General features: G+C 40.8%; 4 protein-coding genes across 7 annotated transcripts; 1 reads left to right on the top strand and 3 right to left on the bottom strand.

Moving 5' to 3' along the window:
• Positions 1-1445: 1445 nt before the first annotated feature.
• On the top strand, positions 1446-45252 carry rasef (RAS and EF-hand domain containing; the record flags this gene model as incomplete). Its single annotated transcript, XM_079827703.1, has 17 exons — positions 1446-1768; positions 3802-3948; positions 5843-5933; positions 9991-10086; positions 10351-10428; positions 19405-19520; positions 20305-20373; positions 24505-24586; positions 24810-24880; positions 25099-25375; positions 26760-26894; positions 27030-27177; positions 27258-27339; positions 29497-29611; positions 36202-36321; positions 37371-37447; positions 45153-45252. 17 exons carry the CDS (start codon positions 1446-1448, stop codon positions 45250-45252), a joined length of 2127 nt encoding a protein of 708 aa, XP_079683829.1.
• Positions 45253-53384: 8132 nt separating this feature from the next.
• frmd3 (FERM domain containing 3) lies at positions 53385-155830 on the bottom strand (the record flags this gene model as incomplete). Of its 2 annotated transcripts, XR_013817351.1 has the most annotated exons (15): positions 53385-53680; positions 58967-59678; positions 83215-83339; positions 84891-84959; positions 85108-85182; positions 88425-88513; positions 98657-98720; positions 101417-101505; positions 101797-101884; positions 104673-104796; positions 105117-105214; positions 114751-114829; positions 119148-119190; positions 134640-134744; positions 155639-155830. XR_013817351.1 is itself a non-coding variant. In XM_079827689.1 (14 exons), the coding sequence occupies 14 exons, from the start codon at positions 155741-155743 to the stop codon at positions 59026-59028; spliced, it is 1806 nt and encodes a 601-aa protein (XP_079683815.1). In that variant the 3' UTR covers positions 56660-59025. The 2 variants fall into 2 exon arrangements, 1 of the variants encoding a protein (XP_079683815.1); XM_079827689.1 differs by lacking the exon at positions 53385-53680 and having other exon boundaries at positions 56660-59678; positions 155639-155743.
• Positions 155831-161245: 5415 nt separating this feature from the next.
• On the bottom strand, positions 161246-185354 carry gkap1 (G kinase anchoring protein 1). The gene is made up of 12 exons (XM_079827690.1): positions 185206-185354; positions 183604-183838; positions 181134-181295; positions 180957-181034; positions 176545-176668; positions 176410-176438; positions 175185-175328; positions 174932-175018; positions 172543-172606; positions 172377-172447; positions 172194-172271; positions 161246-161583 (listed from the first exon to the last, which is right to left on the bottom strand). Exons 2-12 carry the CDS (start codon positions 183829-183831, stop codon positions 161542-161544), a joined length of 1107 nt encoding a protein of 368 aa, XP_079683816.1. The 5' UTR covers positions 183832-183838; positions 185206-185354; the 3' UTR covers positions 161246-161541.
• A 6942-nt stretch (positions 185355-192296) lies between these two features.
• qng1 (Q-nucleotide N-glycosylase 1) lies at positions 192297-206442 on the bottom strand. 3 transcript variants are annotated; one of them, XM_079827706.1, is made up of 7 exons: positions 206392-206442; positions 206164-206242; positions 205612-205648; positions 200751-201093; positions 200401-200657; positions 193899-194094; positions 193406-193706 (listed from the first exon to the last, which is right to left on the bottom strand). In XM_079827706.1, the coding sequence occupies exons 4-7, from the start codon at positions 201085-201087 to the stop codon at positions 193477-193479; spliced, it is 1020 nt and encodes a 339-aa protein (XP_079683832.1). In that variant the 5' UTR covers positions 201088-201093; positions 205612-205648; positions 206164-206242; positions 206392-206442; the 3' UTR covers positions 193406-193476. The 3 variants fall into 3 exon arrangements, with proteins under 3 accessions (XP_079683831.1, XP_079683832.1, XP_079683830.1); XM_079827705.1 differs by lacking the exon at positions 205612-205648 and having other exon boundaries at positions 192297-193706; XM_079827704.1 differs by lacking the exon at positions 205612-205648 and having other exon boundaries at positions 206164-206437.
• Positions 206443-208300: the final 1858 nt, after the last annotated feature.

The raw sequence follows: 208300 nt of genomic DNA on the forward strand, positions 1-208300 counted from the left end.
GGGAGGCTTTGTTTGCGCTGTGTGAACATGATGGTTATTGTAGTTCTAGACTAAACGTAAGCATGCATTTCCTCATCTCACTTGCACAAAAACACATGAAGTATTCCTCAAAATGATTAAAAACCATGAAATGTAAACTCTGAATATTATGCAAGCCTACAATAGCCTAATTAAATATGTTAAATTACACAAATACACGTTATTTAATCTCACTTTATTAACTAATGTATTTGCTTTTGACCTTAAAGCATAATAATAAGCAAAAATAAATAAATAAAAATTGTTTTTATTGCTAAAATAATATTGTGGAACGTTTTTCTCTTGTGTCTTATTCTTCTGTAATCCAACAGAAGGCTTATTTATTTCACTTTTGGTGTGATAGGGCCTTTTACATATGCCAAAAATGTAACTTTTGTTAATTTGTTATTAAAAATCAAACAAGCAACCCAGGTGAATAAAGTAACGCAAAAGTTAAAAGGATAGTTCACCCAAAAATGACCCCATGATTTACTTACCCTCAAGCCATCCCTGGTGTATATGACACCTTATTTTCTTACACAAACCCATCGCTTCGCTTCAGGAGGCCTTTATTAACCCCCCGGAGCCGTGTGGTTTACTTCTATAATAGATGGATGCACTGTTTTGAGCTTCAAATTTTGGGCTGCCATTCACTACCATTATAAAGCTTGGATTAGCCAGGAAATTTTTAATATACCTCAGATTGTATTTGTTTGAAAGAAGAATGTCATATACACCTGGCTCGAGGGTGAGTAAATCATGGGGTAATTTAAATTTTTGGGTGAACTATCCCAACTTTTTTCTTTAAAGGTAAATAAGTAAATGCATTTAGTTACTTTTTTTTAGGGAGTAACACAATATTGTAATCTAATGTAATATTGTAATTTTAACACTGGACAAAAGCATAAATAGGCTATATAATAATTATTATTTGTTTATTGCCATAACATATTAAATCGACTTTTAAAACTGTATTTCTACATGTCGAAAATATTGGTAACATGTTTGCATATAGGCCAAACGTTTATATAAAGTTCACTGTTGATGTTAACCTCATTTTACTGATACTTTACTTTAGAAAAAAAAAGATAGTTTTTCAGGTAGGTCTACTGTAACATCCGGGCAATTATTACTGTGGCGTCCAGGAGTAAAATGCTAAACGTGAGTTGCTTGTACTGTAAACAATATTTAATTATCTGGAATTTGTTAAGTAGGCCTATTTTGTAAATACCTCGTGACGCGCGCGGCAAACTAAACGCCTCAAAGTTGCGCGAGCTTGTTTACTCAGCGCAGTTTGTGTAAGGGGCGTTTACTCCACTCACTGAACTCATGAAGTTGTCAATGTACAAGCACGATAGCACAAGATCTACTCACTTTAAAAAGTCACTCTCATAATGTTTGCTAAATAACATCTCTCTAGAGCAGCCATGGGGTCTGACGCGCAAAAGGAGAGACTCCTCGAGCTCTTCCACGCCTGTGATGTGGATCATTCCGGACGCATTGAGAAATGGGAGTTTGTGAAAATATGTTCCGATCTGAAGGTCCGGTCCTCTGAGATGGATGCGATTTTCTCCAGACTTGACACCGACAAAGACGGCACGATCAATCTGGAGGAATTTATGGACGGGTTTCAAGAGTCACACTTCTTGAAAGACGAGGAGATGAGCAGCGAAAACGCCGGGGAAAGTTTCTCTGCCGCCCTGGAAGATTTTAAATCCCGTCTGGGGGAGCAGCTCAAATTCATCCCCAGGTAAAACACCTGGCTGGCTGTGCCCTGAAAAACCGTTAAGAATATTCTACAGTGTTCCTATAAGGAATTCTATTATTTAAATGTTTCCTTAAAGTTCCTAATGGGAATTATTTAATACGATTACAACATAACACAAAACTAAGTTAACAAAACAAAAAGGTTTTCTTATGATTATGTGACTTTTCATAGTATTCCTCCTGATTATTATCCCATTAGGACATAGGAATTTAACAAAAGAAGTTTAAAGAACATATGGGTTTTAAAACCCATTTATATCCCTCTATGATTGCAGCAGCAGTTCTTATTAATGACGTTTATAAATGAATGAATAAGAAAATTACTACTGGATTTTGTAATTGGAGTCAACCTTAAAATATCACAATGGAAATCTCTCAATGGAAAGTTCTTACGATTTTTTTCTAACACACAAAAACTCAAAAACCCCACAAAACATATTTTAGCACACAAGGCAAGGCAAATTTATGTATATAGTATATTTCATACACAGTGGTAATTCAATGTGCTTTACAGAAGAAGAAAAAAATAGCAATCATAAAACGTTTCATAAGAAATATAAAAATATACAATAAAAGTTAGTTAAAAAAAACCAATAAATTATTTAAAATGAAATAAGATTCTAAATTAAAATGAATATGAATATGGACACACAAGGGGGAAAAAGGGTTTAAAAATAAAATAAGTGTTTTAACAGATGTGTTTTAATCTGCACTTAAATTAAGCTACCGATGGGACACATCTGACATCCTCTGGCATAATAGCTAAACGCCATCTCAACATGTTTTAAAATTACCCTAGGTGTTATTATCTGGCTTGATCCTTCCAATCTGAAAGCTCTATTTGGTTTGTATACCAACATAAAGATTCCAAAAGGGGTTTTTCGCAGTGATGACATAACCTTTCAGCGAACAGTTCCTATAAGAACTTAAGTGTAATGAACATTATCCAAAGAACATTTGTCCACTATAAAGAACTTTTTGTGGAATGGAAGTCTTCATGTAATCATTAATGCCAATACAGAACCTTAAGAGTTTGGATGTTAAAGGTTCATCATGAAACCATATATGTCAATATTTTTTAAAAGTGTGTGATCAGCAATGCAGCTGTTTTTTTTTTCTAAGTTTGGTGGACTGCAACTAAAAAAATTGAACATATCTTTATTGTAGGCTTGAAATGTTAACATAAAGAAAAGTATCACATATCAAATTGAAAGGGACAACTACACTAACTATATATATCTGACCTAGTTTTGGTTATCAGCCAGTGCAAATATCCAAACAGGTACACTGCCACCTATTTACCACAACAGGTATCCATATACTGTATATGTAGAAATATATGAAATTATTCCCCTAAATGCGACTGATAAAATTTTGAAAACCAACTTTTTGGGGGAGATTTTATTTGTTTCATATTTGTGGTGAAAGCTGATGTTCTAAATCATGAAATCTTCCCAAGTCTAGCAATTGTACAACTTAAATTGTTCAAGTCATGAGACTTTAGCTTTTGTTTGGTTGATGTCCTCATTAAAATGGAGTTTGATGTTTCTCATAACAGGACGGTGGAGTTGATTCTAGCCCGAGGCTTGACATGAGACACATCACCGTCATGCCACGCTAACATCGACAGAACATTGATTAGTGTTGGACTATCAATACCTCGCTTATTTCACTCATCAGCCATAGCATCTGACCCCACAAGTGTTACTTTATAAAAGAGAACAGCAAAGTCATGAGGCTCAAAAACATGCCGTTATTAACAACCTGGCACCAATTTATTAGACGCCACTGGATTGAATATTGTCTGAAAAACACATCCTTAAGTTGAACCCTGTTTAGCCTCAACAACCCTACTAGATGCATAGACGTTTTCCATAAATGTGTGTGCAGAGATCTTTCATTATGTCACTGTGACATATATCATTGTCACAATAGTTTTAATGCTTGAGTTTTAAATAAATTCTCCAGATTAATCTCTTTAGTTTTAATGGCTTGGTTTTGTTTTTATGTGTGTAGGATTGACCAGGTATCAACTCTGTACCAGAACATCAGTTTGACGGAGGCCAGAATGGTCCCTCAGTATGAAAGAGTTCTCCTCAGTTTTATCAAAGAGATCCGAATACTGAACACTGAAATGGAACATCTGGCACTTGCTGTAAAGAGGTACACACACACTCATGCACATATAGGCTACATACTCTTGTGGCCAGTTTCCTACAGCACATTTTACATAGAAACTGGGCGCAGTTGAAATTTTCAGAGTTCTTCAGAAATTGTCAAGAACCATTTTTGTCTGTTTAGGGTTCTTGAGTTTCTAAATGGTTCTGTGCCGATCAAATGATGCTACTTTCTAGGATGTGTTCACACTTGTTATTCTGTTCTCTAGGTTCTTTTGGTCCGGACCAAAAAAGAAAATGATACATTAAGGCCACATCCACACGAAGCTAGAGCTTTCCCTATCCAATCTTTTTTTCAAGAAATATCCGCGCACACACAAAACCACTGAAACCGACTCAAAACGATGTAGTATACATGCCAGACCAGTCCAGTGTCTGGCGCTGTAATTCTGCCACAGAAATACACTAAAAACGGAGAAGAAGAGTTGTAGCTAGAAGGGGTACAGCAACGGTCGGAAGCGAGGCAAAATCTCACGATAAAATAACAATAAATAAATTTGCTACAATATAAGATTGTGTTTTATTAACGCCTACACCTACCCTTACAATAATGCAAATACAGTAATTAAATGACGCAATATTGATGTGCGCATGCCCAGTGCCCGTAGTTGTATCCCTTCTAGTCTTTACCATGGAGGACGTGGTGTGATGATATCACAGTTTCACAAAATATATACGGATTGGATGTACACACGAAAACGGGTGTCGGTTTCAGATTTATCCACTCTGGGTTTCAAAAAATATCGGTTTCAGGCTCCCAAAACGCCGGATCTGTGTGGACGAAACGCTGATACGCTACAACATTTTGACATATACAGCTAAATGTATCTCAGTGTGGACGGGGCCTTAGTCTTGGTTCGCTTAGCGTTCACAGTGTCATTTTTATGACCAACCCTAAAGACACACACACACAAAGGCTTTTATGGCATATATTTTGCGATGGAACTTAGCAAACATCCAAAACACAACTCACAAAAAGCGTAGAAAATGTGTAAAGGGGTCTAAACAGTCACACACAAATGAAGATCTGCTGCAAGAAGATGCCGTTTCCAACACCTGTACCGAACTGTAACGGGCAATGACGAGGAAAAACAGGAATGCTTGAGCATTCTGTCATTTTTAGGCTCACATCTACAGACATCTTTGGTCCGCGTTGCATTTATTTCAGTCCGCACCCGAGTTAGCTTGGAAGTTAACTGAGACCTATCTTTTCAGTGGTCTCGGCCCACTTGTTTGATGCACACCAGGGTTCAGATGGCCTTCACTTTTATACAAATGAACCGCACTAACAGAGCAATTCATTTTAGAGTTCATTTTAAGCAAACCAAACCTGCTAAGTGTGAACACACCCTTATTCTTAAGATCGGTATGTTGTTTTCTGGGTTCTTTAGGAACAGTACATAGATGTTTTGAAAGAACTAGAGAATGTAATATTCTTTTATAATTGTTCTCCACTGAGTTGAGCAGGCAGGTAGTATTACATACAGACCTTGTACACAGTGCAGAGTTTTGGGAGTAACCTTCATGTGTAAATGCAGGAGGTGCACCCGGAAATTGTTGAAAATGTTTTTTAAGAACTCTAAAAAAACACTTTATTTTAAAATGTCCTTGTTGCATGTTACATGTAGTTACAATTCTGTCATAATTTGCTCACCCTGATGTCATTCCAAAAGTGTGTAACTGTCTTTCTTCCCTGGAACAATTTTTGTCGTCCATACTATGGAGATCAGTAGCCAAACCTTTTTGGTTGCCAACATTCTTCAAAAAGTTATTTTCTTTGTGTTCCACTGAAGAAAAGGTTTGGGTGAACTATTTCATTTAGATTATTGCATATTATTGCATATGTGATGGCTAATGTGTGTTATGGGATGTTTGCTCAGAGCTCAGGATCAGTTGGCTATACAGTTGAGTGAGATGGAAGAAGACATGGATCACCGCATCCACACTGCAGAAAGAAACACACGTCTACAGGTGAGGAGACTTGGCTGATCTAACCTCAGGAATAATATATATATATTCTTAAAGGAAAAGGTTCTATATAGAATTGTTTTATTAATTTGATTTAATCAGTAAAAAAGACACTGCTTTTTCTCTTTTTACATTTTAAATTCCACCCCAACAAACTTATGATATTTAATGATAATAAAATAAATAAATGAGAATTACCTTTAATAAGAATGAAAGTGTCACAGGTGTGTGCAGGCAGAGACAAATGGAGGAATCAGAAGATCCAAAAATCAAACAAACTTTAATCTTCACTTCACAGGAACATGTAGACAGGCAACAGAAACACATACATAGCGTAACAGTAACCAGACAAAGACTGAAGGCGTTTCTCAATGTCAAGGAAGGATCCTCGGAAGCCAGAATTCCGAGGATGCTACGTCATCGAAGGACTGTTCCTGAGTCCTTCGTTCGAAAAATATGCCATATACAGGAAAGGATGCTTACGAGTAGACTTCGCGCTCTTAGCGTTCCCAAATCACCCACAATCCTATGCACGCAGCTTTGCTATCTTGTTCAAAAAATACAAAATATCGGACGTTGGCGGAGTCGGAGCGTTAACGGGGCAATATGCTTTCAAGTGTAAGTATTTACGTTACCAAACATTTGTTATAACCGTAGTAAATATAAGTAAAGTTTAACTTTTAAATACCAGTACAAATTACAACCGTATTGATATTATACAAATGACGTTATTGATGGCTAACGGACCTTTTCACTGACGTAATGAGGCTGACGCGCACTTGCTAGCCTGTTCCATTTATGTGTTCTCCGAATGCTAAAGAGGAGCCTCGCCTAGCCTCTGAAGGAAGTGACTTGGAAGGACCAATCCTGCAGAGGAAGGATTCTTGACATTGAGAAACACCTTGAGTGAACAAGAGGAACTTAAATAGCAGACAGAAATTAGATATTTAACTAAACATAACTTAACTAACGAGGGTAACCAAGGAAACAGACAAGTGGCGGGAAACTTAGACAAAGGAACATGTGACAGAATCAAAACACAACAGAAAGACCAAACAGACATGTGACAGAGAGGTAGTGTAGGCAATCTTTGGAGAGGCTAGCAATAGCGAGCTAGCTTTGAAAGCATAAGATCCCATCCTTCCTTCAGAGCGTCTCCAAAGCCACGCCTCCTTCAAAACACAGAAACTTGTACAGCAGGGAGCAAACAAATGTGTCACGAGAGATGGCGTTAAACCACTTCATGTCTCGAAGCACATAACATTAAAATCATAATGAATGTAAACAACTTAAAGAGCTCTGACCTGTACCACCTGACTCCTGCAGATTCATTACGCCGTTGATAGTGTTACCATTGAAACGCATAAATTTGAGTCACAAACTGCTCAGAGTATAACGTCACAGGTTTCCATCACTTACAAATGACAGTAGTTATGGTGTTAACTAAGCTGATTGTTGTGATTCAGAAGGAACTGTAAAGGCGCCTGCTGTTTGTTTGTGGCGCTTGGTGACTGACTTCTGTCTAACTCTGCATACATAGTATAAAATGCGCTGATGATGTATGGAAATACATACGCTGACAGACAGGTAGGACATTTAGGCTAAAGGGAAAGTTGTTTTACGCTACGAAGCCATTTGAAGCTCTGCCTTTCAAGCGCCACAGACCGAATTAAAACATTTTACAGGAAGCACAAATCTGATCTGTTATCCAGATACAGAGGCCGCTTAATGTGAAAAAATGTAAACACGCCGTCTCCTGATTGGATAATGATCAGTTTGGGAACCACTGCCCTAACCGGAAGTCCTAATCAATTGAATTTTACTTTAATAAATATTTTACTGGAAATACATATATTTCTTAATCAGCATTTTTGTTTTGTTGTCCAGTAAAAATATTTAATTTTCTGAAAACAATTTTATACAACTTTGCTTTTCAAGTAAATGTATCTTGTTTTAATATAATTTTTTCTTACTTAACAGAATTTATTTATACATTTATATATTTATACAAATTTTTCAGCAAATTTGTAGATAAGCTACAGAACAACCTTATTTCAAGATATGATCTCTCAAAACAAATCACATTATCGTACAGTCTTGCTTTTCAAGTAATTCTTTCTTGTTGTAAGGACGCTAAGTATTTTTTTTAAAACTTGAAATCTCATTTCACTTTCAGTTAGGGCAGAAAAGCACCCAAATTACCCACACATCATTAAGGACAGGATTTTTTTTGTGATCAAACACACAACAAAATAAGTTAACCTGGTAACTGTCATCCCCCTTTGTGAGCATAGATCTGAAATTAAATGCTTATAACTTATGAATGCTTTGAAATGCAGACCTAAGTTTTTAAAGACGACACTTAAAAGTGAAATTAAAGTTAATTTATGATTATTATGCCAAGTGTCCCACTACTGGGACACTGACAGTTAACAGGCTATGAACTGACATTTAGAACAGAATTACTCAATATTCTTTAAACAATAAATTGAGTAATCCAGTTAGATTCAATATGCAGAACCTTTAATATATAATATAACATAATACTTCATAAAATTATCAAAATAACGGTACCTTTTCATTTGTAAATGTGCACATTTGTATGATAAACTCTCAGAAAAAAAGGTACAGTGGAGGTACCATTTTGTTCCTTGGGGATCAAAACGTATAACTGTACCTTTAAAGGTACACAATTGGTCCTTTATTACAATTATACCATTGTTTTCCTCTACTTAAAGCAGGGGTAGGAAAGTTCGGTCCTAGTGAGTCGCTGTCCTGCAGAGTTTGCCTCCAACCCTGAAAGATGTCTAAAGAAGCTCTTATTGAGAATTAACAGAGGTTTAGATGCTGATGTTTTATTGAATAAAGGAAACATTGATCACCACTATGGTGATCAGTGTTTCCTTTAGTTGGGCAGTTTGACTCTTGGATTTTTATGTGAGTTTGTGGTTTTTGTTACAGTGTTAACAAAACATATAATCTGTTCAAATCAAAAGATCCATTAACAAAAATTGTAATGACGAAAAATTTTTGACTAAACTCATCACTGACAATGAAAATGTTAATAAATAAAATTCACCAACAATACTTTCTCGCCACAGATCAGACATTCTGAATTTTGATTTTTAAATACATTCTATGGGGGAAAAGGTTTAGACACACACATATATCAAGAAATCAGCACATGAATCTCAACAACGGTGACATACTTAATGCTGCAATGCATGCTGGGAGCCATGAGTTTTATACTGTGGTGGCTAAACTCTGCAGGACATCAGCTCTCTAGGACCGAACTTGCCTACCCATGACCAGAGGTACAAAAATGTACCCTTTAGGTTACCACCCCAGTGACGGCCCCTTGTACCTTAAAAGGTACAATTTTGTCTCTTTTTTTTGAGAGAGAGAGTGTGAAGTATGATTTGTAATGATCGCTCATCTCAAAGGAACTGATTGTGCTGATGTTACCAAACATTTTAATGTTTTTTTGCAGGCAACCCTTATCTATAGTCTAGCATGACAATTGTAATTGATTATATATTACTTCAGTGTTCATATTTTTATTGTTTCTATGGATACAGCGCTTTGTTTATTGTGAGTTAGGAGTTGACAAGCACAACTCTAAATGAATTGGCACAGGTGTTTGGTGTGATCTGGGATCCAGCTAAATCATGTGAGTGTCTTGGATCACATTCAAGGCTTAATTTATCCATGACGTCGCGTTTTAGTGCAGACAATCTTCGACAGTCCTGTGTTTGTTCTTGTTCCTTATCTGAGACCTGTGTTCCACGACTTCTCACGTTATGTAATGTAAAATGAACCGACTGTTTGTTTAACTGCACCTGTTCAAGTTCCTGTAAAAAGTGACAAGCATTTGTACCTATGAATGCATTCTGCAGCCTTTTGTTCCCTTAATTGTCTTGATCAAAAAAATGTAGGTCTTTAGTTTTTTTTTTTCAATCCAACACATTTATACTCAGTGTTTATATTTTTTTGTCCTTATAATGTTATAACATTTTATTACTTTTAACCCCAGCATATGGTTTCTGTCATTTTTCCCCAGGAGTCTAAAAAAGCAGAGGCGACTCTGAGCAGCATGAAACACCAGTACGAGTCTCAGATATGTGAACTTCAGCAGAAGATACAGACTCTGCAGATGGTGACTGACTCCTAATAACTTATGCTAACAATGGGCTTAAATAGTTTTATCTGTATAAAAGTTGGTTTAAAAAATGTAGGGTTTAATAGAGAATTAATATTGAGTTATATTATCGATTTGACTGCAGTGCACTGACACTATCTGTAGAGCTGCTTATAGATGAAATTGAGTTTTGCAGCATTAACACTGTTATTTTCCTGTTAATTACTGTGAAGCTGCTTTGAAACAATCTGTAGATACGTTTTTTTGTTTGTTTCTTTTTAGATTGAAAACCAGAACAAGAGTACCAGCCTCAAAGAGGAAACTTCAGCACTGAAACGACAGAACAATGAGCTAATGCTGGTATAACTCCTATTCAAATCCTAAAAGACCACAAAATGTATTTATACACTATACATTATACACTGCCGGCCAAAAAAAAGTTGCTGTTTTGATTTGAATAGACAAGAGTCAATGATTGGATTATAATTGCAGTGATGTTTCTTCTAGCATGTTATATGTTTGGCAACAGTTCTTCTAACCCTAACTGATGGAGTGTTTAGCTTTTCATTTCTTAAACAGCCATGTAGGAAGACACATCATGGCCATATTCCAGGATGGCATTGTCAAGATTCCTCAGGCTCAAACTGTGAAAGAATGGTTGGGAGGGAGCATGAACAATAATTTTTTTACCTCTGAGTCCAGACCTTAAATTCATTGAAAGTCTTTGGGATGTGCTGGAGGACACTTTACAGAGTGCTGGACTCTTGCATTGTCAATACAAGATATTGTATATAGGTAAAAGTATGCCATAAAGAATCGCTTACACAAGGTAAGATTTGTGGATGTGTACATAAGATTGTAAGGGTAAATTAAAGGCACAATATGTCGATTTGCGCCTATTCAAAACAAAGGCGTAGCTTGAGGATGCTGAGATTGAGCGCGGATTCATGGGAGATGTAGCCTTCACCTGACAGCCAGTGGAAAAGAATCTGGATGGGACTCGGGCAGAAATCATGTTCGTGGATGAGATTATTAAAGTTACTGTAGTATGAAGCAGAGCAGGGCCGAGTGTTGTGAGAGTGCAACAAGGCCGCTGGAGCGTTTGCTAATAAGACAAGCGCGACACATGGCTCGAGACCAACGGAACATTTATTATGCCACAGTCGCCGCTTCCGATTCTTCCGCTTATGCGTATGTGGGGTAACGCAGCGCTGTTTTCATATTATCATATTAGATACATTTGATTTTTTTAGGCATAGGCGAACGTCTCGGTTACGTATGGTAACCCTCGTTCCCTGAAGGAGGGAACGGAGACGTACGTCGGACGTACCAACGAATTGGGATCACTTCTGGGAGCCCCTATCAGCTTCGAGCTATCTATCTAGAACTATCTAGGCCAATGAACAATTGGCGTGCGAGATTTGCATCTCGCGCTCCGCCCCGCGCCGCGGGTATAAACAGGAAGCGAGAGCGAATGCACGCTGTTTTTCACTGAGGAGCCACACGTAGTGGCTCGACCTGCAGTGATGGTACAGCAACTGTGGCGACGGGACGTACGTCTCCGTTCCCTCCTTCAGGGAACGAGGGTTACCATACGTAACCGAGACGTTCCCATTCAGTCGGTCACGTTCGACGTACGTCGGACGTACCGACGAATTGGGATCCCCTATGGAAAATTTTTCAGAATAAGCGCACGCATCCGTACCATAGGGGAGGGAATGGCGCAGCAAGCCGACACTAGAACGGGTACTTCGGTGTTACTGACTATGGGAAGTGAGCACACAGGAAGACACCGGCTCTACACGGAGGTTATAGAATCTAGCGAACGTGTTAGGTGTCGCCCAGCCCGCAGCTCTACAAATATCTGTCAGCGAGGCGCCACGAGCCAGCGCCCAGGAAGAGGCAACACCCCTAGTGGAGTGGGCTCTTAACCCGAGCGGGCAGGGCACGTCTTGGGACTGATAAGCCAAGACGATGGCATCCACTATCCAGTGGGCCATCCTCTGCTTGGAGACAGCCTTTCTCCAACGAAGAGCTGCTCTGAGGTCCTGAAGCTTTGCGTTCTATCCACGTAAGTCCGGAGAGCACGGACGGGACAGAGAAAAGCTAGGGCTGGGTCTGCCTCCTCCGAAGGCAGCGCTTGCAGGCTCACCACTTGGTCCCGGAAGGGAGTAGTGGGAACCTTGGGCACATATCCAGGCCGGGGTCTCATGATCACATGAGAGTTACCGGGCCCGAATTCCAGGCACGATTCGTCGACCGAAAATGCCTGCAGGTCCCCTACCCTCTTGATGGAGGCCAACGCAGTCAGGAGTATTGTCTTTAACGACAGAACTTTCAACTCAGCTGACTGCAGAGGCTCAAAAGGTTCTCTCTGTAGCGCAGTTAGCACCAGAGTTAAGTCCCAAGAGGGTATGGAGGGAGGACGAGGTGGATTTAATCTCCTCGCTCCCCTAAGGAACCTGACGATCAGATCGTGCTTACCTAGAGATTTTGCATCTACGAGCTCATGATTAGCGGCGATAGCGGCGACATAGACTTTGAGGGTGGAGGGAGACAGCCTTCGCTCCAACCCATCCTGTAGAAAGGTAAGCACAGATGCGACCGAACATCTTCGGGGGTCTTCTCGGCGAGAAGAGCACCAGTCGGCGAACAGGTTCCACTTCAACGCATAGAGGCGCCTCGTAGAGGGGGCTCTAGTGGAAGTAATGGTGTCAACTACCGCTTGCGGTAGGTCACCTAGAACCTCCGCGTCCCGTCCAGGGACCAAACATGGAGTTTCCAGAGGTCCGGACGCGGGTGCCATAGGGTGCCCCGTCTCTGAGTCAGGAGGTCCTGTCTCAGAGGAATGGGCCAGGGAGGTGCTGTCGCAAGGAGCACTAGTTCCAGGAACCAAGTCCGGTTGGGCCAATACGGAGCGACCAACAGGACCTGCTCCTCGTCCTCCCTGACTTTGCACAGAGTCTGCGCAAGAAGGCTCACTGGGGGAAACGCATACTTGCGTTCTTCCCGGGGCCAGCTGTGGGCCAGGGCATCCGACCCGAGGGTCCCCTCGGTCAAGGAATAAAACCGCTGACAGTGGGTCGTCTCTGGGGAGGCAAACAGGTCTACCTGTGCGGCCCCGAAACGACTCCAGATTAGCTGGACCGCCTGGGGATGGAGTCGCCATTCTCCCGGAAGTACCTGCTGACGTGACAGCTCGTCGGCCGCACGATTGAGCAGGCCCGGAATGTGAACGGCACGAAGCGACCTCAGATGCTTCTGACTCCATAAGAGGAGATGGCGGGCGAGTTGCGACATGCGACGGGGGCGTAGACCACCCTGTTTGTTGATGTACGCTACGGCCGCAGTGTTGTCCGTCCGGACCAGAACGTGCTTGCCTCTGAGCGGCACTTTGAAGCGGCTGAGTGCAAGACGAACTGCTAACAACTCGAGGCAATTGATATGCCATTGCAGTTGAGGCCCCGTCCACAGACCCGAAACTGCAAGCCCGTTGTACGTGGCACCCCAACCCGTGGATGAGGCATCCGTGGAGACAACGGAGTGCCTGGACACTTGTTCTAGGGGAACTCCCGCCCGGAGAAACAGAGGGTCCGACCACGGGCCGAAGGTTTGGCGGCACCTCGGAGTCACTTGGACGCGGAGGGAACCGCTGTGCCACGCCCATCTCGGGACTCGATCGTGTAGCCAGCGTTGAAGCGGTCTCATATGAAGCAACCCGAGCGGCGTTACTGCGGCTGCGGATGCCATATGCCCCAGGAGCCTCTGAAAATGTTTCAGTGGAACGGCTGTCCTGCCTCTGAACGAATTCAGGCAGTTCAACACCGACTGGACGCGCTTCTCGGTGAGGCGCGCAGTCATGGCGACCGAGTCTATCTCCATACCGAGAAAAGAGATCCTCTGCGTGGGGCAGAGTTTGCTCTTCTCCCAGTTGACCCAAAGTCCCAACTGGCTGAGGTGACTGAGCACCTTGTCCCTGTGTTCGCACAACTGCTCTCGCGACTGGGCAAGAATCAGCCAGTCGAGGTAGTTGAGGATGCGAACGCCATGCTCTCTCATGGGAGCAATGGCCGCCTCCGCAACCTTCGTAAAGACGCGGGGCGACAGCGACAGGCCGAAGGGTAAGACGCGGTACTGATATGCCCGTCCCTCGAACGCGAAGCGCAGAAAGGGCCGGTGTCGAGGGAGAATCGAGACATGAAAGTATGCGTCCTTCAGGTCGATCGCTGCAAACCAATCTCGGGGACGGATGCACCTGAAGATGCGCTTCTGCGTTAACATCGTGAACGGCAGCCTGTGAAGGGACCGGTTCAGGAATCGCAGGTCCAAGATCGGTCGTAACCCGCCGCCTTTCTTGGGTACAATGAAGTACGGGCTGTAGAACCCGGACCTCATATCGGCTTGAGGGACCGGCTCTATCGCGTCCTTCGCCAGTAGGACAGCGATCTCCGCCCTGAGCACGGGGGCGTTCGCCTCCACTACAGTCGTGAAGTGAACGCCCCTGAACTTGGGGGGACGCCGGGCGAACTGAATCGCATAGCCGAGTCTGATGGTACGGATGAGCCACCGAGACGGGCTGGGAAGCGCTAGCCAGGCTCCCAGACTCCGAGCAAGGGGGACCATCGGCACCACAGACGTACCCGCAGCGGGGCAGCGAGGCGGAACGCAGGGATCCGGCTCGGACGGCATGGGAGCGGCCCGCAGCGGGATCTGAGTGTGCTGTGCAACACTTACCTGCATCCGCAGAGGGGACGTGCGAGTGTGGGGAGGCCGCTTGTGTGCGTCCCGACAGCCGGCGTCCCCTGCTGGCGAAGGGAGAGGTACTTGAGGGTGGCGAGGCATGGGAGCGTCGACCACCGCCAAGCGCGCTCTCTTGGCACCCAGAGATATTGGAAACTGCTCTTTTATTGATGTTTTGGGTGCCGCTGACACTGGGGCCAGCGGCGGAACAGAAAAACAAAAGATTTTCCCCCGGCCCTCCTCCGGGGGAAGGAGTGGTGCTGCAGCCATCTCCCTCAGAGCAGTTTCCTCCATCTCTGGGCGGCCCGTCTCAGGGTCGCTTGCGACGACGCTTGCCACCTGGCTTGGCAGCGGCCTGAGCGGGCTGGACATCCTTCCCACGGCCGGCCCCACGCCGTCGGCTGGTGGAAGGCTGCTGCGGTGCCTTGGCGGGGGCGGAGGCGGAGGCGGCGGCGGGTGGACGTCCTCGGCGACGAGTAGTCGGAGGCGCTGCCGCCGGCGGCGGGGTGGAGGCAGCAGCGGGCCGCCGGGGCAGGATGTGCTTGATCGCCTCCGTCTGCTTCTGGGCGGCCGAGAACTGTTGGGCGAAGCTCTCGACCGCGTCGCCGAATAACCCAGCTGACGAGATGGGGGAGTCCAGGAACCGATATTTATCGGTCTCCCTCATGTCAGCCAGGTTAAGCCAGAGATGACGCTCCTGGACCACAAGCGTGGACATCGCCTGACCGATGGAACGGGCGGTGACTTTCGTCGCCCGGAGGGCGAGGTCCGTCGCCGTCCGGAGCTCCCGGAGGAGCTCTGGGTCAGGCCTACCCTCGTGCATGTCAAGGAGCGCTTGGGCCTGGTGGACCTGAAGCAGCGCCATGCCATGCAAGGCGGACGCAGCCTGCCCGCAGGCCTTGTAAGCCTTCCCAGTCAGACTGGAAGAGAACTTACAGGCCCGGGACGGGAGACTTGGGTCACCGCGCCAGTTAGAGGCGGTCGCCGGACACAGTTGCATCGCGACGGCGCGCTCCACTGGCGGGATCCCCACGTAACCCTTGGCTGGCCCGCCGTCGAGAGTAGTGAGGGGGGAGGAGTCACTCGGCCGGTTTCTGGCAGAAAAAGGTGCCGTCCACGACCTCGTGAGCTCCTCATGCACCTCCGGGAAGAAAGGTGTCGGGGCGGGACGCTGAGAACCAGCGCGACCCACCGCGAGGAACCAATCGTCCAACCTAGAGGGTTCGGGACACGGTGGAGGGTTCCACTCGAGCCCAACCCTTTCGGCGGCCCGGGCAAGCATAGCAGCCATCTCAGGGTCCGGGGCAGCCGTTGCCACTCTCCCAGAGGGAGGCAGTACAGCTGACCCTTCATCCTCCGAGGACTGAAACTCCCCCTCCGATGCAGCGATCGACATCTGCTCGTCTGCTGGAGCTCCAAAAGTCACCACTGGTCTCCCGTGGGAGGGTCCAGCGGGTTCTCTCGGAGGCTCTACCGGCTGCGGAGCTGAGGGATTAGGGGCCTGCGGAGGGTCGCTCGGCGGGTTTGCCCTAAACGTAATCCTCAGATCACCCTGGCCATCCAAAGAAGCAGGTCCGCCCGGGTTAGGGGCAGCCCTGGTTCGTGGGATGGGTAAGGGGACTCGCCCAGCCCGGAGGTAGGAGAGTCTCGATCTTAGCTCCGAGATAGTCATGTTCCCGCAGTGGGAACATGAACCATCCACAAACGCCGCCTCAGCGTGCTGTGTGCCCAAACACGTGAGACAGCGGTTGTGACCGTCAGCAGGGGACAGGGAACGACCGCATCCAGAAACGCACGGGTGGTAAGACATCCTGAAAAGGACGGCACGTCACCCGTGAACTCTTTTTGTGAGGAAACGCTCTTGTGCTGAAGCACTCAGGGGGAAACGCGACAGCGCACGGGATTGTTGTGCAGCCCGTGCCTGTACTCAGCAGGAAAACGCCCAACCAGACCAACAGATTTTGCTGTTGCTGTTAAAACAGCAGTTTTTCTCTGCTTGCAGAGGCAGCCGATGAGTCAGCGCGGATCCCACTGAAATGTGCCGTCTCTCCAACACGCGTTTCCTGGATTCTCCGGTTCTTTCGTCTCTCTTGCTTGATAGCAGCGAAAATACTCGACTGTGAAGAAGAGTGAGTCCTTCATATGCCTGTGTGGCTCCGAAGTGAATGACAGCGTGCATTCGCTCTCGCTTCCTGTTTATACCCGCGGCGCGGGGCGGAGCGCGAGATGCAAATCTGATAGGGGCTCCCAGAAGTGATCCCAATTCGTCGGTACGTCCGACGTACGTCGAACGTGACCGACTGAATGGGAACTAGGCGGTACAATAAAAAGTGCACAAATCTGTTTTTTGTTAGGGCCGTATTTGTGGCAGTCGAGAAATCACGCTGTGAAATGGGCAGATAGTGTGATATTGCTCGGTGTGTATTATAGAAGCAAGATATAGGCTAGCCAGACTCACTTTAGCATTTCATAATATCATTATATTTAGACTCTATTAAGCTTTCTTCTCTTACTTGCACCTCCAAAAGCTTCAGTTAGCTGCGCTAATACATTGTTAAAGGATCAGTGTGTAATTGTCCCATATAAAACTTCAACGGCCAATTTAAAAATAGTATAATAAAATGTGCTAATTCACAATATTTATTATCCTTTATTAAACCGCTTAATCGAATTTAATGCATCTTTACGGGTGGTGTTGAAAGCTGAATCGATTCATTCAGTTCTAATAGTGTCGTACAGGGCATAGCGTTGCGTTATTTAAAGGGGAAGTTCAAGCGTCAATGAGAAACAAGGACTGCACTGAATCAATATTTATTCTTGTTACTTTCATGTGACTGGAACAGCTTTTATCAAAGTTTCCAAATTGTATTTGTATACATTTGTTAATAAGGATTACAGTTCCAAAATGGTGTGTATGTATGTATTTGTTAATAAGGATTAAAATTAATACCAGTAATACCATGTTGCTTTTTAAGATTTGGTTGGGGGGTGCCAATAAGGATTTCGCCTAGGGCCTCAAAATGGCTAGAAACGGCCCTGTTTGAGTGTGTTGAAAGTTATGTTATAATGCTACTCTGTGCGTTCGCTCGGTGGCTACTATGAGGTCTAACTTGTTGCACACTGCAGTAGTTAGATCGATATTAGGCATGGTAAAACATGGTACTCGCGGTAAATCAAGAAAACCAGATTTAAACAATAAGACTAACAGTGTTGAGCTATGTAACAATGAATAATTTTTTGTCTATAAATGTATCCAAACAGTTGTTCCCTTGTCTAATAAAATATATATTATAGTATATATTAAAGCATCTTTGGTGTTTCCATGGTTTCTACTAAATGAAACTGGACATCGATAGGCGACGCACAGAAATGGTCAGTGTCCTGGTTAAAATCGCTTATTTCTCTGGATTTTAACTTTCTTGGAAACATCTGGGATACTGTAAGTACACAAGGCAACAAAATATAAAACATTGTTCATTTTTGGATAGGCCTATTTTATTATTTTCAAAAGTAAGAAAAAATTATTTGCTGCATTTTACTGTTATTCGTAAGTGCTAACACAAAAATAAGTATGATCTGTATTCTTCTGACTTCAATTTTTCCAGCGCTTACACTTTTGGCACGTGTTTTTTTTTGCCGAAATACACCCAAAAGCCTATGAACAGTGATTTGCAAACGAAAACAACTGTTTAAAGAACTGCTAAACAGATTGACTACGTAGAACCAATTTGTGTATGTAAAAACCAAACTGTTGCAAATATCTAAATGACTTGTGTACGTAGGGCAAAAAGTTCCTAAAATAGCTGTATGTACTGTTCCGTCTGTTCCGATTCTCTCACTCATTGACTTTTGCATGCATGAGAGGAAAGGTGGGTCCTTCTACTTGTAGCCAATCAAATGCGGTTCTCACTGACTCTCGATTTACTCTTTATCTGATTGTTTCAATAAACACGCCAGACGCCATGACATTTATCTTCATTTAGTTCAGCATAGTTTTCACTGCCGGAATGGTACTTTTAACACACAAATAGATTACAAAAACCTTCATTAAAACATGATCCTTTATAAGCTGTGTACTAGACTTGACTCCCATGTGTTCATACTTAATTTCGAGCTGGTGTTAACGTTATTGGATTTGTGGCATTACATTGAAATTCCGTATATCATAAAATCTGTTTACACCAACTTTATAATTAAAGTGTTAACTTTATAATCAAGTTGGTTAATCTGACCAAATATGTATCCACCTCTTGATGTAAATAAATGTTGTGATGTTATTTCCATCAAGAGGGATGGAACTGGATGTAGAGGTGCCAATTCATGTGTGAAAATGTTTCTTCATGCTCCCTCCCAACCATTCCTTTACAGTTTGAGCCTGATGAATCTTGACATTGCCATCCTGGAATATGGCCATGATGTGTCTTCCTACATGGTTGTCTAAGAAATGAAAAGCTAAACACTCCATCAATAAGGGTTAAATAACTGTTACCAAATATATAACATGCTAGAAACATAATAATCACTGCAATTGTTGACTTGATTTAAGCATTTTGCTGGGTGTGTATAATATTTTTTTGTCTTGTTTCTCTTTTTCAGCAAAACCAGAAGTTGAAACAGGAGCTTTTGGAGTCCCACACTAATGTTGCGTTCCTGCAGAGTGAGCTGGACTCTCTGAAGAGTGATCTCACAGACCAAAGCATCAACTTTGAACGGTACTGAACATCTGTGTGTGTGTGTGTGTGTGTGTGTGTGTGTGTGTGTGTGTGTGTGTGTGTGTGTGTGTGTGTGTGTGTGTGTGTGTGTGTGTGTGTGTGTGTGTGTGTGTGTGTGTGTGTGTGTGTGTGTGTGTGTGTGTGTGTGTGTGTGTGTGTTGCATCTCAGCATTCCCAGTTGACTTAGTTATTGATGAATATGTAATAAACCCTTTGAATTCAGATCCTCAGACCAGGAATTTTTAAGAACCCTATCAAATGTGTATTCTGAAGTATCTATCTCTTCTGATTCTAACACTCCCTATTGGATACGTCAATGTCAATAATGAAAGAACATAATCAGCATGAGCAGCTGTAAACAGGTTTTGTGACTGTTTGCTGTGCTGAAATCGTCAGAGCAGGATATCCTGGTGTCACACAATTACACTGCACAGGAATGCCTGAACCTTGTCACCTAGTAACGACAAAACAGAGCGCAGTTTACTTGTGTGTGAGTGTCCCAGCATTAGTATAATGAGTTTTACTGTGTAAAAAAACGTCAGGGAACCCAAATATTTAATGACTGAATCCACCTGACTGCATTAGGTTAAACCAACGCAAGTCATTTCAACAGCCAGATCGGAATGGTAGAAATAGCACCTTAAGATAACAATTGCAATTGTCACAGTGTAAAATTAAGAAGCTGTGTTTGCTAAGGCAGCCATTACCATGTCTTATGCTTGTGCTTACTGTGTATGAATTTGAACAATAAGTATTAAACTTTGTTGATTTGATTTGTTTGCAGAGATGAGGCTCTTATGAAGTGCTTTTCTGAGGAGAGACATAACCTGGAGAGACAGATCGAGGTGCTTCAGTGAGTTGAACACACACAGCACTACATAAAAACTGCTGTAAATGACAAACCAGCACAACAGCAGATATGGACTTTAAGGGATCCCAGTTTTGGGATTTACTTGCAGGTTCTGGTAACACTTTATAATAAGTATACAGTAATAAAGTAAAATCATTAACAAACTTTTAGTTTATGGTTAATTCATAGTTAATAGTTCATTCAAAGGGATAGTTCACCCAAAAATTATATATGCACTTTTATGGACTTCAAAACAAAAACAGCCATTCACTGCCATTATAAAGCATGGAAGAGCCAGGACATTTTTTAATATAACTCCGACTGTATTCGTCTGAAAGAAGAATGTCATATACACCCAGGATGACTTTAGTGGGTTAGTAAATCAATGGCTAATTTTCATTTTTGGGTGAACTATCCCTTTAATATACGGTCGTCTCTACATTGTTAATATATTAATAGGCTATGTACAACTATGTACAGTTCTTCATTGATTGTCACTGTAATTAACACAATTATTATTGTTTCATTAGCTTGTAGTAAGGGATTTGTTAACTGGTTATTAGGAGTAAATATTTGTCAATTGAGAAATTAGTTTAGGTCATGGAAAACACCGTTAATTAAGTGCTAACATTAATAACCAACCATTATTAGACATTAACTGCATTCATATTCAGTGTTGCTTAAAATGTTTAAAAATACATTAAGCATGTCTGCACACACACATTTTTAAGGAACACTTAATACTAGTGCAATTAATGTCTAACAAAGGTTGGCATAAAAAGCATAAAGCATTATCTAACTCTTTACATATGAGCTAATTGAACAATAATAATTTGGTTAATTATAGTGACAATGAATGAAGAACTCACTATTTGCATATCATATTACCCTAGTGAAAAGTAAATATACCAAAATGTTTTTGAAATGCATTTGTTTTATGCTAAGTATATTACAAATACATTTACATATATATATGTACTTAATATAAATACCCTGCAATTGTACTTTTATTATACTTAACTGGTATACTTAAAGTCTACTAAATTGGAACAACTAATTTTGTAATTAAAGGGTTAGTTCACCCAAAAATGAAAATGATGTCATTAATTACTTACCCTCATGTCGTTCGACACCCGTAGGACCTCCGTTCATCTTCGGAACACAAATGAAGATATTTTAGTTGAAATCCGATCGCTCAGAAAGGCCTCCATTGGCACAATGCACGTTACACTCTCAAGACCCATAAAAGGTACTAAAGACGTCGTTACAAAGTCCATCTCATTACAGTGGTTCTACAATAACTTTATAAAGTGACGAGAATAGTTTTTGTGCGCAAAAAAACCCTAAATAACAACTTATATCATGATTTCAAAACAAGGCATCATGAAGCTTCGAAGCGTTATGAATCAGTGAGTCGATTCAGCAGTATGAATCGCCAAAGTCACGTAATTTCAGCAGTTTGGCGGTTTGACACGCGATCCGAATCATGATTCGACTCACTGCGTCATAACGCTTTGAAGCTTCATGATGCATTATTTTGAAATCGGTCATCACTATATAAGTCGTTATTTAGGGGTTTTTGCGCACAAAAACTATTCTCGTCGCTTTATAAAGTTATTGTAGAACCACTGTAGTGAGATGGACTTTGTAACAACGTCTTTAGTACCTTTTATGGGTCTTGAGAGTGTACCGTGCATTGTGCCAATGGAGGCCTTTCTGAGCGATCGGATTTCAACTAAAATATCTTCATTTCTGTTCCGAAGATGAACGGAGGTCTTACGGGTGTCGAACGACATGAGGGTAAGTAATTAATGACAGAATTTTCATTTTTGGGTGAACTAACCCTTTAATACACTTTAGTTATCTGGAAATCGTGCTGAGGTCCAACTAAAGATATAGCCTACTTAAGTATATTTCACAGTGCTAAAATAGCAAGAATACTTAAGGTACACTTTAAATACCTTGCATTTAAAGACTGATATTATACAATGATCAGACTATCCTGACTAATGTGATATTAAAACAGTTTAGGCTTAATATTAAGAAATGTGCATTGTGCAATAAAGTACTCCAAATAATGTTGAATTATCACTAAGTCTCAAACGATATGTCAGTAAATATGTTAATGCATTTGTATTATACTTAGTATGAAATAATTTTATTTTAAATACATTTTGGTGTAGGTTTTTGTTACTAGGGTAATATATTAACAATGTAGAGACATTTGTAGGCAAATTATTTGTAAGTTCTTTGTTACTGTATACCAAGTCCGTAAAAACGTTTCTTGTCTCTTCGCACTCAGTTAGGAATTCTATGAATCACGTAAATGCATAATTTTTATTCAAAACGTCCGTATTTCAGGGAAAAAGTAGAGAAGTTTGCATCACTGGATGTTACTGTTGATCGTTTGACATTTCTGTTTCAAAACAGTTGACATGTATTAAATGTTTCATGCTCTTTCAACCCCGTCTAATATGATTTGATTGGCCATCTCAATCATTTTGACATTGACGAACGCTGTTAGACTGCTAAGATAGACCAGACTTAAACTTTTAAACCTTTTTGTTGTCCTAACAACATACAGAGCGCTGCATAATTTTAAATATTGGGGGGGACAATTTGGCCATTTCTAATTATTGGAGGGGACTCGTCCCCCTCAATGTCTATGGTGGTTACGGCCCTGCTGTATACTTATTGTAAAGTGTTACCCAAGTTCCTTGTGAAAATAGAAAACATGCCCAAACACTTTACATTCAAAGTGGAGATGGAATCCAGCTAGTAAAAACTTTAGAATCAGAATGAATCAGAATAAGAATCAGAATGAGCTTTATTCTGCAATTTATTTTTATTTTTATTTTTATAAAGCATAAAGAAACAGAACAGTGAGCGAAAATCTAGGTCTAATTCTTGTTGGGAAATAATCATTTTGGGACTATTTGCAAATAATATTTGTATTAATTTGCGTCAAATATATTGGTAGCCCCGAAATCCTTTAAGTTAGTGGTCTGGTGGTAGAATTTTTGCAAACCGTGTCAAAGGTTCTGGGTTCTAATCCGCCTTCCTATAATTGTCAAATCAAAGATGTTCATCAATGATTGTATATTAAGAAAATGGACACTTTTGTGTGCATTTCGTTTTTGCTTTTTGATTTCACTGGAAAGAATAGAGTCCCCGTAATGGCATTAAGCGATAGATTAATGCGCTTGTCTGTGTGAAGACTGTGCACAAGCCAAAAGAGAACATAAACCCAGCCTACTTTAATTTGATTGGCCATCTCAATAATTTTGACATTGATGAGCGCTGTTAGACCGCTGAGGCCGACCAGACTAAAACTATAACTTTTAAATACATAGTCACCCTAACATTAGGGTTTTTGTCACCCTAACATTCAGAGTGCTGCGTAGAATTTTAAATATTGGGAGGGACAATTTGGCCATTTCTAATTATTGATGGGCCCTGTTCACCAAGTGTGCACAAACACACAAGGAATTTGTTGTGGTTTTCAGGAGCTATGGGTACATACATACATACATACATACATACATACATACATACATACATACATACATAACAGAAGAGGATATAAAGAACATTTAAAAAAGTAAGATTAAGAAAAATAAGAATAAAAAAATTATAAATAAAAAAACGGTAAAATAATATATATATATATATATATATATATATATATATATATATATATATATATATATATATATATATATATATATATATATATATATATATATATATACAGTAGGTCAGAACACTTGTGTACAGATGTGTGCATTATGTACTGTATATAAAACTATAAAAGATATATGTATTTTCATATAAGTATGTATTTATTGCCTAACTCTCAGGTGGCAAATTTAAGTTAAAAATGTAGTTAAGTTCAGTTAAGTTAGCCTATTAGCCTGCTCCATCTAGAGTTTAATGACAGAACTTTGTATTTGCGATATTCTTTTCTTCTCTATTGTGGTGTATATTAGAGTGAAGCGGCTTTTCGAACAAGAAATAAATGTAGGGCGGGACTTGATTTTAGAAGAAGTTGGTTCTTGGTAGAAGTCCCGTATATTTTGTTTAGTTTTGGTTTGTTGCTTTATTGTTTTTGTTGTTATTGTTTTCCATGTCCAGGGCAGCCAACAGAAAGCTCCATGACAGTAATGACAGTCTGCGTGCAGCCTGGGAGAACAGTCAGAGCAAGAATAAGACTCAAGTAAGAACCTCTCCTGAACCCTTTGTGTCCAAAGCCTTTCTTTAATGTAAATGTTGTTAAATGGATTAAGCTACTTGAGAGCAATGCTTGCTGATCAGGGTAATGCTTTGATGGCTGTGTGTGTTTTTTAAGAGGCATTAGGGTTCAACTTAACTGTATTTACATTTCTGCTTTTACATCTAGGACAGACCGATTTTCTAGACATATTTTTTTTCTCTTACAGCGTGTTAGTGGACTCTCACCTGGAGTTTACATGAGTACGAGAAAGAATATCTGTTCCTCCAATTTTGATCGGTAAGACATTTGCATAGGTATTTGCAGTTAACTTTAGTGTTGAGGTCTTTGCTACATGCTGTAAAATGTAGAACCCTATTGCAATGCATTGATATTAATCACACATTCTAAACTCTAAACCTTAGTATTAAACCACTGCATTAATGCAAATATAACCACTGGAAATGCAAATATTGATTATAGTAACTGTGATTATGTCACAATGAATACTTCCTTAGGTGCTTTAACACATCTGCGGACGAGGACTATGATCATCATTTTCGGCTGATGGAGGGTCGCAGACTGAGCTGTGAATCTCTGGCCCTGGCCCTGTGCGACCCCATGCGCAGACGTAGCTGTGAGGAAGACAGCCTCCCCGACAGCTGTGTGGACAGCGGCATGTCTACCCTGCGCTCAAATAACGGTTACGAGTATGAGCATGTGAGATCTTCCTTCCTGAACTTCCAAGCAGAGGACAATACCACCACTGTGTCTGCAGACACATCAGATACAGAGGTATGATGTCAGTAAATGTGCCCGATATACACTATATTGCCAAAAGTATTGGGACACCCCTCCAAATCAGTGAATTCAGGTGTTCCAATCACTTCCATGGCCACAGGTGTATACAATCAAGCACTAGACATGAAGAATGTTTGTACAAACACTTGTGAAAGAATGGGTCACTCTCAGGAGCTCAGTGAATTCAAGCGTGGTACCTTGATAGGTTGCCACCTGCGCAATAAGTCTATTCGTGAAATTTCCTCTCTACTAAATATTCCACGGTCAACTGTTAGTGGTATTGTAACAAAGTGGAAGCAATTGAGAACAACAGAAACTCAGCCACGAAGTGGTAGGCCATGTAAAATCACAGAGCGGGGTCAGTGCATGCTGAGGAGCACAGTGCGCAGAAGTCGACAACTTTCGGTAGAGTCAATAGCTACAGACCTCCAAACTTTGTGTGGCCTTCAGATTAGCTCAAGAACAGTGCAGTCTGTAAAGAGCTTCATGGAATGGGTTTCCATGGCCAAACAGCTGCATCCAAGTGCAATGCAAAGTGTTGGATGCAGTGGTGTAAAGCATGCCGCCACTGGACTCTAGAGCAGTGGAGATGTGTTCTCTGGAGTGACGAATCACGCTTTTCTGTCTGGCAATCCGATAGATGAGTCTGGGTTTGGCGGTTGCCAGGAGAACGGTACTTGCCTGACTGCATTGTGCCAAGTGTAAAGTTTGATGGAGGGTGGATTATGGTGTGGGGTTGTTTTTCAGGGGTTGGGCTTGGCCCCCTAGTTCCAGTGAAAGGAACTCTTAATGCTTCAGCATAGCAAGAGATTTTGGACAATTTCATGCTCCCAACTTTGTGGGAACAGTTTGAGGATGGCCTCTTCCTGTTTTGGGTGAACTATCCCTTTAAGACCCCTTACAAAGCTAGAGACTTCGACACGTTCCTTAACTTATTGTGAATGTTTTGTTGGAAATTGTCAAGCAATATTTGCTTGTTTATTTGCAAAGTTTGCTCAGGCAGCTGTTGTTAAATACAATGATGTTCTTAAACTGATTAAATAAATAGAGACATTCCCACACGTTGTTGTGGCTATAAATCTTCATCAGCAACAGTCAGATACTTTCTTCAGGTAATTGTTCTGTATGATTGTGATTATACAATCTATAAAAAAGATAATAAAATCTTTTTGAGAATAAGAAAAGCAACCAAGTAAACAAAGTATGAACAGATAATGTTCACAAATAATATTTGAATATTAAAAAAAATAATATTCCTAAAGGCATTCAAAGGAAAGGCTAAGGCATCTCAAAGGCATCTCCCTGTGTGTTCTTCACTTTGCTGTCATTTCTGGATCAGTCAGAGTCCTATTTTAAAATAAGCTGTGTCTGCTCACAGGTTCTGGAAGTGCAAGAAGAGGGCACGCTTGGGTCGGACAGCGAATCCGTTCTGAGCTGGACTCTGTCAAAGCCTGCTCAGAAAGACGACGTTAATGCTTCAGGGAAGAAATGTCTCTCTGCCATCTTCACCGAGGTACTGGATTCACCTGCCAGAAGTATCATAAAGGCTTAAATTTGACCCATGGCATTCTAAATCCTGAACTCACTCTAACAAATCCCAGTCCTGAAACTCAAAGTCTAAATCCCAAATGTGTATGCATCTGTGCAGAAAGAGCAGGATGATTTGGCAGTGACTCAGCCTCCATCTGAGAAGGCTTACAGGATTGTGCTGGCAGGAGATGCCGCTGTGGGAAAGTCTAGTTTCCTCCTTCGCCTCTGTAAGAACGAGTTCAAAGGCAACACTAGTGCCACACTGGGTAAGACTTTCTAACATTTAGTCGCCTTAATCTTTAACTGTCACAAATATTGTGTCATAATTTGTGTCTTTTTCCTGCAGGGGTGGATTTCCAGATGAAAACTTTGGTGGTGGATGGTGTTCCAACAGTGTTGCAGTTATGGGACACAGCTGGACAGGAAAGGTAAGATCCCAGTGCCCAAAATCAAGTTGAAACCCAAAACCAAACATATTTATACCCCATGGTATAAATTCTAAAGGGCGTGACACACCAAACCGACATCATAGAACTAGCAGTGATAAAAGCAGACTGTGTTGTCATTTTGAGTATGTTTCGTCATGTAAAATATATGCACTTTTCAAATGTAGTCTTTTTAAAAGTTTTCCGCAGATACACATTTACAGCTGCGCTTTCTCTCTCTCTCATATCTCCAACAAGTTGAACCCTTCTCCCCTCACTCACTCGTTTTATTTGCTCCGGCTGATTATTGTTGGTGTTACAGGGCTTAGCAAGGGATTTCAGCATGGGATTGCGCGGATTGTGCATAATTTAACTCTTTTCCGCAGATTTTGTGCTCACACCAAAAGTGCATGCACATAAAGTCGCCTCTCAGTACTAAATTTAGTTCTTTTTCGCTGCTTATTGCACTTAAACAGTCAAATACACACAAAATAATGTAAAAATGCTGGTCTTGGCGAGTTATCACAAACACAGTCAGTTCTGTTTTAAGTGTTAACTGTTTTAATGTAAACAGTTGAGAAAGAAAACGCATGTGTAACAGTATAATGGATCCACGCGTCAGGTCTTAAAGTGACAGCAAATTATGAGATATTATTAAAAATATCTGTATAGCCCTATTCGGATGGTAATTGTTTCTCGTGGGGTCATAAGGTATTTTCATCATTTACAGGGGCTAGTCTGTGATTTTTTTTTTTTTATTGCCGTCTGAATCCAGAATGTCTGTGTTTTCTCCCTACACCTGCGTAAAAATCCCCAGCTTAATTACCTACTGTTTTTAGACAAACACCTATTGCCGTCCCAATCCACATCTTTGTATTTTCAAAAAGAGATTGGTTCAAAATTCAAAGTTTATATTAGTGGTGTAAGAAAATATCGATACATGTGAATATCGCGATATTATTTTTGGCGATACTGTATCGATTCTCAAAAACACTGTATCGATATTTATATATTTATTTATTCACATCCAAGATTCGTGGCTTTGTGTTAAAGCACAGACTGTATGAAACCCAACCGCTAGATGGCAGTGTTATTGCAGAACGTAACTGACGCGGAGTCAGAGAAGCGCGAGATGAAGGTGCGTGCATCGCTAGTGTTTGTATTAGCAAACCCAGCTCACAAGACGATAGAATTATTCCGCTCCTGCAGTATACAGAGCTGAAGCTATAAAGAAGCCAGTAAGGAAATCGACAAGAGTCATTTTGTTTGCAAAATAGGCCAAGTTAAAATCCAATACTCGGGAAACGCATTGAATCTGAGAGCTTGCTTAACATCCCGACGTCATCCGCGCTGCTGAGAAGCGTTTTGATAAAATATGTACTGCTCGTTTTCCTTTTAGTAACAAAATAAACTCACAACAAAATTGTGACAGCAGAAAGAAAGCATCTGATCATAGCGATGTGGATATGGATGCACTAGCTCTGCAGTTCAGTACTTTAAATAGCACTTTATACAATAGACTGCTTTAAAGCAAACAGCTTTACAGTATTAAATATAAACAAACAGTCATTCAGTCATGGAATGGACTATGCACTTTCTGTTGTTAAATAGTTTAGAAATTAAAAACTGCTATACTGTGAACCTTTAAAACATATACACATAAAGAATCCTGCAGTCACTTTACTATTTCCCTTTACTTAGATTGCACAAAATAGTGATTAGTGATATAAATGATACTGTATTAATTAAATAAAATAGTTACTTGCCAGGTTTTATGCATATGGTTGTGTTCTTTATTCTTTTAAATTAGATCCTATTTTTTTCTAAATTAGAAAAAAAAAGAAATATCGCAATATATTGCCTTTCTTACAATATCGCAATATATAACAATATATCGTACCGTAACCCTTGTATCGTGATACGTATTGGATCGCCAGATTCTTGGCAATACACGGCCCTACTAATTAAACACACCTGAATCAACTCATCAGCTCATTAGTAGAGATTCCAAGACCAGAAATATATGGGTCAAAAAAAGGAGACATCCAAAATGTGCACTGTTGTTGTTCCTCTAGGAACATGGTTGAGAAACAGCCCTCTGTAAAATAAAAAGTATACTTTGGGCTAAAGGTTGATTACTCTGGTGTTTTCCTTTTACAGATTTCGGAGCATTGCTAAGTCTTACTTCAGGAGAGCCGATGGGGTCCTCCTACTGTATGACGTCACTTGTGAGAAGAGCTTTCTGAATGTACGCGAATGGGTTGACATCGTTGAGGTATTTCTTCAACATGGTCTCATTTAGCATATTTGCTACTGCAGTAATTGTAAACTTATAATGTTAGTTAAGGTTTCATACAAAACAGTCATAATTTAGTTGTCTTGGCCATTTACCAAACCTCTCACCATTAGGCCACAACTGACCCTAAAACATTTGTAAAGAGATCATAAAATAAGTCCTTATGAATCAAGCAGTTTAATCCAAGTCTTCTGAAGAGACTCAATCACTTTATATGATGAACAGATTTAATTTAGGATTTTATTCACATATAAACATTGATTGGTGAACATAATCAGAATAGAATCTCAGCCGTACTTGCTGTCACAGTAGAGAAAAGACCCAAAAGCGAACGCTGGTTATAGAAGTTTATTGAACAGCAGAAAAAGGATAAAAGGTCACCTACCGTCTAGGCGGACACAGAACAGGAGAAGGAAACTTAAAGGAACCAGACTGCAACCAGGCGGGGGGGTTGGTGCAGGGAGCTGCTGTCAGAGAGTGCACACTGGAAACACTGAGCACTCACATCACTTGGCAGACACGACAGCGCAGAATAGCAGGCTTGTAGGCTGATGATAACAGGATGAAATACCTGTCTGGAAGAGAACTAGACGAGCAGAGGTAAATAACAACAACAAGATGTAAGTAGCAGGCATGAATGATCAAACAATAACCCGACAAAGAGGAGGGTGATTGAGATAGCGGACAGCTGTGCGAGAGTGCACACGTGCAGTGAAAAGAGAAGGGAAACAAGCTGAGGAATCAAACTTGACTCCTGACAGTACCCCCTCCCCGACGGGAGCAGTATCAAAATACTGATGGCCCGACCCCGGGGTTGGACATTATATCAGCCTCTTAACCCTAAAGACAGGGGAGTTAGCGACAAGAGCATGAGGGAGAGCAGGAGAGAACAGCAGGATTAATGCACGAGACATGGAAAACGGGGTGGAGGCGCTTGAGGGAATGTGGCAACCTGAGCCGTACTACCACCGGACTGATAACCTTAGTGATGGCATAGGGCCCAATAAATCGGGGAGGCAATTTCTTAGCGGCTGCCTGAAGGGGTAAATTGCGTGTGGAGAGCCAAACTCTCTGTCCACACACTTACCTGAGTGCATTAGGCTGACGACGGTTAGCAGCACGACAGGTGCATTCCCTTGTCCGGCAAAGAGCTGATCTCACCCTCCTCCAAGTGTGACGACAGCGCTGCATAAAAGCCTGGACCGAGGGGACGGCGGCCTTGGGTTCCACCTTGTCAATTGCTTGCACCAGGAGGAGGGGTTCTGAGCTGCCAAGCAGCGGAGCATCCAACTAAGGTCCTGATTAGTGCGCTCATCTTGGCCATTAATCTGTGGGTGAAACCCCGACGACAGACTGGCAATGGCCCCAATCTGTCGGCAGAACTCCCTCCAAAAGTTAGAGACAAACTGGGGTCCCCTGTCCGAAACCACATCAGAAGGAAGCACGTGAATCCTAAAAATGTGGTCCACGACTGCCAGCACAGTGTCCTTAGCCGACGGAAGCTCGGGGAGAGGGATGAAATGAACCCCCTTTGAAAAACGGTCAACGACAGTAAGAATCACCATATTGCCACCGGAGGGGAGAAGCCCCGTGATGAAGTCCAGGGCAATATGGGACCAAGGGCAGGCAAAAAGAGAGGGGATGAAGCAGACCCTCGGGAGGTGAATTACCGGATTTCTGCTGAGGACAGAAAGAACACAACTCAACAAATCAACTTATCTCACGTTCCATGGCAGGCCACCAGAATGATGGTGGACGGCTGCCAGCATTCGCCCCACCCAGGATGTGCCTCAAATTTAGAGGAGTGACTCCAAGGAAGAACAGTCGGATGAGCAGACTTGGCTACAAACAGCTTACCCTCAGGACACCCCCAGGGGACGACGGTGTGAGCTAGCGCTTTTCTCCCCAGCTGTTCCACACCCCACGTGACAGACCCAACCATGCATCCCTCCGGTAGGATGGTCTCTGTGGTGGGGCCCCCTCGGAGGAAGAGAACTGGTGAGAAAGAGCGTTCTGGTTTTTGGACCCGTGTCTATAAGAGATCGTGAAATCGAAACCAACGTCAGATGCGTCCACCTCAACGATAAATTGACTCTCCGGATCAGGCGAAATCAGAATGGGAGCGGATGTGAACAATGTCTTAAGATGCTTAAAAGCGCGTTGAGCAGCCTCAAGGACTTAGCGGATGTAAGAGCAATCAGAGGAGCGGCAAACTTATTGAAATTACAAATAAAACGGCGATAAAAGTTTGCAAACCCAAAAAAATGCTGAATCGCCGACTCAGGAACGGGCCAGTCAGAGACTGCCTGAACCTTGGAGGGGTCCATGCTTATGCCCTCCGCAGACACAACCGAACCAAGGAAGGTAAACGACCGGACATGGAACACGCATTTCTCGGCTTTGACATAGAGATGATTCTCTAATAACTACTATATTTTAAATTATCAAAATATTTGACATTACTATTTTTAGTCTCATGCTAAAAAAACTGTAATATTGTGACATTGAATTCAGTATTCAGTAAATACAAAAAACTGAATAATTGGTAATGATGAATGTTATAAGTAAAATATTTAGGATTTAAAACAACATTATGCAATGCAATTATGATTTCAAAGAGTATAGGGTGAATTCAGGTTGATTGGGAAATTTTTTTTCCAGTCATTTCAATGGCAAAAATCATTTCTGAATCATTTGATTTTGTAAACTATCCAATACACATAATACTCAAATTATATTTCGAGTTTCGGTTCATTTATGAGACTGGCTAATGAAATATTGATTAAAATTAAGATACAATTTATACAAAACGAAATTAACTTTAAAGAAAGGCTTTCTACAAAATAAAACCTAATGAAGTGGTCAAAAATCATGTCTGACCCACTCCATGTCTCCCGACATAATGCGCATCTTATGATGTGTCCTTTCTTACTCATGCTGTGCACTTTTCATAATCAACATTGATGAAATTAAAAAATAACATTAGGCTATAATATTTAAACATCAACATGAAACAAAATACGTTTTTAATGGCTACAAGACGTATTGTACACAAAACGTTTGACTGGCTACTGTAGCCTATTTATTGCAATAGAAATTTGCACACGAAAGCTTTATTGATGTGACACTAGGCTATTTTACAGTAAACACTTCATAATCTGTCCAAAACAGGCAAACGAAATCTTGTATAAAGAGTCTTACGTCTATGACATTTTATGTAGCTTATTTGTTATATTATATTTATAGCCTATAAATGTTAATCTGCAGTTTAATACGTCACACAGACACATGCAGGATTCATATTTAAATGGTCTTTTGCGGTTTAATATTCCCAGACACTAACAGAATTAATTTACCTCACAATCATCGGCTGGATCCGTTGCTCTTAGAAATAAACAGCTTTTCTTATGAGTTAAATTATTCCAGGATTATTCCTCACCGCGTCTCAAAACGATGCAAAGTACATGCACTAAACTTGATGTGTTTATTCGAGTGATGTGGGCGTTGACTCTGTTCGCATGGATCACATCAGTATTTGACTTTCAAAAGAATGTGCACTCCATAGGTGTGGCCGCATTAACACTTAATGAAGAGGCTAGCGAACAACTGACATCTTTCTCTTTTCAAACAGATTACATAAACAGAGAATATTTGTTTTCTATTTGATTTACATTATTTAAAACCTAAAATTCATTTAAACACATATACCTCATGTTTGTGTGACAAAATTTTAATTTTCTGACAAGTATCAGATTGATCTTCATTGACAGAGAGGCTGCAGATTGCGTGTCAGATTATACAGATCATGTTTGTTTTCTTTATTTTGCAAAAATATATATATATATTTTGAGTATACACAAATAAAAGTAGATACTTAACAGATTAGTTAAGATGAGACTCTTCGGCACTGATAAGAAAAAAATCGAGGCAGTGGCGCCGGCATGATCTTCGACCTCTAGGGGTTAATGGTGATGTCATTCAGCCCACGATAATCGATGTAGGGGTGCAAGGAGCCATCCTTCGTTTTCACAAAGAAAAAACCCACACTGGCGGGTGAGGAGGAAGAAACGATGGTACCATCCATGAGCGACTCATCAAGATATTTCTTGAGCGCCTCGCGTATGAGAGCGGACAAGGAATGCAATCGCCCACAGAGAGGAGAGGTGCCAGGAAGAAGATTAATACAATCATACGGGCAATGGGGAGGAAGAGATGTGGCCCGTGAATGACTGAACTCCGCTAGCAGATCATGGTACTCCTCCAGAACGCCAGATAAATCAATGGATTCCTCGTGAAAAATAAACACAGAGGAAACAGAGAGAACAGCAGAGACAAGGCAATTGGTATGACAAGACAAGCTCCATGACACAATAGAACTATCAGACCAGTTGATCTGGGGATTGTGCTGTGTTAACCACGGGTGCCTTAGGACAATGGGGGCCATAGGTGACTGAAACACAAGAAAATAAATTGTCTCTTGGTGGTTGCCAGACGTGGTGAGACTGGAGATGGATGTTAGAAAGTGCATGGCCATCCAGGGCAAAAGTCATGGGAGTCTTTCCTAACTCAGGTCTTGTTCAACAGCCCACGTCTCATCGAAAAAATGTCCCTCCACCCCTGAATCAATTAGAGCTGAGCAGGCGACAGAAGCAAGACTTGGGGATGGGGATAAAGGAATAGCGATCGCCAATTCCCCCCGATCTACTGGTGAGTTCTCTTTTACTGAACATGTGGCAGTAAAATGTCTAGTACCACCACAAAAAAGGCACAACCTCTCCCGGATGTGGCGTTGGCGTTCAGCAGAGGAAAGATGTCTTCTACCCTGCTCTATGGGCTCAGGTTCTGGGCGTGGTTCAGAGCACGCTGGAGGAGAGAGTGGGGATCCCCAGAATCCTGTGACGTCAGCACAAACTCGTCGGTGCAGATTCCATCAACTCATCCATCAACTGGTCCAGGTGCGAGGGAAACTCACATGCAAAAATCTCATCCTTCAGCTCCTCATTCAAGCCCTCCAAAAAGTGTGCCATGAGTGCTACCTCATTCTATTCGCAGGTGGCAGATATTGTCTTAAAGTCGATCGCATAATCGGCCATGGAGCACCTTCCTTGATTAAGAGGCGCCAGCTGGCGAGAAGCCTCGCAACCGAAGACAGAACGGTCAAACACCAACAACATCTCTTCCTTAAATAAAGCGTACTGTACACAGTAATCAGAAAGCGACTCTTGAGTTAAACTGCCCAAAGTTCTTCAGAAAAATCCTCCAGGTCCAACAATTCTGCAGTTCCCTTTCAGTCAGTTAAGTTTGGCGTTACGTTGACATCACCGAAGTATTGGGATCACTTCAGGGAGCCCCTATCATCTTCGAGTTTATACAGAACGAGCCAATGCACATTGGTGTGCAAGATTTGCATCTCGCACTTCACCCCGCTGCGTGGGTTTAAATACGGAAACGGATGCAGCGCACTTTGTCTTTCACTTCGGAGCCAAGCAGCTGTTTATTGCTGGTGTGAAACTGGGTCTTTTTCAAGATGTCATTCCACCTGTGCGTTTCTGGGTGCTGCCGAAAAGGTCGGGCTCGCGTGGATCCCTCCACCGTACTGAACCTTCTAGCGCCCCGCCCTGGTGCCATTCTTACCGGAGATACATGAAGAGATTACCAGACCAGCGGAAGCAGGTAAGTGTTGCACCGCACACTCAGACCCTCCCTCGCTCTGTGTGACAATCACACAGACTTGTCGCCAAACCTTCATTTCTACAGGCCAAAGTTCCCCTAGAACAAGTGTCCAGGCATGCTGTGGTTTTCACGGATGCCTCTGCCACCAGCTGGGGGGCCACGGACAACAGGTATGCAGTCTCGGGTCTGTGGACGGGGCCCCTACTGCATTGGCACATCAACTGCCTTGTTAGCAGTATGTCTTGCACTGGGCCACCTCAAGTTGACGCAACGAGGCAAGCACGTACTGGTCCGTACGGACAGCACTGTGGCCACCGCCTATTCGTTGATTAGTGTTCTTCTCATAATGCAGAATGTGACCGACTGAAAGGGAACGTCTTGGTTACGCTTGGTAACCCTTGTTCCCTGAAGGAGGGAATGGAGACATTACATCCTGTCACCACGGTTGATGTACCACCGCTGGCTCCTCTTGCTCGGAGCGCAAGATGCAAATCTCGCATGCATTGGCAAATGTGCATTGGCTCGTTCTGTATATACTCGAAGCTGATAGGGGCTCCCTGAAGTGGTCCCAATACATCTGTGACCTTCAGGGAATGAGGGTTAAATACCCCATAAACTTTTGGATGGGGTCATAATTATAAATTCAGCTATTTTTTTGTCTTGTGGACTATATGTAAACATATTTTATGTAAAATGTCATATTCAAGACTGTACTAAATAAAAAAAATCATCCATTTTATATGATCTCTCTTATTTTGTTAAAATCATTCACATTTTCACAGGTTCACATTCGTTTCCTTGCAACTGTATACACCTACAGTTAAAAGATACTGATATGTGGGATGTCGCTGGGTTAGTTTGAAAAAGATACTAATTGAGATTCTTTTCTGTTGCAGGATGTGTCCCAGGATGACATTCCCATCATGCTTGTGGGGAATAAGACAGACCTGAGGAAGGAAGCTCTTCTGGATGGAGTCACCTGTATTCCAACTAGCTACGGAGAGAAACTGGCCATGGTTCGTGCCCGGCCATTATTCACTATGATTTACCATTGCTTTCTGTTTTTTACAGGGATTAATGACCCAAAAATGAAAATTATCATTATTTACTCACCCTCATACAAACCGTTTGACTTTGATTCTCCTCTGAAAAAACAAAAGGAGAAAAACACACTGCTGGCTTCCCTTTCCATGCGGTTTACCATGAACGGAGACTGAAACTTTCAAGCTTCAAAACGGGCACAAACACCATGAACGCGCCATAACAAGAGTCTATCATAGGCAATAAACTATTATAGGCTTCAGAAGACTTGACTTTTTGAACTTAAAGGGATAGTTCACCCTAAACTTAATATTAAGTCATCATTTACTCACCCTGGTGTTGTTCTAATTTAGTATACCCTTCTTTCTTTTTCGGACCACAAAAGGAGAATTTAAAAAAAATGTACCACTCGAGCTTGTCCATGTAATGGCAGTGAATGGCGACCAGCATCAAAAAGACACAAAAGTATCATAGAATAGTCGAAAAAAAACGAACTGAAATTTGATGTATTATTTAACAAAAATCCTGACCATGGTCGTCTGTGCACGGCTGTGCGATGTACTCGTTCGTGAGACTCTACTAGTGGCGCAATTCACTCCGACTTGCCCAGAAGAAGCAAACAAGTTGTGAGAAATCAAGATTAACAAAAAATCTACATGAAATTCAATCCATGTACCTTATTCTATCTGTTGTGTTTGTCGTAACAAGAAGTTATCGCGTTCACATCTGTCAACTGTCATTCTGACTGTCATCAGACAAATGGACTTCCAGCCTGGAGATATTTAACTCAGTGAAGAAAGTACACGGATGCTTTTTTGGGATTTCTAGGCGTTGTATTTCATGTTGTGTATATACAGTGCATCCGGAAAGTATTTACAGCACTTTAGTTTTTCCATATTTTTTTATGTTACAGCCTTATTCGAAAATGGATTGAATTCATAATTTTTTATAATAATAACCCACAGTGTTGGTTAGTGAGTTTTTAATTACTGTTAGTATAACTGTGGCTGCTCTCTGTGTTCAGACATACAGTGCCTTATTCTGCGAGACGAGTGCAAAAGATGGATCCAACATCATTGAGGCTGTTCTTCATTTAGCCCGGTAAGCCCTGTCCCCGATTCAAAATGAAATCCCATTCTGTAAATATATATATATATACACTCACCTAAAGGATTATTAGGAACACCTGTTCAATTTCTCATTAATGCAATTATCTAATCAACCAATCACATGGCAGTTGCTTCAATGCATTTAGGGGTGTGGTCCTGGTCAAGACAATCTCCTGGACTCCAAACTGAATGTCAGTATGGGAAAGAAAGGTGATTTAAACAACTTTGAGCGGGGCATGGTTGTTGGTGTCAGACGGGGCGGTCTGAGTATTTCACAATCTGCTCAGTTACTGGGATTTTTACGCACAACCATTTCTAGGGTTTACAAAGAATGGTGTGAAAAGGGAAAAACATCCAGTATGCGGCAGTCCTGTGGGCGAAAATGCCTTGTTGATGCTAGAGGTCAGAGGAGAATGGGCCGACTGATTCAAGCTGATAGAAGAGCAACTTTGACTGAAATAACCACTCGTTACAACTGAGGTATGCAGCAAAGCATTTGTGAAGCCACAACACGCACAACCTTGAGGCGGATGGGCTACAACAGCAGAAGGCCCCACCGGGTACCACTCATCTCCACTACAAATAGGAAAAAGAGGCTACAATTTACATGAGCTCACCAAAATTGAGCAGTTAAAGACTGGAAAAATCTTGCCTGGTCTGATGAGTCTCGATTTCTGTTGAGACATTCAGATGGTAGAGTCAGAATTTGGCGTTAACAGAATGAGAACATGGATCCATCATGCCTTGTTACCACTGTGCAGGCTGGTGGTGGTGAGTTCACTGTACTAAAATGGCCCCGACAGTCACCAGATCTCAACCCAATAGAGCATCTTTGGGATGTGGTGGAACGGGAGCTTTGTGCCCTGGATGTGCATCCCACAAATCTCCATCAACTGCAAGATGCTATCCTATCAATATGGGCCAACATTTCTAAAGAATGCTTTCAGCACCTTGTTGAATCAATGCCACGTAGAATTAAGGCAGTTCTAAATGCGAAAGGGGGTCAAACACAGTGTTAGTATGGTGTTCCTAATAATCCTTTAGGTGAGTGTATGTATTTCAGAAATATTTGCATGCATATACTGTATATATATTTATACCATTAATATTATATAATATAAATATTTTATATATAAATATTTTTTTTTTAAATATATACATGCATGTGTGTGTATTTACAGTATAAATACATAATAATTATATACAGTACAAACAGATATATTATGTAAACACAAACTTAATTATTTGACAACACTAATATATATATATTAATATATATATATTATAAGTATTATCAGTATTGAGATCATGATTATTTGGCAAGCAAGCATCAAGCAAGCAAGCATTAATTAAAAAGCATCATGCATTTACTAAACAGTGGATTTCCTTGAAATTTAAATATAATTAACCTGAAAACAAATTAAAAAAATGCTATAATCAGTGTTGGGGGTAACACATTACAAGTAACTTGAGTTCCCATTCAGTCGGTCACTCTCGACGCCATGTCAGAGTACCGACGAATAAGAATCTCGCTCGCGAGAGCCAATCTACTTTGAGTGTAAACGAGCCAATGCACATTGGCATGCCATGATTGCACCAGGTGCTCATGCCACACAGCGCGGGTATAAATGAGACACAGGTGATTGCATCAAATCTGCATTTTGCTTCGGAGCCGAATGGTAGATGGTTCTTCCAAATATCACTCTCTTCTACACACTGGAACGGACTGAAGCCTGCCTTTTAGGAGCGATCTCTTCAGTCGGTGTTGGTGTGACGGCACAGCAGCGGGTCGTGTGGTCTTCTGATCATCTTTCTTTTTTGTTCGAGAGACCAAACACAAAGGCTGTTCTCACAGCTGGTTCGGTGCGCTAGGTGGAGAGCACTGAAAAGCCGTTCTTACGGCTGGTAAGAGAGCACCTTCTTGAGAGAGAGCATGCATGTCAGGCTACACTATTCCCTGACTGTGTCTCCGTGACTCTTCCCCCTGTGTGCTTCAGCACCAAGGAGAGCATCCTTCTAAAAGAGCTTACACAGATAGAGCTTTTTTTTCAAGATGACATTCTATCTGTGTGTTTCTGGATGCGGTGGTAACCTGTCACCAAGGGATGGTCACCAGCACTGTATCTCGTGTTTGGGCGTTCAGCACGCTGAGGCAGCGCTGGTGGATGACTCATGTTCTCACTGCGGGAACATGACCATCTCGGAGTTGCGGTCGAGACTACATCTCGCAAGGGGTGGAGTCCCCGTGCCTCTGCCTCGATCTAACCCTACACAAAGGGTTACTTCAGGCAGTAGCCCGGGTGATTTGAGGGTTTCGGTGAGCGCGCTTCCCCCAGGGAACCCTCATCCCTTTCGCACTCCGCAGCCAGTAGAGCTGCCGTTGGAACGAGCACCATGCGGATCCTTCAGGGCTCCTCTCAATGATCAGATGTCCATCGCTGCATCGGAGGGAGGGTCAGAACCTTCTGGAGATGACGTGTCGACGCGCAGGGGGCTCCTTCGGGAAGATCTGCTGTGCCCGATACCAATCCAGAAATGATGGCCATGCTTTGGGTCCGTGGCAGGCTGGACCCATATTTTCAATAAAAGAGCAGTTTCCTCCATCTCCGGGTCCTCAGGGGGCTCGGAGAGCTGTGGCCAGTCAAACGCCGGACCACACTCATCCTCCCCCTTCACCAGCAGGCAGCAGTGGACAGCTCGAGGACGTAACCAAGCCTCCTCATGTACCCTCTGCCCTCTCGTGGAATCATGTAAAGGCCAATTTATACTTCTGCGTCGAGTGCACGCAGAGGGTACGGCGTACCCTACGCATAGACGCGTTGGATACGCCGTAGCCTGACGCGCACCTCTCCAAAAATGTAACAACGCGTCAATTCTACGCGGACCGCAAGCGCTGTGATTGGTCTGCCAGAACCCTTCCCTCAGGTCAATAAATAAATAAAAAATCTGCGATAGGAGTGTGAGTGTGTGTCCAGAAATTGGATGATAGTTCCTTACGTCTGCTATAACACAATATTTTGCAGTCCAGCGATTCTTTATGGTAGTAAATAAATACATAGATCCGCTGAGTATAGTTTATTTATTTTCTCATTAAAACCAAAGATGTAAATCAGTAATTGTATATCAAGAACAGGGACACATTAGGGTATATTTCGTGAATGAAGTCTCCGCAACAGCAATCGATTGCTCGAGCCACCGCTGCTGAAAACAGCGGCCACGAGCTCCGCATGATTTCACAAACACATTCCAGCGCCAGATCGCCTTATTTAACTTTACTAATCAACTAGAGATGCTTAATTTGTAGTAGATACAACAACTCAAGCTGCAAGAAAAGCCGCTCTCTCACTGCTGCTGATACTCCGACATGAATGTACAGATTCTACACAAGCTGCTTCTTCTTCGGCTGTTCTCTTGATTACACCAACATGCCCGAGGACACTGCCTCCTAGCGTCTGCATGTGTAATTGCACATTGACGCAGACAACAGCGCAGAAGTATAAATGCTCACGGCGCGTAGCCGACGGCATACACTACGGCGTACACTCGGCGCAGAAGTATAAATTGGCCTTAAGTGTTGCACAGCACACTCATGCCTCGCTGCGGGCCACCTCCACGAGATAGCCGCCCCAGCCCGGCACCTGTATTCCACCTCGCTGCCCCACAGTGGGTATGCCGGTGGTCCCTTTGGACCCACTTGCACGGTCTCTGCGAGCCTGGATAGTGCTCCCCAGTCTGTCTCGCTGGCTCATTCGGAACATCAGGCTCGGCTATGCGATTCAGTTCGCCCAGGGCCTCCTGGCGAAGGACACGATAGAGCCGGTCCCTCCAGCCAATATGAAGACTGGCTTCTACAGCCCGTACTTCATTGTACCCAAGAAAACCGGTTGGTTACGGCCAATCTTGGACCTGCGAGTTCTGAATCGGAGCCTTCACAAGCTACCGTTCAAGATGCTCACGCAGAAACACATTTTCGAATGCATCCGTCCCCAAGATTGGTTTGCAGCGATCGACCTTAAGGACGCGTACTTTCATGTCTCGATTCTTCCTCGACAGAGACCGTTTCTGCGTTTGAGTGTCGAGCATATCAGTACAAAGTTCTACCCTTCGGGCTGTCCCTGTCCCCCCGTGTCTTCACGAAAGTCATGGATTGACAACTGATCCCTGGACTGTGCTAGAATGAGCCAGTCATCGAGATAGTTGAGAATGCGAACGCCCTGTTCTCTCATGGGCACAAGGGCCCCCTTGTGCCCATGAGAGAACAGGGCGTTCGCATTCTCGATGACTGGCTCATTCTAGCACAGTCCAGGGATCAGTTGTGCAAACACAGGGACCTGGTGCTCAGACACCTCAGCCAGTTGGGTCTTCGGGTGAACTGGGTAAAGAGCAAACTCGCCCCCGTGCAGAGGATCTCTTTTCTCGGTATGGAGTAGGATTCGGTTGAACAGACGGCGCGCCTCACAGAGGAGCGGGTCCAGTTGATGCTGAACTGCCTGAACATGTTTCAAGGCAGGGTGGCGGTCCCACTGAAACTATTTCAGAGGCTCCTGGGGCATATGGCGGCCGTGGCGGCAGTAACACCGCTCGGTCTGCTTCATATGAGACCACTTCAGCATTGGCTTCACGGCCAGGTCCCGAAATGGGCGTGGCAATGCGGCACTCACCGGGTGAGTATCACACCGGCCCGTGGTCAGACCCCTTGTTCCTTCGGGCCGGAGTGCCTTTGGAACAGGTGTCCAGGCATGCTGTGGTTTTCACGGATGTCTCTGCCATGGGCTGGGGGGCCACGTACAATGGGCATGCAGTGTCAGGGGTTTGGATGGGCCCGCACCTGCATTGGCACATCAACTGCCTCGAGTTGCTAGCAGTACATCTTGCACCGAGCCACCTCAAAGGCTGTTACGGGCAAAGATGTATTGGTCCGCACAGAACACACTGCGACCGTAGTGTACATCAACCGACAAGGTGGTCTACGCTCCCGTCGCATGTCGCAACTCGCCTGCCATCTCCTCCTCTGGAGTCAGAAGTGTCTGAGGTCCCTTTGGGCCATTCATGTCCCTGGTGTGCGCAACCATGTGGCCAACGAGCTGTCATGAGCTGCGCTCCCGGGAGAGTGGTGACTCCACCCCCAGGTGGCCCAGCTGATCTGGAGACAGTTCAGGGTGGCACAGGTCAACCTGTTTGCTTCCCCAGAAATGTCCCACTGCCAGTAGTTTTATTCGCTGACCGAGAACACACTCGGCATGGATGCACTCGCGCACAGCTGGCCCCAGGGCCTGCGCAAATATGCGTTCCCCCAGTGAGCCTACTTGCACAGACACTGTGCAAGGTCAGGGAGGACGAGGAGCATGTCCTGTTGGTGGCGCCGTACTGGCCCAGCCGGACCTGGTTACCAGAGCTTATGCTCCTCACGACAGCCCCTCCTTGGCCGATTCCTCTGAGGAAGGACCTTCTGACTCAGAGATGGGACACCCTGTGACACTCGCGTCCAAACCTGTGGAAGCTTCATGTCTGGCCCCTGGACGGGACGTGGAGGTTCTAGGTGACTTACCCCAAGAGGTAGTTAACACCATCACTTCGACACTAGCACCGTCTACGAGAAGTGGAACCTCTGGATAGTGGATGCCATCACCTTGGCTTACCAAGCACAAGGTGTGCGTACTCTATTAGAAGATGGTGGGTTAAACCATGGAACTGATATGCAGAAGGTTGCTGGTTCGATCCCAGTGGTCACCACCAGTGTGTCCTTGAGCAAGGCACTTTGTTCCATGTTGCTCCAGAGGGATTGTCCCTTTAATAAGGGCACTGCAAGTCACTTTGGATAAAAAGCGTCTGCCAAATGCATAAATGTAAATGTAAATTAGAAATGTTGCATCCTCCTGGGCGCTGGTACGTGGCGCCTCGCTGTCAGACATCTGTAGAGCTGTGGGCTGGGCAACACCCAACACGTTCACTAGATTCTATAGCATACGTGTAGAGCTGATTTCCTCCTGTGTTCTAACCTCAAACGGGTAGAAGCACTGAGAGGCCGTGGCTCTTGTCGGCTTGCTGCGCTACGGCGATTACATTCTCCAGAAGCAAACTCTGTGAGTCCTCCATCACCCTCGGTGCGGACGTGGCGGAGCATCTGACATCAAGCCCCTTGCTGCTGAATCCCTGAGAACTGGTATTGGGCTGGGGTTATATGAGTGACCCTGCGGGGATCCCATATATTTTTCCACGGTCGCTCCTACGGGAAGCCTGTGTCTTTCCCTTGGGAGAGCCTTCCCGTCAGTGGGACTAAGCCCCCTCTCTCCGTTGCGGGCTACGGCTCAGCATTGTACTCCACATAACTCCGGGGTACGATGTGGGCTCTGCAGCATTCCCTTTCACTAGGGCATGCTTTCCCAGTGTTATCCAATAAGTCACTGGGACAGTGGGACTAAGTCACAGCGGGTCATGTGGAACAGCAGTGATGGACTTCCCGGTGCGAGCCCCGTCTCATGAGGTAAGAGAGCTCAGGTGGCTCACATTGGGTACTGGAAGGGGGCAGAGGTCATGGACCTTTGGTAGGGATTTGGTACCTATTTGTCGGTACTCTGAAGTGGCATCGAGAGTGACCGACTGAATGGAAACGTCTCGGTTCCGTATGTAACCCTCGTTCCCTGAAGGAGGGAACAGAGACGCCACGTCCCGTCGCCATTTCCTCTGTACCCTGCTGGGGTGCCAGTGTACCTACTCAGCTCCTCAGCAAAAGGCTGATTTGATGCAATCACCTGTGTCTCATTTATACCCGCGCTGTGTGGCATGAGCACCTGGTGCAATCATTGCATGCCAATGTGCATTAGCTCGTTTAGTTACACTCGAAGTAGATTGTCTCTCGCAAGCGAGATTCCTATTCGTCGGTACTCCGACGTGGCGTCTCCGTTCCCTCCTTCTGGGAACGAGGGTTACATACGTAACCGAGTCATTATGCAATCAGATTACTTTTTTCAAGTAACTAGTAAATAACGCATTACTTTTAAAATTTATAACAAAATATCTGAGTTACTTTTTCAAATAAGTAATGCAAGTTACTTTGTTTTCCCATGTATTGACTGACAGCTCTCTTGTCCTCATGTTGAGTGAATCGTCGAGGCGTTGTGTGCGCTGTGTGAACATGATGGTTATTGTAGTTTTAGAATAAATGTGAGCATCGACTCATCTCACTTGCTAAAAAACACATTCAGTATTACTCAAAATGAATAAAAGAATAAATGTGAGCATCGACTCATCTCACTTGCTAAAAAACACATTCAGTATTACTCAAAATGAATAAAAACAGTAAAATGCAATCTTAGAATATTACACAAACCTACAATAATTAACAAATACACAATACACAAATATACTTTATGGATTTAATCTCACTTTACTGACCAATGTTTTTTGGTGCTGACTTTCGATGGTTTGAACTTTCTTATCCTGCATTCTATTCTTCTTCAATCCAGAATGGCAGCACAGCTGAAAGTTTTTTTTTTTTTTTACTGCCCTCTACTGTACAGGCGTGAATTTGCATTTCTTCCTCATTTCACTTTTGGTGTGAAAGGGCCTTTACATTTGCCAAAAATTATTTCATGTCTTTTTAAAAAAACAAACAAGGAAACCCAGCCCAGGTGAGGAAAAGTAATGCAAAAGTAATGTAGTCACATGTTAAATGTTTTCTCTTTCCTGTACTTTAGAGAGGTGACCAAGCATGCTGGTGAGTACAAGGAGCCCGTGTCAGTGGCTAAACTGACTGGAAATCATAACAAAAAGATGCCCAACCCTAACTGCTGCTGATGCATGTGTCCGTCACATGACCCAGCGACAGCCTGTGTGCAGGTACGACGCAAGGCTTCTACATAGAGCTAATCAAATATTTAACCATTCAACTATTTATTCAAGTCACATTAGATGGGAGATGCCGGTTTGCAATTTTCCGTGTTGTTTAAGAATTTTATTGTGCTAAATGTGTTCAAGTATTGTCCTCAGGATTGTCTCATAAATGTGTGTCATGGGTTGCCTTTAACAGCCCTGAATTTTACAGCTTTTATATTACAGCCGATTATTAGGAGCTTATGGAGTGAACATACACTCATTCAAAAGTTTAGTATGCTGCACCTTGCCTTTATTTATTTCATAAAAACTTAATTTAGCTAAAAGAAATATATCTCATAATAGTTCTGTAAGTGTGTGTGTGTGTGTGTGTGTGTGTGTGTGTGTGTGTGTGTGTGTGTGTGTGTGTGTGTGTGTGTGCGTGCGTGCGTGCGTGCGTGTGTGTGTGTGTGTGTGTGTGTGTGTGTGTGTGTGTGTGTGTGTGTGTGTACATGTTTTTCTAGCCTGGTGGGGACTTCAACCTGACTGTAGACAGACTCATGGGGACTCGTGTCACCGTGGGGACCTAAATTGAGGTTCCCACGGGCACAAAAGCTTATAAATCATTCAGAATGAGTTTTTATGAAAATGTAAAAATGCAGAATGTCTCCTGTGAGGGTTAGGTTTAGGGGCAGGGGCAGTGTAAGGGGATAGAAAATACGGTTTGTACGGTATAAAAACCATTACGCCTATGGTGAGTCCCCAGAAGGATAGCGCACCAGACATGTGTGTGTGTGTGTGTGTGTGTGTGTGTGTGTGTGTGTGTGTGTGTGTGTGTGTGTGTGTGTGTGTGTGTGTGTGTGTGTGTGTGTGTGTGTGTGTGTGTGTGTGTGTGTGTGTGTGTGTGTGTGTGTGTGTGTGTGTGTGTGTGTGTGTGTGTGTGTGTGTGTGTGTGTGTGTGTGTGTGTGTGTGTGAAAGTTGAAATAATGTGAAAAGTTCTGTTTGTCAAGTAGAATGACTGGAGAACTGGAAGTTGTGCATTCATTTTTGGCTTGTAGCTTTAAATGATTGTAGCATTTGAAAGTGTGTTTTTTTCTTCCTTTATCTGCTCAGTGCTGAAAAAAGCCTCTGAAACCATTTTAAAACAGATTGACAAGCTTTTGTGAATGTTTTTATCTTTATACTACCATTGCTTTATGAATTTCTAAGAGCACAGCTGGTTTTTAATGTTAACAACATATATGCAAAATTATATTCTGTAATAAACAGTGCACACTTAAAAAAAAATATGACATGCATAAAACACGCATAAATGACATAAATGACACGCATAAAACATTTATTACATGTTAAATCTATTCACAATTATATGAATGACAATGTGCGGCAACACTTTATTTTACAGTGTCCTTGTTACATATGTTAACATGTACTTAACATAGTAATAACAGTAAATTATGCATAATTACATGCAACTAACCCTCACCCAAACCCTAATCCTATCTTATCCCTATAGTAAGTACATGTTGTTAATTAATATTATTCAGTACTTAAATATATAATTATACTGTAACAATGACTCCTTAAAATAAGGTGTAACCCAATGTGCTAATGTCTAATCTGTAATTCGTATTTCATGCTTATTTTTCTGTATTGAGTGAATGTTGGTTTAAATTTGAAATCTTAATAAAAAATAAAGACTGCAATGTTTTCACTCCAGTTTTATTGTGGCAGTACTAACATATAAAACAATTCAATTTTTTTAACATATAAACAATCAAAAATCACTTTACAAATTTAATAAGGCGATTCCCAGTGAATCTGGGAACTGATTTTTTTTTTTTTTGATACTCCCAGAGTTGTATTTTGGAATTAAGTGACAGACTGTTTTAAACTGAAACATTTATAATAATGCTGCTAAACATGCAAACAAAACACATTTCACATACTCTGAAATCAACACTCGAAAAGATTTTAAACCTCTAAAGAAAAAGAAAAATTGTACACGCATTTTCCAGATGTTCAGTTAATTTGCATATGTTCTTGTTTTACTGTATAATTATCAGGGGGGGTTTTAAAGGGCAATTAGTTGTTTTTATGTTTAGCCATGTTATGTAAGAATCATCTGGGGTTTTTTTGTAGTTTTTTTGCCGCAAAGCGCTGATCAAGATCTAGATCTTGAACATAAATTGGTGAATGTTTTCTTTCTCAATCAGTGTATAGAATTAACCAGGCCAGTTAACTCTATACAGGGTGTTCACCAAAGAGGTGAATTTCACTTTTCCAGGTCCTAATTCATCCTGAAAACATGAAACAGAATATATTTTACATAGTCTATTTATAGGACCATTACGATTTTTTGCATTGTGACATTCTGCTCATGATAATTAAGGACATTTCCCTGCCAAATCCTCATTACGGTAATGCATCCGGATGATTCTCATTAATGATGATTCTCATTACTGTAATGAGATCAATGAAAGACAATATTTTTGTTGTTTAATCACAAACACTGCCATGATGTAGAAATACTATACAATTAAATTGTTCTTTTCACAATGTTTAATACGTGTAATGTTCTTAATACTTTAATATTAATATTTTGCTAAATATTTGCGGTTTTTGTTCAATCTTTTTGGGGTAAATAATGACCCTGATATGTTTTTGACAGGCTTTGCAAAAATAATGCAAAAATTAATTCATAAAGAATATTTGAAAACATGGAAATTGTGTTGGTTCCGTCAACATTTGCTGGCATAAAAAACCTTTTGAGTTTCCATTTCTATCAATGTTGTGGCAAATAAAATCACTTCCATCAAACATACGAGACAAAACGAAGGGTTCCGTTGAGATCTTGGTGTCCCATCATGCAACAGAATAGCAAGGCTACAAAAACAATAAACAGCAAATTCCAGTGCATGACATTTCTGAAAGCTGTATGAAGTAGGTAGTAGGTTTACCCCCTGGCCAATTCAAATGAGTTTGGACATTTATATTTTGCCACACTACAATATACGATAGGATATGTTCAGGATAATGGGCAAATTCAGTCAACCTGCTATATCCTGCCATAAAACTAATGAAGTTGGGGATCACTGGCTTTATCTAGCAGTTTGACTGAATGTGACCACTGGTTCTCTGGTTTCATTGGTCATGATAACACACATTAAAGCACAAAGCATGACTATCTATTATCTACATTTTCCACATACTGTATGTGATGTTTTTTTTATTACAATGAGAACTACAACTTTCACAGCAGCATCAGATCAAAGCATTAATGTCATATTTATATTATTGTCTATTTCATGAACCCATCAATTGATATGACTCAACCCTGAGCTGAAAGTCCAGAGAAACCTGAACACAGGTAGAAAAAAAGCCTTTATGTTCTTTTCATAGTCCTATGATCATATACAAATAAGACTTAGATGAGCTAGTTGAATACACAAGGTCAGACACTTGAAATGAGAATGACATTTTCTTTTCACAGTATTTACAGACGTATGCATGCAGAAGGACAACTAGTCAGTGTTTTAATATTCAGTGTATGTGGACGTACACACTACCGGTGAAAAGTTTGGACACACTTTTTCTAGTCAATTATTCTAAAATATGAATAATAATAATAACCATTACCACTATGATATAACGCAAATTGAATTATGTACTGACCAAATAACATTGCAAATCCAATTTAAATAGATTCTGGTTTTCCTTTACTATCCGCTCCAACTCAAACTTACACAAATGTTTTTAATGAACATTTTACAGAACATTTATCCATAAGCCATTAGACAAAAATGTAAATGTTTAACGGGGCTATTTGTAATAATTTTCATGTATTAATCGTGGTGCTGTGAAATCGATTAATCACATTCAAAATAAAAGTTTGTGTTTACATAATATATATATATATATATATATATATATATATATATATATATATATATATATATATATATATATATATATATATATATATATATATATATATGTGTGTGTATAATTATTATGTACATTTGAATACACATTCATACATGAATATATTTATGAAATATTTGCATGTATACATATATATATAAAAAATATATACATGCATGTGTGTGTATTTATATATACATAATAATTATACACAGTACACACATATATATTATGTAAACACAAACTTTTATTTTGAATGTGATTAATCGATTTCACAGCACTAATTAATTGCTTTTTTATTTCCAATGTTAATAAAATAAAAAAACGAGACCTTCCCCGAATTCCTAGGATGTCTATGAAAGTCTGTACACTGTAACAAAAAAAAAGGTTGCTGCCTTCAATTTTTAAGTGCAATCAACTTAGCTGTAAGTTATTTAAACTCAAATTACATTAAATTGAGTTAAAAAAAATTGAATCTAAGTTAAAAAAAGTACTTGAAAAAGTAAATAAATGCTTAACTTATTGTGATGAGTTAAAGTAATGTAAAAAACATATGTTGTCATAACTTATTGATCATATAATTTTTTACACTGTAGACTGATTTTTATGTGAAGGAAGATGTTTTGCCGGGAAAATCAAAAGAATGTGACGTTTACACGCTTTCCAGAGAGCCTTTCTTCCGTTCTATGACACATGAAACTAATGCTTATACAATGTTCAGGATAATGCCGAAAGAGCCATTCCATACTGTAATGTTTAATCCGTCTCTTTTGTCCACTTTCAACCACTTCTGTTCTGATTTCTTCAAGGGGAGGGTCTATGGGCGGGTAAATGAATGTGTTTTTTCAGATCTTTCGATCTAATGGACAAGCTAAAGTCCAAATTATACTTCTGCGTCAAGTGTATAGCGTAGCTTCGCTGTAGGCGGTGTGTAGCAGGTGTAGCCTATGGTGTAGCCTGACGTGCACCTCTCCAAAAATGTAACAACGCGTCAATTTAAACTGCAAGCACTGTGATTGGTCGGCCAGAACCCCTCCCTCAGGGGTTATCATGTACAGGGAGCGTGCAGGGGACTATTTTAAGGTGCTGCGTAATATCATTGCACCCATGGTACGGCAGCAAAGTTCCTTGATTATTACGCAGGAATGAGAATATAGTTCCTAGCCATATCGGCCTAGAAAATCACAACTTTTCATTTTCCGTCAGTCTTAGTACACAATGTAACTACTGAAGAGTCAAGTTTTAAATAGGAAAAATATCGACACTTTGGTCATTTTTTGAGCAAGATGCTAACGGTCTAATCAGATTCAATGATCTATGCTAAGCTATGCTAAAAGTGCTACCGCCAGACCCGGAGATCGGCTGGATTCAATGAATGGATTCAAAAACGGTAAAAAGTGGAGTTTGCACTATTTACATATGAACATATGGAGAGCATCGGCTTTCATTTCTGCTCTGACAGCCGCAAAGACCAGCCAAATGATGAGTGTGTGTTAGAAATCAGGATTGGTGAGAGAACATTCTGCTTGGTACGTTTTTCCTCTCCAAACCAAACTTGACAAAGTTTAGATTCTCTCTGGCTAGAGCGCTTCCCATAATGTTTACGCATTAGGTCAGTAGTCGAAGAGTAGACGGTCTTTTGTGTCTGTTTGAACACATTTGACCACATGAGCGTCTACACTATGAAAGCAATCCGGTCGAATGTGTTTTCTACCTCTGGAAGTGGATGAAAGTGGACAAGCTCAAAGCGCCAACCAAAACGCATCTTAATACCAGGTGTAAACAGTGCCTAGACATCTTTCATTGCAGCACGGACAGCGTCTGGATGTTCACTAACAGTATATCATTGCAAAGCTATATCCAACTTTTTTTTACTTCTAAGCAAAGAGTGTGAAAAATCTATATATCAGGGCCTTGAATCACGTTCAGTCTATGGTAAATTGCGTGTGCACGAGTGCGAGCACGAGCAATAAGTTGCTGGCTGCAGTTCACTGAACGGCCACTGGTGTCGCTAATAAAAAAGGTTTCTAAATTTTACATATAGCCCCTTTAAAATTAATAAAATACTAGGTCCTACTTTATATTAGGTGTCTTTAACTACAGTTTAATTACATAAAAATAATTGTACTTTGTATAATTGTATTCATGTTTTGCAAAACGTTTTTGCTTCTTGGGGTGGGAAATGGGGTAAGGAAAAGATGTAATTACAGAAATGAATTACAGAAGTAATCAAAGAAATTACACAAAGTGCATTGTATCAAAAGTTTAGTTTGTGTATAGTAGTCAAAGACACATAGGGCACTATCATGCTATCACATCATGTGGCGCCAGACGTGACGCAAGTGTTTTTTGCCTGACTCAGTTATCATTTTCAAGTCCAGCGCCACGTTGTTTAAGTAACAAATGCACTCGTGCCCATCTGTTCACCCATGGGCTTGCTGGTCTGAAAACCAGGTGTGTTCAGGCCAAGCCTGCAGCACTCCTGTTAGAAACTGAAGCCTCAATCGCCCCCAGGTGTCTGGTCCCAGTATAGGAGACAAACTAAACAATCAAATTACACTTCATATAATTTTTTCCCAAAGATGGTTTCTGTCATTTTAGGCAGTTTTTATCATGCTGATTTCATTTCAAGTGTTCGTTCTTTAAATAAGTTTAGTTTTAGTTAGTTATTTGATGCTATAAAAACGTCATGATTGACAGCTGAGATTGACGGCTTCTCTGAGTGAAGTTGTCACTGAGACTTTTTTTGGGAGGAGATTGGAGCTTTAGCAGTCATTTCTACATTTCCATAACTGTTTATTTCACACCAACATAATGAATTGTTCTGCATCTGTGAGAGTGTGGGCGGGCTTTTGATATCGAGGCTCTACTTCCTGCTCTCTACCGAGCAGGCTCCAGTCCCGAGATCGCTACTGCGCAGACTCGGTCCCAAAACTGCGCAAGATGTCAAACGCCATATTCTGAGCTCTTTGAGAAGCGTTCAGTTTTTCCACTCGCAAATTCCGCCATGTAAATAGCGAATTTAAAGGGAATGGGAGATGAGACTCTGATTGTTTTATTGCACGTTACGCCCAAAACACACACATTACTCATTAAGAGACTAAGTACAACTCTTTTAGACCATGCGCCTGGTGTGCCCTTTTCCCATTGTTAAACTAGCAAAAGTGGATTCGGACACGTCGCAAGTGCACCTGTGCCGTGCGCTTCAGACCATGCGTTTAGATCATAGAGCGTAAAAAAATATGGAAGACATGTCTTCACTAACTTCCACTAAAGAAAAGTGAAGCCGCCAACGTCCGAATATTGCTCTGACATCTTGCGCCGTTTTGGGACAGAGTCTGCGCAGTAGTGACCTCAGGACCGGAGTCTGCGCAGTAGAGAGCAGGAAGTAGAGCCACAATTTCAAAAGCCCGCCCACACTCTCGCAGATGCAGAACAATTCATTATGTCGGTGTGAAATAAACAGTTATGGAAATGTAGAAATTAAAGCTAAAGCTCTAATCTCCTCCCGGAAAAAGTCTGTTAGTGCCTCAGTGACAACTTCACTCACAGAAGCCGTCAATCTCAGCTGTCAATCATGACGTCACATCCCCCGTTTTTATAGCATCAAATAACTAACTAAAACTAAACTTATTTAAAAAACGAACACTGGAAATGAAATCAGCGTGATAAAATCTGCCTAAAATGACAGAAACCATCTTTGGGAAAAACATTTTTTATGTGTAATGTGATTGTTTAGTTTGTCTCGCGTCCATTAGAATACATGGAGGGACAGGGGTTATGAGCTATACTGGGACCAACCACCTGGGGGCGATCGAGACGTGTCAAAATTAATATTAACTATTGATATTAATATCATGAAAAAGTGCGTGTCCAAGATTTGACTGGTAGTGTATATACAATATGTAATTTAAAAAAAGTATTCATAAGAAATATGAATTTACATGAATGAATAATGACTAAATCACAACCTTATGCAGTATGTGTTGTGTTATTCTGATTTTGATTTGATGATGCACATATTGTAATGGTAATATAATGATTAAATATGAGCCTGTAGGAATATCAACCACACAATGAGCCACAAATAACATACAATAGCAATCACATATTTTCTCTGCGATAACGTATCCATATAAATGCCTGTCTGCTAATATGCATATTTGTTTTATTTACTTTTCTTTTCTTTTTTATCAGAAAATAAACAGCTTTTTAAAGATCCTTCAGTATTTGACATACGTTCCTGAGAGAGCCACCTGCTATTAGACAGTAAATATCAGCGATCAGGGTTTTTTATATAGAACTCAATACAGTTGAGCGTGATGCATTGACAGAAATGTGTCATTAGCCCTTTTGCTATCACCTCAGCAACAGATGTGACATCACATCAGATTTGCATCACAAGTAGCCGTGTTAATTTGATTAGTTGATGTGGATGTGGTCAAAGCCCTGTGTCAGGAAGATCAACGTCAGTCTGATCCCGGACCGCTGAAGGAAACACAAATGTAATCATGCCATGTATTATCATCATCTTAAAGGGATAGTTCACCCAAAAAATTTAATTCTCCCATCATTTACTCACCATCATGCCATCCCCAATGTATTTGACTTACTTTCTTCAGATAAACACACATGATTTTATTTTAGGAAAATATTCCATCTCTACGAGTCCATATAATACAAGTGAATGGGTGCCTCTTGTTTGAAAAACCACATACGACCCCAGTGGATGGATCAATGTCTTCTGAAGCCAAAAGATAGCTGTAAGAAAAACACTAATATTTTAAACTCTTTTAAGGATCAATCATTACTTCTGGTCTACTTGTATGACAAGTGACCATAGACTGTAAAAAAATATGGACGTAGTGTCTGTGACGTCACCCATAGGATTCTGAAGAGCAGTTTTGAAGCGTAAAGTAGGGTCGAGCTGGCCGTTGCCATCTTGGCAGCGTGTCACCGCGCGTCACTCCCGGATAACAGAAAATGGGCAAAGAGGCGGGACGTGGGTGGAGCTGAGGTGACGCGATGACTAACAGACAGCAGATAAATGGTCACTCAAAGTGGCCACGCCCTTAATTATGCAGAACTTTAAGGCTTTATATAATGTACACAAATGAGTTATTAAAAAAAAAATCACCCCCTCACAGTTGTCATGAAGGGCAAAATTAACCGTATCGACCAAAACCACAATTTGTACCAGGCTGTAAACATGTTTTTTTTCTGCTGTAAAGTAGGGCATTTTAACATGGGGCTCAATGAGATTCGGCTCCCTTTTGGAGCCTGTGTGGCCCTAGTGGCCAGTCGATGAATTGCAGTTTAAGTCACTTCCGTATTGGCTCCAAGAGAAACTGCGGGAGGTTGCCTCTTGGTTGTAACAAGTGCGTTTCATTGAAGCATTTCATTGAAGTAAAAGAATTGAAGGGGGGAGGGATCTTCAATACACGTTGGCCACAATTAATGGCACCCTTTTATTCAATACTTTTTGCAACCTCCTTTTGCTATGAGTTTGGAGAACCCCTGACAAGAGATCAGAGACCATTCCTCCATACAGAATCTCTCCAGATTCTACAGATTCCCAGCTCTTCTCTTCAGTTCACCCCACTCATTTTCTATAGGGTTCAGGTCAGGGGACTGGGACGGCCATGGCAGAAGCTTCATATTGTGCTCAGTAACACATTTTTGTGTTGATTTTGATGTTTGTTTTGGATCATTGTCCTGATGAAAGATCCAACCACGGCCCATTATAAGATTTCTAGCAGAGGCCGTCAGGTTTAGATTTTTTATCTGTTGGTATTTACTAGAATCCATGATACCATGAATCTGAGCAAGATGTCCAAGACCTCCAGCAAAAAAATAGGCCCACAACATTAAAGATCCAGCGGTATATTTAACCGTTGGCATGGGGTACTTTTTATCCATGTTTGCATCAAACCCATTTGACCACAGAACCAGGTCCCGTCTGAAGTTCCAGTCGTGTCTGACAACTGAATATGCTGGAGTTTGTTTCTGGATGAGCAAGAAGGATTTTTTTTAAACCTTCCCAGACAAAATGTGTTCATGTAGGGGCTGTTTGATTTTTTTTTTTAGTCTTTCTGACCCCAAAACTCAACTAATCTCTGCAATTCTCCATCTGTGATCCTTGGAGAGTCTTTGTCCACTCAAACTCTCCTGCATTAGGATGATATAGACACACGTCCTCTTCCAGGCAGATTCCTAACATTTTTAGTTGACTGGAATTTCTTAATTATTCCCCTGATGGTGGAAATGGGAATTTTCGATGCTTTAGCTATTTTCTTACAGCCAATTTCTATTTTGTGAAGCTCACAACGTCCCTCATATGAACGTTTGTATGCCAATAGACTGGAAGCAATCATTTATATTTTAAAAGTTAAAGCATAAAACATACTAGTATTTGTCTTACACCTATCGTTTCTCTTCAGAATACATTGATTCGTCAGTAACACTGATGGTCCACTTTAGACATTCTACTAACTATAGCCCCATTTACACTGCAAGGTTCAAGTGACCCAATTCCGACTGTTCCCTCTCATGTGGCACAGATCCGTTATGACATGAATGTGTAAGCAGGGAAAAAACGCATGAATTCCGATATCCTCAGATCGGATTCAGGCCTCACTCATATGTGGTAATAAATCCGAAATGATTCGGATACGTGCATTTACGTCTGCCATGTAAGCGGTCAATTCGGATATTCCCCGGTAAATGCGAGTCGTACGTAACTGAAAAAAAGACGGAGGCGAATGACGTCAACTCAGGTGGACACAAGATGCGATCACATGACACTAATGGCGCGACAAGGGCTCTCCTCTTTTTTCTCTGCCTTACGAGAGCAATATTTTGCTGACCTTTAAAGAGAGTGCGGAAAGCAAAACATTGAATAATCATTCCGTCTGCATCCATTGCGTCCATTACATATCGCGCCATTTTACTTCCTTTTCCGGGTCAGAACATCTTGGGCTGTTTTGCCAGTGTATAGTGTAAATGCAAATATCGGATACGGGTCGCTTTTAAAAGATGATGTAAGCGGGTCGTCAAAAAATCGGATATAGTTACCAAATCGGAATTGTGCATCAAGACCTGCAGTGTAAATGCGGCCTTAAAGTACTACATGCCACCCTAACCTAACAGTGTACTCTAATGACAGTTAGTTGCAAAGTTACTTAGTAGAATGTCTTAAGTGGACCATCGCTAAGATGCAACCGATTCATATGGATTATCGCCACTATCACTGTGTGTGGTTTTTCAAGAGTCAAATTTCCCAAAAATCTTCATTTAAGTTTATCTGAAGAAAGGAAGTCGTATACATTGGGGATGGCATGAGGATAAGCAATTGATACATTGAAAAAAGTGTCAATGGAACAAGCCATCACAGTTTTTTCTGGTTTAGCATGCATGGGGATATAAAAATGAATATATAGAAAAACAAACCACATTTTTTTTTTTTTTATCAAACATCCAAAGCGAAATTAATCATGGACAAAAACATTTCATGATTCGATCAATTCCCCTTGAATAAAATCAAGTTGTGTGACTGTAACCCTTCACTGATACAATTTACACCATCAAAATGAAAGATAACTATAAAGAAGAGCCAGCTGGGCAAATAAAATATAGATTTCACAATGTTTCTGGGCCAAATGGACAGTTTGTAAAGTAAATTTTATTAGCTGCACTTTCATTGTTTCAATACGTTCAATCTTTTGAGTTCCCCAAAATTATATTGACACAACACTTATGTTCTTTAATTATGCTTGATATGTGAATTTGTGGCATTTCACGCATTTTGGTTATGTATTTTGTGTTTATGTATGTTGTGTGATTACAGTGATCCGTTTCATAAGAGCCTCTCTCTTCTGCTCATGACATCTGAAAATCTGAAAAAACAAAATCAAAATCTGTTCTATATTTTGTGCTATTCTATATAAAAAACACGGCACAGCATTTTATGGTAAACTATTGGCGATAATAAAAATATTTCACTTCTACACCACCTTTTAGTGTAAATCAGTTTAAATAAGTTAACTTAGGTTTTTTTGCTGAAAAATATAAGTAACTGTAAGCGTCACATAAAAATGTATAAAAATTTAAAAACAGATATTAAGTTTTAGCATGTATAGCTTGCCCTCGCTCTCATATCTCTCTGTGTGTGTGTCTGTGTGTGTGTGTGTGTTGCTCTGCGAGAGGCTGAGAACGTTTATTCCAATACAGTGTTATGAGGTCAAAATACGCTTGTCTTAATGGCTGATTAGATTTTAAGGAATACGTCGATTTAGGGAAGCGGGTCCGAGCTCATTACCTGCCTGTGCCTCTTCTACATTTTGCCGTGGTTTATTTGTGTTGTTGATTGAGTCAAAGACATCAAATCATTTGAAATGGACTCTTTATACAGGATTTCACACTGAAGCTGGTATAAGGATCCAAAATTAACTTTGGTAAGCATCAAATGCGAATGGAAAAATTGGCTTTGGTGAAGAAGTGAGTGTTTTGCTGGCCAGTTTGGCTAGTTACGTAACCTAATGCACCGTTTAAACAGTGACCTTCTTATGAAAGCTTGTTTCCGCCACAGAATAAAAAAATGAAAAGGAAATTGCGACTTTTTATCTCACAATTCTGACTTTTTTTCTCATAGTTGCGAGTTTAGATCTCACAATTTGAACTTTATAACTTCAGAATTGCGAGTTTATATCTTGCAAATCAGACTTTTTTATTCCCAAAATAGTGAGGTATAAACTCAGAATTGCAAGAAAAAAAGTGTGAGATAAAAAGTCGCAATTACCTTTTTTGTATATTTTATTGTGTGGCTAAAACAAGTTTCCATAACCTCTGACCCTCACTGGAATAAGTGAATCAGTTGCAAAAAAAGAAAACATGTTGCCTCTTCTAACAAATCTACCATCGGAAATTAAGTTAGGAGGCCAACAAAACAAAGTCATAATGGGTCTTTGGGGTAAATAGAATTTTGGTGTTTTACAAAGAGATTCACTAGTATGTGCTGCTTGAGCTGATGGGGAGTCAACCCAAAAGAATCAACTCAAAAGAGTCAAGTATAAGAATTGATTATTTTTGAAAAAAATGTGATTCCGTTGGCAAGTCAGAGCTGACTTTGTTTTTTGCAAATATATAAATATACACTACTGTTCAAAAGTTTGGTATGGACAGACTTTCTAAAAGGTCTCTTATGCTCACCTAGCCTGTATTTATTTGATCAAAATGCAGTAAAACAGTATTACTGTTGAATATTACAAATTAAAATGTTCTATATTCATTTTTTTTAATATGTAAATTACTCCATTACTCCAGGTTTCAGTGTCAAGAAACATTTCTTAATATTATCAATGTTGAAAACAGTTGTGCTGCTTAATCTTTTTTTCCCCCAGAATTCTTTTCCATTGAAGATTTCAGAATCCCACCACTGACAGGCAAGGCAAAAAGTTAATTTTGGACCCTGGCCGATACCTTTTTTAATGACAACAGGCATGTGAAATGAATGAAAAATATTGAAAAGGCGTACATATCCACTGTCAATGTTGAAATGTAAGATGCACTTCTATCAGAGCTGTGCTTTTCATATATCCTTTATGAAGTTGAGTGAACCGTCTGAGACTTTCAACAGGCACATGCTGCTGTCTAATGCTACTTATAAAACACTAGAAAACTACAGCCGGGACACTGCCTCAGGTTACTGCTATGAACGTACTGGCGGGATTTGCAAAAGATGTGAATGGATAAATCATGTAATGTAGGAGAGCAAACCTGCCCATTCCATTTCATTCCCGCCCCCGTTCCCTGTAGTTCCTGTAGGACGTTGAGCCTCAGTCGCCCCATAGCTGCTCCGTTATGAGTTCGAGTTTGCAGAGGAACCAGCGTCGCAGGGGGCAGTAGTACTCGTAGTGGAACTGCTCAAACTCGGGCGTCTGGCGGATATCATGCAAGAACGAGATGTCCAGGTCCGACTCCAGCAGGACGAGGAGGAGGGGAAGTAGAATCATGAGGAGGCCGGTGGCCATCACCACCAGACGGGCGGCACTGCGCAGGCAGGCCTGCATCTGCTGCCGCCCGTTCGACGGGTTACACAGCGACTGACGATACGCCTCTCTGGCGAGTTCCCTCTCCCTCTCCGCCTGAAGCTCCACCTGCATTTCTGGATCGGCGTGCAGCTCCTTCAGCAAGCGCGCGGGGCTCTGGAACAGCAGGTCTAGGCCACCCTGACCATCCTCCACTGGTGTCGGCACCATGCTGGCGCACGGGCTGTACGCAGTGTCAGATATGGTGAGAGTGCTGCACCCGTCGTCTTCATTGTCTACATGTATCTCTCTCCTTTCCTCATCTGCTCTCGTCCTATTGGCTGCCTCGTCTTCTCGTCTCTCCTGACTGTGGTTTTCCCTCTCCTCCATCTCGGCTTCCTCAGGAGTGACCGATGGTTTCAGTGGGGACAGACGAACCGATTCTTTCAAAGCCGAGAGTCCTGCGGAGTAAACAATTGGTTGCGTTAATCACTGAAAATTCACAGTATTTATTTGACGCTGTTATTTCAGCATTTCCTGAAGGACATACAGGTCATTATCTAAAATCGTGAGGATCACTTGTATCATCAATTTATATTGTCATATCACCCAGCCACTGATATAACAGTACGACTTTCTGTAAAGCTGCGTTGAAATGATGCATATTGTAAAAAAGAAAAAAAGAAACAGTATTGACTTGAACGCACATTATTTGATAGATTTGCGAATGTGGAAGGCAAAACAACTTTTAAAATAAAACATTTTATTCCTCATTTAATTCATCGTCTCCATTCATCATCATTAAAATGAATTTCAAAAATTGTACCTATAATTAGTTTCTATTTAGATTAATTAATTTCTATTTTCTAAAATGTTTTATTCATTTTCTGACGTTTGTCAGAAAATGAAAAAATAGCGCTTCAACCCGTGCACGTGCTCATGAAGCTTAAGGAGTTAACCTTAGGATGATGTGACATTTCCCCCTTCTCTCATCTTTCTTATTATTATTATCAAGTAAGTTTATAAGAAAGTAATATTCATTATGTGTCTATTCTATTATAGGGCAAACATAATACAAAAAATATTGTACTTGGCAAAAAGCAGAAGAATATCACTGTGGTGTAATGTGATGATATATGAAAAGTTAATTAACTACCAGACCTTTTTGGATTAGAATCCCATTAACATTCAACACCAAGACATTTGACACAAAACATGTTTTCAAAGACAAATGTTGTAGGTTATTATTAGTTTTTCCCAAATTTTTATCTGTGATTAATTACAATGCAAAATGAAACGAGTGATACTAGAATTCTACACCGATAAGGCATGACATTATGACCACCTTCCTAATATTGTGTTGGTCCCCCCTTTTCTGCCGAACCAGCCCTGACCCGTTGAGGCATGGACTCCACTAGACCTCTGTAGGTGTGTTGTGGTTTCTGGCACCAAGATGTTAGCAGCAGATTCTTTAAGTCCTGTAATTTGCGTGGTGGGGCCTCCATGGATTGGACTTGTTTGTTCAGCACATCCCACAGATGCTCGATTGGACTGAAATCTGGGGAATTTGGAGGCCAAGTCAACACCTCAAACTCGTTGTTGAGCCATTTTTGCTTTGTGGCAGGCGCATTATCCTGCTGAAAGAGGACACAGCCACCAGGAAATACTGTTTCCATGAAAGGGTGTACATGGTCTGCAACAATGCTTAGGTAGGTGGTATGTGTCAAAGTAACATCCACATGGATGGCAGGACCCAAGGTTTCCCAGCAGAACATTGCCCAAAGCATCACACTGCCTCTGCCGGCTTGCCTTCTTCCCATAGTGCATCCTGGTGCCATGTGTTCCCCAGGTAAGTGACGCACATGCACCCGTCCATCCACGTGATGTAAGAGAAAACGTGATTCATCAGACCAGGCCACCTTCTTCCATTGCTCCGTGGTCCAGTTCTGATGCTCACTGTTGGCACTTTCTGCAGTGGACAGGGGTCAGCAGGGGCACCCTGATTGGTCTGTGGCTATGCAGCCCCATACACAACAAACTGTGATGCACTGTGTATTCTGACAACTTTCTATCAGAACCAGCATTAACTTATTGAGCAATTTGAGTTACAGTAGCTCGTCTGTTTGATCGGACCACACGTGCCAGCCTTCGCTCCCCACGTGCATCAATGAGCCTTGGCCACCCATGACCCTGTCACCGGTTCACCACTGTTCCTTCCTTGGACCACTTTTGATAGATACTGACCACTGCAGACCGGAAACAAGAGCTGCAGTTTTGGAGATGCTCTGACCCAGTCGTCTAGCCATCACAATTTGGCCCTTGTCAAACTTGCACAAATCCTTACGCTTGCCCCCTTTTCCTGCTTCTAACACATGGACTATGAGGACACAATGTTCACTTGCTGCCTAATATATCCCACCCACTAACAGGTGCCGTGATGAAGAGATAATCAGTGTTCACTTCACCTGTCATAATGTTATGCCTGATCGGTGTATATATATATATATTTGAGGGCTGCACTGTAATCCTTAAATAGAGTCTTTTAATATGTCATCAAATGACTCCTGTTTCAAATATGCCTAATAAGATTTTCTAATACATAAATATGTATGTATATAATAAACAGAAATGACCCAAGAATGACCCACAATTATAACAGTCAAATCCTTTGAACTAACTAAAATATTGTCATTGTGGCGTGCAAACAATTGCAGTTAAAAGCTTTTGCTCTTGTAGTGTGCATGTTGCATGTGTTTACACAGCAGTTGAGAGGCACGGCTGCAGCCTGTGTTCTTTAGACAAGTCCCGTCTAAATATAGACCCAGCTGCCTGGGTAGTGTGGATTAAGACGAGTCTCCCGGCTAAGTTGTCACTGACGTCGATGCTTCTCCATGCAACTATTCTCTAACACACACAGACCTCTGTAATGCCATCTAACATAACCATCCTCTCATTTCCCAATGATATTTTAAAAGCTGATATTGAAAAATAATTCACATTTCTTCACATAAAAACTGGATTGTTGGATTGAAAGCAATAATTCCACACTGTGTAATTAAATGATCCGTAATTGACAGGGCGTACTAGATTTCAGGGCATCAGCATTGACAGCCACTTAACAGTGCCTGAAATGTAATATTTGTCAAACTAATTGGATAATCATGAGTTATCTATTGAACACCTTATACAGAAACACACTTAAGCAAGTAGATGCAGGCATGGGCAAAAAAAGATGTCACCATAGCGACATAAAGAGCCATTTAACCCAGGAGGATGTAACAGTCATTATAGCAACAGACCATCACGGACGCCATGGTAACCGTTAGATGCAACAATAATGTAATATGAGGGTGATTTTCCTAAAGAATGTGAAAGATGTTAAAGAAAGAAAAGAAAAGTACGTCATTTGACATAAAATTAGACATCCACTGCCCTCCCCTGCATGGTTTGTAGTCATAGCAATGTACAAAGTCATCTTCAATTTTTTGATGAAAATGGTTTATTGGAAAGCTTATGAACTCAAAATTCATCCTGTGAAAACCGTTTTGAAATTGGACGTTGTGTTACGATGGAAACTTTGTCATCAAAACCTTTTCTAAACTCTAAAAAATGCAGGGTTAAAAACAACCCAAGTTGGGTTGAAAATGGACTAAATCAGCAATTGGGTTGTTTTAACCCAGCGATTGGGTTGTTTTAAGCAAACATTTAACCCAACCACTGGGTTAAAACAACCCAATTGCTTTTTTTGAGCATTTTTTAGAGTGTTGGAAAGGTCTCAAGATTCCATATTTTGTGATATTTTGTTGCAGGAGAATACATAATATATATATATATATTTTTGGAATAGCGCCTAAACAAAATCTCATAGGAACTGCAATTTTTGTGATATCAACTTCGAATTTGGAACTTATCTTGGTTAGACATATGGCTTTGAAAAATATATATTGTATATAAAATAAAAAATATGTAGTACAGTAGATTAGATTCACAGTCAATTCAAACTTCCATAACTTTTTCATACTTTCATTTTTTTAAGTGCTATCACTTCAGCAATAATTAGTCTTTAAAACAAGACCAAACTAGGTCTATATTCCAAAGCATTCTTTAATTATATAATAATAATATAATAAAAAATAATAATTAATAACAACCAGTGTTGGGTAAGTTACTCTTAAAAATAAATTAATTACTACTAATTACATCTTCAATAGTGTAATTAGATTACTGTACAAATTACTCTCTCCAAAAAGTATTTAATGACTTATTACTAATTACTATCTAAATTCTATATCAACCTGGACTAGTTAAGTGATTAAATGATAGACATGAAACGTCTCGGTTACGGATGTAACCCTCGTTCCCTGAGGAGGGAACGGAGACGTAACGTTAGTGACTAACGAATGGGGGTTTCGCTTAGAAGCCTATCAACTTCGAGTTTAGAGAAAACGCCCAATGGCGTGCCAATGCCATGGGGCATGCGGAATTTGCATACGTAACTCCGCCTCACTGCATGAGTATATAAGGAAGTACGAGGCAATATCGCATTATGTTACCTGCTTGAGGAGCCAAGACTGAACTCCTGCGTTCCAGGTAGCACAGCTGATGTGGCAAGGGGACGTTACGTCTCCGTTCCCTCCTCAGGGAACGAGGGTTACATCCGTAACCGAGACGTTCCCTTTCGTTCAGTCACTACGACGTAACGTTAGTGACTAACGAATGGGGGTCCCAATATAATCCCGCCACTCAGCTGTCTTCCAGTGCCCTGCGTAAGTGTGAGTACCCTGTCGTAAGACTAATACGGACGAAGGACTCCCACTTAACACAGGAATACCAAGGTACACTGGGAAGCATATCCCAGTGAGGGAATGCCAAAAAGCCTACCCGTGGGGAGGACTTAAGAGACACATTTGACCCACTAAGGGCTGCATATGGAAGATCTCTAGGTACCAGCCGAAGGTGGATTTTTAACCCTAGGGGTGGCGGGGACACGCCAAGGGAAGAAACCCGCTCACTGCGGAGACTTACGGTGAAATACACATGTGGGGGTCGCCGGAGGGAACCATGCACATGGGGCACCTGGCCGGACATGAGGGTCTGGGCTCAAAGGGCAGACAGAACTGATGTCGGCGTTGACAGTGCTGGAGGAGCTCAGGGCTCTCGGGAAGCTCACCTGAGGAAATATCGCACGTATCCAGTCCGTGGAGTGGAGTGGCGAGCAAGCGAAGACACCTGAGCCTGGCCCATCACCGGCCCCTCGGGGGGCGAGTACATAGTCGGACACTGGCTCCACTCGGAGATTGTAGAATCTGGCGAATGTGTTGGGTGTCGCCCAGCCTGCAGCTCTGCAGATGTCTGCTAGCGAGGCGCCATGCGCTAGAGCCCAAGAGGAGGCCACACTCCGGGTGGAGTGTGCCTTCACACCAAGGGGACATGGTCGACCTCGCTGCTGGTAAGCCAAAGCAATGATGTCCACTATCCAGTGAGACAGCCTTTGCTTTGAGAGAGCACTTCCCTTCCGCTCTCCACCATAACAGACAAAGAGCTGGTCTGAGGTCCTGAAACACTGCGTCATGTCTACGTAGGCGCAGAGGGCGCGTACTGGACAGAGCAATGCCAAGGCTGGGTCTGCCTCCTCCAAAGGCAGCGCTTGCAGGTTCACCACCTGGTCCTTAAACGGAGTGGTAGGAACCTTGGGCACATATCCAGGCCGGGGTCTCAGGATCACGTGAGAGTTAGCCGGCCCGAATTCCAGGCACGCTTTGTCAACCGAAAATGCCTGCAGGTCCCCGACCCTCTTAACTGAGGCCAATGCGGTCAGCAGAGCCGTCTTCATAGACAGGAACTTAATATCAACCGACGGCAAAGGCTCAAAGGGAGGTCTCTGCAGAGCAGTTAACACTACTGCGAGGTCCCAAGAGGGTACGAGAGGAGAGCGAGGAGGATTCAGTCTCCTGGCTCCCCTCAGGAACCTGATGACCAGGTCGTGCTGACTTACCTTTTTGCTCTCCAAGAGATCGTGGTGGGCAGATATTGCGGCCACATATACTTTGAGGGTGGAGGGAGACAGCCTTCGCTCCAGCCCCTCTTGGAGAAACTCAAGCACGGACCCGATCGGGCATTTCCAGGGGTCTTCTTGGCGGGAAGAGCACCAGGTGACGAAGAGGTTCCACTTCAACGCATAGGCATGCCGAGTGGACTCTGCCCTAGCGGAAGTGATGGTGGCGACCACCGTAGGTGGTAGGCCACTCAAACCTGCCGCGTCCCGTCTAGGAGCCACACGTGGAGGTTCCAGAGGTCGGGACGCGGGTGCTATAGGGTGCCCCGTCTCTGAGTAAGGAGGTCCGGTCTCAGAGGAATAGGCCAGGGAGGGGCTGTCGCAAGGAGTACGAGTTCGGGGAACCAGGTCCGGCCGTGCCAGTACGGGGCGACCAAGAGGACCTGCTCCTTGTCCTACCTGATCTTGCACAGGAGCTGTGCGAGTAGGCTCACTGGGGGGAACGCATATTTGCGTAGGCCCCGCGGTCAGCTGTGCGCCAGTGCATCCGTGCCGAGCGTGCCCTCGGTCAGGGAATAGTACAGGCTGCAGTGGGAAGAGTCGTGGGAGGCAAACAGATCTACCTGTGCGTCGCCGAACTGTTCCCAAATCAGCTGAACCATCTGGGGATGGAGTCTCCATTCTCTCGGGAGAGGCTAAAACCGCGAGAGCTCGTCGGCTGCGTGGTTCAGGACTCCCGGAATATGGACAGCACGAAGGGACCTCAGGCGCTTCTGACTCCATAGAATGAGATGGCGGGCGAGTTGAGACATACGGCGGGAGCGTAGACCGCCCTGGTGGTTGATGTACGCTACTACGGCCGTGTTGTCTGTCTGGACAAGCACATGTTGGTCCCTCAGCAGCGCTCGGAAGCGGTGCAGGGCAAACCGTACTGCCAGCAACTCGAGGCAATTGACATGCAGGAGGCGCTGGGGTCCTGTCCAGGAGCCCGCGGCTGCTTGTCCATTGCACATGGCACCCCAGCCCGTGGCAGAGGCATCCGTCGATACGACAACATGCCTGGAAACTCGTTCTAAGGGCACACCGGCCCGAAGAAAACCACGGGGTGAGCGTCTGTAAGCAGGCCCGAGTCACTTGGATCCGGAGCGTGCCAGACTGCCATGCCCATCTCGGGACTCGATCGCGAAGCCAGTGCTGAAGCGGTCTCATATGAAGCAATACGAGCGGCGTTACCGCGGCTGCAGATGCCATATGCCACAGGAGCCTCTGAAATAGTTTCAGTGGAACCGCACTCTTGCTCTCGATTTGACGGAGGCAAGTCAGCAGAGACTGCGCGCGCGCGCTCGAAAGCTGCGCGTACATGGCGACCGAGTCGATCTCCATACCGAGAAAAGAGATCCTCTGCACGGGGAAAAGTTTGCTCTTTTCCCAGTTGACCCGAAGGCCCAGACGGGCTAAGTGGTGGAGAACCAGATCTCTGTGTCCGCAAACCTGCTCTCGAGAGTGGCCCAGTATGAGCCAGTCGTCGAGGTAGTTCAGGATGCAAACCCCGTGCTGCCGAAGGGGCGCAAGGGCTGCCTCGGCGATCTTCGTGAAGACGCGAGGGGACAGAGATAGCCCGAATGGGAGAACCGCGTACTGATATGCCCGCCCCCTCTAAAGCAAACCGTAGGAACGGTCTGTGTCGAGGAAGGATGGAGACATGGAAGTAGGCGTCCTTCAGGTCGATCGCTGCAAACCAATCGAGAGGACGAGCGCATTGGAAAAGGCGTTTCGCAGTCAACATCTTGAACGGAAGCCGGTGAAGGGATCGGTTCAAGATGCGAAGGTCCAGGATTGGTCGTAACCCACCGGTTTTCTTGGGTACAATGAAGTAGGGGCTGTAGAACCCCGACCTCATTTCGGCTGGAGGGACAGGCTCGATCGCACCCTTCGCCAGTAGAGTGGCAATCTCCGCACGCATGATGGGGGCATGGGCCCCGGTCACGGTATAGCGGACTCCCCTGTAACGGGGAGGAGCCTGCGCGAACTGAATCGCGTAGCCGAGCCTGACGGTCCGGGCAACCCAGCGGGACAGCCCCGGAAGCTGAAGCCAAGCTTCCAGAGACTGCACCAACGGGGTCATACGGACGGCAGACGTACCCTGGGTGGGGCAGCGAGGCAGCGTTTCCGGCCCGGACAGGGGAGGCTGTTGGGCGTCCCGGGGTCGGGGCACGGTTAACGGCTGCGCCCTGACAGAGGAGACCAGGGAAGGACTTGCGTTCCGCTGGGGTCTGCTCTGCCAGGGGGCTGGCGACAGAGAGGGACGAGAGTGGCGAGACCCGAGGGTGGCGCACACTGCCGTCACCGATCTCTGGGGGCTCAGGGATGGGATTGTTAGTTCTTTCTTTAACCACATTAGGGTGCTGCTGGCCCCCTGAACAAAAGATTCTCCCCCGGCCCTCCACCGGGGGAAGGAGCGGCCCTGCCGCCGTCTCCTGGAAAGAACTGCCCATCCCTGAGCCGTCCACATCAGGAGCGCCGCTTAGCCTGGCGTTTCTTCGCGGGCTGCGGGGCTGGAGCGGACGGGGACGCCTTCCTGCGGCTGCCTCTGCGCCACCCAAGCAGCAGCCTTCACCCGGGCCGCGCAGAGGCAGAGGGAGCCGCAGGAGGGCGTCCTCGGCGGCGAGCAGGCTGAGGCACCTGCGCGGGCGGTTGGGTGGAGGCAGCAGCTGACCGCCGGGGCAGGAGATGTTTTATAGCCTCAGTCTGCTCCTGAGCGGCCGAGAACTGTTGGGCGAAGCTCTCGACCGCTCCGCCGAATAGCCCATCCTGGGATATGGGGGCGTTGAGAAAACGGGTTCGCTCAGCGTTGTGCATATCGGCCAGGGTGAGCCATAGGTGTCCCTCCTGGACCACATTTGTGGACATCACCTGACCCAGGGAGCGTGCGGTCACCTTCGTCGCCCGGAGAGCGAGGTCGGTGGCGGCACGCAACTCATTGCTGAGTCCTGGATCAGCCCCCCCCTCGTGCATATCACACAGCAACTTGGCTTGGTAAGCCTGAAGAGTTGCCATGGTATGCAAAGAAGCGGCGGCCTGCCCCGCAGCTCTATAGGACTTCGCCACCAGGGATGACGAAAACCTACAGGCTTTGGAGGGGTGCTTTGGGTCACCACGCCAGGACGAAGCGCTCTGTGGACACAGTTGCATCGCAACAGAACGTTCGACTGGGGGGACCCCAGTGTACCCATGAGCCGCGGCTCCATCGAGGGAGGTGAAGGCGGAAGAGTTCACCAAACGTTCACAGGAAGACAACGGGGACTTCCAGGAACGCGCGACCTCTTCATGCACCTCGGGGAAGAAAGGTATTGGAGGAGCGGCCGGACGGGTGTCCGGGCGCGCCGCCCCCAAAAACCAATCATCCAACCGCGAACGCTTGGGCTGAGGTGGAGGGTTCCACTCCAGTCCAAGCGCTGCAGCGGCCCGAGACAGCATGGCTGTCAATTCTGGGTCCGACTCGGGCAATGCTGGCGCACCCGAAGGTGGCAGCACAGCCGAATCATCATCCTCAGATGACTCCAGCCCACCTTGTGATGCGGCGATAGACATCACTTCCTCTTCCGCCGTGCCAAGCGCCACAGTCGGGACAGCAGGAGCCGGCCCCGATGTAGACGCCTGAGCACGGGCCGGGTCAGGTGCTTGAGAGGGGGGTGTGGGCCGAGGAACTAGCGTCGGAGCTTTGTTCCACACCGTCACCCTCAGATCACCCTGGCCACCAGCCAAAGTGCCGCCTCCGGGGGAGACCGCAGATTGGGGGGTGGCAGAGGGGACTCTCGTTCCGGCATCAGCACGAAACTCACGGAGTCTTGATCGAAGCATCGAGATGGCCAGGTTCCCGCAGAGGGAACATGAGTCATCCACAAGCGCTGCCTGAGCGTGCTGAAAGCCCAAACACGTCACGCAGCGCTCATGCCCGTCAAAAGAAAAAAGGGATCTACCGCACCCAGAAGTGCACGGACGAAACATCCTGAAAAGGACGTGTCACGTGCAAGCTCTTTTTGTGAGAGGAAACTTTTGCAGTCGATGCCGAAGCGCCCAGGGAAACACACACCAGCTGTCAGGCGGACCACTGCACAGATCAGCAGGCTGGAAGTATGCGATCACTGGAACGCGCCGTCACACCAACACCGACTGGAAAGCTGCTCGTCTCGAAGAAGCTGACAGAGTCTCAGAAGGCTGTAGGAGTGAAGAGGTAGGTACTCTTGGCTCCGAAAGCAGAAACATAATGCGATATTGCCTCGTACTTCCTTATATACTCACGCAGTGAGGCGGAGTTACGTATGCAAATTCCGCATGCCCCATGGCATTGGCACGCCATTGGGCGTTTTCTCTAAACTCGAAGTTGATAGGCTTCTAAGCGAAACCCCCATTCGTTAGTCACTAACGTTACGTCGTAGTGACTGAACGAAAGGAAACGGCTCTTTTAATTCATTCAAATACATAAAAATAACTACATCAATTATTCATATTAACTGACCAAAGTATTACAAATATGAGAAGGATGCATTTAACATGCATTTTAAAGTTAGATTTGATGTTAATTCCACTATTGTATTATATATAATTGTTCTAGTCTTTACACAGTATTTTGTTCAAAAAGTAATTAAATTACAGTAACTAGTTACTTAGTAACTAGTTACAACCAACACTGATTACAACCTATAAATTAAGTCAATATTTAATGTTATATTTTGGTCAGTTATACCAAATCTAAAATAATAGATGAAAACATTTAAGTCCTGACATTTAACAAAAGCTCCTGAAATAACATTATAATGACTACACTATTGTACTACAATGTTGTGAATTAATTTGGTTTAATTATTCATTTTCTGGTTTTAGTGTAGGCTTAATCATCATTATTATGTAAATGTTTTATTAGTTATACTATTGACAAGCGGAATGGGTTCTAGCCTGGTTTCTCCCAAGTTTTTTTCTCCATTCTGTCACCTGATGGAGTTTGGGTTTGGGTTTCTTGCCACTGTCACCTTTTGCTGGCTTAGTTGGGGTTACTTAATATTCAACAATGTTATTGATCTGACTGTACTGATGTGGTTGTATGAGAACTGAACTGAGCTGGAAGATGACATACATTTTTTTGCTGAACTGCTTTAGAGATGAAATGATGATCTTTACAACGAACAGAATCAACACTAAACTGACTTCAGCTGAACAATAGCCTAAATGCATAATTTTACTGTTATCACTGTAAAGCTGCTGTGAAACAATCTGTATTGTATAAAGTGCTATATAAATAAAGGTGACTTGACTTGACTTGAATTGGCAAGCTAGAATAGTTCATCCAGGAAAGTATTTACTCATCCTGATGTTGTTCCAAACCTGTATACATTTCTTTCTTCTGCAGGTGTTGGTAAGAATGTTGGTAACCAAAGAGTTTTGGTGGCCATTGATTTCCATTGAATGGAGAAAAAAAATACACTGAGAAATTTCTTAAAATATTTTCTGTTATGACATAAGGGTGAGTAAAGGATGATAAAATGTTATTTCTGGGTGACCGATCCCTTTAATTTGTTCAGAATGATGCAAGGTTTCTAGTCAATGAAGAAATCAAGTAGGAATCAGTATTTTGGAAGCTTCCGTACCGGTTCCTGAGATGCGGTCTCCATGGCCAAGCAAGCGCACATATACGTCTCGTGCCGTGTAGTTGGCCATGCGGAGCTGCAGATTGTGACGTGTTGTGATCTTCACCTGACAGCGAATGGCTTCCGCCCGCTCTTCCAAACTTTCACCCAAAACCGCGTTCAGAACCTCGTCTGCATCCTCTTGTAGACATTCCTCAGTAACGTTTTCACAACCCACCGCACTATGCACGCCGTTTCCACGCTCCCCCTGCTCTCCGAGAACCTCCATATCTGACCCCCTCTACACCTCCCTCTCAATCCCACCTTACTGCAGTGACCTTCTCACAGCTTCTGCTCGGTTGAATGATGTCAAACACTCTCCCTGAGTCTTCCGACTGGGTTAATGCTGTAATAAATCGCACACACCCATAGGATGGGGTCCTGCCGGCCCCTTTCCTTCACCGGATAGCGGGCATGTTGACAGTGTTAACAAAGTCGAGGCATTAGGGGCCGGATCAGCCCAAATGCAGGATGAGCTATTTATACAGCATCAGTCATGGCACAAGGCTTTGCTAATCACAGGGGCTGATTACGGTGAAAAGATCCACTCCGGAGTACAGTACAGCTAGCAGACATCACACTCATCCCGGTCTGAGGTGTCACGCTGTAGTCCCTGAACAATCTCTTTTCATTACTTTATTTAAGGGTCATGAAACCCCCTGTTTCAGCAGTTAGTTCTCACCACAGTTTTGATAAAAATGCTTCAAAAGTGAGTGTGGTAAGCAGCGGAGTGGAGGGGGAAAGAGGGGAGACTGACATCACAACAATAACTTCTGATATTATCACAATATTTTGTTAATATCATACGATATCGATATTTATTATGATATTCATTTACCATTAATGTGAATGGAAATTCCACGTTTGTTAGTGCTTGAGAATGAATGTAGACATGTAAACTTTTTTGTTCATGATTAAACTCTGCAGAGTAGCTACCTTTTAATTTAGGAGCCCATGAAATCCATAATATTTTCCCCTGAATTCTGTGTTTTCCTTTTTGGGTGGGGGGGGGGGGGGGTTGTTTCTATGTTTTATGATTTAGGGAGAGAGGAGTAGAAGAAACTGGGTAAGTTTTAACGTTGTCACTCATGCTTTCACTGCAGTTATATGCCCCTAAAATTCAATATACACTGGCATTTTTGTCCCAATTAATTTTTGTCTTATTTTGTATATGATGGATATATATTACAATATCACACGAGCAAGAGTGCCATTTTTTACAAATATCAGCACGATTGCAAATGTATATATATATATATATATATATATATATATATATATATATATATATATATATATATATATATATATATATATATATATATATATATATATATATATATATATATATATATATATATATATATATATATATATATATATATATATATATATACATACAGGTGCTGGTCATATAATTAGAATATCATCAAAAAGTTGACTTATTTAACTAATTCCATTCAAAAAGTGAAACTTGTATATTATATTCATTCATTACACACAGACTAATATATTTCCAATGTTTATTTCTTTTAATTTTGATGATTATAACTGACAACTAAGGAAAATCTCAAATTCAGTATCTCAGAAAATTTGAATATTGTGAAAAGGTTCAATATTGAAGACACCTGGTGCCACACTCTAATCAGCTAATTAACTCAAAACACCTGCAAAGGCCTTTAAATGGTCTCTCAGTCTAGTTCTGTAGGCTACACAATCATGGGGAAGACTGCTGACTTGACAGTTGTCCAAAAGACGACCATTGACACCTTGCACAAGGAGGGCAAGACACAAAAGGTCATTGCAAAAGAGGCTGGCTGTTCACTGGCTGGCTGGCTGTGTGGTAGAAAAAAGTGTACAAGCAATAGGGATAACCGCACCCTGGAGAGGATTGTGAAACAAAACCCATTCAAAAATGTGGGGGAGATTCACAAAGAGTGGACTGCAGCTGGAGTCAGTTCTTCAAGAACCACTACGCACAGACGTATGCAAAACATGGTTTCAGCTGTCGCATTCCTTGTGTCAAGCCACTCTTGAACAACAGACAGCGTCAGAAGCGTCTCGCCTGGGCTAAAGACAAAAAGGACTGGACTGCTGCTGAGTGGTCCAAGTTATGTTCTCTGATGAAATAAAATTAGCATTTCCTTTGGAAATCAGGGTCCCAGAGTCTGGAGGAAGAGAGGAGAGGCACACAATCCACGTTGCTTGCGGTCCAGTGTAAAGTTTCCACAGTCAGTGATGGTTTGGGGTGCCATGTCATCTGCTGGTGTTGGTCCACTGTATTTTCTGAGGTCCAAGGTCAACGCAGCCGTATACCAGGTAGTTTTAGAGCACTTCATGCTTCCTGCTGCTGACCAACTTTATGGAGATGCAGATTTCATTTTCCAACAGGACTTGGCACCTGCACACAGTGCCTAAGCAACCAGTAACTGGTTTAAGGACATGGTATCTCTGTTCTTAATTGGCCAGCAAACTCGCCTGACCTTAACCCCATAGAAAATATATGAGGTATTGTGAAGAGGAAGATGCGATATGCCAGACCCAACAATGCAGAAGAGCTGAAGGCCACTATCAGAGCAACCTGGACTCTAATAACACCTGAGCAGTGCCACAGACTGATCGACTCCATGCCACGCCGCATTGCTGCAGTAATTCAGGCAAAAGGAGCCCCAACTAAGTATTGAGGGCTGTACATGCTCATTCTTTTCATTTTCAAACTTTTCAGTTGGCCAAGATTTCTAAAAATCCTTTCTTTGTAATGGTCTTAAGTAATATTCTAACTTTCTGAGATACTGAATTTAGTTTTTTCCTTATTTGTCAGTTATAATCATCAAAATTAAAAGAAATAAACATTTGAAATATATCAGTCTGTGTGTAATGAATGAATATAATATACAAGTTTCACTTTTTGAATGGAATAAGTGAAATAAATCAACTTTTTGATGATATTCTAATTATATGACCAGCACCTGTATATATATAAACGTTAACAATTTAAATCAAGCTTTTAAAATGTAATCAAATGAAACTATATAGCAATAATTTACAACCAAACGTATTTGTATTTATTTTTTCAAATAAGCTGCACAACGGCACTGTATAAATTTAACATAAAATATCTTGTTTTTATGATATTCCTTAGAAATAATATTATTATTATTACTTTAAAAAGTACATTTTAGTATACAGTACAGTAGTGATATATTTCTGTCATCATTTCTTGAAGTTAAACCAAACCTTTATTTTGACAGTTTGCGCCAATCATTCACACACGCAGAAATCACTTATTAGTGACATGCACTGACTGGCTGTTGTCGCATTTATTTCTGCCGTGTGATTGGCTGTTAGATTAATCCATATCGAGTAAAAATGTCTAGAGCTTATCATTACTATCCATGTACATTTTATCATGATTTTGATATGATATTGTTAATCGCCCAGCCCTATTCAGTTTTATTTCACTCTCAAAATCATCAAAGCTTTCCTTAAATTCACGCTACAGTACACACAACAAAACTAACATATATTATAATTGGTTTTGTAAGCTCACCATAAATTACACAAGTACTCTAGCCTACATGGCAGCTATAATTTAATGCATGAATAAATGCACAGCTGTTCGCATTTGTACTCTGCTTCGAAAACATATATGAACGTGCTGTTGCAGTTTTAATAACTTTTGAGGCTTATTTTGCAGAGTTTTTATAAGCTGTTTGATCAGAAATAGGGCCGTGAAGACCGGTAACTCACAATGTTGATGAATCTCTTTTGTGTCTAAGCTTCTCCTTTTGTGTTTCTCAGAAGAAAGAAAATAATTGGAATGACTAACGAATTGAGCGTCAGCGTCAGTTCTGGCAGGCCAGGTAGTCAAGACGCTGCTATGTTATTTGTAACAACACTGTCCCGTCAGCTGATCTGCTCCAGCTGATCTGCTTCAGCTGAGCTGCATTAGCTGGTTAACTCCCCTCGCTGCTCAATGGCCAAAGCTCAAACAAGGCGCCCTATTTAAAGCACATTCGGTTTGCTCATACATGCTTGCTGCTCGCTACTGCTGCCCGCCACCTCCCCAGCTCCTCCTTATGCATAACGTGGCATTTTGCTTTTGTCATGTTGCCTGCTCTGTTCACAGGGGGATATTTTAGCTCTCAGTCCTAAACTGTGAGCGTTCCCTAATGCTGCTGCTGCTGGTCCTCTGACTCTCTGCTATTTCATGGTGCTCATGAAAGGTCAGAGGACTCCCTGAACAGAGCCATACCGCCAAATTTCAATTCAGGAACATCAACTTGTTTGCAATCTATTCAATAAAAAATTCTTAATTATTATTATTGTTTGTGTGTTCTTGACTTAATGGACCTGACAGAAATGAAGTAAATGACAAAATGCTAATTTTTGGGTCAAATATCCTTTAAGGCTTCTAGCAGTACTATTGTGGTGCAAAGCAAGAAAAAAACAAAAGTGTTTGACAATTTAAAATAAATCAAAGGCAATTTAAATATTTCTCACCCAAAGCAGATAACACTGTCTAATCTAACAAATCAATTCCTTGCAGCAATCAAGGCTTGTCTGGGAAGACTTGAAAGCCTTTAAACCTGCAGTATCTAATAGACAGTGTAATTTGGAAAGCCGCTGTAATATCTAAGAGCTGAGCCTATGAGGTCTATTTTAATCAAGCTATGTTGTTGTCACTTGCTTGAGTTGTAAATTTCCCCCTTAAAAAGCTACAAGCTACTTTAGCATTATGCTGACAGATTGATTGTACCAAAGAGAAGGTATACTTTCAAGTATTAGTCACTGTTCTCCAAGTTGGAAAACCGAAACACAGTTTGACCCTAGAACACAATCCCCAATGATTTGGTACTGCACAAAAACACCAAATACTGTACAAAAAAAATTTAATGTTTGAGCATGAACAAGGTGTGCAAAGTTACAACGCACAAAATCACTTCAATAGGAGTTATTCTCTATATCAGTGCGCACTGTTTCTGAACACCCTGAAATGCCTCGATTGTAGTCTTGAGCTTTCTTTCAGGAACAAACACTTTACAATATTCCTCATTTAAATAATTCCCACCCAAGATATACGCAAAATAAAGGTTGTGAGGCCTGGTTAAGTTGAGTAAGTAGTGTGTTGAAACTCACGGTTATGGTGGACGTGACATTTCCCAAACGTGCTCAAAGTGGTTGACCAATCACAACACACTGGTCCAGCCGACCAATCAGAGAACAGTGTGCTTTTCGGAAGGAGGGGCTTCATAAAGACAGGAACTAAACAGAGCGTTACTGACAGACTGGGAAGAGAAGTACTGCAAAAATGTCAAATATGTGCAAAATGATGTTTTTTGAACATTCAAGCATGAAAACATCTGGGTTAGGTATGTAACTCGTTCTCTGAAGGAGGGAACGAGACGTTACGTCGACATCACTGACGTATTTGAATCACTTCAGGGAGCCCCTATCAGCTTTGAGTGCATACAGAACGAGCCAATGCACATTGGCGTGCAAGATTTGTTGCATGATTTCTGCCCCGCAACACGGGTATAAATACGGAAGCTGATGCAGCGCACTTTGTCTTACACTGAAGAGCAGAGCCAGTGACTCAGCCATGGTGGAAAAGCAACTGTGGCGACGGGACGCAGCGCCTCCGTTCCCTCTTTCAGGTAACAAGGTTTACATACGTAACCAAGATGTTCCCTTTTAGTCGGTCATGTTCGGCATTATGACATTACGAGTCACAACATATGGGACCCAGCCTAGCACAGGTTCCACCAATGCATACGATTGTTAGGCCTGGCGTCAGATGCTCTGCAATGTCTGACTGCCAAGGGTGACGGAGGAGCTCAACAGGGTTCGCCAAGCGGGAGCTTACTGGAGAATTAAGTGCATGTATCCGGTCCATGGGGAGGGGAATGACACAGCAAGCCGGGTACTTTGGTGTTACTGGCTATTTGAAGCGAGCACATGGGACGAGACCAGCTACACAGAGGCTATAGAATCTAGTAAACATGTTGGGTGTCGCCCAGCCCCCAGCTCCACAAATATCTGTCAGCAAAGCGCCAGCACCCAGGAAGAGGCAACACTCCAAGTGGGCCAATCTCTGCTTGTTAGAGACTCTTGTCAGAGTTTCTCTTCTGCTGGCCTCTGATGAAGAGCTGTTCTGAGGTCCTGAAGCTTTGCAATCTGTCCATGTATAGCCGCAGAGTGTGGACGGGACAGAGAAAAGCCAGGACTGGGTCTGCCTGCCTCTGCTTGCAGTTTCACCACCTTGTTCCTGAAGAGAGTGGTGGGAACCATGGGCACATATTAGGGTGGACCGAATTCTAGGCATGATTCATTGACCGAAAATGTATGCAGGTCCCCTACCCTCTTGATGGAGGCCAATGCATTCAGGAGTTTTTTTTAACTCTGCTGACTGCAAAGGCTCAAAGGGTGCTCTCTGCAGTGCCATAAGCACCAGAGATAAGTCCAGAGAGGGTACTTCCCCAAGGACTTACCATCAACTGCATCGTGATGTGTGGCGATAGCGGCTAAATACACTTTGAGGGTGGAGGGACACAGCCTTCGCTCCCACCCATCTTGTAGAAAGGAGAGCACAGAACTGATCTAACATTGCCAGAGGTCTTCCCGATGGGAAGAGCACCACTCAACAAACAGGTTCCACTTGAAAGCATAGAGGCGCCTCATAGAGAGCTGTCGCAAGGAGGGCTGTTGCAAGGAGAACTAGTTCTGGGAACCAGGTCTGGTTGGGCCAATATGGTGCAACTAACAAGACCTGCTCCTTGTCCTCCCTGACTTTGCACTTTGGGGCCCTGTCCACAGACCCATCCGGTTGAAGAGGCATCCGTGAAGACCACAGCATGTCTGGACACTTTTTCTAGGGGAACTCCTGCCAGTAGAAATGAAGGGTCCGACCATGGGCTGAAAGTTTGGGTTCTGATAGTACAGATGAGCCAGTGAAACGGGCTGGGAAGCACTAGCCAGGCTCCCAGACATCCAGCAAGCGGGACTGTAACGGTCCCCGTTTAAACGTCTAGGATAAAAGGGACACGTAACATAAAGGATGGACAACGGCAGGAGTGCTTTGTAAAAGTAATTTATTTAACAGAATTTACTCACAAAATAAAGAAAGAGATGGGGAGCGCAGTAACTGTAAGGAAACTAATCAAACTAAAGAAAGGAGTCTCCCCACTTTAAAACAAAAGTATAACTAAATAATAAAAGACAAAGTGGCGTGAATAGCTTGTGGCGTCAGCTGCTGGCAGAGAGAGACCGTGTGTGATCCGCCTTTCCAGCTTTATGTCCCAGCCTCCCCGGCTTAACCAATCCAGAGCTGGGGAAAAAGGAAATCATTAAATACAAATAATGCACTCGGGCTGCAGACGTACCTGCAGTGGGGCAGCGAGGCGGAATGCAGAGACCCGACTCGGATGGCATAGCGGTCCGGGGTCTGAGTGCGGAGTGCAACACTTACCTGCTTCCGCTGGGGGCAACAAGGGTGTGTGGAGACCTCTTGAGTGTGTCCTGAACACAGCCAGCACCCCCCCGCTGGCGGGTATATTGGAAATATAGCTCTTTTGTTTAAGTTTGGCGGAACACAAATCAAACAAGAACAAAGGATTCAGCCCTGGCCCTCTTCCGGGGGAAGGAGTGGTGCTGCAGGAGAGGAGAGGACTGTTGGGCAAAGCTCTTGACTGCATCACCGAATAGCCCAGCCTGGGAAATGGGGGATTCCAGGAACCAATATTTATTGGCCTCCCTCATATCTTCCAAGTTGAGCCAGAGATGGACCTGGACCACCATGGTGGACATCGCCCAACCAACAGAACGTGCATTTACTTTCATCGCCCAGAGGGCGAAGTCCGTCGCCACATGCAGCTCTCTCAAGAGCTCTGGGTCAGGCCTACCCTTGTGCATGTCAATGAGCGCCTGGGCCTGATGCACCTGTTAAGATACCCATGGCATGCGGGGCTGAAGCAGCCGGGGCGGGATGCTGAGAAGCAGGGCAGCCCACCCAGAGAAACCAATCATCCAACCTAGAAGGTTCGGGACATGGTGGAGGATTCCACAACATAGCCGTCATTTCTGGGTCAGGCTCGGGCAGAGCTATCTGCCCAGAAGGCGACAACGCAGCTGAGTCTTCATCCCCTGATGACTGAAGCTCTCCTTCCGATGCAGCGATCGAAATCTGCTCATCAGCTGGAGTTCTGAAAGAAAAGGTTGGACGTCCACTTTGAGGAGGACCAGGACAGTCTCCGAAGCTCCACCAGTTGCAGCGTTACAGGTCAGGGGCCCACGGAGATGCACTCGGCGGGGAAGCCCTGACCATAATCCTCCGGTCAACCTGGCTATTTGCCGAAGTAGCTCTTTTCTGCTGGGCAGAAAAGGGACTAGATCGGAGTATAGGTATTGGGACTCCACCTTCTCTGAGGTATGAAAGTCTCGACCTTAAGGCAGAGTTAGTCATGTTCCCACAGTGAGAACAAGAACTATCCACAAAAGCTGCTTCCACAGTATTTGAGAAGTCATCTAGTGACAGGGAACGATTGCATGCAGAAACGCGTCACACTTTTTGGGAAATAAGCTCTCTCAACTTGCAGCGGCACATATACAGGTGCACACTCCAAAAGGAACGCCCTCACTGAACCTCACAGCTGTACTGTACAAAAGTCTCTTTGAAGATGCCCTCTGCCCTCAATTGCTGTGATAACAGCAGTTGTTTGAGCTCGCGACCACCGCTGAAAGAGACTTTTACTCTGTACACTCTTCAGAGACAGGAACAAACACATCTGCTCGGCTCCGAAGTGAAGAACAAAGTGCGCTGCATCCGCTTCCGTATTTATCCCCGCTCTGCAGGGTGGAGCGCAAGATGCAAACCTCACAAGCCACAGTGCATTGGCTCATTCTGTATACACTCAAAGCTAAAAGGGGCTCCCAGATTTGATCCCAATACATTGATGTAATGTCAAACGTGACCAACTGAAAGGGAATCTATTTTAGTAGACTCCAAAATCAAAATCAAGGACATGAAAAAGGACATAATGGTTCCCCTCTTAAATAAGAAAAGTAGATAAATAGGTTTATATTGCATTAATGCATTTCGTTTTAGCAGACTTTTTTTAACGTTTAGTAAAATATACTAGTTTATTCCAATCTCTATATCTGTCTTAGCAAGCACATTGTTTTCATACAGGATGTACAGGGAACCTCTGAGAAGGGCCAGTGTGACATTCAGTTGTTAAAACCCTGTCCTCTCCTCTGGTAACTTTATCTTTAAGGGGCTTAATTTTGATGAACCAGCTTCAGGACTCCTCGCATAGAATCCACGGCTTTATCTCCCCCGACTCACGTGACTAAACCTTACATGAAACACTCTAATCATGCTCCTCCTTAACTCTGTTCCAAACTATCTGAATTCAAACAGCTAAGTGATTCAATTCAAGGACTTCATTAAACCAGAAGCTTCTAACTCTGTTAGCATGTGTCCTTGTGTGTCATTGCTTCAATGCACACCTCTAACAGCACAAGCCCGAGCAGGCTCTTATTAATCACTGCTAACATGCTGTCTGCTGGGATATTCACAAATATTTTTAATGCCCTGATTGGAGTCTCCACAGATACCAGCACCTCATCGGCTCACTTTGAACAGATCCCCTGAGAATGGTGGGCATTGTACCTGGCAACACCGTCTGTTTTAAAGGGGCTCTAGGTCAGTTTTTTATGCAAAATATACAATGAGCAGGGCTGGACTGGTAATCGGGCATACCGGGCATTTTCCCGGTGGGCCAACGCACTTTGGGGCTGATACATTGGTTTGTCTTCTGAATTGCCAAAGCGAGAGAGACCTCCCCTCCTCCATATTAGGCGCTTTTTTAACTGCAAAAAGCGAATATCCACACAGTGCTGCCGCTGACAAACGTGTGCTGCGTTTCTGCTGCTCTATGAAGTGATGAACGACACTTTGACGTTGTTTGATACAGTCGTGTGATATGGGAACATTACAGGTTCTGTGGTGAATCAAGCTGAAAACAGCCACGACCATGTAAATACATGATGAGGTAAATTGGAAAACGCCAATACACATAACTACAAACTTGTCAATCTAGCACCACCACACCTTTATAATAATTTACCTTGCAGCTACGTACAGTGAAGAAATGGGGTGTTTTTTGTTAGAAATTTATAAAAAATATTGCTATTATTACTTACATTAAATATTGCAGAATATAAATCACTTTTATAGATGCTTTTTTTGTATTTTCTACGTGTTTACAATATTTTTTATTATAAATGTAATAGTTTATTATTTATTTATTTATTTATTTTAAAACCATGTAATGAGGAGCATGGTTTTACCTGTGATGATCTTACAGTTTAACTATAAATAACATTTCATTTGGGTTAAAGGATAATTCAACAAAACAGCCTGGATCCCATGAATTAAGGACAAGGTTTTTTTTCTCTTTAAATGTTTTATGAACTTTTTAATTGTTCAAATGTAATTTAATTAAATGTTATTTCAATGAGAGCCTCATGAAAGATATATATCAGTGTCTTACATTAATTAGGTGTTAACTCTAAAATATATATATATTTTTAAATGGGTAGTCAACCCTAATGTAATTCCAAAACTGAATGAATTTCTTTCTGTGTAACATAAAAGAAAATTATTTGAGTCTTTTTTTTTTTTTTTTTTTTTTCATACAATATTCAATGGTAGCCAAACCAAAATGGTTTGGTTGCCAACATTCTTTAAAATATCTTCTTTTGTGTTTCACAGAAGAGAGTAAGTCAAACAGGTTTGGAACAACTTGAGGGTGAGCAAATGATGACAGCATTTAATAGCAGTACATTTACTTTAATGCATCCTAGCTCAAAATCAGTTCTTTACTGTCAAGTGCGTTTCTGTGTGACAAAAGTGCAATATTAAATATGTTAACTGCATTTGCAGTAAATTCAATAATATCCATTATTATTTGTCCCTGTCCTAGTTTTATTTATTTACTCGAATTTAAGGCCCTTACTCAAGCAAAAACATTCACGGGTGAACTCATGGGCCTGATGGGCTGGGTTTGTCCAGGGCCGAATTTTAGCCCCAGTCCAGTCCTGGCAATGAGTGATAGACTTTATAATGATACGTAATGTAGTTCCAATTGTAGGTTCGGGAGCCTAAACACTGTCAATCATCATTACGAGCGTATATAAGCAGCAGTCACTACGTCATCCCAGTGACAATTCTTCCAGCATCCCTCCTCCCCATGTCCTCCTCTGTTTCTCTTATTCTCCTGCTGCGCAGTCACAGTGGTACATGTGAGGGACAAATACAACACCGACCAAACATCACATACTGCTTGTACAACAACAGATGACAACAAGCACTGCAACAAAACAAAATCAACAGAGACCAGAGCAAGAACTTTACATTGTGTCAACATTAATTATATTAAAAAACAAACTATCTAAGAAATCAGATACTACAAACACCACGGATATTCCATATCATAGCAACCCAAGCGTCTCAACTGAAAAAAATACGCTTAGCTGGCTGGCATTTCCAGCTGGAAAAAATGCTTTGGTCGACACATGTCTTTACTAAGATAAGACTAAATTAAGTCATTTTTTTCAAAGGTCAGTGAAAAGCAGTGCTTAAACCTTCAGACGTTGTTTATCCACACCTGATTTAGCTATTTTCTAGCAAAAGTGATGATCTATCCATTTAGTCGTATCTGACCCTTAGTGACCTTATGAATAAGCATTATACATGCTGCCCTGTCGAGCACTGCTCCTTTCAAATGTTTTTTGTTCATATCAGTGTTTGAGTTGAATGTGTCAAGCCAGTGTGCTCGTTGCCATCTCCTTATGTGGCCATAGTCAGTCAATTGCAGTCTAGTGACGTCAGTTTCTAGTGACGTTCCTGGTTTTATTTGATCCAATACTTCTATATTTGTTTTCATGTTTATCCATGGTATTCGTAACAATTTCCACCAGCTCTGAAATGCACCGATTTTTCTTCTATCGTCCTTTCTCGCCAACTATCTCACCCAAAGATGATGGTTCTGACTAATCTCCTTTTGGTAAGTAGAGTGATTTTTTTTTTCTTTGCTCTTCGCTCTTCCATATCAATCAATCACACTCTTGTATAATAAAAACAGCTCTTCTAGTATATTAATATGACCTCATGCGTCTCATGTGAATGAACAACATTTTAATTATATTTGTTCATTTTTTGTTTGTTTGTTTTTCTTTAAGGGATAAAGATTTTCACAGTTGAAAAAGGTTCACCTTTAGGGTGTGTATGCATGCAGGTGTGTTTGTGAGTGTTACCAATGTCTGCTGAGGAGTCTCTGTTTTCCCTGCTGGAGCTCAGTGCTGGTAGGAGGGGCTCCATGTTCATTATGAGATGTTTATGACTGAGTGAAGTAAAGCTTCTGCTTTGGCCAAACTGAGACCTGAAACACACACAAAAGCAGACACAGAAAGACAAACAATGGTAAAACATAATTTGATAAAGATATGATTTTTTTTAAATAAAAGAGTTTGATACTATATACACTAAATTGCCATACTATATTGTTATCTGGAGTGACGAATCACGCTTCTCTGTCTGGCAATCCAATGGACGAGTCTGGGTTTGGTGGTTGCCAAGAGAACGGTACTTGCCTGACTGCATTGTGCCAAATGTAAAATTTGGTGGAGGGGGGATTATGGTGTGGGGTTGTTTTTCAGGGGTTGGGCTTGGCCCCTTAGTTCCACTGAAATGAACTCTTAATGCTTCAGCATACCAAGACATTTTGGACAATTTCAGGCTCCCAACTTTATGGGAACAGTTTGGGGATGGCCAAAAATTCCCATAAACACACTCCTAAACCTTGTGGAAAGCCTTTCCAGAAGAGTTGAAAGTGTTATAGCTACAAAGGGTGGGCCAACTCCATATTAAACCCTTCGGATTAAGAGTGGGATGTCATTCAAGTTCATGTGCATGTAAAGGCATACGCCCCAAAACTTCTGCCAATATAGTGTATGTCACAATACAAGACATCATCAACAGACCTGTTATTTGTACCTCGCTTAATACATCTGATGATTTAACAGATCACAGATCTTCTAATCTTGATTACTGATATCTGGCTAATTTGGTTCTTCAAACGTATTTGCGGATCTGATTAAAATATCTGGATTATTTTGTCTGAGATTACTGCACATTCTCGTGTTCATTGGAAAGGGCAGACATATCGATACTCAAAAACATGATCAGCAATGCAGTGATTGGCTGGTGGCAAGACAGCAACGTAGTGACATCATTTTTAAAAAAAGAACATCACACACCTGATTAAAAAAAACTTGCTGAATTTCTGGACCTTTATAAGGAAACAGCCAAGTGACCAAAACGTCAAAAAAGTTATAATAGATATTTTGTTATTATACAAGCTACTTATATGTCCTAATTGAACTAAGTCATAATCCTGGTTTAATCTAAGCCCTGTCTGTAAAACCAGGCCTAAATATACTAAACTGATGAAAAGTTCATTACAAATGTATACTTACACATTTATTTAAATAAATGTTTATACATTTTAATTGAATTGCAAATTACATGCAATCAAATGTCCAAATGTTTTTTATTATTATTTCCATATTAAGTATGCAAGTGTAATTTTAAAATGTAAAATGTAAAAAAAAACATTACAAGGGTAATGAGGTCATTTCATACATAAGTCTCAAAAGCACAGTGTCAAAAATAGAATTTGTTTAATTGTGAGGGTCAGCGTGAGGATGGAAAATTTTCACGCTAAACTAAATTATAGCTGTTTGGTCAAAGAAAGCTTAACTAGATTACACAGTAAATGGATTTTATAAAAAAAAAAATGCTAAGTGGATATTATGGCCCTTTTAAACTCGATCCCCACAACCTTCTAACCCATAATCAGTCTGGCTGAGTGAAGCGTCTTCTAGATACAGTAAGAAAAGTGCTGGTAATATATATTGAAAATGATGCTGACCTGTGTACAACAGGAGGTTCTCTCTGAATCTTTGAACTGGCTTCAATCACTTCTTTAGCCACCCGACCACTGGAATTAAACCAGAAACAATCATTTGATCCACTTAAATAATGTGAAATAAAATGAAACATAAATAATAGGAAAATAGTCATATTTGCATGTCTGACATATGATTTACTCCAATCAGAGAAGAGTGCATGCAACCAAATCATCTCACCTGTAGCGAAATCGGCTTCCCTTGAAAAATATACTGCTGCTGGACACCGTCTTTATCTGACTTGACTTTGCACATCTAAATCACATAAATCGGAGAAATGCAATAACATTTAGTTATGACTGAAATCGTGTTGCTTATGTAATTGCCTTACACAATAAACTCGCAATTCTGACTTTATTTCTCGCAATTGTGAGTTTAAAACTCGCAATTCTGAGAGAAAAAAAATTCTAATTGTGAGACATAAACTCGCAATTGCAAGAAAAAAAGTCAGAATTGTGAGATAAAAAGTCGCAATTACCTTTTTGTTTTTCATTCTGTGGGGGAAAATATGATCTGTCCTGTGACACAATTGTGCATTAGCTATTTGCTCAAATGAAGTATGAAAACTTCTGTGTTGGAATGTTCCAATGTTTTTTATCTGTGTATGGCAATGATTTGAATGTAAGCATGTGTGTTTACCATCTTCCACTTCATTTTAAACTGTCTTAAAACCTAATTATGTAGCTTTTGCATTGGTGTTAATGCGTCTTACTGAAAGTATGTATGCTGTGTGAAAGTATGTATTACACTGTAAAAAATCCAACTCACAAAAATTTTGACAAATGATTATGTTTTAGTTAACTGGACAATTAAATGTAAAAAAAAAAGTTGGCTTAACCAATGAAAATAAGTTGGTTCAACAATCGTTGGACCAACCTAGTATTAATTGTAAATTCCATTTGTAAATGCAAGTTAACACGCATACAAGTTGCAAAAAGATAACAATGCATTCTGGGTGCATCATGCAAAACTCATCCATGGCTCCCAGAATGCATTGCGGCATGAAGCATGTCACCATTGTTGAGATTCATAGGCCGAGTAAGTCTCACAGGAGGTCAAAGTGCCTAGTGTGCAATCGGTTTTAAACCTTTTCTGATTAAAATCGTGCTGGCTCTTTTCTAAAATCACAATTAAACAAAGTTAATAGTATATTGCTCATATTAAACTATTAAATCAGTGAATTAAGCCACTACACAATGATTATATTCTTATCATCAAGCAGCCAACAGCATCTGCTTGTGTTTTCTCTTGCTTTTCTTGCCATAGCAAACTCAGTTACAGTGGCCAGAGAAACACTAACATTAAGAAGTCGTCAAACTGTCAAACTAAAGAAAACACTGATCACCATGACGGTGACATAACAAAATAAACATGTTCAACACAAAATCAAAAAACTTTGAAAACTCAATCAGCTGAACAAAAGATCTTAAATTGGGAGACATGTGACCTTACTCAGTTAATTGAGTTAAGTGAACTACTTTGTTTAAAAGTTGAGTAAACTCAAAAAAGCTATGCAGCAAGTTGCAAATTTTAGGTTGTCAACTTTTCTTTTTTTTACAGTGGTAACACTTTATTTCGATAGTCAACTTATAGTCCGCTTTTCGATAGACATTCTACTAATCATAAGTAACTTTGAAACTACATGTCAAATATCCGTCATTAGAGTATTAGTAGACTGTCTGCTTGATATCTGCAGACACTTTCTTTTAATGCTCCCCAACAAATATTCTACTGACTATAAGTAATTTTGCAACTACATTTCAAAGTATTCTAATAAACCAAACCTAACAGTCTGCTAATACTCTAAAGAAAGTAGTTGCAAATTAATGAGAGTTTAGCTGACAACTTATAGTTAGCAGAATGTCTAAAGTGGACAATCAAAATAAAGTGTAACCTTAAGTTTGAATTGTAAAGAGCTTTGGACTTTCTGTTTTAAAATGTGCTTTAGAAATAAACGTGTTTTGCATTGTGTGTGTATCTTTATTACCAGCATATCTTACATTGTATGTCCTGTAAGCGGGACCTTATGGAGTCTGTGCCTGCTGTTTTTTCTAGCTTACAGACAGCAGTATTCTCATTTCCATTTAACACTTTTTGCTATATATAAATCCATTCAGCATACTTCAGCAGATTTTCACTCATAATCACTGTGTGGCATGCTCATGAGAGCAGTTTGTCGTTGATTGACTGATGGGTGTGTTGTTAATATGAAGACAGGGATAACTGCCAGTGTCCTTGTTTGATGTGTGCAGGCCTGCTGTCATTAAATCTCTTAATTAAAGGGCTTTCAACAGTAATGTGATACCACTCACACATAGTAACTAGAGATAGAGAAAGAGACATAAGGCACTTATATCAGGGTCATTCTCAGGAAGCGGTGCCATTCATGTATCGTGTTTGTCCCCATGACCTTATACTGATAGAATTACCAGGATCCAGAACTTAGTCACATTATTATATAAATGTAAGTTTGCCATTTTTAAAAATGTATATTTATAGGTTTCATTGAAAAAGGGATGCAGTGGTGTAAAGCACGCCGCTGGACTCTAGAGCAGTGGAGACGTGTTCTCTCATGCTTTCACAATGTATTTTTTATTCTAAAATGCTTTATGCACTTCCTGTTCAACTCTGTTATGTTGTGACATCTCTTTTAAAATAATGATTTGAGGAGTGAAATCATAAAAAACAAAGGTAGGTTTCCATATTTCATTAAGTAACTTGCATTGTTGCAGTAGTCTATCAAAGTGAAACATTCCTAAGAATATGACTAAAATAATAACTGTAAATTAAGTGGTGTAATATATTATCAGACTTTTTTCACTGATCTTCAACTCCAAAAGATTTTGTATTTTACAGGGTTGAAACAAAAAACAGAAAAATCATGGGTTATAAATATAAACATACAGTACATACATACTTTAAATTTAGTTTAGCATAGCATTAGTACTGTTTTCTGAGAATGACCCATACAAAGTTTGCAAGATTTTTAAATGCGTTTTAAAAGTCTCTTATGCTACAGTAAAAAAATAAATAAAAAGTAATATTGTAAAAAAAGAATATATTTCAAATAAAAATTAAAAATTTAGTTTTTTTAAATGTAATTTATTCCTGTTTCAAAACTGAAATTTTCAGCATCATTACTCCAGTCGTTAGTGTCACGTGATCCTTCAGATATCATTCTAGTATGATGATTTGCTGCTCAAGAGACATTTATTAATATTATCAATGCTGAAGCTATTCTGCTTAATATTTTTTGTGAAAACCATTGTGTTTTTTCAGGATTATTTGATAAACAGAAAGTAAAAAAAACTTTGAATGTAACTGTATAAAAACACCAAACCACAAGCAAATTCTAGAGAGAGAGAGAGAGAGAGAGAGAGAGAGAGAGAGAGAGAGAGAGAGAGAGAGAGAGAGAGAGAGAGAGAGAGAGAGAGAGAGAGAGAGAGAGAGAGAGAGAGAGAGAGAGAGAGAGAGAGAGAGAAAAGGACGGCTCTCACTTGTAAAATGCCTGATTTTCCACAGCACATTTCCACAGGTGTTTACAGGCTGCTGGTGTGGAGGTGTGGAATGTCAGAACCAGTTTCTTCTGCAGAGAGATGAAAAGGCAGAATGAATAACTAAGTGTGGAATCTAAGCAAAGGTAACAACAATCAACTTAAGTGAACGGGGAGGTAAAAGGACATAAAAAGATCTATAAATTACACTGAGATGGAATCTGAGCACAATGTCATAAATAATGAGAGCTGAACAAAATGCTGACCCAAATCTGTGTGCATGTTAGTGAGAGTGATGGCCTCTGAGTGTATTTGCGGACAGCAGGACGGCTTTACCGGAAAGAGTGCAGGGAACATGAGAGTGCGGATCAATATTCATAACGGCCCAGACGGTCAACCAGTTAAGCGACACTTGGACTGGAACGAACACAATGTACACTACACTTATTAACCTTCATTTACACTACAGATACTGCAATAGGTTTTTCAAGGACATATATTAGTGTAATAAAGGAGTAAATCACAAGGAGCTGTGCATCACCATGATTTTACAAAGATTGTGGTTAGTCACAACGAATAATGAAAGTCTCAAATGAAATGACCAATAAATAATTACATTTATTATGATTAATAATCACAATTAACAATTCTCATAAGTAATATTGTTCATTTGCCTGTTAATTGTATGTTTACAAGAGTTTAATGGTTTGCAAAAACTCAAATCTGTCTCAAATCGCGCTTGCATCGTGCTTGCATCGCACTTGCATCACGCTTGCATCGCTTTTTCTCTTCGAGCTGAGATGTCACAGCAACCCAGTGCGTCATTCAGTACTCTAGATGCGCAATGCTGCAGTCGAGACTCGAGACCTCAAATAAGGTAGAGTCTCCTCTGCTATGCCCTGATCTAGTTCCTCCGAAAAGCCAGGGTGACAGTGAGTACTTCATTGTACACAAGAAAGGTGGTGGGTTGTGACCAATCTTGGACCTGCAAGTTTTGCAACAGGGCCCTTCACAACCTCCCGATCAAAATGCTAACACAGAGATGCATTTTAGAATGCATCGGTCCCCAAGACTGGTTTGCAGTGATCGACCTAAAGGACGTGTACTTTCATGTCTCAATTCTCCCTCGGCACAGACCGTTTCTGCATTTTGCGTTCGAGGTACCCAAATTCTCAGTAAAAGAGGGCAGTGTGTGATGCTATGCCTTGCCACTCTCATCCCCCTCTCCTATCGCCAGCAGGCAGCAGCATGCGGTTCGAGGATGCTATGCCTTCTCATGCACCCCCTGCCCAACCGTGGAGCCAGGTAAGTGTTGCATTGCACACTCAGACCCCACTCCGGGACACTGTGCCTTCCGGGTCGGATACCTGTCCTCCACGTCGCTGCTCCACGTCTGTGGTCCCTTTGACCTCACTTGTATGGTCCCTGGGAGCCTGGCTAGAGATTCCCAGCCCATCTCACTGGCTCATTTGGACCATCAGATTCGGCTATGTGATTCAGTTTGCCCGCCATCCTCCCAAGTTCAGGGGCATTCAGTTCACCTCCGTGTTGACCAAGGATGCTCCTGTCTTACGGGCAGAAATCACAGCCCTACTGACGAAGGACGATAGAGCAGGTCCCTCCAGCCGACATGAAGTCAGGGTTCTACAGCCCGTACTTCATTGTACCCAATAAAGGCGGTGAGTTACGACCAATCTTGGACTTGTGAGTTTTGAACTGAGCCCTTCTCAATTCTCCCTCGGCACAGACCGTTCCTGCGCTTTACGTTAGAGGGCCGGGCATATCAGTACAAAGTCTTCCCCTTCGGACTGTCCCTGTTGCCTCGCGTCTTTACGAAGGTCGTGGAGGCAGCCCTCGTTCCCATGAGAGAACATGACGTTCACATTCTCAACTACCTCAATGGCTGGTTCATTCTGGCACAATCGTGAGAGTAGTTGTGCTCAGACGGACATGGTGCTCAGACACCTCAGCCAGCTGAGGCTTCGGGTTAGCTGGGAAAAGAGCAAACACTTTTTTCTCGGTATGGAGTTAGACTCGGTCAGCCTATCAGCACGTCTCACAGAAGAACGTGTTCGCACGGTGTTCAATCACTTGAATTGACTCAAGAGCAGGACAGCGGCCCCACTGAAACTATTTCAGAGGCTCCTGGGGCATATGGCATCTGCAGCCGCAGTAATGCTGCTCGGATTGCTTCATTATGAGGCAAATGTCGCAACTCCCCTGGGATGTGAAGCAGTCGCTTCGTACCATTCACATCCTGGGCCTGCTCATTCGTGCAACTGATGAGCTCTCACAACCGCCTGCGTTTCAGGGAGAGTGGAGACTTCATCCCCAGGCAGTCCAGCTGATTTGGAGGCACTTCAGGGCCACACAGGTAGACTTGTTTGCTGTACGCTAGTACGTGGAACAAACGCAGAGCTTTAGGACCTGAGACCAGCTCTTTATCTGTTATGGTGGCCAGCAGAAGGGAAAGGCTGTCTCTTAGCAGAGGATGGCCCACTAGATTGTGGATCCATCGTCTAGGTGTACCAAACCCAAGGCATGCCGTGCCCCCTCTGGTTGAGAGCTCACTCTACCAGAAGTGCTCCTTCCGCAAGGTGCCTCGCTGACAGATATAGATATATGTGAGCTGCAGGCTGAGTGACACCCAACACATTTGCTAGAATTTATAGCTTTTGTGTAGAGCCAGTATCCTCCCATGTGCTCGCTTAAACAAGCCATTAAAGAGCCACTATTATGCTATTTTAAAGTTTCCTAATTTAGTTTTGGAGGTCTCCACCAACAGGTTTACATGCATCAAAGGTCAAAAAACAGTTTAATTTTCTTATAATATACATTGCACATCACCACAATGTTCAATGATTCTCAAACGACTCGATGGATGAATCAGTCTCTCTAAATCCCTCCTTTCCATGAGCCTACTCTGCTCTTATAGTCCGTAGTCCGCTCTGTCGTCCCAGCCGGTGGTGACTTCCCCCTAAAAGGCCGAAGCCACCTCAGAGACCTTCCGTATATAGCACTGCCCTAATGGCCATTCCATATGTGTAACTTCCACATGACACCTCCCTACGGGTAGGATGTGGCCTTTCCCAGTGTTATCCAATAGTCTTAAGCTTGGTACATACTCCGCAAGAACAAAAAAATGTGTTTGTTTTCTCGAGGCGGCAAGAGCAAGAACAAAGTTCCTTCTGGCCAGGACATTCCATACTTCACGAGAAAAGCAGGTGCCGAACAGGTGCCGGACATCTGGGGAGTCCTCAGAGGCCTTGCCCACTTTAAATTTCTGGCCAATCACACAATAGTTCTCGGACACCCACAAGAAAAAAATTCTGCTCAGATGATGTGTCGAGAACAAGCTGCGAGAACTCCCAAACCAGGGCTGTGAGAACAAAATGACGTAATTTTGTCCTCGCAGCCCTGGGAGCGAGAACTTTTTTCTCTGTTCTTGCGGAGTATGTAATGGCCTTTACTGTATGGGTCAAGCTGAACAGGGATCCCCAATTCGTTGGTATGTTCCGGCGTGACATTGAACGTGACCGACTGAAAGGGAACGTCTCGGTTACATATGTAACCCTCGTTCTACGTCACGCCGGACCGTACCAATGAATTGGGGATCCCTAACAAAGCGCCACTTTTGCTGCCCCTTCCAGCGCCCAGCGTAAGCCTCCAAATCCACCTACTGGGGTGGAAGATAGGCCAGGGATTATGCAGAGAAGGCCAATTACTGCTTATTTTTGCACCGGAACTATGTTTTATAATTCAGCATTAAGGAATGGAATATGTCTCGGATTGTCTTTTTTCAATCTTAAAATCCATCATATGTGAATTATTATATGCTAACAATTTTCATAATCTAAGTATTTCATAAACAGCATTTATTTGAAAGAGAATAGAATGTAAAAGTCTTTACTGTGACTTTTGATTAATTTAATGCATCCTTGTGGAATAAAAGCATTGTTTTCTTTCAAAAGAAAATCTTACTGACCTCAAACATTTGTACGGTAGTTAACACAATAGCTAATGAAATTGTATTTCACATCATAAATGTTTCTATATTGTGTTTTATCACCACTAAAACGCTATATTAACGGTTCAGAAGGACATGATAATTATATGTTAGTTTAATCATCATGCATGAGAGGACGAAAGCTACATCAGTGCTGTAATGAAAATGCATAGCGGTATTGGTTTTCTACTGGATCGATAGGCATCAGATTACCGGTTATCTCGTTAACATGCTTGAGATTACAGTGGAGTGAATGTGCTAAACTGGCAACCAAACTCTGAGACAACCTGAGCCCATCAAATATATGTGCTGGATTATACGTCCAGGTCTGAAGCGGAGGTGAATATGTATGTGTTAGATCAATGTGACCGAGATATATATGAGGTCTGATAAAGTGCTGTAAAAAACAGAACTGTCAGGAGAATATGTTCCATTAACCCTATGCATGTGTAATCTGACCCGGGGATCAATAGATGGAGTACTAAGCAGAACAGTGAATCCAGGCAGAAATCAATACAAACCACTTCCAGCCCGTTTAGCATCAAACTGCCGCCCCCTGCAATTCACTGCTGTATGTTCAGACTGAGCTTAGAGTCATATCATTAAAATAAAGCAAAATGTCAGAGTGCTCCCCCATGCTATGCTCAGAGAGATCTGAATTTGACAGTCAACTACTCATTTGGACTTAGAGCGGACATCCTGCAGTAAACTAACTGTGCTTACAAATGGTGTTCTCAAACTGTGGTTCACAGAGAACCCTCAGGTGCTACGAAGCACAAACCTAAAACTAACACTATTGAAAAATTATAAAATACAAAAACATTTTATTTAAAGGCGTGGATTTTTGTATTATTTTATAATGTTTCCTGAGGTGTGCTTATATTGTTAGTATGATTTTTACATCACAAAATGTCATAATTTAGAAATAAAAGGCATTTTTTCTTTCTTGATATTAGCCCTCTGGTCTGAATGCTCTGTTTCAAGGGGCGTGTCTGCTGTGAGACTTCAGTGAAAACGCCCACTGTTGTGATTAGCTGACATCTTTGCATTTGAAATGAGTATTAGATTATGTGGCGGAGGGGGCGTGGTTTAGCAAGGTCGGCAAGCGCTTCCACTGGAGAAAGATAGCTGAGAAAGTTATATTGTACTGAGTTGTTAAGAGCGCTGTGAGTTTATTTTGTTTGTATCTGAGAGTTCTGAATCAACACTAGTCCCAGCCACGCCGACCCTGTCTTCTTCCTCCTTATTCTACGAACTTTGTAACATGTGGAACCCCTCTCGAATACTTTTACTAAGTTTTTTTTTAACCATTACAGCTGTCGAGATGAACGAATCGTGAAAGTATTGATTATAGCATTCTTTTTAGATCTTTTCCCATCTCATGAAAGGCTACAATGACGCGCATTGAGTGTACAGACAGTCTGTTGATCATGTGAATGCAGTGATCTCATCATTGCAACGCTTTTTCTCTCACAAAATGCTTTCACCACAACTAAACAGCAAACACGACACTGATATGAATACAGTAAGAGCTTTGTCGTGCTGTCAAATCCATATGGTAAAAGTCTGTTTGTAAAGCTGTGCTGACATTACGAAACGGAATCCATTTTCTCCAAATTCTCTGGGTCGGGCAAAGCAGAGGAAGGGGAGGTAACCTTTCCCCGTATGACGACATACAGGGAAGATTCCAGATCGCTCGTCTGAGCTCTCATTTTCTCAAAGGCAGAGCAGGACACCCAGAACTCGGTTTACATCTATCTAAATTTCTAGCCACTTGGGGACCATATACAGGCTAGGGGAAATCATATTAATGTTAAAAAAACGTATAAAATGAAAATGTCATGCCATGGGACCTTTAAATTGTTTATTTTCCATGTTTTATTTCTAATCTCTGGTTAATTTGAATAAATCTTTATAAGTGTTAGGGTTATGTTAGTTTGCCATGGACTCTTAGTTTGCTTTTCCTTGTTTCCTGCATTTTTGTTCCAGTTTCCTTTGTTCCATAAGTTTCCCGCCACTCATTTATTACCATGGTTCTGATTATATTCACCTACCCCTCCTTGTTATCTCTTTTTTTATTCAAGCCATAAATTTGGTTCTAGTTTCACCCTGTAACACTTTATTTTGATCGCTTCCACGCCAGACATTCTACTAACTATAAATAACTTTGCAACTACAGTAGAAGGTTGGAAAAACACGGGTTACGGGTTGCCTGGAACGCGGCATAACATTGCAACTACTTGTCAACTTATTCTACTAATCCAGACCCTAGCATCTAACCCTGACCTAAGAGTCTACTAATACTCTAATGAGAGTTAGTTGACATGTTGCAAAGTTACTTAGTAGAATGTCTAAAGTGGGCCATTGAAATAAAGTGTAACTAAAGTGTAACCCTAGTTTTTGTCCAGTATTGTCTTTACCACTGTTTGTAAAGCTGTTGTGTTTGTTGTGTTTTTGATTAATAAAGTTAATACGGCTGTGATTATATTCACCTCGCCTGCTTCTCCTCTGCCTTCACTTCACCTGCACGTAACAATAAGATTGCGATTGTAACATTGCAATGCAAAAACTGTGTGAATACATTGTAAAAATTGTCTATTCATTACAGGAAAGCACTGTCAAAAATCTGGTAACACTTTACTTGAAGGGGTGTGCATAAGACTGACATGACATCTTCATAATCATGACATGACACATGTCATGAATATGAAGGAGTTTTTATGCATGTTTATGACAGCCAAAATTAAACAGTAAAAAACGGTTAATTTATTAATTGTAAGTTACTGTAAGGGTTATGTTAAATTGTATTGTGTTTTCATTCATGTGCCTATGTTTCCTTGCAGTTTAGTCTTAGTTTCCTTGGTTTCTAAATAATTACACCTGTCTCATTTAGTCCCCTTGTTCACTTCTGTGTATATAAAGGGGTGAGTGGGGCAACACCTAATGCAGGGTTAGTTGAAACACACATGGTTTAAAACTTTCCACACATGCCAGCATGAAGAAACAGTGTATTTACTTGTTGCCATATCAACACTATATAGAGGAAAAATCTTTGGAAGATATCACTGAACATTTATTTAACTTTAGCAAAAGTAAATTTCCTACTTTAGTAAATTTTTCATCTCTGTATTTTGTGTTTATTTAAAATAAGACAAATCTGATGATATTTTAATCTTGTATCTGTTATTTAACAGTTGATATAGTTATTTAAGTTATTTTTAGTTCCAGTTGCGCAGGTGGGTCATGTTGTAACACTGCGTTACAATGAGCCCCATTTAGAACTATGCTATTATATTCTATACTTTTATGAATTCTATTGAGAAACTACAAGAAAAATGTGAATAATGACTGAGAGTCAATGTTCAGAAGTTATTAATTATTATTATGTTTTTAACTATGCTGTATACAGTAGCTGTGTTTTGTGTCAAACTAAAAAAAAAATAGTTTATTTTAAATTATTAAACAATGCCATTATTGTATCTGAAAAAGTTAATAATTGTATTTTTTTGACAAAATATTTTAGTTTGTCTTGTTTTTTTTTGTTTTTTTTTTTCAGATAACATTTTAAGCTGCTATTTGGTCATGTTACAATGTGCCCCTCACATGTTACAATGTACCCCACCTATGGGGCATGTCTCATTTCACTTCCATTCTTTCGGGTTAAATCAAGAAAAAAGTATACAATGCATTAATGAAACAAAACCACATAATTGTACTAGACGTGTGCAATTAATGTGGGGAAAAATACATACTCTGAACCACAAGTGGATTTACACAAACTAAGAAAGTCAAAAAGCGTTAGGTTGTGCCCCGCTCTCCCCTACTTCCTGCTTTGTTCAGTTAACTATCAATCTCCTGTGATCTCCTGCATACTGGATTGATTATTAAAGACTTTGGGATTAGTACTTATTCATGTGTGTTGACTAGAAGACATGAAAACATAACAGTTACCTTACGATGTTCAATAAAAAACTGTAATTACTTAGTTATTAATAGTACTCAGTACTTAAATGTATAATGAGTGTAACAAAGACACCTTCAAATAAATTTTGTAATTATAAATGTTAAACACAATGCTGGAATGCCAGATGGTTGCTTAATAACGTTCACACTTAGTCTTTGTAATATTCTTGTTTTCAAAGTCTATGTGATAATTTGCTAACTTGTCCATGAGCAAAAAATACTAAAAAGAAAACACTGAAAAAAGTAATCGCACACATCTCCTCGATAAGTCACACAATTTGAGGTATTATTCATGTCAGTGCTGGACGAGGTCTTTAAGGTCTGGTTAAAGGCCTGACTCAATAATAAGCATTAGCAATAATACAGAAATAATTCTGTGAGATTTGAATAGCAGAACAGGTCAGCCATTGCTCAACCTCATATAGTAAACAGTCTGCACTCCAACGCTTCTGAGTGGAACAGTGTGTATCACAGACAGATGTGTGCTTGTGTGAAACACAGTCACATGTCCAGTATAAGTAAACACACACACACACACACATCTGTTCAAGTGTGTGTGAACATGCAGATGCAGACGCTGTGAGAACAGGTTCTTACCGTTCACACAAACTATCATAGTATCAACTCAGAAACTTTCAGACTTGCATGGGTGGTGAACCAGACAGACGATGACATGATGTACAGAATTAACCAATTACACACACAGGTTTAGACATCGAACTACACTTTAGTTTCATACCCATCATATAATATGCATAACTTCAGAAGCAACCTAACAAATATGTAATATTTTAAACAAATGGTTTTCAATCTTTTTGACTCAAAGGCCTAATAACTTTTCCAGTTTGCAATTTACAGAATAAGGATTCAATTGAAGGATTTTTAAAAACATTTCACTCACAATTTCTAACCAATAAAAGTAATCGTACATGAGCCCTTCTGGTTGAGAACCACTGTAATAATTAAATCAGGTTATAATATCTATAGAAATATGGCTGCACAATTATATATACAGTATATTTCGATGTTACGATTATAATTGTGTCAGTGCAGCAATGTTTTTAGATTAAACCATTTTCCACATATTTTATTAAAAATATTTATATAATATCTACTAAACATATTTGAGAATATAGTGATAAAGAGTAAGTGTAATAAATACATCTCGGAAATCAGCATAATATGATGTATATGAATATGAATATGATATAATATGATGTGCTGTCTCATAAAATTATTTGTTGTATCAATGTAAATTCAAATAAAAAAAATTCATTTCTATTAGAAAATCCAGTGAAATACTTGATAATTAGGATGTTTATCATAATTTTGCAGTAATGATAGACAGTGTTGCTCATGAAATTCTTATGAATACTCTATGTTGGGCACTACAACTAAAGTCTGATTAAAATCAGGACAGATATGTGGGTGAGGAACTGCAAGGCTGTATAATAATAATAATGAATAAGTTAACCAATGGCCATGATGTATATGTTTACTCACCAGCAATGGAAAAGTGCACACAGAGAAAAGAAGACAAAGGCACATGTAAAACTAGATTTCAAGCGTGATACACAAACAGAATGACAGGAACAGGAAGCTGAATAAAGGCCCGTTCACACCAAGGGCGATAATAATAACTATATTAGCGGCTGCTAATATTCTGTTTATTATCAGTGCGAGCTGCAGTTACGTTGTCAGCCGCTTTAAATGCTCGATCTGATTGGTTGTCGCTCTGAAAGTGATTCTAAACGATATTGTTCCTTTGTGTCATTATCGGTATAGATGTGGTGTGGACTTTTTTATCCTATAATTAGAATGTATTTCAAATTTTACATATAGTTATCATTATTTATAATTATTGTCCTTGTTGTTAATGGGCCTTAAATCTGTTCTAATCGATATCTGTGTGAAAATGTTGAGGTGAAAGAGCCGTTTAATAAGTTTTATTTAAAATGTATAAATCATTAAATAGCTGAAAAGATTTTTTTACTGTAGTATAATGAAGAATAGGGACATGGGAATGTTAATAAATATATAAAAGACAATGCAAGCGAGTTTACCAAAGGTCATAAATGAATGTAAGATAACATAAGATTGTGTTTATAACATCCTCATGATGTAATGTACAGCATAATGAAAGTTAGAATGGTTTTAAGTCAAAGTAAATTGCTGTTGCATGGTGGATAAATGCATTATGAACCATATGACTACAATGAACGAGAGCTTTAAAAAGAAAAACAGCTTACAAGATAATATATCATACCTCTCTTTGCACGCCAATCACATAGAATGTTTTCCCTTCAAACTTAAATTTGCTGACATCTGCCCTGCAAGAGTGAGACATTACAAAAGAAATGTTACAAGTGAGACGTTCAAAGCAAAAACTTCATGTCTACAGCCAGACATTAAAGAGAGACATAAATAAAAGAGAGAGAAAACTCTTCAAACGTCTAGCCTTGAGTGCATTCATCTGCTTGTTGACTGTGGGCTGGTGTTAACAACTCAACAAAACCTCATGTCATAGATCATGAGCACTCACAGACCACTCATTGATCAGCTGATGTATACTCCATCTAATCGACTGGCCTTACGTAATGTCTGTGATTCAGAGCGCACAGGCTTTAAACTGTCTGTCGGGATACAGTTTTGTTTACAAGCTCAAAGGATGAATTTGAGAAAGAACAGCCCCTAGTCACAGCTCAATTTGCAAGGTTCATGGGACCAAATCTTTCAAAGATATTCAAGAGTTTTGTGTGAGATACTTAGTACATAGGTATCCTTGAGCACTATATACATTCCGCTTTATTCTTAGAATTATGTCTGATTTTAGATTTAAGGCCTGTTAAAACTAAGTATAGTTTTAATAATTGGTAGCATTTAAAGTGGTAGAAATAAAACTGCAGTGCATCCTTATAATAAACAGACCATTATCAAGAACATTGGTGTGGATGCTATTATTGTTACAGGCCTTCTCCTAAAACTGAAATCTAAACTAAAGACAATTAACAATTAAACTAAAGACAAGATTGTCTTTACTCTTGTCTCCCAACAGTCCAACAGAGGAAGGAGGGAGGGGGTTCTGAAGTTAGACGAGGAGCTGAAGGACGAGACCTTGGATGGGCTGGAAGAAGGGAACACCAAGGTGGAGACGATAGAGGAAAGGGGCAGGGTGGAGATGGGAGGAGCCAGAGGATGACCCAGAGTAGAGCCAGGACAAAGGTCCAAGGCAAATCTGATGGAGGGTGGAGCCAAGATGGAGCCAGGAGCCTGACCGACTGAGGTGAAGTTGTGATAAAAGACCCAGGAGTAACCGAGGAGATGCAGACCCAAGGCGACACTGAAACCAGCGTGACAAAAGACCAAGGAGGAGCCAGAGGGGCGATGGAGCCCGGTAGAGCCTGAGGGACGACAGATCATGGTGGAGCCGAGGGAGTATTTAGCCAAGCTGAAGCCGATGTGTCAGAGAGCCAAGGTGAAGTCCAGGGCTCAGAAGCTTGAGGTGGAGCTGAGGGATCAACGGACCAATGTGGCGCTGATGACTGGGAAGCCCAAGATGGATCCGAGCAGCTGGGCAGAACCACAGAAAGAAGAGCCAAAGGGCTGAAAGGAGACAGTGGAGGCAAGGCCTAGGAATTGGATGGTTTAGGCAGGGGAGGAAGAAGAAGGAGGCTGGGCAGAGCAAATGGTGAAAAAGGCAACTTGGAGCTGGGCAGAGCCAATGGTGATGAAGCAGACTTGGTGCTGATCTGATTTAATGACAATGAAGACGACTTGGGAATGGGCTGAACTATAAGAGACGAAGATAACTTGGAAATGGGCTAAACCAGCAGAGACGAAGATGACTTTGAACTGGGCTGAACCCGCAGAGACGAAGATTTGGGACTAGACGGGGCCAGCGGAGGCTGGAAACCTTGAAATCTTTCATCATCCAGCTCATCAAATAATAATTCCTTAGGGACCAACCTCATTGAATGCCTCTCAGCGATGGAAGTGCGAGTCTCAAACTCCATTAAAATTTCCTCAATGATGGATGTAGCACCTGTTCAGACTCTGCAATGGGCTTGGGCTCCAGGATGAACATGGCCTCTGGCAAACGGTCTGGCTCAATCTTTGTAGTTGGATCAGGCATGGCTGAAGGCTGACTGGGCTCTGGGTCCGGAGTGGGGCTGGCGATGTCTTCATCAGCGAGGTAGACAGTGAATAGCGAATTAGTTGCATCTGACCAGCACCCAATCCACATATTCTGCAAAACTCCCTTGGTCCGGATAGTGAGTCAGGCAGGTCATATCTAAGAAATCCCTTGTGTGGTCCACGAGGGAACCGAGGAGAAGCAGGCATACTGCAGGAATATCCATTTCTTTTTTTCCATTTAAATCCTTTAGGAGGTTCGGAATTCTGTCATGGTTACGTGCAGTGAGTCGTATAAAGATGGAGATGGAGAATGCACAAATAAAGACACTTTTAATAAACACCAGGAGAACGAGAAACACACTACACTTAAACATTGACGTTATTTAAATTTGGGTGGATTCTGATTGGCTATCGATGTTTTTATCATTCATCAGCTGGAAAAAAATAGTTTTGAAAGTGATTCCAACGATATTGTTCCTCCGTTTTGTTAGTGTTAACAGGACACCTCGAAGAATTAGAACGATTACTAAAACTTTACAGTGGTAGTAATCATCCTTGGTGTGAATGGGCCATAAGTGGGTGTTTCTTTCCAGAAAAATCGAAGAAGGGGACACTACATTTTTGCAGAGTTTTTGCAAGTGAAATCCAGTCAATTCAATAGGAGTCCACATGATTGGAAACAGGTGGATTCGCCATGTTTACCAACATAAAAGCTTCTTGGTTTGAAAGTGGCTTCTGTGTGAGCTGTACTTAATACATTACTACACTACTGACAATAGACAATGGACCTTTTTGTGACCGCATCTTACACTAAACTACACTGAGTAGGGTGAGGTGGAGATGGAGAGTGAATCAAAGAGTGAAGCTAATGATAAGATGGTTTTAAAGTTACCATTTTAAAAGATGTATCCGCTTATTTCCCTGGAAAACTACAAACCCTCTTGCAGTGAATCCCAGGAAAGCTGTGGATCCTGTGAAATCCTGAAACGAATTAAATCAAAGATCAGTTTTATCTACAGCCAAAAGTAGTTTTGCGTTTCACTGAACTGCTTTAAAAAAAAAAAATGTAAACGTGCTAAATGGACGTCTTTGACCATTGCGCCGCATCTTGCTATGTATTTATGTATGTGCCATATATTTTAGATGTGTCTAGATAAAAGAAGTTCAACTACTATATGTATATTGTATTTTATATGTACTAGATATGTACTAGATATATACTAGATATGGTTTATAGCAGATACTTTGTAAGTTTCTGAGGCGAGTCAGTACCTTGCAGGGGTGTGGGTCCACTCCATATGTGTCCAGTGTGTAGGCCCTCTGAAGAAGGTTTAACTCGCCTAGTGCAGAACATTGTCCCCTATAGAAACAGTGTAATTTCACAATTTAAGATCTCCAACTACATATACCCCCAGTTTCACAGACAAGGCTTCAGCTAGTCCCAGACTAAAATGCATGTTTGAGCTGTTTTAACTGAAAACAACTTGCACTGTATCTTAAAGGGGTCATGAATTGAGAAATCTACTTTCCCTTGAGCTTTTGATATATAAAAGGTAATCTTAATATAAAAATATCCTGTCAATTTCAGAGCTGAAAACTTCCTTGTTAGTCAAAGAAAAGCTTTTATTGACAGCTGGCTCAGCAAATGATCAATCTGTGAATGTGCTTCCCTGTGACGTCAGAGTGCAGTGAAACGTCGCCTCAAAACGAACAACTGACTCGTGCCTGACATATTAGATAAATAACATAGGCCTACGTGGAGCTAAACAGGATTGGATTTCTAAGCAATAAAGCTTACATGCCATAAGCTTCCTTCGGATTCCAATATTAGCAATGCATGGTTGAACTTTATTTTTAATGAAGATCCAGCTCACGTGGGTAAGACATTGTGCGCTTGTTCGCTTAATTTCACCGCGTATTCTTTTGTAAACAAGAGACTGGATATGCAGACAGGATAATATAAAAAACGATGCTGTGGCTTCTAGATCTGATAGGAATGATGCAACACAATTATGTGAGTACAATTCTTTTTTTATATGTGATAGTATTGCATTGTATTGCATTGTGACGGAACGGCTGCCTCTCCCTTGTTATCAGTGCCACCCTGTTCCTGAAATTGTCAGCCTTCGCCTGGTTCCCGACTGGAGTGGGTGTGAGAGAGATACCGAAATACCGGCGTCGAACTGGCGTCGAGTGATGAGGCACACCTGAAGATAATGAAACCTCATCACCGGCGCTGTTAACTGTCGAGCACGCCTCTCTTCAGGAGATCAATCTCTCTCTCTCCCTGTGCATGCACGCTGGTGTCCTCGTGGGTCCAGGAAGGGAGCACGGAGGGACTCCCGCGGCGCCTTAGATGTGAGTCGCTGGACCCGCAATCCGGAATGGAGAAGCATGCATAACGCAGCTGACAGGCTAGCATGCCGGGCCACTATTCCCCTCAGTTATAGTGGCCTAAAAAGGACGAGCCGCCCCGTCGAAGCACCCGCCCCTCGTGCCTCAGACCGAAGAGAGAAGCGTGTACGGCCATTGGACCCCGCCCCTTACCTAGACCCATCCTATCTGATCACTACCCTTCTTTCATGATTCCTTGGCACACAGAGGACACCAGATCCCGTTTATTTGACACTTTATTTCCCTTTTTGAAAATGTTTATGTTTATTTATGTTAATAAACGCCTCCTCGAGGCCTGACGCCACACCCACTGTGTCTGTCGTTTGCTCCTCCCGCCATAATATCTACTGATTATGTACGTGTCTAGCTAAACATAACTTCCACACTGTCACAGGCTGAAGTATCCTTTGTATTTGAGGTGCTGTTGGTTCATTGTGCTGCGATTCGTGATCAGACTCAGATATGTTTGGGCCAGGGCTCGTAAAGCCGACATCCCTGGGCTAATGACGGGCTATCTTAAATAGTGAAATAACATTCCTTTTTTGATGTTCGTTGTTCCCTCTCTTGACTGGTAATTTGAAGGAAAAATACAATCATGGAAGTTTTCAAAATGCTGATTTGTCTGAGGTGAAGTTTTGCTGATGCACGTACTTGGCTTGTATGTGTGAGTGTGCATGTGTGTGTGATAGTTATGCATGGTTCGCAGTTATTTCCACTGATCGGGCCGGCCAAGTAATAAAAAATTACATTCCAATTAATTGCGGGTCGATGAGAGATAAATCATTGTGTTTGTTTGATAAAGACATTTAGCGAGCCCTGTGGGTGACTCCGGTGAATCGGTTGCCGGTTCTTCACATTATACGTTTTCAAAACAATTCCTCACGTGTAACGACGGGAGAGCCGAAGCTCATTATAAACTGTTATCCAATCATAGCAGTGGGCGTTTACTTCCAAGTCTTCAATGCGGCACGCCCATAAAAAGCGTTTCAAGAGCTATAGACTCAAAATCAGGGTAGAAAATAGCTTATACATTATGATGATTTTGAATGTAAAAACCACGTGAACGTCATAAGTTGACCTCAGACAACAGTTTACTTTTTTTTTTTAAAGTCAGTTCATGACCCCTTTAAAATATGTCAGTGCCATTGTTTTGTCTCAAGATGCACATCAGTAATGTTTTTATCTAAAGCACATTTATAAAACTTACTTAGGGCCTAATCCTGGCTTAATCTAAGCCCTGTCCAAAATTATATGATATATGCATTAATGTTACACATACACTACAGTTCAAATACAAAAAATACATTAAACATGCATTCATTTGACCAAAAGTGACAGTAAAGACTTTCACATTGTAAAAAATAATAATCAAATAAATAAAATGGTTTTCACAAAAGTATTAAGCAGCACAAATTCTTTCAACATTGATAATATTTAGAAATGTTTCTTGAGCGGCAAATCCTCATATTAGAATGATTTCTGAAGGATCATGTGAAACTGGAGACTGGAGTAATGATGCTGAAAATTCAGCTTTGCTATCACAGGAATAAATTACATTTTAAAATGCAATAATATTTCACAATATGACTGTTTTTACTTTATTTTTGATCAAATAAATGCAGCCTTGGTGAGCACATTCTTTCAAAGAATAAAAAAATCGTACTGACCTTAAACTTTTGAACAGTAGGCTAACGGACAAATAAATGTAGTACTCCAGTGGACAGGTAGCTTAAATGTGTTTTTTTTTCTCTCACCTCAGTTCATTCTGGTGGATGTCCATGATCTTGCGTTCTAGCTTGAGGGACTGTTTGGGGAAGAGCCTAAAGTCACTGATGTAGTCAGCAGGATGTTCCTCAGGATCATAGTCCCCAAGTTCAGCTAGAACGAGACAAACAGCCTTAAAACTCATCAAATGACTACATGAAAAAGCTAACGAGCCCTGTGTATATACCTGTGTATCTAGAACAAGAGACTCTCATCTGACCCTAAATGAGGTTCATATCCATTAGAAACTTTTGTTCACTTTGAGCAAAGAATTATGGAAAGAGGTTTAAAATATTAAGTTAAAAAGTTAAAACAAATTTCTCAGTAACACCATGCTACTGGTACTGATACTCAAGCTTTGGTTAGATTACAAAATTTTATGAAATGTGTAATTGGTTGTAAAAAGTTGTATGAAGAAGAGGTTGTATTCTTACCCTGCACTATACAGGCTCCAAGATACGCAGCATCAAGGAACGGGCATAAAAGCCTACCGTGGTACACGTCTCTCTTCAACTGTAAGTACAGAAGGTACCTTGATACAGAGAAAAAACAAGAGAGAATATATTTCTAAATAGTGTTAGTGTTATTTCAACATGAAATATTCACAATGGATTCTATCTCTTTAGCTGCATTCACACTAAAACCCTTGTGAAGTAACCCTTGTTACTTCACTTTAGCATACCTTCAAAAAGAGCACTTATTACATAAACAATAAAGTTTAAAAGAATATAATTGGGCACTTTTGGATACTGTTAGAGCAGAATTTGTCCACAGCATTCAGTCTCAGGAGATGAAACAAAGACTGCTCTTTTTCCTCTTCGCAGCACTTGCTGTAAGAGTTATGTTCAGTTCAGTTTAGTTTAGTTGTCATTTTGTACTTGTACTTCTGTTACTTGAATTCCCTTTCAGTTTAGCCCCTTATTACTCTTTAGTTAGTTGCTATAGAGGGTATGCATGTGACGTCACCGTAGGCCAGAGTGACTGTGTTTACGGCCACTGAGTGGCAAAAAGACTGAGAGGCAGCATTGGTTTTCAGTGTGTATTCTGCTATTTATTGCTTTTAGAGGGAAAAGCTGCCCATAACTGCTGGTCTAGGATCTGTTTTCTTCGTAATAATAGCATATTATCAGTGAAAAAGAGTTGGCAAAAGATCCAGTGCTTGTGATTCCATTTCCAACATGTGTTTGCTTCGGTGAGTAATGTAGCCAATCACAGACATGTTTGTTGATTTCTTGAACGCAATGGCCAATCACAGGTGTTGAAGTTAGAATCCACTTTCTGTTTAAGTTTTTGTCCAGTGCTGAGTTCTGCACGTGCGCTAATCCTCTCTAACAAAGTGTATACATTATGTAAATAAGAGATTTATTGTTTCGTCAGCGTCACTGATTAATATAACGTAACTTTGTGAAATTGCGTTCATTGAATGATCACTCATTCAATGAACGCAATCTCACAAAGTAATGTTATATTAATCAGTGAAGCTGACGACACAAATCTCTTATTTATTGTGTCTTTATTGTGTCAGCTTTTAGTGATTATAAAAGGAGCCCTCTTTGCGCACTAGGCTATATAAAAATATATATATATAATTAATAGGCCTGTAATATATTCAGAATTTGAATAAAACTATTGTTTTCCATTCTTGACAAGCGGCCACATACACACTTCAATACATAGGCCCAAATCTATGAATAAATGTGGGATTCACTCTTGAAATTGTGATGACTGATGGTGATAAATATTTATGTATCAAAATAAGGCTCATATAAATGTCAGGATAACACGATTCCTGGCTGCATGTCAATATCCATGGATCACTGGATCTTTGGTAAGTTGTAAGGAACAATATATCGAGTCCAACCTTTAGTTTAAACTGTTAACCTTTTGTTTTACTCACGTTTTCCCCTATTAACTCCAGTCATGCAGCAACTCTTCTGCCACTCAGTTTATTTAAATAAATAATGTTTTTACAAGCACAGTTTTAATAAAATATACTTTTGAAGATTTTAAGTACATTCGAGTGCACATTCAGTACAATTAAGCACACTTTTTTTTTGACAATATACCAAATTCCTGCATCGGAGACTGCTCTAAATAACTAATTAAATGTATGCATAGGAAACACTATCACAACATGTTCATTATAATATTATTAGCACATTTCTTATTACCTGATAATATGATATCAAATTTTGTTATTATATTTAAAAAACTTCAATCTATGAATTATTATTTTAACTTTTAAAGTTACTTTTCATTGTTACTGTTCAAAACAGGTGTCACAACATTTGAGATCTAATGTACATTAATATATATTTGAAATAAATATATTTCTGCAACATCATATAGTGCAATTCATAAATTATTTTATGATTAAGCGCAAATCATGCACACAATAATGATTGTCAAGTTAGACTGACATAAAAAATCACTTGAATTCTAATCTGGCTGTTCACACTGAATTTACAATAGGAAATTAGATATAAATCTGATTTAGAATTGAACGTAGTTGAAAATTAGTTTAGTGTGGTTTTTGCTGTTCACGCTTGGATCTAAAAAACTATCCATGTGAGGGACATAGAGGCTAGAGATCTGTTCTATAGACCAATAAGCACAAACACAACAATAACAGCACCCCAAAATCTTACTGAAATGTGTAAAACAGCAGTTTACTGAACAGGAGGCTATGTCTCAAAGTGTGACGGCTGTATCGAATGACCTTCTAGTATAACAATTGGCTGCTATTTAATAAAAAGAAAAATGTGATACCCTTCAGTTCTGGCATCATCTCCTGATTTTCAGAGCAGAAATGTCTACCAGATGGTCTGTGCTCACTGGCAAACTAGCCCTGCTTTAGCACCCTAGGAACTGAGCACCCAACACTACTGTTTCCTTTAAGAAATGTTACTTTTGGAAGGCCTAAAAAGAGTGTAGACACATGATACACTTCACAGATGTAAGTCTGAACTGACAATGACATTTAAGATGGAATACTGACATGTACTTATAAGTTATAAAATAACATAAATATAACATGATCCCTATGAGAATCTCTACTTAATTTTTATTAAAGTACCAAAAAAGTGCATTCCGTTGTGTTCTAGGTATGTACAATAGAAGCTCAATATTATTATTATTTTTTTAATGGCTCTACATTATTTATATTTTTCTTCCAAGTTGATGCATAAAGAGAGGACAAGTGTAAACGGAATTTACAACCTATTTCACTTTCCTTTGGAAAAAGAAGTGCACTTTAGCATACTTTAAAAAAAAGAGTACTTGTTATGGAAATAATACACATTAAAATAATTTACAGTGCTTACAAAGCTTTTGGATACTTAATTACATGTTAATTGCAATTAAATTTAATTGTATTTTAATTTAGCTTTTTATTAAATGCAATTAGTAGTGCTTTTTGACCCACTTAAAAGGACTTCAAGGGGTCATGAACTGCCTTTTTAAAAAAATTTATACTGTTGTCTGAGGTCAACTTATTACGTTTGCACATTTTTTACATTCAAAAACATCATAATGAATAAGTAATAGGCTATTTTCTAACCTGTTTTTGAGCCTCTCTCCTGGAATGCTCGGTTTTTATGGGCGTGCCGCACTGAACACTTGAAAGTAAACGGCCACTGCTATGATTGGATAACAGTTTTGCATAATAATGAGTTTCGGCTCCCCCGCCAGTACATGAGGGGATTTGTTTTGAAAACTTCCAATGTGGAGAAACGGCAACCGGAATCCGCCCACAGGGCTCGCAAAATGTCTTTATCAAACAAACACAACGATTTATCTCTCATCCACCCGCAATTAATGTTATTTTTTATTACTTGGCCCGCCCGGTCGGTGGATATATCCGCGAACCGCACATCACTAACACACACACAAGCCAAGCACGTGCATCAGCAAAACTTCACTGCAGACAAATCAGCATGTTCAAAACTTCCGCAATATAATCAGTATATATCAAACGATCTGTAACAATGCAATACTATCACATCTAAAAAACATGTTTTACTTTCATAAGTGTTGCACCATTCCTGTCGGATCCAATGTAGAAGGCACAGCATTGTGTTTTAATCTCAATATGTCTGCAAATCCAGTCTCGACCTGTATCTTATTTACAAATGATTCCGCGGTGAAATGAAGCGAACAAACATGCAATGTCTTACGCACGTGAGCTGGAACTTCATAAAAAATAAAGTTCAACCACACATTTCTAATATTTGAATCCAAGGAAGCTTATGCAGTGACTGTTTTCTTCCACAACCAGGCACAGCGCAATATCTTGCTATCTTTGGCGTGTTTATTGTTCGGTAGCGCGATCAGTTATGTTTATCGTGATTTTTTATCACGATTAACTTTTATATATCAAAGGCTGAATGAAAAGTTGATTTCTCAATTCATGACCCCTTTAAGTACATCTTCATATGTGATTCTATAATAACTTCTATTGTTTTTAAAATATGGTTAAAGTGTGAATGTACTGACAAGCATTCATGGCAAACTATACAATATTGCAATTTAGTACATTTAAAATTTGTTAACTTTAAATGTAATATTGAATAACAATCTAAAGTTAAAATTATAATCAAGTACTTTACATGTAGTATGTTGGTCAACACATCCAAATAAGTGTACTTCTTTAAAGCATGAAGAAAGATTAATAAAACATACAAAAACTTTTAATTTGACATTATTACAAAGTGCACTTTTTTTTCATAGTTTTTTTTTTCATTACATTAAAACATACTTTTAAGGACATTTGAAATACAAGTGTACATTGAATACAATTAAGTGCACTTCTTCACAAGGGTAATGTGACAAATTTCCAAGTGAAACATGATATTCAAGGAAATGATTAGGTCGATGGAGAGACTTGATATTATCAGTGAAGTAATTTCAGAGGTGGAGCAAGTTCTTTCACATTTGATGTGAAAGATTATAAAAACTTTTTTTTACTGGAATAACGTGCACTGATCATATAATAATCATTCACACTAGAATAACAGAGTCCATTTTGATTGAATGGTGATTTCTTAAGTTTGTAAGACGGAACTGCAATGCATTTGCCAAACATTTGCATCTGCTTTTGTGTGCTTGCATGTTTCCGTTTTCTCCATTCTCGCTCTTTGTAACCCACTGCACTCAAATCCATTCTTTATATTAAATATTAAACAGAGAGAGCAGTAGGAATAAAATATAGCTGTGTCAAACAGCTTTAACAGGAAAAACTCCCGAAAATAGCATGAATGGGCACATTAATGCATCTCTTGTCCATCTCAAACCCTTGCTTTCTCTTTCACAGGATGTAACCATTTGCTCCCCAATACACTCTCACACACATACGCCTCGCACTCTCTAAAGCTTCTGTCTGGCCACAGGAACGTTTTCGTTTTCCAGTGCACAGAGAAAGCGTGGAAGATCAAGAAAGACAAATACATTTATCTCGACAGTTCAGATGGTGTAAATGCACTGAGCACCATGTTGTGAGACCTGCACTAATGATTTAGTCACACTAACAATCTGTGAGTGTGTTTTTGTGTATCTATGCAAATGTCTGTTCATGTATGTATGTGTGTGTTTTTGAGAGAATTAGCGAGATGGAATCAAAGCTTGTGTTTGGAATGTTGCTCTCTGATAATGTAAGAGGAATATGTGACACACATTGACTCTGACGGTCTATTCTGAATATTTTTGCCTCCTTTTGAGGAAAAAAAATCCTATTAACATAAAACTGAGGAGCAAATATGCTTCATATTAATTTATGGAAAAATAAGGATGTCCAAAATGATGAAAAGAAAAATCTAGTTAAAAAACTGAAAAGTTCTTGCCTAATTAAAAAGTTCTTCTCTTTTCTTTGTAATCATGTTGGTATGATAATTAAGTATGCACAATAATATGGACTTAAACTAACCTTATTATTGTCAAATTAAAAGATTTTATTATTATTCCACATGATCTGGCCTCTATGTTTTATATTTCCTGTTTTATGGTTACAGAAATGGCTTCTTGCAGTGTGGTTTCAGGCATAACATGACCACTGACAGGTGAAGTGAATAACACCGATTATCTCCTCATCACGGCACCTAATAGTAGGTGGAATATATTAGGCAGCAAGTGAAAATTGTCCTCAAAAGTTGATGTGAAAAATGGGCAAGCGTAAGGATTTGAGTGGGTTTGATAAGGGCCAAATCGTGTTGGCTAAACGACTGGGTCAGAGCATCTCCAAAACTGCAGCTCTTGTGGGGTGTTCCCGGTCTGCAGTGGTCAGTATCTATCAAAAGTGCTCCAAGGAAGGACCAGTTGTGAACCGGCAACAGGGTCATTGATGCACGTGGGGAGAGAAGGCTGGCCCGTGTGGTCTAATCAAACAGACCATACTGTAGCTCAAATTGCTCAAGAAGTTAATGCTGGTTCTGATGGAAAGGTGAAATACACAGTTCATCGCAGTTTGTTGCGTATTTGTTGCCCACGATGACCCCTGTTCACCGCCGAAAGCACCAACAGTGGGCACATGAGCATCAGAACTGAACCACGGAGCAATGGAAGAAGGTGGCCTTACACAGTATAAATGTACAGATATAACAGAGACTCGCGCAGATGGAATAATTTGAATGGAGTCAATGTCTCTTCCTAGGATTAATCAGCGTTTGTGAATAAATCTTTTAAGTGAATGATTCAATGACAAACACTTCTTAATAAAGGGAGAAAATATTTTTTTGAGTACATTTTTGAGTATATACTTTAAAATTTAAAAAAAGAAATAGTCCTTTCCATGTGGTCAATATATATAAACTATTAATTGATTGAATTTACAAAAAAGTACTATATTGTGATATACAGTGGGGAGAACAAGTATTTGATACACTGCCGATTTTGCAGGTTTTCCTACTTACAAAGCATGTAGAGGTCTGTCATTTGTATCATAGGTGCACTTCAACTGTGAGAGACGGAATCTAAAACAAAAATCCAGAAAATCCCATTGTATGATTTTTAAATAATTAATTTGCAATCGCCAGAGACTACTTTCGTCCCGGAGCCTGAGCCTAATGCAGAATCTGTCCAGGTGTGGGAGCCGGCATCAGTGCCTGTCATCAAGGGTATATTAGTGGAGTTTGTTGGAATGGATTGGATCCCCGCCCACACTCCCATCGCTGAGGTGCATGAAATAAAATGGATTACTGAGGAATTATTTTATGAGCTAGATGAGGAAATGTTTACTGGTCTACTGTCTCTGCTGGTCCCGTCCAGTTCCAAATCTTCTCAATCTCTGCTGATTCAGCCCAGTTCAAAGTCTTCTCAATCTCTGCTGGTTCAGCCCAGTCCCAAGTCTTCTCAATCTCTGCTGGTTCAGCCTAGTCCCAAATCTTCTCAATCTCTGCTGATTCAGCCCAGTTCCAAGTCTTCTCAATCTCTGCTGGTTCAGCCCAGTCCCAAGTCTTCTCAATCTCTGCTGGTTCAGCCCAGTCCCAAGTCTTCTCAATCTCTGCTGGTTCAGCCTAGTCCCAAATCTTCTCAATCTCTGCTGATTCAGCCCAGTTCCAAGTCTTCTCAATCTCTGCTGGTTCAGCCCAGTCCCAAGTCTTCTCAATCTCTGCTGGTTCAGCCCAGTCCCAAGTCTTCTCAATCTCTGCTGGTTCAGCCTAGTTCCAAGTCTTCTCTATCTCTGCTGGTTCAGCCCAGTCCCAAGTCTTCACAATCTCTGCTGGTTTAGCCCAGACCCAAGTCTTCACAATCTCTGCTGGTTCAGCCTAGTCCCAAATCTTCTCAATCTCTGCTAGTTCAGCCTAGTCCCAAATCTTCTCAATATCTGCTGGTTCAGCCCAGTCCCAAGTCTTCTCTGCTGGTTCAGCCTAGTTCCAAATCTTCTCAATCTCTGCTGGTTCAGCCTAGTTCCATGTCTTCTCAATCTCTGCTGGTTCAGCCTAGTTCCATGTCTTCTATCTCTGCTGGTTCAGCCTAGACCCAAGTCTTCTCAATCTCTGCTGGTTCAGCCCAGTCCGAAATCTTCTCAATCTCTGCTGGTTCCGCCTAGTTCCAAATCTTCTCAATCTCTGCTGGCTCAGCCTAGTTCCATGTCATCCTCACCTCTGCTGGTTCAGCCCAGTCCCAAGTCGTCTATATCTCTGCTGGTTTAGCCTAGTCCCAAGTCGTCTATATCTCTGCTGGTTCAGCCTAGTACCAATTCGACTTCATCTCTGCTGGTTCAGCCTAGTCCCAAATTGCCTTTGTCACCGCTGGTAAAACCCAATCCGAAATTGTCTTCCTTGCCGCTGTTTGAGCCCAGATTTAAAAAAATCCCTAGTAGGTGGTAAAATGCACTAAGAATGTAAATCGCCATTAAACAAAAGTAGAAGAAAGAAGAAGTACTTTAGGTTTAGCTTGTGTTTTAGTTATTATTTGTCATGGTTTCAAATTAGTGCTCACATGTTCTCTATTCGATTAATTATTTTCCACTGTGTATTTAAGCCCTCTTGTTCCCTCTGTTCCATCTGCTCTTTGTCTTTTGAGTTAATGTGTTTGATGTGTAATTTTTAATGTTCTTAGAGTTTATTAAAAAGTATCTTTATTCATCTTTCTGCTTCACGCATCTTTATTGTTGGATTACGCTACACTGCAACCCATGACAAGAGAGAGGGAGACGGGATCCGGAAGGACCACAAGGCCATTGACTTCGACATAATATTTTTTGAAGAATTAAAAATAAAGATTCTAAAAATGCCAAACCTTATAAGTTCTTTATGCCTTTGAAAGAGACCTTTTATCTTCATTGCGAACTCAGGATGGTTGCATCATCTACACGTTTTTTCACAAAAGGACTAAAAAGTAATAATAAGTCTGAGGTCATATTTTCATGTGTGAAACAAAATTGTATTGAATGTGCACTTGCTTGTTTAGTGTGCTTTAAATCTTTAAAGTACATAAAAAACTGTACTTGCTGATAATATATCATTTAAAATACATTTTAAATCACTGTTTAATAATCTTTTGTCATGATTTAAAGTACACTTATTGTGATGTGTTGAGTAACATACTAAGGGCCAGATTTACTAACAGCTTGCGCCAGTGCAAAACCCTCTTTTGGCATTAAAAAAACTACAGTCAGGATTTAATAAAGACATGCAGTGAAACATTTGTGCTGAACTAATTGCATATACATTTGTAGGAGTTTCCCTTTCAGACACAAAATTTATGGGTGAGTATTTAAATGAATCACGCAAGGTGATTTACGAAGGGTTGCCCTTGTCAATTTACTGGTGTTTGTGCCATTATTTACCGCCAAAAAAAATGTCTTAAACCAGACACTAACTGGTAAATTGCATTGGTCATTATAGAAATGATCCGGCTGCGCCTGTGTTCTTCAATTTCTTCTTTTAATCTTTAATAAATATACTTAAATACATGATATACGAGTTTCAATTGAAATGACAATAGATTATATATTAGTTTGTGTGCTTAAATGCTTGTCAGTACAAGACAATAATAGTAATTATGAAATTACATATAAATATGTAATTAAGCCCTACTTGTGGTTCAGAAAAGCATTCGTAATTTGAAGTATCATTGAATATAAATCTATAACATTAGCATTAGCTACAATACACTTACTTTTATTTGCAATTAACATGCAGTTAAGTGTCCGAAAACATACATTTAATTATGTTTGTATATTTTTTTTGCTTACAGTAATGAGAATTTGGGGGTAGGTGTGCTCAATTCTAAAAACAAAATATATTTTCGCATTTCTTCTGATTTTAGAGTAAAATATGACCCGTACATGTTCTTGACAGGTTTCGTAAGATACACTGTAATGAGATCACACTGGTTACTTTGACATGAAAGAATCCACAGATCAGTCGTTCTGGCTTCAGCTGCAAAGTAAATATTCTCTTTCCAAATGAAACTGGAACAATCTGCCTAGGAGGCGTTTTTAAAATGCAAATCTCCTCCAGAGAATCCTCAATCTCATACATTTGACTTGAGCTGTTTATACTGTGACTGGCCAGGGTTGTTTTTATGTCATTCCAATGCAATTTGACCATTAGATCAGAGAACTGTTACCTTGTCAGCTCTTCCTTGATCTTGATTGGCTCCTGGGGGTAGAACTTCACCCTGAAGCACATAGTGTATGGCTGCTGACCTGAAAACAGCACAACATCAACAATCAGATGAGAGGAGAGAGAGACCACTTGAGCGAAAGCCAGTAAATGTGAGACAGATTATGCAGAGAACTGTATCCGAGGGCATGAGGGGAGCTAAAGTGATTATATTAATCCATGAGATGAGGGAAACCCCTCTGGTGAAGAATGAAATGAAGTCTTTAAAGATAAACGTAATGAGTCTGAGAAGTTTAGAGCCCAAAGGGAAAGACTGATTTCATTGACGTCACTTTGTCTACGATCACACTCTGTCACTTTTCTGCTACGTGTTCATTCACCTCCCTTCTGTAATTCTACATAAAACGTGATTTTTTTTCTTTTTTTACATTTTCTGAATGCGAGTGATGTTTAAACTATGTAAAGTTCCGGTGACATTAGCAAATGTTTGCAAAAAAAGTCTTTTTTAAATAGCAATATAAATTGCACAGTTTATGTCACTTTCAAACCAAGCAGCTTAATGTTGGGCAAAGCAACTTGCTTTGAAACTTGAACCCGTTTGCTAAATATGCATTGGAAAAAAAAATCACCTCATGCAAAATTCCTATTGAAAGCGATTTTGCCTGGGATTTCTGGTTAAGCGGTGCAGCGGATGGCTGCGTGAGAGAATCCAGTCAACAATAGTCTCCCTTAATTCAAATAGTTCTGATATGATAAAATCTTTATGAATAAGATGGCAGAGGGAGACAAATACAAGAAGGCACGGGGAAAGTCGATTATGAGACCTGAAAAAGACGGAAAAGGTGAAGAAGAAGGTGAATGACAAGGCCAGAAAAACGTTGAGTAGGCAAGCAGAACCGTCAGGCACATATACGTGAAAAATTAAGGAACTACCAACACATTCCTGGTCAGAAGAACGACAGCAAGTCTTCATGAATACAGGACTTTAAGATAAGTATAAAAGAACTAAAACTAAAATGCCAAGTCTGAGTCTCAAAACAGGCTGAACATCGATATGGTAATTTGAGTACTTAAAACATATACTTATAAATATAAAATATGGAAAGAAGGAAATAATTGATAATTGAGTTTTCAATATTTGTATACCTTTATATATATTAGACCGAAAATTAGACCAAAAAAAGGTTACCTTATTTAACATACAGTGGGGAGAACAAGTATTTGATACACTGCCGATTTTGCAGGTTTTTTCTACTTACAAAGCATGTAGAGGTCTGTCATTTGTATCATAGGTACACATCAACTGTGAGAGACGGAATCTAAAACAAAAATCACTTTGTAGGATTTTTAAATATTTAATTTGCATTTTATTGCATGACATAAGTATTTGATCACCTACCAACCAGTAAGAATTCCAGCTCTCACAGACCTGTTAGTTTTTCTTTAAGAAGCCCTCCTGTTCTCCAATCATTACCTGTATTAACTTCAGCTGTTTGAACACGTTACCTGTATAAAAGACACCTGTCCACACGCTCAATCAAACAGACTCCAACCTCTCCACAATGGCCTAGACCAGAGAGCTGTGTAAGGATATCAGGGATAAAATTGTAGATCTGCACAAGGCTGGGATGGGCTACAGGACAATAGGCAAGCAGCTTGGTGAGAAGGCAACAACTGTTGGCAAAATTATTCGAAAATGGAAGAAGTTCAAGATGACGGTGATGATCAAGATGATCTCCCTCGGTCTGGGGCACCATGCAAGATCTCACCTCGTGGGGCATCAATGATCATTAGGAAGGTGAGGGATCAGCCCAGAACTACACGGCAGGACCTGGTCAATGACGAGAAGAGAGCTGGGACCACAGTCTCAAAGAAAACCATTAGTAACACAATACGCCGTCATGGATTAAAATCCTGCAGCGCACGCAAGGTCCCCCTGCTCAAGCCAGCACATGTCCAGGCCCGTCTGAAGTTTGCCAATGACCATCTGGATGATCCAGAGGAGGAATGGGAGAAGTTCATGTGGTCTGATGAGACAAAAATAGAGCTTTTTGGTCTAAACTCCACTCGCCGTGTTTGGAGGAAGAAGAAGGACGAGTACAACCCCAAGAACACCATCCAAACCGTGAAGCATGGAGATGGAAACATTATTCTTTGGGGAAGCTTTTCTGAAAAGGGGACAGGACGACTGCACCGTATTGAGGGGAGGATGGATGGGGCCATGCATCGCGAGATCTTGGCCAACAACCTCCTTCCCTCAGTAAGAGCATTGAAGATGGGTCGTGGCTGGGTCTTCCAGCATGACAACGACCCGAAACACACAGCCAGGGCAACTAAAGAGTGGCTCCGTAAGAAGCATCTCAAGGTCCTGGAGTGGCCTAGCCAGTCTCCAGACCTGAACCCAATAGAAAATCTTCAGAGGGAGCTGAAAGTCCGTATTGCCCAGCGACAGCCCCGAAACCTGAAGGATCTGGAGAAGGTCTGTATGGAGGAGTGGGCCAAAATCCCTGCTGCAGTGTGTGCAAACCTGGTCAAGAACTACAGGAAACGTATGATCTCTGTAACTGCAAACAAAGGTTTCTGTACCAAATATTAAGTTCTGCTTTTCTGATGTATCAAATACTTATGTCATGCAATAAAATGCAAAAGAATTACTTAAAAATCATACAATGTGATTTTCTTTCTGGATTTTTGCTTCTACATACTTTGTAAGTGGGCAAACTTGCAAAATCGGCAGTGTATCATATACTTGTTCTCCCCACTGTATATGCTCCTCCGGGTAGTGGGGAAATGTTTTTTAGAATATTCCAGATGATAGCCTCAGAAACATATGGTACTCTGCTATGTGGAGGAGACTTAAATATCCATCTCAATCCAAACTGGACCTGTCTAGCGTAAAAAGTATGGGGAAAGCAACTTCACAGGCTTTTATGGTGCGGAAATTGCTATAAGAGTTCGGCCTAATCGATGTCTGGAGGGAGTTAAACCCTAGAGATAAACAATATACATATTATTCGTCTTAGAACAATGGTACAAATTGATAAGGAAATTTAAACTAGAACACCAGACGAGAATTTTAAGTTGGATTGGTTATTATTCTCAATTATTCTCTCCTCGAGTGGATAAAAGGTTTCAAAGATGGGCTCACAAGGGAATAACTGCTTACTGCTCTATTATTTTAAAGGGAGAAATTCAAGATTTTCGGTGTGGAGAAAGAGGATATAGAGGAGTTAGACACTGCTGATGCAACAATTAGAAGAGCAATAAATGATTGCTTCTCTTTAGAACATATATTAAATAATGCTTATAATACAAATGACAGTAAAAAATAAATAAATCTGGTATATATACTAATTATATAAACTAATTATATTAAAGAAAAGTGGGAAAAGGAAATGCAGATTTGCATCCCAGAAGAAGAATGGCTAAATTTGTGGCATTCACAGTGTGACTAGTTATTCCAGGGCTTTAAGAGAATTTAGATGGAAAAACACTATACATTTCTTTGTCATGCCCAAAATGAAAGCCAAACAAAAAGCTAATTGAGGCTCCTGCAGGAGGCAGTGTGGTACACAAGTGGCTGATCATGTACATATTTTCTCTTGCTGTAATTGGTCAGAAATCCAATTACAGGTATTGGTTTTAATTGAAACTGTATTGGTCAGAAAGACACTCAAGTACAGAGGAAATATTAGAGATGGAGATTGGGGAAACAAGAGGTTATATTCTATCTTGGTAATATACCAGATTCATTAAATAATAGGAATAAATAGTTACGGATGATCCTACTAGCAGCAGCAGAAAAAACCATTACTTGTTAATGACTCCAACATCATGGGAACTCAATGGGAACAAATTGTCACAGACATTTATAAAATGGAAAGACTGACATTCAAGTTGAGACTAAAAGAAGAGACTTTTGAAAAACACTGGGGAAAATAGACTACGCATGTATCAAAACAGAGAGAAGGGAGATAAATGTGTAATAGGAATATTTATATGCATACATGTAACCATCATAAGAGAATATTACTTCAAGCTGCATGAAAGTCCATGACTATGGACATGACATTTTGTTTACATGTATTTGTGTATGTATGTATATTTACGTATGTATGAGTGTCTATAAGTTCGTATATGTACCTGTTGACTTCTCAAGGCTACTCAAGGATCTCTTGTAGTAACCGATTATGGTAACAGGTTTTTTTTTTCTTTAAATGTTACATTTTGAAAGAATTTCCATGTAAATACCTATGAAGCTGTGTTAACTGTTTGTCTTAGTTCTGAAAATGTATATAAAATAAAGTAACAAAATAGGAAAAGAAACTGATTTGGCCCGCGAAAATTCACGAACAACAGTAAATGTGACTTGAGGGCAAGAACGAAATAAATAAAACTTACATTTCATCTGTTTCACTACTGGTTTGCTTGGGTCCAACCAATGCTGTAAAAAAAAGAGAAATAAATGATCCACTGCTGTGCACTAACAAGTAAATATGGTGACAAATCAAAAATGTTTATGGTAGGCACTTTAGATAAGCATTCTGCTCAGGATATGATCGTAAACAATATTCCCACTGATGAACCATCCCTTTTTTCTATAATGGGCATTAATATTACAACATAAATGACTGTAAATAATTCACTAGTGCTGCTGGAAGGTTTTCTGCTCGACTGAAGAAACATTGTCGAACATACAGTAGGGTAAAACCCCTTGGTCGGTTGTCATGGTAACTTTGTTCAGAATATAAAGCCAGTATGATAGGCTACTTAAGGATGAAGTATATCTAACCTGGTGTGAGTATAGAAAAAAGTACATGTAAGATTTGCAAGCGTTTACATTAATGTCCAAAAGTTTGAGGTCAATAATATTTTTTTGTAAGAAATTTATTCTATTCAGCAAGGATGCATTAAATTGATCAAAAGTGACAGTAAAGACAGTGTTACTGTTTTTTTCTGTATTTTAAATAAATGGGGAAAAAATGCAGCCTTGGTGAGCATAAGAAACTTTGATAACACTTAGGCTAAGCAGTAGTTATACATTACTTGTACTGACTGTAGTAATAACAGTAAATTCTGCATAATTATAAGCTACTAACCCTAAACCAGACCTTAACTCTAACATAAGTAGGCCTACATGTAGATAATAGGGCTGGGTATCGATTCAGATGCTCCAAATCGATTTGATTCTCGATTCTCGATTCTTGATTCTCGATTCGATTCTCGATTCAACTCAATGAATATAGATTTAATACAAATAGTATATTTATAAAAAAGAACAGTGAACAAATTTACAAGTGGGTAATTAAAAATAAATTAAGCGCCACAAACCTGTATATTAAACTCTTTTTATTTTAGGTACACTTGGGTACATTAAAAAAGGACCCATCTCTATATTTCAAATGCATACAATTATGTTAAATACAATAAAATCTAATAAAATCCAATAAAATGTTAAATAAAATAAACTTTATTCTAAAAAAATGTATCTGAGAATTATTTTATACAATTTAGTTTTTATGGATATTTTGATATATTTATTCTAAAACATAAAAAGCATATTGGATGATTTTCAGCAATTTTCAGTACACAACAAGCTTTTCTTGCGATTTTGCCGCCCGTCGTGTGTGCAGTTATTTTTCATACACGAGAAGTGTGTCACATTGTAATGAACAACAATACCATAACATGCTGACTTATGTGGACTAAATTTTATTTGAGGAAATCGTCTCGGTTACGTATGTAACCCTCGTTCCCTGAAGGAGGGAACGGAGACGTACGTCGGAACTGACCGACGAATTGGGATCTGTTTCCAGAGACCGACCTACTTCGAGTGATTAAAACGAGCCAATGGACATTGGCATGCGGTTCACACATTCCACGCACCGCCCCGCAGCGCAGGTATAAATACGGAAGTGGAATATCGCATCATTGCTTTTCAACTGAGGAGCCGAGATAAGTGACTCAGCCTTCAGCTGAAGCACAGCACCTGGCGACGGGACGTACGTCTCCGTTCCCTCCTTCAGGGAACGAGGGTTACTTACGTATCCGAGACGTTCCCTTTCAGTCGGTCACGTTCGACGTACGTCGGAACTGACCGACGAATTGGGATCCCTACCAACACGCCAGGATGCTGGCCCTTCCAGCGTCCTGCCTGAGCTCGCTGGACCACTCCTATGTTAGAGTGGGAGTCAGGGCTCCCGGCAGGGAAGGACAGTCACTACTGTTCCTGCAAGACCCACTCAGTGTGACTATTGGATAACGCTGGGAAATGTAACAGTAATGATTCAATCAGTCATGTGGCAGGATAGACCAAAGTCTGAACACCTCACAGCCCTCGTGACTTGTCTAATCAAATCATGCTTAAACAAAGGGCCTGTGTGTTACGCTGATTAGATCCAAACCACATCATGTAGCCGCAAGAGCGTTGAAGGCGTCGGCCTTCCCCTCTATAAAAACTGGAACCGACCATCAGCTCTTTGCATTCTCGCCACCACAAGGAACGGACCTCTTGGCATTTAGCCATGGAGGGGAAGACCCTGGTCTTCCCAACCCTGAGAGAAGACCTCTCCGCACGGAGAGAGAAACCGGCAGACTTCTGGAGTGACTTTCCTAAACTTCAAAGAAGTTCACCTGGGACTCACAAATCCTTAGCGAACTTCCCCGACGATTCGAACTCAGACACTTACACAAGAAGCCGTAGTAATGCAAGTATTCTATTTCACAATCAAACTGCTTGAAAAACGTTGTCTGAATTATGAATTTATATGAATTTCTTGTGGGCTCTTGGGAAAAGACTGAAGCTGTCTCTCCCTCTCTGTCCGTCTGTCTCTCTCTCTCTCTCTCTCTCTCTCTCTCTCTCTCTCTCTCTCTCGTTAATTCTTCTTCCCTTTTTATTACTCGTTAAGTTTCATGTTTCCTTGTTTGGACCATATTGTTTGTTTTCTCCTACATATATATGCATATTTCCCCGTATGAATCGTAGCTTTGTAAACTGTAGTTGTTTTATTAAAACCCAATGATTGCATTAAATTGAATCTGTATTGTTTTGCTCACAAATTCGAAGTCACTGAAGCGTAAGATCTAAGCTACCCATTTAAGCTTGATTTTCATGTGGTACTACTTCAGTAGTGCAGATCGTACAAACATAAGAGATATTATTTGTCCTGATCAAACAGATCAATGTTTCTTAAGGTTTGTAAGATTGATAATTGATGAAGAAATCAATTTGGATAAAGGTTACTTTTAAATGATTAAAGGTTCCGTTATACGTAAATTTTGTCTGTACAACAAGCAAATAATATTCATAGACTCATGAATATTAATACCATTTGAGTTAATTATTCCCCAAAACTCATTGTTGCTACAGTGGTGGAGAATGCGGGCAGTTTCAAACTTTGTTTTTGTGAGCAATATTAATATTCATATTCATGTGTATTTTTGGGTATTAATATTATGCACGCGCGTTTTCGTTCGTTTGTTCGAACTGTGAGACAAATCGCTCAAAGCGAACTCACTTACTGACTAGGCACAATGCCGAGCTCAGCTTAAGCATATTAACAGATGCTAATTTAGCAATATTAGATGTCCTGCAGAGATAAAGAAATCTCTGTACAGTCCGTACATGCGTAATATTGTTTTATCCCGCTTGACTTGAACGAAGAAATCTTCTTTCAAGCGGAAGATTGAATTAGAGCGAGTTTCCTCTTTTCAATAATAGGCCTAATATAATATTAAATCGTTAAGATAAACGATAACTCCTGGTTTAACATTGGATTAGCTACCCAAATCGGAGACCTAAAACATTTGACTCATAAATGCTGACTGACCGTCAGCCAGTTTGATAAATGTCTATTGGAGTTCTTTTAAATGTGACGTAAGCAGATGTTTATTCCTGTATCCACATTTTCTTGTGCAGCGAATGAATCCTGCCAATTTGTTTGTGCCAATATAGCACGAAAAGATCCGACGTGGTCTAAAAAAGTAATTGTGATTTGTGTTAATCCTGTGTGCGGCCATTATTTGATTTTTGGTCTTCAAGTCACACGAGCAGGTGCAACTCTGCGTGCTAGACACCAGAGGGCGCGACCTAACAGCTCTCGAATTACACTTCACCAAAACTTTATCCCGAGCGGGCGCAACAGCGCCATCTGGTGAGCGTTCCTCCTAACTAACTCTAGTCTGGGTGGACTCGACTGCGCCATCTCGTGGGCATTTTCGGATAGTTCTACTCTCCGCTATAAATTTTGTTTTAACAAACTTAATTTCCTTCCTAAGAAGAGCATGTAAATTGTTTGATTACTTATAGAAAGGTTTTCATTTATGCAATTTTACTAGCATTAGGCAGCAACCAGGTCTCCGTTCTCGCTTATTAAACACACTTATTTGAATTTGAGTTTAAAAGGAAAAATGAATTTCCTCTAGCTTAAATTGAAATTAGGTTCTTAAAGTTACTGACAGTCCACTTGGAAGGAAGGACGCCACCGTGTGGCCATACCCTGCTAAGTCAGCTTACAGCTCTCTCTCTCTCTTTTCCCACTTCCTTTTCACCTGCAACCATAAATCACTTGATCCGGTAAACAAGCGAGTCTTAATTAATTTTTGATTTCACCTATTTACCCTCTTTGTGTATTTATTGTAGGGCTCACAAGCATCGGTGGTGAATTGAGAATCGTCTCAACGTGGTCTCCATGAGCAAGGTTGTCCAACCGACGTGACCGGCATCGGCTGTGTGTGAATCTCGGTTTCTTTTACCTCTGTCCGCCGTTGCGGCCCGCAGTGGCGACATCAGCAATTTGACACTCCAAAGCCAGTCAACCAGTTCAGCTGACACACACAAGGCAATGTCTGGCACCTGTATCTAAACCATGGCTTAATAGGGAGCCACTCTTGAAAAAGAGGGTTCTAGGGAACGTGCCAACTTTGCTGTGCTGGCTGGCGGTTGACGGGTGGGTGCTGTCAGGTTGTGTTTAAAGTCTAAACTGTTTGAGTGGGCGTAACGCGATACAGAGTAACGAAGGACCGAGGACACGGCAGTTGGGTGTTTGGGAACGCCCGGAAGGCTAACTGTGCCGCTGGTTTTCCACCTGAGCGACCTCAACTCGCCCCGGATAAACTAAATGTGATAAAATCCACATTATAAGCCGAATATTAGATACTCCCCGAGTATAGCCTAAACGTTTGGCCCACCTTTCCTCTCTAAGCCGCACCCTCTTCCTAGGTTTCCTAACCCGATAGCCACACATGCTGTAGGCCCCAGAAACTCTCACGAAAGGTAGCAGGCTTAGCCCCTTTAGTGTTTCTCTAACACTCCCAGCGTTCGCGCTTGTTTTCCTTTTTATTGCAGACCAATTCATTTTTGTGTTTGTTTCTTTCCTACCTTCACTTTCCGGACTGTTGTAATCTTGTTTCTCTCAGTTCACCAAGAGACCCCAAGGAAAGCTAAGTAATAGAGTGACAACCAAGCAGCCGGCGTCACCAGGTGACCCACAGGGCTACCACCTGTCAAAGTCTCTATTTCAGGCCGACCCAAAAATTGGCCCGCCTAATTGCCTAACTGTCTAACTGTTTACATCAGTTAGCCAAAATTCTTGTCGACGGCATGGTCCGTACAAGAGCTCGTTAACCTTAGAAAAAAACTTGCATTGGCCTCTTTGTGTGTGTGTGCTGTGTTTCTCTCGCCCACAGTGAACCAGTATGCCCCGTTCATCCAGTCCCACTGTCCCTTGGGATCGCCTAGCGGTATGGCTGGAAGCGATGACGAGCACTGTTCCGTCGGAGGACACCAGTGATCTGCAACAGCTGAGCCAGGAGGAACTGGACACAGAGCTAGACAAGCTGACGGCACACGACCCGACGCAGAGTTACTCTCACAAAGAACTGGCCAAGATCCTCGGGAGCCTCGCCCACAACCTTGTCGCCCAGGCACGGCTAAGAGAAAAGAGCCACACCGACCTGGAACAGGAAGCGGCAACATTAAAGCTCCAAGCCGAGGAGGCCCGGAGAAACCAGGCCCTCACCCAGCGTCATCTAGACCAGCTACTTCTAGAGACAGAGAAAAAGGGTGAAACGGACACAGAACGAGAGAAAGAAGTAAAAAGACTTCCAAAGGCCCTGAAAGATCTGCGTCTGGACACAGACTGCAGAGAGCAGTCAGAGAAAGACACCAGGGAAGAACTCAACGAACAGCTCCGGCGAGGCAAAGTTCTCCTAGAGAGAGCCAACACTGCACTCAAAGACAGAGATGCTAAAGCCAAAGCCTCCGAAAACCACTTGCAGGCTGCCCGAGCCGAGATCAATGAGCTGGTCCAGCAAAGACATGAGCTCAAAGATGAACTTGACCTTGTTCACAGAGAACTGAAACATTCCTATAAACTGCAAAGTGACCGGGAAGGGGGAACGCACCACACAAAGTTTCCCCCGACCAGCTGGTCCGCACCTTTTAGCCAAGAACCAAGAGCTAGAAAGGGGGGTGACAACCCACTGCTAAGACTGTCACCCTCTAGCCTCCACGAACCCCCGCCAGCAGCGGAGGAAGGGAAACACTTCCAGGAAGTCAGGGCCAGCAGCCACGTAGCTCATAAAGACCTTGACAAGCTGGCCAGAAATATCCCTACGTTTAGCCCAGACCCTGCAGGAGGAGACGACGTTGACGCCTACTTGCAAGACATAGACTTTCACCTGCAGACTGTCGCTAACGCGAACACTTGGGACAGATTGTTCCTACTCAGAATCACTTCTAACCGGGACGTACGCAGCTTTCTAGACCGTCAACCAGAGACTGTCAAAGCAGACTACTGGCAGCTACGACGAGTTTTAATTCACGAACACTCTGATCCAGAATCAGACCAGGGGCTAATTGCTGCTGTGGACCTCAGGCAAGGTCGACTTGAAACCCCACTGACTTTACAGCCACACGTCTCCATCAGTCATGACAACCTCATGGCAGGACAGACCATCCCGAAGGTCTGCACCCTAGTCAACGAACAGGGAACGGTGGTACCAGCATACACCAAAGGGGTCGCTGTTCGGCTCAACATGCGATGTGGCCAAACCTTAAACCACACGCTGGGTTTCTTCAAACCCTCACCTGAATGTGTGGAACTCGGACTCACACTTGAAGCCACACCCCTCACTGAAATGTCATCTTGTGTAGTCTACATCCTCTTCAACAACTGCACCGCAACTGACATCAACATTCCCAAGGCCTACCGGCTGGGATGGCTAGTGAGCCATGACTTTCATGATTTTGAACTTGAACCACCCATCATCGGGCCCATTCCACCTGCACTGATACCAGAAGGGAGTACAGATAACACGCTGTTCACTGCACCCTTCAAATTCATTGCCATCACGTCTGTCATGCCGATGACCAAAGACCAGGTGTGCCGAACGGAGCTGACTGAGGACAATCACCTCGCAGTATACACAGTCTCCCACCAGCCTGTCGGTGAGACTGATGAACCTGCTACACCTCTCAAGACCAACCTGATCTATGTAGACGACGTTCTCATGAAGAGCACAACGGTGGCCGACCACCTGAAAGAAAGAGACTATGTTTTGAACCAACTATCCGCAGCCGGTGCCAAGATCGCCCTCCACAAAGGACAGTGGTGCCGGGCCAAGGTCAACTACGTGGGCCTGCTAATCGGATCCCAAGGCATTGAACCTCAGTCAAACTGTATTCATGCCATTCAAAACATCAAGCCTCCTACTAACACCTCTGAGCTGCGCAGTTTTCTAGGGGTATGCAATTACTCCCGACAGTTAATTGAAAACTACTCAGACATGGCCAGACCTCTAACAGCCCTGCTGAAGAAAGACTGCCCTTTTGTCTGGTCGGATGCACAAGAACCCCAACAACAACTGACCTGTCAAAGACACTTTGAACCGAATGCGTGCCAGGGCATGCCCATGGCCTACGTCGATGGGTGCTCCTACAACCACGACGGCATCCTCAAGGCAGATGCAGGAGTGCTGTGGGTGAACGATCAGCCGTGCCCACCACAACACTTCAAGTTGGGTCCTCAGTCATCGCAATATGCAGAGATAGCAGCTATTCTCATAGCCCTACAGATTGCATCAGCACACAACATCAGAGAACTGCTCATCTGCTCAGACTCTAACTATGCCAGACTCAGTTTCGTGTGCCACCTTCCAAGCTGGAAACAGAATGGTTTCAAGACCGCTAACAACAAGCCAGTCAAACACCAACACCTGTTCCAGGAATGTGACAACATCACAAGAACACATGACCTGACAGTGTACTGGAAGAAGGTAAAAGCACACTCGAAGCTACCAGGTCTCGACAAAGACTTAAATGACCAAACCGACGCCCTCGCCAAGTCGGGCGCACTACACGGCGACATGTGGGTACCCCCAAACCCCACATCCAGCCCCAAAGTTGCAGTGCTAACCCGCAGCAAGCGACCGGCCCCGGCTACAATGCCCGCCTCGCAGCCGCTATCGCTAACTCCGCAGATGTCCAACAACGGCATTGCGGATATGCAAGCCTCTGACACTGCGCTATGTATCTCCATGATCATCAGCAATACCCTAACCCTAGGCATAGCCTTTCTCCTGTACAGGAAGTTCAACGAGATGAGAACCCGCTTCAGCCAAACTTACGACAGCTGTGTCTGGAGGTCTCCGATGGAAACCCTGGAGGGAGGGTAACACGCCAGAAGCAGATGCGAACCTCATCGAGCTGGCTCCTCAGCCACAACGAACACCTGCTATCCAGCCGTCCCGATTCACCTGCCATCCGACCATTGTGATGGGGGTTGTCCGATAATGACCATAGGTCATCATCTGACAAAAAGGGGGACTGTAACAGTAATGATTCAATCAGTCATGTGGCAGGATAGACCAAAGTCTGAACACCTCACAGCCCTCGTGACTTGTCTAATCAAATCATGCTTAAACAAAGGGCCTGTGTGTTACGCTGATTAGATCCAAACCACATCATGTAGCCGCAAGAGCGTTGAAGGCGTCGGCCTTCCCCTCTATAAAAACTGGAACCGACCATCAGCTCTTTGCATTCTCGCCACCACAAGGAACGGACCTCTTGGCATTTAGCCATGGAGGGGAAGACCCTGGTCTTCCCAACCCTGAGAGAAGACCTCTCCGCACGGAGAGAGAAACCGGCAGACTTCTGGAGTGACTTTCCTAAACTTCAAAGAAGTTCACCTGGGACTCACAAATCCTTAGCGAACTTCCCCGACGATTCGAACTCAGACACTTACACAAGAAGCCGTAGTAATGCAAGTATTCTATTTCACAATCAAACTGCTTGAAAAACGTTGTCTGAATTATGAATTTATATGAATTTCTTGTGGGCTCTTGGGAAAAGACTGAAGCTGTCTCTCCCTCTCTGTCCGTCTGTCTCTCTCTCTCTCTCTCTCTCTCTCTCTCTCTCTCTCTCTCTCTCTCTCTCTCTCTCTCTCGTTAATTCTTCTTCCCTTTTTATTACTCGTTAAGTTTCATGTTTCCTTGTTTGGACCATATTGTTTGTTTTCTCCTACATATATATGCATATTTCCCCGTATGAATCGTAGCTTTGTAAACTGTAGTTGTTTTATTAAAACCCAATGATTGCATTAAATTGAATCTGTATTGTTTTGCTCACAAATTCGAAGTCACTGAAGCGTAAGATCTAAGCTACCCATTTAAGCTTGATTTTCATGTGGTACTACTTCAGTAGTGCAGATCGTACAAACATAAGAGATATTATTTGTCCTGATCAAACAGATCAATGTTTCTTAAGGTTTGTAAGATTGATAATTGATGAAGAAATCAATTTGGATAAAGGTTACTTTTAAATGATTAAAGGTTCCGTTATACGTAAATTTTGTCTGTACAACAAGCAAATAATATTCATAGACTCATGAATATTAATACCATTTGAGTTAATTATTCCCCAAAACTCATTGTTGCTACAGAAAGCGTGCCCTTCTCGGGAGATGTTACGCTGCGGAGCCATGTCCTTCAATGGAAGGAGAGGTGGAATACACATAAGGACTAACCTAACAGGGTAGTGCAACATATGGCAGTCTCTGGAGTGGACCCAACCTGGTTCCAGGGGGGGAAGAACACACCCAGAGACAACAGAGGAAGCTCTGTCGAGGGAAAGACACGGGGCTAGCCGAGTAGGGTAGCTGGTACCGTGGAGAATACACATATGGGGTAGCCGTGAGGGGAACGCAACATATGGAACCCAGCCTACACACACGTTCCACAAGCATACGGGTGCAGGCCTGGCGTCAGACGGCCACCACGTCTGACACCGAAGGGGTGACGGAGGAACTCACAGGGTTAGCCGTTTTCCGGGGAACACAACTGGAGCAGAATAGACGCACGTATCCGGCCCAGAGGGCAGGAGTGGCGTATGCAAGCCGACACTAGAACGGGCACTTAGCGCTGCTGGCCACTGGGGGCGAGAATGCGGGAAGATACCGGCTCTACACGGAGGCTATAAAATCTAGCGAACGTGTTAGGTGTCGCCCAGCCCGCAGCTCTACATATATCTGTCAGCGAGGTGTCTTGAGCCAACGCCCAGGAAGAAGGCACACTCCTTGTTGAGTGTGCTCGCAACCCGAACGGGCAAGGTACGTCTTGGGACTGGTAAGCCAAGACAATGGCATCCACTATCCAGTGGGCCAACCTCTGCTTGGAGACAGCCTTTCCCTTCTGCTGGCCTCCGTAGCAGATGAAGAGCTGCTGTGAGGATCTGAAGCTCTGAGTCCGGTCAACGTAAGCGCGAAGAGCGCGGACGGGACATAACAAAGCTAGGGCTGGGTCTACCTCCTCCGAAGGCAGCGCTTGCAGGTTCACCACCTGGTCCCGAAAGGGAGTGGTAGGAACCTTGGGCACGTATCCAGGCCGGGGTCTCAGGACAATGTGAGAGTTGGCCGGCCTGAATTCTAGGCCCGATTTGTCGACCGAGAGTGCATGCAGGTCCCCTACCCTCTTGATTGAAGCCAATGCAATCAGGAGAACTTTCTTCATGGACAGGATTTTTTGCTCAACAGACTGCAAAGGTTCAAATGGAGGACCCTGAAGTGCTCTGAGCACCAGGGCTAAGTCCCAAGAGGGTATCGAGGTAGAACGAGGAGGATTTAGTCTCCTCGCACCTCTGAGGAACCTGACGATTAAGTCGTGCTACCTAAGGATTCCATCTACTGCATCGTGATACGCCGCTATTGCTGCGACGTACACTCTGAGGGTGGAGGGAGACAGCCTTCGCTCCAGCCCATCCTGCAGGAAGGAAAGCACAACGTTAATCGAACACTTTCGGGGGTCTACCCGGTGGGAAGAGCACCACTTGACGAACAGGTTCCACTTCAGAGAGTAGAGGCGCCTCGTACCACACTGCTTGTGGTAGGCCACCTAGAACCTCTGCGTCCCGTCCAGGGACCAGACATGGAGATTCCAGAGGTCTGGACGCAGGTGGCATAGAGTGCCCTGCCCCTGAGAAAGCAGGTCCTTCCTCAGGGGGATCGGCCAGGGAGGGGCTGTCGCGAGGAGTGTGAGTTCTGGGAACCAGGTCCGGTTGGGCCAGTAGGACGCAACTGACAAAACCTGCTCCTCGTCCTCCCTGACCTTGCACAGTGTCTGTGCGAGAAGGCTCACTGGGGAAAACGCATATTTGCGTAGGTCCCGGTGCCAGCTGTGCGCCAGTGCATCTGTGCCTAAGGTACCTCCGGTCAGGGAGTAGTACCACTGGCAATGGGTTGAGTCCGGAGAAGCGAACAGGTCTACCTGTGCTACTCCGAAGTGGTCCCATATCAGCTGGACGCTCCAGGGGTGAAGTCGCCATTCGCCCGGAGGTGTCGACTGGTGAGATTGCTCGTCGGCTGTCTGGTTCAGCGTACCTGGGATGTGAATGGCATGAAGTGACCTCACAAACTTCTGACTCCAAAGGAGGAGATGGCGGGCGAGCCGGAGCATGCAACGGGAGCGTAGATCACCCTGACGGTTAATGTACGCAACGGCCGCAGTGCTGTCCGAACGGACCAGTACGTGCTTGCCCCGAAGCGGCTTCTTGAACCGGGCCAGGGCAACCGCCAGTAACTCTAGGCAATTGATATGCAACGCAGTTGGGGCCCCGTCCACAGACCCGAAACTGCGTGCCCGTTGTACATGGCCCCCCAGCCCGTGGATGATGCATCCGTGAAGACCACAGCATGCCTCAACACCTATTCTAGGGACACTCCGGCCCGGAGAAACGAGGGGTCTGACCACGGACTGAAGGTTTGGCGACAGTAAGGAGTAACTAAGACCCGGTACTGACCGCTCTGCCATGCCCATCTCGGGACTCGGTTGTGCAACCAACGTTGAAGCGGTCTCATATGAAGCAATCCGAGCTGCGTTACCGCGGCTGCAGATGCCATATGCCCCAGGAGCCTCTGAAAGAATTTCAGTGGGACCGACGTCCTGCCTTTGAACATATTCAAGCAGTTCAACACTGGCCGGACGCGCTCTGGAGTGAGGCGCGCTGTCCGGCTGACCGAATCCAGCTCCATACCGAGATAAGAGATCCTCTGCGCGGGGCAGAGTTTGCTCTTCTCTCGGTTGACCCGAAGTCCCAACAGGCTGAGGTGACTGAGCACCATGTCCCTGTGTTCGCACAACTGCTCCCGAGACTGGGCGAGTATAAGCCAGTCGTCGAGATAGTTGAGTAAGCGAACGCCGCGTTCTCTGAGTGGAACAATGGCTGCCTCGACGACCTTCGTGAAGACACGAGGCGACAGGGACAGCCCGAAGGGCAAGACTTGTACTGATAAGCCTTCCCCTCGAACGCAAAGCGTAGGAACGGTCTGTGTCGAGGAAGGATAGAGACATGAAAGTACGCGTCCTTCAGGTCGATCGCTGCGAACCAATCTCGGGGACGGATGCATTGGAAAATGCGTTTCTGCGTTAACATTTTGAACGGGAGCTTGTGGAGTGCCCGATTCAGAATGCGCAGGTCCAAGATTGGCCTTAACCCACCCCCTTTCTTGGGTACAATGAAGTAGGGGCTGTAGAACCCCGACCTCATCTCGGCAGGAGGAACTGGCTCGACCGCGCCCCTCGCCAGCAGGACATCGATCTCGGACCGCAAGACATGGGCATCGCTGCTCCGCACAGAGGTGAAGAGGATGCCCCTGTACTTGGGAGGCCGGCGTGCGAATTGAATCTCATAGCCGAGTCTGATGGTACGGATGAGCCAGCGAGACGGCCTGGGGAGACCTAACCAGGCCCCCAGAGACCGAACTAGCGGGACCAACGGCACCACAGACGTACCCGGGGTGAGGCAGCGAGGTGGAGTATTCAGACCCGACTCGGGAGGCCCGGAGGCGGCCCGGAGTGTTGCCTGAATACTCCAGGTGGGGCAGAGAGTGGGTGAGAAGGCCCGGGGGCGTCCTCGGTGCCCACTCTGCTGCCCCCTGGCGAGGGGTGAGAGGGGAGGAAAGGAGTGGCAAGGCCCAGGGGCGTCGCACACTGCCAACCTATCCCTCTCGGGGCTCAGGGAGGGAAGAAACTGCTCTGAGAATGTGGGTACGACTGGACTCCGGGGAGCCAGCGGCAGGACCGAAACCAAAAAATATTTTCCCCCCGGTGCGGACACCGTCTCCCCGAGCAATTCCTCTCTCGCTGGGCTGCCCGTTTCAGGGTCGCTTGCCCTTGTGCTTGCTAGCAGACTCGCGGGACCCTGGACAGGTTGGTGGCGCCCTCGGCGACAAGCAGATGGAGGTGCTGCGGCCGACGACGGCTGGGTGGAGGCAGCAGCTGGTCGTCGGGGCAGGATTTTTTTTTTTTTTTTTGCCACCTCCGTCTGCTTCTGGGCCACCAAGAACTGCTGGGCGAAGTTCTCGTTGGCGTCGCTGAAAAGGCCAGCCTGACAGACAGGGGAGTTGAGGAACCGAACTTCGTCGGGCTCACGCATATCTGCCAGGTTTAGTCCCAGCTTCCTGGACCACTGGTGTGGACATCGCCTGACCCAGGGAGCGTGCAGTGACTTTCGTCACCCAGAGAGCGAGGTCCATCACCGCACGCAGTTCCCGCATAACCCCTGGGTCGGGACTACCCTCATGCATGCAGGACAGAGGGCAGTGAGAGAGGGAAAAACTTATACAGGTTATGGCCCTTTTGGTGTTCCATATTTTGACACCAAATAGTTCCACGCTGCTAAATTTTTCCAATGCACATCTGGGCAGCCACCCAGGAAAGCATTGCTGTCAACTCTGAATCTGATTCAGCATGAGCACACACCATTATAGTGGGAAACTCAGCATTATCATTTCCAGCGCATAACAGCCCTCTCTCCGATGCAGCAATTGACATCTGTCCTCCGCCAGAGCGCCAAATGAAACGCTAGATCCCCTTTTTCAAAAAAAGACCAGCAATCCCATCTGTAAGCTACCAGCAGGCATGTGAGACAATGAGCAGACTTGACGGTCAGACTTGACGGCACACGACGCGCTGAACACTCAAGCCCCTATGAAAGAGCAAGGTGAACAACGCGCTGACGTGGTCATGTTCTCGTGAGAGAACATGAACCACCCACAAACAAAGTCTCAGCACGCTCCTGATGCGATAGAGGAGTGGGGGCCCGAAGAGATGTACCCGGCGGGGAAGCCCCACTGTAATCCTCAGGTCACCAACGCTTATTAGCCAAAGTAATCCTTTTCTGGTGCCCCAGAAAAGAAACTAGATCGGGGAATAAGCGAAGGGACTCAACCCCGTTTGAGGTTTCATAGTCTCGACCGCGCATCAGAGCGCCGAGTGACGCGCTGGGTTCGGAACGCGCTGGGAGAACGGAAACGCCCAGCCAACCAACACAGGAACAAGTGTATGTTGCAGCGGCCACTCGCTGACTCGCGCCGTCACACCAGGACCCAGGTAAGAGAGCGATCCTCCTCGAGACTCGTCTAAACACTCTTCGTAGAAACAGCTTGATACAGCAAACCGTTCGGCTCCGAAGTTAAAAAGCAATGATGCGGTATTCCACTTCCGTATTTATACCCGTGCTGCGGGGCGGTGCGTGGTATGTGTGAACCACATGCCAATGTCCATTGGCTCGTTTTAATCACTCGAAGTAGGTCGGTCTCTGGAAACAGATCCCAATTCGTCGGTCAGTTCCGACGTACGTCGAACGTGACCGACTGAAAGGGAACTGTTTATAATATAAGATATTAGGTGTGAATTATTGGTCCTGTGCTGTCTATTGGCAAAAGTAATTTCTCTTCAGTATGCATTCAGATACACATGTAGACTATGTGTACTGAAGCATTCCTTGCATTCCATTTATTCTTATGGGGGTCAAATTGACCCGCGAGGGAAGGATTTGTTACTTTTTTTTTATTTCAACCATAAAACAGTCAATTTTTTTGTGCATTCGTGGCTCAAGTACGACAAAAGTCCTAGGGTCTTGTACCACTCAGGTGAACTCTCCATTTTTTTATTTTTTTAAATGACCCGAGGAAAGGAAGAGGTTAAGGTGTCCGCATTACAGTGTAATTATACATTTAAGTACTGAGTAATATTAATGAACTACATGTACTTACTATAGGGTTAGGGCTAGGATTAGGGTTTGGTTAAGGTTAGTTGCATGTAATTATGCAAAATGTATAGTAATTACTATAGTAACTACATCTAGCATGTGTAACAAGGAAACTATAAAATAAAGTGTAACCAGACCTCTTTCAAAAACAAAATCTTACTGACCCCAAATTTTTTTAACTGTATTTTGAACCACTCAGGAAGTATGTTTGAGGTGTAATTATTATAAAAGCTTGTGCAGAATTCCACTTCCACTATATCTGCTAAAGTTATAATAAACGTTTAGGTCAGAATTCATTTAATGAATATTGGGACAAAAATACACTTTATGAGTGGTGAATGTGTAGTTACCCTTTGTTTCTCTGGGTCCACATATCTGATGCCAAAGTAATCTTTCTCCAGCAGGCTGTAGTAGTTACACACATGATCCAAGAGGAACTGCCCTTTAGTGTCTCTCTGTGGGGAAAATAAAATCAAAATCAAAATCAAAATCAGTCATCAAATCAAATCATCACAGCAGAGATGTAAGATAAAATATAATAGTGAACCAGCCAGTTCTGATGAATATATTGACAGTGTATCATACTATTGACGGTTGTGTGCATAATAAGTTAATTGATTTACAACAGGGAAAAAATACACTAGGGGGTAAAACTGAAAAAAAGAATATGACAGGTCAATATTTTTAATATACCGGTAGGCTAAATATTGTGAGCTTGCGCTCTGAATTAAATGTGAAAAACATGTCTTTTATTTTATAAAATTTTAATTTTATTTATTTTATGTCTTGTATTAACTGCAGCACAATACAATTCACAATGCTACAGCCAATTTAGTCCGATTGATGAAGAAATGACTTACGAGCAGGTTCTTTTATTGAACAGCACAAAAGACTCTCTGACGAGTTATCGGTTTGAATTAGTCTGACAAATCCTTTACTGAATGAACTCAATGAATCCATCAGTGCTGCTACTGGAATCAACATCTGACTCTCTTACTGAACCACAAGTATTTATGTTCAGTAATGACTGACTGACACCAAATGAAGTTAGAAATGTGAATCCTAAATCAGAATTGATTTAGATGAGTGGTTGTTCATATGAAAATGTGTAGTTGAAAATACATTTACAATTTTTGTAATAAGTGGTATTAAATGGTATGGGATTTTATGATTAACAAAAACGTTTAACAAAAAACGTGAACAAAATTGTATATAGTTTGGTTTAGATCCAATCAATGGGTTGCAAGGGTGGACAGGCAGCTCCCCTGCTGCAAACACATCATTCTGCAGGAAACACTGGCATACAGTGTGAGTGATGATGGGTTTATTGTCTCATACAGGACAGTGTCTCTGTCTGCTCGACTGAGCAGCTCTGGTTCAGCTCTGATGACCATCAGCTTTTGACCTTGCTGTTATTACCTGTGACGCAGACTGCTATAGCACACATCTCACTGAGGGGGCTCCAATTCCACTACAGAGGTACTCTACAAACAATAAAGACTGGGCTGGACGTTCTGCTCTTCCAGTATTAAAAAAAACATCTTTCTTAAAATTGTAGTTTCTAAATGTATCATTCTGCATATTTTAAAATGTGAAACGTGGATCAAGCAGTACACTGGACAGAATAGGAGAAAATGTCACATATTATATCTCTTCTCTTACAGTGACAGAAAGAACTACATTTGATAACACTTTATTTTAAAGTGTCTTCGTTACATGTTAGTAATAACAGTAAATTATGCATTATTACAGCCAACTTACCCTAAAACTCTACTCCTAATCCGATACAAGTACATTTTGTCAATTAATATTACTAAGTACTTAACTGTATAATTACACCGTAACAAGGACACCTTAAAGGAACACGACAACTTTTTGGGACTTTAGCTTATTAACTGTATCCCCCAGAGTTAGATAAGTCCATACATACCATTCTCATCTCTGTGCGTGCCATAAGTCTGTGTGACGCACCCACCGCTAGCCTAGCTTAGCACAAAGACTACAGGTTTATGGCTCCAGCTAGCTTACTGCTCAATAAGTGACAAAATAACACCAACATTTTCCTTTTTACATGTTGTGATGTGTATAGTTACATCATGTACTAAGACCGACGGAAAATTAAAAGTTGCGATTTTCTAGACCGATATGGCTAGGGACTATTCTCTCATTCCTACGTAATGATCAAGGAACTTTGCTGCCTTACCATGGGTGCAGCGGCACAATCATATTACACAGTGCCTGAAAAGTCCCCAGTATGCTCTCTGTGCAAGCAGGTTGTCATGTTGGTTATATTGGCGGAAGTTAGCCTATTTTCAGGCGCTGTGTAATATCATTGTGCCGCTGCACCCATGGTACGGCAAGTTAATTGATTATTACGCAGGAATGAGATTATAGTTCCTAGCCATATCGGTCTAGAAAACCGCAACTTTCATTTTCCGTCTGCCTTAGTACACGATGTAACTATACACATCACACCATGTAAATAGCAAAATGTTGTTTTTATTTGTTACTTATTGAGCAGTAGGCTAGCTGGAGCCATTTACCTCCAGTCTTTGTGCTAAGCTAGGCTAGCGCTGTGTGCGTCACACGGAGTTATGGCACGCACGGAGATGAGAATGGTATGTATGGACTTATCTAACTCTGGGGGATACAGTGAATAAGCTAAAGTCCCAAAAAGTCCGGTGTGTTCCTTTAAAATAAAGTGTAACAAAACATTTTTACATGGAAAAAACTAGATTATACATCTGTTTCCTTAGAAATATGAGTGGTGTCTGCCTGTGCAAAACCCACTGCCCACAATGATATGGTGTTATTTGTGGTTTCTAGGGTGTTGCTATGTGCTTGTTAAAGTTTTCTGAGTGATTGTTGGAGTGTTGCAACACTAGGGTGTAATTTGTGGTTGCTAAGGTTTTCTGAGTTGTAGTGAATGTGTTGTCACAATGCTAGGGTGTTATTTGTGATAGCCTGAGTGTTGCTATATGGTTGTTAAGGTGTTCTCAGTTATTGCTGGTGTGTTGCCACAATGCTAGGGTGTTCTTTGTGGTTTCTGGGGTGTTGCTATGTGGTTGCTAATGTGTTCTGGGTGATTTCTGGAGTGTTGCCACATTGCTAGGGTGTGATTTGTGGTTGCTAGGGTGTTCTGAGTTGTAGTGAATGTGTTGTAACAATGCTAGGGTGACATTTGTGGTCGCTAAGGCATTGCTATGGGGTTGCTAAGGTGTTCTGAGTGATTGTGTGTTGCCACAATGTTAGGATGTTATTTTTGGTTGCCTGAGTGTTGCTATTTGTTTGCTAATGTGTTCTAAGGTGTTGCTGGTGTGTTGTTCCAACGCTAGGGTGTTTTTTTGTGGTTTCTATGGTGTTGCTATGTGTGTCGCCACAATAAATTTTCTATTTGTGGTTGCTAATGTGTTCTGAGTGGTTGTTAGTGTGTTGCCACAATGCAAAGGTGTTATTTGGTGTTTCTAGGATGTTGCTATGTGGTTGCTAAGGGGTTCTGAGTGGTTGTGTGTTGCCACAATGCTAGGGTGTTATTTGTGGCTGCTGGAGTGTTGTTATATGGTTGCTAAGGTGTTCTGAGGGATTTTTGGTGTGTTGCCACCATGCTAGAGTGTTATTTGTGGTTGCTAGAGTGTTACTATGTCCCTATAATACTTTGAGGTGTGTTTCAAGTACCGCAGCTGTCACAGAATGGAAAGTACAAGATTGTGGGACATCAAACGCAGCGACGGAAACATCTATTCTACCTTCAAAAATTGTATCAAATGAAGTAGACAGGAAGTGAAGGTAACATTGGATTCGGATGTACCTTGATGCCTTCCTACCATGGAACATAGCCTCCAAAGGCAGCATTTTAAAGCTTTCAGACACAGCCCATGTCACACATTTATTTAATGCTGTTTGCAAATGTTAATTGAAACTATGGTTTCGGGAAACACAGTATTGTTAAACTATGTTGCTAATGAGAACTTGCAACCATAGTTGGCTAATAATATTTTTAGGAATTAGAAAAAGCACCCCATGTCTCTATGGTTCAGGTCCCTTTCTTCAATGTAAATCCATTTTATCATCAAGGTGAAAATTGTACATCCCTGCACGTTTAATGTCTGTAATACAAATGCACTAAATAATACAAATGCTAGGCTTTGTTCAAATGACTATTCCTATGTATGAGCAATGATGCTTGCTTTAATAATCACGCATACATGATGGAGAGAGAGAGAGGAAGTATGGGGGAGAGATTATCAATTATTTAGGAGTCTAACAACACTCTAAAAAAAAGGCTCGTAATCATAGGGGAACCTTTTTTAGTGCTATATAGCACCAATTTTGGTGCTTCAGTGGTTCTTCAGCGGTTCTTCAGAGGTGCTATATAGCACCTTAGTCAAAGAACCGGTGAAGAACCTCTGAAGAACCGCTGAAGAACCTCTGAAGAACCGCTGAAGAACCACTGAAGCACCAAAATTGGTGCTATATAGCACTAAAAAAGGTTCCCCTATGATTACGAGCCAAGAACCATTTTTGGTGCAATATAGAACCTTTTTTTTTTAGAGTGAAGATGACAAGTTTTAACAACACAACCACCCTGCATTGCTTCTCTTTCTTTAACTCTCCACCTTCCGAAATCCCTCCAAGATTCACTTAGCGTTAGCAATGCCTCTGTCAGCCGCTCTAGTCTAAACAAGCAGAGTTTAGGACCGTGAAAGCTTTGCCCTAGATAAAATGTTCAGTAATTAATACCCATGCCATATCAATTATGAGTGTGTCTTCCTTAGAACTAAACGTCTAATGTTTGCTAATCCAGAGGTCACAAGGATCCTTTCATATCATTAAGCAGAGGATGACACGTTCCGTGAGCAAAACAGGGACGAGTGAAAATTAGTGAGAGATTTATGTGAAAAGGTAAATCAAAAAACACTTTCTTCATGCTGAAAATCAAAGTCATTTTCCAGTATCATCTTTGAGGCAGATTAGTATTCTACAGTGTACATACTTCCCTTATTTGAGCAGCTGACCACGTGTGAAAGACAAACTCCTTGTCGATTAAAATGGTTTAGTCTGTCCTTGGCCCAAATACATAGGAAGGACTGGTCAATGTTAAAGGCTTGGGGGTATGGTGACATATATACGTATATATAGTATATCTTAAAGGACCCACCTCATTCAGGATTCACTACATTTCTGCAGTGCAACAAAAGTCAAAGAAACCTAATCAGCGAGGATGCCGTTCAGAAGAATGAACATGGAATAAAAACTCATATTGTCTAAATTTATGTCTGTGTGTCAACGTTAAAATAGTGATTAATTTGCTAAATAATAAATAATTAACTTGATAGAGCACCCTTCTGCAGAACACAAATGAAGATATTTTGAACAATGTTTCAGCTTTTTTATACATATACAATGAAAGTCAAACGGTTCCAAAAGTTTGTAGTTTCCAAAAAGGACAAAAAAAGCATAAACTATGCAACTCAAGTCTTCAGGTGCGGTCACATTAGCGAAATTTCGTGAGCAAAAAAGTCTATTAGTGTAGTATGAAACACAGCACTTTTAAAAATGACCTATTATGCAAAATTAAATTTTACATGGTGTTTGAACATAAATGTGTCTCAGTGTGTGTACACAACCAGCCTATAATGAAAAAAATCCACCCACTCCTATTTTTTTAATCCCCATATATCATAAGCAGTGTCTCAGAACAAGCCATTTGCAGATTCTAGCTTTTGTGAGCATATTCTAGACATAACCGACTGTGTTTATGTGAACTTTGTGTGTTTTTGACATAAACTTGTGTGCATTTAACAGTTTAAACGGAATAAGACGTGAAAGAGAACTTAGTTTAATACTCACGGGACGTGCCGTCTGACATCCAGCTTTCTGTGCACGTGCTTCGGGTGTGTGACGCAACAGAGATGATACTCAAAACCAAACAGATGTTTTACTTTTTGGCAGAATATCTGAGGCATGAGCTGTAAAGGCTGTAGTCTGGTCTTACCAGACTCTTGTACATTTAATTTGTACAGAGAGTCTGGCTACTCTCCATTGACAAGCGTTTACTTCCTTGAAGGCGGGTACTCTGTTGAAGTTTAAAACTATTGGATCTGCCCAGAGCCACTCTGGATCTGCCATAACCAATCGCTAACGTTTGGTCGTGACGTATGTCATGTGCCGTTCATCTCTGTTTCTCACATGGAAGTCCGTAAAAATAACTGTGCAGATTGTGCACGCCACCTCAGTGATAAAACTTAAAACTTTGTGCTACGTGCATTCGGATTGTGATTTATTCACAGTGGAGGGGAGAGTTTTGTGAACTCGCTACTCACGTGGTCTGTAACACGATTGTATGCTGTAAATAAAATGTCATATGCTTGGTATGATAAGAATAAATGCTGCCGTAAATAACGGCCCAATTCAAAAGTTTACGTGCTTTTCTTCTTTTTTATTTTTTGATGGGTGATGAAATATATTGCTTTTGTAAATACTTGCCAGCATTTAGAGAAATACAAGACTAGAAATGCATCCAAATTACAGCAAAGCGCAACCGCACGGTGCTCTGCAGTGGTCAAAAAGGATATAAACAGTGAATTTTGAAGTGATATATTCTTGAAAACTCAGAGATGTGGATTCGGACAGCAATTCAATTACCACATGACCTTGGTGTTTGTCTAAAACAGTAGGTAATTCAGCCGTGGATTTTTACGCGGGTGGTGAGAGACAGAGGGCAATAAAATCACTGACTAGCCCCTGTAAATGATGACAATACCTTCCGACCGCACAAGAAACAATTACCGTCCGAATAGGGCTTCAGCCAACTCCTTCACCACTAACGGAACGAGCTGGAAAAACAAACTTTTCCCGAACCCTGTGGGGAGGAGGGCCACAACATCATGGCCACCAACAAAACTCAGCAAAGATTGTTCTTTCTCTGGCTTTAACTTCTGGATATTCGGCAGCGGTGCCACAACGGAATGATTGGCTTCGCTCGCATCTTTCTCCGCCGCCATTACTGAACTACAACTCAAACTAGCGCACAACATCAACGTCATTGTTCTCAGCCACTCCCTCTGTTCGCTGATTGGACCGGTAAAAATTTGATCGGAGAAAACCTAAGAATATACCGCAGTCCCAGACGGAGTACTGAAGGAAAATTAAAATTGAGCGGATGTACGTAGGAGGGCGGAGCCAGGCTATAAAGGCTCCACCCTCTTCTGGAAAGTGGGGCTGGGAGCAGCAGCTCATTTGCATTTAAAGATACATGCACAAAAAAGCACGTTTTTACTTCCACTCAAAACTGGGCATTTACAACATGGTATATAATAAATGATTTGTGGGGTATTTTGAGCTGAAACTTCACAGACACATTCTGGGACATAATAGGTCCCCTTTGTAAAGCAGGCAGCTTTCTGTTGGTCAATGAAATTAATTCACTTGAACAACCCATTGCAAAATCTGCATGGGGAACTCTTGCACGAAATTCCCAATCACTTGGAATACTGTTGAAATAACTGGTTTGAAAACTCGCTGAACAAAGGTAAATGTGACCACATTTTTTAGAAGCAATACAATCATTTTGTATGATTTGCATGCCGAGCTAAATTTTTGAGCTTGAAACTTTTGGACCCCGTTGACTTTCATTGTATGGTAAACAGGTAAGTTCTTAAAAAATCTTCTTTTGGATGAACTATTAATTTAATGAAGCTAACATGTATGTAAATTCCTTAATAAGGAATGTCCAAGCAACCATCAAAGATATTCAACATTGAAGTACCACCATGAACTATATTTAAATGGACATATTGTCTAAAAAAATAAGGTGCTCGTTGCGTGAGACACTTTGTTTAGTGACGCCAATGACAGCAGATTCAGAATCTATTTAATAGTCCTCCAATATTGGTGTGAATCTGACCCTTGTGACCCGCACAACATTTATGTCTATAATGAGAGCAATCTTGAAATCATAGAAGCATTTCTCTGTTCGCCCTCTAAGCCTGAGTACAGGAAAGTGGATTATACTGACGACAGGTCTGATGTGAAACTGAACTGGTGCTGTAAGACGACGCCTTTATCCAAGTCTTTCTTCTGTCACTGTTTATATCTCATGCTCAATTCATAATTAAAGATCTAAACATATTCTAAATATGACAGCATAATTGCATCATCAACTACAGCTGTCTTGTGTGTTGGAAGGAAAAGTGGACTTTGATGTGTTTTGATGAATTTTTCCTCTTTGCATATTTTCTGTGCAACATAAATCCATGCGCAATGATTAATATTACAGTTCAGTTGGCAATGCTGTTTAAAGTCTAGCATCATATGACTTTTGATTATGCATGTAGACTTGCAGTCTTTATATATTATTGGCTGTTTGTGAATAATTTGTGAGAGCATAAACAAATGAGTTCATAAGAAAAGATCGAAATTATTAGTATGCGCAAATCTGGATGGGATGTAACTGGTGTGAAGATGGCATGATGTCACAACTTCAATAATCACAGTGTTATTAAGGATGTTAAAAGGCTAAAAGTCAAGCTGAATACAGAAATTAATTAGCAGAGGAACATACAAGGACTTATTTACGACAAGTAAAGTCACGTCATTCCAGAAAACTTTCCACAATATGTCTTATTTTAACAAATTATTGTAAAATCTTTAAAGATTAAATTGATTGATACCGATTATTGATTACAGTTTGCATTTTAAAACTAAATGATTATTTATAGCCTACTTCTTATAAAGCCAACAGGATGGCGAAGAACAAACACAGATGTTTGTTGTTGGATCATAAAACATTTATTCATTTTACACTGACAGCTTAAGTGAATTTTTGTGTTGTTTTCAGAGTTCCCTTGTGAAAAAGAAGTACATTTTAGCATACTTTTAAAAAGAGTATTTATGCTTTAAATATACTAAGATGCAGTAAAACTGAATAGTTTCCAATACATAATTGCAAATTAATTGCAGTTAAATGAAAATGTATTACAGTTTAAATTTACATTAAATGCAAATAGTTTAACTTAAGAGGACTTTTTGACCTTTATATTTAATTTCATAATTCTATTGTCTTTGAAATATGGTTAAAGTGAACTGACAATTATTTATGGTAAGCTAAAATATACTTTTTTTGGCTTTTTTTTTCTTCATATAGGACCATGTAGAGTGACAGGAAAGCAGGTTAGGGAAACGGGGGAAGGAGATCAGGACCCAGGCCAGAACCGAACTTGGGTCCCTATGAGCCAACATGAGCCTCGTATACGTGTTGTATACCGTAAAGTGTACCGTATACTTTAAAGTACATTTAAAATATATCAATTTTAAATATTTACACACTACATTTAAATCAAGTACTTTACATGTGCGTTCATATTTATGCCAACAAATGAGTTTAATTTGACGTTATTACAAAGTGCACTTTTTAAAAATGTACCTAAGTATGTTTAGAAAAATAGCCAAGAATATACACTGTATTGTCAAAAGTTTTGGGACGCCTGCCTTTACATGCACATGAACTTTAATGACATCCCATTCATAATCCATAGGGTTTAATATGGAGTTGAGCCACCCTTTGCAGCTATAACAGCTTCAACGCTTCTGAGAAGGCTTTCCACAAGGTTTAGGAGTGTGTTTATGGGCATTTTTGACCATTCTTCTAGAAACGCATTTGTGAGGTCAGACACAGTCTCTGCTCTAATTCATCCCAAAGGTGTTGTATCGGGTTGAGGTCAGGACTCTGTGCAGGCCAGTCAAGTTCCTCCACATCAAAATCACTCATCCATGTCTTTATGGACCTTGTTTTGTGCACTGGTGCGCAGTCATGTTGGAACAGGAAGGGGCCATCCCCAAACTGTTCCCATAAAGTTGGGAGCATGAAATTGTCCAAAATGTCTTGGTATGCTGAAGCATATAGAGTTCCTTTCACTGGAACTAGGGGGCCAAGCCCAACCCCTGAAAAATAACCCCACACCATAATCCCCCCTCCACCAAACTTTAAACTTGGCACAATGCAGCCAGGCAAGTACCGTTCTCCTGGCAACTGTCAAACCCAGACTCGTCTATTGGATTGCCAGACAGAGAAGCGTGATTCGTCACTCCAGAGAACACATCTCCACTGCTCTAGAGTCCAGTGGCAGCGTGCTTTACACCACTGCATCTGACGCTTTGAATGCAGCTGCTCAGCCATGTAAACCCATTCCATGAAGCTCTCTACGCACTGTTCTTGAGCTAATCTGAAGGCCACACAAAGTTTGAAGGTCTGTAGCTATTGACTCTTGCTGTTGTTCTCAATTGCTTCCACTTTGTTATAATACCGACTGTGGAATATTTAGTAGTGAGGAAATTACATGAATGGACTTATTGCACAGGTGGTAACCTATCATGGTACCACGCTTGAATTCTCTGAGCTCCTGAGAGCGACCCATTTTTTCACAAATGTTTGTAGAAGCGTCTGCATGCCTAGGTGCTTGATTTTATACACCTGTGGCCATGGAAGTGATTGGAACACCTGAATTAAATGATTTGTAGGGGTATCCCAATACTTTTGGCAATATAGTGTTTATATTTTAGTAAAGCATTTAGTAGATAATATTTACAATGTAGAACATCAGAAAGTAGTTGAATGAGTTTGATGCGCTGTAATTGTATTCCAGAAGAGCTGTTATGAGTGACAGATTTAAGTGTGTATCAGTGTGTGTTTGTGTGTTTAACAGGTCATATATCCCCATTGGCCAAACATGCTGTTGTCTCTTAAAATATCTATCACACACCACACACTGCCACTGACTGCACTGCCTCAGGCTAGTGGTGTACAAACAGAATGGGAGGACACTTCATCACACAAAGACGCATACACACACACACACACACACACACAGATTTACTATCTAAATAAGGACATATCATAGACTTTTATTTTTTATAGCAATAATATACTTTTTATTATTACTATAGAATATTGACTGACTGACCCTACCCTACCACCTTATTTAAAAAGAAAAACAAATTCTTTATTTTATGTACAAATACATTTTTCAATATCCCCAAAAATTCCACATTTCCACATTGAAATGTGCTTCAGCAAAAAAACTGGAACAGCTTGTGAAATAAAAAGTGTTGCAGTCTCGGCACAGACTTTGAACCGCAGCGGTTATACATATGCTCTGCACATCACTGAGACATCATTCAGCACGAGTGCAATGACGTCATTCATTTACAGCCCTCCTGCTCCCCCTCTCTCCCCTCCTGTTTTATCATCTCTTTTTTCTTTCTTCCGTAATTCTTACAAAAAAAATCTCATCAAAGGGCATGGAGGAGAAGGATAAGAATAGCATGAGCACTATTTATAGTCTTCACCACAACACCACATTCTCCTTCTTGATCTCCGGACATTTATTGATGAAAAGAGGGAATGAGAGAAGATGAGAGATACATTTCTGCAGATGGGGCGATTTGCATTTGGTGTATTACAAAAATAGAAATGCTTAATCGATGATGACAGTGCTGCATTTTTAAGACAGTGAGTGGAGAATTTTCGATGTGACTAAGCTACGGCACACTGGCACCTTAATGACCCTTACAAAAAAGTACTGTCGTGGCACCATGATACAGTGATGGTATCAGATGGTAAAACTATGGTACTGAATGATTATCATTTTCATACTCCTAAAAAGCATTCAAAGGACACCATGGTGTGTCCAAAAGACATGGTGATATCATGGTATTACTTCTTAGTGAATACATCTGGTCTCCTTTTATTCTACTGTGTTTTAATAGGTAAATGTCACAAAAACTTTCATTTATATTTTAAGTATTACTTTCCAATTATTTTCTTTTAACTTTTATAATAAAGGTCTGAGTACCCAAAATACTTAAATAAAGTTTAAGTTCTTCAGTCAAAAAGTGTTTCTGGTTTACCTTCTCTATAATGGTTTCCAATTTCCATGCATCCCTTGTTTAATACAGAGTTATTCTAGTATTATTTATATACTATTAAAGTTTTGTCAGGACCACTATCATAAAAGATGATTGACAATTAGCATATCATTTGGATTGGCGGTATGGTTCTGTTCTGGGCAAGAACTCCCTGCGCGTCCATGCAGCCTAGCATGGATAAGAGCAGGGCGAACAGTGATAGGGTAAACAGAACGGAACCATCAATATATTGCAGATATCATTAATGTCAATATTAAAATGTACAACATAATTCGTGAATTTAGTCTGATTCAGGGGGAATCAGAATGCCAAATCCTGACTGACGAGAGGAGGAGCTGGGGATGGAGGAGGGTAAATGAGCTCCAGAGAAACGCGATAGCTGCTGATAATACTGAAGGAGCTTATATATGCATGCTGTGATAGACGTCGTATTCCTATAGGTAGACGTGATCAGCCAACAGTCAGCGTGTGATTGACTGATCCGAACATTATAAAGAGTGTTCTTTGATCGCTTTCTGTAGTTTAATCACTTAAAAAACGGATTTGTTTCATGCTACTAACAGAGACGGTCATTTTAGTCACTGGCTTGATTCACTGATGCACTACGCTTTGGGCATCAAGACGGCGATCATTTAACGATCTAGAAAGAAAGTCTGAGTGAACTTGAATGATTAGCTACACAACAGAAATCACTGATCACATATCAGGCATTAATGAACACTGTTACTCACAGTTTGTCGCGGTGCTGTCGAATCCATATCGTAAAGTCTGTTTGTAAAGCCTGTGCTGACATTGCGACAAACTGAATCATTGATAAACTGAATCCATTTTCTCCGAGTGCCCTGGGCGGGCAAAGCAGAGGAAGGGGGAGGTAACCTTTCCTGGTATGACGTCATAACAGGACAATTCCAGATCAGCTCGTCTGAGCTCTCATTTTCTCAAAGGCAGAGACAGACAGCCAGAACTCGGTTTACACCTATCAAAATTTCTAGCCACTTGGGGACCATATATACAGGCTAGGGGAACTTATATTAATGTTAAAAAACCTCATAAAATGAAATTTTCATGCCACGGGACCTTTAATATTACTATTTATGTTTAATTTATTTTTATTTCAGTTTTAGTTTTTATTTATTTCCTGCTTTCCTGCTTTAACTTACAAATAATATTTTATTTGTTAATATACATTTTTCACCACTAGAGGTCGCTTATTCAAAACAAAAGTGTAGCTTGATGACACCTTGATTTCACAAAATCATGGGAGTTGTTGGCTGCGTCCGAAAACCTAGGCAGCTGACTCGTTCCCTCGCTGCCTTATCAGAAAATGGCTTGTAAGGCATCATTTGTGCATGAAGGCACCTCACAAAACTAATTTCGGACAGACTTCTAAGGCAGGGTAACCGTTTAATGATCTACAGCTAAATAGTGAGAGCTATGGTGAGAACTAAACAAATATTTAATTACTACATTAGTAATTTCTCGCTAGAAATTACATCAGAAGTAGAAAATGTTGTTAAAAAACGTACATTTACACACAAACTGACCAGCAAACGCAACTTTCGGACGCCATCTTTTTTTTCCAGCTCAACTGTCACAGAATGGAAAGCACAGGATTGTCGGATGTCAAAGGCAGCGAAGGATACAAATATGCTGCCTTCAAAAATCGATCAGATGAAGGTCTCTCAGGAGGCAGGAAGGGAAGCTAACATTAGATTCGGACGTGCCTTGGTGCCTTCCTGCCTTGAAATGTGTCTTCCGAAGACAGCATTTTCCAGGTTTCGGACGCAGCCGTTGTCTTCACCTCTACAGACAGAGCAAAAGACTCCGATGGGACTCGAGCAGAAATCATATTGATGGATAAGCTAATGTATTAAAGATTTATTAACGTTACTGTAGTATAAAGCTGGGTGGGAGTGGAACGAGGCCGCTAATGACAGACAAGCGCGTCACACGGTTCGAGATGAGAGCTTTTATTATGCCGCAGATGAGCGATTCCACTTCTTCTGCTCATGCGTATGTGGGGTAACACAGCGCTGTTTTATCATATTAGATACATTTGAGTGTGTTGAAAGTTATTTTATAATGCTACTCTGTGCGTTCACTCTGCAGCTACTATGAGACACTTGTTCACACTGCAGTGAGATATTATGGTAAAACATGGTACTCGTGGTAAATCAAGAAAATGAGATTTAAATTATTAGACTAACTGTGTTGAGCTACTGTATATAACAATGATTCGTTTTCTGTTGATGAATGTATACAAACAGTTGCTCAATTGTCTAATAAAACACATTATATATTAAAGTGTCTTTGGTGTTTCCATAGTTTCCCATGGAAATCGAGGGTAACGCGAGTATGATGTCATTGACAGGCGACGCACAGACATGGTCCGTGTCCTGGTTAAAAAAGCTTATTTCTCTGGATTGAAGCATTCTTGGAAATATTTGGGATAATGTAAGTACACAAGTTAACAAAATATATAACATTGTTCTAGTGTTTTTTGGCAATTGTGCCTTTAAATTAAATGTTGAAGTAGAAAAACTGAAATATTATTTACTTGTAAAATGTGCTCCAATAATCCAATAAACATACTCCAATAATCTTAGATTATATACAATTTATTATATAAATAATATTCAGTTTTATTTCATCAAACCCTGGTTTGATAGTGAAGTTGCACCTAAAGACCTAGTGAAGACAGATATGTATTAATACATGCGTATTATCAAGAAATTAAATATAGCTTATGATGATAAAATTATTCTTTTACAGAACCATATACCATTAATGATTACCATATTCATATAACATGGCATTTACATACTGCAAAGGTCATTCAAAGAGCACCACGGTGTTGCCATGGTGCATGTTTAAAATGGTAATACCATACTACATCCAGTTACTTATTACTGAAAGACATTAAAACAGAATTTATATGGCTATGAAATGATGAAGTTCCTTCTTGGAAAAAGACTCACATTAAGAGGCACCCCAAATGTTCTCTGTGACTTAATTTTGTCCAGTTTTGCCTACACAAGGAACTTGAACAGCAGAAGCTGAACGCAGCATCAGTAGCACATGAGTGATGCAGCAGTCACACTGAAGAGCATGATCTGCCTTAATAATGCATGAGCTATCTGTCCTTCAGACACCGAGAAGACACTCTGCATGTCTGAGCCAACACTGAGAAATGACTCAAAGAAAACACACACATGGTTAACTTTAAGATAGAAATATGCTGGTAATGATGTCACTGACCCAGTAAACTGGGCATACCTTGACATGGTTTCAGTCAGTCCAAAACAGGGAGATGCAAACAACTGTTTTTGATTAGGAGGAGCTCCAGGACTTTATGTTGTTGCATTTTCTAAATGTAAAAATCTGTGGTGCTTGCCTTTGCAAAACTCATTGTGATGATTCTAGGGTGTTGTGAGTGGCTGTGAACTTGCTAGGGTTTTCCTATGTTGATAAGGCATATTTTAACATACTTCTTCTCGTTGCTAAGGTGTTTGGGGGGTGTTAGGTAGTTGTGTCACAACTGTGGCTATGATATGATCTGTACTGATCATGTAAAAGGTTATTGTTTTAAGTTCAGGGAAGGAGGAGGTGGGAACTGGCAACATAAACTGTGAACGTAAACTCGCTCCGTTCCCACGGCTCTCTGCCCCACCCTGCTTGCCACATACCCCTATGGCCCCTCACAGGCCGGGGACCCATGACACTGCGCTCTAATCCCCCCCACAGCGGCCACAGCACCTGGTGGTAAGGACAGACAAGGCAAAAGAAAAGGAGAGGGAAGGGGAGGGAGGAAAAAGGGAAAAAAGAATCTCGACCCGGTTCCCAAAATGCACTGCCATCCGGTCCTCCACCAGCTGGGCGAACTCCAGCTCGGTGGCGCTGGATACCCCTTGCTGGACAGCCCTCTGACTCCTCTGCCACCTGGTGGACAGCGACGGCCTCAGACAAGCAGTGGCGACTCCTCCGCTCACTCTCAGATGGCAGCCTCCCCTCCACAAACCAGGCGGACAGCAGCGAGCTACTCTGTCCCCCAGCAAGTTACGCCAGCCCACCGCCTCAAGTGTTCATAGCGGCAGGCTCTGCTCAGCTCGATGGCACCATGGATTTCCCACAGAGGCAAAGGCTCTTTGACAGCGTGTTCCTCCTTCCCTACCAGATTTCGGCACCAACATAACAATGTTAAATTTCAGGCAGGTGGGAACCGGCAAACGTTCAACATAAACTTTAATCCAAAAATAAACATACAACAAATGAAAGTAAAGCCCCTCCTGGTCCTCTCTCGTCTTGCACTGTCATCAGTCCTTCTTTTATCCTTCAGTAGCTCCTCCGTGAGACTCAAGACCGGTGCGGCGCACAGGTGATGTTCATTAGCACTCGCACCACTGGCCTAGCTCAGTTTTCGCGGCTCTCGGCCCCACCCTGCTTGCCACAGCTATTTTTACAAGTTTTTTTTGTTTTTGTTTTTCATTTTTGGTATGACTGTTTTCATGTTATATAATTTTTGGCTCCAAAAAAAATTACATTTTGGAATAACATGACAGTCACGCAATACTACTAAATTGCATTTTTTTTCTGTTCTCTGATTTAGAAAGATTATTATTGAGTTTTTAAAGGGACACGGTAATGGGGGGGCAAAACTTTTGCCGCCCATTTTTTAAAAATTCCATTCGCAAAACTGGTGATGGAAATATTATGAGGATGGAGGAAAAACGATATATCAGTGCTTTAGTAAGCAAACACAGAGTTGCAAAGTTTCTCAGGAGACCGCAATACTTTTGCAACAAAACTTCAAGTAAACACAACGTTTCAAAGGGGAACGCAACATTTTTGCCAGTCACTCTCATGTGGACGCAAAGGTTTTACAAAGAAAGCAAAATCATTCAAATATAATTTTTCCTCCCATCTCATTTTTCATTTTTTACATCACTACGTGCCCCAAATAGATTAATTTAATTCTTAGGCACAAAATATTGGTTAATTTCAGGGTCAAGTCAAGTTTTCAAAAGTCAAGATATGTGGTCATTCACAATGTCTTCCTCGCAAGGCCGTAACCATGTCTTGAACATTGGGGGGGGCAATTTTGTTATTTTCATAAAGCATAAAAAAACAGAACAGTGAACGAAATTCTAGGTCTAATTCTAGTTGGGAAATAATCCTTTTGGGACTATTTGCAAATAATATTTGCATTAATTTGAGTCAAATATATCGTTAGTCTCGAGATTCTTCCCGTTAGTGAATAAATACATAGATCCGCTAATAACATTTGAATTCCTTTGTCATCTGGTGGTAGAATTTTTGTAAACTGTGTTGAAGGTTACAGGTTCTAATCCGCCCTCATATAGTTTTTTTTCTTCTTTAAAGTCAAAGATGTTTAACGATTGTATATCAAGAGCATGGACACATTTGTGTGCATTTTGTTTTGTGATTTCAGTGGAAAGAATAAAGTCCTCGTAATGGCATTAAGCGATAGATTGACTCGCTCGTCTGTGTGAAGACTGTACACGAGCCAAAAGAGAACATAAACCTCGCCTACTTTGATTTGATTGGCCATCTCAATAATTTTGACATTGACGAGCGTCGTTAGATCTGAGGCAGACTGGACTAAAAATGTAACTTTTAAACCTTTTTGTCATCCTAACATATAGAGCGCTGCGTAATGGAGTGCAGGAGAGCAATGTAAGAATTTCAAATATTGGGGGGGACAATTTGGCCAATTCTAATTATTGGGGGGGACTTGTCGGCCCTGCTTCCTCGTGTGTTTCATTAAATCACATGAGATATGTTGAGATATGAAAGAGACCGACGGCATGATTGTGATTTGACATTGCTTTTATACTAAAGGAGAAGGTAATATTGACAAAACTACCTATTTTTTGTCAATAAAAACACAGTAACACTGTTTAGTTCCTAAATTAATCAGTGTTATGAAAGATTCAGTTGAGTGAATAATTCAATGACACACTCAAAAAGACAGTCACTCATCGCCACTATTTCATATTTTGGCAAATTGGTACCTAATTTGTATGAATTTTTACAGTATAATTTTTGTAGATTTTCAAACAATCCCACTGAGAGTTAGGTTTAGGGGTGGGGTGGACCTTCAAACTAACTTTTTCCGAAAAATCGTATGTTTCTGTCCAAATTACATTGCATGATTTCATACAAAATCGACACCTTGTTAAACAGTTTCGTTTTCTCAAGAGATTGGGTTGGACTGACAGTCTATCTGGAATGCAGAAATACAGTGAAAAGTCAAAGGTCTGTATATAAGCACTCTTTGGAAGTTAATTTTACCAAAATTACATTTTACTTAGTCTATTTTTGCCAATAAAAACAGTTCCAAACAAAGTCAAAGCAGCAACACACAGTAGTGCTGTTTCGTTCCCATGAATCAGTGTTAAGAAAGAATCAGTTGAGTGAATAATTCAATGACTCAACAATGTAACCTACTGAAAGAGTCACTGAAACATCCCCACTAACGCACAGATTGACAAACGCACTCTAATGGCAATTAGTAACTATTTTACGTTTTGGCAAATTGGTGCCTAATTTTTATGAATTCGTACAATATCATTTCTGTACATTTTCAAACTATCCCACTGAGAGTTAGGTTTAGGGATGGGGTTAGGGGTGAACCTTCATAAAAGGTTTGTACGTTTCTGTCCAAATAACATTGTAGATAAAACAGTTTTCTCATGAGATTGGGTTGGACTGAGTCTATCTGGACTGTGGAAACACAGTGAAAAGTCAGGGGTTTGTATTATCAGCACTCTTTAGGCCAATCAAATTCGAGGACCAGAACGAACTGCTGACCTGCTCTATACACGACACAGCAAACATAAACTCAGCATTTAACTCCTCGTGTAGCTGATAAAAAAGTAAGAGCTGAGTGCTTATAACATGTAAAAGTGCACCGATGGAGGTGCAGCCTCTGTCTATGAGGATAGTCATGAAATATGCAGGAGAAAGCCATCACAGAACAAGAAGCCATTAGAGCCTCGTGGCTTTCTAAAATATTCATAAGACCAAACAGAACGCTCCTTCCTTTAGCTCAAAAGTTTATAAACACAACACCGGAGAGGGAAAGACGTATCTGGGATGCACATCACTCTTTCTGTCACTTAGTTCCTTGAGTGCAGATATTCATAAATGGACCATTAGAAAAGGACTCAACAGATACTTTAAAAGTTGGTGGAAACTTTTTTTATCCTTTTTTACTGATCTAGGATTAGCTTACCACAGGTAGAACCACTATAAGAGGACCGTTTCCTGAGTTCACCATCACAGTGTGGGTTTACTCAAAAGTAAAGGGAGGAAATGGTTGTGGCTTCCATTAGACTGCATATACATTAGTGTGTAAGGTGCCTGGGTACTGATAGTGATACTGTAAAGAGCTAGACTACACATCCATCCACATCATCATCGGTTATCATCAAACACTTAAGCCTGCAGTGGAGCTGAAAGACAATAACTGCATTACGGCTGCCTCATGGCCTTTATAGATCCTGTTATATTTATATTAGCAGAACTACATGCAGATTTTCAGTAGATTTAATGATTTTATTGTTTCCAAGAATGTTTTGAAGGGAAGTGCATTGTCTAGTATTTCCCAGAAATGGGTTTGCTCATTAATCTTGACAGGAACATGGAGAGCATGATGGGAAGAAATCCACTGGCTCCGTCTCAAAACTTTGTGAGCTGCCAGACCCAGGATTTTTAGCCATCATCGATACATTAAGACATTATGCGGCGCTTCCATTGGCTTTCTAGAGATCTCAAAGAAGTCATTATAACCACACATTCAAGTCCTAAAGGGATAGTTCACACAAAATTTTTATTTATGTCGTTCCAAACCTGAAAGACTTTCATTCATCTTCAAAACACAAATTAAGATATTTTAGATGAAATCTGAGAGATTTCTGTCCCTCCACTGACAGCTACGCAACTACCATTTCGACACTATAAAAAGTTCATAAAGAGATCATGAAACTTATCCATATGAATTGAGGGGTTTATACCAAATTTTCTGAAGAGACTTGATCGCTTTATATGATGAACAGATTGAATTTAGGCTTTTAGTCACTAAACATGAACTAAACCTTTAAGTGCTAACATCTAACATCAGTTTTTTTTCCATGCCATAGTTGCCATTGGTTTGTTGTCCTTGTGGATTTCTAAGGTGCTCCCTTCCCTTGTGAAAAAGAAGTGTGCTTGTTTTGAAAGGGCACTTGAAGTGTAATCTTTTGTCACGCTTTAAAGAAGTAAACATATTTTGATGTGTTGACTAGACTAACATAAAGCACATGTGAAGTACCTTTACATTATAATTTGAACTCTAGTGTGTTGTTTGATATTACATTTAAAGTTAATATATTTTAAATTACAAATATATTTCAGTACATGTCATTCAAGTTTCAAAAGAAATTGCATTTAAGTATATAAATTCTAGGCAGTAGCCTACATTGTAACCATAATTTAACGACAATAGAAGTAATTTATGACATTTCATAAATACTTGAGTCAAAAAAGCACTCGGCTGCACCTTATTTAACAGTATGTGTACTTTTAGTGTACTTCCCTAAGAAACTACTAAGGTATCTACGTGGGTTATGGTTAGGTTTAGGGATAGGTTCTCGGTTAGTACCTTTGTTTATTAGTACATAGTAGCCTACATAGTGTAAAATAAAGCCTTAAGTTCAATTATAATTGCATTTAATATTAATTTAAACTATAAATATTTTCATTTAATTATACATAACACACAATTGAGTGTCTGAAGACCGTTTATAGTCCTTTAAAGTAGCCTAATAAGTAGCCTATGTACGCTGAAGTGTACTTCTATCTCACAAGGGCTAACCCTGTGTTGTGAAATGAGCTTTCCAATTAAAAGTGACTTGACTTTACTGATGAAACACGGTTCCCATAGCGAAATGTTTTCCATCAAAGACTTTTTCAGCAATGCTCCATCACTTTGGAAAGAAAGATGAGCGATCTGAGACACATGGACCCATACGTGCTGCCTTACATCATGTTCTCCGTTCCACAAACACTGCAGATTAAATTACACAGCTACAAAAAAATATCCAACAGGCATTTTTCTGTCATTCTATTAGGCCTATTTACAAATGAAACACGTTTTGTATGTGAATCTTTCTCTGGTACAAAAAAGTCAAGGGCGTAACTGTTTAACAGGCAATCCATTGACGGCAATAACGAAACGAGCACCATGACGGAAGCGTCATCACTCACTACAGGCGAGTATACAACTCAAAGAGGCCAGTCAACAAGAAATTGTCAATTCAACACGTTTAATAAGCATTGTGTCCTTATAATAGCAATAAAGAAGAGCATCGCACCACTGAGCGCGCGCACACTGGAGCACACGCGCTCGCTCGCTCTAGCCTACCTGGATGCTGCACGAGATCTCGGAGTCGTCGAGCAGCCGAACCGTGCACTGGACCTCCTGCGCGAGGGAGGAGATGCTCGGACTCCGAAATCGAAGCATTTTCATGGCTCTTGGTTCCGCATAGCAAAGCAAAAAGCGCCTTTGGTTTCAGAGTGGACGGTGTGTCGGTTACGCGTCGCATATGTCGCCAGTGGAGAGGAGGATAGAGAGATGTCGCGTTATATGACCGGGAGAACGATCCCCCTTTTCTTTCTCTCCCCCTCCCTCCCGAACGAGCGCGCCTCTCTCCATCAGTTCAATCACATCAGCGATATCAGCAGGCATCACCTGTAATGAACAGCTACACACAATGTGTTGCCATAACAACGGGAGTTACAGTACAGTTTCCGACTAAAATGTAGCCTAATAGTTACCACTATTTGTGCTACAGCAAAACAATATGGGAAAATACATTCATATGGGATCGCGCTTTTGAAGTCGTTGTTATTTATTTATTTCACATTATGCTATTTTGGTGGGAAATATTGTATAAAAATAGTAGAGTTATTAGTATGGCTGTAAAATGCTGGAATATTTAACTACTAAAATGTGAATTGCTGCATATTAAATAACAAGATATGCAGCAAACGAACTGTACGGCTAGCGGCGTTCTGACAAGGATCTCTCAAAGTTATGAACGTTCTTCCACTTATGTTAATAGAATGTAATTTTTTTTTTAAACATTAAGGACACACACAAACATTTACAACTATAACAAGACATCTAAACAGATGACAACTAAAAGGATTGGGTTTACAATACATACAAAAAAATAGTTTATACACCGATCAGGCATAACATTATGACAGGTGAAGTGAATAACACTGATTATCTCTTCATCACGGTACCTGTTAGGTGGGATACATTAGGCAGCAAGTGAACATTTTGTCCTCAAAGTTGATGTGTTAGAAGCAGGAAAAGGGGGCAAGCGTAAGGATTTGAGCGAGTTTGACAAGGGCCAAATTGTGATGGCTAGACGACTGGGTCAGAGCATCTCCAAAACTGCAGCTCTTGTGGGGTGTTCCCGGTCTGCAGTGGTCAGTATCTATCAAAAGTGCTCCAAGGAAGGAACAGTGGTGAACCGGCGACAGGGTCATGGAGGCTCATGGATGCATTCCCAAGGCTCATTGATGCACGTGGGGAGCGAAGGCTGGTCCGTGTGGTACCGTTAAACAGACCAGCTACTGTAGCTCAAATTGCTCAAGAAGTTAATCTGGTTCTGATAGAAAGGTGTCAGAATACACAGTGTATCACTGTTTGTTGCGTATGGGGCTGCATAGCCACAGACCAATCAGGGTGCCCATGCTGACCCCTGTCCACCACTGAAAGTGCCAACCAGTGGGCACATGAGCATCAGAACTGAACCATGAAGCAATGGAAGAAGGTGGCCTGGTTCAATGAATTACGTTTTCTTGTACATCACGTGGATGGCCGGGTGTGTGTGCGTCGCTTACCTGGGGAACACATGGCACCAGGATGCACTATGGGAAGAAGGCAAGCCGGCGGAGGCAGTGTGATGCTTTGGGCAATGTTCTGCTGGGAAACCTTGGGTCTTGCCATCCATGTGGATGTTATTTTGACACCACCTACCTAAGCATTGTTGCAGACCATGTACACCCTTTCATGGAAACGGTATTCCCTGGTGGCTGTGTCCTCTTTCAGCAGGATAATGCGCCTGCCACAAAGCAAAAAGGGTTCAGGAATGGTTTGAGGAGCACAACAACGAGTTTGAGGTGTTGATTGGCCTCCAAATTCCCCAGATCTCAGTCCAATCGAGCATCTGTGGGGGACAAACAAGTCCGATCCATGGAGGCCCCACCTCGCAACTTACAGGACATACAGGATCTGCTGCTAACATCTTGGTGCCAGATACCACAGCACACCTTCAGGGGTCTAGTGGAGTCCATAACTCGACAGGTCAGGGCTGTTTTGGCAGCAAAAGGGGGACCAACACAAGATTTTTCAAGTTACGTCAACTCTTCAGCGAATAAAATTGTTTGTTGTCAATACATTGGAGAGACTCAATATACAAATCAACCTTCAAACAAGGTTTAGAATTATTTATTTTACTTTTATGAATATGAAATTTGCCAAATAAAATCATAAGATTCTTCATAAAATTAACAGATGCATTTTTTTTTTTTTTTCAAAATACATAACATCTTTGGATGTTATTTCAGAATTATAACCAGATTTCTGTTGAACATGCAGATAAATCTTCCCAGAATTATTATTATTATTATTTTTGATATGGTAACACTCAAAAAAGAGATGTAGATTTTTTTCTGGCTGATCTGAACAATGAGAACATTTCATCAATATTCATACATTTGAAGTAATTTTATAAATATTATGAAGAAGAATGTTTGTTAATGGACCCTTTTCACAGATTTCACAGACCCTATTCCTGCAAAGTTATGTATGTATATATATATATGTATATATATATATATATATATATATATATATATATATATATATAAATGTACAGTATGTATATGTATAAGACTATGTATTATATTACTTTTGCATCAAATAAAAAAAACAACAACATATTTCTCTCTTCCAACTACCGTTATCAATCACTCTCAAAAAAACTTCTGAAGCTGTGAAAGCACTATTGTGGCGTTTTTCTTTTGCTATTTGAGCAAATGGGAACAAAACATGACCAGGAAATTTGAGAAGGGTCAGTTATCTGGTTTTTATAAACATTCTCAGAACGTTAGAACAAAATGTAACACTTAACAATAAGGTTGCATTAGTTAACATGAACTAACCATGAACAACACCTCTGTTCAGCATTAGTTAATTTTTGTTAACGTTAGTTCATAAAAATCCAGTTGTTCATGGTTTGTTCATGTTAGTTCACAGTGCATTAACTAATGTTAACAAGATTTTAATAATGCATTAGTAAATGTTGAAATTAACATTAACAAAGATAAATAAATGCTTTGTAAGTGCAGTTCATTATTTTTTCATGTTAACTAATGAACCTTATTGTAAAGTGTTATCGAACAAAAATGTTATTGATACATGACAGGTTTTAGTTGGACATTCGTCTAATGTTTTTTAAATGTTACTAACTACTTGTTGCAAAACATTCAACATTCAAAAAGTAATGTTCCCATGTTTGTAAAGTTATAAAATGGAACATTCCCTTATTAATGTTTTTTCAAACCAAGAAAAACGTTTTTAAAACGTTCCGAGAACATCCAGAAATAAAATTTCCACAACTTAATGAAAACATTATCGAAGTGTTCTTAGAACATATTTTTGTTAGCCGAGTTAATACTGAGTAACTTACATTTTAGACACAATGCCAGGGTCTGAATATGCCTATTTTTTTATATTATATTATGTGAAAAGCAGTACATGAAATAAGATAAAACGGTCAAATGAATAATTCAATGACTCGTTTATAAAGACATATAAAGATTCATTAAGACTTGTCGCCACCTCCTGGCGCAGTGATGTAACCAGCAGAAAGAGTCACTGAAACATGTCCAACCAACACTGATGCACAGACTGACAGTCTGTCTAGAACGCTGCAATTACGCACTATGGGTATGGGTTGTGATATATAGCCTACATATTTCCTGAAGCAGCTTACACAGTAGTCCTTTACATGTAATGTGTGTATGGAATCCAAAAATCCAGTATACTGGACATCAAATGTCCACTCAAAGAAAAAATAAAAGCTATTTATTTTTACATTTAAATCAATGTACTTTTTATTTAAATATTATAATTCTATGTACAATTGTACAAATATATTTCAGATAAAAATATGGGACAAAATATTTTGCAATTCAAATAAAAAAATATTACATTATTATAAAAAATATTTAAAATAACCCAGTGGTTTTGTGCTGACTAAAAAATATCCTCCCACAAATGACCAATCCATGTTCTCTGAGTTGCATAGAAATACCCAGAAGTTGACCTGACAACACAACTTCAGTAATATGCCAATAAAATCTTAAATACATTTGTCCAATATATTGGCCATTTAGAAGGATCCTCTTCAAACAGATGCTTTCAGAATCTTGCTTTCTAACAAATATACACTATATTGCCAAAGGTTTTGGGACACTTGCCTTTACATGAACATGAACTTTAATGACATCCCATTCTTAATCCATAGGGTTTAATATGGAGTTGGCCCACCCTTTGCAGCTATAACAGCTTCAACGCTTCTGGGAAGGCTTTCCACAAGGTTTAGGAGTGTGTTTATGGGCATTTTTGACCATTCTTCTAGAAGCGCATTTGTGAGGTCAGGCATAGTCTCTGCTCTAATTCATCCCAAAGGTGTTCTATCGGGTGCAGGCCGGTCAAGTTCCTCCACACCAAACTCGCTCATCCAGGTCTTTATGGACCTTGCTTTGTGCACTGGTGCGCAGTCATGTTGGAACAGGAAGGGGCCATCCCCAAACTGTTCCCACAAAGTTGGGAGCATGAAAATGTCCAAAATGTATTGGTATGCTGAAGCATTGAGTTCCTTTCACTGGAACTAAGGGGCCAAGCCCAACCCCTGAAAAACAACCCCACACCATAATCCCCCCTCCACCAAACTTTACATTTGGCACAATGCAGTCAGGCAAGTACCGTTCTCCTGGCAACCGCCAAACTCAGACTCGTTCATCGGATTGCCAGACAGAGAATTATGCTTCATCACTCCAGAGAACACCTCTCCACTGCTCTAGAGTCCAGTGGCGGCGTGCTTTACACCACTGCATCCGGTGCTTTGCATTGCACTTGGTGATGTAAGGCTTGAATGCAGCTGCTCGGCCATGGAAACCCATTCCATGAAGCTCTCTACACATGGTTCTTGAGCTAATCTGAAGACCACACAAAGTTTGGAGGTCTGTAGCTATTGACTCTGCAGAAAGTTTGCGACTTCTGCGCACCTCATGTGCTGACCCCGCTCTGTGATTTTACGTGGCCTACCACTTCGTGGCTGTTGTTCTCAATTGCTTCCACTTTGTAATAATACCACTAACAGTTGACCGTGGAATATTTAGTAGTGAGGAAATTTCACGAATGGACTTATTGCACAGGTGGCAACCTATCACGTATCACGCTTGAATTCACTGAGCTCCTGAGAGCGACCCATTCTTTCACAAATGTGTGTAGAAGCGTCTGCATGCCTAGTTCTTGATTTTATACACCTGTGGCCATGGAAGTGATTGGAACACCTGAATTCAATGATTTGGAGGGGTGTCCCAATACTTTTGGCAATATAGTATATATTTAAACTGATATTAACAAACAACTTGCAAAAAGAGTATACATTTAATGTACCTTAATAATCCCAAGCACACATTACATATCTGAATATAGTGTATAGAAATTTAGATAACATGTAAAGTGATAAAACATGTCGATTTCAATGTCCTTTTAATTTTATTGTGCGTTTGTCTTAAAGTATATCCCAATCTAATCATTAGGGTTTTTGTTGTGCAAAGTAAATGGACAGAACACTTTCAATAAACTCATTACACAACAATGCTTAGCGAGGATGGAATAACCGATTGTTTCATGCATAAACAACAAACACACTATGAAAAATAAGATTAACACCTTTATTGAAAAGAATTCAAGATTGTATGCCTTTCATTGATAGTGCACAGAACAGAAGTAGATTTATTCTACAGTGTAGAACCAGTGGCACTGACAGAGAATCATCTTGTTATCATAAGCCACTGTGATCAGGCTAACAGAACTATGCAGCAATGAGCAGGAATACAAAATGCCTGTATGATGGTGGTAATTTGGTTAAGAGTGTATGTGGTGTTCTGAACAGAAATTAGCAGCTTGACAAAGGAGGATGAACATTCAAGCCGTCTGTCATTTAACATGCATCTTCATACATCCCCTTCTGATGCTTTTTTACCCTTCCGGTTCCCCTGTAAAAAGAAGAAAATGCAAATATTTTAAATTAAAATGCTGGTGATGTTATGTTTACTTTTCACTGTATGATGTCTCTAAATATAAACATGTTATGCTGATATTGAAATTTGTTTGACATTAATCATTTTTACATTGTGACACTATTGTAATGCTAAGAAGAAAAGAGAAATCCAGTCCAGACATGATAACTTGGTTTAAAATGAACCAAGATGTATTCAAATCTAAAATACATTAAATTATATAATTATATATTTATTTTAATTTTTTTATTAAGGTGTGTCTGAATCCACAATCGCTAGTTCAACGATGGAAAAAATGGTTGGCGCGCCAGGCCTATGGTCCAAAAGGATTGTACCTAGTCTCTTAATGAGTCATGGGTGTGTTTTGGGCGTACTGTGCAATAAACCAATCAGAGTCTCATCTCCCATTCCCTTTAAAAGCCAGTTGTGCCTGCACCATGGCGGATTTGCTATTTACATGGCGGAATTTGCCAGAGGAAAGACTGAACGCTTTTCCAGAGAGGAATCCTTTTATCTTTAATGTTTAAAAATGTTTGTGTGCTGCTGCGCATCCCTGTGTGTAGATTGTACGCGCGTTGTGCACCCACCTATAGGTGCATATTACTAACATGCTCTAATAACACATAAAATACTGCACTATTGACTTTAGACCAGGTTTTTGTTGGTCAATAGCGCAGTCGTTTTCATTTCCTCAAAATCGCAACGCACCAACAATGCGCCTGAACACAGTTTTCAGACCAGCACGCCCATGGGCTAACAGATGGGCCCGAGTGCATTTGCTATTTAAACAACGTGGCGCTGGACGTGAAAATGACAACTGCCTCGGGCTGAAACTAGCAAAAAACACTTGCCTGGCATCGCATTGCGCAGGGTGTAGGATAGGGCCCTAAATATTAAAACTAAAACTGCCAGTAGGTAGCATGCAAGTCACCGTCTTAATGAGCGAGTCATTCAACAGACTCATTCAAATGGCCTGATTCATTCAGGAGTGAAGCAAATGACCGTCTTCATGAATGGGTCACCGAATCATTGGCTCACTTTATTCATTAAAAACTGCGGATTTGCTCAGTAATGAGAAACGGCTGTTGCTCGGAGACGCACAAAAGTTTTGCTGTGGCTTTGTTTGGAACTATTTTCATTAGCAAAATTAGACAAAAACAGACAATGACGACAACATTATGTCTAAAATGTAACAATATTAACCTCTTGTTTATTGAACTGTCCAAAAACTACAAGCCTAACCAATAAAGTTAAACATTACAGTTAACAATCTCTCTCTCTCATATATATCAGGGCTCCAGAGTGCGACTAAATGGTCGCATTTTGCGACAAAAATTTGAGAGTGTGCGACTGAATTTTGCATCCAGTCGCACGTGTCCGACCAGTAAATTTGCCTGCTGTCGGTACTGGAGAAATTAAGAAAATACACTTACTAATTATAATTGATAGACGTTATGTCTGGCAAATTCTATCTTTGCCAGCCGTTTCTATATGAGAGAATATTAAACCATTTGTCCGTGATGCATTTTTGCCATTCGCAATCCAGAAGAGAGAGAAAGCGAGCTCTCTCACGTGGAGCTACAGCGAACACAACACCACAGTCAGCTTTAATGAGTGACGATGGCCAAGAACTAAACAAAAGTTTAGTCTGCTTAAACTTCAGGGATGTGCTGTGATTTTAATCTAATTTTATATTCGATTTTGGCTTCCAAGAATAATAAAAAAATGGTATTAGGTAAAACTATTCCAATAGCCGTGTTCGTCGAGCTCATCCTTCCCTTAACAGCCTTGCGCTGTAATTTCTCCTTAAACCTAAACTAAACGTCAGATTCAGTGATTGTTGTAAACTGCATTCTCTACTGTTGCTAAACTGCGGGATGTGTTTGATAATAAAGAGCTATTAAATGCACAATAATCGGCGCAAGAGACGCTGTTTCCAACTTCAAGGCGGCTTATGTGTGTGTGTGCTGCGAAATGGACCGACTTGCGCTTTATATTTTAGGCTTCGTGTGCGCGTCTAAACCATCAAATAAACAACAAATAGCCGGTGTCAAAATGACCGGATTGGAGAGTAGTTACTTTAACAGTTTATATCTTAAATGGGCGTAAATAGTTTGGAGAAATAGGAGAATATGATATTAGTTCTACATTCGTTCAGTCTTAAAGGGGCTATATATATATATAAAAAAGCAAATACAAATACTTTGGTATCCACTGTGTTAATTAAATCTGGATTAATCTTTGTTAAAGCTGTTTTGTTGTTTGATTAACATTAATGACAGGCAGCTGCTGTTACTTTAAGACCGAATGCATGGATCCAATATAATGATACACATATGTGTAATTTTGTATGTATGTGTCCGTTCAAGCACAAAGAGATGCGAAAGAGGAATCCGTGTGTGCGGCTGTGCGCACAGGTAACTGCATAATGAGTATCAAATTGAGTTCTCTTTTGTCTCTTCTTGCACTTGAATGGTTTAAAATAGCTTGAATGCATAAATTGGCACGACAAAACATGTGTAAATGATAAACCTTCACTCTATGATGGTTAAACTTTGCAATTAATCCTCGAATCACATGCGTGCCGAACCGCGGGACCTGGTCCATGCGGATCACAGATCAACTACGATCAGTTTAACCCCTAGACATAAGGGTGCCTTGGAATTGGGTCCAAAACTACTTAAAAAAAAAACAAACAAAAAAAACAAGTGGTTCAAAACTGTCTGTTAAGCCACTGAGACTCACTATGACAACTGCGTCGGGCAGAAACTAGTTAAAAAAAAAAACGGAATTGACCTATCGGTAAGGCCCTCCCCTCGAACGCAGATGAGCCAATTGCAGTTGAGTATCAGTTGCGCTGGGACCGGAACTCGCCATAGAGAAACATTGGAAAATCCGAAGCTCTCATCGGTTTGATGGTGTTTATGCTACAAAAATGCTAAAATGTCGTGCCTGAGGTACGGTAACACTGATTCCAGGGATCCTGAGAGGATTTTCTGTTTGTCATACTCTCGTTAAGTTACAATTAAAGTCCCTGCTAACATACAAACCGAAATAACTAACTGTTCTCACGTCATGTAACACTGTAGGTCAAAAACATGAAGGTCTACATTTCAGTGCCTCTCCATATTAAACTGGTTATATGTAAATTAATGTAATTTTTAGATATGTTTAAGGTCTACATTATCTGTCCTACTAAGGAGGACTCCTATTTTGATGGGTATTATAGTCTACGGGTAACGTAGTGAAAGGAAGAGCTTGCGCGCAGTTTATCGGAGTTGTTTTGTAGATACAAAGTTTACCAGTTATTAACTGCACCCTCGAAAAGGCATACGGTCTGTGTATATGTTTGTTTACTGTTAGTTGTATGAGTGTTTTTGTGTAATTTGCTGTGTATATTACTGGTAATGCAACGGAGAGAGAGAGTTTGTGAATGAGACGTTAATGCGCACTTCTTATGCTTTGTTTGTTCAGCTCTTACAATGATTTTTTTGGAGTGAAAAATAAACTTGAAAAACCATTAGTAAAGATTGGCCATCATTCGGACGGGATATACGCTACATTCTGTGTCCAAAAATATCTTGGGATAAGGTTTTCACACTGACAGCTGTCATTGTAAGATATAGCAACTCAAGTTTGTTTGTCCGAGTTAGCAACAGTAACTAAGTAACTTACCGATTGGTCAATTGGGCATCAAGACCTGCAGTGTAAATGCGGCCATTTCAGATCCGAGTATGTGAGCGGAGTGGAGTGGGAGTGGAGCGGCGTGATTTTGAATGGAGCTAGGAGCAGATTTTTTTACAAGTCGGAGTGTCATGGTTTTCACCTAGCCTGGATGCCATCCGAATTTAGCCCGGCCCACAACATTGAGGTCGGGAAATTTGGTCCGGAATTGATCCATTGTGGAGCAACTATGCCCGAACAGCAGCTGTTCGGACCAATCAAATTGTCAGGGCAGGCTTTATACGATGATGGACAGATTATAAACAGTAAAGTCAACATCCACGTTACCAAATAGCGATTGGGTTGAATTTGTTTACTAAATGGAGAACTTGTTTGTATATGCATTCACCTTTACTATTTCTCTCAGAAATGATGATCGTGTTGGTAAGTACTCCGTGTGTGAATGCCTGTTATTTACATTGCTTCTTCCAATCTCTTATATTGGGCACTTTTTGCACTTAAATTGGCTTATTCTTACTGTTGACATTGAAAATGATGCATGTGTTTTTCTGAGGGATTGCCGTTTTGACAGTTTCCACCTGGACATAGTCATATTTGCTAATTATTTTTAATGTATTTGCCCTGTTTTTATCCGATTCTTTTTTACAACACCGGCAAAGATCGTTTGCACTCATTTTCTTCTTATACTTCTTCCAGCGTGCGTGCAGTAGAGTTCTGTTGACAACTAACGTTATGCGACGCTCCGTTGCTCTGATTGGTTTTAGGTCCATCCAATTGAGGTCTTTCCTGGTTCGGTTGAAACACGCCCCCATAATCACAGCCCAATTGAGCAGTATCTGACTCATATTCTGACTAGAATTGAGTATGACGACGTCAGGCTAGTTTTCACCTGCTCCGAGAGCGCTCCACTACCGCTCCATCGAGAGTACAATTCATGCCAATGGCCATAATAAAACTGCATTTTCAGCAACAATTCACACGTTAAAACACACTTAGCTAGCTGATAAAGATGGATCACTGAAATCAGAAAGGATGTGAAGATTATGATGATGGCGATGGACATGAGCTAGTGAGTTAGTTCAAGGAATTTTTTGCACCATCTCTCTAGATACTGAATATGATTGAGTGAAAGCACATTTTAAACAGATAGCACTTATTCACACACGCAATTCCTCTCTCACTAATGCATTTAAACAAATTGAATCTTACACTGCTACTTATCTGTATCTGATTTCGAATGAGCAGAAATCTGTAATGTAGCTACCCGTAAAATAACTGATGAAAATGAACTATTTAACTATTGTTATTTTTCATCTTTCCAAACTAAATTTGCACTTCAAAAAAGCAGCAATGATATTTAACTGTTAATGCTGATAACCAGGGCTTGACATTAACTTTTTGGGCTAGTGGTTTTCCAAAGTTAGTAGCCACTCAGCATTTTTACTGGCCACAATTTTGCTGTTGGGAAATGTGTTGTTGGCTATATATAAATGACCACTGTACACGCCCAAATCAAGTCTACATGAAATGTATAACATAACAGGTCATCAGATAGGGCTATTTGTCTCTGATAATGTGTGTAAAGCTCCTTAAAAGGTGCACTATGTAACTTTTCAGTCCGCTAGAGGTCGCCTGTTCAAAACAAAGGCCTGGTTTGATGACGCCAAGTTTGAGAGCAGAATCTTGGGACGTGGTCTTCACCTCACAGCCGGGGGAAATAAATTGGGATAGGACTCGGCAGAAATCATGGTCATGGATGCGATTATTAACGTTACTGTAGTATGAAGCAGAGCAGGACTGAGTGTTGTGTGAGCTGAGCAAGGCCGCTGGAGCGATTGTTAAGACAAACGCAACACTCCTCGCGATCAGCAGGACTTTTATTATGCCACAGTTGCCGGCACCATTTCCGCTTTTCCAGTTATGATTATGAGGTAATGCCGCTCTGTTTATCATATTAGATACATTTGAGTGTGTTGAAAATGATGTTATGACGTTACTCTATGCGTTCGCTCGGCGGCTGACATGACACTTGTTGCTTACTGCAGTGAGAGTAAAGCGTTTCTGCAAAATAAAACCAGAAACCGAGCGTAACGCAGATATGAAGCAATTGACAAGCGACTCCCTCACACGTCCTGGTTCTTTGGTTAAAATAGCCAAAAGTTTAAAATTTCTCACCATTTACAAATAGTTGGAAACATTTGGGATATTGTAAGTACTCAACTGAACAAAATATATAACACTGGCACTAATTTTACTGAAAAAAATGTTACAGTGCACCTTTAATCTAGACAGAGAAACACTAACAGTTGCTTATAAATATCATTTATTCTCAAGCAATATTCTCATCAGTGTTCTATCAGCTGTGACATTTAAATCTAGCATATTTTGTGTTTGAACCCATACAGTAGCCTAGTGAAATACATATCCATATTTGTTTATTATGTTTATTTGATTAAATATCAAAAATCTAAAAAGGTGTGCATCATACCTGACACCTAGATGAACACTTTACATTTGGTTTTATGACCAAGTCATTCTCTTCAAATGCTATTAAAGTTAGAAACGTGTATACTAATGTTGTATGTAACTTTATAGACAGTCCCTAAATTTGTGAATATTGAACGTCCGTAGCGCCAGCTTTAGGTCATCCACATCAGATACACTATGGTTCTGCTATGATCTTTGTTTGAATATATTTTCACTGCTGAAATAGAACAAAAACAGTCAATCGCTGTATGATCAAATTTAAATATTCCATATTTTAAAGCATCAATCTGATGCATTTTGAGATGCTTTTTTTGCCAACCTGGGGAGAGGTTGCATATAATGTGTGCTGGTCAACTAGTCTAAAATTAAGAAACCCCTAGGAAACAGTAAAAAACTAAAACAAAGGAACATTGTGTGTACATTTAAGATAGGCCACTTAATTTATTATTCCAATATCCTAATATGATACTAAATACCACAGGGAAAAGGACTTCTATTTGTGACATGCTGTCTTTGCATTTGAACATTGTGGGCCTACATTTTAAACAGGACACACATTAGCTGAATAAATGTTAGCCAGTACAAACATATTTATAGAAAACAGTTGACAATGAATAGACAGGAGTCCAATAATAGCAAAACAAATCACTTCTTCTAAAAAGAATATCAAGTATAATTTAGACGAATCCGACATGTAATGAGGGCTGTGTTAACAGTAAAATGTCCGTCATTTAACTAATTTTAAAAACAAGGATGGATAATACAAAATGCTTTCTGACATTTTGACAGAAAAAAAACACAAGCAAGAACAAAATTTAAACTTAGTCCGTCAATTTTCATTTTACAATTATGTCTGTGTGCACACGTCTGTGTTTGTGAGAGACAGCTCGCGCAGCACTGACAACGGTACTTTTTAATCCATAAGTAACTAACGCGCTAGTGTTCACACAAAATAAATATGTAACATGTTATTGTGTTAATAATAACTAAAGTACCTAATTATAACACATGCAGGCTACGTTGCTCAACACTGAGAATGAATAAATGTACGCCTGTTTCTCCAGACTCGCGCTTATATTATATAGTTGACTGAATTGCAGTTCGTAGTTCACTGAGGGTGCGTCTCAATCAGCTCCCTAGTTCAGTAGTCAGGGCACTGATCAGGACCTAAGTCAATGGGCTGGCTCCCTGATCAGTGCCCTGACTACTGAACTAGGGAGCTGATCGAGACCCACCCTGAATCTCGCGCTCCCTTCTGGCACCTGTTCGCAGTTCACTGAATCGCAGTTCACTGAATCGAAGTTCGCAGTTCACTGAATCTCGCATTCCCTTCTGGCACGCGCACCAGTTCGCAGTTCACTGAATATGAATACCCCCCCACCAAAAAATAAATAAATTCTCTCATCGAATCTACACGATTCACGTAGGTCACCTAATTTGGTTTCAAAACGGCGAAAAGTTTCGCCGAAAGTTGAGGGATTTTCACATATGATGATGAATGAATCGCCTAATCGCCTCTTATGATGAGAGTGCAGATTTCAGTGAGTGAGCGCGCACTGAACACTGAACAAAACTCTAGCATTTCAGCGATGACTAATCTGAATGCCCGATTATTAGACATTGCATACATAAACTCAACAGAATAGAGTGTGCACAGTGGGTTTGTTTACATCAGTGCGCATTCCTCTTTGACGTGTTGTTAATTTTAAACGGTAGATGGGTAAAGTATTCTTAAAATGCATTCTAAAAATCAGAATAATTCGTAATAAATAATTATTCACAGTATTTGAAGTGCCCATGATAACAATATTGTGCATGTTCACTATAGTGATATATTGTATTATCGTATACCGGCACAATTGGTTATAATGCGCAACGAGATTATAAACAGATACCTTTTGAGAAGACTACAATAAAATTCAACCCACCAAAGTGGCTAGTGGGTAGCCTAGAAATCTAGACGCACCCTAGCGGCAGCAAATCTAATTTGCAGCCAGGGTAGTCTAGCAACTCTCCGTTGGCTTGCGAGCTGGAAAATCCAAACTCTGGTCAGGCCAATCACATCGTGCATAGAGTCGGTGGGCGGTAGGGTTGGGCGATGTCTCCTTAATTGGCAGTTGACGATGTTTACAGTAAAACATTGCGATGGACAATGATATCATCGCTTTTTTTTTTTATTAATACAAATATATAATTTACTATATCTGTATTTTACTATCTCTTTACATAAATACTATTTTCTACTTAAAAACTATATAATTTCGTTATTTTACTAACCCAAATGACTCATCCGCTAGGTTGCACGTGAGGGGAAAAAAGTAGCTTCCTTCCGCTTAAGAACAGTTGTGCACTTTTTATTTTAATATATCTCTTTACATGAATACTATTTTCTACTTCAAAACTATAATTTTGTTCCTAACCCAGTGTTTTGTATGTTAATGCTGTTTTACGTGAATAATACAGAGTGAAGCACAAAGCTTTGTTTACAAAGGAAATAAATTTGCAGCCATGAATGGATTCATGCCGAATGAGAGATGTAGGCTGAGGCCAATTTAAGATTTGTCAGCTTTTTTATTCTGTTTTGCGATTTCCGTGAATTTTAACAATAGGCCTAACGTTAGTCCATTTTATCCCACATGGACATACATCTCGTTTCTTTTCTCAAATCTTCACTCGCGTCGCACCCATTTTCGCAGGGAATTATAAACGTTTCTTCCTTTTGTTTGTTTTATAATTAAGTCTATTATACCCATTCACGTCCTTTACTGTGGGAAAGTACAAAAACACTGTAGGACGAATAGGCTACCTTTTTACTTAATTTTATTTAACACAGTTTGTGCTTGTTATTAGACTTGGTATTGTGTGTCAAGTTTATTTGAATAGCGCATTTCACACACACAGGCCATTTTACTTTCGTTTTCTCTGGCAGTGAATAATCAAACATAGCTTAAATGTCTTGACCCTGTGGAAGATACAATTCGCTCTTCAGAACTTTTACAACAAGTGTTGCTTTGCAACATCAGGAGAAAATATGAAGATGAAGATATTTGAGAAGGTGTCTATCCAGCTCGTGTTTCATCTCGCGCAGAGCGGTATATGACGCATCTTTGAGGGGAAATGAAACAATTTTTTTAACTAATATTTAATTTTCTTATATTCTTTAGGTTACCATTATTTACTGATAATTGTTTAAATGTTTTACAGGCTGTGGTGTGTTGTTTCACTGACGTAAGTGCTGAAATAAACACGCATGCTTATGAAACGGATGTTTGAGCCTTGTTTATTATTTCAAAATGTTGGCTATATCTGGCATAGACTACAGTATTTAAAATAGAATATATGCATTAGTTATATTCTCAATTTAATTTACAGAGCAATCCCTGCTAAGTTTTTAGTTTAACTATAGAAGAGGATTTAGTGTGCGTCGCACTCACAACAAGACTCGCAATGGGGGGCGTGGCATCACGATGGTGGCGCTCCATCGTGATGTCAGTCAGCCATCACGATGGACGATGATATCGTCCATCGGCACAACCCTAGTGGGCAGGCTTAACATAATGACAGCACAGTTGCCGCGGTTCCGCGTGCTCCTTGTAAACAAAGAAGCTGGCGAACAGCGATCTTTCTAATCGGAAGACTCTGGAAGACTTGGAGTTAAGCTTTTCTTTGAGAAAAGAACAAAGAACTGCACTGAAGTCATTCTTAAGAAAGGAAGATGTGTTTGGAGTTTTGCCAAGTTTAATCTATCAACTAGCTCCGCTTCACCTTCTTCGTTGCTCTGGTTGGTTGTAGCGCTATCCTATTGCGTGCAGAGGGAATTTGAAAGACAACCGTTTATCCCGCCCCTCGGATTGAGCCCTGCCAATGGTGTGTTCCATTGTTCCAGACCTAACATCTTGATGTGGGTCTGGCTTGTCAGGCTAGCTAGTGGGAGTGACAGTGTTACACGCGGCACGCCACAGCTGAAATCCACGCACAAATGGCGGGTTGGCAGGTGTTAATGTCAAGCCCTGCTGATAACCATGTAGCCTAATAAGCTAGGCATGTCGTAGGAGATTTCTTTTGCAAACTAGTGTTCCAATAAACCAAGTTGAAACTATTCTCCTTGAATTGTTTGTGTGTTTGTTTCATTTAATATATGATATAAACAGAACTTTTGTGATATTTCAAAGCATACTTAAATACTTTAGCCGCAAATTTCCTTGGAGCGAAGACGGAGCGCTGTTTCTGATATCAGTGAGCAAGAAAAAGGAAATGCTGAACCCGGAGCGGAGTGATTATTGAATGCTTAGAGCATGGAGGGGAAATTGTTGCCACTCCACTCGGCTCACACACTCCGTTTCAGATACACTCATGAAGTTTTGTGGTACATATGCTAGAATGTGATAGTTATAGCAATTTTGGATGTATCATACCTGATGTTTCGGTTGATCTGACTGTAAGCCCTTCACTTTTGACCTCTCTTGCTCCAGAGCTGTGTGTAATTGTGTCACCTAGAAAGAGGGAGATAATTTTTGGTATGCACAAAACATCACAACACTAACATTAAGGCAAAAACTACCGCATCCAGAGAATGACTGAAATGTACAGACACACACCTGAGAAGACAACTCCTCTTTAATGTTTAGGAGCTCCTCCACCTGCAGCAGAATTTCAGCTTTGTCCTTCACTGAATATAGTAAAAAAAAAAAAATTAAGTTTTATAAATAACAAGAATAAATGCTAGTTTCAGTCTGTCAGGTGTGTTTGCTGTTCTGCACTCACTCTCTCCTTGTTGAAGCATTTTAAGCAACTGAGAGTTTCTGGCTTTCACTTCCTTGTATCTATCCTGAAAAAGACATCATCAAACAGAAAGAAACTCTTAAGTCACAATAAAATTGTCAGTTGTTCATTTAGTATTATTAGTCAAAAAGACAAGCCACAAACATTTCACCAGAGACAGAACAACAGTTATTTACTAATTTAATAATCCTAATATAATAGAATTAATATAATAATAATAATAATTTGGAATATATAAATCCAAATAATATAATTCACATTAAAGGGTTAGTTCACCCAAAAATTTAAATTAGACCATGATTTACTCACCCTCAAGCCATCCTAGGTGTAAATGACATTCTTCTTTCAGACAGTTTTTAAAAAAATCGGAGTTATATTAAAAATGTCCTGGCTCTTCCAAGCTTTATAATGGCAGTGACTGTTGGGTCATTTTTGAAGTCCATAAAAGTGCATCTATCTATCATAATACTGCTCTACACGGCTCCGGGGGGGGTTAATAAAGGCTTCTGAATCGAAGTGGCGTGTTTGTGTAAGAAAAATATCCATATTTAAAACTTTATAGACTAAAATAGCTAGCTTCCGGCGGTCAGCGGTACGCAAGTGAAAGAGTAAAAAGTTATGGTGAAAGAGTGACCCTTGACGCATGCGTACAGATGAACGCAGAAGCGCAGAGGTTAGAGCAAAACAAAACATTTTTCTTACACAAAGCTTCAGAAGGCCTTATCCCCCTGGAGCAGTGTGGAGCAGTTATATGATAGATAGATGCACTTTTATGGACTTTAAAAATGACGCAACAGTCACTGCCATTATAAAGCTTGGAAGAGCCAGGACATTTTTAATATAACTCCGATTTTATTTGTCTGAAAGAAGAATGTACACCTAGGATGGCTTGAGGGTGAGCAAATCTAAGGGTGGGCTAATTTTCTTTTTTGGGTGAACTAACCCTTTAAAATAAAATGTGTGTGTGTGGGGCAAATGCAGGCCATATTATTTGTCAATCACTTCAGTTCAACATGAGTTCAAAGAGCTGCACTCTCAAAAAACGTATAATTAAATGATGCGGTTTACAACCAGTGACAAAAAATAACTTTTCTATTAACCTGTTAACTGTCACTGGCCCACCGGTGGGCCCATTTGCCACTGCATATTTAAAACAATTATATCCTATATTTATCCTGATCTAATGTTGACAAACTATATATCATTCGAAAGCTTACGAACTCAAGATTCATCCTGTGAAAACCATTTTGAAATCGGATTTTGCGTTCCCATGGAAACGGTACTCTAAAGTCTTCTAGCGGCTCCTCCCCTAGTGGGCGTCGTTATGTTTCATATTACAACATTTATTTTAAAAACTTTAAAATAAAAACCTTTTCTAATCTTGACAAAACACATATCATCGGAAAGGTCTGAGTCTCATGGTTCTATATCTGCCCACTGTTTTGTGATATTTGGACAAAAATATATACATTTGTTACAGGAGAGTGCGTAAAAAAAAATCAATGGAATTTCAATGACACCCGGTGGCTATTTGTGGAACAGCGCCTAAACAAAATCTCATGGGAACTTCAATTTTTGGGGTATCAACTTCAAATTTGGAACACAAATTGGTTAGACATTTGGCTTTTATGTGATAGTACTTTTAGAGTACAAATTATTTTGTAACATATATATTTTACATAAAATATTAAATATTTAGTACAGTACATTTGATTTACAGTAAATTTAAACTTTCATAACTTTTTCACACTTTCATTTTTTGAAGTGTTTTTAGCTTGAGCCATAATCTGCTGACTGTCTTCTTTAAAATGAGACCAAACTTATGTCTATATTCCAAAGCATTCTTGAATTGCAACCATTTAAGTTTGGATAGTGCATTTTCATGTTTATTTTCAAAAAGGGGGGTGACAGTTAACAGGTTAAGGTGCAATATTTGATTTCCCAGATTTAGTTTTACTTTGTGGCAAATTTTTTAACCCTTTTAAATATATCAGTGACATATTTAGTCAAATTCTTAAAAGTAATCAAATTCAATTACAATTCTAAGTCACTATTGGCGGTTACCATTCAAGATGAAATCAGCATCAACAAAAGCTACTTTTGAGTCACAGTGAGTCACTGAATCATTCATCCAACCATTAATTCATTCAGGAACAAAGCAAGTGACTAGGGATGCACTGAATGTTCGGCAACCGAAATTATTCGGCTGAAAATAGCAAAAATTGCACTTTCGGTGTTCGGGTAAACACAGTTTTTTTTTTTTAAACTGTGTGTGTTTTTATTGTTTTACATTTTCTTTAAAACTCTAAGACCCAAATATGCCAACGAGAATAAAAATACTGCCACTTCATCTCTCATCACAACTTCTTACCTCCCATTGCGAAATTGTCTTTTTCAACTTTCCAATTTCCTGGTCTTTCTTTTCCAGCTCATATTTCAACTGCTCAGTTCTCACATCCTGAGAGTTTTAAGAAAGAAAACAAGAACAACAGTTTTGGTGTTATACTGAGCCACATTCTACATTATGGTAGATCTGACTACAAAATCTGCACCTTTTTAATTTTTTTCTCCCTTCTATCTGGGTTAAAGACTGAATGAGTGACTATACTGGCAGAATGTCTGACCTGCTCCTGCTCTGAGGAAGTGTTGACCTCATGGTCGGCGCTGTTGCTGTACTGCTCTCTGCGTTTGTCACGCTGGACGATCTTGCTCACATCATCCTCTAGCTGGTTAAAAAACTTGTCATCACGCAGCGCAGGATTCACCGGCTTAAAAAAAAAACAAGAAGTAGTAACTGCAAATCTGAGTTTTCAAAACAAGCACCCCCAAATCAGCCAATCCCCTTGCGAGGGACCCACGTTATTTTTATTGTTATCTTAAACCAAAAAGCTAAAAAAAAAATGAAATTTTTATTAATTGAAAAAAAAAAAAAAAGCTAAAAAAAAGGTTTTTGAAGTTTTTGAACTTCCTAAAACTGAAATAAAAATAAATTAAAGCAAGACAGCCAGTGTTATTTTAGAATTATTGAGATGTTTTTATTAATATTTTGAATACTTTTGTTTTCATTTTATTTCAATTAAAAAAAAATTATGATTTAAATTTTTGTTAACTTTAATAAAACTGATTAGAACTAAATGTAAATATACAAAAAGTGACAATAGCACAAAATAAAACAATTTAAATAAAATAAACTGAAAATATACCAATAAAAGCTCATTCAAAATATTAATAAATCATATAAATAATATAAAAGATTTAAACTTATATTACGAAGATTTCCAAAAATAAGCTATTATAAATAATACTAAGTAATTCAAGTTGTCATTTTACCCCCAAAAATATATATTATAATTAGATGATTATCTGGAGAACATTTAATTTGTATAAAATTGACCATCTTTTTCTTCTCAGAGTAATACAAGATGTATACATTTCTAAACAGATTTTTTTAAACTAATTTATGACCAATTTTTGTTAATGAATTAAATATATTTCATTAATACCGTAAGTTTACACATTAAAGTTGACAGCCCTAAAAATACATGCAGTAAAATTATTTTCTCTCATATTTCCTGTGGAGCCCCCTAGTGGCCCTCTGGGTGTCCCAGATCCTAGTTTGAAAACGCCTGATCTAAATTACACCAAGAATTAAGTGTTTGTATGCAAATGGTGTTTGCTCCAAATATATAAAACATTTATGGCTTAAGATTCAGGGTATATAATTAGTCATAATTTCAGATAATGCTGTCAGAACCGGAGTGACCCACTCTCCCCTCAAACCAGCCAGAGTTTGTATGTTTCATATTAATTAGACCTCTCCCAAACATCTCCAACTACACGGTCACTCACCTCTTTGTCAGGCTTCTTATTCAGCTGATCTGCAATAGAGACAGTCAGTTAGAATGGCCACAGTCCCTCTCACACAGCAGTATAGTAACAGTGATTTGTCCGCCATCTTTCTCGATAAGAATATGGCACTCTCACCCTCCTGCTGGAAGTCTTTGAGAGATACAGTGACTCGTTTGTCCTTCCCCTGCTGATTCTTCTTCCTGTCCTTTTTTCCTCCTGCCTTTGTCTTTGGTGACGCAGTCTCTGTTTTTTCAGGATCCTTGAGAGATTATAACATTAAACAATAAGAATCAAACAAAAAATGAAAAAATAAGTAGTGCAATAGCTGCCATTAATAGTTTTATAATAAATAGCAATTCTATTATACAAGGTATTATAGACTATTTAACTTCTAATATACCACTGTAACCACAAGAGGGAGTAGTTACACTTGTCACTACATTTTAAAGAGCTAGAAATGAACGTAGTGCATTGAGTTTTCGCAGTGTGGAGAGGTAGAGAACAGTGAGCTGGTGCTCATTACACAAACTATTGTATGGCCTTAACCCTGTAAAACCTGACATATACACTGATCACGCATAACATTATGATCCTAATATTGTGTTGGTCCCCCTTTTGCTGTCAAGAACAGCCCTGACCCATCAAGGCATGGACTCCACTAGACCCCTGAAGGTGTGCTGTGGTATCTGGCACCAAGATGTTAGCAGCAGATTCTTTAAGTCTTGTAAGTTGCGAGATGGGGCCTCCATGGATCGGACTTGTTTGTTCAGCACATCCCACAGATGCTCGATTGGACTGAGATCTGGGGAATTTGGAGGCCAAATCAACACCTCAAACTCGTCGTTGTGCTCCTCAAACCATTCCTGAACCCTTTTTGCTTTGTGGCAGGGCGCATTATCCTGCTGAAAGAGGCCACAGCGACCAGGGAATACCGTTTCCATGAAAGGGTGTACATGGTCTACAACAATGCTTAGGTTGGTGGTGCGTGTCAAAGTAACATCCACATCGATGGCAGGACCCAAGGTTTCCCAGCAGAACATTGCCCAAAGCATGCACTGCCTCCGCCAGCTTGCCTTCTTCCCATAGTGCATCCTGGTGCCATGTGTTCCCCAGGTAAGCAATGCACACGCACCCGGCCATCCACGTGATGTAAAGGAAAATGTGATTCATCAGACCAGGCCACCTTCTTCCAATGCTCCGTGGTCCAGTTCTGATGCTCAAGCGCCCACTGTTGGTGCTTTCGTCGATGGACAGGGGTCAGCATGGGACCCTTGACTGGTTTGCACTGTGTATTCTGAAACCTTTCTATCAGAACCAGCAGTAGCTCATCTGTTTGATCGGACCACACGGGCCAGCCTTCGCTCCCCACGTGCATCAATGAGCTATGCACAGCCTCAAACAAAGAGAAAAGAGGTGCATTTTTTCAGCGTTTCAGGTCCGAATAAGCTGTTCCCTTTCACCAACTCTTTCGTGTCTTATTGTGCTTCTACACAAAATGCCAGTCGCAGTGAGTATTTACGTAAACACAGTCAGTTATGTCTTAAGTGAATGTAAACAGTTGGGAGAAAATCGGATGTGTCAGTGTATTGAATTTCTGCATTAGATCTTAAAGTGACAGCAGCCTAATAAACCTGCTGCTGTCTATGTCCTTAATGATAATCAATCAACAAAGAATGAAAAAGAATGATTCACTGTTCTTGAGTAACTTATAATAATAATATTTGAAGTCCATAAAAAGTGTCTCTGTCCGTCAAATAACGTGCTCCACGCGGCTCTGAGGTGTTAATAAAGGCCTTCTGAAGCGAATCGATGCGTTTGTGTAAGAAAAATATCCATATTTAAAACTTTATCAAGTAAAGTTCCAGCCGACCACCTTCCGTGGAAAAGTGTTGAATGTTGAAAGTGAAACTCAAGATGTGTACGTGACGTCATGACGAGCCTACCTGGTCACATTAGTCTTTCGATCGACAGGGGAACTTTCAACAATTTTTCCATAAATTCAACAGGGAAGGCGGTCGGCCGACAGTTTACTTTATAAAGTTTTAAATATGGATATTTTTCTTACAAACGCATCAATTTGCTTCAGAAGGTCTTTATTAACACCCCAGAGTCACGTGGAGCATGTTATTTGATGGGCAGATGCACTTTTTATGGACTTCAAAAACAGAGCAACTATGAATCCAATTCTAATGCTTGGATTAGCCTGGACTTTTGTAATATAACTCCGATTTTATTCATCTGAAAGAAGAATGTCATACACACCTAGGATGACTTGAGGGTGAGTAAAACATTGGCTAATTTTTGGGTGAACTATCCCTTTAATTTGTATTATATATTTATTTGTCCTTTTGCTTGTAATAGACTGTTAGACAATTTACCTGTGTTCATTAAGCTTGAGAATTTTTTTATTACATTAGTTAGTTAGGCTAGTATTAGTTTTTGCTGTTGCAATAAAAAAAAAATGTAAACATGGTGGCAGCTTCTAGTTTAAAAAAATAATGTTTCTAACATCTTTGAAGCAGTACTTTACATTGGGTCAAAATTCAAAAACAACAAGAAATCCTTAGTGTTTTATATACTAATTATATCTAGGGACGTGCGATATTGATACAATTATATCTCAATATTTTCTGGGATTTTCTCGATAACGATAATTAGACAATATTTTGCCGAGTGTGTTATTGTGCTGGTACCTTGCCAGGTTTAAGACTACCATGGTCAGCTGACTCCAAAAGTTTTTGATATTCTTCATATTCTGTGTGGTGGTCAGTTCACAGCAGTGACAGAAATCATCTTTTCCAAAAAGTTAAAATTGATTTTTAACTTTTATGGGCATTTTTACCTTTATACATTTGTTTTTTTAAACCATATTATGTGCATGCATCATCTTTTGTGTCAATTTCATAAATGTAATAATAATAAAATAAAATATAATAATAAAATATAATGAGACAATTAATTCATTCAGTAAGGAAACACCTCCATGTGTTACTCAGAGAGGCAATTACAGTGCTGTGACTGTATTTTGAACTAATTTTGTTGGCAAAATAGAGCAAAAACAGTGTCTAAAGTGTGTCACTTCTTGTTTAGTAAACTTAGAAAATAAAGTTCACATTTCAAAATCACATTTCTTGTCATGTGATACCTGGAGAAAAACTGTACTCGTGATATTTATAAACTTAAAATATATAAATATAGACTAACACGCAGTGAAAGCATGAACTCTAAATGTGCACACACACTAGTCTAAACTACAAGACTAGGCTACATCACGTAGTGTATGCTATGCATGCACTCTCAGTGTGTGAGGGATATACTCGATAATGTCGGATCGCACATAGCTAAAACAACAATTATGATATTATCGCAGATGATATACATCACACACCCCTAATTATAACTATAGCTTTTTACTATGGTAAATGTGGAAATATACATTAATTATCTGCAGGTGCGAGTCATGTATTTAGGCAGGCAGGGCAAAGGCCTACCAAAATATTACTCAACTTGAAAACATAATTCATACAATAAACTTCCAATAATACAATTTGTTAATCATAAATTTCATTCAAAAATGAAAGATTGGCCCCGAGTTATGGAAATTACATGTAGGACATTTATACACAGTACATGGCATTGTAAAGACTGTACTTTTGTCCCCTCACAGCCTCATTTTCATCCACCTTCTCAGAATAAAGTCTAACCCCGTCATATAAAACCCACGCAAAAATGCACAGCCTCAAACAAAGAGAAAAGAGGTGCATTTTCAGCTTTTCAGGTCCCAATAGGCTGTTCCCTTACACCAAGCTACCCTGATTACCACCCCTGCCTTGAATTCATACATTTATATCGATGGATAAGTCAAGTTTCACTCAGAAATATGTCACAATACAGAAATCAAGTCAAGTTAACTTCAATTACATAAAGTTTGCTGAGCAGGATACTAATTATTATGAGATGCCATGGAATTAAAAATCAAAATGGCAAGATGGAATACAAAATTGACGTTGTTTTTTATAAGTTAAGGGTTTTTTGTTTGTTTAAATATTGACAATGAAATACAGTATTGTTTAGTTAGATTCTGACCTTTTGGACTCTGCCCCTTTTAGACTTGGACTTGACTCAGACTCGATTGGTTGAAGACTCGGACTCGACTAAGGAAAACTTGAGCCCAACACTAGTGCATAGTGTATAGTACGTCAATTGGGAAACAACTTAAAGGTGCAGTGTGTAGTATTTATGAGGATCTATTGACAGAAATGCAATATAATATACATAACTATGTTTTTAGTGGTGTATAAAGACCTTACATAATGAACTGTTATGTTTTTATTACATTAGAATGAGCCATTTCAATCTTCATACACCACAGGTCCCCTTACAGTGAAATTTGAATGAATGAATAAATGATACATTTAAAAAAAAAAAAAAATTAAACCTGTTACATGATATATTTAACTTTTGAAATTAATGATTAGGATGTAAACTGTTAGAGTTTTAACTTGATGTTTGCATGACATGGCATTTTATAGTCATTATAAACGTACCTTTTTATGCTGCTCAAAATCCAATTTACTCAGCATCAAGGCCTTCTCCAGATCTGCCTCATACAGGTCACTGGTCAGCTGTAACAAACACAAACATGAACATGTTTGCATAAAAAGCAAGGAGAGAAACGGGCGGTAGGAAAGTCAAATTCTGGGGTTTTTGTGAGAAAGCTTTACCTGTTCATCTCTCTGTTTCCACTCCTGCCAGTTCTCCTGGGGCTTGGAGCCATGTTGGACAGCTGCCGGGCTGATCAGATCATTCGCTAAATCCTGCAGCGTGGGTGTGGAGGGGGGTGCCGCAGACTTCTGAGGGATCTTCTTAAAAGCAAGACTCCTGAGCTACAGTGTGTAACGACAAAGACTCTTTGTTAGTAGGCATTTAATAATAATAATAATTCATCATTTGTTACACTTTTCTGGGTACTCAAAGTTTCGCTGAAAGTGACTTAAGCCCAAAACATACCCACTACACCACCCTTTTCACATGTAACAATGTTATTAACATCAACACTGACTCATCATCATTGTTTTCAGAAACAAACATGAGACCCAACAGCCTTTTCAGACAGACAGACAGACAGACAGACAGACAGACAGACAGACACAGAGTCTAAAACGTTTTGAGCTTGTCCACTTTCGCCGACTTCTAGAGGTATTCAAAAACGCATTTGACCGGAGTGTAGACTCTCATGTTGTCGAATGTGTTGGAACAGCCACAAAAGACATTCAAAAGTCTACATTAATGGAAGCGCGCTCGCCAGACGGGATCTAAACTTTGTCGGCTGGAGACCCGAGTTTGGTTTGAAGACGAAAAATGTACCAAGCACAATGTCATCTCACCATTCCTGATTTCTAACACACACTCAAGTGTTCGGCGGCTCTTGCGGCTGTCAGACCAGAAACGAAAGCTGCTGCTTTGTGTTTTTCTGCTGTCTCCGGATGCGTTCGTATTAGGGATCCTCATATTGACCGTTTAACCGTTAACCATAAACACACATTTTGACCGATTAATACTATCAGTTAAACGGTTAAAAGGTTATTTTGTTTGTTCGCTGCATGGTTAAGGGGGTCATGAACTGAGTTTTTTTATTGTTTTATAATGTTAGAATGCTTTTTATATAAAAAATTGTCATAATTTATAAATAAAAGGCATTTTTCCTACCCTGATTTTAGCCTTCTGCTCTAAACGCTCCGTTTTAAGGGGCGTGTCCGCTGTGAGACTTCAGTATAAACACCCACTGCTGTGATTGGCTAAAGTCTTTCCATTTGAAATAGTATTACTCTCTCTTTTAGAGCGTTTTTACTATTACAGCTCTCGTGGTTAACTAAAAGTGTTGCATTACTTTTAGATCTACGGCGTTATATTAAGGCATGAAAGGTTGCAGTGATGAAAAATGAACCACAATGAGCATCCCTAGTTCGTATGTAAATTACGGGAGGTCATTTCGTCCATTAGATAGAAAAGGTCTAAAAAAACACATTAATTTACCCGCCCATAGACCCTCTCCTTGAAGAAACAGGACAGAAGTGGTTGAAAGTGAACAAAGATGGATTAAAACACCAGGGCCCTCATTTATCAACGGTGCGTACGCACAGATTTGTGCGTAATGAGTGCGTAAGAACAGTTTCACGCAAAGTGTGGGATCTACCAACTTGAACTTACACATAGAAATGTGTGTAAATATAAGCACACCTCTGAGCATGCTTACGCAGAGAATCTAGTAGTAGAATAGCGACACTACACATAAAAAGCATTTAAGAGAGTCACAGTATCCATTAAGCAATCCCCATATCTCCTGTTTCCTTTAATTATAAAACACTCAATTTATCATTTTTGTAGTTTTAAACACGATGCGTAATTGGTGTCAAACCCTATAAAAGACAGCGGTGACACATTTTGGATGCAATGATTTCCTTGGCCCAAACCTACATCCAGTTCCCTTACCGAAATCCTCAACAAGTCGGAATAAAATGGGGCTTTAATGCCATCTCCAGATTCCCAAACATAATTGGAGCCATAGACTGCACCCACAACGCCATAAAAGCACCATCAACCAACGCATTTAATGATGGAAATAGAAAAGGGTTTCATTCTGTTAACATGCAAATCATTTGTGATGCAAATTTGTTGTTGTTAAACGTCGTTGCACGACTCATTCTGTGTTTGTGAAGTTCCTTTTCTTTGCTCCCTTTGCCATTATTGCGGTGAGGAAAAAACACAATCACATGATTTTTAAAGGGAAGTGTTTTCACCATATATGGTTCATTGGAGGTGTTTCCGATTGCTAATGACCGTGAACGTGAACGAGCATGGTACTTACGCACATGCGGGATTTATCAACAATGATTGCTTACTCACGTGCTTAAGAACAATGTGCGCACGTTTGATAAATACAGATTTTATTGTATTTGGGCACGTTCTAAATTTAATTCGTAGGACAAAATATAGAACCTTTTCTACGCACTGTTGATAAATGAAGGCCCTGGTGTAAACGGGAATGAGTCTCCCTCGTCTACTTGTGATCCAATCGACCAAAATGCATCTTAATACCAGGTGTAAACGGTGCCAGAAAGAGACAGCTGTATAGACAGACGGATAGATAGATCGACAGGACAGACATAACAGACAAGTCAGAGAGAGAGAGACCTCATTGGCTTCACTCTGCTGCTGTTCCTTCTTTCGTCTTCTCTTCTCTTTCTTTTTGTCTGTATTTGGGTTGGTCTTCCCACTGGGAGATTTCCCAGAGCGAGGCTTCCCCGCTCCACGACCCGCCTTTGGCTTTCCTGCATCCGAATCAGTGTCCGAATCGGAGTCGACCTGCAGCAGAGCGAAGCGTGACGCCGTGGTGGGCACTGAGATCATTGTTGATGCCATCCTGAACCTGCCAATGAGACAATCAACATGACGCACAGTTAGGATGATGCTGCTGGACGTGACATGTTTGTATCAGTTCACTGAGAGAGCGCAATGGGACCAAGATAGAGAAACATTGATATATCATTACGTTCACACATGTTCTAATTTATTACACTGTTTATTTAAAGCCACAATATGTAATTTTTCGCCGCTAGAGGTCGCTTGTTCAAAACAAAGGCGTAGCTTGATGACGTCTTGATTTCACGGAGCATTTATTATGCCGTAGATGAGCGTATGTGGGGTAATGCAGCGCTGTTTTATCATATTAGACACATTTGAGTGTTTTGAAAGTTATTTTATAAGGCTACTCTGTGCGTTCACTCTGCAGCTACTATGAGACACTTCTTCACACTGCAGTGAGCTAGATCCATCAAGAAAACAAGATTTAAACGATGAGACTAACTGTTTTGAGCTATATAACAATGATTCGTTTTCTGTCTATAAATATCTCCAAACAGTTGCTCACCTGTCTAATTAAACAATATATTAAAGCTGGAGTTTCCATGGTTTCTACAAAATAAACCGGAAATCGAGGGTAACGCGGGTATGATGTCATTGATAGGCGACGACGCACAGGGTCCGTGTCCTGGTTAAAATGGCTTTTTTCTTTGGATTTAAACATTTTTGGAAACATTTGGGATAATGCAAGTACACAAGTCAACTAAATATATAACATTGTTGTAGTGGTTTTGGGATATTTTAATCCAAAAATCTTACATATTGTGCTTTTAAGTTTAAGTTGTGTTATAATAATGTCCTCTATTATTTTTACGTTTGTAATATTATTTTATATACATAATTATATTCCAAGCTTTGGCAATATTGTATTATTTACAGTCATGACAATAAAGCAATTGATATGTCTTTAAAGGGATTCAAGAATCAATGTAACGTTAGGCTACACACCGAGGACAACTCTTTCCGCATAATATATTAATCTGTTAATATAATATGTTCAAATAAACGAATAAAAGCAGGCTTAGTTTGACTGCTCATTGAAAAACATAAATCTATTTGCTACAGAGTTAACGTAAAGTCACATTCGTGAATGTAGCGCTCGCTGAATAACCCGATCTATATTCGTTGTTATATATACTTTAGTGTATTTAAAATGAACTGCCTATAGACTGCAGATTTTGTTATCACATCCTTTGACACCTAAAATGTCGCTAGCTCACACTTTTTTTTTTTTAGCTCGCCAGTGCTGAAGACAAGCAACAAACGAGCCCCCATCACTGTCGTTTTTCCTGAACGTGTTTCATCCATTTTAACACGTATGGTGTAAACCTGCCGGAATTTTGAGCCGTTAAAACGAACTAAACAAACTTTCACCTGGTTCTGACTGTCGGTATCCTCGGCTTCGTGCTGTAAACTGCAAACACAGACGAGAGTATGGCGGCCTGAACGGACACAAAAGCTTCAATGCTAACATTGGGAGGAAGATGTTAACCGTTCATATTGTAGTGCACACTCCAGAGGGCGCTCTGCGGCTCAGCGAGCGAGCAGAGTCTCCGTTGAAGCGCGTTCAAATATCAGATCGATTTAAGAGATTTGTATCCTAAAACGTATTTAATTCTATGAATGTATATACCTGACAATAGTAGTACCTACCGCAGCAATATATAGGCTAATTGTTAAATAAATGTTTTATCCAGTAATCACATATGACTGTGAAAAGTCGATGAGAAAAGCAATGTACACCATGTGACAAACGCCAACTGATAATTCGGCAGGGGTCTAGAAAATAATTTACGCCTGAATATTGACACTGGTTAACTTTAAAACAACCAAATGTTAATTAAATGACAAGTCAAAAAGTTAAAATAGATCCCAGAGACCCGGAAACACAATCCACAGCCAAGCCCCTCTTTTTTTTATTTATTAATCTGCCCTCATAATCTTTAATAAAAATAACCCCCTCTTTCTTGCAGCCACATCGCTTCTCTGATGACGTGTTTACTGGCGAGACAGCTTTTAATTAAACGAATGTATTCATTGCTTTTATTTATTTACTTTTCCTTCAAAAAGTAAAGGATTACTCTTAATTTGTTTAATTGAATTACAGTTAGGCCTACTTCCGATGTAACGCCATTAAATACTGTGTAGACTATATAACAATTCTATATAAAACGATTGTAGATTTAACTTTTTTTTTATGTAGGCTAATACTTTTTAGAGAGAGCGTAATAGTGGTAATCTAACACTGTTGAAGATGTAATAGCTAGTAATTCATTATATTTTATAAGAGAAACTTACCCAATACTGTGCAGACATTATATTAGAAGATTTATGTTTTAAATATAACAGTTTTAATGTAGAAATATTAATTGATTGAAAACAAATTTTAGGCTTTTTAAATATGAAACCAAAACCCGGGAACTCAATTTATTTCTACTATCTCACAGTGTGTCCCAATTTGGATACTATCCGTCCTAAATAATATCCGAAAATAGAATTAGTACGTCCCAAATCGTAGTGTGTTGAAATATAATATTCCAAAGATACCTGGATGGTCTACTATTTCTGAAGAATAGAATTTGTTAGAATTTGAAGTGCGGATCGATGCACACTCTAACAGCAAATATTGCCCACAACCCATTGCGCAATGGACGAGGAACTGATTAGGCTATAACTACAAACATGGATAAAAAAGTGTTAAAAAACAACAAACATGGCGGATTTGAAAGTCCGACAGTTAAGTAGAGAGGTTTAGATAAGTGATTAATTATCACTACCTGACAAAGATATTTGTTTAGTGTTACTGTTATCCCCATTATATTTAATCTTCAACAGCATTGTGAACTTTTGTAATGATACGTTTGACCATTAACTTTTAAATGCATCATTATATTTAAATTGAAAACACATGAGCAGAGTCTCCCCATGACAAACCCACGACTGGCAGATAAACGTGCTACTATTTCTCTCATATCTGATAGGAAATTAAATTGAATGTGGAGGGTTTTAACCCTTAAAGAGTTTCTGTATCTTGGAGGATACAGACATTTAACAGGCTGTAGAGGGAAGGGCCATGGGAGGATGGGCATTATGTGGTTGCAGTTGATGAGAAATACTAATGGGAGGATGGGTCATGTAATCAGGGTCATGTGACTTTATGCCAACATTCCAAACATTTGTATCAAAATCCAAAATGGCAGCATACGTGGAAAAAGACACTGGCCATGAGGTAAGTGTTTTTATATTTTCACAATTATGATATTTTAGAGTGATTTTGTTTTAGAAAATAGTTTTTTAAGGATAGTTTTACATGTTCTTGTGCATATTTTTAAAATAATCGTCTCACAACTTTGATTATCAGCCATTGAATGTCTGTATCCTGGGGGATACATTGCCCACATAAGGGTATTTAACAGGGCTGATCACTCACAGATATTCTTATGTTTTGAGGCCTAAATGTTAGTAAATGAGTGGAGGGAAGAGGGAAGGAACCCCCCTTCCCAATACTTTATTTCACACACACACACACACACACACACACACACGCACACACACACACACGCGCACGCGCACACAGACGCGCGCACACACACACATACACACGCACACACACGCGCGCACACACACACACACACGCACGCACGCACGCACGCACGCACGCACGCACACACACACACACACACACACACACACACACACACACACACACACACACACACACACACACACACACACTCAGACACAAATGTATACCCTGCATAGGCATCTTGGGAGAAAAAGTTCAGTTTTTTCCAATTTTTCTAATGTTGCATGGATAACATGAAAAAATTTAGCTAAATAATTGTTCATTCAATGTTTTAAAAGTTTTCATATGAACTATAATAAAAAAAGAATACATGTTACAATGTAACCCTAAATGGGCAATGTATCCTGGGAGATACAGACTGTAACTTTGAAAATAAAGGTCATATTTTGGAAAAAATTTATGAACTGTGTCATTTTAGTCTAGATACATACAAAAATAGCAATGAATCATTTTTCCATCAAATTTATTTATGCTTGCCCCTTTAAGGGTTAACTGTGAGGATGATTGACAGGCCAGTTTAAATGGTGACAGCATGCACCTAACTAAGCGACAGAGCGCCCGTTAAAGATGACAAAGTAGTATTTCCCAAAGCTTGCATACTCTTCTGCTACACACTCAAAAGTATGTCCTTTTTCTTCACAAAAAAAGAGTACTTTTAGGGTGTAGCCTATAAGTATGCGAATTGGGACGCAACATCAGTTCAATATTCAGGGAAGGGGAGGAGTGTTTGTGATATTTGTTTGGAAACAGTTAGTATTTCATTTGGTGCCACTAGTGTGAATGTGTGTGTTTGCTGCTTCTGCTCAGATGGTTGAGAGTTCTCCCTCAGCAGGGTTGAGCTCACTACTGTTACATCATAGTGAGGAGATTCCGTTCTGGCAGCTCTAAACTGCAGTTTGTACTCTGGTCTGCTGTTGGTGTGTTAGGAGTGAACAGATTGAAAGACTTTTGAGACTTTCTGCCGATATCGACGACAAGTATTGAATTCATTTGCAGCATTCGGTGTCCATTATGGCACTGTTAAGCAGTGTATTTAGACAACTGTTTGAGCGTTTTGCTGACTTCTTGTGCAGAAGGGAGACCCCTCAGAGAGCACAGCAGTGTGCAGCGCAAAGATTAGCGTCAGTGGAGAAACCTCCAGAGTGTGAGGCCTTCGACTGCACTGCCAATGACAGGAAGTGCAGGAAGAGACGCCGCAAGATACCTGAGAAGTACCCACTTGGAGAGAGAGAGAGGAGGAAAGAGAGGTGAAGATGGAAAAGTTGATGGAGGGAGGAAGTGAGCTTAGAGAAGCTGGAGAAAAGAAAAGGAAGGTGGGAAAACGGAAGGAGTGGAAGATCACAGAGCCAATGCCACTTCTTGTAATGGTCAGACCTCTACATACTACAGTCAGATCTTCCTTCTTAAAGCCAATAGAGGAAGAACTACCAATGCTTCCAAGTGTGTCCGGACACCTCGCTCTACCAGCCGCTCGCTTCAAACCCCTGCCTCCAGTGACACAACCACCTGTGCATCCTCAGAAAGTAACGTTAGGTCTAGCACCTGCCGATGTATCCCTGCCATGTTGTCTGCTTCAAGTGGATCCCCCCAAACTGTTGGCGGTTCCTTCATGTTCCGATGAAGTTGTTTCCCTCCAATGCTCTTCATCCCAGATGCTTCCATTGGCGGTTACTCCGAGCCCCACTTCTGCACCTGATGAAGTAGTTGCTCTGCAACGTCCTCCCAGCCGGAAGCCTAAGCTGTTCACTTCTTCCCCGTTTGAGCCACCTCGACTACTCATGCTGGTGGACATAGAGGATGAGGAGAATGAGTATGTGGAGTACACAGGGAAGACCATCCGGGCCAGTGACTTACTCAAGTCTGAACGCCCCCAAATGCCGGAGGCTGAAATGAAACCGAGAAAGATGGTTGCTTGGTTGAAGAAGGACTGCGAGGTGCAGGAGGAAGCGTGGGCGAGCGAAGTGGTGGAGGTCCAGAGATTTGAGGAAGAGGAAGGTGACCCCAGTGAAATGGGAGACTCCGAGGCCACACAAGGCCATTTGGATGATGCCTCTCAGATCGGTGAGCCCATGAGGAAGCTCTTCTGTGCAGCCTCTTCTGACGGTCCCAAGAATGAGACCCAGCACAACATGAACGTCCAGAAAAAGTGCAGAAGAAAAATGCCATTTGTTCTGTTCACCTGGGCAGCGAAGAAGGCCAAGAAAAAGGAGGAGAAGAAAAGAATCAAGGAGAAGGAGCGAAGAGAAAAAGAGTTGCTGCTTGAGTAGAGTTGCTACATGAACGATCCAAAACTGAAGCACTTGTAGATCAACAAGCACAACCACAACTACAGCTCCTCCTATGCAGATCCCCCCTCTTCACCTTTAACCTGTGTAAATAAAAAAGCTAAAAGTTGAAAGATCCATGACTCTTCCTGACTATTAAAACTAAAAAAGTTATTTTATTTCACAATAATGATATATATATTCGAATATATATATATTGTAGCGGATTGACTGGGTTTTGGGGTGCCAACTTATGAGTTTACTTATAAGTACATTTTTTATAAAATTAATGTCAACCCTACATAGGATTATGTGTGTCATTCCTTACATGAACCCAGTTGAGCTAAAACAACAAAATAGCAGACAACAATAAACAACAATATGCATAAAATAAGGTTGTGATATCAACATTTCTGATACCACTGACATTTCATAATTCTTATCACCAATTTCAATATCATTAAATACAAGCCTAAAATAAACTCTCAAGCTTACTGAAGACAATTACACAGTGAAACAGAAAGTGCAAAGAAAACAGACTTCAATAGAACAAAGACACAAATGAAACAGACCATATTCAATTGTAATATTGTCTAAAGAACGTAGAAAATACAGATGTTTTCTTTCTTTGGCTTTCAGGTTTTATGATACGACTTGAATGGTAATGACTATTATAACTGCATGTGTGCACATGATGCTGATTTTATAATGAATAAAGAGAAAATTAATAATTTAATTAATGTGTTATATTGTATGTTGTTTAATGTTGTTTATATATACATTCTTAGTATTCTTTCTATTGCTGCCAGGTTAGTCTTGTGCTGTAATGATTTATGACTCTGCTGTGTATGGAAGCCCGTTTCCGTCACAGTTGAGTAAAAAAATATGATTCTTTAAGTCATAATAATGAGAAACTTTCTCATTATTATGACTTAAAGAATCATATTTTTTTACTCAACTGTGGCGGAAACGGGCTTCCATACTAATCCACAAGAAACTGATTAACATAAACTTTAACTGACTGTCATAAAACTTTGTATGACGGGCACTGATGTCACTGCCATTACACGATAGGCTGAGAGGTGCCGCACGTGATCCTAGTTGGCCGGTACGCATTCTCCCATTATAAGAGATACAGACCCTCTCATCTCTCTATATTAAGACAATCTCTGGTTCTCTTTCGCTACTAATTGCGTTTCAACTGTTTAAAACCTGTTTTTAAACCAGTGCTTAAAAAATGCATGCAAACGATAAGCTTTCGTGACCGTGCAGCACAGAAACGTCACATGAGCATAACCGCGGTAAGGGGCGATCTCCGGTTGACAAATTTCTACAAGTTAATCGTGTCTACCGGTATATCGCCCACCCCTACTCCTGTAGCCACCGCCAATGGCTTGCACCAACAGTTTCTCAAAGGCAAGACCCCTGTCCTCAACTGGTCCTGAGCTGGAGCTAGTTTCTTAGGACCAGCACTTGACCAGCTCAAGACCCGCTAAGGGCCAGCTTAAACCAGCTCAAACCAGCTGCCATGCTTCAAAACATACCTAACCAGCATATGCAGGGTTTTTTTTTAACAGGAACGTTACCGGTTCTTGTGTTGGCAGGAGCTGTGATTGGAGATTTGGAGTGTTTGGGAATATTTCTCTCCAAGAAAAACACAAACTCTCTCTGGCATGATCGCTGCTGTTTCTTGTGTTCAGTCTGTTTTTGAAAGACAAAAGAAATGAAGAAGCCTTTCAAAGTCCTTTTGCGCAAGCAAGTGTGATTGTGAATTCTCAAAAACGTAGAGGCTATCAAAGTCCCAGAACTAAGACAACCACCTAAGCTTTTTAGGGTAGAAGCAAGCACACAAACGCCAAAAACGGCAACAGAGCATTATAGAGATGAGTTTTATCGGGTGCTTGATGTTGTTGAGGCAGAGCTCAATGAATGTTCTCAGCAGGAAGATTTACTGACCCTGCAGAAACTAGAGAACACTCTGCTGGACACATTGATTCAGTGTTTGGTGAGAGATGAACAGCCAGTTGCTTGCAGTTAAGTTATTGATATTTGGTGCTTTCACTTGAACTGTATAATCATATTCACTGTTCTGTGAGCATGTGTGTCTCATAATCCTAAATTTACAGTTGTTACAATCTGTATAGAAAAAGTGCTATATAAAGTTGACTTGACAGTTGTGCAAAAGCTGATTACTGTATGTGTACTGTAGTTTTATCCAAAATATGGTCAACCTGGTGCGAGGGGCCCTATCCTAAAATACAACTATACATTTTCATGTATAAAGACTCAATTTATATGGTAAAAAAAATAAAAAGTTTTGTAAAATATTAAGGTTCTGTTATGTTACAGTAATGTTTTTTAATTTTTTTTTATTTCTATGACTATGATACTGTTATGTATGCATGGTATTTATTTTTCAAATCATTTTTATTTTAGTTTATTTTAACTGTCTTTGTTTATTTATTTGAATCCTATTGCGTTAGATCTTATTTTTTTATTAATTTATTCAAAACATTTCATGTATTTTAATCATTGTTTATTTTAATCAATTTAATTATTTAGTAAGTTCATTTTATTTATTTTCATTTTTTATTTTAATCATTTTTGTATTATTTAATAAATGTTTTAGTTAGATATTATTTGCATGTTTTTCTTTTCTTTCTTTTTCCATGGACCCCCTATTTTTTAGATACATTTTTATACATTTATTCAAACATAAAAAAAAATGTATTTTATCATTTAATCATATTTTAGTTATTTAGGTCTTTTATAATTCCCGTAATTCTTTTAAAGAACGAAAAAAATTCCATTTCAGTTTTGCGAAATTTTCCTTTTTCGAGTTGCCTGAGAAACCACCTCATGCGAGCACAAACTTTTTTGCGATCTATGGGAGTTTTGGTGAAATGTACGTTTCCATGGGGCGTATTTTCGCAGGGGCGCAGTTTGAAGGGTAATGGAAGCGCAACTAGTGTCTTGGCTTTTCGGAGATGGTGAGAACTGAGGGATTTGGTGTTTTTATTACTCAACACTGGCGTTGCTCGCAGCAGAAGTTGAAAAATTTCCAATGCAGGCATCAGTCAATCAGATCCCCTGTAAATATCCTAGCGCAGATGCTAGCCAATTGTGTTCATGCAACACTGAAAAAGGAAAAGTAATGTGATTGGCTGTTGTCACTATGACGGTCACGTCAGAACCAAGCTTCAGACACACCCTCCATCAAGCGTCAACGTCCCATGTGAATGCAGCATTATAGTTGCTCTAGTCTAGTATATATATATGTGTGTGAGAGGGCTCTATTTTGCACACTTGATATTTTAGAGTGTCATATTTGCAACTTCGAGCCCCAGACAAGAAGGTGGAGTTGTCAGAGAAATACCAAAAAATTTGCCATAGGACAGATGTAGGCCGTGTCTTACACTTATTCTGGCACTGACTGGTTAGATTAAGTGAACATGTTCCTCACAAACTTTTGTTAAGAACTCCATTACAAGATATAAGTAGTGGAACATCTCAGGAACATCTTTTGAGGGTGTTGTTGAATTATTCAATCAATAGAGTCTTCCAAAACAATAATTCATTCAGGAATAAAGATGTTCAACTGGTTATCATGATGACAATCTACATTACATCTTGTTTATGGATGTTGTAGTATTGACTGTTGATATATACACATAATGACCGTTTCCCCTCTATTCTCTTGTTAACAAAAGGATTTATACCAAATGTAAATCACCTCATTTTCATAGCTTTATTTAAAGGTATAAACTGCATGATACAAAAAAAAGAATGGTGCTGTCAATAGTAGACGCAGCGTGTGTGATGTATTGGAATATGTGCCATTTCTTTGTGGTGTTTTTTAGCATACGGCCACAGGTAAAAATCAATAAGAGCAGAGTTGATATGACAGCTCTTCCCATCTCTTTCCTCCACAAGCTTCCACAGATGCTGCCGGATTCTCTCCACACACCAGATGGAGCAACCCCTGATCTCCACCTCTCGCCTCTCGCCTGAGCTCAACAATTCACCTGTCAAACAACTAATAATCACTACAACAATACTGTGTAAGGATTCATCTCACAAAACTTGTCAAGAAATATATTTCAATGCAATGGGACCAAGATATTTTTGTGAAATTCACCCATAATCAAATGCATGTTACAAATCTTTCAAATCGAACAAAGGTTTAGGAATGAGAGTAGAATAAAGGCACAACAAACCGTTTTTCAATGTCTCCATAAGGGCATCAGAGTAGCGTAAAGCCCCAAGGTGCACGAGTCCTTGTGGTACCCTGTAGTCAGCGAACATGGTCAGGTAGTCGAGGTTAGGGATGTTGCCCTCCCCTCGTGCCTCCATGATGCCCCAAAAATCTGCCACAAGGATTTGAGCCCTCTTGTAAAATGAGATCCTCTTACCCTACAATATCAACAAAATATTACATGTTATGACATGAAAAAGAAGTACACATTAGCATACTTTTAAAAAGAGCACTTATTACAGAAATAATATACATATTATGCTTTTCAGATTTGACCTTTCATGAAGCATGTAAAGCCGCGTTTCCACCGCGGGAACTTTCCCCAGGAACTAGGGACTTTGGGGTTTCGACCGCAGGAACAGGGGACTAAATAAAGTTCCGGGTAAAGAATTCCCCATCAAAATGGCCCTGCTTGCGAGGTAGTACTTTTTAAGGAACTTTCTGGGGTGGGACTTGGGCGCTGAACATGCTGATCGGTTGAGCTCACGCAGCATTTTGATTTGGAAAGACAGCAGCAGGTCTGGGGGGAAAAGAGTTTCTGGTACAAATTGTTCTGGGTAATTTCGGTGGAAACGGGGCCGAAACGAGCCGCCAGAAATTCCAGTCTCATTTCCCGTAGGTCTGTAACATTTGCACAATGCCAGTCTATGGTCTTCATTGGCTACCCACAAACTACTACATCTACTTTGACCCGGCATCAAACACTGTAGTTGTAGCTTAGGCCTGGAAACGTTTGGTTTGTGTTGTCGACATGTCAAGACACTGTTTTCAGCACTGCAAATCCACTTTGATGCACTTCAAAAGGTTGAGGACTCGAATTGATGTGGTAAAGCTAACGCCATTGCTACTGTTCATATCCCTGTGTAATTAAAGTGTTGATCTTGGGTGCATGTAAACCTAGGAGACCATCAAAATGAAATGAGGAACCTTTAAAGTGCCCCAATTATGCTATTTTAAAGGCTCCTAATATTGTTTTGTAGATTCTGAGGAGCAAGCTGGTCCAAATAAACTGGGTACTGACCCATCTGTCAAGAGCAAGCATTTTGTGAATCCTGCTTAGAATTCAAAGCAGTCGTCAGTAAAACGACGTGTTTGAGGGCGGGACAAGTTGTTCGCGGGCGGACAATATACAACATAGGCGGGCATTTTGTAAATGTCTTATCTAGTGACATAGACCTGTAACGCAGTAGGATTCGGATTAAAAAACGACTCGTATTGGCGGTTCAGAGTCGATTCTTTCTTTTGGGAGACAATAACTGTATTTATCGTGCACTTTCGACTTGCAATTTTGCAGAACGTTTACATTCACAGACAGTTATATTACACACTGCATGAAAGGGGATATAAAAAAAAACATAATAGGGGCACATTAAAATAGCATAATCGAGACTTTAAAAGAATATACTTAAGTACAAACTAAATGTATATTTATTGTATATAAAATATTTTCAGACTCTTAGGGCGTTTTCACACCTGAAAGTCCGCACCGAAGTTCATGTTTTGATACATTTTATACATTCGGTTAGTTTTGGTTTAGTTTCACATTGCAATTATGCGAGCGCACTAAAGAACTTTACATGACACACTTGCGTCCACTCGTCATCATCTATGTGGGCGGCATCTGGACATTGATTGGTTTGTAAACGGACGTGCGTCTGACGTCAGTGTCTTTGACAAGAATGAATGAACGGACGCATATCGTTGCCACTATTGAACAGTGCGCATTGCTTGACTATTTTCTTTTCGTTACGTTTAAAAGTGGACATTTCAAGCTTTATATACACATATTTCTCATGTTTGTGAGACAAGTAGTAGCCTGCTGAGTCTCGGTTTATTTGAGACGCGCTCCAGTTCATGTGCAAAGCACGTGATCGCTCCCGCGATTACGGTTTGCTATCTGCTTAACCGTTGATTAAAATTAAGATACAATTTATACAAAACGAAATTCATATAAAAGAAAGGCTTTATAAGCAAAATCATACAAAATTTATTTCAAAATCATTTCTGACCTTCTGTCTTATGACATACTGCGCATTTTTTCACGTTTCATAATCAATGTAGCCTAGATGAAGTTTAAAAATTACATTATAATATTTAAACATAAACAGGAACTTCCTGTAAATGGTCTGAAAGTACGAACCATACAGAAAAAGGTTTCACACTAGAAACGAACCAAGCCTTTGTTCAGTTTGATCCGGACCGAGACTACCTCTTTTCGTCGGACCAAATTTCGTCTGTTTGGTCCGGACCGTGGTACGGGGGAGGTTTCACACCTGTTTTTTTGATTTGGACCAAACTGAAAAGTCCAAAAATCCAGACCACACAAGGGAGGTGTGAATGCGCCCTTAATTGCATATTATTTGCAATTAAATGAACATGTATTATAGTTAATGCAGTAAGATCAAATTAAGAGTGCTTTTTACATACATAAATAGGAACGAACACGTCACAATATTCCTCATTATATAATTTCCGTCCAAGGCAAATGCAAAAAAAGGGCGGAGTCTGGTTGAGTTGAGTTAGTAGTGTGTTTAAACTTGCGGATATGGTAAGGGGTGTAACATTTCCCAAACGTGCTCAAAGCACACTTTGTCCAGCCGACCAATCAGAGCACATTGTGCTTTTCAGAAGGAGGGGCTTCATAGAGACAGGAACTAAACAGAGAAGCCGCGTTTCCACCGCAGGAACTTTACCCCGGAACCAGGAACTTTGGAGGGGAACTCGGTGTGTTTCGACCGCAGGAACCAGGGTCTAAATGAAGTTCCGGGTAAATATTTCCCCCTCCAAACGGCCCTGCTTGCGAGGTGGTACTTTTGAAAAGTTCGCGAACTTTCGGGGGTGGGACTTGCTGATTGGTTGAGCTCTCGCAGCATTTTTTTTTCCACCGCCATATTTACAAGTCTTTTGCGAGGTGGGTTTCGTGGGTTCTGCGTTCAGTAAATATTTTCTTCGCAACAATGGAGTTCAACAAAAAATTCGACCAATGGACCGACGACGAGGTTCAGGCTTTATTGAGCATATAAGCGGAGGAGGACATCCAGCGGGAACTGGAAACGGCGACCCGCAATGAAAAGGTATAGCGTTACCTGAAGATATCGACTCGGTTCCAGTCACACTGGAAAACAGTGCAGAGAGAAGTTGAAGAAATTAAGACAAGATTACAAGAAATTAAAGGATAACAACCGGAGCGGTTCCGACCGGCGTATTGTTGGGACACAGACCGTCCTTTTCTGGTAACTTGCGGTAACGAAAGACTCGGCTAGTGCGTTGTTGGAAACCATCCAGGAATCCGAGTGGGTTGAAGGTAAATATCTCATCTTGGTATCATCTATTAAACTCGTTGCAGTGTTTAAACACGTTGCAGTAACTTTTTTCAACGTGCTTTTCCAGGTGTAACGAGTGGCCCTGATGAATTGCAGGCAACGGAGACCAGCGTGTTTTCCCCCGCGGTCACCAGTACGTTAACCCCGTGTCTCCTGCCGAAACACACACACGCAGAGGTATAAAGCTGACAAAAATGTGTTTATATTTAAAAACTGATGTGTAATCCTTAATGGTTTTGAGTAGTTTTGTTGTTTTTAATTGTAAACTTAAATTGCCCATGATAAAAATGGCACACTGGGCATTGTTCAAGCTGGGCAAACAATTGTTCATTATTTGTAGTGAAAACACTTTAAATAATTAATTGATGGTTTCTATTGTTTCATGGTTGCCTTGTGTATTAATTTCCATGTGTTTCAGTGCAATTTTTCTACTTAGAGAAAAGGAAAAGGGACTGTGACTTTCTTGATGCACTGAGGGACATGGAGGATGCTAACCGGGCCGTCCTGCAGCATGGACAAGAACTGACCAATATATGCAGCTGTTACTGGAGAGCCAGGCCGAGGAGAGATGAGGAGGCAAGAGTTGGCATTCCACCAGTCAGAAGCGGAAGAAAGCAGAGAGACTTTCAGACCGGGTTTCTGTCTGTTCTTGGACAGTTTGTCCAGTCGTTCAAGAAGTAGCCACAATGACCAGCCGCTTGAATGAAGCATTTGCACTACCACATTTGTACTTTATATATTGTACATGTTGGCACAGCTCTTGGACAGGTTACTGAAAAATACACTTTTTTTATATTGTTTTCACATTTTATATTTTCATTTTATTGTTCTAGTAATTTATTTGTCTTTGCACACTTATTTTAATTTTGTAAGAACTAATCTGTCTAAAATAAAGTCAAATGTGTAAAATGTCACTGTGTCTTTAATTTCCACATTCTAACTATATAACCACATTCTAATTGTATTCATATAGTGTAGGAAGCAAATAAAAGGGCTGCTGCTCGCAAGTCTTTCTGAATATGCACATAAACATATCTAGAAAACCCAAATATTATATTTTTAAATGTATAACTATGTGAATGTAGTATAATAACTTATAACCACAACTTAAGTGAAGCCATAAGTGTGGTCCTGCTTCATTTCAAATTTGAGGAAGAAGTCTCTAAAATTATGCATTTAATGAAGCATATTGTAATACTAGTCATGTGACTTTTTTTTGTTGTGAATGTTAAGAGATGTTATTGTGATAAAAAATAAAATACTTGCAGTCTAGTACCTAATCTTTCAACCGCTTAATTAAGTCTATTGTTTTCATTCAATTAACTTTTCACACATCTGTCATGACTGAAACCTCATTATCCTTTTATAGAAAATATTTTGTTTTGGAATTGAGCTATTACAACACATTCAGATTTTGGATTGCCCATCATCCCATTTTGCATTAAAATGGTCAAACCAGGTGAAAGTGCACGTTTAAATAAGCAGTGTTGGTAATGTGTATGCAAAAGCAGCGCTGCTTGCATCTCCTCCACTTGTTATTGTTGCAGACAGTATCGCGCAAAAGTGATTCATGTCCGTCGGTGACTGGGAGAAGCAGTCGCGCGCATTCCCACGTCACCGGACTAATTTGCCTAATCTCCCCGGTACTTTAGACCGCGGTGGAAACGCAGATTGTAGCAGGTCTGGGGGAGAAAAAGTTCCTGGGAAAAAAGTTCCTGGTACAAATAGTTCCGGGTAATTTCGGTGGAAACGTGGCTAGAGTTACCGACAGACTGGGAAGAGAGGTGCTGCTCAATGCAGAGCAAATGGGTGGAGCGTACATGTAGCTCCTCCCTACTAGAGCTCCAGAGAGGAGGGGCGAATGTAATTTGTGCCTAATGGGTGGAGCTAGAATATCCAACCACACCCTAACCCTACCCACAGCTCTATACCTCCACCCCATTGGAGCTCCAGAGAGGAGGAGGTGAATGTCATTTGACTCTGCAGTGAGTACCACTTGGCAACAATAGCTCCTTTCACACAGCAATACCGGTAAATTACCGTAAAATGACCAGAATGAGTTACCGGTAAATACACAAATATGCTGTTCACGGCGTTCTGGCTTTTTACCGGTAAGAGACCAGACATTCACACATCAAAAGCAAAAGCAAAATACAGATAAATTCTGTGATGTGAGTCATCAGAAACTGTCTTCAAACGCTGCACCGTTATCTTCATCTGCCCGTATGAGGAGAAGCTCTTTAGTTTCACTATCTGTTCAATTTGACATTCAACATATTTTTTGACATCTGAGTGACAGGCATAATGGATGATCAAACAGAACGTGTGTTTGCGCTTAAAAACATGACACTCGCGTAATAGTATCCAACTGCCGAGCCGATGAATTGCAGCGCCGATGAATTGAAAAGAAGGCTGGATCTCGAGGACAAAGCGCTGAAAAAACTGCGACGTGGCGCAACGGTCAAATATGATAATTTAGCGCATATTTAAATAGAACTATTAAAACGATTAAAAAGGTTACTGTAAACAGTGCAGAGTAATCACGCCATCTCCATAAGTCTTTATGATTGGCCCAAAGCAGGCTTCTTACATCAGCGCATTATATTTCATATTTCATAATATATCTTCATTCCGCCTTCACACAGAGCACATTGCCGGTAATTTACTGGTAATGTTACAACTTCCCTTACTGGTAAATTGCCGGAACCAATTTACCGGTATTTTTTTAAAAGGTCCTGTTCACACATGATCTCTTACTGGTAATTTACAGTATAAGACTGCATGTGTGAAAGGGACTAATGTCAAATATGTGTAAAAAAATGCTTTTGTTGTTGTTGTTTTTTTTACATATTCTAGTAGAGCCCAAAACAAAATCAAGACTTTGAAGAAGGATCCTCTTTAAAGCACAACAAAAGATCATGAATAGTGCACTTTCTTAAGTACACTTAAGCAGCCTGTTATTTTTGAAAGGACAGTTTGTAGACAGCACATTGTAGACAAACATTCAAGTAGACTTATTTTTCTCAAGGGATCTAACATTTGCAAGTGAGCAAGTTGAACTTAAGTTCTTCAAAAGCCATACTTTAAATGGCTAAACTGAAATTGCACTATTGATTTCAAGTGCTTGATGTGCATTTTTACCTCATACGTGGCTTCATCTCTGTATGACGGTATATTCTGAACGATATACTTCACCATCCTCTCTGCATCATTCCCACAATCACTCATGAACATCCGGAAGGATCCACCATGCTCCATGAGCACACGTCCGGCCTCTGTTAGGGCCTGGTGACGCTCTTTCAGCATGGGCATGGGAGTAGCGCTGTCTGAACGCAGGACTTTCGCCAGCTCTGCCTCACTGATCTGAGAGAAGTAGGCGGGGCTCGTAATGGGCACTCCTAAATAGAGACATCACATAAAGATATCATAGAGTTGAACTTTCAGTCCACAAAATGTTCTTATAAAATGAAAAGAGATACATATTCAGTCACCTTCATCTATAGCCCTGGTCACAGCAGCACAGAGAGACATGTACCCTCGATAGGTGTTTCCCCTGCATGTCACCTCACACTGTTCTTCCTCCTTCTCAGGCCAGAAGGAGAAGTTCATGGTATCTGTCACAAAGACCCAGTTGATGGCATCATCCGAGTCTGGTGAAGGTGCCAGCGGATTCATCTTTTTCCAGCCGCTGGCTGTGAATTCTTCACTTTCACGGAGCTCATAAATCATATGCGCCACACGTTTAACGCCACCTTCATCCACGAACACATCCCGACTCCGCTCGGCCACAAACTGACCAGACTCTCGAGGGGACAGTGGCTCCTCCATTGTTTTCTGTTAAGGAAAAACCATTACGGGACTATGGCTATGTTCACAAATGAATACTTAGCTTGCTCAGTTGGGGACACTTAAAACTGAACTGAATTGTGCTGGATGATGACAACTGTTTTCTGCAGAGCTGCTTTATTGCTGATTCGAAATTGTTGCAAAATTCGTAAATTAAGAAACATCGACTATTATTAAATTTAAAGGCACAATGTGTAATATTTTTGGATTAAAATATCCAAAAACCACAAGAACAATGTTATATATTTTGTTGACTTATGTACTTACATCATCCCAAATGTTTCCAACAATGTTTAAATCAGCTAATTTAACCAGTGTAACGTCCCTTGTCTCAGTGTCGGCATACCCGCGTTACCCTCAATTTTGTTTTATTTTGTAGAAACCATGGAAACACCAAAGATGCTTTAAAGAAGCATGCCGACTTTTTGAGACATTAGCTTATTCATCGTATCCCACAGAGTTAAATAAGTCCATACATACCATTCTCATCTCTGTAAGACGCACACCCACCGCTAGCCTAGCTTAGCACAAAGACTGGAGGTAAACGGCTCCAGCTAGCCTACTGCTCAATAAGTGACAAAATAACACCAACATTTTCCTATTTACATGTTGTGATGTGTATCGTTACATCGTGTACTAAGACCGACGGAAAATGGAAAGTTGCCCTTTTCTAGGCCGATACGGCTAGGAACTATACAAGGAACTTTGCTGCCGTACTATGGGTGCAGCAGGCGCAATGATATTACACAGCGCCTGAAAATAGTCCCCGGCATGCTCTCTGTGCAAGCAGGTTGTCACATTGGTTATGTTGACGGAAGTTAGCCTATTTTCAGGCAAGAAAGGATGACAGACAAAAAAGTATGGTAGAGGTAAAGTGATTATCTGGGAATAGCTTGGGTCTATTCATATTAGACACAACAGAACTGTGTAAACTCTAATGCCATGACAAGATGCACATTTGTTCTTTTCTCATTGTTGTCATTATTTTATTCTCTTTGAATTCAAGTGGTTCAAAACACAAAACCGTCATGCACAAAGTGCAAGAGACGTTTTTAAAATTTTTATTCCTTGTGCTATTTCTTGACGTCGATAGTTATTTCTGTTTTAGACAAAGGATGCATTTGACTGCATTTGCATTTGACTATAAGGTTCTTCTTGTCCTTATCTCTGACAAAATCGAAGTAATGCACATACGTCCAAAGTACAGTCTTCTTCTGCCATCTTCATCCATTAAGCCTAGTTTATACTTTCGTTTGGCTCCGCAGCGCGAGCCTCCGCTGACTGCGTGCACGCCTCGTCCGTTTGCGGAGGTGTTTATACTCGATGCGCTCGCCGTTGTGCTATTCTTTGAAAAGCCTTCTTTAGCCGCTTTTCTACTGGCCAGCGCGAGCTGTCATTTAGTCTTTATTTACAAACTTGGACACCACACACAGCTATTGACTGACCACGAACAGGTAATAACTTATTTGCATTTTTCATTTGTTAATGTCTCATGGTCTTGCTGGGGTTTTTTTAACAATAAAATTTGGAGCTAAAAGTGTTGTAACGCAAGCGCTACTGAACATGTACAGAGTAAAATATTACTGAAAATTGATTTAGTAATGCCGTACACTACTGCTTTACAGCAAAAAGTAATATGTTACTGTAATGCATTACTTTTGTAATGCCTTACTCCCAACACTGGTCGTAGCAATAGAGTGGTGCAGGTATGACGTCACTTTGTAGGCCAATCGGCAGTTAGCATCACGCTGGTTCCCTCGAGAAAAACCCAATGGGATTTCCCCATAGGCTTTTGGATTATTGCAAAAACATCTCTGATCTCTATGATCAACAAAAGTTTATGATACTTACACGTTTTGTCCATCAAGATAATTCTCACAGATGAATACAACTTTTATGAATTTTGAAGCCTAAATGCAGTCGCCAGAAGTAAAAAGCTAAAGGTAGGCTATAAATTAACTACACCACAGTCGCTCGACGTCACCATCACTAAACTTCCAAAAACTCTTTCCATTTTTATCGCAAAACATTTTCCCTGTAAAATTTGATTTAGACTAGTTTATAAGAGCATAATTATGAGCATAATGAATGAGTCTGTAAAAGCGGACTGAGTTTACTTGATCGGCGTAATGATGTTCAATCTCCTCCACAGCCTCTGTAGTCCCATTTCGCCTTTTTCAAGACACGTAACAGCTTTAAAAAAATCACGAGTGGGGTAATACTGATGTATTTTATGTCGTAGAATAAAACGTGAAAGTGTCTTGAGCCTGTGTTCACCACAGACCTTATTTCAGACATTTAACCAAAATCCCATAAAAAAAAAAAAACATTGACTTCGGGACGATGGAAACGGAAGTTTTCTCAATTCCACATTTTGGCCCACAAAATGATGTCATACCTGTCCTGCAGGGGACTGGGGTTATTTTATACGGGGATACACGTTGCACATTAACAAAGAAGAAAGTTTGAGTTAGTCAAGGAATAAAGGAAGGACGAAAGCATTTCTGAAAACACATTCTGATGTCACGCGTCTTTACAGGATATGTCTGAAAGCACGCATGGATTCCAGAAAATCACTGGCAGTGTGAACAGTGTGAACCTATGCTCACGCTTACCCCCCTTCTGCTTAATCTCGCGCCGCGTTTGGTGCCTCCACTGTGGGCCAGATGCAGTACTGGGGGTCGGGGATGTTGAAGGCCGACCGGCCAGTGCAGCCCGAGCCTCGGCGTGCGTGAGGTTTATCTCTAAAGAGATGTGAGTCTGCCGATGTTGAGCAGAAACTCATGACTGTATGCACATTGTAGAACAGATAGACGCGACGAGGACGTACAAAAACACTGACTCACAAGATAGAAAACACGAAAACACCGTTCTGTCGGGAGAGAGAGAAGCCGCAGTGTGTGCACGAATAATAAATAATTAGCTACACATCAGAAATCACTGATCACAGATCAGAAGGAACTGAAAAAAGACTTCTGTTTTCATTTGTACATCCAAACACTGAGAAACTGCCAGCGTTCACTCGTTCACAAGCCATAGCGCTTGCATGGGCGTGCCAGATTCTGTGGGTGGAGGAAAGGGAGGTAACCGTTCCTGTGTGGACATCAAACCAGGAGACTTCAGGATTGGCTAGTCTGGCCTGTCATTTTCTCAAAGGCAGAGAAAGACAGCCAGAACTCGGGTTTACACCGATCAACATTTCTATTCACTTGGGGACAATATTCAGGCTAGGGGAACTCATATTAATGTTGAAATACCTCATAAAATTAAAATTTCATGCCATGGGACCTTTAACAAATAAAAGAGTGACCATTAGTTACACAAACACAGATGTATAGATATTCTATAGTGATGTAGAAATATATGAATCATACATTTATAACCCTTTTATTTTGCCAGTTTGTTTGCTTGTTTCAGTTATTTACTGAATTGAATATATATTTAAATATTTAAAGGTGTTGGCTGTAATCTTACACTGCAAAGTGATAATTTAAAAGGGATTAAATTCATAATTATTTAATGATCGAAGCACACAAAAAATGTATAACAAAGCCCTAAAACTGACAATTAATTGGCAAAATAGCGAGCCGCGGGTCAGCTGGGCCAAGCAGGATTTGACCACCTCTGCCTCATTTTGAGCCAGGAAAAAAACCCTGCTCAGGGAGAGTATTTCTGTTAAGTGAAGTCAAGAAAGACCGTCTTTATTACGTTTTTTATTAAAACATGTTTTTTTTTTCAGGAAGTATTTTTTAATTTCAATTTAAAATGTCAGGAGATAAATTTTTGACGTTACTGTTAAAAATGCACTTCCAACAAAGTGAGTGTTGGCAAAAACGGTTGTAATTTCTATGTTGAGGCGGCAGGGGTAATGTCGGCAACTGCTGAATGTAACTAATAAAGTTACTTGTAATCTAATTTAGTTACTTTTAAAATCAAGTAATCTGTAAAGTAACTAAGTTACTTTTTTAAAGGAGTAATCAGTAATCAGATTACTTTTTCAAAGTAACTGTAGCAACACTGCCCGGGACACATTATCTGTGTATTTTTTGGTCTTTCTGTGTGAGAGGGACTTATGACACGCAAGTGCCCTGCTCCTTCCAAAGTCCCCACTTCAAGGGCTCTGCCCTTCAGGATGCTTGCTTCTGTACAACTTAAATGTAGTACGTCCAGATCATATTCACACTACATACAATCAAACTTTATTGAACATACTTTTTTTAGCTATCGTGAAACAAGTACTTATGCTGCCTTCACGTGCTATCGGAAATTTGGTCATTCCGACTTCTGAAGTCGTGATTACGAGCTCATTGCATTCAAGTTTCAAAATGTGAGGGCGTTCATGTGCAATTTTTACCTAGGAAACTCGTATTTACGATAATTCCGAGAGCATGTGAAGGCAGCATTAATCAAAAGAAGTAACTACTCAGAGAGTATGAGATTTCAGAAGGCAGTCCTCCTGTTAAAGGGATAGTTCATCCAAAAATGAAAATTCTGTCATTTACTCACCTTTATGTTGTTCCAAACCTGTATGAGTTTCTTTCTTCTGTTGAACAGAAGAAGATATTTTGAAGAATGTTGGTAACAAGACAGTTGACGGTAGCCATTGACTTCCATAGTAGGGGAAAAAACTGTCTGGTTACTGACATTCTTCAAAATATATGATTTTGTGTTCAGCAGAAGAAAGAAACTCATACAGGTTTGGAACAACTTGAGGGTGAGTAAATTATGAAAAAATACTTGTGAACTGGCCCTTTAAGTTGCATAATGTGCAGTGTCCTGCAGAAATTGAGAAGTAGCCTGTTATTCCATCTTTATAGTATTAAATTTTTTTTAATTTTAGCAAATTATTAATTCCTTTAAAATATTGTAGATGTATCAATAACGTACTTATTTTTATGACACTTTTAACAATTGTAATATTTTAGTTCATTTTTATAATTCTAACATGTTTCTAGAAACTTGCATTTTGTGCTTTGTGCCTTTAAATTGAACTTAAAGGAACAAAATTCAATCGCCACTCAAATTAAAGTCCTTTTAGATTTAATCAAGCAATCTTACTTGATTTTTCAGAGCCGCTAGTAGTCAAAGATCATCTTCGCCAGTGAGGAGTGCAGGAGGGTCTGTGTGTGAATGTCTCCTGGTACAAAGTACATTAGGTTGTTTATTTACGACAGATTTACTGACTTTTCTACTCTTATGTAAACCTATTACATTTAATAACAATTAGAATTTGCAAATACAGACGCTGTAGATTTTAATTTCCGTGTTGGACGAGCTACTGCTTACCGCTTGGTTTAATGCTACAACTCGTGTCACATCATGCAGTTTGTGTGTGTCCGTTTGGGCTTCAAGCTGATTATAGATGCGCAAAAATGCGCAAACATATTATTTCGAGTAGTTGGAAAGTTGCTATAACACTGCAAACCGGGTCATTAAACCTAATCAAATTTAGTTTGCACTGTATACAGAGTAGTTTTTGTGCAACATTATAAAACATCTTATATGGACCATAGTGGTGACCCCAAAAGTATTTGGACACTTAAAAATGTGTTTGCAATTTTATATTAGCCAATAAACAGGGCATATGTTGTTCAAAATGAAGACAAAAAGTCTTGAACACTGGCTCACATTTTATGGAAGATTTTTATGTTAATATGACCTACACTACACCATAAAAAAAAATTATTTCAAGATAAATTGGTCAATATTTGCTCAAGCATCATTGTTTGCAGAGACTACTTGCAATACATTTTAGACAGTTTTGTGTGTTTTAATTAAATGTCCAAATACTGTACAGTATAGCCTATGCATGCTATATTGAAATCTCAACTGTGTAAAACAATATCTAAACTTCTTTATCACAAACAAGGTGTGTCGGCCAAAGTGCAAAAGTGTCTCAGGCAACCATTTAACTTCACATTTTGCATTTCTTGCATAATGTGAAGAGAAAACGGAATAAGAACACAGGACAAAATTTAAAATGTACTGCAACAGGTTAAAATATTGTTTTTGGGATAAATATATCTAACATAACTGAAGACAATAATACACCAGCAGTTCTAGAGAGCTATATTAGGTGACAATGGACCATATTACATTCTAAAATTACAATAAAATAGCCATAGAGACTTTGCAGTTACATCATTTTTAGAATAAATCCAAATTAGACTTTTTGGTTAAATATATATTTACGCATGCGCTGTTTTCATTGCCTGTTTGATCAGTAACGGTCTCTCTATATGTAGCGCACATTTTACAAGTTTATTTCCTTTATTGGCAAAAGCTACTTATGTCAGAGTGAGAGTTTCTTGTGGTCAATAAAGAAGGAAATTGAATATTAGTATTGTTGCTGTCAATGGCGAATCCATCATGGCGGCGGAAATTAATCGTATATGGTTTTAATCGCAGGTTAAATTCTAATCCCAGATTTGTTAATCTGGGTTTAAAATTAAGTGGTGCAACACAACTCGATTTAAAATAAAGCCTAGATCAACAAATCCTAGATTAGCTCTAAACTAAGTTTAATTTAATCCTTGTTGGTGCAACCCACCCTAAGACGTCATGGTTTGAAATCATGCATGGCACGGAAGGTTCCCCTGCTTAAACCAGCACATGTCCAGGCCCGTTTTAAGTTTGCCAATGACCATTTGGATGATCCAGAGGAGTCATGGGAGAAAGTCATGTGGTCAGATGAGACCAAAATATAACTTTTTGGTCATAATTCCACTAAACGTGTTTGGAGGAAGAAGAATGATGAGTACCATCCCAAGAACACCATCCCTACTGTGAAGCATGGGGGTGATAGCATCATGCTTTGGGGGTGTTTTTCTGCACATGGGACAGGGCGACTGCACTGTATTAAGGAGAGGATGACCGGGGCCATGTATTGCGAGATTTTGGGGAACAACCTCCTTCCCTCAGTTAGAGCATTGAAGATGGGTCGAGGCTGGGTCTTCCAACATGACAATGACCCGAAGCACACAGCCAGGATAACCAAGGAGTGGCTCTGTAAGAAGCATATCAAGGTTCTGGTGTGGCCCAGACAGTCTCCAGACCTAAACCCAATAGAGAATCTTTGGAGGGAGCTCAAACTCCGTGTTTCTCAGCGACAGGCCAGAAACCTGACTGATCTAGAGAAGATCTGTGTGGAGGAGTGGGCCAAAATCCCTCCTGCAGTGTGTGCAAACCTGGTGAA

This window comes from Gobio gobio (assembly GCF_949357685.1).
Source record: "Gobio gobio genome assembly, chromosome: 10".
Lineage (NCBI taxonomy): Eukaryota > Metazoa > Chordata > Actinopteri > Cypriniformes > Gobionidae > Gobio > Gobio gobio.

Bases quoted from the DNA above. Each gene is read 5' to 3' on its own strand.
- gkap1 (XM_079827690.1), bottom strand. From the start codon at position 183,831: ATGGCATCAACAATGATCTCAGTGCCCACCACGGCGTCACGCTTCGCT. The intron at 176,439-176,544 runs GTGAGAGTGCCA...TCTCTATTGCAG, and splicing joins CAAAGACTTCCAGCAGGAGG to ATCAGCTGAATAAGAAGCCT. The intron at 161,584-172,193 runs GTATGATACATC...TTCTTTTTACAG, and splicing joins CAGATCAACCGAAACATCAG to GGGAACCGGAAGGGTAAAAA.
- qng1 (XM_079827705.1), bottom strand. From the start codon at position 201,087: ATGGAGGAGCCACTGTCCCCTCGAGAGTCTGGTCAGTTTGTGGCCGAG. The intron at 200,658-200,750 runs GTGACTGAATAT...GTCTCTATTTAG, and splicing joins GACCAGGGCTATAGATGAAG to GAGTGCCCATTACGAGCCCC. The intron at 194,095-200,400 runs GTAAAAATGCAC...TTGATATTGTAG, and splicing joins GAGATGAAGCCACGTATGAG to GGTAAGAGGATCTCATTTTA.